The sequence below is a fragment of the Aulonocara stuartgranti genome, assembly GCF_965226115.1.
Source record: "Aulonocara stuartgranti genome assembly, chromosome: 16".
Lineage (NCBI taxonomy): Eukaryota > Metazoa > Chordata > Actinopteri > Cichliformes > Cichlidae > Aulonocara > Aulonocara stuartgranti.
Window position 1 is genome coordinate 4241713 of NC_138952.1, and position 288358 is coordinate 4530070.

General features: G+C 40.4%; 4 protein-coding genes and 2 long non-coding RNA genes across 14 annotated transcripts; 3 read left to right on the plus strand and 3 right to left on the minus strand.

The window, feature by feature from the left end:
- The first annotated feature begins 397 nt into the window (after window positions 1-397).
- LOC309691238 (extended synaptotagmin-3-like) lies at window positions 398-18680 on the plus strand. 4 transcript variants are annotated; one of them, XM_082508831.1, is made up of 24 exons: window positions 398-673; window positions 936-1108; window positions 1394-1435; window positions 5334-5468; window positions 8363-8439; window positions 8537-8606; window positions 8691-8780; window positions 8866-8921; window positions 9014-9134; window positions 9337-9513; window positions 9718-9800; window positions 10034-10082; window positions 11141-11230; window positions 11371-11433; window positions 11515-11559; window positions 13418-13489; window positions 14121-14207; window positions 14500-14649; window positions 14779-15125; window positions 15259-15357; window positions 15462-15593; window positions 15725-15830; window positions 16391-16440; window positions 17866-18680. In XM_082508831.1, exons 2-24 carry the CDS (start codon window positions 980-982, stop codon window positions 17903-17905), a joined length of 2310 nt encoding a protein of 769 aa, XP_082364957.1. In that variant the 5' UTR covers window positions 398-673; window positions 936-979; the 3' UTR covers window positions 17906-18680. The 4 variants fall into 4 exon arrangements, with proteins under 4 accessions (XP_082364957.1, XP_082364955.1, XP_082364956.1 ...); XM_082508829.1 differs by lacking the exon at window positions 398-673 and having other exon boundaries at window positions 688-1108; XM_082508830.1 differs by lacking the exons at window positions 398-673; window positions 5334-5468 and having other exon boundaries at window positions 688-1108.
- Window positions 18681-19155: 475 nt separating this feature from the next.
- On the plus strand, window positions 19156-96801 carry dnah7 (dynein, axonemal, heavy chain 7). 5 transcript variants are annotated; one of them, XM_082508571.1, is made up of 66 exons: window positions 19156-19518; window positions 20981-21077; window positions 21203-21383; window positions 22146-22218; window positions 22954-23134; window positions 23344-23416; window positions 23563-23688; window positions 23994-24113; window positions 24729-24912; window positions 25019-25198; window positions 25280-25552; window positions 25828-25955; window positions 26309-26387; window positions 26676-26900; window positions 26992-27138; window positions 27346-27525; window positions 29625-29765; window positions 29859-30226; window positions 31156-31342; window positions 36511-36704; window positions 39814-40012; window positions 40286-40426; window positions 40788-41000; window positions 41098-41207; window positions 42017-42185; window positions 42875-42977; window positions 43915-44042; window positions 44265-44477; window positions 45476-45574; window positions 47458-47706; window positions 48697-48846; window positions 51686-51868; window positions 53580-53756; window positions 53993-54124; window positions 56569-56790; window positions 57541-57738; window positions 61384-61539; window positions 61722-61890; window positions 62987-63113; window positions 63640-63859; window positions 64051-64677; window positions 64779-65024; window positions 65248-65477; window positions 65651-65981; window positions 66061-66407; window positions 67062-67242; window positions 67526-67711; window positions 68416-68579; window positions 73047-73201; window positions 75519-75709; window positions 77389-77522; window positions 77654-77989; window positions 78148-78274; window positions 78571-78765; window positions 81963-82055; window positions 82139-82315; window positions 82531-82692; window positions 82780-82980; window positions 83131-83292; window positions 84310-84495; window positions 86309-86446; window positions 88284-88514; window positions 91859-92011; window positions 93786-93963; window positions 94699-94826; window positions 96542-96801. In XM_082508571.1, exons 1-66 carry the CDS (start codon window positions 19450-19452, stop codon window positions 96746-96748), a joined length of 12030 nt encoding a protein of 4009 aa, XP_082364697.1. In that variant the 5' UTR covers window positions 19156-19449; the 3' UTR covers window positions 96749-96801. The 5 variants fall into 5 exon arrangements, with proteins under 5 accessions (XP_082364697.1, XP_082364698.1, XP_082364699.1 ...); XM_082508572.1 differs by having other exon boundaries at window positions 94699-94802; XM_082508573.1 differs by having other exon boundaries at window positions 19156-19483.
- Window positions 96802-98171: 1370 nt separating this feature from the next.
- On the minus strand, window positions 98172-133554 carry slc39a10 (solute carrier family 39 member 10). 2 transcript variants are annotated; one of them, XM_082508231.1, is made up of 11 exons: window positions 133311-133554; window positions 120377-120455; window positions 115668-116852; window positions 114596-114773; window positions 105772-105947; window positions 104708-104872; window positions 104438-104546; window positions 104059-104352; window positions 103438-103518; window positions 101261-101451; window positions 98172-101091 (listed from the first exon to the last, which is right to left on the minus strand). In XM_082508231.1, exons 3-11 carry the CDS (start codon window positions 116829-116831, stop codon window positions 100939-100941), a joined length of 2511 nt encoding a protein of 836 aa, XP_082364357.1. In that variant the 5' UTR covers window positions 116832-116852; window positions 120377-120455; window positions 133311-133554; the 3' UTR covers window positions 98172-100938. The 2 variants fall into 2 exon arrangements, with proteins under 2 accessions (XP_082364357.1, XP_082364358.1); XM_082508232.1 differs by lacking the exon at window positions 120377-120455.
- A 17309-nt stretch (window positions 133555-150863) lies between these two features.
- LOC309691064 lies at window positions 150864-153262 on the minus strand. The gene is made up of 3 exons (XR_014271876.1): window positions 153222-153262; window positions 153030-153090; window positions 150864-151800 (listed from the first exon to the last, which is right to left on the minus strand). It is a non-coding gene; the product is annotated as an uncharacterized lncRNA (long non-coding RNA).
- A 23057-nt stretch (window positions 153263-176319) lies between these two features.
- LOC309690440 (uncharacterized protein) lies at window positions 176320-204028 on the plus strand (the record flags this gene model as incomplete). The annotated part of the gene is made up of 4 exons (XM_082507472.1): window positions 176320-176546; window positions 199338-199442; window positions 203712-203773; window positions 203853-204028. Exons 1-4 carry the CDS (start codon window positions 176515-176517, stop codon window positions 204026-204028), a joined length of 375 nt encoding a protein of 124 aa, XP_082363598.1. The 5' UTR covers window positions 176320-176514.
- Window positions 204029-204657: 629 nt separating this feature from the next.
- Window positions 204658-250624, minus strand: LOC309691065. The gene is made up of 3 exons (XR_014271877.1): window positions 247360-250624; window positions 238876-238987; window positions 204658-204798 (listed from the first exon to the last, which is right to left on the minus strand). It is a non-coding gene; the product is annotated as an uncharacterized lncRNA (long non-coding RNA).
- Between the last annotated feature and the right edge of the window lie 37734 nt (window positions 250625-288358).

The following is a 288358-nucleotide window of genomic DNA, read 5'->3' on the forward strand; positions in this document are numbered from 1 at the left end:
ACCGCCAGTACTATTTGTACCACTACTGATGGTAATGATAATACTAAGAAAAAGACAACAAAAAAAAATCAAATGAAGCTAAATAAAGATATGAATGAAAACATGAATTGAAATAATGATAAAAGAAAGATGAGAATTGGTAACAAAAAATATATAAGTTTCCTTTTTGTTAATTACGTCATCTGCTATTTCTCCGTTCCTTTTTTCTTGTCCATGGAGAGAAATGCGGTCTGTTTGGGACTTAAACGAGCGCAATAAAGTCGGGTTCAGTAAGAGAGGATCTGTATCTGTATTTGTTAAACTTCATCACTGAGGAATTTTAAGATCCAAAGAGAACCGAGACCTTATAAGCACATCTCCGTGTGCGTGGAAAGTCCTGACTTGAAGCGCACTACTGACACAGTAGGTGCCAGTAAGGAATCAAAAGTGCAACAACGTGCGTGTGATTGTGCGCTCGTGCCCTGATGACGTTACTGTGTAGTTACAACATCAACAATATGGTTCGGGGTGTTTTGGCACTGACTTACACAGCACCTCCCGGTGCAGAATAGGCATACAGCGTGGAAATCTAAGTTCCAGGTCTGGATTTATTTCCGTCATTTTATCCTGCATATTTATTTTTGTTTAAAAAAAAAAAAACACGGAGAAGGTTTAGGACTACTATGAGCGCGAGGTAAGTGGGGAGGACTGGTTTGTCTACTTTTCAAATGAAAATGAAATGAAATACACAGAAAGTTGTTCGCCCTCTGATCATACAATAAGTGCGTTTTCTGAACCAGGTCCTCAGACCGTGTCTGACCCGATGGCACAAAAACCGTCCGAAAGCATGCAGTGCACGGACAGGCTGAGCTCCTCGACTGTTAACCACGTAATAATAGAGTTCGTGATGTACTGCGGGAGAGCGGTGTTCATCTGCTACCCTGTGTATCTGTTAGGCTATCTGGGCATCAACATCAGCTGGGTATTGCTGTGCGTGTTTATGCTCACCTACTGGAAGAAAAATCGCCAATGGAAAGTCGCCCGGATCACATCAGCCATCGACTTAGTGGACAATGAAAAACGCGCGATCAAAACCGAGCTGAGAAGTGCCTTACCGATGGCATCCTGGGTATGTTCTGTTTTTCTGTTACAGCCTAAACTTCTGAGGGAGGTTTTTAATCACCACACCTCTTCGTCTTCCACCAACGCCGTCATGCAACTTTAATGTCCAAAAGTTGATTCTGTTCATCTGGACGAAGCGTTTTGTGGGAGAAACGTTTCACTTGGATGAGTGACGAAACGTTTCTCCCACAAAACGCTTCGTCCAGATGAACAGAATCAACTTTTGGAGATTGACTTACCTGGATGATTGAGCATGCATCAAGATTTTAACTTTAATGCTTTTCCCCCAAAGGTGCAATTCTCTGATGTAGAGAAGGTTCACTGGCTTAACAAGGTACAGTATTCAAACATTTTTCACATGTTAAGAGTGATATTATCTATTAAGTCCTTTTTTTAAACAGGTTCTCTCGGTGAGATTGAAATCTCTTTTTCAAGAAAGATACCAAGACTAAAAACAGGTGCAAGAGTACGTTGCAGATGCACAAATACAACAATTTAAAATGTTCACATTATGCACTGTGATACACAGAATTTAATTCAAATTAATTCAATTCAATTTTATTTATACAGCGTCATATCACAACAACAGTCACCTCAAGGTGCTTTATATTGTTAATTAGACCCGACAATAATGCATACAGACAACATATGACTCACTGAGCAAGCACTTTGGAAACAGTGTGAAGGAAAAACTCCCATTAGAGACCTTAAGGTGGATATAGATGCACTCATAAAACAATAGCACCATAATCAAGTGGAGACAAAATTGTGGGTTGTGCAATGATCTTGCAGCTTATGAATGAGATTTAAAAAAAAAAAAAACTATATAAAAACCAGATCTTCATCTTTTTTCTTTTTTTTTTGTAGAAAAGTCTCTTTATCATCCAGCCAGAGTCTCAAGTATCTATAACAATCAACTGTTTCAGCTTTACAACCATAAAAGGTTTGAATATGGACTGTAGGGTGATTCAGTAAGAAGGACTAGATGCTACAATCCCTGATAATGCACTGCTTTAGATGGAGAGACTCTTCAGGGATGGCTGTTTTGAGGCAAGGCAGCCCAGAAACTTTGTCAGCAGCACGCATCGTTGTGTGACTTTTACCCAGGCTAATCTGACATTTTCCTTCCTTGGTTAGGTTTAAGGATTAGAGATCTGATCTAGCTTATGATTTTAAAATTTAGGACAAATTGGATTCATCGGGTATTTCGGCCATCATCACTAGACACCCTCATCCAAGGAGGCCCTGCCAGGGTTGATCAGGCCCTGGAGTGTGTCACTGGTTTATGTTAACTTGTTATTTCTCTTCTTCTTTCTTCTGTTTAGTTTCCCACAGTTTATTTTCTATCTATTCACTGCAACTGAGAAATAATACTTACCTCTTTAGCATTTATGGAGCCTAACTTCTTGAAAGGGATAGAAAAGGCGATAGAGAGAAGTAAGACAAAAACAGGGGGCGCCTGATCTGGCGTCCCACACCTCCCTGCCGGATCGGGCTGTACTGGATACCTTTAGGTGACCTCATTAAGATCAAGTAGAATCCCGCCCATGTTTGTAATGTTTCGTTCTTTTGATGCATTTTTAGGCTAATTTATGACAATTGTCATCTTTATTTTGACACAAACATTGGAAGAAAGATGGAAAATGTGGGAGAGAGAACATGTAGGCACACTGCAGCCATTCCAACAGTGGATCTGCTGCTTATGTCATATGGAACCTAACAACATGCACCAAATAATGATTTTTAACAGATTTAAAGAAAAATCTGTTAGTTTCATATAAATGCAAAATTATAGCATGTTAAAAATCAGTCAAAAAGAAAAAAAATGGAGTCATTGTTGATTAGTTTATTCAACAGTCTAGTTAGACCTAACCAGAACTTGGCACCACTTATTTTTAAAATGTACTGTGCTGCATGTAATGAGAGTCAGAACTACCTTACTTGTCCCATATTTGGGGGGTGTGAAGTGGTAGCACCATGACTCCTGGTTTGAACCTTTTGTCGTTCTATGTGGCGTTTACATGCTCACCCTGTTCCATGCATGTTCAGTTAATTGGTGATTTAATTGGCACTGAAAGTATGTCCAAATAAGCCCACATCAAATATCATAAAATCTGGTATCCAATACATCAGTTAGTCTGTAAATATTGAATCAGCTACACTTAGGTCCATTAAATCTTGGACAATGATAAGTTTTACTACTGTAACTTGCACTCTCCACTTTCTGCTGTGACACAACAAATTTCCTACGTATGGGACTAATAAAGGTTTCTCTTCTCTTCTTTTTTAAAAAATAATTTTTCGTCTGTATTTCGCAACAGTGGATTTGAAATCAAACAGTCAATATATGATAGAAGTGCTGACTTCCAGCTTTACTTTAAAGTATAGTATTTTCAGCTCACCTTGCAGATGAGTTTGTGCAGTGATGAGGTGTCTGTCATCTGTCCTTCCATCCACAATTCCCAGGAATCATTCCTACCAGATTACTGATCAGAGTTTATGGTCACCTAATGAACTTATGGGAGTTCCTAAAACATGCTGATGCATGTGAATAAGGACTTTATGAGACTAAAACAAAACAAAACAAAAACCTTTCAGAGAAAGAGAGAGACAGAAAGAGCAAAAACCTGCAGCCAAATTAACAATCTGGTATATTCTTACAAAGATTCAATGCCCTAGCCAGCTCAGCAACACCAAAAGCAAAGAAAGACCACAGAAGACAACTAAAGTGCATTATAACACAATTGTTTCCATGGTTAAGAAAAACTTCACTGCATCTAACCAGGCCAAGAACACTCTTAAAGAGGTAGATCTATCATTCACAGAGCAAAAAATCAAATGGACAATTACCCAAAGTATAGTGTAAGAGTTTCGCAGGGCAATAATGGATATTCTTCAATGGCCAAGTCAGTTACCTGTGCTCAACCCAACACAGCATTCTGAATGCAGTGACACAGACAAGCAGCAACTTGTTTTTTGGAATGTATGTGGTATTTGTTTTCAGGCAGAAACAAAACAAAAGTTCTCCTCATACAGGAAATGTTATAGATTTTAATTGTACCCAGGTCCCTATTCATGGACATAATTGACACAAAAAGAAAGAGTTCATAGAAACAAATGATTTTCTTTGTACAACTCCTTTTTTACTTTGTTAAACAGAAAAAGCAAGCTCCTTATAGAAGAAAAAACAGGACAAAAATTGGAATGTGCTATTGAAGGAAAAGTAAAAAAAACTAACAGACAGACACATAACAAACCCAAGCCAACAACCATGGGGAGAATTACAGAATATTTTATGTAAGAACACAACCTAGAAATAACAATTTCAAAGAAAATAATAAATCAAGCAAATTCCTAGCAAATCAACTCCAGCGTAACAAAGGAAAGTCACTCACAGTCAGACATTCAGCTGGGCAATACACACAACAGGACATTAATAATACCTTTTATAGTCCAGCCATTCGCTTCCGCTTATCCTTTTCAGGGTTGCAGGCAGCACTGGAGCCTATCCCAGCTGTCATAGGGCGGGAGGCGTGGTACGCCCCTGGACAGGTCGTCAGTCTGTCGCAGGACTAACACACAGAGAGAGACAACCATTTGCATTCACACCTATGGGCAATATAGATTAATCAATTAACCTATCCCCACAAACTGCATGTCTTTGGACGATGGGAAGAAGCCAGAGTACCCGGAGGGAACCCACGCAAACATGGGGAGAACATGCCAACTCCACACAGAATGACCCCAGCCTGATGGAGGAACTGAACTCAGGACCTTCTTGCTGTGCGGCAACAGTGGTATCCACCCTGCCACCGTGCTGCCAGATAACTTTTATGCCTTTATATACCTTTTGTAGCTATTACTGTGATTTCTATTCTGCTGAAAATAAACACAATCCAGAAGATATTCGGTTATTCCTCTATAACACGAACTGGTTAAGGCCCTGCTGATCTAGAGTACACAAAACCTACACCTTGATGCAAAGCATGAGGACAGAAGGTCAAAGTCAGAGATAGATTAGCTGAAAGCAACACGGAGACTGCAGGAAGTGCAAACTATATTAAATAATTACTAACAAAAACATTTTACAACTAAGTTGTAATTTTAGAAAGCTAAACAAAGCATTTGATACATTAAGCCTTTTAGTGTTAATCTCAGTTAACGTTGTGAGTACATTTCAGTTTGCTATTCTGAATCAAGTGTTCACATGTTTTTTGGTCATGTGTTGTCAGGTGTTGAAGCAGGCGTGGCCTTTTTTTGGGACGTACATGGAGAAGCTACTTAGAGAAAACATCCAGCAGTCCATCAGGTTCTCCAGTCCTTCACTGAAAACTTTTACTTTTACCAAAATCCACTTTGGGCGCATTGTGAGTGTCTTTGATTTGTGCAGTTCTGAAAACGAACTGGGTCTGTCATGGTCCTGTGGCTGCTACCCAGCATTTTGAGCTTTTTGCACTTTGAAGTTTTGTTTAGTTTAATTATTTATTTAATTCCTGGCTTATTTAGTGTTTACATTTACTTCATTCATTCTGTGTTCTGTGTGTTTTCTTTTGTTCCTAGTTCTCAGTTGCTTTAGAGTTTAGTTCTTCCCTCAATGTCACTTCCTGTTGCGTTGAGTCTCCTTCATTTTCATTTGTGTGTTTTCCCTGTTAAGGTTTGCTTTTCCTGCTTCATTTTGGGAGTTGGTTGCTTGTAGCGCACTTCGTTCCACTGTGTGTGTATGTATGTATATATATATATATATATATACAGAGGTGTGGACTCGAGTCACATGACTTGGACTCGAGTCAGACTCGAGTCATTAATTTTATGACTTTAGACTTGACTTGAAAAAATGTTCTAAGACTTGTGACTTGACTTGGACTTTTACACCAATGACTTGGGACTTGAATTGGACTTGAACCGGTTTACTTGAAAAGACTTGATATTTTACCCCAAATATAAAATTTAACATGCATATTATATAGAGATTGAAAATGTGACGTCATTCACGGGTAGAACCGCAAAGGATTCTGGGAACTCGTGGCAAGCGGTACTAGCGCACGCAGGCTTTCAATTAAAATCAGTTATACAGCGATAAAAAGAAACACAAAAATGTCAAGAAGCCGTTGTATTATTAACTGCAATAGCCGGTCGCATGACAGCCACGGGAAGCCGACGGGTAAAGAGATCGGTTGTTATCGGATTACGTCGTTGAAGAGAAATTGTTCAAGCCATGTTTCCGAAGTAACAAAGATGCGACGGGTGGCCTGGATTGCAGCCATTCAAAGATCAAATATAACGTCCCAGAACCCTCCAGCTCACAGGTTAGTCTGCTCCAAGCATTTACACGAAGGTCAGTGTTTTTTAGTAGTTAATACGTCATTTTCATAACATAATTGGTGATATAGGTTACAAGCAAGTCTGGCGCTGAACAGAAATTGTCGCGCTATGCTCCTTTATTTATTGTGCATAAATAGTGAATTGTCCTGACACAATATTGCGTTTCGCTTCTGTTATTATGGTACATTGACAAAAACATATGCTTTTATTCACAGGATAAAACAGGTTTTTTGTATCACTAATTGCCCAGTACGATTACAGCATACAATATTGTTGTCACTGCTACATTTCTGTGATGCTACCAGAAATTATTTCCACTACTAATTAATTACCGTTGAGCACAAAGGTCCTATTAATAAACGGTTAAGGAATGTATATTTATGACGACGATTTGTGAGACTGGTAAACTTATGATACGTACGATGGTCTTTCGTTCTACACGGTGCATTTCAAGGTCCTGTACCCATCCGTCGGTAAACTGTACCTGGGCTTGTTGCAGTGACCGGAAGTTACTAAACTTCATGAGTGTATGCACTCACTCCAAGAACCGTATGATTATAAATATGCATATAAATATGCTACGATGAGATAGCTGACTTCATCTAACTAGCAAATGTTTTCCAGGCTACGTTGGTGATACAGTTTTTTTTTTAATGTGTATGATATTTTTGTCATGCGATTTTAAAGCTGGTCCTACAACCGCATCCAAGAATAACATGCAGCTTATCTCAGAACTGTCGGTGAAAACTATTCTTGGAGCTAGCTTTAATTGAGCTGCATTTTAAAGAGGTGCAATTTCACAATTTGTGTATATTTTCTAAGTTCACTATTTTGTCATGTGTTGAGAAAAACACAGATTTTAAAATTACATGGTCTAATATTTACATTTAGCATATAACTGCAACATGCTTTTTTTCGTTGTTTTTTTTTTTAAAGACTCGAAAGGACTTGAAATTCAAAGTTTCAGACTTGTGACTTGACTCGGACTTTTACACCAGTGACTTGAGACTCGACTCTGACTTGCCTGACATTACTTGAGACTTGACTTGAGACTTGAGGATAAAGACTTGAGACTTGCAAAACAATGACTTGGTCCCACCTCTATATATATATATATATATATATATATATATATATATATATATATATATATATATATATATATATATATAGTTTCTGTCTCCCCTTGTCAGCACTTCTGTTCACCTTTCTCAGTGTTCCATAGCCCTAGTATGTTTCCAAGTTTGTTGTTTTTCAGCAACTTTTCAGTTATACTGTGGTACCTTATTCTTTGCTTCTTTTCTGAAATCTGTCAACGATCTAATCAATGACTCGTGTTCAGTCTGCACTCGGGTCTTCATCTCCCTACACATTACAGGGTGACTGTAATGGAAATAAAAACAGAACGCAATGCAAATCTCATAAATCTGTATTTCATTCACAACAGAACACAAAATATGTCAAATATTTCAAGTGAGAAAATACATAATTTAAAGAAAAATGTTAGCTCATTTTGAATGTGATAGCAGCAACACGTCTCAGAAAAGTTGGGATGCAGTCACGTTTACCACTCTTCTTTCTGCTTCTGATGTTTTTAGTTGGTGAAAGTTCTTCTACTGCAGGCAATCCATGTTTTTGTAGTCCATCATTACTTCTTAGAAACTCTCTCTTTCTAAGATGCTCCAAACCTTTTTAAGACATGGAGTTCAAAATGAACTATGAGTATTTTTTTTCTTAAAATGGTCCATTTTCTCAGTTCTACTGTGAATAAATTATAGGTCTGTGGGATTTGCAAATTTTGCATTTTGCTTTTATTTACATTTGTATTTGTTCTCCTGGAAATCCACCCTAATATCCAGTGACATTTATTCATTGGAAATGCGTTGGAGGTGATGTGTTGTGGCTGAATGGTTTTCTTTAAATGCTTCTTTATTTTCAGCCTCTCAAGATCACTGGAATAAGAGCATACACACATGAAGTGGAACATAGGGAAGTGATTCTGGACATGAACATAAGGTCAAATACATTTTTTTTTTACTTTAAATTCTAAGTCGTGTGCAGGATGTTTTCTCTTGCCATCATTTATGTCTGACCAGCTCAGTTTACTCTGCAGTTATGACGGTGATGTGGACATTCGTGCTGACATGAACTCAGCAATGACAGCTGGTGTGAAAGGCGTTAAAGTGAGCATCTCATTTTCCTGTTTTCTCTCCATCATCTGTATCATATGTTTACTATTCTTGTAAAACTTTCACTGAATCTTCCAGCTCCAGGGGATGATGAGAGTTATTTTAGAGCCTCTTATTGGTCAAACACCGCTGGTGGGAGGAGTCACTTTTTTCTTCATTCGCCGCCCTGTAAGTGGCCACAGATTTTCTCAGTGTGGAGTTGTGAGAAGTGTAGTTGTGTGTTTAATATTATCGAAAGCGCTCTTTTTTTCAGACATTAAAAATAAACTGGACTGGCATGACAAACCTTTTGAGCAGCCCCGCCTTTAGGTCAGAGAATCTTTAAAAAAATAATCCTATTATTACCGATTCATCCAGAATTTTTGATGTTTGCTTGTCTCACTCCATCTTTCACTTTACAGTTCACTGTCAGAGGAGACCATCATGAACATCATTGCTTCTTTTATAGTGTTGCCCAACCGCATGTGTATTCCCCTCATAGACCAGGTCAAAATGGACCAAATGAGGTTTCCACTTCCTCGTGTAAGTACCATCACATTTCCAATTCACACATTTAGCTTCGCCTTATAACCAGCAGCTACTTGGATTTTTTTGAGTAAGCACAGTGAATTTTAAGATTAAAAAAATATGTTAACTATTTGCTCTTTAAACCTATTTTTACCTTTACTTGTTACCTATACAAAGACACTATCATTCATATGAATCTCGTGTTTTTTCCTCATAGGGGGTGGTGAGGGTCCACTTGCTGGAAGCCAGGGACCTGCTGGCTATGGACACATACGTGATGGGTTTAGTGAAAGGCAAATCAGACCCCTATGCCACACTCAGAGTGGGCAACATACACTTCAAAAGCAAGACTGTGAAAAAGAATCTACATCCAAGATGGAATGAAGTGTATGAGGTAGGCTAACACGAACTCCCCCACACAAAATTCAAACACATGACTGTATTTCATACCCTGTAATGCTGGGTGTGTCACTCATCTTCGGTTTTACTTGTTTCATTGTATTGTTGTACAGCATCAGTATCTAATATTCCATTTTCTGCATGTAACCTTGTCGTCTTAGTGCTTTTAAAAACTTCCTCGCTTTTTTTATCTGTGCAGTTTGTTGTCCACGAGGCTCCTGGCCAAGAGCTAGAAGTGGAGCTGTATGATGAAGATGTAGATAAAGATGATTTCCTTGGAAGGTATGTCGTACAGTTTTGAGTTATGATGATGTTTTTCTTGGCTTTTCCTTATCTCATCATGCAGGCTGCAGTCCTCGTGCAGAGTCAGTTATGCCTCAGTAAAATTCTAAGAAAAGCCCTTCTCAAAGTTCCTGGCATCAGTGGATTCTTACCTATGAAGAGCTTATAAAAAAATCTAACTAATATTGACATTAACAATGTGATTTGTATTTTACATTGGCTGTCTGCTTTAGCTATAAGCTCGATTTGGGAGAAGTGAAGAGAGAGAAACAAATGGATCAGGTGAGATCTTTTACCCTGAAGAGCTGACAAATGAAAAATGTATCTAAAATCAGGGTTAATGGAATTGAAACTGAAAGAGTGTACGAAAATAAATTTCTTGGAGTGATAACTGATGATAAGCTTAGCTGGAAGTCTCATATAAACCACGTGAAAGCAAACATTTCAAAAACCATTGCTATTCTCTACAAAACAAAGCATGTCCTGAACAAGAAATCATTATACACACTTTATTGTTCTCTGTTGCTTCCATATGACTTATTGTCTTGAGATATGGGGTAATGCATATAAACAAATACGCTTCCTATTTCCGAGTTACAAAAAAGAGCTATAAGAATTATAAATCAATCGAACTATATAGAACCAACTAACATTTTGTTTATTAATCTGAATACCCTGAAATTTTATGATTTAGTTGAATATAAAATGGCACAGATAAAGCACAAAACAACTTGCTTTGCCACAGTACCCAGAAGCTGCTTAAAGTCAGAGAGAGTCAATATGACTTAAGGGGAACAGATTTCTTAAAAAAAACAAGATAAGGACGAACATAAAGCAGAGATGTGCTTCTGTTAGAGGAGTTAACCTGTGGAATAGTTATCACAGTGATTTAAAACGGTGGAGTTCATTTTCCTTGTTTAAAGACATGTTTAAAAATAGAGTATTAGAAAAATATATAAATCAAGAGTGAAAAGAGCAATAATAATAATACTGAAACTCTTGTTTTCTTTGTTTTGTTTTACTCTTTGCTTCGAGCCGTATGTACATGAGCTGCATGCTAAAAGATCTTCTGTTAAAAGGGTTGGCGTAATAAGCATGTGCTTCAGCCAATACCTTCTGATTAGCCTTGTCTCGTGCTTTCTTACTTTGTGGTAGATGTTTTTTCTGCATTCACTGAGATATTTGAATGCTAATCAATAAATCAATATTCAATAGATTAATCTTCATAACACAACATTTCTGTACCACAGTGCACTGTTTCATATAAAATGCATGTGCTACCATTTTTCCTGGTTTTCTATTTGCACTAAAGCCATTCAAACATCCTCTTACTCTTGCAGTGGTTTCCTTTGGAGGATGTGCCACACGGTGAAGTTCATCTTAAGCTCCAGTGGTTTTCCCTTCAGACTGACACCAGCCTACTGCAGGAGGTACAGCAGCCCACTATTTCTTCAAAATAACATTCGAATTTGTATATTTCACTTTGAACTAAAAGCAGCAGCTGTATGTGTGTCAGTGTCCAACTGCTGTGGAAATCACATTTCTTTCCTCTCACAACATTTTCTCCCAGTCCAATGACAACTTTGCCTGTGCCATACTTGCAGTGTATCTGGACAATGCCACAGATCTACCTGTAAGCACCTTCTGTTGATAAGTAGTATTGTTCTTGTTGTTGTCATGCAAATGTTCTCAGCTGTATTTTTGTCCTGCTCAGACCTCAGACCACCAGAGGCTCAGGAAGAACTCAAAAGAAGCGCAGGTAAGACGACAGCTTTTCTAGCATTAATGCATCAGGCTGTGTCCTTGTTTTTCTTGTTGCAATTTGTTTTAATGCCAAATTTATACAGATATTTGGATCAAATGTGCAATATTAGCTCTAATAATAGAGACAGCAAAGCAAGTCCTTCACTATCACTTGTTTTGATCACGTTGAGGACCCTTATGTCTTTCTGTCCTAAACATGTTTATAAAAATATCCGTGATTTTGGGGGTTATTGGGAGCCCAAAGCTTATTGAGTTTGCCAGTGAGAGTATGTTTTCTTTTACAATAATAGATGAGCATATTGAAACAAAAGCTTTGTTTTACTTTTATTTACTTCATTTCAATGTCCTGCAGCTGATGGTGCTTTTGTGTATTGATGCCAAAACACCATATCAGTCAGGTCATCTGCTTTCTGTAGCTGTTCTAGATGTGCCTGTGCGTGTTCAGAGGTGGTCTTTCCAGTTTGTCTGGCGCATGCCTGTAATTGTATATGCCTGTTATTGCCAGCTGCTCTTCATCTAACTCCTTGAACCGAGACATGTTCAGATTAAATTTCCCAGCCTTAAGAAACATGCAGGAAGGAAACTTAGAACATGGAGGAAACAAAAGGAAAAAAAAATTAAGGTTCTACTTTCACAGATTTCATAATTGATATGAATTCCATTCATCTGGTATTTTAGATAATTATAAACCAACTGGTAGAATTATTAAGGATTTTTTTTTTTAAATAACAAAACTCTTTTACTCTTTTCTCAATTCAAGGTTTCCTAATTTCATTAGTACTGTCCTCTGCTGGTTATAATGTGAAAATGCAGGATAAAAATAAACTGAAAACTTAATTTCTTATCTTTATGCATCATTATTTGGAAGTGTAAAGACGGAGGTTGGCCATTAGTATTTTTTTTCTGCTTCAGTAATGATTGTCAGCATAAATGTTTTTCTTCTTCCTCGTCTTAGTTGGTGGTGTGGTTTATTACAGAGTTGAATAAAGAACGTTGCAGTTTATTGTTGGAAGACTCCCAATTTTGGTTTTGTACAAGCCAAATAATATTTTTATGAAAGGAGTGTCATAAGAATGCTACCAGAGAATCCAGGTGAAAAATGAAATAGTAAAGTAGTTGCAATTATATGTTTATATAATCCCACTCAAACTCATACATACATTTGATAAATGACATTTACAAATCCATAGAGACACCGTGAACCATTCTCCTAATGAGGACTTCATCCTGAGTGTTCGCAGGATTCCTCGGTCACTGTATTAATTAAACACTGCTTACAATTGGTTATGCAGCAATCACATTTACTATAATTATTCTTTGTTTCCTGTAAAAAAGCTGACTTGTTACCTCCCTTTTGTGCCTACCTTTAAGGATTTGTGGGTAAATATAATTACACAGTAATTTCAAATAAAATTCTGTGAAATTCCATTTAATTACATGGGACTTGGTCTTGGTCTTACCAAAAATTTGAACGTCGATTTCCTGCAGAATCAACTACATTTAAAATATGAGTATAAACAACCAGATAAACTAGTTCTTCAAAACACATTTAAAGTCAATATAAAAATCCAAAATATTCACCCGGTTATAGGAAAAAGGTCACGGAGATCTCACAAAGCACACAGAATTCATCACATAATTATGACAAAATTCACACAAAAAACAGGAAAAAAATATGGATCAGATGTAAACTGCTACCTAACCTGGTTTGCAGAGGTTTACAATTATAAGGCAGGTTATATGTTTTTTTATATTGACACTGACTGAAAGAAACAGATCCACTTGACCGTATTGGAATTGGAATAGAGCTCTACGGATGTTCTGACCAGGTCATTGTTTTGCTTTGTTTTCAGATCACAAAGAGAGCAGCCTTTCCCAACAGCTTTGTTGAATTTTCCATTGACAGCAATGTTCAGAAAAGCAAGGTATTGCTCTCACTTTACCATAAAAACACATAACTTTCCCCTATGATATCAAATATGATCATTAAAGCTGTTGTTATAGCTGTATGGGCACTTGCTTTAAATGGTAGTGCTTCACCTTTTTTCATTAAGTTACAATTTGTTATGAATGAAAAAGATCGCTTTTATGATATTTACAGATTTTAGACCATTTCCGCTACCAGGAAGATCAAAACTGAGGTTAGAGTAGAGGTCTACAGATCAAATGGAGATATCAATTCATTTGAAATTTGATAAAAGCCTAAATTCAATAAAACTGAAGAATAGTTTGGGATGAGAACCCATCTGAAAATGAGCACCTACCTGCATTTTTGGCAAAATTCAAGTCTTAAATTCAATTTTTGTCATTTCTGGTTTCAAATAAGAACGTGTGTCACTTACCTACCAACAGTTTTAAGCAACATTTTTAGGTTTAGTGATCCAAAATAAATACATTTTGACTGCATTTTATCTGGAAGCATTTTGACTCTAGATCAGTGAAACTATTATAAAGTCCGTCGAAAAAAATACTGCAGTTACAAACGCAAAGCACAGTAACTGTGTCATCTTTTTGCAGTGAATAACTTGAATTACTACTGATGCACTGTTTCTCCAGGTTGTGTATGCTTCCAAAGACCCGGTGTGGGAGGAGGGCTTCACCTTCTTTGTGCGTGACGTCAACACGCAGCAGCTCTTTGTTCAGGTTTGTTTTTTAATCCAGAACAAATTGCTGTCAAAAACAACCATTTGGAAAGTATTGTTTTTAAAAACTTGACTATAATCACTGCTGCTAATAAAAAAAAAATATAGTGCTATATTTATCATGTTCCCATTTAATTGTCCAATTTTGACTCCGAATGAAACTTTTACTACAATTGACACAAATGATTCTGAAGCATATTCTGAACCCAGACCTCTTTCAGTCTATCTGATCTCTTCATGAGGTTAATGTAATTTGTGTTTTTTTAAATATTTTTTTTGTTCATGTGGTTCAGGTCAAAGAGCCTGAGAAGAAGAATCACCTCGGTGTTCTCAACCTGCCCCTTAGTCGCCTCCTCAACACCTCGGACCTGACTCTAGACCAGTACTTCCTGCTAGAGCACTCTGGCGCAAACAGCCAGATCAAACTCAAGGCCACGCTCAGGGTGGGCATGCACACACACACACACATCCATCTGTCTTCCTGTACAAAGCAAATGTTCTCTGTTGGTTTTCTCATTGTCTTATTCACCTCTGTCATAAGTAGCATTGCTCATGTCTTCTATCTCACACAGATTCTTAATTTGGAAGAGCCTCCACCCAAGACTTTCATCAATCCTTCTTCAGAAGTCAAACAGCAACAGACCAGAAAAGCAGGGAATACCTCAGTCTCCAGTCCCTCCGATGCTCCATCTTCCCCTCACACAGTTTCCTCCAACAATACCCCTGGTCCCTCAACTCCGAACCAAGAGACAGCTTCACCAAATCAAGGTTATTTAGCTCAAGGCCGTGGCTCCTTCCAGGCATCTAAGAAAAGGAAATCATCTGCGATTGTGCGCCGGTTGACCTCTCACAGCCTGCTGTCACAGAACTCCATCACTTCATCCAGTTTTGACCCCTCGGATGAATTCTTATTTCCAGAGTGAGACTTTGTTCTCTGCGTGTCCTTTAATGTCAACTTCTAACCTTTCCAAAGATATCCTGAACTGAGCTGGATGCTGCATTTTCAAAAAAGTATAAAAATGAAACTGACCTTTGCAATTTTTTCTCTTTAGAGCCATTAGGAATCATCAGGGTTCATTTGGAGAGATTGAGCTAAATATACGCTATGCAACCCTGAAACATAAGCTTATAGTCTTTATAATCAGATGCAGGTATGTCACAAAAATCTGTCCTCATTACCATTTAAGTTATTAAAAGGCTTTAATTAAAATATACAGAAACAGTTCTCCTAAATACCGTGGCCTCTCCCACACAGGAACTTGTTGCCCTGCAGTGAGCACGGCACAGACTCTTATGTCCGCCTGTATCTCCTCCCCGACCAAACCTGGAAGCATCGTAAGAAGACGCATGTCAAGAAGAGGATGATCAATCCCGTCTTCAATGAAAAGTAAGTCTAATACGCTCATTCACCATTTGTTTGTTGTAAAGGAATAATTTATATTTTTATACTTTGTAGTTTGTGTGTCTTTAAAGCAGACACTGAGATGGTGTCACTTTCTTTACCTGCTTTCATCACAGGTTTGAGTTTGATGTGTTACTTCAAGAGGCACAAGCTAGGAAGTTGGATGTGTCTGTGAAAAACAACAGCATTTTGGTCTCTCAAGAGAGAAAGGACATAGGTTCGGTATGTTAAGCTCATTTTGAAGCTGAACTACTCATTTGGTATTGATGTCTTAAAATATATAAAAAAATATAAAACTATATGGAACAATATTTATACATGTACATTTTTTTTCTTATACATATTTATGCTGACATTTGCTTTTTATTAAAAAAATCCTAAACATATATTGCATGGTTTATGAAAATATAACTTGAAAACTATTTTTTAAATATTTTTAAATAACAAGTACTGCTATCATAACAATTGTAACAAAAATAAGCAATATTTTTTGTGCTAATAACACTCATGCTGCTCCTGGTAAATTCTGCATTTTTCTTCCTGTCACAAGCTTCAAAGCCTTAAAAGCTTAAATCTCTCTAACTCAGCTAAACTGCTTTATGTGTTTACTCATTCTTCAGACAAATATGCGACCTCTCATTTTCCTACTTTTCTTCATTGTGGTTTAAATATTTATTTTATTTTCTTCATATGTGGCATAAATTGAAATCCTAGCTGCTTTCACTATCACACTTTTGCAGCTTGTTCCAGACAACTGATGGCAGTTCTGCTTCTTTCTGCAGGTAATAATAGATTTATCAGAAATCGATCTAGTCAAAGGCGTCACAGCGTGGTAAGGGGGCCAGTTTTCTCTTATTACAATTAGATTTATGTGACACTGAATGTGAATGTGCTGACTTTAAGTATCAATACTTCCTTCTTTTATTGTCTTGCGGTCATCAGTTTGTAAAGAAAATCCTCCCTGACCAGCTTAATTAAAGGAACAGTTTGAGGAAAATTCACATATTGACTTTCTTGCTGAGAGTTAGATAAGATTGATGGTTCTCTATTCCTCTGTCTTATCTGGTGGTAAATGAAGCTCAAGCCTGCAGCTCATTGACTTAGCACAAATAATGGAAACAGCTACAGCGGCTTTGTCCAGCAGTAATAAAATCTGCCTGCACCTTTGTTGCTGGGCACTTTTTAACTGGTTTCCTTTTTTCTATATAACTTCCTGGAACTTCCTTGCTGCTTTTATGGAAGTCTCACATTGTTTTTGTACCAATTACACAATTGTGAGGCATAAGAAGACAAATGTTTCTGTGTTTCTGTGTTTTAGTTCATTTAGCTGAAGTACAGATAAACTTGTGGTCAGATTACAGAGAACAATCACAATTCCAAAAATGTTAGGAAACTGTGTAAAACATAAATAAAAATTCAAAATGATTTGCAAATATATATAAACCCATAATAGAATATAGAATTTAAACATATGAAATGTTTAAACTGAGAAACCTTCAAGAAAGTATTACCTTATTTCAAATTTCATAGCTGTAACATGGTCCAGAAAAGTTGGGAGAGGGCAACAAAGGGATAGAAAAGTAAGTGAAACTGAAAAGAAACAAATTTTTTTGGCAACAGGTTATTAAAATATTCAAATATATAAAAAAAAAACAAGTAAAGACTTGCAATCTAAGGGCTTACACATCTGGAAAGTCACTGTCACTGCTTTAGAGGAACTTATGCTCTCGTCCAGGTGATGCCTTTTTCAAGGAAAGGCCTTGCATATTTCAGCAAAACAATAATAAACTACACCTGTTAAAACAGGATGATCTCTTCAAATGGCAAATGTTTGTGTGCTTTTAAAAGACGAGTGTTAAACATGATTTGGAAACAGTTATGCTATGGTTCTTACGTAATAATGGTTCCAACCTGAACTCCTGGTGAAGTTGCATATTTGTTATTTTATCTGCACTTCTCCATTTTGTCCATTTTCAAATTTCACAAGTCTGATTCCAGTGAAACAAGATCAATTTTTCATGACTGTGACTCTGCGAGCCTCCTTGACATCTCAGTGGAAATGAATTCTTATTACTTTGTGCAATAGAGCCACCCAGTAACAGGAAAACTCATTTAACTTGCAGCAACAAATACACATTTTGTAAAGAACTGGTTGACCAAATCTGGTTGTAGGGCATGGACCCTAAAAAAGCAGAGTATGCATGCTTATTTGATGCTTAATGATCTTATGAACATTTCATGCTTCTTTTCTCTGAAGGTATGATCTCACTCTGCCTGGGCTGAGGAACTCCATGTAGGAAGTGGAACAGAGAAATACTTCTGTGTGCTGTGATCTGATATAAGAAGTCAGTCTGGTTTCCAGACAGTCCTACTGAAGATCTTACTCGGAATAGAATAAACCTGAGAGCATTCTGATTCTCTTGTTTCCACATGTTTTCTGGATAAAAACCAGTGGTTGTTAATAATATAATTTCTAGGCATTAGAAAATATTCGTTTCTCTACAGAAACAAGGCAGTGTCTGCATTTTTAATGTTTTATCCGAGCCAAAGCTACCTTTGTAATTTTGTGTAAATAGTTTTTACAGTTTTTATGCAATATACTGAGGGGAATAAAAGAAATGTGTAGATGAGTCAATACAGGGCAAAAAATGTTTACACACTTTGATAAACACTGAAATGCACAAACTCATACTTAAAATATTTTACATGTCAGTTACCGATATAGGGAGAAGTACAGTATGCATTTTAAACCTAAAGACCTCAGACCAGCTACATTAATCTATTTTAAAAACTCACTCATAGCCTTTATGAATAGCTTCAGTTGTCAGTTGAATAGTTCATAGCTCAGTTGGTATTTGGTAAATTGGTTTCAACAGGCATCAGAATATCAGAGTGACTCTATTATTAGACTGTCAAACATTGATGGTGGGATGGTAAAGACGTTGTCTTGACTAAAAGTTTAATGTTTTGTATTAATTATTGAGCACAGAACCAGTTTCAGGTTGTTGTTTTTGAGTTGATGTTTAAAGTGACTTTTATTTTTACTAATATTTATGGCAAATAAACATCGTCCAGTAAACACATGGTGTATTTGAAATAATTTCAATAAGTGTATGATCATAACAGATTTCTTCATCTTGATCTATCTTTGTGTATCTTTATTTTATACAACATCATTCATTCTTTGAATGTATTGAGGAAATAAGAATAGGTATATGCAGGCACAGTGACTGTGCAGGAATGGTTTTTTTTTCTATATTCAGTTATTATAAGATAGAAATATCTCAAAGAATGCTGAAATGAAACCTATGAAGTATAATTACAAGGAGCGTAAGCTAAAAAAAAAAGTTTATGGGAAAGTATACAGTATTATATAGAACATATGAAGTGCATCTTTATTAAACACGGTTTTGTTTTTATTGCTTTTCTTATTGCTCTTAGTTTCTCTGTTTTCCACTTCTCAGCGCTGTATCAGAAAGGGGGCAGTACCACCACGTGCCACACAATGAAAGGACTCGCTCACCTAAACATTGATGTTGCCAGGGGAGATTAAAGTCTAACAGACCCGCGAGGACTTTCACGACACAACGCGAAACACAGAAACAGTGTTCACGACAGACACAAAAACTCCAGAGAAAAGCAAATAAAACGTCAATTATTTTAAATATGAAGCTTTAGATTTTTGTTGCTGTTCTACCCAAACGTCCACGCGCGCGGGTCTTCCTGTTGTCCACAGGTGTTTACGCGAGGTCACCGTTAATCACTTGGCAACTGCCCTAGCAACGGCACAGAGCTTCGGTAAAGAGTTTAGCGGTGGTTTTATGGTTGCTTTGGCACGAATATGAGTTCAGCGAAGAAAAGAAGAACTATCACAGGTAGTCGCTCACTTTTGCCACTGAGTCCAGCACAGGTAAGTTCAGAATACCTGAACTCGAATATCGTCTGTGTTTCTGTGCTGCTAACTGACCGCAACAAAAAAGTTAGGAAGCCGGTGTTGTGCCAAAAAGTGATTGTCTGCCAAAAACTGATTTCCGGTATTTGCCAAAAACTGATTGCTCGTATTTAAACTGCTATAAGTAACTTGTTGGGCTATAATATGTGAAACATATGTCAAATGCATCCCTCATGGATGACATAAAGTCATCTTGAGCCACAAACAACATTCGTGTAACAAGGTAGAAGCCGCAATCAGTTTTTGGCAGTGACTTTTATATAACCTTTATTTATGCAGTTAAAAAAATCTCATTAACATTAAAAATGTCTTTTGTAAGAGTAAGTTGGCCAAGAGGACAGCAGAAATGGCAGCAAATATTACAATATTTCTGTAAAAATATTTTAAGTGGGGATAAAGGACCGGATTGGTTATAATGTAAGTACAATAGCAGAGAGTTGTAAAGATACTTGCAAAACAGATATTGTTTTAATTCTCTATATAACCCCATTGTAAACCCTGTTCACCGAAGTCTATTTACGAACATATGTAAAGATATTACACATAAAAAATACACAGAAACACTGGAAATCAGTTTTTGGCAGACAATCACTTTTTGGCACAACACCGGTGTTAGCGCACTGCGGACGTGAAGTCCAGCCTATGTGTGTAAAGAAGACAAATGAAAGCTTAACCCTGGTTGTTATAGCAAATTATTAAAGTTAATTGTTTTATTTATTCACTTACTTATTTTCAGGTGTATGTGTATGCCTGCTTTCATTTAGGTTAGCTTAGTCTTATTTGTTTTCAGGGGAGGGCGGAGGGGGACTTACCTTGAACTCCTCTCTGTTGTACCATAATAGATTCCAGTATTCTGGAGTCAAATGTCAGAGGTCATTATTATTATTATTATTATTATTATTAACAGTTAAAGCTTGGCTGGTATTGGGTCTTACAACAGGACAGTGATCTGATGCACACCAGTAAACCTCTAACAGAGCGGCTGAAAAAAAAAGAATCCAGGCTCTGCAATGGCCCACTCAAAATTCAAACCTCAACCCACTGAAGTGCTTTTGTTGGATCTTTAAAAAGAGGTGTGCATAAATGACTGGTCTCAGACCTTGCTAAGCAGAACCAACTGTGAAAAGCTGAGTGGACCATAATTACTCCACAATGATGTGAGAGACTGAAAGCCATGCAGAAAACCCTTACTGTTACTTCACATTATTGCTGTTAAATGTGCTTCTGGGGTGTGCTTTTTTTTTTTAAAGGGACTGCTTCGAGTCCTGAGGAGACTTTATTTCATATGGCTGTGTATTTAATTTTTTAGAGTTTGTTTTTATTTTTCTGAAGTCTTGTATTTCTGTTAACTCAGCAATTATCTCAATTTCTAATTTATTTTAGTTTTTGATAACTCCAATAACCTCTCTCCACTGCCCAGGTCCTCAGAAAGCAGCCCTGGATGGAAGCAAGACCGTCATTTTCGCTGTTTCCTCTAATCACACAGAAACCTGATGGGACTGAAACAGCTTCAAAACGTGGGTTCATTCCTCTAGGTTTTGAGTTGTTGCCTCTTTTTTTGGATGGTTTTATGCCAGCAGTTTTGTTTTTTTGTTTTTTGTAGCTTTACAGTTTACCTTCCTGAACTGTTTCTGTGCTGTAGGAGATGAGTTAAATGATGAGGCAGGCAGCAGGGCCTTTCAAAGCCATGGCAGACCTCAGAGTCAGTTTGAGGACAGAATGTGGATGCAGAGCCGTTGGACCTCCAAGCGTCGCAGCAGAATCCGCAAAAGCATCAATCGAAAAAACCTGAATCTCAGAAAAAACCTGGTTAAATTTATATGGTGAGTTCACTGTTTATTTCTGGTCCTTTATAAGTACTTATTTGTCTGTTATAGTACAGATATCAATCTGTTTAAAATATAAAGTAAAGCATGTTTATCTCCTCCCAGTGAATGGTGATTTCTTTCACAGTAATACACTAATTCAAACTAAAAAGCAGCTAAAATAAACATTAAATAAACTGCTAAATGGACGGATCTTTATGTCAGATTTCTTTTAACTTTTGCAGAAGCCTGAGAGCAGCCAGTCTGTCTCTTTCTAGCAGCAGTGAGGGTAGCCTGCAAGTGAAAGCACAGCTTTTACTCCACTGCATTATTTTAAAACCTTAGATGCTTTGTTTCTAATTGAAATATGATATCTAAATTATGCTAAGCTTCTAGCAGTATGTAAAGTAATTAAAGTTGCTTTTTTGTGGGCCTGAAAAAAAACATATTACTGGTTTGGTTGTCCAGCATGGAAAAAATGCTCTGCATGCTGACACCGGGCTTTGAGTTTGACATGTGCTGTATGCTTTGGCAGCATGGAAGGGATGTGACTAACCACTTCACCACACATTTATGGATGGTTTTTGCATTAATATTGAATATACATTTTATGTTCTTACTATAAAGTATAATCAGAAAACTTTTTCAAAGGCAATTTTTTACTACAAACCATAACTGAGATTAAAGTATTGCGGCTTTAATGTGTTTAATATATGGAAATACTGTTTAATATGATAAAGTGGCATCTGTTTTTACTCTTATTTGCATTTTCTGACTTAGCCGGCAGGAAGAGGAAGAGGAGGAGGAGGAGGAGGAGGATGGCAAAACACCAGAAAGTAGAGACTGTGAAATGGTAAAATTGAACTGTGTGCTTCATGGTCGGTCACTTTTTTTTATTGTGTATATCCTCATTAACAAGATGTTGGACCTGAAGTGTAAAAATTCTGTAACAGAAACAAAAATCCCCATCCAAATGTTTGCAATATGGTGATGTAGTCCCAGCTTCCCCTACACTGACACCCATGCATAGATTTTAATGCACAGATAAAGGATTCAGGTTTAGAGATCATTTATGTAACAAGTTTACTGGAAACAAAATGGTAAACCAAATCCTACAGGGAATTTGTAAAGATGACTTTTTTCTTCAGTTTTTCTTGTTTACTTCGATATCATCTCGGTTGTAGTTTTGAGCAGTTCTTTTTGAAAATCTTTATATAATATAGTAATCATGTTTTCTCAGTTAAGTGCTTGCAGTTGGTAACTGCAGGATTTTTTATTTACTGTGAATGATTTCCTTTACTTAAACATGCATTTTGATTTGGTAGTATAGTAAATGCAAGAAGTAAAAACACATTAATTTGAACTTCCATAGTGGTGCACCTTAAATAAATGAAAACAAGTAATATACTAAGAATATATTGCAGGTCATTCAGAAAGCACGCACAAAGAAAAATGTGCGTGCCCAGTAAAAATGGGATATTCACATGTTGAATCATATCTTTGAGTTGCATATAGGTGCAGAGTGATTCACTGGATATAGATGGATAATTTTATCAACTATTTTTTGGCTTTTTTTTTGTCCTGTCAGAGATATAACTACTACATTGAGAATGGTATAGACCTGGACCATGTGTCACCTCTGGAGGAATCTTGGGTGGAGAGCATTATGAAAAGGGTCTCCCCAAACCTGAGGCGCCACAGCGCATCACTGGAACTGCTGGTTGATGAGATCAAGGAAGACTATTTGCACAGCATCAAGACAGCAATCTGTATTTATTCATATATACTTAATATATATATATACTTTTAATCCGCAAATCATTCTGAGAATTGTTTATGAAATCCAAAACTAATTTATAGTCTTTTTTTATTGGGTTAATATGTTGGGTTAACACAAAACCTGAAGAGTTTAGTAATAATAAGAATAAAGTGGTTTCTGTGTGTGTGTGTGTGTGTGTGTGTGTGTGTGTAATTGCAGTGAAATATACATTCAGAGAATCAAAGGAAAGTGACAAAGAGAAAGAAAAAGATCTGCCCCCTCACAGACTAGAGTAAGTCTGCAGGATATTTATTGCATTAAAAACCTCTGCTAATATTCATAAGCAGTAACTACAAGACTAAACAAAATGTTCTAATTGTGTAAAGGCTTGTGGAAAATAGTTTTTTTCCTTACTGGCCCTTTATTGTTTACTGTCAGAGTGGAAAAGGTGCCAAAACCATGGAACAAGTCTTTTGTCCATGCACGCAAGAGGATTGGTGAAAAGCTTTACTCTGTCAACCCCACTGTGCTGAAAATACTCTACCTTTGGCATTTCTCCTTCAAGTGAGTATGGTTGGAAACATGATAGCTTCAAATTAATTTGGTTAAAATGAAATATTTTCTAATTTAGAAACTTTTAAATTACAAATGAATATTTAATTTAGTCACAAGTCCAGTATGCTGAAAATAGACTGTTGTTACTGGTATTTGGAAGCTGTTATGTAATAATTGATGGTGTAAAATATAGATCTCTCTCTGCTTTTTGAAAATTTGTGGCATTGAAACATTGCACCATGTCACAAATGATCAAAAAACAAATGATCAATGTAGAAGAGTCTTGTTTGCCCTGCTTGGCTATCTGGTTACAGAAATCTCCGGCTGATAGATGTAGAGGAGTTCCACTGCAGAAACGAGTCCATAGAGCTTTCTGAGTTTCAGCAGATTGTCGCTCGACATGTTGACAGTGCCAGAGGAGTCCTCCTCCAAGAGTAAGTCTGCTTTGAAATTCCACTGTTTTCGGTTTGAAACGCATTTGGTTGTAAGATGTTTAATGACTTATTTCATGTACTGCCTGTTTCAAATCCACCCACCTCATTTCATTAGGATTTAAATCTGAGCTGACTCAGTATTTTAAAACCCTCCATTACTTATTTTTGAGTCATTTTTTGCAGACTTTATAAGTCACAGTTGAACCAATGGCTAGAAGGTTCCACTCACAAAGGCCACAGCAGACTATCCCAAAAGTCCTTTGCCTATGCATTTAGGTATGGTGGTGGAGTCGTTGGCATGGTCACAGGAAAAGGTTTCCCTGTTCAAAGCTTCACTGAGGCCCGTCTGTGTGGAATTTTCATGTTCCCCCTATGGCCTGTAGGGGTCTTCACCTTCGTCTCACAGTCAGAAGACATACATGTTAGATTAACAGTTCATTCTAAATAGGCCAGGGTAGATAAAATGCTTAAAGTGAATAGAATAAAGTGCTGTATCAATGTGGCTTGTAGTTAAAGTGCTTTGAGTGGTCAGTTAGACTGTCGGGTATCGACATGTGTGGTTCTCATTAACGTAATGTAATCTTGAAGCTGATGTTGTGTTTCTTTTTGCCCTAGTTGGCTCCTTGAAGTACAGAACATTTACCACCAAGGGTGCAAGCGTGAACTGGTGCCTTTCAAAAGCAACATGACCAAACTAGAATCTTTTTTCAACTGTGTGGCTGCGCTGATGACTTCCCAACTGCAGAATCTTCTAACAGATTCAATCATCGACTATACACACTTAATTTCACAAGATCCGGTAAGAAGAAACTGAGTAAGCTAAAGGGATTTAAATATATTTTGCTTATATTTTATGAGAGGGTGAACACTTTTTTTTTTGGTATCATTTTAATTTGGACACCTAGCGTTCAGAACGAGCCAGTGAGCACTCAGGCTTTGTTCTGCATCTGATCTTGGAGGACAGGGAGATCAAGTTTGAGCCCAACCTCAAAATATATGAGGAGGCCTTCCTAAATGTGTACGAGTTCATGCTCAGATCTGTCAGTGTGATACCTCGTGTGGAAACCAAACTGTACTCTGACTGGGTAAGGAGACAACTCTCTATATAGCCCTGTTTAATAGCACGCTTCCCCCTGATTTTTATACCTTACTTTGCTTTTCTCCAGCCAAGCTCACAGTTTGGAAGTACCCTGAAGCCCATCATCCTTCCAGAGGTCCTTCATGCCCACCAGGAGGAGGTAGGCAGGGTATTCTGGGCTGAGTGTGTCAGGCCCAAGGAGTACATCCACAAGTATGATAAATATGCCACACTGGTATCGAGGCAGGCGGAAAAAGATGTGGAGCAGGTCCTCCGTGACCAGCACTCTTTCCAGGAATTTATGGTGCAGGTGCTATACTACCAGAAGCTTATCGATGAGATCCGGTATATGCCTTCCAAGGTAAATGCATTAAAAAAAATCCTTAAACCAAGGTCCCATAACTTACTCTGTAACATTTCATGTTTCCTTCCAGTTATACTGATATATATTTTGCTGAAATAGTGTCAAATCAAAAAAGCTAAACAGTGGGAAAGCTTAAAACTAATAATCTAATAATCTAATTCTTAAATCTATGTTTCTTTGACTGGGCTTATTTAAAAGCTCTTGCATCATTTATCACTGGTCATTTCTTAAATTGTGTTAACTGTGTCACTTATTTATACCATGGATTTTAGGTGGTACGACTTGGCATGTTTGAGGTCCAGTCCTATAAGCTCATCCAGTCTCTTGTCAAGCGTGCACGGGACATACAGCAGAAACTGGTTACACGGATGCTAGATGACCACCAGAAAGCCAACAAGAAGTTAGTTGGTTCTCTTTTTTTATACTCAGCAAGAGTGTTTTCTCTCTACATCAGCATAGTTCACCAATACATCTGAAGGAAGTTATCATTAAAAAAAAGCTGAGAGGGATTAAGCAGCTTCTGTTTGGCAGATACTACTGAAATATGCATAGGGAAGCTTAAGAGCTGGTCACTCTAAAAGAATACACTGTGTGAAAGTCATAAGGGATGTCGTTTAGTGCTCTTTGTGATTTTCGGCCCCATGTTAGCTGCTCTGTGGTGTTCTCTATTGCCAAGCGGTGCCATAATAAGATTGTAAATCTGTGAAATCCTCCGTATACAGCACTGAATTAATGCCATTCTTCCTCTCACAGGCTCTGTCATGAATTTGAGCAGATTTCAGAGAAGGCACTGAGCACACCGCCAGATACTCAAAAGCTGATGGAACTTAAGGTGACTGCACCAAAAAATCACACATACCAGGCTTGTTGCATTATGCCATGCACAATTGTCCTTTACAGATTGTTCACAAAACAGTTATGGTGTGCACTTAACACCAGTCAGTAAGCTTTGTCTTTTATTTCTTTTCTTGTGGTTTTGAGTGTTTTTGGTAGTAGGCCCTCAGCTGAGGCTACAGAAAGCCTGGAAGGTCTTGCATTCCTTCACACTTATGAACTACCTTAGTATGGTTGCTGTACATTTTTTTTAAAGATATAAATGACAATTTTTTTTCTTATCCAGGCTTATATTAAAAAGGTGGAGACCACAGAGATGCCTCTTTTGCAACAAAGACTAGCAGACTCTGCCACGCAGTTGTGTTTCCTGGTGGAGTTTGCCACCCTGTCAACACTGGATATGAAGCTCAATACAAAGACAATCCAGTGGTTTAAACGTATGCCATCCATCTTTGAGGAACACCAGCAGATAGTTAGCAAAATGACGGAACAATATCAGAGTGGGCTTAAGGTCTGTGTTTTTCTGTTTCAGTGTATTTTAATGTAGAGAAAACATACTGGTGGCTAAAATACAAGGACATCTTTCCTTACCCTCATTCCAGTTGTACCGTGAGCACTTGTTGCAAGAACTGGACAGCTACAGTAAACAAGTGGAGGAGTTTAAGGCCTTTCGTGAGACAGCCAATCTCAGCAAGTACCTGACAAAAGCTCAGGCCCTCAATACCAAACTGGAGTTAGCTGCTGAAAAGGTATATCACAACTTGTTACCTGTAAGCCTAGAGATATATATCTGTACATTAGTTCACAGGCATTATCTCAGGCTGTATTATGTGTTGATGTCTTATTTATAAATCAACTATGCATCTACTCATTATTTTATCTTTTCTTTCCATGTCTTTGTTTATTTCTGTATTTTACTTCTACTCTTACCTTTTGATCCTTACCTCTGTGGAAAGATTAATGATTTAAATCTAGACGAGGAGGCTTTCGGCTGGTCTGTTTCCCAATATCCAGAGCGGAAGAAGGCGCAGGAAAAGTTGACACTATTCCTGCGCCTCTATGAGACAGCTACTGATTTCATAAAACAGCGTGAGAAGTGGCTGCATGGACCTCTCACCAGTGTGAACCCAGACAAGGTAAAAGCAGTAGAAAAATTACTTTGTATTCAATGCAGGAGTGACTGGGGAGTTTAGGTGACAGATTGAGCTCAGTTCTAATTTTCTGATTTTCATTCATATAACAACGACATTCTCTGTCTTATTTACAGCCTCAGTGGTCCAACAGTAGTATAATAAGGGCATCCAGACCGTCATAAAGATTCAGATTTCTATTTTTTTGTTGAATGGTGCATTTTATCAAGTCCCTGGGAAAAAAAAACAAAAAAAAAACTGAACAAATATAAATGCATAAATAACACAGAGCTTATTTTGTAGTATTGTGAACATTCAAAACAGCTAACTTGGGTAGTTCAATAAGAAAGTGGTTGGTCAGAGTAAGAGTAGACCGAGTAAGAAAGCAATAAGATTAAATCATGAATATAATGTAAAAAAAAAATAAAATCAAATGAACTTAGTCAACTTTCTTTGTATAACTAAAGCCCTTGAAGGAGCTGATGGATTTTTTTGACTGCATTTTTATCTGTTTGTGCCTTCTTATTTACATAATGACATCACTGCATGTGGTACTTTTTATTATACTCTGATGGTATTAGTATTATTTGCACTGCCATTTCCCTTTTATATTACAGCCATTCTTCCACATACTATATATATATATATATATATGAAAGCAGCAAAGCACTCAGCATTTTTCACTTCACTGATGTTGAGCTCCACAGAGCAGAGCTCCACATGAAACAACGTTTTCTGCTTAAACTCCTTTCCTTTTTTCCTTTTAATGCTTATTTAAGTACTTCTTTCATTAACTACATTCTCAGCTATTATTACTATAAGTACCTCTGTAAGCATTGCTAACACTGCTGCTGCCTCTACTACAATCAATAATTGTACTATTAAAAACACATTGTTAAATCTAGCATTTAATACTTGCAAGCAAACACCCTAAATACTCATAGCAACCATCTACCTTTTCATCTTGTGTTGTGGAAGTTTTCCATTAAATAAAGCCTGCAGATGAGCGGTGAGCAGTAGCTAACATTCTTTAATCAAAACACAAAAGAACAGAAAACCCAAGCTTGTGGAGAGCCTGCATGATCGCGGGGCAGACGGTCAGCAGAGTCTCTTCTGAGTCTAACATGGCTCTCAGTTAAATACCTTCTCCAGGAACAAAAAGCAGTACACAGCTGTTTCACACTTTAAGGTTCACACTCCCTTGCTACCTCCCAGAGTCCTCGAAGAGACAAAAGACTCTTCCTGTGGAGTTGTCTGCTTCCCCCAACTTCCTTACTAGACCCCCACCATTTGTCTTACTGTATGAGTGTGAGACATGTTAGAATCCAGTGGCACCAAGGTATCATACAATGAAATGATGTGATTAGTACATAAGTAAAAGAAATTTCTATACATCTTGGCAACAACAACAGTACAAATCTTGGAATAACCTTTAGCTTTCTGCCTTTATGTCCGTTTGTTTAATGTCTGTGTTCTTTGATTTATAAAAAAATTAAAAAATAAATTTTCTTTTTGTGTTATTATAAATCCTGCTGTAGAGTGGAGAGCTAAGTTATGATGTAATGCTAGCAAACATGATTCCTAAGGTCCACACACAGATAGCAAAATCCAAAACTGCAGTTCAGGCCTCCAAGATGGTCAGTCAGCTGACCACAGCTTCAGTCATTCATAATTTTAAACTATAATATGATTTTAAAGAGGGCGTCTATTTTTTAAACACCCTGTAACTGTAGTAATGGAGGAAACTCAAACCTTTTTTTTTTTTGGACTAGGTGGTACACATATGCATATTTCTATTATAAATTTGGGCATTTTAACAAGGGAGTCTAAAGAAATTGACCTTTGGAGCGAGGATGAGAAGACAACTTTATTATTCAGTTTAATGAGTCATTATGACGTAACTTAAGTAGAAAAAGTTATTTAAATTTTTGCTAAAAGTTATTTTAACTTTTGCTAGAAGTTATTATAGCTCTGATGAATAAACATTTGGTGGTACAAAAATATGACATAATAAATATTTTTATTGAATTACTTGATGTGAAATTTTTATAAATTCTATTTATGTCCTGTTGTTATGTAAAAAAATACCCCCATTCCCAAAATAGGTAGAAGGTGATGTTGGCAACTATTGGCGCGCTCTATACAAGCTGGAGAAATCCTTAAGTGAAGTACCCAATGCCCTTAATATAGCAAACACTATAAAGGCTATGGTGGAAGACTTCAAGGAGCACATTCCTATGGTGCAGGTGAGAAATCAAGAGTAAGATTTGGTATTTGACTTTAATACAATATCATTTGAAATTTTGGAAGTAATTTGGACTGGATGTACTTTTTCATAGGTACTGTGTAATCCCGGCCTGCGTAAACGTCACTGGGATGCCATGTCGGACTTGGCTGGCATCTACCTGGAGCCAGCTGATGATCAGGTGTCTGTGTCTAACTTCCTATCAATGCACCTGGAACAGCACTTGAGCAGCTTCGAAGGCATCAGTGAAGCAGCCAGCAAGGAGTACTCACTGGAGAAGGCCATGGAGAAAATGGCCAGTGAGTGGGATCACATGGAGTTTAATCTCCTTAGCTACCGAGAGACGGGCACCTCAATCCTGTCATCGGTGGAAGAAGTGCAGATGCTGTTAGATGATCACATTGTGAAGACACAAACCATGAAAGGCTCACCCTTCATTAAACCTTTTGAAGTGGAAATACGGTGAGAGTCAAGAGGAATTGCTTTTGAGTAATTTTACTTTGCTTGCTTGGAAAATAAGTTTGGTGTAATGTTATTAAGGGGAAAATTCCATACACTCACTATTTAGCTGCAATCTGTTGGCAGTCTATGTATTGATTGCTGCAGGGCTCGGCTGAGATTGTGTGGCAAACAGACATCTGTGCCCCACCGCCCTTACTGCTAATGTGAACTTGTTGCATAATTTAGCTGCCAAAATTGACTGTTTCTGTGAGCATCTGTGCTGCCCAAAACACCAACAAAGAAGCCCAGAGATGTACGGCTTATTCATAGATGCTGTGGTGATAGTGAGCTAATGAGTTCTCTCCAGAAGGACTTCACATTTAAACAGATGCCACATGTGGATTAAAGTACCCACAACAATCCCTGCTGAGATCAGAAGAGCTTGAATCATTTTTTCAACCTCTACAGAGAGGTAAAAGGTCTGAAATGATGAACTGAAACAGTTTTATAGGGAAACATTGCATGTCATTGTACAAGTATAATAAGCAGCTATAGAAAATGTCTTATGGATGTTGTGTGAGTTTTCATCAAAGACATGGAAAGCACACATGTGTGGTCTTAGTTTAGGCCTGGTCGTGTTTTTTTTTTCTTTTTTAAATAACTGTGATCAGGATGAAGATGACAAATATTATATGTAATCATTGAAAACAAAAACTTTAAAAATCAGTTGGAATTTTTTTTTTAAATGCACCAACCTTTTTTATTTTTGTGAACAATGAAATATTATATAGCAAAGATTGCAAAACAAAACAAAAAAGAATAATAGCATGTAAAGGAATCAGTTTGTCTTTTCCAAAGCTTGAATCTGACCCTCTGCATCTGATTGCAACATTTTAACTGCAAAATGACTACACATCAATAAGTAATGTTATTATAATTTTTATCATTAGGGAATGGGAGGGCAAGTTGCTGCTTCTCCAAGAAGTTCTGGACGAGTGGTTAAAGGTGCAGTCTACTTGGCTGTACCTGGAGCCCATATTCAGCTCCCCAGACATCATGGTTCAGATGCCTGAAGAGGGACGCCGATTCACAACTGTTGATAAAACATGGAGAGACATCATGAAACAGGTTTCACTGGTGAGTGTTTTTGATCTAACACTATTGCCTTTGAAAAGCAAAAAAAAAAAAGACCTGTGTATTTGTACTTGTTCTGTGGTTTGAAATGCAAATATAGCTATAGCGCATCCAACTCAGGACATGTATTTATTACTAGACAGCATACACCTTAAAATTTCAAGTGTTCTACTGTAATCAGATTAAATTCAGTGCATTAACCTGAGCAGGTGGGTCAGCGTGCAGACACATAAACATAAACGCACACTGAGAGATTGTGAGAATATGTAGGAAAAGAACAATGTCAGCCAAATACACCGATACAGCCAAAGCAGAAGGGAGCATTCAGACAGAGGGAATGCGATAAGAGTGAATCAGTCCGAAGCGGATGGAGAACGAGGCAAAAACAACTGAGCGGGGATAGAAAGTGAGTGTTGCAAGAGCATCCTCAAAGAGTTTCCAAAGGGTAATTGGCGTCCTCAGTAGACCTGAAATGAGACACATCAATTTCAGGCAGTGTCCTCCGAAAGCCCAGCCTGACTGCACCATCAAATAAAAATTATGGATTTTGTCTGGAAGGGGCAGGGGTGTATGGAACCACAAAGAAAATGAGGTCACCGAGGGATGGGCAGCCTGCACACAAAGACGCTCATGTGTACACTCTAAGCTGCTTTGATATGTTACACTGTGTTATTGAGCATGCCAGCATAAATACTAAAGCAGTACAGTTTAAACTTAATTTTTTTCCTGTATAATGGAGCTAAGTTTCTAAAGGCTATATGTACTTTTTTCTTTTATTAAAGTAACATATGGCCAAAATGTTGTATCAATATAAGGATTAAAAATTTAATAGAAAATTCTGTAAATAGAAAGATTTGTTGGAGTGAGAGAAAAGGATAGATTATGAAGGCGTGATCAAAAAGTTTGGGGATTGGTTCATTAAAAATCAGAAATTTTACCTCAATAGATTTCAGTGTTTTTCTATTCAAGGTCATGTTTTCAAGACCATCCAGATTGCTTTCAGTGTGGTGGATATTTTTAGATATATTTAGAAATCCTGTTCTGACCACTTGGACTGTGCGTCTGGAATTTGGCTGTAGACCTTAAATTCGTCCAGAGAGCAGCCATCAACTTCAGTTTCAAATTTAGCCAGATTTTATTTAAAGGATCATTAGAGCTGGGCCTCCAGCTTCCACCGAGCAGTTTTCAACAGCTTTCAGTTACCGAGCCTGAGTGCGGTGTATCAGATTCAGTTCTGCACCGCGAAATCATACTCCAAAGTAAACCTATGCTCTAAATTGACCTTTCTGCAGTGTCCTGAAGCGTTATGTTGGAAGGAGAGCGTTCATCGTTGCGTTGTATCATGCCACACATACACCACAGTAAAACAATCTGCGCTCAACAACTTGACTTCTTGCCAGATTTGGTTCATTGTAAGTTTGTCAAACAAAAATCAAACTATTTGGAAGCAGTGGAAGAGATGTATCGCCAATATATAGAGTATGAGGTTGGGGAAAAAAATTGGTATGGCATAGTATTATAATATTTTGCATGGGGGATATTGTATATATATTAGTGCATTGAACCAAAGAGAAAGTAGTTCAGCGTGGCACCAGAAAATGATCTTAAACAGATCCCTAAAATTAAATTATTTAAAAAAAAAAATTTTTTTGATAGGGTTTTGATAGGGAATTCCTCTAACTTTTTATAAATGTGAATGTATAGCGCTACCAGTAATGACAAGGGGAAAAAGTGATGAGTGATGAGCTCAAAATCTGTAACTGTCCTCTGCTGCTGTAATACAACCCCAAATCCAGGCAAGCTGCGATGCTGTGTGTAATGTAAATAAAAAAAAAATGCAATGATTCAATGCAAATCTCATAAACACACGTTTTTTTTCACAGTGCAAGACTGAAAACATAACAAATTTTGTCAGTCTAAACATTTGATATGTTTTCTATCTTCTCTTGTGTATAAAATACGTATTTATTTCGAGTCATTGCGTTCTCGTTTATAATTTAACAGTGTCCCAACTTCATTGTAACTGGGGTCATAAATCATTTCAAACAAGAGAGTTCCCCGACAAAATTGTAATTATGGCCATAAAAATTATGTTTTTCTGCTTTTTGTTCTCAAATTTTGTTCATTGCTTAAAGCTCATTTTAATTCACCACCACACGAGGGCCAGTTACAGAAAAATACCTCCTTGGCATGATCTTGTACTGCATCAAAATCTGACAAACAGTACATCCCTTCTCTTTGTCAATAAGACTGATCAGTGATGCATGAAATTAGAATCATCTCAACTACATGCTATGACACGAGTGTGAGCAAAGTCAGATCCTCTGTCCACATCAGGACGTCTTTGCCCAGGTTGTTGTCATCACATCAGCCACTGGGAGTTGCTCAAGATCCACTCATCTTCTAGCACCTTACAGCATCACCATCTTCACTTAATTTTCCTGGTCTTTTTTTATTTTTTTTATTTGCTGCTTGTATTAGTGTGTCACTTACTTTACTATTGCATGCTCAGTTGAAAGTACAAACAGGGTAAATCAATTTAAAAGATTTATTTCTATGAACCTGCTTCCTTTTAACTATGCAGCGCACCACACCCAAGTTCCTTTGAGTGAGTGAAGAAGGAGAGAAACAGCTTACCTATGAGCACAAAGAGAAGACGACTGGCATAGTGTTTATTAATATAACCACATATATAGATATACCTCTAATAAACCTGAGAATGAGCTAGTAAACTAGCCAAAGACTAGTTCACACTCATATTGTGTAATAAAGGACAACACAATTTTTGTCCTGGATGTGTGTTATTTTTTTAAGACCTGCTATATCAGCTGGGAACACTTCCCACCCTTTGTGGGTGCATAGGAATCTACATTACCTCACAGTACCTCCATAAAGCAATATTAGCATTTCAACATAAAATATAAAAATAGACCTGTTATTACAATGTACTCCTAAAGAATGGACCAAAATCACAAATGTGAAGATTCATAGTTCATCAATCAGGAACACTTTGTCAGAATAATTACATGCTGACAGAAATGCAATCAAATGTGCCTTGTCTTTGCAATTGAGCTTGAACGTCTGATTTAGGCTTTCATTTCTCGGTTACTGTATTTTAAAATTGTATCTTTTGGCCTGATTTAAGAAAGGAAAAAACACGATCTAGAACAGTTTAAACCTCTCATTGTTTAAATGTTACTTTCACTATATTTGTAGGAAACAAAACCTTGGGAAAACTGCCTATACTTAGCACATTTTACAAAGTCAAGAGCAACCACGTGTTAAGGATGACTAAATCATTGCAAATCAGCATAAGGTGATACCGTGTCTGCACCATTTTTACCTTCAAGGTATAATCAGTAATCGTTTTGGCTTTTTCTTTCTTCTACATCCAACATTTGTTTGGCTTCCAGACGTCTCTGTGTCAAACCTTTGATCAAGTTATCCAGCCAGTATATATACTAGATAGCCTTGATGCTTCCTTGTTTTACCTGATAGATTTTTCATGTGCATTACTGTATGGAGCCCCTTACCAGATTTGTTTTCTTTTGGTGCCTGTTTCTTCTTGTACATGACCAGCAATCGGGAGAAATGCCTTGTTCTTCTCTTACTCCATGTTTATGAAATTTTGCACAATTTTGAAAAATTCACAATCTAAGGAGACACAAACACGGGTCATCTGACCAGGAATCAGACCGCGGGCAATTGTGATTATGTGTTGTAACCATTAGACCAAATGTTCATCCATGTTTTTTCATGTTGACTCCACACTGGCTCTGCTCCTTCCTGTCTGTTATTTCATTCCTAGAAGATGATATCAGACTTCATTTCAGAACTGCCAAAATCTTCATGTGAGCGGGTTAGAGGTTCACTGTCCAACCTTGGAAATTAGAAAGACTTTTTATTTAGACGCTTCCTGGGGGTGACAGCTCCAGAGGATATTGAATTAGTGTACAGATGAGATGATACGAGAGCTGAAATATTTCAAAGGTGCTAGACATGCCTCAGGTGAAATCTCTATTGCTCTCTCCCACCATAGATTTTTCTCTAGACTCTGTGTGACAGGTGGACCTCAGTGTGGAGCATAAAGTGGATTTTGTTAAAGGAAGAAATTGCAGTGTTTTAGTGTCACCTTCAGAGCAGCATTGACAACACTTATGCAAAGCAGAAACCTAAAAGGAATGTGAATTTCTCCTGAATGTTAATGTTTTATAAATAAATCAACTCACTCCGATCACTATTATTTAGTCATCGGAGTGGTCACTTTTGCATTTTTCTCACTTTTCCAACATGGTAACTTCATTCATTTGTAATTCTGGTATTTATGTTGTGCTTTAAGCTGTCCAGGGTGCACAGCCTGCCACTCAAAGCCAACTGGGCTAGACTTCAGGCTGTGTTTTACACTAATTTTCTGACATTTTTGGTTAATAGCTGTATACTCAACATTTCTGTTTCCAGGCTGCCACACTGTTGAGCCAGTTGTAAAATAGCACATTGTTCCTCACCAAATGCTGCCGTGCATGTTATTTGTCTCATTATCCCTCAGAATTTTGCTCTTCTGATGGATTTGAATTTGCTCTCTCTGTCAGTGGGTCTCAGTGCTGTGTATTGATATGAGCTGAGTCCTGAATTTGCATCCAGGATGTTTTCAAACTCTTATGTATAATTGTCAGTGCAGCCTCACCAACTTGGATGCAGGAAAGATGTGAAAAAGAAACAAGTGCTGATTCATCCAGGACTAGTATTATCACAGGACTCTGTATGGTATTTCCTTTTAACTAGAGCTTTATCAGACATTTATCTGACTATGACTAAGACTAGTGCTACTTCTCATTGAACTAAGTCATGGTGCTGTACAAGATTGTGACTATCTGGGAAGCTAATGTGATATAACGTTTGTATTCTAGTATTAATAGCTAACCCAGTGGAAAGCTTTATGTTACAAATAAGCCAACATAAAAAAAAACATTTTGGTAACACACCTGTGAAACTGAAGTGTGTAGTTGCCTGTTTACCACCCAAAAGAACATAAACTTAGAACTTAGAATAATCCATTTCAAACGTTTTGTACTAACTAGTTTTTTAAATGTGCTGAAGTGAGTTGACAATGAAGATCAAATTTCCCGCATTGACAGTGGACAAAGCATTAAAGGTGATTCTCTTCAATGCAGAACAAGCACGTGTTGGCTGTGATAGCCATCGACAAGATCCTGGAAAGACTGCAAATGTCCAATGAGTTTCTGGAAATGATCCTCAAAGGTCTTAATAACTACTTGGAGAAGAAACGTCTCTACTTTCCACGGTTCTTCTTCCTCTCAAACGAGGAGCTGCTGGAAATCCTCTCTGAGACCAAAGATCCTACAAGGTAAAGAACTATAAGTGTGCACACAGTTAGATTTATTTTTTATCATAACAACAGTAATAATAATTTTAATCAATTAGCTATGGATGTTATCGACAACCCTTAAAGAGAAAACCCCCCATCAAAACTAGCTTTGTACTAGAGATGGCACGATACCACTTTTTTATGGCCGATACCGATATCATAAATTTGGATATCTGCCGATACCGATATGAATCTGATATATAGTGTTTTTTAATCAATAAAACAGTTTTTTAAATATCTTGCTGCATTTTGTATAAGTTCATACTCAAGTTTAAATAAACAACACTAAAGCTATTCTGTTATACCTGTATGTAAAAAAAAAAACACAACTGCACCCAAAATATTTCATAGTTCAGCAACACTGATCAATCTAATAAACTTAGACCTACACCATCCTCCCTATTCTGGTATTTTAAAGAGTACTTAGGAGAAATATTAAGCAACCTAACTAATAGGGTTGCAAACTCCCAGCAAAAGAAAATAGGGAACCACCCCCCACCCTCCACCTCATGATGCTTAATCGATGTAATCAACTTTAATTTAATGCAGGGTGAAAAAAAAATGCACAGAAATAAATTATTTTTCAAGAATAATTAAATAGATTCAACATCTTTCTTCAACAGAACTGCAGACTGCACAGATGGTACCTTCCCAAAGGAAAAAGTACTATAGCTTACTAGGGTATATTAGACTTAATAGTTACTATATACAGTAATGGACTTCTATACATTTTACATCAGATTAAAACTTTGGGTGTAAGATTCAGATAATTATTAAATAATTAAAAGCTAGATATTTTAAATGAGAATAAGAAAGAAAAGTATGTCTTTGTGCCCCCTTTTCCCTGTTCATGCCCTATCGGTCCCCCTGGCTAAACTTTGCTAGATCCGCCCCTGCACAGTTACCAGCCATCAGCTACATAGAAAAAGATCCTCGAGTAGAAAGTAATATTAAATAAATTCTAACAACAGCTTATCAAGCTTAAACGTGCTGCTGTTGTTCAGCCGCTGGTTTCCTCTTTCTGGTGCAAAGTGGGCCAAAAACAAAGAAGAGAGACGGACTCGCGACAGAAAAGCCGATCAGCGGATCATTAAGCAGTTTCACGATTGAAGTAGCAGCAGGAGAGGGAGGGAGAGAGAAGAGGCAGTCGCTCCATATATCGGTTGTTAAGCTTAACATGGGAATTTTTTACAAACATTCAGAGATGAACTTACACACTTGCTTTACTTCTCTCTGGGATAACTTCCTCGAAGATGAAATGCTGGGAGCCTACAAATACACACAGCCGCTCTATCACGTGGTACATACTGCTCGGTTATAAGCAGAGTTACGCCATGTCGCAAGTTTTGTGAGGTGCTTTTTTGATATTTAATGGATCGATTACATTTTTTATTTCTCACCGATATCCGATCCAGTAATTTAGGTCCGTATCGGACCGATACCTATACGTAATATCGGATCGGTCCATCTCTACTTTGTACTACAATGTATAGTATATAAAAAGGTCTCAGAACATTTTCCAGTAAAAAGATTTGAAACTGAGATTTATGAAGTGAAAGAAGAAATGCAGAAAAGGAAATGGAAGACTATGATTGGGGGCTAGTTATAAATTAATCATAACAGCCCTTTGTTTTCTTGTGCTTACAGCAGCTACTTTACCTCCATAGTGGTTACCCAGAAATCCTCACTGATAACCAACACTTGTCTCATTTCACCCTGGGCGTTCAGTTAATAATAAATGTGATTTGAGGCAAGATGTTCAAGCCTCTTACTCTCCTCCTGTTATTTCTTTTTCTCATTTCATTTTCATTCTGCTCTCCCTCAATTCGCTCTCTGACTGCTGGGACTTAACAGTACATCTGTACAGATACACAGTCATCAGCTCTTCTGTAAAGAAGGGATTTCTGCAGCACTGATGTGGATGGTGGGTTTGTGTAGGCCACAGAGGGGTAATTAATGTTGGGGGAAATTTGCATTACTTGTCACTGAATGTAATGTCCTGAGAAAAATGCATACTTTAAATTCAGGGACTGTTTAGCAAATGCCACAGACAAATGTGGCATTTACAACATAGCAAACCACAGGACATGAAGCGTTAAATTAGGATGCTTGACTGAGAGTTATCTCTTTGAGGTTTTATAGGTCCAAGTGTATGAAAATTCTCCAACTAACTAAATTCAGTGATTTAATACTCAAAGAAGTCATAATCATACACTTGTGTACCTTTGGAAAGTAACCTGATACTATTAAGACCTTAAAAAAATGCTTTTTTGCCTACCTATGGATAGAAAATCATGTAGCAGCTGGTGTCTTGTGGCAAACTGAAGAACACTGAAAGTATTGAGACTTGAGTGCATTTATCTTTTTTCATGTGTGCTCTCTTTTTCTTTTTAAGAATTTCCGTTTTTAAACTCTTCTGTAATTGACAAATCCAAGTTTTATTATTCAGTACAACAAATGAGAGCTCAGCCAGTATAAATGCAGACCAATAAATCACCCTCATTGCTGGGGACATAAGCATCAAATAAAACCCCCTTCGTACAATTTTGTTTCAATATTCTTTGAAATGATTCTGTTTGCAAAAGTTTCTATTAGTAGAAAATTACACTGTTCAAATAATAATCCATTTTTTTGTTGCTTTGAATCAGTTTGCTCAATTTCCTCCGATGAAAGCGGGAGAGAAGATTTATTACATATGTCTTTTTGAATACAGCAAAATCAGAAGTTTTCAAACTCTCCACATGGGGAATTTCGCACATAACGATATTGAAATTGTCTGGGTGATATTGATCCAGACACACAGACAATTTACTGCTTGTCTCACTGGCAGTGCAGTAAAAGAGGGGCATCAGCAGCTCGCAGACAAAGCTGTAGTTTTGTCTAAAGTGGATTCATTTCAATCCAAATTAAGCTTCACAAAGCTAACAGACAATTGTATATATGGCTGTGTGCAAGCTTGATACTGTGTGTTAAAGTGAGGGACAGTGTAAGTTTGCATATATTTTGGCCATTTGATCAGATTTACAGGCCTGTGGAACTTGAACTGTAACTTTGAGTGATTCGCTTTTCTTGCATTCCTTTCCACAAGGGTGCAGCCCCATCTGAAGAAGTGCTTTGAAGGCATTGCTAGTGTGTTGTTCACTGATGTGCTGGATATCACCCACATGAAGAGCAGTGAGGGTGAAATGGTGCAGCTCCTGGATGTTATTTCCACCTCCAAAGCCAGGGGACAGGTGGAGAAATGGCTTTTAGAACTGGAGAGTGGCATGACTGCCTCCCTGCATAAGGTGTTGTGTGGATTTTTATTGAACTATTTTTAAAGATTAATTAATTTATAGCATAGAGAAACATTTGAAAACAACATATTTCATACCTCAGATGCTGTTTTTAGATTGCTTTATAAAAGTAGTAGGATTGAGAATTTGCTCTTATGTGTTATTTCTATTTCCAGCCACAGTTGACCGCGTATGTTCCAGGTTGCACCAAAGCCTAAGGGTGCAGCCAAACCATCATGATACACAGTTGTTTGAGTGATTTGCTGCTATTGTGGTCAATTGCAGGTAATAGGGGAGGCTATCGAGGCATACCCCAATGAGCTGAGGATAAACTGGGTGCGTGCTTGGCCAGGCCAGACTGTATTGTGTGTTTCACAAGTCTACTGGACGAAGCATATCCACAAAGCTATCAAAACAGGACAGAAGGTAATCAGCTCAATATATATCTATTTTTATATATATATGTCATATACAGTATATCCTGAATATGGGCTAAAAAGTTGATTGCTAACAATATCACCAGATTGCTGTTGTAACCAGCTGCTGGATGGAAACATCTCACAGAATAAATATTTTTTTTAATATCCGTCAGAAATTCTTTACAATTTATTTCACAGGATTAAGGACATAGCCAGCCAATTAGAGCACTAAGAAAAATGCAATCTCTTGATTGTGGACTTTTTTTTTTTTATTAGTAATTTCAAAGATTGAACTTGATGCTGTTATCTTTCTGTCGTGATGAACTCTGTCTTCCTCTTCTTTCTGTTTAATGACGTTTCTCCCTTAGGCTCTTGATGCTTACCTGGAGCAAAACAACAAACAGATTGATGACATTGTGGGTCTTGTGCGTGGAAAACTGTCCAAGCAGAACCGGGTCACCCTCGGAGCCCTTGTCGTGCTGGATGTCCACGCCAGGGATGTGTTAGCCACACTGGTGCAAAAGGGGATAAGTGATGAGAACGACTTTGAGTGGCTTAGCCAACTGCGCTATTACTGGGTGGTATGTGAAAGGAGTGATTGGGGATACTGGGCATTCATGGCAACTCATAATACCATTGCAGTCATTTACTTCAGACTCTGCATCACACGCTTTGCAGGAAAACCATCTCCAAACCAAGATGATCAATGCTGGTTTGCCATATGGCTACGAATACCTGGGCAACACTCCACGTCTGGTCATTACACCACTCACAGACCGCTGCTACCGGTAAAGCTACTGCAGTAACATACTCAACAGTTAACTACACTGTTAGTTAGTCTCCTGTCTTATTACTTTTAACACAAAGATAAATTTTTTAGACTTTTCCTATCATCTTAAGGTGATATAATGTTACAGGTATAACAAGAACCAAACAAGGCTTTCACTTTCACTTTCAGTTTTTGTTACCCTTCAGCTATGCAGAGAAGGGTGAGGGAAATTCAGTGTAGAGGCTACATAGTGTAAACATTTGCATCTGGAAAGCCAAGAGCGAGTTGTCTGTCTAGGATACGCTACACATAGCTCAATGCTTACTAGTAAAAGAAAAAGTACTTTAAACAGGAAAGGGTCCAAGAGGACCAAGAAGTTGCTGCAGTTTAATTTTTTTGTAGTGAAGTTTCTTGCAAATTATTACAGCCTTATTCTCCCTGACAGGAAGAACGTTAAAGAGTATTTGACATTAATGTTAAAGGTTCTGTGCTGTAAGTCCACAGGTGAAGCAAAGTTTTTCAGAAAGCTTGTTGCTGTCGTCTGTGGCAGTGTCCAAAACAGTTGGAAAAAGAGTTCATATTGTTGCAGTAATGTTAAAATACCATAAAAGCTGTGCACACTCCTTCAAAACATAAATGGTGATCAATCAATGATTTTGGAAAATAAATATACATACACATATAGAAAGTGTGATGTACCTCACTGAAACTTTAATCTCTAGATTTCAGATTAAAAAGCTTGTAAGCCATCAAACATTCAAAGTTATATTTTCATTTACCTGAGAACAATAAATTCATTTTACTTACTGGTCATTTTTCCTTTTTCAGCACGCTGTTTGGAGCACTCCACCTTCATCTGGGAGGTGCTCCTGAAGGCCCAGCTGGCACAGGAAAAACAGAGACAACCAAAGACTTGGCCAAAGCTGTGGCCAAGCAATGTGTGGTCTTCAACTGCTCTGATGGTCTGGACTACATTGCTTTGGGCAAATTCTTCAAAGTGAGTAAATTGTGTTAATGTGAGTCAGTCCCAGCAGACATAGGCTACAGAGTTTTAGACGTAAGTGAAACGTGGCACTCGAAAAGATGTTTTACTTCACATAGCTCATCAAAGGAACATATTCATACATGCTGTTTCCGTCTTCTTTGGATGGAAGTGCGGCAGAACACACACATCTACCTTGGAATGTCCCACTGGTGTAACTATTAGCACTTCAAAGATGTAGATAATAGAAGAAGACACAGGGGTAAGGTTTCATTCTTACAGTGTTTCCCCTTCCCCACATGGCACACAGCCCTTTAAATGTCAGCCTCTTCACAGCCTGTTCTGAAAAATAAAATGTGGCACAGTGGTGCATTTGTTTGTGGTATACAAATATATGAAGACTGCGCCCGCCATAATTTTCTGATGTAAATATTGTGAATATTTATCCTTATAACAATAGCACCACACTAATAGGCCAGCAAGGCCGCCTCAGTGACCCACAGCGCCTCTGCGGCGGATCAGTGTCATGTAATTAGAAATGATCAGAATAATATAACTCCTTACACACATTTTTTTCCACGCTGATCCAAAAAATAGTTTGGATAAGAAGTAATGCTTATTTATTTAATTGTGTGTGTGTGTGTGTGTGTGTGTGTGTGTGTGTGTGTGTGTGTGTGTGTGTGTGTGTGTGTGTGCGCGATCAGGGCCTCTTGTCCTGTGGAGCTTGGGCCTGCTTTGATGAGTTTAACCGCATTGACTTGGAGGTGCTCTCTGTGGTGGCGCAACAGATTCTCACAATACAGAGAGGTTTGTGTTTGTGCCTTTCTCTCCCTTTGATCTTTAAGAAAGTTGGTAGCACACCTGAAACAAATTTGACATAATCTCAGCAGTGAAAAAGCAGGCTTTTCTACAAAGCACACTAACACTGGCGATGCCCAGAATTTCTCCCAGAAAAAAATTAAATGTTAGTAGGTTTTGGTTAATTAACAGATGTTAAGATGCTTGTTTTAACAGTCGTACATAAACATAGAGCTTTTCGTTGTTTCCTATTATGTCAGATTTTGGACCAAATAAAATTCCCTTGAACTTGTCTGGCCTACGCAGGATTTGTTTTAAACCATGGGAGTATTTTTTATTTTTTTATTTTTTTTTACACAGATGCTATAACTTTAAGTTGGATAATCTGTAATGTTATTAGCCTGCTGTTGCCATTAACCATTTCACACACATAAAACCAGCTAAACAAACCTAAAATTCTAAAGAACCAAATTATAACTTTTACCTGTTTTACCTTTTACCATTTATTTATTACACATTAGAGTATACAGCATAGTCTATCTAAATAAACTGGTTTCTCTCTCTTTTTTGTCAACTACTGTACGTGCAGAGATGCAACTAAGGCCAACAGAGCTGTGCTGTTCTGTTCGTGCCTAAAAGCTACTGTTATAGCATACTGCTATCCCTATCTGTTTCCAAGTTGTCCTCCCCCGTCGCCCCCACTGGCACCTTAGTGCCAGTCGAAGTCAGTATTGTTAACTTTTATTACTGGAATCGTGCTAAGTTGACAGATTATTGAGTTTCTTAGCCTGCTGCCGCAAATGTTAGTACCGGTATATCAATTCATGTTTATATGTGCCACTTATGGAAATGTGCTGTTAGGAAATTCCCTAAATCAGCAGTTGGATTGAATCAAAAATCCATTTGTAGCTGACTATATTGTTTCTAACTGCACTCGTGCCCCCAGGAATTGCTGCCCACACCGAGATGTTGATGTTTGAAGGGACTGAGCTTAAACTGGATCCCTCTTGCGCTGTGTTCATCACTATGAATCCTGGCTATGCTGGACGGTCTGAGCTACCAGACAACCTTAAGGTACAGTATCAGTTCTTGTCACTGTTCCTGTTTTAATTGTTCAAAATCTGATTCTTTTTTTTCTGGTAATTTAGGAAATGGTGCTGTCTTCTAAAATTAGCTCAAATTAGATTCGATTGTTTTATGTTTCTCTCTTCTACTACTTCAGCTCAGAATCTTTTGAGCCTTAAATCATGTTTTCATTTAGTACATCTTTAACTAATTTTTTTGGTTTCATACCAGGCTCTGTTCAGGACTGTCGCCATGATGGTACCAGACTACGCAATGATTGCAGAGATTGTCCTCTACTCATGTGGTTTTGTTAGTGCGCGACCCTTGTCAGTGAAAATAGTGGCTACTTATCGACTCTGCTCTGAGCAGCTCTCCTCACAGCACCACTATGACTATGGTATGAGAGCTGTCAAGTCTGTGCTAACTGCTGCTGGAAACCTTAAGGTACGTGAAAACAGATTCACGCTCATATGAAGGGAGACTGTGTTCTTAATTAGAGGGGCAGGGGAGGGATCACCGATCCGGGACGAGCTTCGAGCAGCAGAGAGCAAAATGGTTTGAATGTAAGCAGGCAACGTTAGCTCTGTTCCTCAAGCTCACTTCTGTGTGCTTTTTATTAGGAGCAGCACACATGTTCAGTGTGTGTATCCTCAAAACTGCCCTATTCTCAAGGCAACAGTGTTTAGGGGACATCTGTTAATTGAGCTCCAAAAAATAACCAGATTTCACTGTCAGCTGTTAAACTGCTAGACTGCAGTGGTTGAACTAAAGGACCCAAAAGTAAGGAAAGCATAATTGGGGTGTGCAACATTTCTCAGCTCTTGCTCAGTCTTTCCTGATAAAAGTGGTGCTGAGCAACTTAAAAGGCAACCACTCACATAGCTGAGTGTAAGGAATTGCTTCACCCTAAAAGAGATGTACTTACATTTTTAATGCACCAGAAGTAAGTTTTAAGTCAGGTTGGGTTATAAGTTGGTGTTTCTGGGGTATTATTTTTTAATCTATTTTTCCCCATGAGCAATCTTTTAAACACAAGAGTCTGAGGACTGGCTCATATCGGTGCATTTCAGAAAAACAACATGACAAACTGTTTTGCAGAGTACTGTAATTTGTGAAAGAGAGGGATGTGAGTCATAGTGACCTTATGCATACTGAGAATTTTATCATCGGGTTCTGTACAAGCATAGCAGAAAAATTAAGCCTGTCTTTTAAAATTTAGGTTTTTTTGTTTTGTTTTTTCATATGGAAATGTGTTTTGTGAGTTCCCTAGCAACAGCTGCTGATTTCTATTTTTGGCAAATATGGCAAATATTGTTTTTCTATGCATTACATATCTTCATCCTTTTCCACTGTTGTGGTGTTTAGCTCTTTACATTTATGCTCAGAATGGTGCCTTGTCTGATTCTCTTCTCTTCACCTCAGAGTTGTTTGTTTTACCACAGCTCACCTTTCCAGAGGAGAATGAAGACACCCTGTTGCTGAGATCCATTATTGATGTCAATCTGCCCAAATTCCTGGACCACGATCTGCAGCTATTTGAGGTGTGTGGAGCTCTGCTTGACTTGATAAATGGAGTCGTTCACATCAACTGATGTCAGCTCAAGTTAATTCCAGTCAGTTCATTTGAACCCATGATGCACAAGGACAATTTAAGCACCAGTCAGAACATCTGACTGGGTTATACGTGTGTTTGCATGAGTGAACGAATATTTATGTGTCTATCATTTGTCCTCAGTCCAAACATCAAAGTCAATGTGTGTTGCCATTGTATGTTGTGGTTAGTATGTAAGGATCTGTACAGGGAGTGCAGAATTATTAGGCAAATTGTATTTTTGAGGAATAATTTTATTATTGAACAACAACCATGTTCTCAATGAACCCAAAAACTCATTAATATCAAAGCTGAATGTTTTTGGAAGTAGTTTTTAGTTTGTTTTTAGTTTTAGCTATTTTAGGGGGATATCTGTGTGTGCAGCTGACTATTACTGTGCAGAATTATTAGGCAACTTAACAAAAAACAAATATATACCCATTTCAATTATTTATTTTTACCAGTGAAACCAATATAACATCTCCACATTCACAAATATACATTTCTGACATTCAAAAACAAAACAAAAACAAATCAGCGACCAATATAGCCACCTTTCTTTGCAAGGACACTCAAAAGCCTGCCATCCATGGATTCTGTCAGTGTTTTGATCTGTTCACCATCAACATTGCGTGCAGCAGCAACCACAGCCTCCCAGACACTGTTCAGAGAGTTGTACTGTTTTCCCTCCTTGTAAATCTCACATTTGATGATGGACCACAGGTTCTCAATGGGGTTCAGATCAGGTGAACAAGGAGGCCATGTCATTAGTTTTTCTTCTTTTATACCCTTTCTTGCCAGCCACGCTGTGGAGTACTTGGACGCGTGTGATGGAGCATTGTCCTGCATGAAAATCATGTTTTTCTTGAAGGATGCAGACTTCTTCCTGTACCACTGCTTGAAGAAGGTGTCTTCCAGAAACTGGCAGTAGGACTGGGAGTTGAGCTTGACTCCATCCTCAACCCAAAAAGGCCCCACAAGCTCATCTTTGATGATACCAGCCCAAACCAGTACTCCACCTCCACCTTGCTGGCGTCTGAGTCGGACTGGAGCTCTCTGCCCTTTACCAATCCAGCCACGGGCCCATCCATCTGGCCCATCAAGACTCACTCTCATTTCATCAGTCCATAAAACCTTAGAAAAACCAGTCTTGAGATATTTCTTGGCCCAGTCTTGACGTTTCAGCTTGTGTGTCTTGTTCAGTGGTGGTCGTCTTTCAGCCTTTCTTACCTTGGCCATGTCTCTGAGTATTGCACACCTTGTGCTTTTGGGCACTCCAGTGATGTTGCAGCTCTGAAATATGGCCAAACTGGTGGCAAGTGGCATCTTGGCAGCTGCACGCTTGACTTTTCTCAGTTCATGGGCAGTTATTTTGCGCCTTGGTTTTTCCACACGCTTCTTGCGACCCTGTTGACTATTTTGAATGAAACGCTTGATTGGTCGATGATCACGCTTCAGAAGCTTTGCAATTTTGAGACTGCTGCATCCCTCTGCAAGATATCTCACTATTTTTGACTTTTCTGAGCCTGTCAAGTCCTTCTTTTGACCCATTTTGCCAAAGGAAAGGAAGTTGCCTAATAATTATGCACACCTGATATAGGGTGTTGATGTCATTAGACCACACCCCTTCTCATTACAGAGATGCACATCACCTAATATGCTTAATTGGTAGTAGGCTTTCGAGCCTATACAGCTTGGAGTAAGACAACATGCATGAAGAGGATGATGTGGACAAAATACTCATTTGCCTAATAATTCTGCACTCCCTGTATATACAGTATGTTCCATCATTCCACTCCAGTATTCTCTACCAATTCTCATTTTTCATATCAGGGTATCACCTCTGACCTCTTTCCGGGAGTCAAACTCCCAAAACGTGACTACAATGTTCTACTGGAGGCCATTGAGGATAACTGCCGGCAAATGAACCTTCAAGTCACAGAATTCTTTGCTGAGAAAATCCTGCAAATCTTTGAGATGATGATAGTGAGACATGGCTTCATGTTAGTGGGTGAACCGTTTGGTGGAAAGACCAGTGCTTACCGTGTGCTGGCAGCTGCCCTTCATGACGTTTTTAAGAAGGTGAGATGTTGTTTTAAATCTAAAAATCTAACCAGTGGATTGTAAAATAGAAAGTCCCAGCTCTATTTGCACTCTATTGACACTTGGACTTAACGGGGTGGTTTGAGTGGTTGAATAAGAGTCATGATAATGGCAACAACAGCATAAGTGGTTAAAAGTGGCACTTGGCCTTAGGTTGAATGGCATTTAATATGTTCACATATCATGTTCTGAAAGAAACGGAAAACAAAGCTTATTTTTAAGTGGCTGACAAAGCAGAGTTAGTAGTTTTTAATAGTGCTACCTGAGTCCTTAATACATAAATTTAATCTGTGAAAGAAAAAAACAAAACCTAGCCCTTTGTGTCAAGTAAAAATATGTCTTACATGCAATATTCAAGGCTTATCTGAGCTACATGATTGTCCCAAGTAAACACATCCATCCACTTTGTCAGAGCTGTAGTCTTTGTTTAGTAGTTATCGATCTCCCAGAAAGGACCAGAACTGGCTTGTTGTATTTACATGGCTGAGAGGGCTGAGAGGCATCCCACCAAGGAGACAGATGAAGGCTTGCTGATGGAGCGCCTGGGAATGCCACATTTATCATCGTCATCCTTGTCGCTGCACATCCACTGATCATGTCCAGCCTCCCTCCCCTCACGCTCCATTTTTGTTTTTTGTTTTTTTCCTCCAGCAGTTTTTTAACTCAAACTGACATCCTATCTGAAGTGCCATTTGAAGCAGGTTTTGCTTCTCTTCTTCAGTTAGCACGAATCCTGTCATACTGGCAGTAATTTTGTAAGCAATTTATGTGTCAAGGCAAAGACAGGTTGGTCAAATGAGTGTCATAGAAACACATTTAGTCTGTTTTTGCCTCAACTACGGAGTGCAGTCATCTTATGTATAATCATGTGGCTCACGTTTGTCTGATTTGTATTTGTCTGGACACCTTTTGTTTTTCCCAGTAAGAATATCTCTTTGCACACATGGCTTTTTTGTGTTGTTATATCAGGGTCTGATGGATGAGAACCAGGTACAGATCACAGTAATCAATCCCAAATCCATTACCATGGGCCAGCTGTACGGCCAGTTTGACCCTGTCTCTCACGAGTGGTCTGATGGCATCCTTGCTGTCAGCTACAGATCCTTCGCTGCCTCCCAGGTAAGACTGCTGCCTATGAATGGTTTGCAAAAGCCTGCAGAGTACTAGCAGGAGATCATCAGAAATTTCAGGTCAGAAACAGTCAATGAGTCAAAAAGTTAAAGCAACTCTACTAGTACTTACTACTACTGCTATTACTACAGGTATCTGAGCACCAAAACATCAAAATCAGCTGACCCTTTGCTATGCTAACTGTGCTCTAAACAGGGTTATAGTGAATCCTTTTTTCTATTTTGCATCATATTTTTCCTCTCCCAGTGGTGGATGCTTGTTTCAGATATGAGATAAATAAGAATTATTTTTAACAGTTAGTCATGCACAGCTATTATATCAGGGTCCAACTATAAAAGTATGAAAATGGAACTGGGCAGAACAGGTGTACACTAAATCCTTTTTTTCTGTTGCTTTTCTTTTTGGACAAAATGCTTTTCTGTTGAGAATATAATTAGCAGTTTTATGCATGTGATTTTAGTGCTTGCAGTTTAAATATATTCTGCAGATAGTGCAGAACTGTGATTAAACTGTTAAAGGTCGAGTAAGCTTTTTGAAATTCATGAACTACTGGACTAGCTGTCTCTTTCTCGTCCCTGGATCCAAGCAACATCATCCTGCAAGGATGTTTTCTTTGTGGAGTAGAAATTGACTATACTTTATTGCCGCATAATTTTAGCATTTCTGTAACATTATTGCACTTATCTGTCAGCTCATAAAAATGTTTTTGGAACAACTTTGTATCAGTTAAAAGTAAAAAAAAAAAATAAAAAAATTATTTATTATTTGTTTGTCTTCGTGCAGATAAATAAAAATTTTGAATGGGAATGTTTGCCAGTGTAGATTATTCTGACTTTATTGCGAGGCAGGCGGCAATACAGCATATGCTTTGTTCGTAATGAGTAATTCAGAACTGAATCAGGAAAGCAGGAAACTGCTGTTGCACTCCCCCTGCAAGGTAAAACTTTAAAGCACATGGTAATTGTGGTACAGTTGGACCAAATGTCCTATGTGCATCCACCTACTGTTGGTAGCTGTGCAGGAATAAGATGAGATCGAGATACATTATTGTCTGCTCACCCTCAGTTAATGAGTTTTGACGGATCTTTATACAATAGGCATGACATTCCAATTAATTGCAAGCTAGTAGAAAGAAAGGCTTCAGTGGCAGGTAAACAAGAGAAACATTCGGCTGTCTTGTTAAAATTAGGTCTTTAATAACTCTCTTTCATTGTGACACACACACACACACACACACACTAGACACACACAGGCAGACAATTTACAGGCTGCACTAGAGGCATGTCCTAATGGAAAATCATTTCTTCCCTTTATTCTCAGTGTTTCCAAATTAAGTTGTCATTTAAAAAAAGTGTTAGTATATAAAGCTGTCATATTACAAATTGTAAGGAGTAACATTATGTACTGATGCAAACAAAACAGAAAACAAATCTAGCTTTTTTAAAGTCATTTTCTTCTGCAGACAGTGGTCTTCCGTTGTTTTTGCTCTCTTTTCCTGCAACACATTTTACTAAACTCATTTCATGTGCACTAATCTGGAGTAAACTGCGTTGTAGTGTATTAAATTTCTGCATACAAAATGCTTTTTTTTTTTTTCCCCCCCAGATCATTAAATTACTGCATGTTCACTTCCCTCACAAGCACCAGATGGCCCAGGCCCAGGCATCTCCATTTGTTTATATTATAACAAATCAATTTAAAGTACAGCTCTTGCCAGCCCATTTAACTGGAGAATTGACACTTGTTGTCAGCCCCCATTATGACAATGTGGGTGTTAATTTCATTTATTTAGCAGACATTCTTCACTTACATTGTAATTCACAGGAGTTCAGTTGTGACCTTGGACGTATGCACAATGATTTCAGTGTGCAGTATGTGGGCAATACTGGCACATAAAGTTGTAAGACATGCACTCTTTTCACAAACCTTTAAACACATTTTTTCTAACCCTGAACATCATAATTATCAACACTCGTGTTTTTCCTGGTTTCTCTGATATTTTCAGACCACGCCCACCTTCTTTGCATTTTCTTCTGGGAAAATTCCTTAATGTGCATGATCCTCAAACTTTAATTTGTATATTTGTTTTGTTGTTAAATTTGTTGATTACCAAAGTTTCCAGATCGCCATGCTTCATGCACTGCATACACGACATACAGGTAAAGCCCACACAACCTGTTGGTGCAACTGGGCAACATGCATTCGGACTGAAGGTGTATATGTGCTTGCTAATCTGTGCACAGGCAGGACAGACCGAATTACCTCGCTATCTTAGCTGTTATTTTGATACTTCAACTCTTCTCACAGACTAAAATAAATAACTGCAGGTTGAGTACATCTGCGACTCTTTGGATGCTGAGAGCTGTTGACTTTTTTTTTTCCAGCAACAGAGTGAGTAACAGCTATTTTCAAAATGAGCTGGACATTTCATACTGATCTCTGACTGTAGCTGGCTGTGAGATGAGTGTGCAGGGATCATCTATAAACTGCAAAAATGAAGATACTACAAAAATATAAAACTTACAGAGTCACCAGAATGATTTTACACATCACTAAACTTCTGTTGGTTGTACTAAACAGTCATTTTTAAAGGCTTTATATTTCACTGTACAACACTGCATAACTTCAGTGTTATACAGAGTCACTGCACTCATAAATGGTCTTCTGATGAATATATCAACATACTGCTGGCAAGCAAGCAGCTCATGATTGTGGTTAATAATCGTAACCTTACTTTATGTTTTGACCTCACAGCTTAACAATTTAGCTTCAGTTGTGTTGAAATGATTTCTTATGGTATGAATTTCATATTCCTTGTGTGTCTCAGAGCCCTGACAGAAAATGGCTCATCTTTGATGGTCCAGTGGATGCTGTGTGGATCGAGAACATGAACACAGTACTTGATGACAACAAGAAGTTGTGTCTGATGAGCGGTGAGATCATTCAAATGTCACCACAAATGAGCCTCATCTTTGAACCCATGGACCTGGAGGTGGCATCTCCAGCCACGGTGAGAGATTCCTTTAATTTAATCTGGCTATCAGGCAGGTTCTACTTGTGGCTCTGTATGATGTCAATGAGTGCAGATACCTCTATCATGGCACACAGCTGTGCCTTCAATCTGAAGAAAGCCTTGACGGTAAGGTGGTCTTAAGCTAAAACAGCTTATTTCAGGCAGAAGATGAACCGAGGTCCTGAACCAAAGCCAAGCACAAGATAAATAACGACAGAACTATAAATAGTGAGGCCACCTTGAAGTTCAGTCATTCATGAATACTCTGGTCAAAAGCCTGTTTTAGAGGACTCGACCTCTGCGGTCTCTGGGTTTGTTTATTGGGAATTTTTTTTTTGTTCTATTGAAATTCTCTTTTTTTTAATGTTTCAATAATTAGAATGACAGATGTTTCTGTTTTGTTGTGGGACTGTGAAGAATTTTATTCTTGGGAATTCAGCCCCCTTTTCTGCCTTTTTCTGCCATTTTGAAATGTCATATTAACAACATCAGTGGGGGTTATTTGACTGGTTGATCTTCTCTGTTTGCAGAATTACTGAAAATCTGAACAGATATATGTATTCACCCATTCCATGTCCTGGTGAATACATTTATACAAATAAAAACGGTTCTCAGACGTAATTTTCAAGATAGACAAACACACTCTAAACGAGGTTCAGGCTCTCGGTTCATGCATGCTGTGGTATTTTGAGCCTTTGCAGAGGTATTCAGTCTTCGAATGCTACTTTTCTGTTTGCACTGTTGTTATTTATACGGTCACCTCTGCTATTGGCTTTGGGAGACTCTAGACAGCCATGCGCTAACATAAGCCACATTTCTTTACGAAGCCACAGTGACATTTATCAGGAGGGCATAACACTTGAGATAGCATCCTCCCCAACCTCCTCCTCACCGTTTCCACCCTCCACTGTGTAATTTCAAAGGTGCTAAAGGAAATGTGTGCTATAGGGTGCGTAATCTGTCAATCGTCAAAACAAGAGATCACAGGGGTGACACACCTCTCTCTTCCATTTGAAATAACCTGCAGTCCTTGTGTACCTGTAGTTTTCTTGCAGTATATATTCTTTGGTTATTTGTTGTGAGGCATAAACAAAGGATGTGCTTCAAATGCATAGATGTCTTGAGAGAATAGCTTCTGCCTCTGCTTTTTTTATTAAACAGACTTCTATTTTTGATACTCTATAGCCTGGCATCTGTTCCTTTCATTACGCTGAATGAAGAGGCATCAAACATTTTGTGATCACAGTGAACTCTTCCCAATTTGTGCATTTCCAACACTTTTGTGCACTATTGATCCCTCAGTTTTTATTTCTCTGTTTAAGAGTATGTTTATTAAAACCTTAACTTATTTACTGTTTTTGATAATATCTTCTAGCTTTATTAGTACTTCTTTGCCAAGCTATTAATGGGATGTTACAGAGAACTTCTGTCTTAAGGCAGCAACTCTTTCATTAGATAATAATTACAAATGATGTGATGAATGCACTGTGCATTAATTTGCACTATCAGTATATGTTTTTTGCTCCACTGCCATTTTTATATCACATCTACTTTCAGCATTGTATAGCTTTGTCTTCTGATAAGGAGTCTATCATAATTCTGCCTGACGGTTTATAGTTAATGTTATTTACGAACAATATTCTTGTGAGTGATGAAGGATAACTGTTTACATGTTTATTTTCTAATGTGATATAAATGATTGTGGCAGGTGTCTCGCTGTGGTATGATCTACATGGAGCCACATATGCTTGGCTGGCGGCCTCTCATGCTGTCCTGGCTCAGTACCCTGCCTCCTACAGTCAGTGCTACGCACAAAGACCTCATCACTGCCCTCTTTGACCGCCTACTGCCAGCCTGCCTACAGCTCATTCGAAAGGCCACCAAGGTGCTTAGAAACTTTTTTTAAAACACTTTCAAGTGGTCCAGTCAGCCAGGAATTGAACAGAAACTGCCTGGGGCATTTGCATGATTTCTTTTGCAAATGAATTTTGTGTAATTTTAGTTTTATGCTTCTGTTACTTTCAGATGTTTATAGTTGCCTTCTATACTAACAAATTAATTTTTTCTGAGGCTGGTTGACTTTTTTTTTAAACATCATTCTTATTCCAAATTTGATTTTAGGAGCTGTCTTCAACGTCTGACACCAACCTAGTGAAGTCCCTCATGAATCTGATGGACTGTATGATGGATGAATTTCAGGATGAAGCAAAGATTAAGAATGTGGATGAAAAAAATATTTGCTCCTGGCTGGAGGTTTGTTTCCACACTACTGCTGCTAATGCTGCTACTTTCTATTGAAGTAATATAAAACATAGTAACATATGAAATAAGTAAAGGTCTTTATACCTTTTTAGCATTTTAGACCAACCCTAAAAGATGGCTTTACAGAGCAGTCCACAATATACAGTTTTCACTTCCTACAGTCATTGCAGCGCTGTACCTCTTTGATATGCATAATTCGGCATACAGCATTTTGGCTAATTAGTTGATATGACACAGTACAAACAGAAAAAGTCAAACTCGCAAGAGCTTAGAATTACTGAACCAACATCCAAGACTCCCCATTGTGTCCGTTCTCATTTGATCACATTAAAAAATATGCGGTGTACTGCAAATCTGAGTCCTGTTATATGCATAGAATACAAATTGAGAATATGTCTCATAAAAAATTGGCACTGTCAGGTTCTGTTTTGTGTTGACGCTGTAAGTCTGGGATGTTGCTCTTGGAAGTGTAAGGAAATGCTTACATGAACGTAAATGAGAAAAAAAATACTGCTGTTACTTTGATACAAAAAAACCCCAGTTTGTTTCTAAAATCATACTTGAGTAATACAAATTAATACTGTAGTTTAAAGTATTAAAGTGTGGAAGCATTTATTTTCTGTAATCTGTAGCTCAGTGTTAACAATACAGATATAACACAGAAAAGAAAATATTCCTTTTGTCTTTCTAAATTTACTGCATTAATAGGGTCTGCCCCGACAAAAAACGGAAAAATTTTAGCAGATGAGCCCTTTCATCCCCCCCCCGTTCCAATTGATTTTTTGCCTCTGAATCATGTCTTTTGAAAGCACTGCTATTATCCCCCTGTGGCATACTGCACTGATGAATGCCTTTCAACCCTCGCTCCTATGTTTCTCAGCTAGTCATTATCAAAGTGTTGAATTAATCAGCTTTTTAACAGCAGGAGCTATCATGAGGCTGCTAAGCTTCATTTCCAATTCCTACAGTATCCCCTGCTGGGTTTTTGTTCTAACAAAGGTCCTCTCTTTTTGGATTTTGTTTTTTGTCTCATTTAATAACCTGGACAGTACTTGGAGCTGGGCTGGTGTGCCTGAATGCTTTAAATTAGTATAATGAACACAACCTATGACTCTTTAGTAAAATGTTTTAGAACAGATCCTATATGTCCATGGGATTTTTATTTTTATGCTAGACTGGTGGTATCTGTTTACCTTCTCACGCCCACCAGAATATGTAGTCTATTTAGTCGTCTAAGACTGCTCATTGGGTAAATATACTACGGTGTAGAAGTCTTTCACCAGGACATTCCAGGAGACAGGCGGGCCCTAAAACATGTCCTCCAGCAGGCGATTGGTGTGAATTTCACCTAACCAACCATCAAAAACACACTTCATGAAGGTGGCCTCAGAGCCTGACATCCTCTAGTGGGCCCTGTGCTCACTGCATGGAGCTCAATTGGCATTTGCCATAGAAGTGGCAGGTCCACCACTGGAATCCTGTGCTTTTCACAGATTAGAGCAGATTCATCATGAGCACATGTGACAGGCAGGATCTGGAGAAGGCATGTTCAGTTTGACCAGTTTGGTAGTGGGTCAGTGACAGTCTGCGGAGGCATATCCATGGTATTTGAATGAAATCCTTGGACCCATCGTCAGATGCTGTTGCAGAGGGGTCCTGGGCTTCTCCTGGCCTCAGGTAGTGAGATGATTCCTCGAGGATTAAGGAATTAATACTACTCAGTGGCTCCGCACAGTTTTTCTCATCAGACATTTTTAAATGTCTTGGAAAGTTGTCTTTTCAATGTATTTTAATGTTGTTTGTGGTGAGTGGGATGTGATTAGCTCATAAACAACCCCAGTTTCCTGAGTAGAGGAGTAATTATTATTTTTTTAACTTTGAGCTTTCGCCATTGATTTCATCAATCATATCCACAACATATATCCATACTGTAGGCGCCAGATGTCTGCTTTAGAATTTTATTTACATTTGAGTTCGTATTTGTTTTATAATTCATAGATTCATTACATAAGTCATCTTTTCAGGATTAATAAATATGAAAATATATGTTGTGTTTACATAAAGTAATGTTTGGGATTGGAATCTAAAAGGGGGTACCTCTTACTTTAAGTATGTAAGTGCAATAGTAGCATGAAACCCTGTGTGAGGGGGAAGGGGAGGAGCATGGACAGAGCGGTTAGGAGTCTCACGGTTTTCTGACCGTGTGCACAGGTAGTTCTGGATAACCTTTTTTTTTTTTTAAACTTTCATGCTTATTTAGGAAGGAGTTCATTGTTACATCTTCAGTTTGTGATAAATAAACAGTCTTCAAATGATAATGCAACTGGAAGCATTTCTTTTGGAAACCAGGACTTGGTTTATTGGCAATTACCCTACACATACTGATATGCTTGAGCAGTCAAAACCAGTAATGATGTTCCTTTTCTTTTACAAAGGGCATGTTTACGTTCTGCCTGATCTGGTCAGTGGGTGCTAGCTGTGACGATTTGGGCCGAGTAAAGTTTGATGCTCTGGTAAGAGAGGTGATGAATGGCCCCTTAAGTAAGGAGACAGCAGCCCGCCATGGCATTCTGGTCACTGTGGAGGCTCCACCGAATCAGCTGACACTCCCCTTACCCACTAAGGGAACCCTCTACGAGTACTGCTTCGTTAAAGAGGTAAGAGTGCAAGAGGTAAGATACTTTTGTGCATGATATTTATAAGATGCTGGTATATAAATTTCAAGTGTTTTAGGATTAGAATAAATCCTAACCCTGAATAAAATAGAATAAAAACAAGAAAACTGAAGATAGCAGTGGTTTTGTTTTTGCCATAATCACAATATGTACAAAAAAGAACTTAACTCTGAGTTTTGTTATCTAGATGGAGTGACATACCAATAAATCTTTCCTCCCCTGAGATTGTTGGGGAAAAGGGACAGTAATTTATTGTCTGTCTGTGACCTTTATGGTTGCATACTGCAGTCTCTTTCACATCCCGCCATCTGGCTTTAATGTGCTGTAAATTTTAGTAATTTTTTATTTTTCATTCAAGGATTGTTTTCTTAGAAAAAGGTTAGTTCCCTTTTCAACACGGACATTTGAGATATTCTTAATATCTGCTTTGAAAAGGACATATGTACATGAGAGATAACATACCAGATGATGAAACAAACACACACACACACACACACACACACACACACACACACAGGTTGTGATCCTTGTACCCTCTTATTCCTCGTGCTTGTGATCTGAGGAGAGCAATTCCTTCCTGCTTTAAGCAGCAGTTTAACTGTTGACAAGCCCGGTGGCCATTTCATCAAATAATATTATCTGTGATTAGTAGTCTGGTACTGTATGTGTCCAGCACTCACTGAGCTTTATATCGTAAATGAAAGTTTCGTCTTTTCATTATTTCCATGTCAGGGCCCGGGCAGGTGGGAGCTTTGGACAGATAAGTTAAAGGCTGCTCCCCCCATAGGCAAAGACATGCAGTTCAATGAGATCATTGTTCCCACTGAGAACACAGTACGCTACATGGCACTGATGGAGCTACTCGTCACTCACCAGAAACCCACTATTTTCATCGGTCCCACTGGCACTGGCAAGAGTGTCTACATTACAGTGAGTCATGCAATACATCTACTTTACAGATCGAACCTTTCGAAAGCACTACAGTATTTTGTGTTAACGCAAACTGATTTGAGGTAATATACACAGTATAGCAAACTCTATGAAGCTCAAAGCTGTTAGTTCAAATGATGTCAGACAAGAACAGTCTTTTTACATTGCTGTAATAGAAGGATGTAATCATTACTTAGTGCCTAATTTGTAGTTACATTTAGAATAAAACCACTTTTGAATGTGAAATTGATCTAAGATGTTAATAGTCCACATTATTATAATAGCTGTCATTTAATACAACCTTTGTTAAGTCGTGCCTACCTACCCTGTCTCCCATCATGGTTGACGTGATCAGCAACTCTGTAGAACTCATATGGTAACAGCTGCTTTTTGCCTCTTTCTCTAAAAAACAAACAACAACAAAAACAACTGTGTCACCATATGGCGACCTTCCACTGATGCTCTATTATATCTCAACTACAAGTTGTCCAATTAGCTCCCTCCTCTGGTTTTGTCGGTTGGTTGAATGACATCAGAATTTCAACCAGCTTTTTCAAAATAAAGTACAATAAAAATGAACTATTGGTTGTGGCTTTCAAAACTTTGCCCGCAAAAGTGGCTCATCTTCATCTTAATGTGGGTGGATGTTCCATTTCACACACATTTCTAGAAGTCTGCGAACTGGGTGTCAACCTGGACTCTGCTCTCTTGTTCCCATCACATGTCAAATCCATCTTTAAATCTGCCCTTTACCACCCAAAGAACTTCTCCAGACAATGGCCTTCATTCTCAGACTGAAACCCACACTCATATCTTCATCACCTCCCTCCTAGACTACTGCAACAGTGTACTGTTTGCCTAACAAAGCCCTTGGACAGTATATTCAGAACTTACTGTAGCTGCCAGTCTCTTACCCACACTAAGACCTGGCTCTGTTCAAGTTCTTCTCCTCACCTGCAAATACATACATGTCCTTGCTCTTACATGTCATCCTGAACTCTAATTTTTAAAATGAATGCCTTGATTATACTTTATTGCAAACACTGATACAGACAGCTGGCAACCTGATGGTCCAGTAGTCTTTCCTGATATACTTTAGGGCAGCTGATTTAAAATTGTCTAGTTTTCTTTTGTGAATGATCAGAAAACCAATCAAAGATCCAGGATTGCAATAATAGTGTTTCCTACTTTACTACAGTTCTGTGAAAAGCTATTTATTTGCAATTGAAGGTGGTTAGTTGTGACATTTGGAGTGTAAATAAAATTAATTTGGTTGCATTTTTTTACATAGCTTAAATATTTCTTTCAGAACTCTAATGTTGCATTTTTCTATTTCCTGTACTTAAGAAGCTATGAATGCTCAGAAGACATTAACTTAGTGATGCAGTAGGTCACATGTCCACAAACAATGATGATAATATCCAGTCAGAACCACATCTTACATAGTACAAACAGTTAAATAAGCCATCTACGAGTAATACATATTGCTTTGGCAAAATGGCAATATGTATGTATTTTGATGGCCTGTAACTTTTAAAAATTGCATTGTAAAAAGGTAAAGATTATTCAAATTTTGATTAAATTCACTGAAAATCAGCTCACTCTGATGTGGTCTGTTAGGACATTTTTCACTTTGAGACAAAACTGGGACATTGCCCTGTTCTGCTATTATTATCTTGTCCACTTTAAAGCTGTTTTTTATTTACATAAATTGTTATCAGATACAGACAAACATTGCCTGTGCCACTGATAGCATCACTGACTCAGATGATTAAACTTATGTGTAGGACTTGCAGTCCCAGGCTAGAGTAAGTGCTGCGAGCACACCAATCATTTGGAGGCAGCTACAGAAGCCAGGTGTGAAATGACCACCTTGGAAGAATACAGAGTATCTCTCAGCAGTGCTTTGACTATTTATATCAAGGACTAATCCGTCCTCCGTTCCTTTGCTTCATTAGTTCATCCATTAGCAAGTTCAAACTTCAGACTCTGGGGTGAGTGGAGATCATCTCACTGGGGAGTCTGCCTTGTACTCCACTGTCTGTCTGTCTGCCTGCCTGCTGAAGTGGCTCTGTCCCATGTCATAACCAGCAGACCGTGGCAGAATCCCAAATCTGGCACAAGTGATAAACGCTCAGACTATGTGAATATGTATGGCACCGTGCCCGCACTTGTATCCTCGACCGACTACTTAAAGCAAATTCACCTGCACCACACTAATCTGGGGTGAGACTCAGACGAGTGGTGCTGCTGGTTTATAATTTAGGGAAGAGGGTGATGCACTTTGTCTGCATCTTGTGATCATTCACATCACACGCTCCCTTTGATTAAGCAGCTCATTATTCAAATAGTTTGACAACCTCCATATGACCGCTTAATATATGCTTATGCAGAAAGCAAGCTAAGGATGTGCTCTGAACCTAAAGATAAAATCCTAATAAAATGCATCAGCTCTCTATGTATGCTATGTTCCCTGTTCATATAAACACAGAAGGAGATTTGTTCAGTGGGTGCCCGTTATTTTGAGCTTTTAGTAAAATGTCCTTTCTGTAAACTCATGCAGTTTGAAAAAGTCACTGATTTTACCGTTTTAGCCTGTGCACCATTACTTTAGAGCTTCTCCTCAGGGAGACACCTCTTTTCACAATTTATTTTGGAGTCATTTTCAGGGATTAACTGAGAATTTTTTCTAATGAAATACATACTGACAGCCACTTTTAATTTTAATTAGATTAAAAAGCTTATCATAATCATTTGTCCAGATAAAATTGAAAATGATCCTTTTAAGGTGTATTTGTAACAGGTACTTTTGGTGTGTTAATTTAAAATGGGGTGAAAATGAGCACAGTGTTTTTTGTTTGTTTGTTTGTTTGTTTTTTCTGTGTTTTTCCAACAAGGTTATTAATTTTCTAGAAGTATTACTACTACTGACATACCTAGTTCTTTATAAATCACTTGTAGGATTTGAATAAACCAGAAAGAAAGCCTTTATGAGTATAAACCCTCCACTGAGTGCAAGAGCAAGATTTCTGTTTGTCTCATGTCTTGGAGTGTGATACCTTGTTGTCGAGGTCAAAAATATTAAGCCAATTTGATGTAAATATCCAGAGGAACTTTTACTTAGTGCCTCTGATATCGACTTTTTAGGTTAACAGAAGGTTTCAGTTAAGGCTGTGATATATACCTGGTTATAACATAGAGAAGATCAGCAGGAAAGGAGAGGAAGGTGATTTATTTTATATATAAGTTACACTAAAAGTAAATAAACTGAATAGCTGGAATACGTTGGTGTGACCATCACCCTTTCTACTAACGGAACACCAGATCTCTGATCAGTAACACATTTCTGTGTGATGTGTTATTAGTGTTTGTTCTTGCTTTATATCTGTGTATCTTTTTTTATTACAAAGTATTATGTGACCTGCCCTGAAACTACAGATGTAAACTAGCAGGTTTGCTGTAATCTGCCATGTTTACAGTTTATATTTTTGATACACTGATGTCCATTAAGATGCATTACTCCTGGTAAATAAACAAATAATAAATAATGAACAAAGAAAGAAATGTAATATACTGTTTACCGTATGCTCCCATACCTTGAGATCTGATGATAACTTGTGTTCATATTTCAAATCTCTTGCCTAGGACTTCCTGTTGAATAAGATACAGAAGGATGTGTACACCCCATTGTTTATCAACTTCTCAGCCCAGACTACAGCTGCCCAGACACAAAACATTATTATTTCCAAGCTAGATAAGCGGCGCAAAGGAGTGTTTGGCCCTCCAGTGGGGAAAAAAATGGTAGCGCCTCTTTATCACCTACATTTTATTATTTTTGAACATCTTGTTTCTTTGCTGGTGTGCACTCGATCTATTGAGCATTAAACAGTGTGGCAGCGTACAGTTTTAAATACACCAGATAATTTGTTTTTCTCTAGTATATGCAGTTTAAGTTTAAGAATACTAATGTTACATTCTATTAGGTGGTATTTGTGGATGATGTAAACATGCCAGCGAGAGAGGTTTATGGTGCACAACCTCCTGTGGAGCTGCTTCGCCAGTGGCTTGATCACTGGAACTGGTATGACTTGAAGGACTGCGCCATGATTAATCTGACGGATATCCTGATCATATGTGCGATGGGACCACCTGGTAAGTAGCCGCACTGATACTTAAAGGTTAATTAGAAATGCCGTCAGCCAATGACAGAAATGTCAGTGCTTGATTAAAATGTTTGTAGAGTGAGTATTCTTGTTTTTCTGTTGCTCGAGCGACTGTTGAGTCAGTGTCACAAACCATTTCCTGCCGTTTTGTGAGCTTCTCATTGCCTTAAGGTTTTTACAAATGGAAAAAATGCTTACCACATCTGTCTCCAATACAACAACCAGTGTAAACATGAAGGCAGCCTCCTCCACTGAAGCAGCTGGCAGTGACAGCTGCAAAAGGAAGGGGATGGGAGCCACTCTCAGGTGGCCACAGTTTTGGTGATGCGTGAGCTGACAGTTTTTTAGTTTTTCTGAGGTCTGCGTATCTGGCAGCCACAGAAACTAAATGCTGTCCCAAGTGTTTACCAGCTGCCACGGTGATAGCTGGTCAAGATGACTCATCTCAAGAATTCAAATAAAAACAAAAAAATTTCACATGTTTAATTAAACCAATAGATTTTATTAATGTATAATTTTTATGTTAAGTTTAGATTTTTTCTTGCCATTGTTTGTCCCAATCGAAGAAGGTTGGAGGGATTGTCAATCTCAGGTAAAGGAGAGAGGAGAGGTACTGTGGCCTCAGTTGAGTTTTTCATTGATTTGACTGCTAGGTGCCCACCTTCTACACTTTGTTTCCCTGCATTAAACTATGACAGCAGGCCTCTTGTTCCTCTGGAAGCTGCTTGGTAGTCTGCCAAAACCACACTGGTTTTGCTGAGCTTCAGGTGATCGCAGTAACACCATGTGATCGTGGCTTCTATTGATCTTCTGTACTCAACCGTAAAAACTGTCTCAAAGGGAAGCCAGTATGTTTCTCACTGGAATCATGCCCTTCATTATATTGATAAAATGTCAATATATTAATAACTTGCATTTTGCAACAAAATGCGCTCAAAACCTTTGAACAAATTCCTTAAATTTTTACTACATATACTATACTGTGTAAGTATTTTACAGACAAGGATGTAAAATACTTGCTTTATCAGGCTTCAAACTGTGAGTTAGTAATTCCAGTTTGTATTTTGTTGTCTGCTTTTTTTTAGGTGGGGGGCGTAACCCTGTCACTCCTCGGTTCCTGCGTCACTTCAACATGATCACCATTAATGACTTTGATGAGAAGACCATGTATACAATCTTCTCCAGGATCACAAATTGGCATTTTACCATATGGTAACACTAACAATTAGGATGTTGAGACAGTAATTTTATTCAAATTTACCAAATGTACCTGTGTAAATAACCATGCCTTGCATATACAGGATAATCAGTTACTCAATACTGCAGAAGATCTTTTTGAGCAAAATATAGTATATACCAGCTAGGATCCAATTATTCTGTACATCAGTGTCTGTGTCAGTCATTTGAGGATTAAAGGTGGTACTTTTGCTCCCCCCTTTTTGCTCTGCCACATTGTTTACTTCAGAGACTATAAGACCAAAAGCAATCAGATCTTTTGGACAGATTTCAGATCTCCACTAGCACTCATCCAGGCACATATGGCAGCTGCATTTTAAAAATATATATGTTTTAAAGATGTTTTTGCATTTTGAAAACAGTTATATTTGTTTGAAGATAGATTCTTGATAATACCATATATTTATGAGTTCAGTGTTTAGTTAAAACAACAATTACAGATTAATTTTTCTGACTAAACTCCAGGAACAGGATCTCACCAATGAATTCATTTGATTTGCAGCTTTTTATTCCCCAAGGCATTTGCTACTCTGACCTCTCAGATCGTCCATAGCACTTTGTCAGTTTACCAAGAGGCCACCAAGAACCTGCTACCAACCCCCACAAAGTCCCATTACTTGTTCAATTTACGTGATGTCTCCCGGGTTATCCAGGGCATCTGCCTGTCACGGCCAGAGACTGCAGAGGAACAGTCTGTCATCAAACGGCTCTGGGTCCATGAGGTAATGTCGTACATTACAAACAGTATGAGGTACATGAAAGCAGCATTACTAAAGTAACCTAACGTATTGCTGTGGAAAGTGGAAATCCATTATATAATAGCTTCAGTCAAGCCAACAAGATTTGGTGTTGAGATCTGTCCATATCTGTCTCTGCACATGTCTGTTTCTTTCCTTTTCTTGTTAATCCACAGGTCCTGAGGGTGTACTACGATCGACTGGTCCACGACACCGATCGATCCTGGCTTGTAAGTCATCTACAGGTTGTGTGTCAGACTCACATGAAGGAGAACTTCCATCAGCTTTTCCAGCATCTGGACCAGGACCAAGATGGAAAGGTGACTGAAGATGACCTGCGCAGCCTCATGTTTTGTGACTTCCATGACCCCAAAGGTGAGGACCGCAGCTACCGCGAAGTTCATGACTTAGATCGGCTACGACAGGTTGTGGAATCACACTTGGAGGAGTTCAACAACACCAGCAAAGCACCAATGAATCTGGTGCTCTTCCGTTTTGCCATCGAGCATGTGTGCCGGATTTCCCGCATCCTCAAGCAACCCAGTGGCCATGCCCTGCTGGTAGGGGTTGGTGGGAGTGGGCGTCAGTCTCTCACCCGTCTGGCTGCCTACATGGCAGAGGCAGAGCTTTTCCAGGTGGAAATATCCAAGACCTATGGAACCACTGAATGGCACGATGACCTGAAACAAATCCTGAGGAAGGCTACGGAAGGAGAGGCTCATGGAGTTTTCCTGTTTACAGACGCTCAGATCAAAATGGAGTCATTCTTGGAGGACATTGGCAACTTGCTCAACACTGGTGAGGTAAAGTGGATGGAAGAGAGAGACTGACTACTTCATTCAGGTGAACAGATGGTAACACATGGAGAAAAGGTGCGAAATTGTAAATATTTTCTTATTTCCAGGTGCCTAACCTGTTTGCGGTGGATGAGAAGCAGGAAATTTGTGAGCGAATGCGTGTGCTGGACAGGCAGCGTGATAGAGAAAAACAAACAGATGGCAGTCCCTTGTCGCTTTTCAACATGTTCTTAGAGCGCTGTCGCACACAGCTGCATGTGGTGCTGGCCATGAGTCCCATTGGAGATGCTTTCAGGGACCGTTTGAGACGTTTCCCCGCACTCATTAACTGCTGTACTATTGACTGGTTTCAGGTGAGTGTATGTATGTTACATACATGTTTTGCTGTGCTTTTTGTCCCATCAGAGGTTTGCACTAATAGTTGACCAGTAAACACAGAGCATGTAGTGTATTTCATGCTCCATGCTTCATTAGTAACTGATAACATTACCAGTACCACATAGCAGAGGGTAAATAGAAATGTCTGGAAGCACACCTGTTAAAAACAGGAAAACAACCTATTTCCTTCCTTGTAAGACTTGGCCTGAAGATGCCCTGCAGGCAGTGGCCTGCCGCTTCCTGGAGGATGTTGAGATGACGGAAGAGGCCCGAGAAGGCTGCATCACTATGTGCAAGAGCTTCCACACCTCAACCGTTAATTTGTCTCACCGCTTTTTGACTGAGTTGCAGCGTCACAATTATGTCACTCCAACCTCATATCTGGAGCTCATTTCCACCTTCAAAGCTTTGCTGAAGACAAGAAGAGCGTAAGATCAAGATATATTTTATGTATCTCTATTCCTTTGTAACGTTTTTCATTCAAGTGCTGCTTTTAGGTTTTAGTTTAAATTGACTTCATCAGTTGATGTGAATCAAGCGGCACAAAAATCTAGTTTGCAGGTGTAAGCGTTTCCCTTTAATCCCTCTGTCCTTTGCTCAGTGAGGTGATGAAGATGAAAAGTCGCTATGAGGTCGGTCTGGAAAAGCTGGAATCAGCTGCAGAACAAGTGGCTACCATGCAAGTTGAGCTAGAGGCTCTACAGCCACAGCTGCTTGTAGCTAGCAAAGAGGTTGATGAGATGATGGTGGTGATTGAACATGAATCTGTGGAGGTGGCTGAGACAGAGAAGGTGGTGAAAATAGATGAAGCAGTGGCCAACGAACAAGCCATGGCTGCCAAAGCTATCAAGGATGAATGTGATGCTGACCTGGCTGAAGCTATGCCCATCCTGGAGTCGGCCCTGGCTGCGTTGAATACTCTGACCCCTCAGGTAAAAGCTGAATATTTTAATATGGTTCAAAGGCTAAATGTAGTGTACAGCAAATAGTGATTAATGATTCTGGCAACAGGATATCACAGTGGTGAAGTCCATGAAAAGCCCACCCACAGCAGTCAAGCTGGTTATGGAGGCAATTTGCATTCTTAAAGGCATCAAACCAGATCGTGTGCCGGACCCCTCAGGCTCTGGTAAAAAAGTGGAAGACTTTTGGGGCCCAGCCAAAAAGCTTCTGGGAGACCTAAGGTTTCTCCAGAGCCTCCATGAGTATGACAAAGATAACATTCCTCCAAATCTTATGGCCATCATCCGCACCAAGTACATTACCAACCCAGACTTTGTGCCAGAAAAGATTAGAACTGCATCCACTGCAGCTGAGGGTATGTGTAAGTGGGTTTGTGCCATGGACAAGTATGACAAGTAAGTAATATTCTCATCTTCTGTTCTTAGTTCTGAAAACTAATGTATATGCACCAAGCCTGGGAAAGCTTTTCATCCGTCTTAGTGATTAACATGAGGCTTAGTTAGCTTCAAAGTTTCTGGCTGTATACCATGAATATGCCAGGTCCCAAGTGATTCATCTGCAAGGCCAATTCCAAGATATGACTCATTGAAAAGGAAATGTTAGCATCATTATTGTTGTGACATTTTTAAATGCTACTTTTATTTATTGATGCAAAGTTTGTCATAAAATTAAATTTTCCTGTCTGCAGTGAAGTTCTTAATATTTCTCAACAACAGTATCCAGTTTCATTATAAGGATGGCATCGGGTGACACTTTCCATACACAGTAAAAGCCTTAATTTAAAAACAATAAGATGAGATATTATTTCATTCATATTTTCATGCTGCCACGTAGTATGAAGTATTTCATCTTTTATGCTCTGAAAGCAGTCAAGAAGTTGCAGAACTTTGATATCTGTTAATTTATATTTATGCAGTGTAGATGAGTAATTTTGTAAAAATAAACTAACTCATAATGGTTTGTTTCACCTGTACTTCACACATATCTAGTAAATTACTCTTATGTATTGCACATTTAGATTTATGAAGATAAGATTATATGTTTTTCAGAGTTGCTAAGGTGGTGGCTCCAAAGAAAGAGAAGCTCGCACAGGCTGAAGGGAAGCTAAAGGTGGCCATGGAGGGCTTGAGGAAAAAGCAGGCTGCTCTAAAAGAAGTCCAAGATAAACTTGCAAAGCTTCAGAAGACTTTGGATGCCAATAAAAACAAGAAAGCTGACCTAGAGAGTCAGGTTTGCTATCTCTGATGGAGAATCCAATTGATTTTAATAATTGCCATATTTGAAATTTTAAACAGATCTGATCACTGGAAATGATCATATCTATTACGTGTTCTGTAAATGTTAATGTTAATGTTATAACAGTCAGCAGTTTCTCCACTGAATGTAAACAAATGTATGCAGTTATTCATCAACACCAAAAAAAACAACAAAGAAAAGAATATGACACAGACAGGAATCAAGTACACTGTTTTTGAACTGTTGTTCAGTTTCCTTTTGTAATGATATCTTCCAGGTCGATCTTTGCAGTAAGAAGCTGGAGCGAGCAGAGCAGCTCATTGGAGGTTTGGGTGGGGAGAAGACTCGCTGGAGTGAAATGGCCTTACAACTTGGAAACCTCTACAATAACCTGATTGGGGACATCCTCATCTCAGCAGGCATAGTAGCTTACCTGGGAGCATTCACGTCAAGCTACAGACAGGTACAGACCATAGATTGTATTGAAAATAGCTTAATGACTTTTTTTTATGGCTCTGCCATAAAAAGCTGATGTTGTTGTCACTGTAGCTGGAAGGTGGCGAGAACACCTACATTTGTGAACGAAAATGTTTCAAGTTTTCTGAAAATCTTATGAATGTGATAACTTGAAAACGCGGTGAACACTCTGTATTATTGTAGGGTCTATACCTCAGAATGTAAAGTGCCTTGAGGCCACTTTTGTTGTGATTTGGTGCTATATAAATAAAACAGAAACTTTGTACCATAGGTGCATCTACTAAAAATCTCAGATGAGTTCAAATCTCAGTGATTTCCACTTCTCTGGGTAGAGTAAGTTTTCTGAAAAGCCTGTGAATGTGATAACTTAAGAACAAGACGATGTAGGATTTTGAAATTGATACTATAGGTGTATCTGCCTGGAGACTGAAGGGTAGCACTGGCAGTCACCAGTATTTTTATTGTTTGCTATTGAAAGTGAAATGCAAATTAGCATTTTAACCCAAAAGATGAATTTCAGCAGTGCTAACACACTAGCTAAACTAAGCTATCAGAAATTTAAAAAGAACACTGGGTACACCAGTGTCTTCAGGTAAAATGGGCAGGTGATGTATTTGGTAGCAGGTTAGTGTGTTTGTCTGCATCTAGGAAAATGAAGAAAGTCGTTACTAGTAATCTGCTGCTTTCCAGGATCAGACACAGGAGTGGATGAATCTTTGTAAGAGCAGAGAGATCCCATGCTCCCACAACATGTCTCTAATGAAATCGCTGGGTGATGCAGTAAAAATTCGCACGTGGACCATCGCTGGCTTGCCATCGGACAGCTTCTCCATAGATAACGCAATCATAATCTCGTAAGTACTGAAGTCCAACTTTCAAAGGCCCAAATATTACCGTAATGTTTAACATTGTATTCACTGTGACTTAAATGGACTTGACTTAAATGATCTTGTATGTGAATTCTTTACAGAAAACTGAATTAAATTGAAAGGAGAAAGACAGGATTTTGAGAATCTCTCAAAGGCAAAAATAGAAGGAGAAAAGAGAACTTGAAATAGACTTTTCACCAAAGCACTTTAGAGGTGCACTGCACCTTTGGATTGTTGCTGTAATAGAGACAAGGGTATTTTATTACTCTGCAGGAATGTGTTTAGATGCTGTGTTTGAGGTCACTGTACATGTGGATTAACAAAGAACCAGGATAAAATAGGTCAGTTTGTCTAAAATGAATGGTAAAAAAATAACACTGTTTGTGTAAACCAGGGGTAGGCAACCTTTCTGATGATGTGTGCTAGTCAATGTGCCATATAATTGCATTAGCAATAAATGTAATAATGCTCTATATTAACAGTTACACACTATATAGAACAACTTTATAGAATTATATTTATTCCCAGATGTTGGCAGCTATCAGCGAATAGTTATCAGCTATTTTGAAACAAAAAAAGACACTTTTGATCCATAACAGCAAATGAACTGTACAACAGAAAATGCAAATGCTATTTATGGCCTCCTCACAACAATGATAAGAAAAATAAACTGAGCGATATGGCATGTTTGTTAATACAGGGATACACATGTTAATCTGATCTCTGGTCTCCCACTCAGAGACACAGGTCTCCGAGTGTCCAGCGTTCAGACGGCTACCTGAGAGAAAATCTGCTCACACAGATATGTAGAGCCAAATATTGTCAATGATGCCTCTGCAATATTCTGAAAACAGTTAAACTTGACAGGTAGTGATGTCCAGCAGCTGAAAATGCAAGCTCCATGAATACACACAGCTATGGATTCCAGCTGCCTTCGTAGTTCTGCAAACTTTGACCCCCACATAGTCAAGCTTTTCAGTTCAATCAGCTGCATTTCGATGTCCTCTGTGTCCAGCCAGTTAATGCGAGACAAACCCAGCTGCTCATTAAACCTTTCTGGTTTGATCAGAAAAGAAAACATTGGTCCATACACCTGAAAGTCCTGAAAACACATAGTGAATTCTATCTCGAGTCTACGGATATATCCGTGTATTTCCGTGGGGCTGATGCTGCACTGAGTGGACAGCTCCTGAAGCATTTGAAGTGTCGGAATTTAGCCAATTACAAGTTGAATCTGGTAGTTGGGGGTGTTAGCTAAGATACCGTCATTAAGAAGCGGCACAACTAATGTGTCTATGCGAGCTAATTTGCGATGTGCACCGCGGGCCCGGCCATTTATTTTTTTAATGCACCTTCTCAGATTAAGTCACTGTCGTGCCCAGGGCTGGACTGTTACAAAAAACCGGCCCAGGCATTTTGACTAGAGACCGGCCCACCAGGTATTAAAGCCATAAAGCCTTTGAATAAAAATGAACATTGTTGTGACAGTGATATACACTGTCTTGTTGGTTTATGTATGATTTCTATACATTTTACATCAGATAAAAACTTTAGTTGTAAGATTCAGATAATTGTTTATTAAAAGCGAGACATTTTAAATGAGAATAAGAAAGAAAAGTATTTCTTTGTGCCCCCCTTTCCCTGTTAATGCCCTGCCTGGCCCCCTGACAAAACTTTGCTAGACCCGCCCCTGCACCGTTACCAGCTGTCAGCTACATAGAAAAGGATCCTGGTGTTAGTTGTCTCTCAGAAACAGTTCATGACTTCCCATCAACTCATTCATGTCACCTAAAAGGTAAACCTGTTTCTCCATCACCAGTTCAGCTCTGATGATTCAGTAAGGACTAGAGATGGACCGATCTGATATTACGTATCGGTATCGGTCCGATACTGACCTAAATTACTGGATCGGATATCGGAGAAAAATAAAAAATGTAATCCGATCCATTAAATATCACGAAAGCACCTCACAAAACTTGCAACACGCCGTAACTCACCTCAGAACGTTAGCACGTCGGAGCAGTATGCATCACGTGATAGAGCGGCTGTGGCATGCGGGACCTGTCGGTGGTCTGGATAGCATGTGGAGCTTCGCTAGCAACTCGGCATTTCATCTCCGACAAAGTTATCCCCGAGAGAAGTAAAGCAAGTGTGTAAGTCCATCTCTGAATGTTTGTAAAGCATTCCTGCGTTAAGCTTAACGAGCGACTGCCTCTCGCTCTCCGGCTGCTACTTCAATCATGAAACTGCTTAATGATCAGCTGATCGGCTTTTCTGTCGGGAGTCCGTCTCTCTTGTTTGTTTTTGGCCCACTTTGCACCAGAAAGAGGAAACCAGCGGCTGAACAACAGCAGAACGTTTAAGCTTGATAAGCTGTTGTTAGAATTTATTTAATCTTACTTTCTACTCGAGGATCTTTTTCTACGTAGCTGACGTGCAGGGGCGGATCTTGCAAAGTTTAGCCAGGGGGGCCGATAGGGCATGAACAGGGAAAAGGGGGCACAAAGACATACTTTTCTTTCTTATTCTCATTTAAAATGTCTAGCTTTTAATAAATAATTATCTGACACCCAAAGTTTTAATTTGATGTAAAATGAATAGAAGTCAATTACTGTATATAGTGACTATTAAGTCTAATATATATACCCTAGTAAGCTATAGTACTCTTTACTTTGGGAAGGTACCATCTGTGCAGTCTGCAATTTTGTTGAAGAAAGATGTTGAATCTATTTAATATTTCTTGAAAAATAATTGATTTCTGTGCATTTTTTTTCACACTGCATCAAATTAAGGTTGATTACGTCGATTAAGCATCATGAGGTGGAGCGTGAGGGGTGGTTCCCTATTTTTTATTTATTTATTTTTGTTGTTGCTGGGAGTTGGAACCCTATTAGTTAGGTTGCTTAATATTTACACTAAGTACTCTTTAAAATACCAGAATAGGGAGGATGGTGTAGGTTTAAGTTTATTAGATTGATCAGTATTGCTGAACTATGAAATATTTTTTTTGTATACAGGTATAACAGAATAGCTTTAGTGTAGTTGTTGTTTTAAACTTGAGTATGAACTTATACAAAATGCAGCAAGATATTTAAAAAAACAGTTTTGTTGGTTAAAAAACACTATATCGGATTCATATCGGTATCGGCAGATATCCAAATTTATGATATCGGTATCGGACATAAAAAAGTGGTATCGTGCCATCTCTAGTAAGGACATCTCCTGGTTTCATCTTCATGTTTCCCTCTCACCAGATAACCAAACTGACATCATGACCAGCAGCTTTACAGCTGTGGCTCCAGCAAACATCAGCTGATACTAGAAATTAATATTAAATAAATTCTAACAACAGCTGATCAAGCTTAAACGTTCTGCTGTTGTTTAATGCGACATCCGCTGGTTTCCTCTTTCTGGTGCAAAGTGGGCGATAAACAAACAAGAGAGAAAAGCCGATCAGCTGATCATTGAAATAGCAAAAAGAGAGGGAGTGGGAGAGAATGAGAGAAGAAGAGGCAGCTGACAGCATAACGACAGAATAACTCCAGCTTTGTGTCTTTTCCATTCTAGCTGAAGTCCGGGACAAACTGTGTTCCTTTTCAGCTCAATGCGAAACGCGTAATATTTTCTCTGAATGCGAGACGATTCAGTTTTTTACGGGATGGTTGGCAACTCTACTAAGTAATCTTATGAATAAAATAAAGTTTACTATCAGCAACATCAAAGCACCCACCCAGCTGTATAGAAACTCCGTCATGCTAGCTAGTACGCAGTACGAGTTATTGTAACTGACTGTAAAAAGTCAGCACAACGAAAATAAACTACTATTTGGTTCATATCTGACCCAGACAGACTGCAGGTCATAACTTCTTACCTGAAGTTCAGTTCATTGACAGTCAGACCGGTGGCCGCCTCGGGTCTCTCCTCCTCCTGCCTCCCCTTTCCCTCATCCACCTGCTGGCCTCATTGGAAGCTCCTCCATTGCCACCACCAAACAACTGAGTTATTTTTACACATCTGCCAGCATCTGGCCAATCCACCATCTTTCATTGTTTATACCGTAAAAAAACAACAACATAAAAACGAAAAATCACTATTGGGCATACCGCGCATGGCCAGTCCAGCTATGGTGGTGCCATCAGTTAACCCCTTGTGTGCCAGCTGTGGCATGCATGCCCAGGGTTGCCGACCCCTGGTGTAAACGAAGAACAAAATTGTGCTGTAGTCACAGTACTATTGCCACTGGGGTTCTATCCAGCTGTGAGCTGTCTAACTGCGTTTTCACCTCTCAGCTGCTCTCTGCATCGCAGTTGTTGTTCTTCAGCATTCCCCCCAACCCCGTATGTCTCACAGTTAAAAAGATCTTTCTCACTGACAAGGTGGCCTCATTTGATCACACACTGCTGTGTGTGTGTGTGTGTGTGTGTGTGTGTGTGTGTGTGTGTGTGTGTGTAGTAATGCCAGGCGGTGGCCATTGATGATCGATCCTCAAGGCCAGGCCAACAAGTGGGTGAAAAATATGGAGAAGGCCAATAACCTGCATGTTATTAAACTGAGCGATGCTGACTTTGTACGCACTCTGGAGAATTGTATCCAGTTTGGCACACCAGGTAAGTATAATAATTCTTCTAGTTCAATGCGACTGCCATGGCTGCCTCAACCACACTGTTGCACTCCCTGTTACTGCCTGCTGAGGTCTCTCTTTACCACAGAAACTAATTACTGCTGCCCCAAGACTGCAGCTCTCTTTTGTTCTCTGTTGTTCTGTAGTGGCAAAATTGAAATTAGCGATGTTTCTGAGTGAGACATTTCTGAGTGAGCCTTTATTCGCCCTAATGTACTGTTTATATGTCAGACTACTATAGATCACATAAAAGCTCAGGAGAAATCAATTATATGTTCTGCATTTATTTTTTTCTCCTGCCCGGTGTTAGGCTCAAGCTGCGATGTGTAGGCAGATGTGACGATGTTTTTGGACCGATTTTATGTGTCCAAGTGTGGTTGAGGCAGCCATGTGTCTGATTTTATTAATCTCTGTAGCCCCGAAGTGGAAAAGCATTCAATCCCCAGTGCTGCTGTGTAGATGTGACCTTTTGGTCCTCAAACTGGTTTCAGAAAAGAGCCCACCATGTCTCATAGAAAAGTATACAACGTTTTTTTAAAAGTTGTGGTATAATATTGTAGATAATTGCTTCTCATATTATTTTGAAGGGGCCACGGGGGGCAACTTCAAGAAGGAATTAAGACTCAGAAACACAGAAAGCTGCACCACCATTACAGATACATCTAAATAATGAGCTGACCCAGCCAGCCGCTAGGTCTTTGCTTACTGCAAGGCTAACAGCTCAGAGAGTAACTTGTCCTTTTACGGCGCAAAAGAGTCCCCTAAGGGTACAGTTTCATCCTTCACAGCCTGTTTTCTTATTTCACAGTTTTACAGTTTCTTGCTGTTTGTATTACCACTTATAATCCTGATGATGCACTACTATTCTTTCTTTTAGCACGGTTGGGCTGGTGCTTTCATGGCAAATCTCCTAGGATATGCATGTGTTTATTAAATTTAAAAACATGCTTTTTAATCTGGTAACATATATTAAATATTTATGCCTATAAAGGGTTGACCTGCTTTGGTAACTAACTTGTAAGAGAAAGTTCATCAGCTATCACTCCATCTGAAAACTGAAGAAAAAGTTAGTTACCACCTAAAGGCAAAATGTCAATTATAGATGGGCTGATGTTGGTAACATGAGAAGAGCATTATCATACTTAATGTGAAATCGTATTAATAATGATGTCATGGGAGTAAGGCGATTGCATTTTCATGTGCTTCACTGATTTCTTGATATTACTCATGTATGCAACTGCAGTGGAAGTTCACGGTTGAGTACTAATCACAGAAAGCTGAAAGACAGTTTGAGTTTAACTTTAATTCATCACACAACTTATAAAATATAGTTTATGCGAGCCAGGAATGCATCAGCACAACTATTACAAGTCTCTGTATGGAGTATAAACTTTCGTTGTTGGGAAGGGTCTCCCACTGCTCCTTAATATGATTTTAAAGATTTTTAAATTGAAAGAACATTTTCAAGCAAGATGCAGAGTACTTTCCAGAGGCAGGAACATGGCCACAATGACATGAAGTGAGAGTCCTGCATGAAATAAATGCACCATGAAATAAGTAAAATGACAAGCCGTGACACAATGCAGTACAGCGCATTTAAATCAAAACAACTGAATAAAACTAATATTAGAGAGAGATGTAAAATGAAACATGACAACAGTGAAATGATAATGGTGAAAAAAAGTTGTATTAGATAGTTAAATTGGGTAAAGAATTAAATATCAAAAGGAAAAGACCAGATTAAAGACCATTTATAGTGTATTTTTAACCAGAAAGTGAAACATTTGGCATGAAGAGTCTCTTTTTCACAGGTAGAGCAGGCGACCGTATGCAGGGTTTGAATGCGCGTTTCTCCCAGTTCTGCCAAAATGGCTAACTGGTGATCTATAAAATACTGGTAAAGGTGTTGTAGGTAAAATGCTTTGTCTTGGCTGAAGAGTTTGGAAATATTTGAAGCTTTGAAGCAGCTCAGCTGTTGAGGCAGTAGTACAACGCATCCACTTAACACACTGTTTGCTGCTACAGCTACACATGTTTCTTTTCCAACTATTTATTTATAAGTGACTTATGTATGTATGTATGTATATATATATGTATATATTGTACTATTCTTAGTTAGCGTATTGTCTGTCTTGTCTTAATGTTGGTTTAAAATGGAGCACTGTAACAAAAAATAATTTCCCCCAGGGATCAATAAAGTATTCTGATTCTGATTCTGATTCAACAGTTTGACAGCTTTTTATATTTATAAAGACGTCTCTCTCCTGATTAGAAAAAACATTGATTTGAACATTTTCTGTCAGTGCTGCTGGAGAATGTCGGTGAGGAGCTGGATCCCATACTGGAGCCTCTGCTGCTTCGACAGACCTTTAAACAGGGCGGTGCAATGTGCATCCGTCTGGGAGACTCTACCATTGAATATGTTCCTGACTTTCGCTTCTACATCACTACCAAGCTACGCAACCCTCACTACCTGCCTGAGACTTCTGTCAAGGTACTGTAGGGATACTGCTGTCACCACTGTTCTGTTTTTCTTCTCCCTACTATAGGATAATGTGCAGTAATTATAACTATGAAACCTTTTTTCATGTACTGAAGTCCATTTGGAAAGTGCAGTAGGATGCAGGACTGGTAGTGCAGGTTTGCAGCAGTTTCATTATAATGGCTTGCTGGGAGTTTCACTGGCCAGCTTGTTGGATCAAGTATCTGAGCATCCAGAAAGAACTTGAATGGATAAAATTCCCGGTGATTAGTTTTAATGTTTTAATTCTACGTTGTGGAGACACGCAGAGAAACCTTCTATTCAACATATTCCATCACTGAGACGTAAATCTGATACCACCTTTAGTTAAAGCAGAGGATAGCATTCATAGTCACCACACATAACAGTGCTGTTTACAGCAAGTTTCAGTGTTGCTGTAACGAGCCGTATGCAGTCCTCTATGCATTCTGTACTAACCTCTTCCACACAGATGGAGCTACAACCCTTTAATTGTGTCACAGCTAAGGATAGATGTATCTACCACAACAGAGCCAACAAAGAAGGGAATAATAAAACACAAGCACACACATAAACCAACAGAGTCATCTGCAGGCTTCTGCCCTAAAATATCAATAATAATAGTGATAAATAGCATCATTTAGAACTGAGGTTTGATTTTCGTTTTGTTTTTTTATTTAAAGTTTTCATTTGATATCAGATGAGATCTACTTTTCTTCTTTGGCTCTTAGTTATTGATACCACCCAAATGACATTTTTACCTCAATAACACAGTGAATCATTGTTCAGTGATATCACCTATATCACCTTCCCAATGGAACACAGCCCCCATCCACTCTGAAAAAAGGATTCCAAGAAAAGGAGCATTAAAGGAAAATTGCATTACTGAGAGGCAAGGGGTTGGAAAGCATTACAGAAGATCACATTTCAAGCATCTATTTGCAGGGGCTCTCCTCTTTATGGGCAGCCATTAGATTGATTCAACTCATTTTTCACAGCTGGCTCAATTCTTCCCTTTTTTTCCCCTCATTTTGCTTAAATCTTTTTTTTTGTCTTCTCTACAGTACACTATGAGTTTCCATTATTCCCATTAAACCCTATTTGAAACGCAATAGCTCCAAATACAAGAGGGTAAGCATCTAGAAAAAAAGCCCTTAGGAGCGCAAGGGACGAGGCGAGGCAAAGAAGGAGGGTGTATGTGTGAAAAGGACAAACTGGAGATTTATACAGGCTCTGAGTCTTTACCACCAGCTGAGTGGGTCTCACGGCATCAATAGAAATGGAATTAAGCCCCGAAGAAGTGCACTCGTTTATTAGGGCAGAGAGTAGATAGCATATATAGGCTTTTAACCTCCGGGTAAGTGCAGCGCAGGATGACTACGCCTGTGGTAAAAGACACTCCTTCAACTCCTGCAACACCTTTCCACAGAAAAGGAGAAAAAAGTAAATGCATCCTACCTGTACTTTGCCAAGGCTGAAGCAGTTACTGGAATTTATTGGGTAGGAGGTTTGGCCAGGAGAACAGCTCTAAAGCCGAGACGATCAACACTTCACTTTAATGGCTGAGAAAAAGGGCGGACACCTTCCTCTGAAACATACACACGTACATCACTTATTCTTCAACAATTATGTCTCCATAGTTGTACGTGAAGTGGATATTCTGTGTGATGTAGGTGACACTCCTAAACTTCATGATCACTCCAGAGGGCATTCAAGACCAGCTACTGGGCATTGTGGTAGCCCGGGAGAGGCCTGACCTGGAAGAAGAGAAACAGGCTCTCATTCTGCAGGGAGCAGAGAACAAAAGGTACAGAGGCATATGTTAGACCAAGGTCAAATCCATTCAACTAATTCAATAAAATCTCTACTTCCCTGAGTGAAAAATACTGTAGACTATTAATTCAGAGTTTCTTCCCTTTTTTTTTTTTTTTTTTTCAGACAACTGAAGGAGATCGAGGACAAAATCTTAGAGGTCCTGTCCTCCTCTCAGGGCAACATCCTGGAGGATGAGACTGCCGTCGAGATCCTCTCTGCTTCCAAGGTGCTTGCCAACGAAATCTCAGAGAAGCAGGCCGTGGCCGAGGTGACAGAGAAGAAGATTGATGAGACCCGCATGGGTTACACACCTATTGCCGTGCATTCGGCAATCTTGTTCTTCTCTATTGCTGACCTGGCTAACATTGAACCCATGTACCAATACTCCCTCACCTGGTTTATTAACCTCTTCATCAGCTCCATTGAGAGCTCAGACAAGAGTGATGACTTGGAGCAGAGGTAGGCAGGCCTGACTAATGTACTAGCAAAATACTAGTTCCTGCTGGTCACCAAAACAGTGTTTTAAAGGTCTCTGTTAAAAAATTAAATGCAATGCTGGTGATGGTGCATTAATGTGATTAAAGATTATTAAATGATGGCATGCGTCTCTTTTTCAGACTGCAGATCCTGAGAGACCACTTTACCTATACACTGTATGTGAATGTGTGTCGCTCTCTGTTTGAGAAGGATAAGCTACTTTTTTCCCTCTGCCTCACTGTCAGCCTGCTTATGCATAGCAAGCTGGTAGGAATTTACACATGCACAGACACACATTTGATAATGGAGAACACACACATATTGTTTGGGTTTTGTTTTTTTTAAATAAGTGATTAGATAATCAAACAAGCTCCTTAGTGTCAGTTTTCAGCTCTGGTCTTCTCGAGGATTGTTTTAGATTATCTGTTTCTTCTATTTCAAATTTGCATAAACTACTTATCCAAAGATAATCCCCCAAATTGTCAAGCATTAATCCACTTAATTACAAATTCTGGTCATTCTGCTGCTGTGTTAACAGGACATGTCACTAATTAATGTTATAGGTGGAAGAGGGGGAGTGGCGCTTCCTTCTAACGGGCGGTGTGGGCCTGGACAACCCCTACTCCAATCCCTGCACCTGGCTGCCTAAAAAGTCTTGGGATGAGATATGCCGCTTGGATGCGATGGAACATTTCAAAGGCCTGCGTCAGGACCTGACAGGCTGCAGAAATGAGTGGAAACAGGTCTATGACAGCCCAGTAAGTCGCCTCTCGCTGGGTTTGTTGAATATAGTAAAAAAGTATGATGACATTTTTCATTTATTTTTCTAGTTTAAACTCAGAAAAATAAACTTTGATGTAGTCTGTATTAAGTCACTTGAAATGAAATATTCAAGTCGGTTTATGTTTTAAATTTGATGATTATGGTTTATAGCATATGAAAATCAGAATTTCAGTGTGCTATTGGTACCATTGCATTGGCAATATTAACAATTATAGGGAAGACTGCTGATTCAAGAAGTAGAATCTGCCTCCATGCACAGGAATGGAGCTACACTGTCTGAGCCAGAGACCACATCAGAATATTTTACCTGGACTTTTGCTCAGTGGTTCAAAGTCTTCTTTTCAGATGAAAGTACATTTTGCTTTTTATTCGGAAATCAAAGCATCCTACCGTCTGGAGGAAGAGTGGAGAGAATCAAAAGGTGTTTCAAATCCAGTGAAGTTGGCCAGTGTTGGGTGCTATGTTATCTGCTTATGTTGGTGGTGGTTGGCCCACTGTGTTTTATCGAGTCAGCCATCTACCAGAGCACTTCATGTTTCCATCTACAGAACGCTTTATGTGGATGCCGATTTTCTTTTCTCCACCAGAAGTTTGCTTCTGCCCACAATCCCAAAACTGCTACCAAATGGTGTTTTGACCATGTTGTTAGTGTCCTTTATTGGCCAGCTAGCTGAAAGAGACTATATGGGGTATTGTCAAGAGGAAGATGAGAAAGATCCAACCCAAAAATACAGATCAGCTGCTATCATAGGGGCAGTAAATCATCCTAAAATGTAAAGTTAATCAATATTAAACATTAATTTAGCTTCTGTGACTTGTGTCATATTTTAGGAAGTGTGTTAACTTCTAGGTGGAAGTGAGTTTGGTTACAGTTTACATCAAACTGGTCCTCTTTTGGTGTCAACAGAGTATTGAAATTAAAACATCTGTCTGCAGTCTGTTGGTTTGATAGATCAGAGTGGATCCACTGACCCAAAGTTTACTTTGGAAAATTAATATGTACATCAAAAGATTTAACAATTATTATTTTTTGTTTGTTTCTATGTTTTTCATCTCGCCCTCTTACCCAAACCTTATAGATTAATTACTTGACGTACAGCGGACAAAATATTATAATTATTTTTCGGTGTGGGTGTTATCTGTGTCCTGCGGGTGGCATGGTGGTGGTTTCCTGGTTTAAACGACCACCAGCTGTTTGAGGCCTTTCTGTGTGGAGGTTGCATGTTCTCAGCGGGGTCTCTATGAGTATTCTTGCTTCCTCCCACAGTCCAAAGACATGCATGTTAACCGGTGATTCTAAATTGTCTGTAGGTATGAATGGTTGTGTCTCTGTGTCACCTTGTTACAAGCTTGTGAGCCTGTCCAGTGTGCACCCTGACTCTTTCCCTGTGGCAGCTGGGATAGACTCCAGCCCCAGAATTGGATGTGTAAGTGGAAGAAGATTGATGGATGCAATGAGTGTTTTGGAAGTGCTTGTCTTGTAGACACAGACTAGAGTAAAAGTTGCTGCTTTGCTGGTGAAAGCACAACAAGAAACAGAGTCTTAATTTCTTCTTAATATGTAAATAGTAAAAGTGTTTGATTGGCTGTGCAGATGCAAAACAATCAAACCTTGGGAAAACAGTGAATGAGATAAAATAGCAGCATTAAACACAAGGCCAGCTTCGCCCAACTTTAAGCTTAGCAGGGTGGCTCTGTGGAATCTCACAACTGGGGTGCAGCGGCGCTCCCCCCTTCCCTGCCTGGGAACAATGTGGATGCAGAGTACTTCAGTTTATATATTCAGTGTAGCATGTATGCTTTGACTATTTTACCACCTTTTGTCTCGGCTAGATTTCTTTATTAATCATAACATGTGTTCTCACTTTGATTCCACACACATGCCATAATTTGATTCGTTACATTGTTATCTTTTTTCTTTTTAGTTTTGTCAATACAACATCACTTCAAATATTGTATTTTTTTAAATTAATGATAGATATGCCAAACAAATCATAGGATTAGTTGTTTTCTCATACTGTACCCTCCTATAGTACAAGAAAATGTCTGATTCAAAACTATTGGCCCTGTTCAAATTAGCTTTTTTATTAATTTTTAAAGCCACTGGTTGATCTGATTTATCTGACACATTGAAGCTTTAACTTTGTACTTTGTTTTAAGAGTCTTTTTTTCAGTTATTATACATGTAGTGAATATAAAGGGCATACAGAACAAAGGAGGTTGAAGAGGGAAACATTTTCCTGTCAGATTATGATGCACACAGAGACACTGTCCGTCTTTGAAACACAGAGAATCACAAACTGAGGTTTCATCTAATCTAATCAAATCTATTCAGCTCCTGTTGTGCTCCTCATATCTATGCAATCTAAATGCAAGAACAGCTGCTTAATCAATGTGTGGCGCATTCAAACATGCGTGCGGCGTACAGGCTTGTGTCTTTGCCGTCGCACATACGTACACACAAACCATCTTTGATTTATAATCAACAAAATCAGCCACAACACTTCTGTCTAATTAAATCGAGTTTGTTCCAGTTGTAGAATTCACATTTATTCAATTTTGATGTAAGAACAGCTGTTCAATCAAGCACACGGGCACTCACACACGCTAACACACCCTGTTCACACAGTGAATCCCCAGGAGATCCTAAATAGGTGTATCCATCTCAAAGCACCTGCCAACACACATAGCCAGAAGTCTCTCGACAAACAGCCTAGGGGAAATAATTCCAAAAGTTCCCTCTACCATTGCTCACTTCCTCCGGTGCACTTGTTCCACTAATTAATCAAACATATTGCTGTGACCTAAAACCCATTTCCCATTTTTTTTTTCTTCTCTTCCCCATTTCTGTCTGCTTCCATTTGTTGCCTTTCTTCATGCTTTTCATTTGCATGTCTAGTTATGTACAATATTTCTCTATTTTTTTGCACGATTGCACTGATTAACCTTGCCTGTCACCGAAAACTTGACATAATTATTCCTCAGCTGGTATTTGATTAGGATCATTTTGATCAACAGATTTAAAATATCTAGTGCTTTTCTACAGCTTAAAATATATATTTATGACATATGACAGGATTAATATTTGGAAAGTTATGCAGTGTGAAACTAAAAGTACTTCCCATGCATACTTAGTCTGAATCAAAACTGACTCTGCTTTGTCTATTTGCAGGAGCCCCATCAGACTCAGTTTCCTAATGAGTGGCAGGAGAAGCTGAGCCAGTTTCAGAAGATGCTGGTGATTCGCTGTCTCAGGCCAGACAAAGTCAGTCCACATGGGGAATGATCTCTTTTTATAACCTTTTTTTCACATAAAACCTCTAAAACATTCCTTTAACTTGTCCTCAGATTGTTCCCGTGGTTCAGGAGTTTGTTTCAGACAAGTTGGGCCATCACTTCATTGAAGCACCACCCTTTAACTTAAGTAACACCTTTACAGATAGCCACTGTTGTGCCCCCCTTATCTTCATCCTTTCCCCTGGCTCCGACCCCATGGCGGCTTTGCTCAAGTTTGGAGATGAAAAGGTACAGAGACATTACAACTATAGCTGTCATCCTGCTGTGTGCATCAAACTGTAAATGAAATCAAAATTGCCTCTAACAATGAAAGAAATTCAATCTCAATATTTACTGGGTCTAAAAAAAAAAAAAAGAGAGAGAGAGAGAGAGAGAGAGAGAGAGAGAGACCTCAGTCAAAAAGCAGCTAAAAAATGAAGTGCACCACTCTTCTTATCTCTCAGGGCTTTACTGGTAACAAGCTGACGTCCCTCTCTTTGGGCCAAGGCCAAGGTCCTATTGCTATGCGCATGATTCAGACAGGCATTAACGAAGGCACCTGGGTGGTTCTGCAAAACTGCCACTTGGCCACTTCATGGATGTCAACACTGGAGAGAGTTTGTGAGGTGAGGACATGCGTTTTTTCAGTACACAGCAAGTTATATTGTTCCAATATATGCATGTATTTACTTGCTTTTTGCCTCTGTGAGCAGGGGCTGAACCCAGATACCACCCACCCAGACTTCAGGCTGTGGCTTACTAGCTACCCATCTCCCACATTCCCTGTGGCGGTGCTCCAGAATGGTGTTAAGATGACCAACGAGGCTCCAAAAGGTCTCCGCTCCAACATTGCACGTTCCTTCTTAATGGATCCCATCTCTGACCCAGAGTTTTTTGGCAGCTGCAGCAAGCCGGTCAGTATGCAAACATGTCTTGGTGGCTTGCTGTGCATGTCTACCATGGCTCCATCAGCGGGTGGATTTCAGGGTGTGTGTGTTTTAGCAGTGGGATACGAGCACCACTATTTATCTTAGATCACATCTTTCATCTGTTCCACCTCCCAGGCTGTGTTCAAGAAGCTATTGTATGGCTTGTGTTTCTTCCACGCCCTGACCCAAGAGAGGAGAAAGTTTGGACCTTTAGGCTGGAACATTCCATACGAGTTCAATGAGACTGACCTCCGGATCTCTGTACAGCAACTACACATGTTCCTGGAACAGTACCAGGTAGATGTTCTTGAATTGTTTCCATTCACGGGCAATTTTTTTGCTTACTGTGTTTTTCTCTCCAAAAAACATTGTATTTCATCGAGTGAACGCAAGCGTTTAACCAGTTACAAATTCCATGCGGTCTGGGATGTAGTGCTTTCATATAAACTTTACATAGAGCTGTATGAAGTGAGTTTATCTCACATGCAGACCCACATCCACGATGTACTCCTATATAGCTGTCAGCATCTAAGCTCATATTAAAAATTCTGGCTTTTACAACTACCGTCTGCTTTGCTCAAGTATTCCTTTTCATAAGCCATATTCAAAACCCCTCTTGACATTTTTCCACATACAGATAGCACTCCAATCCTCCACCATCCCCTCTTCCTGTGGAAAAAGCAGTAGGCATAAACTACTGAGGATCTTTTTGGAACGCAGTGACATTTTCAGCTTGTGGCTGAGTGTTGCTCAGTGCATTTTTAAGTGAAGTCCTCCTCAAGAAAATGCCAAACTGGCCACAACTTCACCCTTCTGCATCCTCACACGCTTTTTTGTGTGCGAATGCTGATTCTAAAGTGACAGGTGTGTCAGGTCACAGCATTATAACCCCCTGACAAATACTGTGTATGTCCCCTCAGTGCTTCGAAATACTTCTAACCTGTTGTGGTTTTGAATGGGATAGTTTGGATGTTTTATGGTTTCTGGCAGTGGGCTGTAGTTGGATCCTCGGGTTCTGTGGATTGTGGGGTGGGGTCTTTGTTCATCCGGCTTGTTTTACAGCTGTTAAGGAATTTTTGCATTGTGACAGAGCACATTGCTCTGCTGAAGAAGCTTCTACCATGAGGTAGAAGTCAAAGTAATGTCTGCATGAATGCCATAAGTTTCCCATCGTTTTGTTTTATTTTGCAACGAAAAAAAACGATCACTTCACCTGTCAGAGCTGGCAGATCTGTGTACATTGAAAATCAACTACCTCTCACTTACCTGCTGTTATGTTCTCTTATGAAATGAATGATTTATTGTGTTGTACAGGAAGTGCCGTTTGATGCCCTCTGTTACATGACCGGTGAGTGTAACTACGGCGGGCGAGTGACTGACGACTGGGACAGACGAACCCTGCGCACGATCCTCTCGATCTTTTACACCCCAAAGATCATCCAGGACCCTGGCTACACATTTGACCCCAGTGGGCTGTACTATGCACCAGCTGAGGGAGATGTAAGATATACAGAGTCTCAGATAAGATTTTTTTTTAAACGAATCACCTCTTTGGTTAAAGTCTGGCTGTAGGCAACAAAATAAGCACAGGATTTATGGTAATATGTCAATACCAGGGAAATGTTTTTGCAGTATTCATGATGCAGTCTCACTGATCTGAGTTGTAACTCTCTCCTTTAGTCACATTTAGTAACTTCTCGTTACTTTTATTATCTTCAAAATGTGTGTTTGGTGCCACAACAAAAACTCCATCTAACTCCTGTTTATGGACCAAATATAATATGTTTTTTATCAGGCACACTCCATTTCCAGGGACAATAACTGACTGCAAACCTCATGATCATATGCTCAGTTCAGACTTATGGTAGATGCACTACCGGTCAAAAGTTTGGACACACCTTCTCATTTAATGTTTTATTCTTTCTTTTTTTTTACTTTTTATATTGTAGATTCATACTGAAGATAGCTTCATGATGTGGTCTCCTAAAATGGTTTCACTTCACAGGTGTGCTGTGTCAGGGTTCATTTGTGGAATTTCTTGCTGCTTTGCTGGCGACACTGTTGGGGATTTAGTGAAATTTGAAGGCACACTGAACCAACATGGCTACCACAGCATCCTGCAGTGACGTGCCATCCTATCTGGTTTGTGTTTGGTTGGACTGTCATTTATTTTTCAACAGGTCACTGACCCCAAACTCAGCTCCAGGCTGTGTAAGGGCTATGTGACCAAGAAGGAGAGTGATGGAGTGCTGTGCCAGATGGCCTGGCCTCCACACTCACCTGACCTATCCCACCTAGGGTGAGATGGACCACAGAGTGAAGGCAAAAATGGCCAACAAGTGCTCAGCATCTGGGAGCTCCTTCAAGATTGTTGGAAAACCATTTCAGATGACTGCCTCATAAAGCTCAATGAGAAAATGCCAAGAGTGTGTGCAAAGCAGTAATTATAGAAAAATATAAAATGTGTTTTGAGCTATTTCACACTTTTTGTGTTCACTACATAATTCCATATGTGTTCATTCATAGTTTTGCAGATTCTCACTGAAGCAACAATGTAAATAGTCATGAAAATAAAGAAAAACCATGCAATGAAAAGGTTTGTCCAAACCTTTGACGAAATAATACAGTTCTTCTGTATTGTAAGAAGAACTGTAAGTGTATCTGTACCTGTAAGTGTTCCTTCAGCTTTAACCTCTTCACATGTTCTACTCCTCAGTATTTGCCTTGATGTCACAATATGTCAACCAGGTTTAAGTGCAGTCTGCTAAACTAGCAGATGCTGAGTTTGTTCATGCTGTTGAATTTTTGATATATAGTACAGCATAGGTATGTTATTCACTCGTGTTTTCATTCATATTCAAATATCAGTTACACAAAGCTGCTTGCAGTATCATTGCCTTAAAATTCAATAAAAGTAAACCTGGCAGTTTTTCAAGGAAGCATATTGCAGGACTCCTTTGCATTGTTGTTGAGCTACCTTTAAAAAGTCATTAACAGATAAAATGTGTGTAACAAGGCACAGCAGGAAGCCACCATCAGTGAGGGCTGATATATTTGTTAACACTAGTACAATCTATGGTGCACACCATTTTATTTGGCATTTAGTTCTCCAGCACTGCACCCCCCTCCAACCACATCTTTTATTCATGAAGACACATTTACATAGTCATTAAAATAAATGTCAGCAATCTAAGGAGCCGACTTGTTTTTCAGCGAGTGTTATTACTCGAGATGTTTCCTGATGTTGCGTTAAAAAATCGTCCTCTTACTTCACTCGTCCCCTCTCCCTCTGTTTTCTGCATCTCTGTCGCAGTACGACAACTACATCGAATATACCAAGTCGCTGCCACTCAATCCGTCACCAGAAATTTTTGGCATGAACGCTAACGCAGATATCACCAAGGACCAGGCTGAGACTCAACTTCTGTTTGACAGCATCTTGCTTACACAGGTAACGCTACCTTGACCCTTGATAAGTCTGTATTGTATTGATCAGCTGTCACAGGAAGTTCAGACACACATGAGTAATCTTTTAGGAAAAATAAACGGGCATATCCAGGAGTACTTTGTAGAGACCTTTTTTTACTACCACAGAAATGGAAAAAAACACAGCACTGAGGCCAGACCTCGGCACAAATTTAAAAAAAGAAAGAGCCAGCAGTCTTTGGTTGCTTCCCAGGCCAAAGCGCCCCCTCTTGGCCAACATCCCAGATGCTCAGCTGGAATGACCCCACCCACTCTGACCCCGCAAATACATAACACACAAACAAACACAAAATAAACAGACCGGAATACATGCATAGGAACACATTTACCTAGGCACCAAAGTTATTTCTCCCATAAACACACACAGCATCGGTATGCCTCCTGTGGATCTGTTCTAAATATTTTATCGGCCTGCATTAAAATGCACCGTGCAGCATTAATTAAAAACAAAAAAAAATCGAAATAAATATTGCAGTTGCTTTTAGAGAGACTTCTCAAAGAGCAACATTGTGCTTTGAGGCTGCAGAGACACAGTCACAGTGGCTTTGGTGGAGCTGTGTGATCCAGCATCATTATAGCTCAGCTTTGTTAGACGAGGTTAGCTTGTTCAGGATTATATATCTTACCGCTTCCCCGCTCCAGTCGATGTTTGATGGAAATCAAATGTGAGGGATTTTGCATCAAGGCCTACTCGAACATAAAAGAAGTGTGGCTTCTACTGCAAAGTGGAAAGGGGTTTTTATTTATCTGTGTATCCATTTATTTAAAGAACCACCACAGTGTCTTTGACTTCTGAAAAAATATTTCTCTATGCTAGAAGTTTTAAAGTGGATCGACACACAACACTAGAGAAGAATTCCACATTCAGCTCAGCATATATAGTGAAAGTGTATTTTTATAGCATCAGACCTGCGTTGCTACAAAGACAGAATTATCTCCACATGCATCGTGACTTCTAGATCTCAAGTTAAAATTAGAGCTCCGTGCAGTCTGGCATTTATTCGTATAAATTCCATTCAACAAGATTAATAATGGCTCCAGTCATGTGTGGACTTCATTAGCATCTAATACGATCTCATCAGTCTCAATGACCGATAAACAGGGAGACACTTCAAATGGAATGAAGCAGCTATTTATCATTCTCCTACTGTAACCCTGTTGCCATCAGCCAATGATTATCCATTACCGCTGGCTAGTGACTAAGCATCATATAGGTAAATGGTGCAAGTTGCACTAAGAAGAAAAGCGTAAGAATCACAGATTAGAGTGAATAATTATCACCATGAATGATCATTATAATTGTTGATAAGAGTGTGTCAAATTACTGCGTGGGAGAAATCGGGGGTAAAATGCAGTGAAGCCTTTCATCTCGCGCTGTATGATGAAATCCTGAGATTATACTTGCAGTGATTCCTCTGTGGACAGTGTTGCAGCTATAACCTGAGAAATGTGTACAAATTAAGAAAGAGAAGGTAAAATAAAATATAAAAACGTTGATATTCTGTGTCATTCTGTGTTCTTTTAGATGCATAAAATGTGAATCACTCAGGCACAAAGATGATGAAATATAAGCAAAGTCGAGTCAGAAGTCAGGCCCTCTTAGCATCAGGGTCTTTTCAGGATCAGAATAGCACTAGTGCAAATGAGTCTTTAAAAGAGAATACATAATTTGACAAGTCAAAGACAGCAAATGGTAATTTTCCCTAAAAAATATGAACTGTCAATCGATTGAGAACCCCACATCCTGCCTTCCCTTCTCATCAGCCCTCTGTCGCTCTGTTGTGCTCTATGTCTCTGATCAGTCCCGCTCTTCAGGCGCAGATGCCAAATCCTCAGATGACATGGTCTTTGAAGTGGCAGCTGACATCCTCAGTAAGCTGCCTGAAGACTTTGACTTGGAGGCAGCAATGAGCCGCTTTCCTACCAGCTACAACCAGAGCATGAACACAGTGCTGGTGCAGGAGATGGGTCGCTTCAACAACCTGCTCGGCACGATCCGAGACTCTTGCATCAACATTCAGAAGGCCATAAAGGTACGTGGAGAAAGGGCTGGAATGTATCTGCAGTAAATTTGAAGAGTGTCTTTTTTTTTAAATCACTTTTCACAAGAGAAATATGAAAATATCAAGAATTAAGTGTCGTCACTTAGCAGCCATCTGAGCAAAAGCCTCTAACTAAATAACTGAAAGGAGAACCATAAGTCTTATTTCAGTGGTCATGGGATATAAAAACACTATTATGAATTACTTATAACTCACTTCAAAAAAGCAACACGATCAAAGTGTGTGGCTCACCCCACCAGAGCGCACAGAAAATGTGCTGGTTTACATTAAGGAGACTGTAAGATGAGAAAAAGTACTCCTGGCTAGAACTTTAGCATGATAACAGATATATCAGCAGCCGCACACTTGAAACTGTCATGAACTTCAACTGTGTACTTGCAAATGTACAAGATGACTGGATCATATGTTTCCTAGTTGGGCTCTGTGGTGGCTCTCTGGGAGACAGGTGAGACACTTGGCATTCAGGAGTTTTCCCATCACTTTCTATTGATCGTTTTGAGAGTGCCACGCCTCTCCTTTATACCGCCTCTGGGTAATACCTGACCTACCAGAGAGGGGAGTAAGCATTAAGTGTTTAAGTCTGGTCCAGGTCTCAGGAATCATTGTTGTCTGGATATTGTCCAAATGACAAACGCTGTGTAATTGCAGTAAATTTGTTTAAGAAAAACAGTTACGCCAAATGATGAATCATCATTGATTTTACATTTCTGTTCAGTGAAAGTAATAATTCATGTGTGGACGCACATCTCTGCTGAATGATTATAGAGGAAACACTGGTAATGCATCCTCAGAAATCAGATACTATAAACATTCAGCAGAATACAGTTGGGTGCAACAACCTAATATACATCCTCTCTTTGTTAAACCAGGGAAAGTGTTGACATTATCCTGCATATAATTTTTGTCTACGTAAAAGTCTGTGTGTTACTGTTATTCATACAAGCAGTGTTGCTACAGTGGGGCAAAAAAGTATTTAGTCAGCCACCGATTGTGCAAGTTCCCCCACTTAAAATGATGACAGAGGTCAGTAATTTGCACCAGAGGTACACTTCAACTGTGAGAGACAGAATGTGAAAAAAAAAATCCATGAATTCACATGGTAGGATTTGTAAAGAATTTATTCGTAAATTCGGGTGGAAAATAAGTATTTGGTCACCTCAAACAAGGAAAATCTCTGGCTGTCACAGACCTGTAACGTCTTCTGTAAGAAGCTTTTCTGTCCCCCACTCGTTACCTGTATGAATGGCACCTGTTTGAACTCATCATCTGTATAAAAGACACCTGTCCACAGCCTCAAACAGTCAGACTCCAAACTCCGCCATGGCCAAGACCAAAGAGCTTTCGAAGGACACCAGGAAAAGTATTGTAGACCTGCACCAGACTGGGAAGAGTGAATCTACAATAGGCAAGCAGCTTGGTGTGAAAAAATCAACTGTGGGCGCAATCATCAGAAAATGGAAGACATACAAGACCACTGATAATCTCCCTCGATCTGGGGCTCCACGCAAGATCTCATCCCGTGGGGTCAAAATGATCATGAGAACGGTGAGCAAAGATCCCAGAACCACACGGGGGGACCTGGTGAATGACCTGCAGAGAGCTGGGACCAAAGTAACAAAGGTCACCATCAGTAACACACTACAACGGCAGGGAATCAAATCCCGCAGTGCCAGACGTGTTCCGCTGCTGAAGCCAGTGCATGTCCAGGCCGTCTGAAGTTTGCCAGAGAGCACATGGATGATACAGCAGAGGATTGGGAGAATGTCATGTGGTCAGATGAAACCAAAGTAGAACTTTTTGGTATAAACTCAACTCGTCGTGTTTGGAGGAAGAAGTAAGTAAGTAAGTAAGTAAAATTTATTTATATAGCGCTTTTCACAGATAAAAATCACAAAGTGCTTTACAACACAGAAAATGGGAATATAAAACAATATAACAGTAAATAAAACAATGTAAAACAATAAAACTATAAAAACAGCATAAGAAGAAATTAATCAAATGCTTTTCTAAATAAAAATGTCTTCAGCTGTTTCTTAAAACAATCAATGGAGTCCGTGCAGCGAAGAGACAGTGGGAGAGAATTCCACAACCGTGGTGCCACAGTCTGAAAGAAGAATACTGAGTTGCATCCCAAGAACACCATACCTACTGTGAAGCATGGGGGTGGAAACATCATGCTATGGGGCTGTTTTTCTGCCAAGGGGACAGGACGACTGATCCGTGTTAAGGACAGAATGAATGGGGCCATGTATCGTGAGATTTTGAGCCAAAACCTCCTTCCATCAGTGAGAACTTTGAAGATGAAACGAGGCTGGGTCTTCCAACATGACAATGATCCAAAACACACCGCCCGGGCAACAAAGGAGTGGCTCCGTAAGAAGCATTTGAAAGTCCTGGAGTGGCCTAGCCAGTCTCCAGACCTCAACCCCATAGAAAATCTGTGGCGGGAGTTGAAAGTCCGTGTTGCTCGGCGACAGCCCCAAAACATCACTGCTCTCGAGAAGATCTGCATGGAGGAATGGGCCAAAATACCAGCTACTGTGTGTGCAAACCTGGTAAAGACCTATAGTAAACGTTTGACCTCTGTTATTGCCAACAAAGGTTATGTTACAAAGTATTGTTGTATTTTTGTTATTGACCAAATACTTATTTTCCACCCTGATTTACGAATAAATTCTTTACAAATCCTACCATGTGGATTCATGGTTTTTTTTTTCACATTCTGTCTCTCACAGTTGAAGTGTACCTCTGGTGCAAATTACTGACCTCTGTCATCATTTTAGGTGGGGGAACTTGCACAATCGGTGGCTGACTAAATACTTTTTTGCCCCACTGTAAATTATACAAGTATTACAGGAGTCTGAGCAGTTGCACTCCCAAATAGATTCTAACACCTTCATATAATTTTGATTAGTTATTTTATTCTTTTCTTAAATTGCGACAAACACACTTGGAAACTTGGAAACAGCATTCGATGATTGACTGTAATTAGACTAAATGAAATTAATAAAGCAAAGTTCCTCTGCATATAACTGCAGTCCTGTTGTTCAAAGGTTAGAAAAATAAGCCTAGACACTTGCGTGCTTGTCTTTGTAAGTTTAATGAACACATCTCTTTCTGAGATGTTCCATCGTCACCAGACTGAAGAGAAAGCCCAAGACTCACAAGGGGAACAAAGCACATCATAGTTCATTGTGGTATCAAAGGCCCCCCACAGAACAGTAAGAGTTCCCCATTACGCACCTGTCTGTCTCCTGCTAGCTTCAAAGAAAGTTAATCACATGTGTGTGATGTGTGGGTGTGTTTGTGTGCAGGGTCTCGTGGTGATGTCTGCAGAGCTGGAGGAGGTGGTCAGCAGCATCCTGAAGGGTCGCATCCCAGCCATGTGGATGAAGAAGTCCTACCCCAGCCTCAAATCATTAGGAAGCTACGTCAACGACTTCCTAGAGCGACTGACGTTCTTGCAGGTGACTAAAACAAGAGAACTGCATCAAATAAATTGGATTCTGGTCTGTTGACTGGAGTTTAGTTATAAGGATCTGACCATTTTGCTTTTTTTTTTGAGCCAAAAGTGAGCATACTTGGATGAGATGGTGGCTAGTGAGTTTGTTTAGGAAGCTGCATTTGAAAAGTGCACAGGTGTAACAGAGAAAGTAACATTTTACTTCCAGCCCATCTAAGTCCTTTACTGTGAATTAAGCTCATGAACTTACCAGATCAATGCATTAAAATTTTCCTACATGCAGCACAAGGCGATAAACATCACCAACAGGTTCAGATCAGCTCTTCAAGTTACAGGAGCGAGGCCTCGCAGACCGTGTTGTTCAGCCCTAATGTCGATCACTCACCAGGTTAAACTGGAAAAAATCTATGCCTACAGTTTTAATGGATGAAGGTCTAAAACTTTCGGAGAGCATCTTGGGGTTAGTATCTTGCCCAAGGATATTTGGCATGACTGGAGCAGACAGGGATTGAACCACCAGCCTTCCAATTAGTGGAGAACATGAGCTAAAGTCGTGCCTAAGTCAGGTATTATCACAGCACAAAATAAAAATAGTAAAGCTGATTAAAAATTAAATAACAACATAAAAATGTTTTAATAAGGTATTAACCGCATTTTTTTACACATAAGTGTTATGGATGAAAAACTTAAGTCATTGCATACTTTTGCTGTATAACGATCTGCCTTAAGCTGTGCCACACTTGGCACACTTACACAAGAGTGCTTTATTCCACAGTGGCTTATCAACACGGAGGAGGCAGGGAGATCTGCTGTATTATGCATTTTAATCATGAGCAGAGTTGGCACTGGAAACACTTGCAGCCACATGACCTACCATGTGAGTCTGCAAAGTGAAGCGCTTCATCGAACAGTGCTGTCAGTTCCCACGGCAGAAATATCCTCCTCCTGTTAGTACCCACTCAAATGAAAAGAATACTGTGTGTGTGTGCATCCACTCGCAACTCCCTAAAAGTGAGCTGGAAAGTGCTGTGTTTCTTAACTGTGACTGCATGTTTGTTTAGGAGATGTTGGTAAAAATAATAATCCCTGTTAACATTTATGAATACAGAAATCAGTAAAAAAAAAGGAGGAAAAATTTAACTTTTGACCCTACAGTGCAGGGATTTGGTGCTTTGTTGTTCTGTGAGAGGATTTTGCTGGTGTGGGTTGGGTCCACCTGCAAACCAGTACAAAGTTGCTCTAAAGATCATATTTATCATCTTTTCCAGGAGGACAATGCCCCCATCCCGACGGACGTGAGGGGTCTGTGATTGGATGAAATTGTGATCACTTTTGTTTCGGGGCTGGGGGTCGAAGGCTACAAGTGTTTTCTTATTCCTGTAGTGATTTCCTGAATTGGCAGGTTACATTTATTGTAATGCCACAGCACTAGCATGTGGCATGCTAGTGCATGCTAGTGCTGTGCCTCAGTGTGTGTCGCTTGATTTGTGGTCCAGACTGAAACATCTCAGGGATCAAGTGAAGAATTCAGTTTTAACATTACAATCTGTCATTTAAATAACATATGTGCTGTAATTCCTTTTGTTTGTATAAATCAGGAATTATCACAGGTTAAATTAGCAGCTCAACATAATATTAAACATATTGTACTTTAGTTACCTGCAGTGTGTAATGTTGACATGGACTTTCTTGTTCTTCTGTGCATTTATTTTTTGACTTGCTTTTCCTCACTGACTGTTTTGACTCTAAATGTCTTCTTTTCCTCTGTGTGTGTTCAGGAATGGTACGACAAGGGCGTGCCTGCTGTATTTTGGATATCAGGATTCTTCTTCACCCAAGCCTTTCTCACAGGCAGCCAGCAGAACTACGCCAGGAAGCACACCATCCCTATCGATTTGCTGGGCTTTGACTTCGAGGTCCTGGATGACAGACAGTACAATCAGCCTCCAGCGGATGGTAGGATGCTGCTAGGAGAAAGAAAACAGCAGATAGGATGAGGGAGCGTGGCCTTGGGTTAATAGTGTAAGCAGGGTATTAGGACAGGTTTTCTAAAGGCCCCTCTCATTAAATGAGGGTAAATAAAAGATACGGGGAAGATGGAGAGCACTTTTAGTAGGAAGGAATCTGAGAGATGAAAGAGGGGAATTCAAAATGAGGTTTCAAAGCAGAGAGCGAAATGAGAGGAACACAAGTGGTGGGTGTAGGAGAAGAAACAAACAGATGAAAGTGACACAAGGCTGACTGAATACGAGAGAAGCAAAGTATAAAGTGAAAAAGTAAGTTAAAGTAAAGCATCCCTGCCTCTCTCTTACATGCGGGCCTGCATCAGCCCCTCGCTGTGCCTCCAGCTCCGCTGTGAGATTCTCAGTCAAAGTCTCACATAAAGTCTCATCCTCAATCAGCTCCCTGCTGGGCCCCCACCAAGCTAACACAAGCTATACTGCCAAGCTACAAATCTGACAGTGTGTTTGTGCATTTGGGTGTGTCATACTGTAGGGGTGCCAACATCTAGTTATCTCTAAGTCATGCCCCCTTTTCCAGCCTATTAGAGGAAGAGCCTGCTGCACTCTGCAAACAAGCAGAGGTCAGTTCAGCTTAATTCATGTAGAAATGTGTTTGTCCAAATCTGCAGTTTGTAGAAGGTAAGGTTTTAATATCACAGTAAGAATGAATTGTGTGTGTTTGTGTCAGGTGTGTACATCAGAGGTCTGTTCCTTGATGGGGCGCGCTGGGACAGAAAGACCAAACGTCTTGCTGAGTCCTATCCCAAAGTGCTGCACGACTCCATGCCTGTGGTGAGCAATCGGCATTGCGTTCATGTTGGTCCTCACCTTTTATTTCTAATAATTTTGTGCTTTTTATTGAATTTTTTGCAGCTGTTGTGAGCCCTCACAAATAAAGCGCATCCTTATGGAGTTTTTCAGGGCTGATAAACAGATTAAGCTCTGTTTAAAAACTGTTTTCTGATGTCACAGCCTAAAGGCATCATTTAGTTTTCACTCAGCACTATTTTCTATTCCAGATTTAAGCACCAGTGTCAAGGCAAAAAATCATGATGTGTATGGCAGAATAAGAGGAAAAAGGCATTATTTGTAACCAGCTGATAATTCAGTAGAAAAAAACCCCACAAAACTTTGAAATGACTGGATTTGAAAGGCCTCGGTTGGAAGGTAAACGCTGCAGCGCGTGTGTGAAACTGGCTTATGAATGCCTTCCTGGTGAGGCCCCATGCAGAAACACGTAGAGAGAAGCGTGTTGGTTTATACTTTATATTACAGCTTGTGGATTTGAAAGCTCATTGTGGGCACTGTTAAATGAATTTGTGGCGCTGATAGCAAAACACTGCAGGCACCTGGTCCAAAAAGGCCCCAAAAAGCCGTGTTGCATAACAAATTCTTACATAAAGTTTGCAGGGAGGAGGTTTATTGATTGTGCTTGTGTGAATCCCTCTGGCCATCAGAAAGAAAAAGTTTTTAATTGTTGCGTTGCTCGTAAACCCCAGTGCGACAGCTCTTACTTAAGAAGGGACAAATACTGCAAAGGAAGCGAGCAGCAGCCGCTGCGGGTGTAGCTGCTGCTTCACCCAGGAGGATGTTCTCTGGACTCGGCTGCAGCCTCAGCACTATTTTACATTCTGCCTGCAGGACACTTGTCTCCTTCCCATCCTTTTATTAATTAGCAGGGCATGCTGTGGCATATGAAAGCAGAGTGATGGAAGTAAGAGCCGGTGGCTCAGAGCAGCCACTGATCAAGTTTTCCTTACGGTTTGAATCTTTTCCATTCTCTCTTCTTCACAATGCAGTCAGCGCCTATGAATTATGCACGAGACTGACTTTTTTTTAATATTCAGACAGTTCAGGGCAAGTTATTAACAGAATCAGTTCTTGACAAGAGCGGAACTTAATTAAAAATGTGTTTATTATTTGTGGGGAGAGAAAAAAGCAGCACAACAGAGGCTGCCGCGCCTGCCTTTGAAATGCAAATCTTCGCTGAGGCGCCCGTTATGGAACCAGATGAGCAGTTTTTCAGGCTGCAAGTCTACAAACAGTTTTTGTTTTTTGGGTTTTTAAAGATGTTTTTTGGAGTGGCCCAGTTTATCCCTTTTGCATAACCAAGACTTCTTAATAGCCCAAGGGAGCTCTTGCTCGTTAATGCTATTGTTTTATAAGTTTGTCCCCAAAGTTCCAATTTGTAAGTTAATGTTTGGATAACAAATCGAGAGCCAGGTTAGTTTCCACTGCAGCGAATGCTTATCGCTCCATCCTGACCTCTGAACCCCTTTGAAGACACCCACGCCCATCACAGTGCATTTATCCTGCAATCAGGGCTGTTTCCTTTTGTGTGTCATCAGCGGAGGCGAAGCAAACCCCCAAAGCCAGCTGAATTATTCCACCAGTCAAATCTTATGAAAGGAAAACAACCTCTACACAACCACGGCTGCTTTCCAAACTCTAAACAGATCACACCCCAACACTTTGAGGTGCGACCACCCCATCCCGTCCCCTCTGTAACACTCTGTGCTTCTCTCTGTCAGATGTGGTTGAAGCCCATGAAGCGAGGCGACATTCCTGAGAGGATGTGTTATCTGGCGCCCGTCTACAAGACGAGCGAGCGACGTGGCACCCTGTCCACCACTGGACACTCCACCAATTATGTCATCGCCATGACACTCAACTCCAACGTTCCTGGGGAGCACTGGATCAGAAGAGGGGTCGCTCTACTCTGCCAGCTCAGCTCGTAGTCTCAGCTTTGGCTTACGTCTGGATTTGTTTTACACTCTGACGTGTAATTAAAAAAATCGGGAACAGAAACCGACGCAGGCTCTCTGGGCTTTTTTTCAGAATGTTACAAACCTGCAACGCCAAAAAATGACACCAATAATCATCCACAAAACACACAAGAGCACGTGTCGTACACAATGTCAGTGCCACGATGCATCAGCTGGACGACATCAGTGAGGCTGGTCGAGCTCCTGTAAAGGACCTCTTCACGCTGCACTGGATAATAACACAAACCACAATCTTCTCCTAAACGTAACCAAGCTTATTATAGTTAAATAAAACTACAACCAGATATCAAAAATAAACATTAGTTAACTGTTGTGAATTTGGAAAACTAAAATGACTTAAAATATGGAGGTAATACATTTGGTTTTAGTACCAGTTAAAACATTAAAACTTGCTGATGAGGGGCTGATGGACACATTTCTTCAGGCTTTGAGTGTCTACAAGACCAAGAAGACATATGCCCTCCACACAATATCATAATCATTACAAAGTCTGACAGTGATCTAACAGAATAAAAACTAAACTCAGCATGGTTCTGCCGGAGGTTTCTTACTGTTAAAAGGAAGTTCTTCCCACAGTCGCCAAAGTTCTTGCTCATAATGAGTGATACTGTTGGGTTTTCTCTGCAAGTATTATTCTAGGGTTTACTTTACAATATGAAGTGTCTTGAGGCGACCGTTGTGATTTGCCGCTGTGTAACTAAAATTGAATTGAAAATTGAAAACTGTAATAACACTGAACGTCAAAAAGTCGTTTCTTAACACCGAAACTTGACCAGTGAAAACCAGCAAATCCACCATAGAGACAAAAGCTGCACTCATACTTGTTTAACCTTAATTTACTTCACTGTCACCCCTCAAACCTCCTGATCTCAACTCCTTATAGGATTCTTAGCCCCAATAGTCCTGATCCAGATACCTGACACTGTGCAATAGCAGCATCGGACAGATACATGCGAACCCTGGAATAAAATCACAGCTTTTCTAATGAACAGGGCATTGACTCAGCTGCACAGTCTGTTTGGTTTCTTCACAGATCCATCTTCTGGGTCACTCATTTACAAACCAGCTTCAGCAGATAAAGTGAGGGGAGGATTGGCAGGAGTGCTGCCAACAGGGTTTCTCAGCTCTCTTCCGCCAATTTGTGCCGGTGTGGATAAATGTGAGAGCCAGAGCGCAGTTTGACGGGTTTAACAAGCAATTATTACGCATTAGCTCGAGCAGATGTTCAGGTGATATATGTAAGAAGGAAACTGTGGTGGACAGAAGGTCTGTGGACTACATCTGCCAATCACCGGTGAATTTGTTGTGGTAAATATAAGAGACAGGCACCGAGGGGCAAGATTATGGCAGAACCATCAAAGATCAGGAGTCCACGAAGTTTCCAGAGTTTATTTTCCTTCTGTAGGGGAGAATGTACAGACAGGCAAAAAGCAAGGATATCACATTTTGCATTTTATATCCAGGTCACTAAACAAATATACACAGAGCAAAGCAAATATGATCATGGTCTTTCTGCCTGAGAAACAGTGAGGAAACTTTGGGCGATGTGTCACAAAGTCTTACTGAGCACTCGACAGGGCGGTAAATGTTTAAATTATTTAAAAAAAGAAAACAGTCTCTATTGGAGGAAAACAATCAAATAGATGTAAACTTATATTTTAAAAAGGGGGAAATAATAAGCTTCATTTGATTCTGAATTAAAATACATTCAGGTCCCATTGCACTAAAATTCCATGTGAACATAAGATGAAATAATAAAACACTTGTACAAAGAATAACCGTGCAGATAATAAGACGACTGTGGTCACGACATAATCTGCTTCAAAATAATAATAATAAAAAAAAAAAAAAAAAAAAAAAAGGCTTGTAACACCGTCACAATACACCCTGGACAACCTCCCATGATCTTCACACAGTTCATTTAAAAAGGAACAAAAGTTTTCACCGTTTTTACTCTTGCAGTACAAAGAATAAAAACACCCAACACGTCTGTACCGCTTCACTCATGATTCAGTCAGATCGGTGAGACTCATGACGATTTACAGCCAGTTAAGACAGACGATGGATGTCACACAGTGACAGGATAACTGAAGTCTGCGTGCTCCAGCAGCTGAAGCCAGGATTGGTAGCTTTAGCATGTGAGCCACAGAGCAGCCAATGGAATGTCGGGGTGGGCGGGATGATGGGTGGCATCAAGCACCAGCCGCTGAAAATCCACACTGTGGCAGGTTTGGGCACAGCCAGCACAGTGACTACACATGGTTGGAAAAATACTCCCATTAAATAACCTTTGTGCTGTGGATCGATAACCTGGTTAATCGATTACTAGAAGTGCTGGGATGTTTAGAAGCACTGGAGTGTACTGCTCTTTGCGTCATCTGTCACAGATTGTCAGGAATTCATTCTTCAAACAACACTTTTAGCAGGAAGAATTTTTAGCTTCAACTTTTAGCTGCACAACAAGTGACGCTAGACAGACCTCATGTATTTACAGATGTATGTCTCATCAGTGAAGATGAGACAACTGAACCTCCTACCATAACTACAGACCAGTTTGGTCCAATGGGACAAAGCACCTTTCATGAACTCAAAGAGGCACCCTAAATAAAAATCGAGTAAACTACAACACTTGTTATGAAGATAAAAATAAGTTTAATTCACATTTTGAAGTCGGTGACTCTCAAAGAGGCCTAAGTAAGAAGCGTTCTCATTTAGCTGGAGATAGTTAGACCCTTACAGAACAAAGTTGGCTGGACGTTTGCAGCATTTGGTTCCCAAAGTAGACAAAAAGAAAACACTGATTACTGTAAATGCTAGTGTGTAAAGGCTTTGGCAGCTGTTAGCAGCAGCTGTCAGTAACCCTTTTCAGACACGCTTTAAAAAAAAAAAACAACAACAACTTTCATTTACAGGATCTGAATGTTCCCAATTTAGTTTTTAGATGCACTCCATACAGACATATTTTGATGACTTTAGTCACATTGGCTTTGCGTGTATTTGCATCTACTCCCACTAAGAAACATTTGGGTTGGCGGTCTGATGCTTGCTGGTGGGAAACGGCCACGTTGTGACGGTGGCGTCATGTTACATCCCACCAGCAGCAGTAAAAACATTAAAAATCTCTAAAAACAGTTTTTGTCTCAATTATAACATAACTATTCAAAGCACTGAAGAAGAAGAAACCTATGTTTGAATTACAGAATACTCTCACTTGTTACCTATCCCATGTCTGAAAAGGGCTACTACAAACTACAAAGGTTTAGTAGTCTTAAAAAAAAATTAGGCGGTAAAACATAATTCTAAGGGCAAAACTAAAGTTAATGGCAGCAAAAATAAAATAAAAACTGAGTAATTAAGACAATCTCCTACACACAAACAGCTGAATTCTTTTCTGTTTTGATACTGCAGCTTAAAACTGTCAGCGTGTTTTGCAGGTGAAGCAACACCAGCTAAAATAGTTTATTCCACATGTAGCAGCCAGGTGGGGCCGGGCCGGGCGTCGCTTTTAGGGCACTGTGCGATGCAGCTGTGGAGCTGCTCCAGTGGCCGGGGCTTGGCACGACGGCGTTTGATACACGACGTGATCACATAAGACAGCGACGATGGATGGCAGGTGAAACACACACCACAGATGTACGCAGCACAGCTGACAGGACACAGCACAGAGGGGATGAGAGACGAGGACACGGGGAGGTGTACGACGACAACACACTAACAACAGGTGATGATGGATAGGCGGCGAGCTGCTGAGCCGTGACAGCTGCCTCTCTGTATGAACACACGCCCTGCACCACCTCACTATCTACATTATTTTATTCTTTTAAACGTTCAGAACAGAGGAGGTGTATCCTGGTTGGGGCATAGCTTTGCTCCTCCGTCACTCTGCCTCTTTATGTTTCACGGGGAGCAGACAGATTGGAACTGACGGAGGAGAAGTGATGGAGGAGCAGAGTATAAACACCACTACCAGAGTCATGAGATATGCATAAGCTACCGCAGCATGTTTGGAATGGAGGCACAGGCCATGAACGAGACACGTTGCATGCAAGACCGGGCCGTTACATTGCAAACAGAGCAAGTGAAGGCCAAGAACAACACTGATACATCCAGCTCTCCCCTCCTTCTGCTTCCTCTGTCCTCCACTAGAAGCCAAAATCGAAAACAATGCGGTCTTCGAAGATGGCGATGAGCAGCATGATGCCGAACCCAGTCAGCATGCCCAGGTTCTGCAGGATAAAGTGTCCCAGCTGGCACCGCTTGTGGTCCTCACTGTCCCCGTGAAGCATTTCTGGCAGCTATAAAAGAGACAAAGTAACCAGTTGGGATAAGACTCAGACTTTCTGGGATTAGCATTGCAGATCAGGAGGCAACGAGAATACGAGCGACTGCCCGTGTGTGGGAGAGGAGACGGAGTCGGGGGACAATTATCACTCTGGGGCTGTGGAGCACGCTCAGCCAACTCACCATATCCACCAGAGCCACATAAAGGAACATGCCAGCTGTGATGGCGAAGATCCAGTTGGTGACACTGTGCGTGTACTGGCCCACCGCGGTGCCAATCAGCATGCCAACGTAGGCCATGAGGGCGGACAGCAGATTGTAGACAATAGCCTGCTTCACCGACATCCCGGCTTTCAGCAGCACCGCAAAGTCACCTGTTGGCCAGAAGACACACTTGTTTAAACAACACACGTGTGTGTGGTAAAAGCAGAATGACAGCTGTATGTCTGACTTCTGTTTACCGTCTGAAGAGTGACATGCTCTTTGTGGAGTACGAACTCCTCGGTGAGCAGCGAGGCTCACTTCATGTAGTTTTATTTATTTTTCCGGTTTATTCCATGACTCACTTTGCCTTCAGTGATGAGGTGAGCTTGTTCTAAACAAACCTTCCCACACGCATCCAACCACCACCACTTTCTGTCTTCACATAGGTGGAGGAAAAAAAAACCCAGAGCCGCACTTCATATACTTATGATTACATATGCATGCAGTAGCCTCTCTACCCTCTTCAATCATCGCCGGGGCCAAATGCGAGAAGAGGCCCGAGTCTCAGCGGAAACGCCCTGGATTTGGAGAGAGAGATGAATACTGAGAAGGGGGGTGGCCTACATTTCCTGCGCCGTGTAACAAGCGGCCTCTTTTCCTCGCTAATTACCACAATGAATATATTACCACTCTGCTCTCATCCATCAATCAACCCCGGAGAAAAGAGGAGAGAACTTAACAGAGACGGTCCACGCACACCTCGCTTCACTGGCATTTTTTTTGTCAGCCCCCCTCTTCAACTTTTCCTACTTCCCCCTCCTGTTCCAAACCGTCAGACACTCAGACACGCCTGCTGCCGCCTCATCTACCGCAATTAACACACCCATCACTGCCAATTAGTTTCACTCTGGGTGGTTAAAGAACCCTTATAATCATCATCTTTTCCATCCAGCTGCCAGTCGGGGGACAGTCTTTGTGTTGAGGAGGAGCTGAGAGGTGCACTTGTCAAACTGCTGCGTTTGTCTGACAAGCTGCCCGACGGGAGTGAAGGCACGACAGCGAGCGCTGCTGAAGAAACGGGCACCGAATCAACAGGAAATGTGAAATTACGCGGGGACAAAGGGACCGAGCTCGCATATCTCCACATACCGCTCGAGACGGTGCTGCAGCAGTTAGCCATCTGGAAACTTAAAATAGAGAAAGGATTTTTAAAAATCCTATCTCTCTAGATATAGAGATGGATATATATGCTGATTTTTTTATTTTTTTATTTTTGCAGACGGTCATTAACTGGTACTTTCTGCTAAGCGCTTTAATATTACAGACTCAAAAGCCTGTTTCTTCTCCTTTACTCATTTCCCCTCTAAAACACAACAATAAGAGAACAGGGTGCTCTTGATCAACACAAGGGGAGGGGGCAGCCAGACAAACCTAGGTTATTATTCACCAGTTCACACGCAGCGGTAATTGACACTAGTCTATTCATCAAGAACACAAACGAGGCAATGACGCTGCAGCACAATGAGACACATCATCAGTACTGATCTGCTGTGGACGGGCCCATTGTCTGTCTTCTTTGCCCCATCCTCTTCCTCTCTCTATAAACAAACCGGCAGAGGAGAGCACTGCGGCGTTATTTACAAAAAAAACAAGCATGCCGGAACAAAGCTGTTCACTGCTGCTGAATCACACGGCTCCTCAGAGGAGGATAGCTGAATGCAAACGAGAGCACCGGCAGCTGTATTGAACAGCGTGTGCCAGGCTCAGTATATCATCTGCTCTGACAGATATTGGCGAATCATCTCAGTGCCGTCGTGTGAAAGCCATTAATTTACAAAAAACCCAGCATTTTTCTGGAGTGAAGAGCACAGCGCTGATTATTGACGCCACTGGTTTTTTAACAAGTTTCAAGGGACGGAGGGTCGCGAGACTCGCTCTGATTCAAGTTTCAGTTCAAGTAAGACGAGAGCTTTTCAGCACGAGGCGGTGATTTAGACGCTGATTATCATTACGGGAACCAAAGCCTCCACAAAACAGCTTTGTTCCAGTTGTTGAATAAATGAAGCGTGCAGTGTCTTGTGTGTAATGAGTAAATGAGTTGCTTTTGACAGTTTTATTTATCTTATCCCCCCTTCACAGTGTCTTAGTGCACGTACCGAGTTCATGAGGTAATTCGTGGCAGAAAACAGCCACTGATGTGCTGATGCCACCTGTCAGGTTTGCACTGAACGCAGCGCCTGTAGAGTTCAAAGTGTCAGAGAAAAGAGAAAGAAACAGACCATTAGAGGAAACTACAGACTGCTGGGCATCTACCAGTTAAATATTAATCTTCTGCCAAAAGACTGCTGGTTCAAGCTTCAAGCTTGGTATATAAAAAAAAAAAACAAAACCAAAAACTGTTTTGCGGGAGACCAACAGCACCGTGTTTCCAGACTTCAGACTTAACATAGACCCATTAGGCCTTATTTTCTGTCAGACATGTGCCGTTACATGACTGGATGTTAATATTAAATGACTAAAGTGAAGAATTTCATCTATTTAAAAGTGATCTCAGATCTAAAAGCTCAAGCTTTTATAAACTCTAAAACTAAAAGCTCGAGAGACAGATATGGGAGCTGGGAGTGATGTCATGCCCAACCGGACTGCATTCCAGCATAGTCCTCACTGCTTTCCTCATCTAATGGGCATCATTTGGAAAACTGCTGGTATTTCAGTCTCTGCTTTCAGTGCCACTGGATTTAAATCCTGTATACTGGTGAGTTACAAAATCGTGGTACCTATGGCGAGGCCATCGCTGAAATTGTGCATGCCGTCTCCCATGATGACCATCCAGGCAATGCTGGCTATCCCAGCGTCCTTCATCTCCTGATCCGAGTGGCAGTTTCCTCCATGAGAGTGACCGTGTCCGTGCGAGTGCTTCTTGGTTTTACGTCCATTCTCCTTGGTGGGGGACTGACTGAGGTTTGCGGGTGCCAGCGGCGTCTTGTTGGTGGGAGAGTCGGGCGTCTGGAGCTCGGTGAGCTGCGTGTCGTTGTGGCTGTTGTCGCAGGAGACAGCTGTGCTGTCAGGGTCTGGCAGAGGGAGGAAATGTTAACGGGAGGACCAAAGGAGCTAAAGCTCGTAACCTGCTGTAAAGATTCACGAACAAACACTAACCTTCATTGAGCGGCTTAAGGTGGAGCCACTCTGCATCCGAGCGCCGATTTAACTTATGATCTGACAACTTCCTGCCAATCTTGCCCTCCTCATTCACCTTCTTCATGCCCTGTGAGCAACAATGCTCATTATATATATATTTATACACATTTCTTACACTGTGTTGCTTCAAAAGAGTTTGAACAAAAGACAAAACCTAAGGCAGAAACAGAGGTTTAGCGTCTGATAACGGCCCACTCCATCACCTGCAGCTGGATCAAGGTAACTCACCCTCTGGTCTTTGTAGTGCTTAAACATGCCAATACAGTGTTCGATGATGAAGAGGAGGTAGATGCCGGCCAAGGCTGTAAGCCCCTTCCACACTCCATCAAAAGCTGTTACCATATCTTCTTCCTGGTCGGCACCATGTTTGCTGTGATCGTGCTGCCCTTGAGACTGAAGACAGGAAGAGGAGCAACAGTTGACTGAGCGACACATGACATTCACACATTCATCAGAGCAGCGTAACCTGGACTCACTAAGAGGAAACCGTTACAAAACTGTTCAGTGGAACTGACGTTTTCATGTCATCAACATAAACAAATAAACACAAATGTGACACTGTTGTACAAAAACAGATGCTATAATTCTCCACAGTATACAAGTTACACATTTAACACAGAGTTAACAGTTGCTGATTTCCTTTTCTACATAGATGTTAAGGCTGTCAAGTCTCGCGTCAGGTCAGAGGTGACATAACATTTGCAATAAATTCTCAAGATAATTTTGATTTTACTCAAAGGGTTTTTAATTCTATTCTAATAACGTTTAATATAAAGAATTTCTCTTTTCTTTGACTTCATTAAATGTCTGTTACCATTTCACAGCGATAACATCAACGTGTTAAAATTAACTCAACGAAGCCCGAACCATGAACAAACTATATCAGTATTTTTTATATGGAGCAAGCAATTTAGTTTTTTGGGGGACCAAAAAAAACAAAACAAAAACACACTGATGATCTGGAGGTGTCACAACTCACAAAAACTCAGGTATCAAATATCACAATGGATGTGAATGGAAGTCGTTTGTGGTTCAGTATTTAAAAACGAAGAAACATGAAGCCACCGTTCTTCTGATTAACCCACAGAATCCACACGTTCTGGTTCGATTCATTTCCACTGACGGAGCAAGTTGTGCTTGTAGTTTTAGGCTCTTTGTCACAAAAAGGTCATTTCTGTTACCACTTTACCCACTTCCATCGATTGCACAGGGGACTTAATGAAGTCGCCGCTAAGGCACCACAAAGACATTATTCCTGTGTTTAGAAGCTGCCGTCTGTCTTTTGTACTTACGTGAGGCAGCAGGTGAAGGAGAGCGTCACCACTGAGCGTGCCCACTGCCAACGCTACCAGAAAGGTGAGCAGGAACTTGAAGCACGATTGCTTGAGGATGGGCACGAGTACGACCCCCAGCAGAGACAGCAGGCTGATGATGGTGATGGACACAAATCCCCAAATCCAGACCCACACTGGAGGAGGAAAAATAAACAATAAATTAAATGATAAAATATGAGTATTATTTATCGGACAGCTTATTTTTTTCCCCCATTTGTTTGGTAAGGACTTTTTGTTTTAGAAAAGGTACAAAATAAACGCTTTTTTCATTTCCAGTCAAACAACGAGAGACGACACCATCAGCTGCAGCTTTATCATCACATGGCTCATGGCTGCAGGTGTTTTCCCCCACATTGTTCACACATGAAGGAAAGCATCCTCCAGAGGTTTTAAATCCATGTGTCCTTGTGATGACATACGATGCCTAAAGCAAAAAACACGAGGTGACATTTCAGCAGAATTCTTCTCGCCTCATTTTTCATTCAAGGCCAGAGTCAAGAGACGTGAAGCGCCAGAGAAAAAGTGAGAAAGGTACACTATCATTTAAACTGTCAGTCGAGCTGTCAGCCCAGGACGGTCTCAGAAGCGAGAAAAAGTTTTGTCGTCAAACACGACAAAGTGTTTAATGTGGTATGAAATTCCATGTCGCACCAAAGCTGGTCCGTGCTCTCTAAAGCGATGCTGGTCCTTCACTGCTGACATTCACCTATTGACTGAAACACTTAGTGCATGTAATGCACATATTACAGACAATTGACTTCAGGGAGGCTATTTGAGAACCATGACACGAAACACAAACAACACTCACCAACACATTTCAGAGACTTTTTTGTTAACTATAGTTCGATGTAGCAGCTGTTTGTGAGGCCAAACAAGTTTTCCATATGACAAACTCTAGGTTTTGGTGGAGCTTCAGTCATGCATACAGCCGTATCACAGGTGACACAGAGCCAGCAGGAAAACCCGACAGGCAGACCTTCTCTCCTCTTCTATTCGGCCCCAGTTGGCGGAGCTTTTGAAGACATGATCTGAAACATGTCTTACACCTGACGGAGTGGTCTTTAAAGAGGCTGAATCAAGCTGTTACTGTACCATTACACAGCTGTGGGATTAAAAAAAAAAAAAAAAAAAAAAACACTACCAAAGACATCTCTCCCCAAGCGCCAGGCTCACTACTCAGAAACAGGAGGCTGGAAATCCTCCTGGGGAAAGTATTGTGTACAAGTGGTGTGTCTGATGCTTGTAATTAGCTTTTGGGAAGCTACTCTTTTCCTCTGAAGCCATGAAAAAAGTCAGTATTTGACTGAGGATCTGTGTGCGATGGATTTACTTGCTGACGCCCCTTTGACAGTGGAGTGAATTCAGAGCACAGGCCGAAGCTGAGCACTGAGACTCTTTGAGCCATTTGGATTCAGGCTGTAACGTGCACGACATTGTGCTGATGTTTTTTTATTCCCTCATTAATTAGACCGACTTGGGCTAAAATCCTCATAAACCTCCCAACATTACTCTCTGCAGTTTATACCCCGTAATGACGGGCATGTTGGATACAGTTCACCAACATCAATTAAAAGGTTCTCCTCTCGCTGGCTCCTTCCCTCGGCTCTCCCTGTTCACTGTGTTCCCATACAGTACTTTGTGTAACACCACGCAGCATCATCTTTTAGTTTGTTCAATTAACTCGTGCCCGCAGGACTTCAGACTACTGGAAAATGCTTCGTTTTGACATTTTATTAAAGTCTTCACAGATATATTCATCTTGGCCACAAGGCTCTGGGTGTGAACTGAAAGCCCGCCCACCTTCCATTTAAATCTTCTGTTTGTACAAGGCAGCCAATTGGATGAAAGCTGGCTTAAAAAAAAGAGAGAGAAAGAAAAAAAAGCCTTGTTTGAGATACAGACTAAACTAAAGAGCTGAACAAAGACCCAGTTTAAGATAAATAAAGATGATTTTGTTTGTGGATGGTGATCATGTAAAGCTACTCAAGCTACTAAAGGTCCCCTTTAAAAACTTTGACTCCAACGTGTTCAGAAAAGTGAACAGAAATAACTAAATCTTGCCTTTAATTCGAAATAATCCTGACATCAAAATATTTCCTCTCAAACTGGCAAAAGGGCGTGAATGACGAAGGCTTCTAACACGCCCACTTATAACATATGATCGCTCCTGGGCTCGCCATGTTTCCTCACACTGCAGGCCGTGAGTCAGCACACAAAAATACCACAAAATGCATCTGGCGCACCCAAAGGATACCAGCCAGGGAGCATCTGACTGATCTGCACTGCCGAGATTCACCAAGGCCTCAGTGGTTTATTCATGAATCATAACATGTATATATGCATATGAATATATAAAAAAAAATAATTATGTTTTCTACCATTCTTTTCTACTTTGTTGTTCAAGGATATTTTCTTTTGGGGAGGAAGCAAAGTCAAAAATGTTTAATTCATAGCTTTAAAGGTTCTCTTGGACCAAAGCAAAGTGTTTGCGTCCTAGTATGAGTCACTACATATGTATTTTTAATCCTACTTTATGGTAAGAATGATGGGAAAGCCTGTTTTTAAGCAACTATCAGTGATTAGAGTACAACAAAGAAGTTATTTCTCCTTCGTATGTTAAACTTCAACCTCAGTCCTGTGCAGATCGCTGCTGCAAAGAAGCAGTGAAGCATCAAGCCAGCAGCGGGCTTAGTAAAACAGGAAGGAAACGCTAATTTCAGGTAATCATACAAACAAGTTTTAAGAGTCACGTGACTTGTTGTAGGTCGGTGTTGTGTCAGCACAGCTCATATTTGTTGTGTATCCCTTCCAGCGTCTTCATGGATCTATTAGAGCTTCTTCGTTCAGTTAAAGAGAAAAGGATGCGCTGCGTTTCTGCAGAACATTTTACGCACTCTACTCCCACGAGAACCTTTGAAAAGTCAGCACTCTTTGCTCTGTCGTCTGCAGCTCACTCAAACAGTATGCTGAACCCGGCAGCGAGCGCAGCACAAGCCACGTCCTGCGTGAAAGCCCCTTGAGGCAGAAGCTGCTCAGCGATTTGACAGAAAACCAGAGAGCGACGCTGAATATCAAGACACCTCCGAACCCTCTGGAGTTTTCTGAAGGTGGAGGACTTTTCCCTGCTGAAGTGGACTTTAGTTTGATGAAGGCAGTCACAAACAGAATCGAGTCGAGCTCGTCGTCCCCCTCCTTCCTTCTCTCTTAATATCACAGGACGATCGTGCCATCTGCACCTGTGCCAAGCCATACGTAGGAGTGAAAAGAAAGAATGCTTCTATTTAAAAATGGGCACAGCTTTGCAGAAGCCCACTAAATAAAATAATTAAAATAATTTTCTTTAAAATATAAATTCATCTCATTCCTGCCCCGAGGATGCTTCAAACATCAGCTTGTATTTTCAACCCCTGAAATGCTGTTTTATTTTATTTATTTTTTTATGTAAATGTTATATACCTATGTGGTATGTGACTTTTGTTGCTATGATGCCAGGTCTCTCTTGGAAATGAGATTTTTAATCTCATTGAGATGCTAGCCAAAAGTGAACCTTTGGGATTTAAGAATCAGTCTGTGCATCATCCTGGTATTTTGGGGCATTTTAGGTATTAGTAACTGTATAATTGTTACAAACAAGAAACCCTCTATTAGTCTCTGTAAAGCACTTTGAATCACCTTGTTGTTGAATTGTGCTATACAAATAACTTGCCTTGCCTTTATAATCACAACGGTGAGATTGATGGCCAAACCCTGATTGTTTGTTGCCAGCAGTTTTAGAAGCGTGACAGTAGAATTATACGAGTTATTCACAGCTCAGACAACATGTTTATAAGAGCGCTCTACCTCTTGAAGCAGCAGACTACAGCTATTAGTCTCTTCAGAGCCGCTTTACTGATTCCACACATTACAAAGAGCGGCTCATCGTGAGACAAAACAGTCAATCTGTATTCAAATCTCTTCACTAACACTCACCTTATTGTTTTTATTATAACCACCATTTTCAATGTACATTATATAAGTGAAGTTTTACAGATGAATGCTTTTCTATTTGTTGCCATCATGCGGAACAACGTGTAACCCTGAGAGGCAACTGTACATCAGCCAGACAGTCCATCGCCACATCACCGCAGGTCCTTCACACTCACGCAGCTCATCTCCCTCTCTATCTCATTACCTTTATGCAGCTGTGGTTGTGTGGGCGGGTGTATGTATGTGTGTGTGCTTAGGCGTAGACATGGAGGTGGGCAGGGGGTTGCAGCAGGGCAATTTAAAGGCGGTGATAAGGGAACAGAGGAGAGAACGAAAGAGACCAACTTCTCTCCAATTACGCATCTCCTGTGAGCCACGGCTCAGAAAAATGGCCCCCGGTGTCGCTTAGGCTCTCCTAATTGGCACGGCGCAAAAAAAAAGAGGGGAGTGGGGACCAGAAAGAAGTGAACTGCAAATTTTCCGAGCTCCCCCGCGGATGCCGGCAGGAGGTAAATGAGAGGCAGCTCTGCAGCTTGTGGTGACGTCTATGGTTGAATCTTGGTGCACCATTTCTGAAAATCTAGCGCCTCTAGTTTTGCACTAATGAGGAGCCGTTGCTGCCCTTTTGACTTGTTTGTGCAGTCCTCCTCGTCATCGTTACGGTTTTAAAAAATTATTATTATTATTATTATTAATGTTTTCAGGGGCGGCACACTTTGGCCTGAAGCCCGTATGGCACAGGTTTCTCCAGGAGGAAGTGTGTGCTTAACAATTAAGGCACTTTGGGAATTTCTCCAACCTCACAGCTGAACTTCAGTCCCTTTTGTCTAATTCTGTCCCCGCTGTAAACCTATCAAGTGTAAATCTGTCTTCAGTCACAAAAGCCACTCCTCTAATTAAAAGTAAATCTTATGACCCAAAGTCACTGTGATGTCTAATTTGCAGCATGTACACAAAAACAAACACTTACACAGCAGGGGGGGGGGGGGGGTCACACAAAACATGAGAACTCACAAACTGAGACAGAACTCATTATGCTTTTCCCTAATTTTCTGTCATACACAAACCATTATAATGCTGGATGTTCATATTAGACTTGGCCAAAGTTTCACATAATGAGGTCAGTCTATAGACTAATCCCACCAAGCCAAAAGACTCCGGCTGCTCAATTACAGCAGAAATCATAACTACAGTTATTTTCCACAAATAATAACTATCTTCAACTGTTTAATTTAACACCATGCAGCAGTAGCTACACTTGACCGAGATGAACACCATGTCTTAAGAGACCAACACGGAGACAGACAGAGTTAATAATCCTTCCACAGGTTCACCAATGGTAATTCTGGAGTTGCACTAAACAGCAAGTAAGTCTGAGCTTTCAGGACGCCGCTGTAAAGGAAGAAGGTGGGTGTGATTTCTATAGAAACGCTGAGCTTTGCTGTGAAAATTCATGGGAAAAAGTCTCATTGTCCCCTGGTTTGACTCACAGCTAGCTGCACACAGTGTTCCTGTTGTTAGCCAAAGTCTGAGGACAACTAGTTTTATTAAGACTGAGCTTGTAGTTCATAGTTTGACTTAATACCACAACTACAAAGAGATGCTGCTGCTGCTGATGTTTCTCAGGAGTTTCTGATCCTTGGAGGTTAAAGTTCTGAATTTTTTTCCAGCCTAACCTTGAAAAGTGGCGTGATATCAGTCCTTGACTAAATCGAATACCTACATTTTTTTTCCTTATGTTTTTCTTGTAAATTTAGTGTTTTAATCTAGAGATTTTTTCTCATTATTATCCCCCTTCACACCTTCTCTTTGCACAGGACAGACACTCTGAAATAACTTAAAGGGAGGCTGGAGATGAACTCACACTGAACTTACAGAGGATGAGCTACACCGAGGCCCATTATAAGTTAAAGAAAGATTATTTTTAAACATGAATCATGCAAAGCTACTCTAGCAGAAACCAAGAAAACAAATACAGAGCTGGAAACGAGCATAAGGTCCCCTTTAACTGCCACAACGTGATTAGACTGATTATTACACAAGTTTACAAAATACTGTAATTCCAGATGGCTTTGTGCAATCTATTCTGAGATTTACATGCTGAGCCCACCAATATAAACACATTAATGTACCGTAAAGCGTAAATTCAAAGAAACCCAAAGATGTGCAGTCTGTCTTGTATTTTTGGTTTGCAGTAGCTGAGATTACTGCTCCTCCTTTGATTTGTAAGAAAGGTTTTATAGCTTCGAGTTTTATTTCACGACCTGTAACTCATTAACTTTTAAACGCTATGATTTTATAATTTGCATTCCCATAAACCTGGAAACATTGTAAGGTCTCAGAGCAGGACTTAATACTGACCTTCTGACTTTATAGCTCCGCTTTTGTCCTCTTTCGGTTTTCAGATTTTCTTTTTTTGAATATTATTGATTGGAGGATGTGATCAGAATACAAACTGAGAGATGAAAGCTCACTGAAAGAAAGAAGTAGTTGGGCACTCAAAGGGACACAAACGGTCCTTCTTTGCTCTATTTAGAAAAGACAAAAAAGGACCACTTGTTCACTGCCATGGCAACTGAAATAATTTAATAAGGAGAAGAGACAGATGGAAAGCTCCAAACACAGACTGTGAGTGCTGCAGTTAGGTGTGTGAATAGCCCAGAAATGTCCTGTGTTAAGATGACTGCAAGAAGGCCAACTGTAGCACATTAATGGGGTGATTCCACTATGACCTCCATCCTAATCAGCTCCTGATGCTCACGGTGAATTATGGTAGCCTTTTCATATAGACAAAACTGTAAACTTGCTTATAAAGTTTTGTGTTTCACATATTTTTCTTTTTTCTGTTTAAAACAAAATCACTACTTTTAAGTCAGTTTAGTTTCACTTTGTTTACAATTTCAGTTTTTAGCGCTCAAAGTCACAGATTTCCTAGTCTCAGTAAACACACCAAAGCTGCCACCCTCTGTGTGTTGAAGACTTAAACTAAAGACGTCCACAGATACATGTTTACATGGAGTCTATGCTTGATCTATAGTTCAGTTAACTCAAACATTTCCCAAACGTTTTGCTTTTTCTTTAGTTAACTATATAAAAAAAAAGCCCTGAACCACAGTTGAGATTCACAGTGGTTCCACAAACTACACACTGAGCAGAAGCTCATGAGGTCAGGGTCATGCCTACAGCAGCAGACGCCATAAAAAACGTCTTGAGTGGTTTTAGAGGAACATTTCCGTCTTGAACAAAGGTTAGTGTGAGACAACCTTGCAGCAGGTTTGATATAAAAGAACAAAGTACATGTTTAGCAGTAAGCAGGAAAAAGCCTCCTGGACAATGACAACATCGCTCACTGCTTTAAGTGACTCGAGTCTCAAATTTCTCCAAGTCTACATTATTAGCGAGAACTGATGTTACGCCTTCCTTCAGCTGTAAATAAAACTCATGTTGTGTAAATACATGAAGCAATTTGAGCATAAGAAGCACTCTTCAACGACTGCTCTGGCTTCCAATACTCAGTTCTTCTTTTTTGTTAATGTCGCTGCTCAAACTGCTCTCCTGTGTCTCCTCTGCAGCTCTGCACAGCAGAAGGATGCCGCAGAGGTATGGTTACACAAAAATCACATTTTCATTTCCAAAACCTCGATCTTGGAGTCACGTTTGAGCGCACAAACACAAAACTGTTTTATTTATTTATTTGAATTAAAACTTTTCAAATTGTCAAAGTTGCCAAAATGAAATGAATGACTGTAAAGAAGGCAAGACGTCACCAGTTTAATGTTAAGTATATTATAAATTAAATGTGATCAACTCTACTCCAGATTAGTCTTAATATTGATTAAGAAAAACGCTATATACACCCACCGGCTGCTTCATTTGTCCCACCTTGTCAATGTGACAGGAGTGGCATCTCATACGGTCTTCTGCCGCTGCTGTCACCTTTCTGCTTCACAGTTTGCCGTGTTGTGAGTCAAACCAGAGCAGAGACGCTCTTCTGCATTGCAACAAGTGGTTGTTTGTATTGCTGTTGCATTCAAATCAGCTCAAAGCAGTTTAGCTAGAAGTAAAAACGTTCTTTTCCTTTTTTAAAGTATTTTATATATTATACTAAATATTTTAACATTTATATTTAATGTTTCTTATATTTTTTTTTAACATTTTTATTTATAACTCTCCGTTTTGGGTCCAGTTTGGCACACATTGCCCTGTCCCCTTGCTATCAGGCTCTGAAAATTAAAATAAAATAAAATCAGTAAAAGATAGCGGCAGTACCAGGAAATAGAAGTCTCAATATAAAATACGGCTTAACCATTTTAAAGAAACATTATATATTTTGCAGATCTTCCACTCTTCCCTAAGAGAGGAGCTCCAGGTTACGTAAAGACAGCATTACATTAATGTTTTATGATGGGAGTCCCTGTGGTTTTACACTTATGAAGAAAGCAGTTTCCTATGGCCGATGGCATCAGACAAAAACCCTGACTTACAGTGTGCTTTGTTAACCACATTTTTTAATGTTTCACTGTGACTTTTTCCTCCATTCCAATTTCTTACCATCATATTCAGTGTCTCAACAATTTCATAATAGTAGATGCTTTTTAGTCCACCTTCCGTGACTGCTTAGCTTGCTGGTCTCACACCAAGTATCCAAAACAAGGATAAAACACTGGCTTCAGCTGCATTTTGTCATCCAAAAGAATGAAATGAAAATAAAATGAGCACCGTGGACTGAACTAAGCAGCTGACACTCATTGAAATTAATATTTCTCCTTGCTATGTGGTTTTTTTTTTCCGAGCAGATCAATGAGTTTGCTCTTACCAGAACTGGCAGGCTCAAAGGCTTCCTGCTCCACATCCATCTGCTCGTAATGGAGGATGCAGACCCGCCTGTCTATTTGGTAGAGCAAGGCGGGACACAGATACGCAAACTGGCGGGGGGAGATGAGCGAGTCGGGATTGAGGCCGTAGTAGGTGAGGAGCTGAGTGAGGTTCAAACACTGGAGTGAGAAGGTGAGAACATGAAAATATAAATAAACGCAGGGAACCACTGAAAAACATTACAAATAACAGAATCACTTCTTGTAAAGTCAAATTTCACTCAAACACAATGTGAGCTGCAGCAAAAGACAGATTTTATGTTAAGGGAATTTCACTTTGGCAGTACTGACTGATCCAAACATCCACGAGGAAAGCCAACCATTCATTTAAAAATGCTGAGAGAGATTCCACACACAGAAAACCAACACGATATAATAACTTAAGCAGTAGTGCAACAACAAACACTCGACTAAGCACTGATAACTTATTAGAACAATAGCATTTAAATAAAAATCTGGTTTCTTGTGTCTGTTTATTTAATCCTTCTTGTTTTTTGTCCTTTTGTGAAAAAATACACATTTATTACAAACAAGTGGACTGTTTTCAAGGCTTTCAGATTTCCCAACACTATATTTAACTTCATCAGGGGGTTTATGTAATAGTTTTAGTTTGTCAGTCTGTTTTTTTTAACAGGATTGCTTAAAACTTTATGGACAGTGTCACATGTAAATTTGACCAGTTAATTGTTTTGATGTTCCCAAGAAGATCAAAATCTAGTCCAGATTCAAATATCCTGCTGGATCCATGGGCTCAATTAATGTATGACTTTGATGTTATTTTTAGAGTTTGCAGGAGTAACAGATCAATAAAATAAAATAAAAAAAAATGGCACAGGCTACCAATCAGAAAATAGTGGGTTAAAGATGGGGGAAAGGAAGCTTCAACTACTTGTTTGACACAGCGGAGGAGCTCAGAATGACGCAAAACTATCACAAAAGTTAAAAAAGCAAATTGGAAACCACAACAGGTGCATTTAATAAAAAAAGAAAAAAACAAATAAAAAATAATCTTACCTCCTCATGCTGATGGGTTAATCCACCTGGATGACCAGCTGGCATGGAGACTGGCAGAGTGGGCACAGGAAGTGCCCCCGGTGCCTCTCTCTTATCTTTATGAGAGTGGCTGTGACCATGTGTGTGGTTATGGTCATGAGTGTTGCCATGGTCGTGGTCATCAGATGCAGGTGTGTGAGAAGATGTGGTTTTGTCTCGCCCTCGCTGTCCTCTGACTCTTCCCGGTTTCCAGGGTTTCTTGGGTCGGTTTTCTGTCGGGGTGGGCTGCAGCCTCTGGGGCACCTGAGATGGCTCCAGCTTTTCCTGGTCGAGGTGAGTGCCGCCTATGTCTGTGTGCACTTCATGAATATGATTGTAGTCATGTTCATGATCACTGTGGTTGCTGTGGTTGTGATCAGGGTGAGGCTGAGAAGACAGGTCCCTGTGGTTGACCTGCTGGTGTTTGTGCTCTTCATCATGTGTGTGATTGTTGTGGTCGCCAAAGTCGTGTGTGTCATGTTGATGGTCATTCTCCTCTACCTTAGTGTGATTGTGATCTTGTTCATGGTCATGTTCGTGATCATGTTCGTGATCATGTTCGTGATCATGTTCGTGATCTGTCGGTCCAGCAGTGGTTTGGCTGCACCGAGTGGGAGCTCCTTCTGTGTGTGGATGCTGAGAGTCTTGTTTTTGGTGTGGACGCATCTGTGTGGTGTGACTGTGCCGGTGGCCCTGGCCGTGGCTGTGGCCAGCGTTAGTGGATGAATGTCCGTGCAGCATATCCAACACCTCGAGGTGGGCTACATGGTCATGGCCCAGATCCTCATGATCCAAACCTACAACCTTCACTTCTCCCAATCCCAAGCTAAACAACAGACTCTGAAAGCCCTTGAAATCTAGCCGGTCTTCCTGGCCATAGCGCCTGAAAAGCTGCTGGATGTAGAAGCGCTGTTCCTCCTCAAGAGCATCCCCAGCGTGCCCACTCTTGGACCCTGGGGACTCTGTGACCCCTCTCACGTATGGAGCCTCAGAAATCTGCAGGTCGCTGTGAGCGCTGTCATGATCATTGTGGTGATGCCCATCGTGCTGATGGTGGTGTCCTCCTTCATGGCAGTGGCTGCACTGATGAAAGAGGAACGTGAGCACACACAGGAAACAGAACTTGGTGTGCATGTGGACTCTCATTGTCCCCTCAATTCTCGTCACCTGCAATAAATAAATAAATGGATAAATAAGTAAAAGAATAAGACCGTGACAAAAGCACTGAACTGATCTAAAGCCTGGATTCCTGTTGTACTTGCCTGTTACAGCGTCAGGCTCCCATGGAGCTAATGCATACTTCTATGGTACACTGTAATGTAAATTCTCCATAGATGGGTCTGCGTGGTCTCACAAACTAAGCAGACATGTGGACATCAACTCATGGACACAAGGGGAAGTGTAATCTAGCCTTTTTAGTCCCAAGTAAAACTTCACAATTAATCTTTTCTTTTAAGATAATCAGCACCATTGAGACTATGCTGATTAGTGCATCAGCAAATCAATCTACGAGAACAAATAAAGGCCTTTTATTTAGCTTGTAAAAGTGTAATGTATTTTGCATCTGTTTGTTTTCCTGTGTTCTTTGAAACGTATGATAAGTTTGTAGTGCAGTAAAAATCATTTTAAAAATAATGTTGTTATTTCACTTCTTGAAACCCATTTTAATATACTTGATATAATTTTGAGTCTAATGAGTTTTAATTTGTATTAATTTATGTGGTTACACAACATGTTTGATCATAAGTTTAAAAAAAATAAAAATAAAAAATCATACTTATTCATTTGGAATATTATTTTTTGCAGTGAGGATATATTTCCTCATTGTCACCAAATCACAGTGAGGATCCGAATCTTGATTTATTCATCTTTTACAAAATATGTATTTATATGCAAACAAAACTTATTTAGTTAGTTTCCTGTTACTGTTTCCCTTGATTTGTTTCTTTGGATAGCAGCTTTGATTAAACAGTCAACGATGATTAAATCACCTCAATGAGACTGGTTACAGTCAACAAACAACACACATTAATTATGGTCTGTCCTTAGGTAAGAACAAATAAAAACGGACACAGTTACAGTTTCACAGTGAAACTATACTTTCTTGCAATCTTTTTCAAAATGTGGCAATGCAACAAGGAATAATAAAATCTTCCAGAATAAAAGCAAACAACCAAATGTTATTGGTCTATGTTACATACGGGAACACCATAAAATAAGTAAATAAATAATACAAACACGAGCCACTAGTATCAGATTACACAATCCTGAGATCATTAAAATCTGTGATCGATATCAGGCCTACTAACACAATAACACACTGACATCCTCCAGTTTAAAGGTTCACATACAATGTTAGACACACACAAAAAGATGCGAGATAAAAAGCTGGCACACCACAGATAAAAAGACGATTCAAAGCTGCTACCTCCAGCTTAGAATAACAGATCTAATGACTAAATCACAAAGCCTTCTGGAGCATAAATTTGTGTAACAAATTGCTTGTTTTCCCCCTACTTTAAAATGCCTGAAGCAGCAGTATCATTCCAGTCAAATGATCCTCATAAGGTCTCTCGTGAAGCCCGTGGGTGGGTGATGCGAGAGAGGAGGGGTGGAGAGAAATAAAGAGAGGTCATATGAGGAATACTGCTGGATAATGGTGCGATGGCACACAGAAGAGACCAGACAAATGTGTGTAATCACTCCTCCACACACTTCAGCTTGTTAGTAAAGTTTATAGAGGATTTACAGCATGCACATCATGAGGGAATAGATCTGTGTTGTGCAGACCACAAATACTGTTGTAGACAAAGAAGATGATAGATCCTTCTCACAGCTGTCAAGGCTACTAACAACAGACTGCACACCGTAGGCATGTGTGAGAACCACAAACAAAGAACATCACAATTTAACCGCATTGATTTCTTTCTGGATATCCACAAAACAGCAAGAAATATCAAAATAGAAACTCAAAGGAAAGGAAACAGATCTGTGCACAAAAACTTTCCTTGGTTAAGAGTATAAGGAGAATCTATCCAATGACAATATTTTATCTTAGGATGATGCATAGTTTTCCTTCCTATAAGATAAAAATATCTCCTTACATGCGTAACACAGGAGTCATACCCACAACAAAAAAAGCCTTTTAAATCTATGCACCCAACCAGTGACGCCTTCTGATACAAATATATTTCCACTCAAATTTATAACAAAAGGAAAATTCTAGAAGAAGCCAATCAACATAAAATCAAAGCCCTATTCATTCATCAGTGCCTTGATCACTGTCCAGACAGCATCAGTAGCTTATCAGCCAAAGACTATTAGCTCATAATGGAGTTTAGAATCAGTGTGTTACAGACTTTTGCAATATAATGCCATTTTTTGTTTTAAATGAACACCATAATTGTTGCTCTCTGCACCAATTACAGTAAACACACCCAAACCTCTACAAACACATTTAAACCGCATTCAAGCAAACACCTTCAAAAGGTGGTTAAACATTTCAAAACCACAAAAAAAAATTCAGTTACTTAATCCCAGCTTCACTCTGAAACTAAAATCAAGCCAACTTACCACAGTGTGCTCTTGAATGAATGGTGTGTGAAATTTGAATGAGGGCGTTCTGACTCAAGGTTGCAGTAGTTAAGTGTGGTTAGAAGCATACTTCGCCGCTGCCGGCAAGACGGTGTTTATAAACATGAGACAGCAGTGACCTATGAACCTAACAGCAGATAGGTCTTGCTTTGCCCCAACCTATTTTTAAGAGCACACCCTCTCAGCAGCAACAGAGCCTGCAATGTCTCCTGACTGGAGTCTTTGTTGTGCTTGGCCTTTATTGGAAACAACAGAATCTCTATCGAGTGCTACAGTTTAATTGTGTGTTACAAAAGCTAATGTAAAACGTAAGCAAGACAAATCAATTTTAAGGGATATTTTTTCCTCTCTGGAATTTTTATGTTCACATATACATGAATTTAATATAAAATTGATTTCACTGAGCGGTCAGAGAACTGTTTAATCGCAGTTGTTTCAGTACATGTTAAGAAAATAATCCTATTATCACCAGTGTTTCCCACACACACACTTTACTTCGGTGGGCTGCTGAGGTGTATAAAACAGGTGCCTATGTACCTTGTTTGGCAACTCATATTAGAAATCTATCTATTCCTGTCTGAGAGAACAGAACCAATCAGACAATCCTCTAAATTTGTGTTTAAAGCCCCAGCTGTCATGTTGTCCCTACAGGCTGTCTTGCTAGCCAAGCTACTGTTGTGGGAATCCTTGATATCATTCAGCTGCTTTCCCAGAGAGGACATTGTCCCACGCTGGGATGAACTCCAACACTGTCTTGTACTGCAGCTGGTCGGTAGATCCACTATGAGCTAGATCCACTAACAGAATCTGAAGCAACCGACACCAGTTTAAGCTCAAACACAGAAAGTATGCTGTATGAATGATTTGCAGAGGGGAAAATAAAAACAGACTTGTTACCCACCAAACAGATCTCTGCCTTTCAGCACAGGTAAGTCACTCTTTGCCTTAAACTAAATGTAGACTACGTGTTCACAAGGCAATTTTGAGCCAAGAAAAACCCTGACACATTTCCCCACATCCCCAACACAGTCACACACAGAACCTGAATCTGTGGGAAATCTGATTACACAGCACACTGCAGTAAGTTTTTCACTCACCAAACACTTCTTTGCCTGCTTGGCCCCCAGTCTTGGTGTAATTAAATGGGGGTGTAACAACTCTTCTGAAACTTGCACCCTGAAAAAAAAAGGGAGGCAGAGAAGTGAGAATCAGTCTTTCACATAAAGAAAAGGTGATGAAGCATTATGGCAGTAACAAGCTCAACAACATCTAGGCGTAGCTACATGGTGGAGGGTCTCCACTTTGATGACCTAAGGATTTCCTGGTCCTGCTGGCTTCATCAGCTGTTGACCTTCAGCTTGCACTGAAATGGTTCATGGCCCAGTGTGAAGCAGCGGTAATGAAAATCAGCACGACCATATCTCTACTATGTTTCTTAGGTGGAAAAGAGTGGAGTGTCCAATCATAGTCTGGGACAAGTCAATGCCCCAAGTATCTCAGGGTCTAGTTCATGAGTAAGACAGAATGGAGTGTGAGAGTGACAGACTAATAGGTGCAGCTATATTGATATGTTGCGGTGGAGAAAAAGCTGAGTGTAAAACCTTTTGATTTATCGGTAAATCTGGGTTTGTACCCTCACCCATGATCATGAACTCTGGGAGAATGAGGTTCCAGATACAAGCTGCAGAATTAGTTTCCTTCTAAGGTTTGCTGGTCAGGGTTGCTAGATCTGCTGATCCTCCACCTGAAAAGGAGCCAGTGGAGTTTGTCCACCTCTTCCAGACGGCCCACCATCTAGGCAGATGGGCAAGAAGAGGTGGCCAGGATAAGGGAAGTCTAGGCTTCTCTGCTTGGACTGCTGTTGCAAATTGCCTCTATCATTCAGATAAGTGGTAAACAATGGAAGGATGGGTGGAAAAATCAGACTTCATGGACATATCTTCTGGGTCTGAAAAGGAAAGTGTAGCCCAGTGGCAAACAGATGGAATTAGAGACTGTTTATTGTAATTATTATTAAAGGTGTTTTATTCTGTTCAGTTAAAAACACTCATGATTGGAGAGAGACTCTAAAGAAAAAATCCAAATTATTTTGTATGGAATTGCATTATTTGTTTATTTTTGTTTCTCAAAGGTTATTTGTTGACCTGGATACAAATGCAGTCCAACCAATGGGATTGTATGTCCCGCCTTGTTTTTTTCATGTTTTGTTGCGCTGCTAAGGCTGTTTAGACCACACGCGCCATAGCTGTACCTGTGGGGAAAACGTGGTAGCTGTTGAAACAGCGAAGCTGTTGGTGTCTGCTTGATTAGCCGCCAGATTTGGATAGCCGAAGCTAGTTTTATGAATACGAAGTGCTTTGCACTGGTGAGTAACGAAACTGTTATAGCCGCTGATCGGCATCCTGAAATGTTAATGTTGTTCGCTTCAAAAAACAAACGCTAATGGTGACGGTACTATGCAAGTAGCTAGCAAGTGTGCTAGTAGCTAGCGAGTGTGCTAAACGCTCACTCCCGTTGTTAAGCGTTAGTTGAGAACTTATTAGCTGTTGTTAGGTTAAGGAAAAAAACAGTATGTCTATCTGTTGTATTGAAATGTTTTGTGTTACTTTTTATTCATCACTGTTGTTACTTGACCGTGAGCAGAGTATATTGAGTTTGCTGCTTTTAATGAGCAGTGTGAATTGCTTTAATGATTGGCGATAGCTACATTGCCATGTAATGAAAACGTTTAGAATTTGATTAGTTGTACAACATTAGAAATTGAAACACATTTTGTTCATGCTTTATACTTTAAAACAGAAGTGTTGTTAGTTAAGTGTGAACAATGTTCATTTGAAGTAATTCTGACCTCACTCTTAGGTCAGGTTTTTTGAGTTGGAGAAAGGAGCCGAGACTCCCCGGAGAACTTTGGATTACAGACTTTGTGGAAATCCGCAGAAGAGGAATAATTTTCCATTGCAATGGATGGCGAGCCACAGCCCATTTGGAATTGAATCTTGAAGTCTGGTTGCCTGAACTGTGGTAGGACAAAACAGTGCAAACCATACATCGATCGTGGACTGAACTCACACCAATAACTCACCAGATCACCAAACAGGCCTGATCTGGATCCTATTGACACTTTAAAAGACCCGGGTCTAACGTTCTTTTCTTTTTTTATTTTGGGTATCTGTGCGCGCACACACACAATTTTGGTTGTTATTGTAAATGCAATACAGTGCACAAATTTCAAATACAGTTGAACTATTGCTTCATCATTTGCAGTTGTGTTTTCATTGTGGTTACCCATCCTCTGGGCTCCTGTCGTTCCTGAAATCTTCTGATTTGCCCATTGTTTATATATTTTGTTACATACTGGTTACAAAAGCCCAGCTGAAAATGGCTTAAACCCAAATACCTGCAGGGAGTGACTTTCCTTGCCAAACGACGTACTAGAAATGTGTTTACTGAGATCATAGAATAAGGTAACTGGAGATTAGTTATATATAAGCTTCAAAAGAACAGCTCATGGACTCGATGGGGGGGAGCTTTCAAATTTCAGTGATATTCATAGACAAATTCATTTTGTAGACTTTGGTCTTCAGAAGGAGACACAAAGCCAGCCTGCAGTGTGAGCCTGTAGTCTCACAGTTTCAGTGCTCATAACATCTGGTTTCAGAAAGAAAACATGACAATGGCAAAAACACTCAGCTTTTACAAACCAATGGATAACATCACAGTGATGGCCATCTTTTATATACAGTCTAATGTAACCTGCAACATCTCAGTACCTTCTGCAGGTGACCCAGACCGTTGTACTACTTCATAATCTGTACTTGATCTTGTTTCTTTAGATATTTATACTTTAGATATTAAGAATTTGGGAAAGAAATTACCTTGTCAATGTAAACCTCTAGTGGATAACCAGCACAACCTCTGGCCAATTTGCCCAAGGAACTACAACCATTATAGTGAGACAATAAGTCCAAAAATAGAGCAAGGCCACATCGAGGCAACAGAATTAGATCTTGAGTGATACATATTCCCCGAGGACGATGGTGACCAAATTTAATCTTTACACCTGAGGACAAATGGATAAATCTCACAACTAAAACAGCACACACAAAGACAGAAATGTGCATTTGCATTCTTGTTCTCAGATGGTGTGTGCGTGCATGGTGCAAGAAAGAGTGGATGCACTGTTAACTTCTTTTATTTAATAGTTTTTAGTTAACATTGCTGTTTGCACCTTCTTGTGATTGCCAGACACAGCAATAAAAAGAATAAGAAAGAAGTGTAGTTTCACCGAATGTGAATCTGAGACATTTACCAGAGAAGCGGCGAAAAGGAAATGGGTTTTTTATGTTCTCAGCTCTGGGATCACAAACAGAAGCAAAACGACCGAAAGGGAAAGGCTATCAACTCTAAGGTGACAGAAATTTAGCTTAGCCAAGGGAAGAAAATTAAATCATTACGCATCAGCGCAGTAATTTATAGTACCCATAATCACCAATTAAAACTTAGCCACTGAAAGCCATTTAGTGTTTACTAACTGCACATATTAGCACCACCTGTATTAATTACCCGTTTTGACTACACTGTACAATATTAGGCTTGACCTGACCAAGAAAATGGTCTGAAATCTGACTCCGTTTATATGGTGGAAATGTATTTTTGTTTTTCTATAAATGTTAATAAATCTGACATCAGAACATGCCAAAAACACCACCATGTGCCCTGACCTTTAAAAAAAAAAAACAAAAAAAAAAAAAACATGGCTGCATCTAGGGCTGTGCGATATGAAAAAAAATCTCATATCCCGATATTAAGACATCTATCGTCCCGATAACGATATAAATCACAAGAATGTAATATTTTCTGTAAATTCTGTGACTCTCGGGCAGCTCGACTTAGTGAAGTGTTTCCAGCTGGGCGGCGTACCTGGAGTCGAGTGTTTTAACTGATGCATGAAACGATACATTTTTAGACGTAAGTTGTAACGCCCGCCGTTTTCTTTGTAAGTATTTATTACACAATGTGCTGCGGGGAAAAGCCTGTTCTAACGTTTGAATCTAAGGTTTATTTTTTAGCACCTGACGGCTCTTTTTTGCTTCTCATCCGTAAACGCTCTGCATACCCTTTCATGTGATTCAGTTTATTTTGAAAAGTCTCAACAGGATCTTGAACTTTATTGTGAAAGGTTAATGTGGAACCTAAACCAGCGGACACGCGATGGTTTTGCCGTCGTTGTTGCTAACGACAATGCATAAAAACAGGCGCTTGTCCATCTGTAGTGTGGTTATATTAAAAATAAGACAAAGAGAGAACTTTAGGAAATTAATATAGCCACTACAGTGACCATCAAAACCATGAAAAAAATATTGCCCTAAACAGTTTATTTTACAACACCACGAAACAAACGATAGCGTAAAATGAAACTATAGACGATTTTATATCGTTAGCCGATACATATCGTTATATCGAACAGCCCTAGCTGCATCTGGATATTTGTAGCTTAATCACCAGGCTGGGTGGCTTTTCTTTAGCACCTTCTGAGATAAAAGTGGTAAATGCCCAATGTGCTTACATGACCAGTATAAGGCAATACACCAAATGAAAACTGTTGAATATTAAGGCTGTTCTTCCTTCCCTGAGGACTTCAGGAACACTGAATTGTGCCATTTATGCGCCCCCAAGGAGGGGAAAGCTACAACCCAACTGTGCATCTGCAACATAAACCAGATGCTCCCATCCCCATTTTAAAAGCTTTTGACCACTGGCAGCTTTAAAGTCTCACCCTGACTTTAAAGTGTATCTAGAAATCTCTCAAAGAGATGAACAGATGAAGAAAACTAAAAAAAAACAAAACACCACAGCTGAATTCACTGTTAGGTTCTTACGCATGTTTGTTTCATAAGAGGAGCAAACCTCTTATTCTGGTCCACCAACAGCACTCAAACCCTGAAGGGTTTTACTTAAGCACACTTCGGTTCAGAAGTCAGCTGTGTGTAATATTAGTTTAGGTGAGACTCCAAACGACAATGGTGCTATATTATATTAAAAAAGAGACACTCTGAGCATAACTACTATTGTTCTACAACACACAAAATTAGAGAACATCTATAAGGTCTAATAATAGTTTATCTGACTGACTCCTGATTCATTCTGCAAACTGGAGCTACCATATGAGTAGGAATGTGTTATCTCATTGCCAAATGACTAAGCCGTACAGCTGAAAAAGCTAGCATTATAATACTTATAAATTAATCTTTAAAAACATGTCCTCGTTTCTCCTCAAAGTTGCTGATAACTAAAGGAATGCTGTTATTACTCTGCAGGAAAAAAAAAAGAAAAACCAACTTTGACCCGTAAGCTGGTTCATATGATTCTCACACGACCATACACATACCTCTCATCTCGGCATGAGGTCGGTGTCTGCAGGGAAACAGGAATGAAGCAAAACATAAATTCTGGTACCAAAGACATGTAAGTGAAACCTCTTGTGCTCACTGTTACAAAACAAGTATATTGGTTTGTGCCAACAAGACCAATAAAAGAAAAAATTTAATAAGAGATTTGTGAGGCTGGGAGATATATGCACATGGGTACTTTGTCACACTGCGTATTTGACTACAACTCCTTAGAAATGTAATTCTACTTAAAAAGCAATAAATGTACACATGGTTTCTCAAGTATTGCAATATTTTGAGCCCTTGAAATGTGATAAATCCCCCCAAAAGTCAGGCAGTTTTACAGACCTGTGATGGTTACATCAGAGCGGATTAAGCCTCCACTTTTTGATCCACACCAATAAGCCGGGAAGCTACATAACTAAAACCTTGAGCCAAGTGGGGAATGGGAACAACTTTTTTCTTGAGACAGGAAAAAAACAACATGTCAGAGAAGAGGGTTTTCTTAGTAAGGCCTCAGGCCCACATAAGAGGGCAGATGTCAGCTGCCACATGGACAAAACTGCCAGCAGATGGTCTGAGGAAAAAATGAAGGACCACAGTCACAGTCTGGCGTGGCAGGAGAGGAAACATATGACACACCTGAGTTTAGGTCATGCATCTCTGCAGACAATCACCAAAAACAGCAGGGAACATAATAGGTTGTGAATTGTTTTTTATCTCACACATAACTGCTGTCCTAAGCAGTCATTCAACAGTGGTGAGACATTACAGCACTGACACACAACAGCAAACTGTTACAGCCTAGCTTAACTGCCTCATAAAGCACAAGCAAGCCTACACTTTGCGGTTACAGAGGGACTACTTTCGTCAAACCGTGTACAAGCATTTACCAATGTTATTGGTAACAACAATGATAAAGGTAGTCATCTCAACAGGTGAAACCAGCAATCCTCTTATCAGAAGTAGCTATTCTGTATATGCATCATAAGAACCATCTCACCATGAGCTGCAGTGCAGGTTTCATTGCAGCAGACTCAGCACAGGTGGTAGGTGAAGACTACTACAAACTGATCCCAAGGTACTTTGTCAGCAACTGAAAAACATGGTAAATGAATGACCAAGAAATCCTTCCAAAAGCCCTTAAATGTCCATGTAAAACAAATCTGAGAAAACAAGGTTGGCACATGCCATATGGTTAAACCCCAGTATCCCACTGGGATTTGAAAATAGGTTGTCGGCTTCTGTGACACCTTCAGGTTCACATGTAAACAGACCGCAACTCCCCTTAAACTCCTTGCAGTCAGAGAGCGTGACAATGCTGTACAAGCATAAACATCTTTTCTGCACGATGCCACTGACTCACGCGTACACTGATGCTGAATTTGCTGTTTACAGCCATGGATTCTGCAGGAAAATTCAAGAAGCAGCTAAATGACACGAGGTTGCTGTGGTGAGACGCAGGTGCATGGCTGATGCTCTGTGGCCTGGAAGCGTGCTCATCACAGTGCAAAAACAGATTCAGACTGCAGTGCTGGATAGTGTACATACAAGTGAACTCAACTATCAGCAAAGGAATACACAATGCAAAAAAGACAACAAAATAAAAGAAATATAGAGTGATCCTTACCTCTGATTTAAAAGTATGCCCAAAACATTTGAACAAAGGCACAAATTCATGCCGGACAAATGCAGAATGTGGACCGCAGCACTAACATAAGTAACAGGTTGACTGTTTTGAGGCTTTTGAGTCCAGTGATTTAACTAATTTGTGCAGAGAGGCGGGGAGGCACAGAGGGGGAATGTGCGTGTCTGCGTGTCTGAGCAGTCAGGGATCGACCACCTGACCAACTACTTGGTCATAGATGTGTGAATGTGTGCATAGATGTGTAATACCAGGACATTCTGCCCATTTTATTATTTGACTTTTGATGTAAATTAGTTACTTGCAAACCTGAAATGAACCAAATGCCCCCTAACAGTGTTGTCTCATATCTGTTCATGAAAAATTAAAAAAAAACAAATAAAAGAATTTAAACTCCTGTACCTCCTGATGTCTGCACCACTGACCCAAGTCATGTCTACTCAAGTTTTTCTTACACAAGACTGAGATTAGATTAGTTATATTTATTATCATTTCACACATCTTTGTATCTGGGGCAACTGGAAGACATTAGAAACATTCAACAACAGGCTCCAAAACAGTAACTTTACTTTAGCACAACAACGCACATGTAACACACCTATCACCTTCCAAAGCACACAGGACCCACAGCACTGTGTTTTTCTCAGCACAATTTTCTTGGACACTTAAAATCTTACTGAGTCTGCAATAAAGCAGAAGGTTCAAATACTTTCTTAACAACTGCTAGTTTTAAGTCACCTAGTCAGCTAACCACAAAAGACACTTAGCTTAATTTTTTGAACATACTACCTTGTGATACTCAAGAACACACTAATCCTCGTCACTGGGCTGATGGTGAAACGAACAAATACCAGGACCTCTGTGTGGACGCTCTTCAGTTACAACATGGCAGCAGTGATACTCTGTGCGGAAGCCTTTGCAGTACTGACTTTACCACAATAAAGTATCTAAACTTTGCCCTCAGCACAGGTGTTGTTTAACTAAAGGTAGTTCAACTCCAGACAGTGAAAGTTAAAGCCACTGGAAAGACTTTATCACCCAAATCAGATTCCAAGGGTATTGTTACCTGAAGCTAAACTAGAAACTGAAATCAGGTGTTTAAAAAAAAAACGTAAATGGATAAGGAAGAAAAAAACTAAAGCAGAATTTTGCACTTACAAACCAACTGCACTGAAACATACACTTAGCCACTCTATTGCACCGCACCATGTTCTGCATAATTTCCTGATTTAATTACAGTTAACAGGGAAGTAATGTAAGTAATTAGTAAGACTAATTTTGTGGTCAAAGTAGAAAAAAAAAAATCAAGTGACAACGTTAGATTTAAATCAGTGGCTTATGGTGAAACAAGAGAACATTATGGCCAAATGCCATTTTAGTAATTACACTGCAGGACAAGCCTTACAGAAAAAAAAATAGTTATAAACAAAAAAAACCAAAACAAAACAAAAAAACAAAAAACAAACAAACACACAGGCTACAAATAATGTACAAGCATTTATTAGAGAAAAATCACTAAAAGGAATTGTAGGGTTAGTCCCGGGCTTGTTAATCACATTAGTGTTTCCCCAGTTAGACAGTGTTGGCCTCCCTTTGGCAATTATTGCCCAGCTCTGGCACTCCAATTGTGTCAGCCAGACTTGATCCAGCCTTGGTTTTTGGTAAGTGGTGAGCAGGTCAGATGTGGCCCAAATGTCCTAGTTCATATAATACACACTCAGGACAGAAAATTTACTTTGTGATGTGACCAGTTTTTTTTTTTTTTTTTGCGCTTGCCATCTCTGTATCCCAGTGTAATCCATAAATAAGCAACAAAACCATCTTCAAACACTTTCACATACATACCTGTTTTTTCTCCACACAGTAAGCAAACTTTAGAAGTTTAGCAAGCAAAACTGACACCAAAACACAATTTAAGCTACAGCATTCAAGCTAGTGTGCATTTGATGTGAGAGATAAATTTGGTCCCACACTCATAATGGATGAACTAAGAGGGTTCCCATCTGTACTTGCTGGAGCCAGATGGTTTTTGGTTTTTTTGTTTTGTTTTTTGGATTTTTTTTTTTTTTGGGGGGGGGGGGGTTCCAGCACTGTTTCAATCATACATCTGCCTCTTAAAATTCTTCAGAACTTTTAGTGGTTCTTTAATGCATTACAAAGCAGCACTTTTTCATTCAGCCCATTGAGCATTTAAAATGTACAATGATTCTTCTGTTTCTTATCTCAGTATCAGACAAACTTTGATTGTCAGCTGATCGTCTGACATTTGACTCTAGAGCACGCAAGTGAACAGCCCAGGGTCTTTGACTTTGTCATATGACCAAAAGACGTTTTGTGGCTTGTTCAGATGCAATTTTCCAAACCTTTGCATTGCTGTCTGCTTATTCAAAAAGAAGAGGCCTTCTCCTGAGAGCCTCTTTCCAACAAGTCATACTTGTTTTTTCTCATTGTAATGTCATGAACTTTAATGTTCAACATGCTAAGTGGGGCTTATAGAAGCTAAAATGCATGTTGCTTGCTTGTTTTTTCCCCTAGTTTTTCTGACCACTGACCTTGGGGTAAATTGGCTGGTATGTTGACTTCTGGGAAGATGGACAACTTGAATGTTTTCCAGTTGTGAATAACTTTTTTCCATGTGGAATGGTAGACTTCATATTGTTTGGAAATGACCTTAAAACCCTTTTCGCATTGAAGGGCAGCATCAACTGCTTCTCTAAGCTCAAAACTGATGTCTTTCCTCCTCAGCAGCGTGTTAACACACCTGAACGATCCAGACCACAAAACTGCCAAAACTTCTTTTAACAAAGAATCACATTTGTATTTGCTTGGTGGCACCTGCCTGCTACTTACCCTCTTAACCCCCACAAAAGAATTTCTACTTAGTTTTCCCACATACAGCTTCTAAACCTCGGCTTATTTTGTTAAATAAATAATGGCATAGTATAAAATGTTGTTTTATTCACATGAGGTTTCTTATCTAACGAGACTTTTTGTTTTGCTGTAAAAACCTTAAAATCAAAGGCCACACTGTATTCACATGACTGCATATGGCAAAAAAAGGTTTAGTACCTAAGCTTAACAATTACAGGATAAACAGACCTGTATTGTAGAGTAATCTCAGCCTTGGTTTAAGACTGCTGGTTTACAACAACCCTTGTATTATAAACTCAAGCCCTTAAGTTTGAAAATCAGTGGTATTTGCAAACTAGAGAAAGTCTAACATAAGAAACAATTGCATTATGGGAATTACAGGATCCAACATAAGCTACTCTTATTAAGGTGTCTACACACTCTGATTTCAGCAATCTTATAAGTTCATCACAAGTTACACTGAGCAACACGAATCTAATAAACATGGACATCAACTTTGATGCAAGTACACTGTATGATGATAGCGCCCGTTATTGAATCAGGGCCAAGAACCACGGCTGTTATTTCTTTTCTATTTTCTACATCCTCTTTAGTTGGAGAACAAATTATACACACGTTTCTTCTTCGTCAGAATCAGTTTTCCTTTTTCACATTTTTTATTTCATTTCATACAGTTTCCTGTTGGGTTACTAGCAGACCGGTCACGCATTATCCAAATTTCCTGGATGTCTTTGTAGGCAATGGAGCATAATCAAGAGTCCAATGAAATGTAGATAAACAGACATGATTCCACTATTTAGTCTATGAATAATGATCAGTATTGGCTAAAATAACTACGTATATAATTTCTGGGATTATAAAGGGCCACCAATGTGGTGCCACAACATTTGGGACTGCCCAAGACTCATCTAGTATGTACCTGACTTTAGGGATTAAAAGTCAGTATATCCCAGGAGCCTTTCTTTATTCTGATCCTTCTAGTCCTCCTCACTCAAAGAGTATATCTGAACAAGGAACCACACTAAAAAGAGTTATTTAATTTAATTACCTAACGAAGTAGAACGCATATGTACAGAAGTGTGGACATCTAGATGCTAACAGGTGCTGCACTTGTGAGATCTTTAACCTACTCCCTTAATTGTGGTTGGTTTGGATATGGCATGTAATGCAGTGGAACCACATTGGGGTGGGGATGTAATAAGCCAACCTTTCCAGCTTTAGCAATTCAGCCAACGGCCTTAAGTCAGACCAAAGCACACCTAAATAAATGAGTGTGTATCCTGCAGTAGCTGTTTCATCAATTTTCCACCCAAATGTTACACATATATTTTAAGCAGAGAGTAAATATGATTCAGTACATAACTACATACTTCAATGTGACTCATTGTGTTACATACACCAAATAAGGCACTGTGCTAGGAAGTATTTTTAGCCTTTCTGGTTACATAGAGATGTGAAACTCAGAGTTGCATTAAACTTCATGACATCACTTTCATAGTGCCCACATTACAACATTACATAATATTTTTAGAAGTGTTAGACTAGAAGCTATTTTGCCACAAGGACCATGACCAAGGTGAAAATCTAATAAATTTGTTGAATTTGTCTGCCTCAAACTTATTACGTTTATTCGTTTTTCTTCCCCCTTAATTTTTTAAATTTTCTATAAAGGTTAGTTTTAATTATTTTATTTAATTACTATATCATAGATGGCATTTGTCAAGTGCAAGATTTAGGGATTTCAGATTAGGTATTACAACCTTCCAAACACCACCAGCCACACACTCGGATCCTTGCCAGGTAGAACTCGCTGTGTTAAAAATAAATAAATAAATGAATTAATTAAATAATTAATTGATTCCCAGTAATGAACATTTTTCCCCTTTCAGGATTCCTTATAGGCAGAAATGAAATGCCAAAGTATTATTATACCAACTTAGTACACTTTAAAACTGCAACTTAATATTGAATGAACTAGGTTACAGCACTGCCGCTGGACCGAATGTAGAGGAAACACACGCACGCAATATTTTACTCAAGCTGGCTGTTAATCAAGACGGTCAAACATGGCAGTTGCAATTGCAATAAAATCAGCACTGCAAGAAAAGTAAAGGGGGGGGGGGGGGCGTTTACTCCACTGCATCCATTTTAAGCTTTAGCTATTAGTTACTTTGAACATTTAGTTTTTTAAAACAAATATCCAATCGTTATAGTAGTACAGATTAACTTAAATTAGTTTTACGCGGGTCAGTAAACTCTGCTGGCAACAGGAAGAAAATAAATGTTGGACGCTGAAAAGGGGATCACTGATTCAACGAGACAGACGATGAGAAAATGAACAAATGCGCGGACATTTCACCCGGATCACTTTGACGATGCAGATTTCAATTAAGAGCTTATAAAAAGACTTTGTGGTGATGCTCAGAAATTTAGTACAATAGAGTGAATATTTATAGAGAGGGAGGGTACTGTTTGAATGCCATATTTGCATATCACCAAATGCAGTCGCTCCACAATGGCAGCTCCCCACGCATGCAGTGTTCAGCAAGGTGGGTGAAAGCCGTGTAATGTCTACAAGTTCAATAAAAATCAGAAACAGACCAGTCACACAAGTTAAACTAGGGAGAACCGTCTGCTGTTGAGGAATCGCAGTAAAATCGCCAATCACTCATCAATAAACTGATCAGAGGGAGGGCTGAAATCCGCACGTGGTTCGAATATCAGACTAAGCGTGCTACACTTCCGCGTCCTTGAGACGTGATTTCAACACGACAGCGTTAAAAGGCACAAAAATGAACACTTGAAGTAGTCGCTTATGTTCAAAACACCGGAATACCTCACAGAGGTACTATTTCAAAGCCCCTCACTTCACAGTCAGCCCGTTCTCGGAAGGCTAACGCTAGCCTGGAAAGGAAGACAACAATCCAACCAGCTAACATAAGCTAGCAGACGACTCACAGGAAATTAGCTCACAGTCTAGAAAGACCAACGATATAAAGAACGGTGTTATGTTTCGTTACAAATGTTCGCAACAGCGGCGAACAAAATCCACGAGCCGTGGATAACGCTGCCCGGGTCCATGTTGTGGGAGTGAATGATAACAAATGGGTTTTTTTATATAGTTACCTCACTCGAGTGCCGTGTGCATCTCCTCTCCGCTCGTTACCAAAAAAAAAAAAAAAAAAAAAGTCGTCCAGCTTTACGTGAACGCACGAGAGACCAGCTCATTCACCAACGCCTGCTGAGAACTTTACGTGGAGTTCGTGGGGGTGGTCCTTAAGTCTACGTAAAGTGCGCAGTACACCAATGAAAGCGCTGACGTTTCTTTCCGCCAAATGGTGTCTGGTCTGTCATATGACTGTCTGAGGAGTTCACGTTCTTTTTTCCCTCAAGCTGTTTGTAAACAAGAACACGGCAAATAATTAAATATTACAATTATTAACGTTACACTTAAGGGAGACGAGGCGCAAATTATAAATAGTTATTATTATCTTACTTCATAAGAAATATATGCGCAGTAAGTAACAGCACAATTTCAATAATAATAATAAATATTAAATAGCAAAAAGAGTTTAAAAGCAATCAAGTTAAATTAAACCACTGTATCTTAAATAAAGTCAAGTCAAAATTATATGGTTATAATCAGTTCATTGATTTTACCTCTGCTCTAACTTTATAAAACAAGTTTGTGGAGCATTTCACCCTCTTTGTTATATTTTCTTGGTCTAGTCAAATGACTTTCAATCACCAATAGAGCCAAAGTGACCATTAAAGGAACCACCAAATTGTGACTGGGTGACTGGACTGTCATATGACTGTCTGAGAGAGATCATGCTCCTTCTTCTTCTTCTTCTTCTTCTTTTCCAGGCTGTTTTTAAACAAGAAAACCATAAAGGAATTATAATTCGCAATTAGGAGAAACCAATGGCAATTTCATACTTAATAATTTATTTGTTTATAAGTTACAATAAGCAACAATACGACTTAAATTTACAAATACAAGTCTTAAATAAACTGCATATCACAATGTTTCTGTTACTTATTTGTGTAAGAATATAATGAAACAGTTTGGCCTTTGTTTGAAAGTCATGAAATATGTGTGTCTGGCAGTTCATCTTCTTCTCTGACATTTAGATGAACTTTGCATTGGCTGTTTCTTTCTGCCAAACTGTGTCTGGGCTGCCACATGACTCTAGAATAATCTTCTTGATTATTTTTTACTCATTTTGAAAAAGAATACTTTACATTCCTTAATAACTTATATATACTTATATAGGCTACAACAGATAATTAGCAAAGTGAAAGTGTCTTGGTGAATATAATTTTTAAAAAAACCCATAATTGAGCAGTATGTATATTGTTTTTAATAGATCTATAACCGAAAAAGTTAATTCCTTTTATAAGAGGTTTCAGAAGAAGAGATGGGAACTGAGAGAACTGTACAGCCAGCAACAACCTGAGAAAGTGAACAAAGCCTTCATCAGATGAATACACCCTCTAATTTTAACTCACATCCTCATTACTCGCGATCACTGGCTGTGTCACATTAAGGTCAACACCTTTGCTCTGACAACAAACATGCCATGATTACAGGGCGTTAACAGTGTATGACAAAGTGTTCAACTGGAGTTTCTAGTTTTGTGTCAGTCATCCTTTTCTATGAAGTGAAAACTACGTCTTAACATTCTGTCCATTTTACTTTAGTCTTCACTTGCTACACAAACATCTCAGTGGCCCACACCAAACATTCAAAGCAGTCACACAGAAGCACAAACAAGGGGGTCTATTAGAAATCTCATTTTATATATCACACAAAATAACCATCAGTCTGAACTAAACGTGACAAAGTGGGAGCAGCTCTGCACTCCATCAGACAGGGAATGTACAGAGGCTGAATAAGCAGCTTAAATAAGCTGAATCTTCCTTTTTTTAATGTGCAGGTTCTTTATTCACTTTAAACAAAGACACAGCTTGTACTCCAGCAACAGAGTATTATAAAAGTACAGGAAGCATACAATAATAATAACAATAACAACACAAAAACGAGAGTGAAGCTTGCTAAGAACATAACTAAACAATTTTTGTCTTACAATAAACAACTTGAGCAGGGTTTTTTTTTTTAATCAAAAGTCTGTGTGTGGATTACCACTGGGACATGAAGCCACATGACCATCAGAGGATCATAGCTACCGCTGAAGGCACAGAGGTCATGTCCTCAGCACTGTCTCTGGGAATCAGGGATTTTAATCACCTAGACAAGGGTTTATATTTATATTACATTAGAAAATGTGTCTCCTGATGTGCGCCTCAAAAAAGGAGAAAGAGATCTTTGAAGACTTACCTTCAAGACTAAGCTCAGCTGATTTAGCCAAAAGAGGATCTTGACCTTGGATATCACGCAGCAGCATTTATCTAAAAAAACAGAACTACTTCTGGGTCTGGACAAACAGCAATCACTGAGGGAGTCGTTAATTTCCATCTTCACCAAGATATCTTGCAGAATACTTTCAGTGTGGCTGCCTGCCAGCTGTAGCTCAGCAGAAAGCTTAGTGATGCAGTAAAAAATGATCCCAAAAATAAAGTTACTCAAACCATTGGAGTTAAACTATAAAGCCAAAGGTATTTGCTCGTCTGCCTACTCAAATATATATGTACTTGAGTGACATCCCATTCTTAATCCATACGGCTTAATGTTGGTTCACTCTTTGCAGTTGTAAAAGCTTTAGCTCTTCTCGGAAGACAAAGTTTGAGGAAGTTTGGAGGTCTGTAACGACTGACAATGCAGAAAGTCGGTAACCACAGCCTGCTCTGCGATTTTACATGGTCTACCACTTTGTAAGTGACTTCCTGTCATTTCCAGTCGATTCTACTTTGTTATAAGACCACTAACATTGACTATGAGGTATTTTTACAGCTGGATTTTATGCGCAGAGGTGGCATCCTATCAAGGCAGCACATTGGAATTGATTGAGCAGCCTGCATGCCTAGGTGCTTGATTTTATGATTTTGTTCAGTAAGACTGCACAGATTGGAACACCTGAACTGAATGATTTGGATGCTTGAGTGAATCCTTTTGGGAATATAGTGTAATTGTCTGTAAACGCTCCCTTGAGCGTGATCCAGTTATAACATACTAAGTTGTTGAAAAAGCCCATTAAAGTGAGTTATTAGAATAATCGTTATTTTTTGTCATGTAATCTTAAATTTGTCTTATTAAAACAACTGTATGACAAAATTAGGGGTAAAAATAGTATATTTATGGCATGAACACTAACTACCTTAGAGGCTTTGTGCTAGTTTCACCTCTGACCTCTCAGTTTGGTCGCTGATGTATTTACTCTGGACTTTTTATACAGTATATTGAGGCAATGAGATTTAAAACATAGCACTCCAAGGAATCCATCAAGGTGAAATGCACTGAGCTTTCCTGTCTGGTCGTATTATGTGGTACGGTACAGAAGAGGCTGAGCACAGCTGACCTTCACTGCCTTTGTGTAGGTGGCTCTGAGTTTGTGTGCGTGTGCAGGTGAGCGTGAGGCATTTGAACGCTCTGATGGGAGCACACAGCTAATTTCTGTTGGCCACGCACCAGCTGGGTCCACGTCCCGCTCCTCCCCACCCCAGGTTTGCCTCCTCCCCTCCCACCGCATGTCGGCTGTCTCTCGTGATCATAGGGAGATTAATATCAAGTGATTGGCAGCCATGTTCTCGCTTAGCACTCCAGTCATGGTGCCCCGGGGTCTCTGCCAGTCGTAAAGCAATGGCAGAAGTGCCACTGTGGCTTTCACTGTCATTTAGCCAGTACCCTGCCCCAGCAGACAGAGGATGAAAAGTGCCAATGACTGCATTGAATTATGAGCTCAACTCAGCCCCGAACATATATACAACCCAGCACAGGGAGCCATTTCCTGCTGAAATGCCTCCTGCTGCAGATTACTGAGGTAATATTTCCTGGACTGCAACTAGAGCGGTTATGGTCTGCAGGCAATCTACCTGACGCAGCTTTTGCCCACAGAGGTGCGACCGGTATGAAAGACGAGGCATTGACTTGTGGTGAAATTGCCCTTTTTATCACACAGTGGTTAAAAAGGTGAGGTGATTTTTAATGAGGACAACTATTATAACGTTTCACACCAAACTGAGGCCATAAGAGGTTGAACAGCTACTATGCACAGTTACAGACACAAGTGAAATAGTTCATTCCAGTTATACAGCATACCCTATTATAAACCTATATTACCAGAGTCAAATTAAGGTCGTACATCTTGAATGTGTCCTTCCATTTGATGGAAATAGGCACTGGGGATATGTAGCCTGGATCCAGTGTGTGTGTGCATGTTCCTGGCTGACATTTTGCTGATACAGAGCAATACTGGCACCCCTGCAGACCTGCTGGAGCTCTGTCCTGGAGGGCAGCCAAAGACAGGAAAAAAAAGAGAGAAAACTGGAGCGAAAGGGAGAGACACGACAAGTGACAAGTTTTAAATATCAGTTCATTAGCAACCTGTAAACCTATCTAATGAGCACTCTTGGATTTTTCATTCCCTTTAATCGGGTGGAGGTTGAAGAAAGGTGAGAGCGCTTGCTTGTTTTCCCCTCGGGTTTGTTGTACTTGCCAAAGCTATAATGCACACACATACCACTGCAATAGCCAACGAACAGCTCCCCACCCAACAAGCTCACACGCTGTCGATCGATGCGAGCAGGGGAAGAGCGTCCAACAAGCTCCATTAGGCTGCATTTGGTCCATATGAATATCCACTGATGAAGCAGATTGACTTCTTGACCGTACTAGTCTTCAGAGACCTGTCTCATGATTGGGATCCATCAAAGACACCCAGTGTGTTCTTTGGAAAATACAATTTTAGCATTTTTTTTTTAAACCAGCTGATCTTAAAGGTCCAAAGGTGTTCACATGCCCAGTAACAAGGTAAATTGCAATTGTAAATGACTTATTTATTTCTAAGATCATGGCGACTACTCATTTAATCTTTTGATCAAACTTCTTTCTTTGTCAGGTAAGAAGACAAATGAATCCCACAACTACACACAGTCCCCACACACACCTCCTTTTATCGACATATTGACTTGCGTGGGTATTTGAGCAAGTGAATGACATTCTTGGTTACATTCAATCCAGTGACTTCAAGCTGAACAGTTCTTCTTGTTATCTGATGCAGTAAAATTGTTAAAAGAACCACAGTCAGACTCTTTAAAGAAACAAATTAAAAATGAGACATACAGCATACTGTATGTCTCACACTGCGAATGACTTATACATCACTTTAGGAGATCCTTTGAAGTCATTTTTAAATGGGTCAGAACAGCCCAGCCTATTATTTAAATAATCTTTTTCAGGTGCAGAGAGTTTCAAATAAGACTCGAGGCCATTGTTTTCAGCAGGTTTCTTTTCTTTTTGTTCAGCTTTACATCTTAATCTCTTCTTGGAATCAGTCTGCTTGCTTGTCATGGTCTATTTGCTGCGTACAGTTTTCTGATCCAACTAAATTGGTGGATGGAGACCTTTTGCTTTAGGTGAAATGGCTCAAAATGCATGTTGTTTTCATAAAGATGTGGTGCCACAGCCAGTTTTTGCTCATTTTTATAAATGAGTATCTATTTTAAAGCATACTGTATGTGTTACATCCATCATTCCTTGCAAGCATGTTTTCCCACTGTCCTCCAGCAGGTTGTTTCAGAACTATTTACATAAAATTTCCATGATTTATGACCACCTACTCTTCCTGTGGGCTTGAGAGGACCCTGGGGCCACACCTTCAGCCAATGAGAATACTGTCTAATGAATAATGCAAGATTCCTAACATTGCATCTTTTCTGCAAGTAACAGCTGCAGGTGAAGGCTTCAGAATCTCTTCAAGGGTGCGGACATCTTGATTTGGTCATCATCTTAACAGGTCACAATAGAAATTCTGACATAGAAGTCACACAGGTACTCAGTGGAGGTAGGGGCTCATGAAAAAGGTACATAGATCTGTTTCTTTTATGGCAAAGACAACACGGGAGACACAGGTGTTCAAGTTCCCACAGGGGTAAAATACTGTACGTGAAGTGTTATTCTAGGCTCCTTTGCAAGAGCTGATTTCTGTGCAAGATCAAGTGTTCACAGTGACACAACACAATTCTTTCAAGTCAGTTTCATCTTTTCCCCTGCACAGAGGCTTGCGTTTGATTCCTGACAGCCCTGACATTTTCTCAAATTCAGCCGCAGCGCCTCCTGTCAATAACAGCTGTTGTGATATTTCATCTTCTTGAGATCTTAAAGGGAAGGATTGGGCATGTTCAAAGGCTCCCTGCAGAGAAACATCATTTTACAGGCATTTAAAATCTCATGTCTACATACCAGAACCAATCCAAGAACATTTTTATTTTTCATTTTAAAAAAAATTCTCTTAATGACACGACAAAGATAAAGGGAAGTATCTGACAACACGGTGCCATCTGCAAAGAGAGAGCTCTGCTTATGCCATTCGTACTTGTACTTCTGTAGAATGCACACATTACATGGTTGTTAAAATGATGTAATAAGTAAGTGGAACGTTCTGATGGTCTGCTGCAGTGTAGTCATTAATTGCAGTGCTCCTAATGTTTTTATTTTTACCCCACACTCATCTTCTCACTCCATTCTAGCATCATTTATTAGCCAAGAGGTAAATCTAAATTAGAGCTGATGAAATTGCCAACCTTATGAGGTTTTGACAAGCAGTGGTAAATGACAGGGAACTGCTCAGATAATCCGTTTACGTACTAGAATTAAATGAGTCAGCCAGATGCCAGGTGGCTCCAAATCTCAAACACGCCGACCAGCCGAAACACTAAAACCTTTAAAAGGTGAATTATGTACTGGTGATCATTTATCCTGACATTTGGGATGCTACTCTAACACGTACCACCCACCAACCCAGTATCACGGCAAAACGTCCACGTGTCCATTTCACACTTTGCCTCATGCTTTGCCTCTCCAAAATGTTCTCTCCCCCTGCATTACCGGGGGGCGCGTTATATTATTAAAGCCACAAAGTCAGGAGCAAGCAAAAAACCTATGAAGTACAATTTACGGTCCTTAATTGCCAGAAACAATTAGGCGGCTAATATGTATATACGTGTAAATGTGTTAATAATGTCTATTTAAACGCTTTCATGTGATTATTTTCATGTTGATTGGAAATAAAATATCTTCCTCTGCTGTTACTGCAGCTTACTGGAACTTTGGAGAGGCAAAACGTATTCCAATAATTTGCAGACTGCGGTTGTGTGGTGTCAGAAGGAAGGAGTTTGGGTACACTGTGGACAGCTTGTCAGTCTATGGGAGGCAGCCTTGCTGGGAGGCAACAACGGTAACCACTGCACCAATGTGACATCAAGAAAATTATTGTATGTAATAAAAGAAACAGACCAGTAACTGCAATTACCTGGTCTTTGCATGAGCAGCAACATGAGGCATTCTGAGGATTTCTTTGCTTGATTCAATTAATATATCTTCTTTGACATTTATTGCTTGCATGATATTTACAGCTTCAAGGGAAATCATTTTAATAAGGGCACGGGTGTGATACACTGCAATCCATGCAACTACAGTGAAACATGTAATATTACTACATTGTGCTTGTACACGTCTTCAGTTTTAATTAGTTAAACCCCTGGCACATTTTTATTTAAAGTCCAGCACAATCACTTCACCCTTTTCATCTCCAGCTCCTACATTTTGACACCTGTGAAAACCCGGATTCTTAGGAGAACACAAAAACAAACTTATGAGACCTGTCACTCCCATGAAACATTTATTCTGGGTGTAATTCCCACACATCTGTCTTTTATTCCTTCTTCTTTGATTGCGTCATTTTCCTTTTCTGTCTTCGGCAACTTGTCTACAGACCAAAAAAGAAGACAAAAATCCACTTATAATCACCGCAAATAACACTTTAATAATAATAATGTTGCCACCAGTAACACACAAATAACTCAGTAAAAATGTTTGCTTTAAGTAAGACAGCTTTTCATATTTACCAGGTATGCCAGGCATCTCAAGGAGGATTAATCACAGCTTATATACCATAATAAAAAAAATGGCTGACATTTAGATTTCATTTGCATGGGAATTTTTTATCTTTTGTTCTTAAAAAAAAAAAGAAGTTTGCTACTAATGCCCAATTTTTGCAGTGTTTTATAGTTACAGATAGCCCAAAGCACTGCAAAGCAATTCAAAAGGTGATTTGATATATACAGATTTTATTACACTACCCAATCATTACCATAATTTTACGAGTTTTCCGTCACATTTGTTATGGAAACTGTTCTTCTGATGGCTGTGCCGTGCCTCTACCCTGACATCCCAAATCCGTTTTCCAATGTGCTGTCACAATCCATCAGTTTAATTTGAAAGATCACAAGCGTGCTTAGCCACGAGCGTCAATGCTGTTATTCAATAAGACGACCATGCTTAATTCTTCACGTCTTAAGGAAACCGCAAGAAAAGTGCAAGAGGAATGTGTCTTTCTCTTTTATCTGGAGCAATGTGATCAAGTAAATGGCAATACTTTTCTCAGTGTCACAGGTCACTTCATGAGACACAACATTCTATTCTAACACGTAAAAGAATAGGGTAAAGAATGGAATATGGGATGAAAAGGGACTTACAGTAACTGCATGGAAACGTCAGGAAATATAAAAAAAGAGAAAAAACACAGATTGAATCAGATTCCAAACTAAGACAAGTGACATCGTGTTGTCAGCCAGTAAATTAGTCTATCTATGATAATGACTTAATTCTGAAAAAAACATTTGCCAGTAGCAAATCCAAACTTTTTTTTCCCAGAGTCTAGACAGCAGCAGAGAAAAAAAGACCTTGGCTGAATTTTCCTTTTAAAAACTGTTTCAATTAAAACGGCTGAGCTGCCTGATTTTGTTAGTGAGCACTTGTCTCGGCACAGAAACTCACTGGTCTTTGTGGAGCAAATAAACCGTTTATTTACATCTACAGACAGTATTCATCTAAACCTTGATGGCATTCATTTCAATCTTTTCACCAAATTTCCCTTTGATTAAATCTTCATTTTTGTCCTGATTGGTGTTCTAATCTCATTCAAGAAACCAGTAAAGTTTATGCAATATTTCACTAAACTCTGTACTAATTTAAAATGATTCAAATTTTTAATAATCTGGCTTTCAAGGGCACTTTTTTTTTTTTTTACCACAAGGCCTAATCCCTGCTTCAGAAACTCGATCCAAAATGAGCAGAACAAGCCAAAGAGGGTTCACATTGTAATTTGCATGCTAGCCCTTAGCAGGAGCTTAGTTGGCGTATGCCTGAGGCAGACTGTGCCACTGTATCCTCCAAAGAAAAGTCTGCCTCATCACTAGGGAAGACCAAAAAAAAGGAAAAAGAAAACAAAAACTTGTTTTAAAAGTCATCAAGCGTGGAATAGTTTCCCTAGTGTTTCATGATGTCCGATGACATTTAGATAGGAGGCAAAGGGCTCTCTGTTTGAGTTCATTAATAAAAGTTTAAAACACAAAGTGAAGGCAGATAACTTGGAGTTATTTCCTCTAAAGGTCAAGTGAATCTCATGCAATTACTGAGTGACCGGCCAACTCTAGATTGTGCCAGAAATAATTGAAAAAGGGAGTGAAGAAAAGAAGTACTTATACATGAGTTACTTGTACAGTATAAAGTGACTTTTCCTGGAGCGTCTTGCGTCATATAACACTAAGCTATACAGAGCCAAGTAATAACAGAATGTTGCAAACACACAGTCAACACATTCTCATCCAGAGACATCAAATACCACACTGTAGGTTTATAAAACAGAGCCATAGTACCCTACTGCAGCAGGTCCATCAATGCAGCAACAGCAAAACTCAGCAAAGTAACAGGTCTATTAGACAGGAGGCCTTTTGTTTGCATATTTACTGAGACACACCCAGAATTTACTCTGGATCCTTAAGCTCGTTAAGTCAGTAGGTGATTCTAAAATGTCTGTAGGTGGGGATGCAAGGTAAATCAGGTGCTTAATTTGCATAGAATAAAGTGCTGTACATCTTTGTTAGTAAATGTGTCTGGATGGCCCTCTTCTAAAATAAATTAAAGTAGCAGGATGGAAAAATGCATGTGGAATAGACTAATGATTACTTCATAGTGTTGCTGTCAGAGGTTGTTGTAATTTTGGTGATAATATCAGTGGTTTCAATATTATTGTGCCACTCTGATGCCTGATTTTTGAAACAGCACCAGCCTTTTTTTGGCTGGTATGTGTGAAAATGATTCTAAACTGTGTACTGGCAGTGCATTACTGGAAAAGGTATCTCTGTGTTTGGCAGTTCTGCATAAAAGGAGGATTAAAGTCTGGAAAAGAAAAACATATCAAAGGTGTCCCTACAATGCTTCGACTCTTACTGCTACTAGAAGACAAGTTTAATGTTGTAAAGGACTTAATGAGGATTTTATAATGTGTATTCAGCATAGCTTTAAATTGTTAAAGATCTGTTTTCTATTACTGATATAAAAAGGAGAAGAAAAACAAAAATTTGGATTAAAATGCCACATAAAAGTAGTCAATTTCTAACATTATTACCAGTTATTGTACACCTCTTATATAATTCAGGCAGCTTTGCTATTAAGCTTAAGCTGTACAGTATCTGCAGTCGCCTGATATTGTACAGACGAGCATGCAGTCAAGCTGCCAGACACACACACACACACACACACACACACACACACACACACACACACACACACACACACACACACACACACACACACACACTTGCTATTTCTTGGCCAATTATACTTCATCAATACAACTTGCCATTTAAACATTCAATATAAAGGAAAGTAGCTGACACGTTTTATTTGTGCTTGGTGTGCCCACTGGTTTCTTCGTGATCTCTCTGCTTTATCTTCTGCAGACATGGCCAAGTGTGTTATGCAACCTGTTTGATCGTTCTGTAGAGCTGCTTTGCAAGAAAAGGGAGGAGATGATGATGTGAAGGATTTTATTATGAAGGTGTCCCTGGGTCAGATGTCTATTTATGAGGAATGTGTTTTGTAATTTGTTACTTTTATCTTGGAGAGTACAATAAATGTCTGGATCTCATATTTAAGATCGTCTGGGTCTCTGTACGGCTGTCTGTATCTCTCTTATTACTATCTGAACACTCTGGCAGGAGAATGCAGAGAACTTTTTCCAGCTAGAAAGTGAAATTTTGACACCTCCAGTGCAGATGTGACAGCCATAAGCATGTCAATGGTCCTACCATAAAAGAACAACTGTTACAGAATTATTGTGCTATTGTTTAATGGGAAACAGTTCTCTGTGACCTTCTTGGAAGTAGTTCTGAATGATTAAGAAAAGAATAGAGCTCATACAGCACAAGGCATTTATTCAAGCAATAAAACTGAGCTCATGCATGCCTGAATTTACAATTTTATTTTTAGCGCTCTTGCTGTCTGTCTGTCTTGGATTTCTTCTTCTATGCATGAAACACACACCTATTCCTGTGAACATTTGATCAAAAGCAACTCTTGACTGTGTAAAAAGTGATGGATGCAAACAAGCACCTATCACTGTGTATACTTTCTGTTAGCAGGAAGGTAATGTTGGAAATAAAGCCAGACCGCAGTTAAGAACAAAAAAAAAAGCTATAAAGCCATCCAACCTAACGTTAGATAATTAGTGTGGCAATCTGCTTACTGAGAGTGCAACAGCTGCATTGCTTTTTGTTTTTTTATTTTTTTCATTTTCATCTGCCAAGAGAATTTTGGCATTGAATGCTGTGGATAAAAAATAACAGTCATATGCAAGTAATTTGCATTTACAAATATATTTTTGGACAAAATGTGTGGGGGATGCGTATCAAGAATACAAAGAATCCTTAATGTTAAAGCCTGTGTTGCTGCAAAATACTTGTAGCAATAATATCTGCCAAATATTTATCGACACATCTGAGGTTTTTATTCATTCCTTATATCTGGGAACTACAGAGGGGTCAACAGGTATAAATGTCTTAATCTTTTTGTTTTATGTTGCTGTGTTTTCCTTTTTTAACTCTCGTTTGGGATTAGCTCAAAATGTAAAAACTATATATAACCCCCTTTAGAATAGCTATAATGTTTATCATTTAATTGACTGACATTTGTTAACGGTGCATGGAGCAAAATACAACTGAGACCGATGGGAGTTTCATTTGTTTTGGGGTTTTAATCCATCCATCCTTCCATCCATCAATCCATCCAGGATTACAGTTGGGCTGGAACCTGTCCCAGCTGACATGTGGGAAGAGGTGGGGTATCCTGGACAGGGTCCCAATTTATCACAGGGTTAACTGAGAGAAAGAGGAAAAATGCTCACATTTACATCTACAGTTAATTTAGAATAACCTAACATGTGTGAGTGCTCAGAGAGAACCCATATAGCCAACATGCTAGCTCCACACAGAAAGGCCTCAGCCAGCCAGTGGACTCAACCCCAGGACCTAGCATGGCTAAAAATAAAATAGGATTGTGGGTAGAGAAGTTCTGAAAAGTCTTCTTCTTCTGACTTCTTCTGCCAATTGATACTTGAAGTTCTGCACCACTTTTTCAGTGACTTATGACTAATTGATTAAGTTTTTAACTACGTTATCCAGTGCATATACTGTAGGTTCCATAATCATCCCACTTCCCTCATTTATGTGGCAGAACATGAAACAAGTGGCTCCAGCTTGATAAATGCAAATTTCTCACAGAGATATTCTCTATTTATTATGTATAAATGTAGTTTGGCAAAGAATAGCTCCAGTGGGTCTCTGGTGAATAGAGCAAGGCAGAAAGAGAAGCCTTCTCTAACCCACAATATGTTTTGGCCCATTGGGAGGTAACTTTCCTCTGTGCATATTATATTGTAAGTCATGAATAAGTAATGGGACACAGAGTAAAGCAAGAACAAGTAGGTTGAATATTTCATCCCTCCAGTCCTATGCTGTGACCTAAAATTTGGACTCCTACAATAGACTAGTGGCAATTCAAAAATATCATGCAAATAAATGAAATTGTTCCCACTAGATTGAAAATGGTTCCAACTTTAATAGTTTGAGGGTTAGAGGAAGATTTTGACTGCAGCAGACATTAATAGGTCTGACTCTTTAATATGAGTTATAAAGGCTCAAAAGGAGAGTGATTTGTAATTGCTTCATTGAACTTGGCAGCAGGTGTTGAGGTTTCCATAAAAGGGGGATGGTTTCTGAACAATACAGAAATTTTCAGTGGATGCAATGAATTTTGATCTGCTTGAGTCTTTTGGACTTTTATAGCCACACCGATTCCTTTCTTATTTCCCCAGTGTTAACATCAGATTTGTCAAGAAAATAAAGTACCTTATTGTACTTTCAGTTTTATAGCAGCCAGTCTTAAACTTTTAGCAAGAATTTTGTACTTTAATGTAAAAATGTAAAGAATCCAGGACCATTTTTAATCGTTGATAGACTTGGAAATAGGCGGTTAGTGCTTTTCTACTCTTACTGCCCACTCAGACCTTATTTATATCACAACTGTGACTATGAGCAGTTTAGAATCAAACATTACAATCAAATATTTAGAATCCCATTCATAACTAAGGCAGTTGTGGCATCATTAATTAACCTAACAAGCATGTTTTTGGACTGTGGGAGAAAGCTGGAGTACCCTGAGAGACCTCACACAGACACATGAAGCAAGTATCTACAAAATCCACACATAAAGGCTACAGCCACCCATTAAAGTTCAATGTTTTTTTTTTTTACTTTAAGTAAAAAGTAAAAGCAGGGTAAGCGGGATATTCCCGATGTCCTTTCCCCTAGGGACTCTTTCCAGTTCCTCCCTGAGAATCCCAAAATGTTCCCAGGCCAGACGAGATACGAAGGGTTCTAGGTCTACTCCTGGGTCTCCTTCCAGTTTGGCATGCCCAGGAAGCATCCTAACCAGATGCCCAAACTACGTCTACTGGCTCCTTTTGACAGGCAGGAGAAGCAGCTGAGCCACCTCTGAGAGGTATATTTGACTAATTTCTCTTTATTTGTTTCTCCTGATACTGAAACTTAAATTCAGAAAAAAAACAAAACAGTTCCAATGTGTATATTTCACTGCTTGGATCTACTGAGCTTTCAAAAAAAGGGGAACATAGTTAAATTGAGGGTCAACAATTAGCCCTGTTGGATAAATCTGTTTAGATTGTAGCTTTGTTGATTTTTTAACAAATTCCCTTTAGACATTTTACTCTGAGGATTTGCATTTTGCTCCCCCACACAGTTTCTTGTAGTTCCAGTGTGCCTTCGTGTCCTCTTTGATGGTTGTAAAACCAACATGAGTCAGAGTTTTCTGACAGGCATGGCACCTGTTCACTGTAACATCTGTCTGTCAGAGCCTGTGATAGAAAGTAATAGAGTTTGGGAATTTTTCTTGTTAAGGGACAGAAAATCATTATGTTTGTAAAATATGCCAGTATGATGAAGTTTAATATGAACTGATTGATATACTTTGCAAGTACTGCCACTGATTGATAGATTTAAAGCTGCATTATTGAGATTCTGAAGGGCAATTATGATGAGGAAATGAATGACGAGAAATAACAACAAATATGAGAGAGACTGCTGAGCAGACTCAAGCCGAGTCTGTGCTGTAGGAATAATAAATTATGTTGCTATGCAACTACCACTCATCTGTCAAAAAGACAATGCTGGCTTCAAATATGATTAAAAACGAAAGAGGACGAGCGCCAGTTGTCACATCTCTGTGCGGGGACTGAGACATGTTTCATGTGCAGGGCAGAGGACAAAACATGTCCCACGACACACAAACAGCTTCTTCAAATCAGAAAATGATGAAAGGAGAGCAGCTTTGAATATTTTGAATCAGTTTAAGTAAGTGGGTGAAGTCTTGTTATTATTGAAGCATGGGGCAGACTATTAGCAGGCATTGACTGTTGGATCTGTCCTTTGCTTTTTTTTTCTAAATATAAACAGGAGAAAAAGATAGCACTCTAAGCCCACTGAATGAGAGTGAAAACGAGAAAGAAATGTTCTTAGCTTTTATAATGTAACAATAAGACCACAACCACCGCATATAAAATAGAGGAAGCAGGATGAGAGAGACAGAGAGGAAGAGGAGACAAAGATACACTGAAGTCACATAAACATAAACCTATTTTATTCTGGTGTCCTTTCTCTGGATCCAGAGCCGGGAAGCCAAACCAAGCTGTAGGAAGAGATTGAGGGGTTTCACGTTTGATCAGTGTACAAGCTTTGTAGGAGTGCAGGAGCAACTGTATGTTTAAAGAAACTGATTTTGGTCGCTAACCAAAGTGGTTTCCAAAGTGGGAACCTCGAGTTAGAATGTGGGGCTCTAAATAAATTGTACACAGTGTTCTGAACTCTAGCAACGAATAGGAAAATCTATAAAAAAAAAGGGCTTTTAGTTTAACCTAAAGATGATGATGATGAGCCTAAACTGAACACAACAAGCTCCAAAGCAAGGACTGAGACATCTGTGCTTTGACTTCATCAAATGCCGGATTCTCTCAACTGTTACAGGGCAAGAGGTGGAGCACATCCTGAACCACTCGCCAAAAAACACTTCTGTTGTGTTTTGTGTGCTTTTGCAGCTTTTTCTATTTGCTGTTTTTTTCTTAAGTTGCAAGTGTGTTTGACCTGTCAGGGCCATTCATTTAAAGGAAAAAAAAAAAGCCAGCTCATTGACAGTGGCAGTGGACCGCTCTCAACAAATGCCCTTATTTCTGTCCACAAGGACAATCAGCAAGATTATGCGACAAGCTAGATATGTGGAATATGTATCACTTTCTTTAAATATGCAAAGCAGGGCACTGGATGTGCTCTCTGAGTACTCTTGTTGATTGAATCTGTTACACAGGGTTCTAGCATTACAATGACCTGCCTGCTAAACAAGTACAAACTGGCCCTGTTTAAGCTGTAGTGCAATGCAAAGTTAAAGCATGCTTTCTGTTGTTTTTATTTGATTTTTTCTATAGTTAGCCTTACGTTTGCTCTTATTTGTACTTTGCATTATTTAATTTATTATTGTTAACTACAGAACTGTTTCAGTTCTGAGCGAACATTAAGGTTGAGATTTTTGTATTGATTTTTAGTGCCATTTGTTTACTTTGGGTTTGAGTTTGAAAGTTTAATTTTGGATTTAACATCATTCATCACCTGCCTCTGTCAATGTACAGTTACCTAATGTGTTTTTACAATTATGGATAATTTTATCATTAACTCCTCAGTCTTAAGTGGAAAAGGTTATTTATACAAGTCAGTTTGTTAAATGGTCTTTATTACTTTGATTGCCAGGAAAAACAACAGAAATAATGTGCAACAGTGACTTTGGAGCTTTTCTTTTCAGCTACGTCGACCACATTGATGGTTATTCATGCCTCCTCCAGAGGGACTGTTGTGTGCAGGTCGGCTCTGACGGGCAAATACGAGATGCCTGGAATAAGGGCAGTGCAGAGGGGGAGGGCTTGATTCACAACCCTCATTAATAGTCGCAAGCAGTGGCACCATCTAATTATGAAGCTCATCCATCAACTGTAACAAGAACCGTCATCGATATTTAGTTGGGCATAAAAGCCGGCACACTCTGCTTTATATGCTAAGCAAGACGCCACAAAGAATTTGCAAGTTTCCAATCTTGACACTAATGGCTTTCCATAATTTAATGAATGATGCATTAAACTGAGTTGGGAACCTTGGAGAACTGAAGGAATGAGCTGGGAGATACAAACAAGTCACAGCCTGTAATTTACTTGAGAAACTCTTGACCCATGTGAGCAAAGCAAGGTAGGAAGGAGGTGATGCACTGCACACATTGCCACTGCTGGTTCAACAGAGCAGGGACTTGGTTGGGTGTTAATGTGTGATTTCTTTTAAGTGCTGTCACAGGAATGCAAAGGTCAAATCTGTCTCATGCTAATTAACACCTCTTAATTATAATGAACTGAGTGATGGGCCGTGCATATTAGAAGGAGGAGAGATGAAGATGGATAACGGTTGAAGTTGTCAATCGTTGCTCTTTGAACCGCAGCACACAACAGTCACACAGCTGCATGTGTAATGAGCAATGTGAGTAAATACCCTGACACAATTGTCTCTGCAGATAAACTTAATAATACCCAATAATTATGATTATGACTTCTATGCACAACAAAAGGATGTATCATTCCAAATGAATCGCTGAACAGAATATGGATTATGACTTGAAACAGCTTCTGTTTAACGCTGTTTTCGGTTACTTGCTCATTTATGTTTTGTTATTAACAGAAACGAAGATTTGTGTTTGTTACTGTGAGCTTCCTTCTCTTGGGTTGTGAGATAATTTGCATTGCCGACACATGCGCGTTGAAATTCTTCCTTTCAGGGCTGCAATTTTTTCCTCTAATGAAGCCATTATTTTGCCTGTATCAAATTTAGTAGTGTGAGGTTAATGGCTTCATTAGGCAACAAATCGCCACCCAGGGCCTGTGTAACGCACTTTGCCTTCCTGTCTTGGCTATATTTCATCGTTTGCCATCTATGAAAGTATGAAATTACGAGGGAAACAGATTAGACCAGACTAACAACATGGAATGCTTTTATTGCACACTGCGATTCAGAGCAACTATTCATAATAACAACTGGCTCTGAGGTGGTGATTTAGCACAGACATCAGTCTGAAACCAGAGATGGAGATATACATAATTAAAAGAAAGGTGTCTTCCAGTTTGGTATTTCTGAACTTTTGTAAGCAGTGAAATATGTGGACAAGAAAACTTTTCTTCAGGAAACTGGAAGCAGATCATTAAATCTGAAATTTTCCCTGAAGAAATCCTGCAACACAACGAACTCTGACACACCCTCCTAACACTATGGAAAGTGCTGATCTGTTTCACAGTGTGTTTACGGCAATAACAAAAGTCTAAAGAAAAAGGCTCCAAAACCTCTTCATTAAACCAATGAGAAACAGCATGAAGACGTATTATACAGCTTCATAGAGAACAGCAAGAATGATTTCCTGAAGCATTTTTAACGACAGCGAGGTTGAATCAGTCTGAGAGAGAAGGAGCTCTGCTGCCTCAGAAGTGTGGTGTGGAGTGGATGTGATGGGTTGTTCATGATGCAGAGCAGTTTGTTCATTGACCTCCTCGTAGACTCAAATGCCTTCACTGGCCTTTTCTGACCAGTGATCCTTCCAACCTTACTAGTTTGTTGATCCTGCTGGCATCTGTGGCACTGATGCTGACCCCCCAGAAGTCAACAGCAAAATATATGCTCTCACTGCCACAGACTGGTAGAAGATCTCCAACATCTTACTGCACACATCAAAGGATCTGAGCTCTCTTAGAAAGTACAGTCTACTCATCCTCTTCTTGTACATAGCATCACTGTTGGTCCTCAAGTCCAGTCAGTCATTAAGATGAACCCCCGAGTACCTGTATTTGTCACCTGTTCCCACCTCCTGACCCATGATGTTGGTGGGCATAGTCACAGTCTTTTTCATCTGGAAGTCAACCACCATCTCTTTTGTCTTACACCACCACCATAAAGTTCCTCACCAGTTCCTTGTACTCCAACTGCTCCAGCGTCCGTTGCAGAAAATCTGAGGTATATAAGGTAAACAGATTATGTAGCAGTGGATTAAAAAGAAAATGAGTGTGCAGAATGTCCCATTTGATAATTTCCAAACAGAAAATAGTTTTGAAAAGTAGCAGAAAGATTATTTGTAAACTCAAATAATCCAGAATATCGACATTAAATTTTAGATAACTACTGAGAATGTGCTTATTCACCTTCTGCCAGAGTCAGAGTTTGTATGTAAAAACAAGACAAAGTCTCTGTACATTTTTCATGAAGCCCGAAGTATCAGGTGAGTTAAGTGTACAGTCATTTCACCATCATTTTAAAAACAATAGCAATGCACTCCTTGAAATCCATTCAGTTATGCACTGAAAATACATGGTTTTTAGCAGGCGCCATCTCATAGCTAACTCTGTGTGCAGCTGTAATGTTTAATTCATGCCCATGTGTGTCCCCATTCCAGGTAAGACTGTGACACTCACTGTCACTCTAATGGAGTTGGAGGGGGGGTTCTGTGGCAATAAAAATGATAATCAACTGACAAACAGAGCCCACTTTGAGCAAATATCTATAAGGCTGCTGGGATGAGTCAAGTGCCAAACCGCAGTCTCGAGAGTGGAGCTTTCCCGAAGTTGTGCTCTTATCTTAAATGAAAGGATGTTATAAAATTGGAAAGAGAAAAACCTATTTGGTTAAAACCTTAAAATCTCGTATCAGGCCTGGCCATGCTTTCTTGTAATCACAGCAGGTCTGGGCAGTGCTAGTAGCCTTTCTTTGTCATCGTAATCTGTTAGATCTGTTAGTCGCCATCGTTATCAAGCAGCAGAATCACACACACCACTGTTTTCTATGTATGTGTTGCTGCTGGGTGGCCGTATCTGTCTTTCTGAGACTTTCCCATTTGTTGGGTTTTTAAAATAAATTTCTTCTTTGGCTAGTTCATGTTATCTGTATACATACATGTGTAAAAATGAATCCAGTATGGATCTCAATATATTTTACAAATGTTTTTCTCCACAGATAAAACAGAATTGGGTTAAAAAAAAGCAGCTTTTTTGTTGTCCCCATTTCCTGGAATAATTTGCAGGACAACCTGAAACTGCCACAGATGGATACTATGGGGGAATTTAAGCTGTTTCTACAGTTATTTTAAAAGAAGACATAAAACACTTGGTCATTGTAATTGTTGTCATGATCTTTTATTAGTGTTCACTTGTTTGCAGTGTGTGATGGGCAAATTTGTGTTCTTACGTTCAGCATCGTTGCAGCTGTCTTGACCAGGTGACTCTTAAAAGTGTCCTGAGACTTTTACCTGGATAAATATAAACCATTATTAAACCAAAGCCACTACAGCACTTTAATACATGATATGTATTTTTTCATATCATGTGTAGTTAATAGATTAACAGATCTGTTAAGAACAAGTTGTGTTTTGTCACTGACCTTGACAGACTGGCTGTGGCAATATTAGCCACACAGTTCTGTGTGAAGGACCAACAAATACAATAGATGGTTAGTGGCACAAGTCACAGAAACACTGTTGCGTTCTTGTCAAGCACTTGACCATTCAATAGCCGGTTTAATCACTTATCATTTTATTTGGACAGCAGATTTAAAAACAGAGTTTATAGAGTTGGAAGTGACAAACTCATGTCACTAGTGCCCAGTATGTGATGCCCTGACTCCAAAAGACACCTTGTGTTTAAATCTGACACATTTTTATACACAATTCTGCATTGAGTTATTATTCAAGTCTGGCCTTTTTTTTTGTCCCATCTTCCTCTCCTCACCCTCAACCGGTTGCAGCAGCCAGACCTGGTCCTGGGTCAGAGGTTTCTTCCTGTTATAAGGGAGTTTTTCCTTCCCACTGTCACAAGTGTTTGTTATAGGGGTCATCAGATTATTGGAATGTTCTCTGTATTATTTAAGGGTCTTTACCTTACAAGGAAAAGACAGAGCTAGTTGATACCCTATGAAGGAGAAGCTCTGCCTAGCAATCCTCTGACTTTCACCCAATATTACAAAGTGGAATAGTGGTCTCCTTTGGTTGCTTGATAAAGGTACTTTACAAATAAGGGGTGTGGTCTAAATTAAGGGGATCACACTCCTCAGTCTGCATAGGAAGGTGTAGGTCAAGATACTGGAAAGGAGCAGACACTGTTGTACCAGTTTATCGTAGTGAAAAGAGAGCTGAGTACAAAAGTGACCTACATTCCCGTCATAATCTATTGCCACGATCTGTGAGCAGTAGTGACTGAAAGAATGAGACTGGGGATAAAAGCCAAACGGCAACTTCCTCGTGGTGACGTCGGCATTACAGAGGAATGTATACAGTAAATCTGTGCTAAATTCAGCACAGCGCAGCAACATATCGCTGACGTGGGCTATATGGTCTGTGTGGGTGGTGGTAGTCCCTACGTAGCGGAGATGTGTGTTTGCTCTTTGAGAAGTAGTTGTTTCTATGTCACTTAGCGCTGCTTTGCCTACTTTCACTGCTCTCTGTGGAACCCTGACAGAGAGGGATTCGGTAGTGTTAATGTAGCTTTGGGGTTGACCTTGCTTACCTCTTCACTGATGCTTTTTCTTTTTCTGTGCGACTCTGCCCAGGAAGCATAGAGTAGCTACCTTGATGTAGTGTAGCTGTGTTACGTTCCCCCCGAAAGGGTCTAGGCATGTGAGTGAGGGGACCAGTAACAAATGAGTCCAGAACAGAATGAAAGGAAAACAGACCAGAGTTTTCAGTAAATAAAATAGTCTTTATTATAGATCATCTTAACATAAAGAGCCGGCAACGCCGTTTTACCAATAACACTTGGAAAAAGAGAAAAAGGGTTGCAACAACAAAGAACGCAACAACAAAGAACACAACAACCAAACAAAAACTCCACACCACGAGGAGGTACTTCCAGGGGCCCACAAGCTCACCCTGTCACTAACAGCAGCTGGCTTTACTGCTGCCAAGGCCCACAAGCCCACACCACTCACGCAAAGCAGCTATGCTGTTTCCACAACTCCACACTTTGAGCAGGCTAACCACACACAACGCAGAGACACCAGAGAACACCCCCACACCCTGCTCACAGCTCATCCCCAGCTTATATGACCTCCGAGAGGTGATTGCTGACTGGGCCCAGGTGGTAAATGAGTCCAATGAGCAGCAGCTGTGTCCTGGGGAGAAAGAAGAGCAAGAGAGAGACGGGGGGTGGAGCAAAAGAGGAGGAGGTGGAGAAAAACACCACGCCCACACAAGGGCAGTATCAGGAGGCCCAGCTAGGGCCGTAACAAGCTGGATAGTGTGGTGGCAACGCTACTGTTTTGGAAAAATCAGACAATGCCTCGACATCTTGCCAAAGAGAAAGCTACATTAACTGTACCAAACCCCTTAAGGTGTGTGGATTGCACAGAGAGCGTTAGAATGTAGGCAAAGCAATGTAGAAAAGACTTCTTCTCAATAACCAAACACATGTCTCAGCTATGTACAGGCTAACACCACCCACACAACACATATAGGTTAAAAATACATCTCTGTGCTGTACATTAAGGAATGGAAGATAGGTTCCTCCAAAGGGTGTCTGGGCTCTCGGCTAGAGATTCGGTGAGTCATTCTGGAGGCGCTCAGAGCAGAGGTGGTTTGGGCATCAGATTAGGAGGCCTCTGGGATGCATCCGACATGATCTGCTTCAGGCATGTTCCACAGGGCGCAGGCCCCAGGCAGACCAAAGACGCACTGATGAGATCATGTTTCTTGGCTTGAGAACCCTGCCTCGATTTGTGCTGAGGCCACTTTTTAGACTGGATGATCTGATATCGTCATGTTGGTGTTGTTCCTGGGACAACATAGTAAATGTTGTTCCAGGATCAACATTGCAAGTGACCATTCACATTGTTGTGACGTTATTCTTTGGCGCGCCAAGCCATTCGTGCATTTATGAAATTCCAATGTTGCAAGGACAAGACTCCCCACCTGTGATGTGGACCTGGATAAGCAGCAGAGAAATAGACTGATGGATAGAATGAAAACAGGCTGGTGCAAGTGGTCTGCGCTAACAAGGAGGAGACCTAGAATCAAAAGGTAATTTTTTAATGTTTCTGAAAGCATTTTAGTCTGACAAGTAAAAATCACAATTGTTTGTTTTTTAATTTAACTATTAGTCCCTGAGTGATTTTAGTGCATTAGTAAGAATGTGCTGGTTTTTTACAGAAGAGGGATTTAAATTGATTTTGGAAGACAAAACAGAGCTTTCACCCCCCCACCGCCACCTCTCCACCACCACACACTTCCTCTGAACTCATTCACAAAACACAGCTACAAAAAGACAATATTTTTCTCTGCTTAATGGAAATGCAAAATTAAAAGCAGGCATAATTTCCTCTTTTTTCAAACCACAATCACAGCGTAAGTGCACTACTAATTTCTAACCATTTTTATTTATCTAGAAGTGTCTGAAGAAAAGTTTTTTTAGAGGAAGATTTTTCCATAACTGGAACCAAAACATTGACAGATGTGAAGCTAATATAAAACCCAAAGTGCCCGAATATCCCGATCAAGCAGGAGTAGAGAGGAAACTCCTCTGCCTACATTAATTGGTTTTCTTCACACAGATTCTCCTTACCTTTCGGGTAATGCTCCACCTAAAATTAAATTAATCTTCAGAGTATCAGATGGATAATTTCCTTACATGCAATTAGAGATTTGAGACACCCAGACTCAGATGTCGTCTAAATGAATGTAAATGACTGTATTAAAACAAACAGATGATGCAGGAACAGCTCAGGATCATGTATATTAAATGTGAACACGCATTGTTCCAAATCAGTCCTTACCTAGCTGGTAAGCATTAGTCTGCTACATAAGTAGCACATATAAATTGTGAAAACATTTACAAATACATATAGTTTGGTCAGTAGTTTACATACACTCATCATTAACATAAATGTCATGTTGATTTCTTTAAACTGTTCTTTTTCCAAGATTGAATGACTGTACAGCACACATGTTTAATTACTTTAAGCACTCACAGTAATATTTGACTAATTTTCTGTTAGCACGTTGCATCTTGACCTCCTTTAGTAGCCATCAACAAGCTTCTGGCAAAATTCTGTTGGAATATTCACTCTCCTTAGCAGAATTTGTAGTTCCTTAAAGATAGTTAGCTTTTTGGTACAGAAAGATAAGATAAGCATAGTCTGCAAATTTTCAGTAGAGCTAAAGTTGTATGCTGTCAAATATTGTGATGGTAGCATCGTATATGATACGTACATATGATAGTGTTTATATGAAAAATTCCGTCTGCATCCTTTTGTTACTATTCCTCGAAGGGTCATGTGATGGACCGAGCAGTGAAAGAAAGTCGGGCACAAGTTAAAGTCCCCCGCAAAGTTTTTTTTCTTTTCTTTTTTTTAATTTAACCCCAAAACATAGTTGGTTAAATCATACAAAAAAAATAAAAAAAATCTAAAGCGTGGGCCCATAAAAGAAAATAACAGAACTCTACTCAAAGTTAACAACAAACAATTATGGTAACTCAAACAAACTGACCTAACTAAACAAGACAAAGGGGAAACTTAAATAGTGGCTGATCAGCCCAAAAAACACAAAAAGGGGTAAAACACACAAAACTTAACTGAAACTAACATAACAAACTCCAACTCCTCCCCATGATCCCAAGTTATGGAATGTGTCAATTTGCAGCTTGCTCCGCCCCTTTTCCACCTCTTGGCTCCTCAATCAAAGGACTGGAGCAGCTGTAACTACGGTAACTCCGAAAACAAAGAGATTAAATCATACATAACAGTGTAAACTAAAATGTGCGCACTTATTTTAGAATACAGTGTCAGGTGAGTAGGCTATGTGAATTAATTCTAAACCAAAACCAGTTTTTTAGTGTCCTGTGAATGAATTCCTTATTTAAAGACAAATGTGAATGCAGTGCTATGTATAAGCCTCTACACTGTATGGCTGTAACTGCAGCCATCATAGGTCACCAGAGACCTGGTAGATGTTAAGACGTTAAATATCAGAGCAGTGTAAACATGTTGTGTACAGTGCTTTAATGATGTCTCTGATCTCTGCGTGGGTTTAATTTGGGTTTCAGACTAATAATTGCCTTCTTCACTGGAATCGACATCTCTTTGGACTTCATGTTGAGTTCAAGTGAAAAGATGTCAAATGGAAGTTCCAACACTTAACAGTCAAATGTCCTGTTATTTTTGATTCTCTGAGTATATGGGACTACATACGATGACAGTAATTCCTAAAAATGTAATACAATCCTTTGCTAAAGCCCTTGAACTGAAGCTGAAAGTTGGCACTTTAATCATATCTCGATTGTGCATTTTAAAATCCTGCCTGTGGCGTACAGAGGCAAAACTACAACAATTCTGTCATTGTCCAAAACCTTATGGACCTAACTGTAGGAGGTAACTGATTGGTGAGAGCTCCATCCTTGTCACATTCACTCTCTCCTGAGGTTGTCATACTATACTCTTAGCATTCCTCTCACTGGCTTACAGCAATGATCTCCTTTGAGGACATGATGGAACTGGAGATGAAAGATTATGGAGAAAAAGCACAAATCAATGGATAATGAACACCAATCAATCACTAGAAGGGAAAGTAGGCATATGTGGCAACAAACAGAGCTCTCCTGGTCTCTGGCATGCCTTTGATTAATGCCTTGTCTCGCCATGTGTGGCTGGGGCCCCCATAATGCATTGCAGACAACTGTCTAGAGACTTAATTTTCTTCAACCTCAATCCTCAGAAACCCTCTCTCCATCCTCTTTCAGCTTTACGTGTTGATGCCTCCCAGGTGGCGACAGCAATAATATGACCATTAATAGGGTTGCCATAGTGATTAATCATGAATCCAGATGGAGTCAAAGCTCATTGTTCTATCTGAACTAGTAGATTTTTGGGTGGGCATATTTGTGCCCTTGGATTGACTCACAATTAATGCACATCATCTATGGAAAGCCTTAACATAATAACCCATAAAAACAATCCTTATTTCAGAACATATGAAGCAAACAGACTCCTTTTTAGAGGAGCCAAAAAGTCCAGCTGTAGTCTTTACTTGTTGCAAATTGCAGCATTGCTCTGTAGAGGTGACACATGGGTTTAACGAATGTGATGAAGTGTGAAATGACAGATAAGATGAAACCTAATTTAAGCCCTGTGGGGATTTAGATCACTGCAGAAGCAGCAGTAATAGGATTCAGCAGGAGAGGGACAAAGATAATGAAAACGCAAAGCTGAATGTAAATAAATGAAATATATGCAATTGTCTGGCTCTGGCTCTAACAATATATGCTTGATTAAAAATAACAGGGACGTAGATGTAGGGAAGAAAAAAGAATGTGATATATGATTCACAACTAGTAGATACTAGCCACTGTGCTTTTTATTAAAAAATTTTGTGATATTATTACAAAGCAAATCATTACCTGATGGTTATCCACCATCTTCAAAACTATAATTAATTTCAGTCAAAGATGTAATCTGATTTTGTTCAGCATTTAGTCCTCCATTACAATAATTATTCCTACACTCAAAGCTGCTTTAGCACTTTGAACGTATCAGTTTTTAGTCCATACTGCATGATTAAAACACATTTCTCTATGAACCCAATGTTATTGGATCAGAGGTTAAGGAAGGCTGTGCAAATCAAATTAACAGAGCTTGTCTGCAACTACTGGCAATTGCCCATGAACTGCACACATTTACCTTCCAACTAGTGGTTTCCACATGATTGCCACCCCGTCTCTATGTACTAAGCTGGCTTCTCTGCTTGGGCCACTGAACAGTTTCAGGCATTTGTGGTGTTGTTGTCTTTTTGAAATGCTTTTAATGCTGTTGTCTAGCAAATAACATGGTATTCCTGTACTAACAATTAATCTAATAAACACCAGTTTTGGTTAGTAAAATTAGATTGTTTTTTATTTGTATGTTAATTGGCTTTTAGTGGGAAGTATCTGTGTCCGTGCTAAGTACCCAGACAGTCTTATGAAGCTAGTGTGCTAATCCAGCTTCCTAGCATTACCCAATAAATTAGGGCTTGAGCCTCCAATGCAAACATGGTCAGTTCTAGTTTAATGAAGCAACACGGCCACTATAAAAATGGGGCTGCATAACAGGGCTTCAGAAAGTAATGGGAAGTTATGGCAGCTTAAGTGTTTTGTATACAGTCTATGAGCTCTACAGATAGCACTGATCACTGATATCTCAAAAAATGTGCCTATAATGCAGGTTTAGAAATCTCTTTGGATTCTTTTTGACAGTAGAACAATTTTAGCAACATAGTTAAGTACAACAGCCTGAATAAGAGCTTAGCTAAAGGGCTGAGTACCAACACGTTCTCAGCAAGGTGACAAATTTCACCATAACCTGTTGTTGACTAAACAATTCAGACTATGAGACGCACTTTGAAACAACACTTACTAACTTCCTGATTAGAACAAGTTTGTTGTTGAGTTTGTTGGGCTGTATTTGTATTTCTGACTAAGAAGCAGCTCTGCAAGTGTTTCCTAATGACTTTTACAAACACAATCACAGTTTTCCCTAAGAAAAAGTTTATATTGCAAAGATTCTGGCATTTGTCTTAGTGACAACATAAAGCAAATATCTGTACCTGGTAGAACCTACATTTAAAACTTTGGGATTACATAACCTCTGGTTTAGTTTTAGTCAGATCAGAGGAAGAGATTTTTTTAAAAACTACCAGCCTTTATACTTCAATCTAGACAAGAATAATCAATAATGGCAGCACTTACTGTCAGAAGAACCTCCCAGACTAATTTGGGGGCTCAAGGGAAATTTGTTTAAAGTATCTTTTCAGAAAAATTAAGTTTTAGCCTCGAGCACTTAGAATGGACGAATATAAAATAATTGAAATTGTGAGCATACATCTTTGCGAGTGGTCTTTATTGCCTTCCCTCTCTACTCTTCAGAGGCCACAACAAGTGCACACAAGCAAAGCCTGGATTAGCGGGTAATGGCTGACATCAATATGACTGTAATGTCATTTGAAGATGCATCCTGATCGTTACTGGCTAGCAAAGAGTGGTCCCCAGCTTGCTGTAATGACTGGGATGTCAGGAAAACAAATGTTATTACGCAGCGGTATTAAATATAGCTGTTATTTCTGTGACAGCAGTGCAGAAGACAGCAGTCAGCTGATTTTCAAATGTGTTTCTTTACATCAGATGAACGCACATTGCTTACTGTGTTTACTCATCACTACAAAACACACTGCATTTTTTTTAAGTTTGATTTTTTTGGACTTTATTGAAACAAATTGATTCATTTGTTTTTAGTTGCACAAAGAATATGTATATGCAGCGACTGAAAATAATTTTTATTTCGCAATATTGTCTGAAATGTAAGTCCGCTAGGAAAAACAGACAGGGCATTACTACCTACAGCTCTGGGACTTGTTCCTGTGTTAGGAGAATAAAGTAGAAATGAGCTGGGTTTGGAGTAAATAGAGGATCTCACTGAGTGCATGCACTCACTACTCTGATTCTCTTCTGCTCCAATAATTAAAACTACTCCAGTCATTCTTGTTTTTCAGCTTCAGACATAATTTATATTCATTAGTCATTGGAGTGTATTTTTTTATAATGGTGCTTTAACTTAAAACGAGTCTCTTTATGGCAGTTCATTTTCCTTTCTTTTATTAAAAGCCTGTAATCAAAAAAGTTGTGATGCTGTATAACATGTACATTAAAAAAATAATGCAATGATTGGCAAATCAATAAAGCCTATATTTAATTAAATAGCACAAAACAACCCATTACATTTTTAATTACATGCCAGCAACACACTAAAAGAAAAAAAAAGGTTGGGACAGAGGTAACAAAAGACAGAAATAAAAGTGCACTGGCTTGATACAACATTAGAATAATTTAAAAACAGCACCTGTTTCATTTTAGCACAGAAGGTACATAACACCTGAGCCCAAATCATCATTGCATGGCCTCAGAAACACTTCTTAAATCCACAGAAGTAAACCAGTTTTTCAGTAAATTAACAAATGCTATTATAACTTTTCCGTACAAAGAAACCCCCCCCCACAAGTTCTAGAAATGTAGAAACTGTTGACAGACCATCCGGCTTTTTGTCAATGCTGAATTCAAAGGGCAACTTATGAAACTCGTACATCTGTATATAATTCATACATGTTTTAGAGCAGCGGTCCCCAAACCCCAGGAGTCTTTTGGTTTTCAGGGTTTTTATTGGTTTTTAGTGTTATTTTTTTTAATAGTTTTTATCATTAACTCGGTTTCCTGGGTCTTTTCCCGTGTGTTATGAATAAATCTTCTTTTTTTGGTACTACTACTGGTTTTATTTTGTTGTATTTATCCGCGACACCTTAAAGGCTGCGGGAATATTGTCGGACATACAGTGGGGCAAAAAAGTATTTAGTCAGCCACCGATTGTGCAAGTTCCCCCACCTAAAATGATGACAGAGGTCAGTAATTTGCACCAGAGGTACACTTCAACTGTGAGAGACAGAATGTGAAAAAAAAATCCATGAATCCACATGGTAGGATTTGTAAAGAATTTATTCGTAAATCAGGGTGGAAAATAAGTATTTGGTCAATAACAAAAATACAACTCAATACTTTGTAACATAACCTTTGTTGGCAATAACAGAGGTCAAACGTTTACTATAGGTCTTTACCAGGTTTGCACACACAGTAGCTGGTATTTTGGCCCATTCCTCCATGCAGATCTTCTCAAGAGCAGTGATGTTTTGGGGCTGTCGCCGAGCAACACGGACTTTCAACTCCCGCCACAGATTTTCTATGGGGTTGAGGTCTGGAGACTGGCTAGGCCACTCCAGGACTTTCAAATGCTTCTTACGGAGCCACTCCTTTGTTGCCCGGGCGGTGTGTTTTGGATCATTGTCATGTTGGAAGACCCAGCCTCGTTTCATCTTCAAAGTTCTCACTGATGGAAGGAGGTTTTGGCTCAAAATCTCACGATACATGGCCCCATTCATTCTGTCCTTAACACGGATCAGTCGTCCTGTCCCCTTGGCAGAAAAACAGCCCCATAGCATGATGTTTCCACCCCCATGCTTCACAGTAGGTATGGTGTTCTTGGGATGCGACTCAGTATTCTTCTTCCTCCAAACACGACGAGTTGAGTTTATACCAAAAAGTTCTACTTTGGTTTCATCTGACCACATGACATTCTCCCAATCCTCTGCTGTATCATCCATGTGCTCTCTGGCAAACTTCAGACGGGCCTGGACATGCACTGGCTTCAGCAAGGAACACGTCTGGCACTGCGGGATTTGATTCCCTGCCGTTGTAGTGTGTTACTGATGGTGACCTTTGTTACTTTGGTCCCAGCTCTCTGCAGGTCATTATCAGGTCCCCCCGTGTGGTTCTGGGATCTTTGCTCACCGTTCTCATGATCATTTTGACCCCACGGGATGAGATCTTGCGTGGAGCCCCAGATCGAGGGAGATTATCAGTGGTCTTGTATGTCTTCCATTTTCTGATGATTGCTTCCACAGTTGATTTTTTCACACCAAGCTGCTTGCCTATTGTAGATTCACTCTTCCCAGTCTGGTGCAGGTCTACAATACTTTTCCTGGTGTCCTTCGAAAGCTCTTTGGTCTTGGCCATGGCGGAGTTTGGAGTCTGACTGTTTGAGGCTGTGGACAGGTGTCTTTTATACAGATGATGAGTTCAAACAGGTGCCATTCATACAGGTAACGAGTGGGGGACAGAAAAGCTTCTTACAGAAGACGTTACAGGTCTGTGAGAGCCAGAGATTTTCCTTGTTTGAGGTGACCAAATACTTATTTTCCACCCTAATTTACGAATAAATTCTTTACAAATCCTACCATGTGAATTCATGGATTTTTTTTTCACATTCTGTCTCTCACAGTTGAAGTGTACCTTTGGTGCAAATTACTGACCTCTGTCATCATTTTAAGTGGGGGAACTTGCACAATCGGTGGCTGACTAAATACTTTTTTGCCCCACTGTAAACCGGTCCATGGCGCAAAAAAGGTTGGGGGCCGCTGTTTTAGAGTAATGGTAAGACAATGCAGTTTCTAGTGAAGGTCTTGCTTATTTCAGCAAGATGACACCAACATTACAGCTTGTTAAAAAGGGACCAGTTGCTTAGGTGGCACCATTGAAAACGTTCAGAGCATTTTGAAACAACGCATATAACAGAGAATTGTCCAAAGTATTGAGAAGCTGAAATTTTACATGAAGCCAGAAAACACTACGTCAAGTGGTCTCCTCCATTCTCAAAGACTTGCAGGGCCCCCTAATGGCTCAGTCACCTTAGAGAAAAAAATATGACAGCATCTTCTTTGTGACTGGGAAAAATCTGGTTCACTGCACTGAATCTTTTTTTGCAGTTGGAGGCTGATTACAAAAACGAGCTGGGTGCGATTGTTTTGATCCTAAGACAGTTTGGACAGGTCACCTGCCTCCGACCGTTACAGGTATGACAGGGAGTGATTGCAATCACTCTTAGACAGGCTGGTGAAGGCGTGAAAATAATTTCTAATTTATAAAACAGACTGTTGGGTCTGTGTTTCCACAAGCCCCGCTAATTCTAGAGACTTATTCATCATGAAGAAAACAAGACAGTCGATCGATCGATTATTTGCGCAAGGGAGGCCTCGTCTGTGTCCACCACGAAAATGACCCCCAGATCTGACCTCCTCCTGCTACCTTTTATTGAGAGACAGATCACACAAAACACGTCAGAACAAAGCCACGCCCCCTTGGTTCTAAGACAAAGCATTTTATGTATATGTGTGAACTTCTGTAAGAGAGTGTGTGTGTGTGTGTGTGTGTGTGTGTGTGTCAGACCTCCTGCTGACCAAAGGGTCGTAAACCCAGGAAGTTTACATCAAAAGAAACAGATCTTTCAGATAGGATGTATCTACCTCCCCCAGCACAGAGTGGTTGGAGAGGTGGTCAGGATCAAAGAATGGCTTTGGTCCTACTGCTTGAACTAAGACTGTACAAATTTAAGAAACACAATGGCAACATTCAACAATTAGACTTAACACAGACAAATTGCCAACACATTCCAGTGAGTCTGAGCCAGTCTGCGCCAATGACTGCAACTTATCTGTGATGGATCTCAAGTGGCTATCAGCTGTTTGTATTCTGGTTAAATTCTTATATGAAAGTGAGGTTACTGAGCAGTTTTGTCATTTTGCAGCTAAATTGCTGTCCTGCAGCAACTACATTGCCATGTATGGAGGAATTTCTTATTTTGCCTTTAAATTCTGTGAGGTTCTGGCTGCACTCTCACTGTAAGCAGTTAATGTGAACTGATAGATTCATGATTTTCCCAATTTCATTGCAGTTTATTGCTGTGTCATCACAAAAAGATAGATATATAGACTTTCATTCAGAAAATGGCACCAAATTGACCTTATTGTTGTTTTTTGCTTGATGTCTGAAGTTTCTGTGACTCTGAAGCAATAATTTCAAAGGCAACAAGACTGCAAGTTCATTGCACGCGGTTGCAATCATTTTGGCTGTGCTGTGGTCTCCAACCACTGTTTGGAAGCTTATCATGATGCAACACAGTAGTAAACATGTCACTGTCACAGCTTTAATGAAACATGCTCCAGGCATCAAATTCAAAATGAACATTTATATTTTCAAAAAACTGTAAAATTTCTTAGTTTCAGCATCTGATATTTGAGAGTCTGTCAGCGTGTACAGCACATTGTGTGCAGGCTGTTACATCCTATTACTTACATATTACACAGCATGCCATCTTTTTTGGAAAAACTGATTGTAGAATAGCAACAAAAATTGTATTTTAAAGCTTAGAAAAGAAGAAAAGAAGAAAATTGTAATTGTAATATCTTGTAAAATGAATTCAAAATGAAACAAAAAGCTGAAACAAGAACTGAATATGAACACCCAGCATTATAAAATTGTTCAGTTTAATTGTTTTGATCTTAGGAAGAAAAAATTCCATTTTGCATATAAGTAAAAGTAAATGGGTGGATGCAAATTAGTGGAAGACATGTTTTGACACAGTTTCACAGTGAGCGGTGACACGCATACGGCACTGCAGGAAAACAGAGGAACACCTAATGAGAATGAAGAAGAAGAAGGAAAAAAGAAGCTGCAACCAAAGAAAATAATGAGATAGCTAGGGATTGTTAAGTGAAGTCGGCAGACCAGTGTGGTCTGTATCTCAGCATCGTTTCATCATCTGCAGAACAGACTCTGGTGTACTTTTACTGTTGTACAATTCCCTATGCTATACATTCAGATTTAAATACATCTCAACTAGCAGAGTAGTTAGCAGGCACATATGTATCGTGTCACTTTATTAAAACAACAACAATAACAATAACAACAACAACAACAGCAAAAGACAAGTTGGTAAAAATGAGGTTAAATAAGACACGTTTGCATATTTCTATTATCTTCAGCGTTTCTTTGGTTTGTTTTGCTAAAATCATGCTTTCATCTGTCCCTGTTTATACTCAGTCCTTGCAGTACTTGCAAGCCTTCAGAAAGTCGGGCTACACCATCATTCATTATATGTTGTGCTTTAAAGTCTTTTAAAAATTGTCTCACGACTTGTTATTAAAATGGACATCATCTCTCTGAGAGTACTGGAGGATTTTGTGTAATGAGGGAAATTGGCCGGCAGTGTCCTCCAGCTCAACTCATCCTTAATCAGTGCTGCTGGAGATGTCTGCCTGTCCGTTTAATGATAAATTTAGCAGTGGAGCAAGAACAGCAACTCAGTCTGCCCTTGTCTGCACTGTACATGATATCAACATCACTTTTGACACCGGCGGAGGAACAAGCAGTTCTCCTATGTGTTGAAAATGTATTTATGCTACAGTCAAGACATATAAAATATGACAGAGACACGATAGGTTTAATTAAAAAGGGCAAACAAGTGGATTAATAAAAATATTATTTAACACCACTGCACTGTACTGCACTACTTATGAGGATCTTTTTTAGTACTGTATGGAATAGAAGACCAGAAGAAATATAAACCCATAAGCTAATTTTTTTTTCAGTATAGCTGAGAGTACTAGCTAATTTAATACTACTAATACTACTAACAACACTAGCTTTGTGGATATAGCTGAAGAGGTGGGAGAAACTGCTAAGAGGTGTTGGATGTACCTTCTGGATGGAAAACAAAGGAACATCAGACTGGGTGGTGGAATCAGGAAGTACAGTAAAGTGTTCAAAGGAAGAGGTTAGCAAAGAAAACGAGAGATAGGGTGATGAAGAAAGTAGATGGGCTACTGGGAAGCTAGGTGTACAGCAAAGAGAAAGGTGATGAAGGCAATGGAAAATGGTTGTAGTGGGTGTAATGTGAGGCTGGACACTAAGGAAGGAGCGAAGGACTTGTATCAATTCAGTAGACAGAGAGACTGAGCTGAAAAAAATTTGCAGCCGGTTAGAGCGATTAAGAAAATAAATTTACTAAAAGTGAAGAGAGTGTGTTTAGATGATGGAAGGAGTACTGAATGAAGAAATAGAGGGAGAGAGGGAAGGACAGATGAGGAAAATTAGTGAATCAGGAAGTTCAGAGGATTCATAAGGAAGAAGTGAAAACAGCAGAAAAGCAAGTTGGTCTAGATGACATACCTGTGGATGTTTGGAGATCTAGAAGAGAGGGCAGCAGACTTTAACTAGATTGGTTACCACAATCCTGGAGTGTAAGAAGATGCTTGAGGAATGTTGAAGAATTGTGCTGGTACAGATTTTCAAGAGTAAGGGTGATGTGCAGAACTGTAGTGACTAGAGAGAGATAAAGCTGGTGAGCCTGACCATGAGGATATAGGAGAGAGTTGCTAAATCAAGCAAGAAAAGGGAGATTATGGCCTGTATTTGTATAGCGCTTTTACTAGTCCCTAAGTACCCCAAAGTGCTTTACACGTCCAGTCATCCACCCATTCACACAGACATTCACACACTGGTGATGGCAAGCTACATTGTAGCCACAGCTGCCCTGGGGCGCACTGACAGAGGCGAGGCTGCTGGATACTGGCGCCACCGGGCCCTCTGACCACCACCAGTAGGCAACGGGTGAAGTGTCTTGCCCAAGGACACAACAACCAAGACTGTCCAAGCCGGTGCTCGAACCGGCAACCTTCCGATTACATTATTATCAGTGAGCAGCAGTATGGCTTCATGCTGAGAAAGAGCTCTATAAATGTGATGTTTGCTTTGAGAGTTTTGATGGAGAAGTATAGAGAAAGTCAGAAGAAGCTGCAGTCTCTTTGTGGATATATAAAACAGGTCATTTGGCTGCCAAGAGAGGAAGTCTGGAGTGGCAGAGAAGTATGTGGGGGTGGTGAAGGACCTGCATGAAAACAGTGAGGTAATAGTTAGGTTTGTGGTAGAAGTTACAGATGGGTTTAATATGAGGTTGAGATTACATTGGGGCTGTGAGCTACTTCTTGCTTGAAGAGTTAATGGACAGGTGGACCAATGAGGTCAGGCAGACCAGAACAGACTGGATCAGAAATGAGTATATTGGAAGGAAGCCTCGGGTTGAGTGGTTTGGGCACAAAGTCAGAAAAGGCAAAGCTGAGTTCGTTTGGAGATGTTGAAGATTTAGCTGCCAGGCAGAAGATAAAGAGGATGATTGGAAAGAAGGTGAGTAAGAGATGCAGAGGGTTGGTGTGATGGGAGAAGAAGAAGAGATCAGTGACAAACTGAGATGGAGGTACAGTGGGGCAAAAAAGTATTTAGTCAGCCACCGATTGTGCAAGTTCCCCCACCTAAAATGATGACAGAGGTCAGTAATTTGCACCAGAGGTACACTTCAACTGTGAGAGACAGAATGTGAAAAAAAAATCCATGAATCCACATGGTAGGATTTGTAAAGAATTTATTCGTAAATTAGGGTGGAAAATAAGTATTTGGTCACCTCAAACAAGGAAAATCTCTGGCTCTCACAGACCTGTAACGTCTTCTGTAAGAAGCTTTTCTGTCCCCCACTCGTTACCTGTATGAATGGCACCTGTTTGAACTCATCATCTGTATAAAAGACACCTGTCCACAGCCTCAAACAGTCAGACTCCAAACTCTGCCATGGCCAAGACCAAAGAGCTTTCGAAGGACACCAGGAAAAGTATTGTAGACCTGCACCAGACTGGGAAGAGTGAATCTACAATAGGCAAGCAGCTTGGTGTGAAAAAATCAACTGTGGAAGCAATCATCAGAAAATGGAAGACATACAAGACCACTGATAATCTCCCTCGATCTGGGGCTCCACGCAAGATCTCATCCCGTGTGGTCAAAATTATCATGAGAACGGTGAGCAAAGATCCCAGAACCACACGGGGGGACCTGGTGAATGACCTGCAGAGAGCTGGGACCAAAGTAACAAAGGTCACCATCAGTAACACACTACAACGGCAGGGAATCAAATCCCGCAGTGCCAGACGTGTTCCGCTGCTGAAGCCAGTGCATGTCCAGGCCCGTCTGAAGTTTGCCAGAGAGCACATGGATGATACAGCAGAGGATTGGGAGAATGTCATGTGGTCAGATGAAACCAAAGTAGAACTTTTTGGTATAAACTCAACTCGTCGTGTTTGGAGGAAGAAGAATACTGAGTTGCATCCCAAGAACACCATACCTACTGTGAAGCATGGGGGTGGAAACATCATGCTATGGGGCTGTTTTTCTGCCAAGGGGACAGGACGACTGATCCGTGTTAAGGACAGAATGAATGGGGCCATGTATTGTGAGATTTTGAGCGAAAACCTCCTTCCATCAGTGAGAACTTTGAAGATGAAACGAGGCTGGGTCTTCCAACATGACAATGATCCAAAACACACCGCCCGGGCAACAAAGGAGTGGCTCCGTAAGAAGCATTTGAAAGTCCTGGAGTGGCCTAGCCAGTCTCCAGACCTCAACCCCATAGAAAATCTGTGGCGGGAGTTGAAAGTCTGTGTTGCTCGGCGACAGCCCCAAAACATCACTGCTCTCGAGAAGATCTGCATGGAGGAATGGGCCAAAATACCAGCTACGGTGTGTGCAAACCTGGTAAAGACCTATAGTAAACGTTTGACCTCTGTTATTGCCAACAAAGGTTATGTTACAAAGTATTGAGTTGTATTTTTGTTATTGACCAAATACTTATTTTCCACCCTGATTTACAAATAAATTCTTTACAAATCCTACCATGTGGATTCATGGATTTTTTTTTCACATTCTGTCTCTCACAGTTGAAGTGTACCTCTGGTGCAAATTACTGACCTCTGTCATCATTTTAGGTGGGGGAACTTGCACAATCGGTGGCTGACTAAATACTTTTTTGCCCCACTGTAGATCAGCGGTCCCCAACCTTTTTTGCACCACAGTCTCGTTTAATGTCAGACAATATCTTCACGGACCGGCCTTTAAGGTGTCACAGATAAATACAACAAAATAAAAATGTTATGACTTTGACAAAAACTGTGGTATTTTGTAAATATAATAATAAACGCCAAAACACTGTGTAATTGTGTGACTTTATTAGCAGCGTCCTCCTGAAATGCACCAACAACATTGGGAGTAACATCCTCCTCTCTGCCCCTCTGGTCGCTATGGTAACGCGTAAATATTTCTTTCAAAATAAGACACACAGCTACAGCACGGGAAAAGACCCAGGGAAACCGAGTTAACGATAAAAAACCCGGAAAACCATAAATTTCACATCCGAGCAACTGTCACACCAAACGACCCGGTCCGTGGCCATGGGGTTGGGGACCGCTGAGGTAGATGATCCATTGTGGCGACTCCTAAACGAGCAGCCGGACAAAGAGAAGGAGGATTGTGGATCCGGTTGGATGAATTATGCCAAGTTTAACAAAATATGCTCTTTAATCCAAAGGACATACCATATAAGGAAATTTTAATATTTAGGAAAGTCATCAGCATCAGAAAAATATGACATTCTAACATTCCAACTTTAGAGATGCTATGCTAGCTGTTTCCTCTGTTTGAAGCCTTTAAGTTAAAACAAATTAATCATCTGCTGGCTGTAGCTTCATTTTTAAAAGGCTGAGCCGATAAGCTAACTCTGTTCAAGAAAGTGAATAAGCCTATTTTGAAAAAAGCCAAAGCATTCTAGGACAGAGCTGATTCTGCATGCATAAGTATTTTAATTCAGCCAGAAACGTCTGGGAGGATTATAGTCATCTACAGTGTAATAGCACCGGGGTGTCCATAAGTGCTCACATACAGGCTCGGTTATTTAAAAACAGTCTGAGACATGTTTGGTTATTTCTATTATGCAGCAAAATGTACAACTTTATGTATATTGCTAAACACTGTTTAACAGCTGGGTGTGATTTAGAGTTCATAATGTGAGGGCAGTTGTAGTTGATTAACCTCGCGTCAGAGGAGCCTTACTTTCCTTTCTTTTACATGAGTCTCTGTTCTGCAGTTTCCTCATTATCAAACACTTTCCGGTGGCAACACTAACTACATCATTCCTCAAGCACCAGGCTGTAACTGGGTTAACTCAAATCACCAAGATGAAAACCCACATTTCCTTTACCAAACCCCACTCGCCTTATTAATGTCCTTGCCATTTACATAGGGATCATTGCTCATTCATCACAAATATTCCCAACAGTTTCATATCTCTCCAAAGCAATTCATCCTCACTTGTTTTCTCCCACTTAATAAAGAAACTAGGCGTCCACCAGCAGGGAGTGTTCAGCACGTTGACATTTTGAAAAACTGAGCTTATAGTATCCAGAAATCTTCGAGGATGACCTTTTCCTTACCTTTCAAACCTTTAACTGTACAATGCAAAAAGCATTGCTATAAGCATAAAGACATCAAAAAACCAAAAGAGATGCCTCATTAGCATTTCCTTATTCTGTCCTTGCTTCTAATTACATACATTAAGAAACCTCTGAGGAGGAAGAGGTGTTGCTAAAACCTCGGTGGTCGTTTTTCCTCTCTCCCTCTTTGTTGATGATGTGGATAATGAGCCACCTGTCTTACCGGAGTCCTGCAATATTTCACCCAGTATTTCATCTGCCAGAGCGATGGGAATAAAATCCTCAGTGTGGTATGAGAGAACAAAAAGGAGTGGCAGATTCTTGGCTCACTTGCTTAACCTGCAAACTGCACAGTTTTATCTCTTTTTGTTTTTGAGCAAATTGTCTGTGCCCCATTTTTCTAATCTCCAGACACTCTCTGGGAGCAGTGAAGTCGAAGCCTGCTATGTTTTTCAATAATATGTCATTATTATATTCACCCGTGTGCTAGAATTGTATCCCTAATGGTGGAAAAATACAAGGATGAATGAATTTCCATTCTTGATGACTCTGTCCTTGCTCTGAAATTTAAAAGGTGATCAGGGGTTTCAGGGAAGATCTATTTCGTTTCCAACATTCTTCATCATGTTAACAATGAGCTCAGTCACATTTTGTTGTTGCAGAGAAGCATATGTAAGTGAAACATAATGTGTTTTAATTTAATGTTCTTACCAAACAGCTCATTTATTTGGTGCACACTTTTCCCCTCCGACTCTCAGAAGAGCAGTGGGAATTGGGAAAGGAAAGTGGCCCCTGCCATACAAAATGCAAATGTGAACTTTGCAGAGAGACCAACTTTGATGCCCAGGTCTCCTTGGTTAGCGGAGACAGAACAAAAAGGGCAGTTGATGTGCCTCCATGTCTGACGAGGTTCCCATTTGCAGTTTCAGAGGATGATTAACAGGAAGGCTGTGAAGACTCTACCTGCCGATAACACAAAGATGGTCATCTGAAGTTTGTGGCTCAGTCCAAATCATTTTGGATTTTTATTACACTTACAAGCCAAAGAATCACATGGTCATGGTATCACCGCTCAGCTGATCAGTCATACTCACTGAGCAAAGAGCATAAGAGTGGATAAAGCTGTCTCCATATTGGAAGCAATTTTCCCATCATGCATTGCTTCAAAACTGGCGGCTGGTTTCTTGAAGACATTCCAGGCCCTGGTTGCCTGGGTAACACTCTTATGTATTTACTAAAAGGTCATATGTCAGTCAATAGTATCTTCATGGTAGTTGCTTCAATTGCTTGCCGGTGGAGAAGAAATGGAGAACAGTTTATTTTGGGTCCTACCCACTTCACATCGATAGTGATGATCTCACCCGTTGTCCCTTGAAGTTGGTGAATTTGCTCCACTTTTTATCGTTGCTAAATCACTGCAAAGTTTCCAGTGTAGTTGAAGCTCTAGTGGATGTTTAGTGTCGTTTGCTTTGTGTTGGCAAAATGTTTTCATGTCTGTGTATAGTGTCTGTTAGTTGCCTGAAAATCCATCCAAACTTCCCTCCCATCAATCTGGCTTCATGAGGCATCGATCCCAACTATATTGTTGAAGTACACCACCCCTACTCTCCAAGCCGGGATCTTAGGTCCACAGATGGTCTCCTTGTGATCGGAAAACTAAGGTGGATTGTGTATCCGAACTGTAGCATAAACCGTAAACTTTTAACTAAACTTTAAAAAGTGAATTATTAAATAATGTTAAAGTTCATGCCACAGCATTATTTATTGTTTTGTTGGATGTTGTCCATCTCCACCTCCCCATTTGCCCTTTGGTATTTGTGCCTTAATGCCAAAACAGGTCTATTATTTAACCACTGTAGGTCTAGGCACTAAAAACTTCTTGGCTAGGAAAAGACTGACGTTCGGGATCAAATACACTTCTTCTTCACAAGGTGGAAATAAAGTAGAGTGTGACAGACCTGCCTCACTGATGTCATAGCCCGTTGCATCAAACTGCAGAACTAAAAGCACCTTGTACCCACACCAGCTTTCACAAAAAGGAATTAACTGATGCCCCCAGGGAAACCAGAGAATGGTGGGAAAAATACTGTGAAAGGGGTCGTTCACTCACCATTTACTCATCTGATCAACAGCTTACTAGCTTATCTCTCACTGGTTTCAGCTGAATTCTCAGAAAAATTAAAACATTGGAACAATCTGTTCTTAATAAAATAGAATACAACAGAATACCACTTTATAGTTTTGTATAATAAAATTGCGGGTGCTCCTCACCAACTGTGCGGGAATAAAATATAAATATTAAGACAGCAGGAATAAATTACAGACAGGAGGAATATATACAAATCAAGAGAAAAGCGCATAGTAACACCAAATGACAAAGACAAAAAAGAAGTCACTGTATGATTTGGATTTACTGGATGGAAATGCCACTAGAAATGATAAACAAGTTCACATCAGTCGTTTGTTCAAAATCTGTGTCTGCTGCAGCCAAATGGCCAGACAACAGTACTGATGCAGTGAAGTATGACCTTTTCTAAAACTGAGGGAAGAAGCTTTGGTGCCTAAAACTCACCAAACACCAAAAAACAACAACAGAAACCCTCCTACACAGCCCACATCCTAGTTTATGCCACAGCTATTCCTTCTGACACAGCCTTTGTGCTCTTGGTGTCTCATATTGCCACGACTGTTGTATCAAGGCCACCGTATGCAAATCGCTGAGATGCTAGAGGCATAGACAAAACACCAAAATGACACTTTGAGAACAAAAACATGCTGTAATTGTCTTTTCCACTGTCATTTGATATTTGATCATATTGAGGATCTAAATACAGATCTCAGTTTTAATGAAAGCTAATACTTACCTAGAAATAAAACAGTAGAAGCAAAGCAGAAGAAAACACGAATGACAACTACAGAGACCACATGGTGACACACAGACTGACTGACAAGAAGAAGAACAACAAACAGGACTTTAAATACACAGAAAATAAACTGGGGATAGGTGGAACCAAAGAGAGTGGGGAGTAACGAGGGACAATAAACAAATGTAGGAAGTAACAACACAAGACAGCTGAGGAACCCGACCTTCAAAATAAAATAGGAATTAAATAAAACAAATAATAGTTCACATATAAAATACATAATGAGAGAGACTGAAGGAGACAGAGGGCAGGAAGAATAGAACTGAAAATGTTTCCGGGTCATTTTTCTTCTCATGCACCAGACATCTGTTCAAATTATCCAGATGTGCTGTTGTGTTATATTTTATAAACTTACATTTGCAATTATTTTATAAGGCCATCAGTTCCAACATGTTTCCAGCTTCAGCCCATATAGTACCAGGACATGTGGAGACTCATTAAACCCATTCTGTCATGGTCCCTGTGCCTCACCAGCTGATCCTGTATTAGGCAACATGTTTTTTCTCTCTTTCTCTCTCTCTCTCACCTGCCGGGGCGGTGCTCATTATGGGCTCCCGCCCCTGGCCCACGCACCTGCTGCCTATCGGGATGATCACAAGGCCGATTTAAGACAGCAGCACTGTGTCACTTGTCGCTGGATCGTTGACCTATCAGCGTCAGTCGCTCAGTAGTTTGAGAATCAGAATCTGTGAGTTCTTTCCGTCTGTTCGCCTCTAACTAAAGTTTCTGTGTACAGATCTTTCCCGGACTTTTCCCTGCCTGCCTGTCATCCCGTGGACGAGTGAGTGGATTTGTGTTTCCCCAGTGTGGGGAGTGAAGAGAGAGAGCCTTTGGAGTGCGTCTGATTCCCGTCTTTCCCCTCACATACCCCGGAACCCTGGACCCCCCTCCCCTCCCTCCAGCACGTTGTAAATAGCATCACCTGGTGTTGTTGTGTGAATAAACTGATTGTTAACTCTGTAAAGATTCCCGGTCTGCGCCTGAGTCCGTTAACCAAAACGTGACACATTCTTGTTCAGTACATTTTCTTACTTTACTCAGCGTTGTGGAGACTGATTTGTCAAAGAAGTTTTTCTAGCTGTTGTTGTTGTTAATAATAATAATAATAATAATAATATCCTGGAGGTTTAATGGGTGGCCATTTCATAATACACATTCTTTTTTAGTCTTATTAAGTTATTTCATTTTGAATATCAAATTGATGTGTTTGCAAAGCGGATTCATTAAAAAAGTCCAGAATCTTTTGACTATCACAGCTGTGTGAATGATGGGTCAGTAGCTACCAATGCATGCTGTTATCTTTATTTCCTTATTTACAGTTCAGGTTTGTCTTTTGAGAAAAGGCTCTATTGTGACTTTATTTTTTAAAGAAAGGGGATGACTGAAGGCCTTGCCTTATCTTTTCCTCCAATCATGAGTAGCATAACATACATGTTATGCCCGGGACAAAGAGTGCAATACATTCAATGCAGTTTTGTCATTTTTCTTTCTAGCCTTGTTAATCCAGATTGTTTCCACATTATATAACAGTTCAAGTAAATTCTTATTTGTAATGCTGGCTTTGAACACTTCTACTATTGAAAACAGTTTAAAGATTATCAGTGTTACAAACACCTGCAAAGGTGTTGTCTGCTGTCTTTATGACTTGCAGGTAGCAGATTTGCAAATCCAGACTTCAGAGATCAACTCTTTAAACAGAAAATAAACTAGACAGTAATCGGCCACAGTAGGGAGGACAACAGGAACACAGCATGACTCAACAAAGAACCGATGCAAACTGAAACTTTTAATAGACATAGGAGCTAATCAGAGAGACCAGAAACACCAGGTTAACAGGGCAAAGCTGAAACTTATCAAGACATTAACAAAGGAAGTAAGACAAGGCACAAGAGACAGAGGACCAAAAAATACAACAGGACAAAGTCAAACTGGGAATCATGCAACAGAAACGAAGACTTTACGACAAGTACAAGGACAAAATACAGAGGCGAGACGACTGGCCGAGACTTTTACACTGCCAAAACTTCCCACTCCTGCCTCTGAAATGTCAGTCCTACTACTAACTACCAGTGTTGGGTAAGTTACTTTAAAATAGTAACTTAGTTACATTACTAGTTACTTCTCTCAAAAGTAACTCAGTTACTTCAAGTTACTCGTTACTTTCAAAGTAACTAGTTACTAGGGAAAGTAACTTTGGTTTTACTCAGAATTCTCTTGTTAATGTGTTTCTTCCATAACTTTGCCAGTCTTCTAGCTTGCTTACTTGCCACAAGTGCACTGTGCCACCTACCAATAGAAAGGAAAAGATAATGTGCACATTTCCACAAGAGAAATCCCACGCCTGGAACGTCATTGACTGCTGCCATGGTTCTAGCCTACGTCACAGCGTCATGTGCGCCTTTTACATCCAACACAAAAACTGCAGTCGTGGTGCTTTTGATTGTACTCAGAACTCTAAAATTCTGCCTTCTGAATAGGAAGATGTAGGTAACACCAGACTGCAGATGAGCTGCATACAGGGCTGGACTGGGACAAAAAATCGGCCCGGGCATTTTGACTAGAGACCGGCCGCCATTATAGGAAAAATCATAAAGTCTTTGAATGAAAACAAACGCTGTTGTGACAGTGATGTACACTGTTCTGATGGTATATATGCATCAATCTATCAATCGTTTGTTGTAAGATTCAGATAATTATTTTTTAAAAGCGAGACATTTTAAATGAGAATAAGAAAGAAAAGTATTTCTTTGTGCCCCCCTCTCCCTGTTAATGCCCTACATGCCCCCCTGGCAACACTTTGCTAGACCCGCCCCTGCACAGTTACCAGCTGTCAGCTACCTAAAAAAGGATCCTGGTGTTATTTGTCTCTCAGAAACAGTTCGTAACTTCCCTTCAACTCATTCATGTCACCTAAAAGGTAAACCTGTTTCTCCATCACCTGCTCAGCTCTGATGATTCAGTAAGGACATCTCCTGGTTTCATCTTCATGTTTCCCTCTCACCACATATCCAAACCGACATCCTGACCAGCAGCTTTTTTGCAGCTGTGGCTCCAGCAAACATCAGCTGATACTAGAAATTAATATTAAATAAACTCTAACAACAGCTGATCAAGCTTAAACGTGCTGCTGTTGTTTAGCGCGACATCGGCTGGTTTCCTCTTTCGGCGCAAAGTGAGGATAAACAAACAAGAGAGCCGATCAGCTGATCATTGATCAGTTTTCATGATTGAAGTAGAAACGGGAGAGGGAGGGGGAGAGGATGAGAGAAGAAGAGGCAGCTGTGCAGCGTAAACACAGAATAACTCCAGCTTTGTGTCTTTTTCATTGTAGCTGAATTATGGGACAAACTGTTCCTTTTCACCTCAATAAGAAACGCGTAATATTTTCTCTGAATACCAGACCGGACGGTTGGCAACTCTAATAACTTATGAACAAAATAAAGTTCCACATCATTAACTTCATAGCACCACCCAGCTGTATAGAAACTCCGTCATGCTAGCTAGCACGCAGTACGGAAAAAGTCAGAATAACGAAAATAAACTTCACCTAAACTTGGTTTATATCTGACCCAGAGAGACTGCAGGTCATAACTTCTTACCTGAAGTTCAGTTCACACTTGGACCGGCGGCCGCCTCGGGTCTCTTTTCCTTCTGCGTCCCTTTTCCTTCATCCACCTGCTGGCTTCCACCACTTGCTAATGTTACTGAATCTGTGGAAGCTCCGCGATAGCCACCACACGAAGTAACGAGTAACGACCCTATCTAAATCCCAGTAACGACTAACGCGTTCCTGATTTTGGCATAATAACTAGTTACCGTGCTCGTTACCACAATAATAACGTAGTTACTGTAACGCGTTACTTAATAACGCGTTAGTCCCAACACTGCTAACTACCTACTGCTTCAACCACCCATTGGGTGTGTACTAATCACTCCCTATTTCTACATGTCATGCCCACAGAACATGAACTGCAATTTCCATCTTTAATGTCTAATGATGGATTTTCATGTGAACAAAAAAAATGTTGCAGGAATTGCTGTCTTGTGTGTGACTGGGTGCAGTAAGGAGTGTATGTAATGTGTGTGTGAGCATGCGCGTGAAGGAAACGCGGGGAGCGAAAGAGGAAAAAGAGAGTGAGAGAGTGTGTCATGGGTAGAGGGCGACCGGGAGCAGCGTTCTAACGGGCTACAGGCTATGCAGTGTGTTTCCAAAGTGTGCAGTACTGTTATTAAAGCCTCATCTCTTCAGTACTCTCCGGTGCCTCGGCTGATTTCTGTCTGCCTCACTACTCCACAAAAGTGAAGGGAGTTAACCCCGAAGGAGGACAAACTTCGGCCCTGGAGGAAGCATCTCCCCTCGTGTCTCCCGACCACGGTCAGGGGACTGACGGCGAGGAATGGTTAACACTGGCGACCACGAAGGGACCCTCTCACGTTGTTAAAGAAGTGGTGAGCACAGAGAAAAACCGACAGGCTAAAGCGGCTAACGATAAAGCCGAGTGACTGTAATTACAAGTGTATTAGCCCGCAGCTAAGCTAACTCGCGATGGCCGCTGCTCGCCATTCTCGTGAAAAGTACGGACTTGAGACCAATTACTCCAACCCGTTCATATCGCTGACCAGTGTCTCCGAGGGTGCCGCGAGCATTAGGGAAGCTAACAGAGACAGAGCTGTGACTAAATGTGAACATATGAACCCATTCCTGTGTGCCGAAAGTTGTGCTAACACACACGCTAATGGAGAGTGTGTATTCGCGCCGCCCGATGGTCCTGCCCGGCCGCAGTTTTCCCGCACGAATCCCTTCGTTGATGCTGAATGCCGCAGCTACGGCCGTGAGAGAAACACAGGCAGCAGCATGAACTATTATCCAGCTCCTACTCCCCAAATGAAAATCCACTATCCAGACTCAAACCCATTTTCCTCCGCTCACATGGACAGTTTTGTACACAGCACACCGGCTCAGTTTAACGCAATGTTAAATACACCCATGCAATGTATGCCTTCCAGTAGCCTTAATGAAGCCATTAGCTATGGGGAAATCACTGCACAGCATAAACCCCGCTCGAAACCAGGCAAGACCCGCTGTGTGCCCCGTCAGCCCCTATCTGACAGTGAAGAGGACGGTGACACTAGAGAGAGAGTCCCCACCCTACGTCCGGGCCAATATGACGGCACCACACCGTGGAAGGAATTTCTGCACAGGTTTGAGAGCTGCGCTGAAGCCAACTATTGGTCAGAAAAAACAATGACAACTCAGCTTAAATTCTGCCTAGTTGGAGCAGCAGGGGCCATTATCCACAGAAATCCCCGCTCATCCAAATGGGATTACCGCCACCTGGTGGACGAACTGGAAACTGCATATGGCCCTTCTTCTGACCATGCAGCTGCTGTTGCTGTAGAACTGAGGCAGCGAGTGCGTAAACCTGGTGAGGCCCTGCATGTTTTCAGAGATGACATTTATGGGAAAGTGGCTGTTGCATATGGTAATAGAGCAGAGATTGAACAAGACTCTATAGCTGTTGAAGTTTTCACCAATGGGCTGGGTGATGCAGAAATAGTACAGAAGTTGCTAGAGAGGCACCCAGCCACGCTTGCCTGCGCATACGAAATAGCCCACCGACACGAAACCACTAAAAGGGCTGCATCTTATGTAACCAGTGCCATGCAGCAAGGAGCCCGTAACGCAGCTGAACGCCGGCCCCGAGCTGCCGTCGTCAGAGAAAAAGACAGAGATGAGACTGTTGCTGAGCATGCACCTGCAGCTAGCCCCTCACCGAATCGTTTTGTCCCACACACACCCTCGACAACACCGAACAATCACAGAAATTTTAAAAGGAGTGGGGTTCGCTGCCATAACTGTCAAGGTTGGGGCCATGTCCAAAAGCAGTGCCCTTCCCCTCACAAAACCACCAAGGCCTTAACATTGAACAGTAGCCCTTGGGACAGCCCAAAACCCACTGTGCTCCACCTTAAGTGCCAAAGCCAAGAAATGAGTATCCCCATGCGCCTCTACGAAGTGGAGGTATGTGCTGTTTTGGACAGTGGAGCCCGGAGGAGCGTGCTGCCGCTGCCCTACTACAACTCCATCCACCCAGACGTGAGACCACCACTACAGCCCTCAGTTGTTGAGACCTTGCTTGGTGTGGGACCTGGGGACGTGCCGGTGCTAGGTGAAGCCCAGATACCTGTCAATATCAACAATCGACAGGTGGATGTTGATTTCTTGGTGGCAGATATAGCAGGAAATGAGGTGCTGCTTGGGCATCCCTTCCTCACTCAAGCTGAAGCACGTCTTGATTTTGGCAAACGCCGCATCATCCTTTTCGGTGAAGAGGTGCTCTACTACCAAACCGAAGCCAGTACAAAGTCACACGCAGTGAGAATAGCTAGAACTGTGGTGGTGGAACCGGGGCAAGAGTATATGGTGAAAGGCAACGTGCATCCTGGTGCAGCAGCTCGAGGTGACATGATGCTTAGTCCCACCAAAGGTTTTGTTGAGAAGCACAAAGTACTTATCGCCAGAGTCCTAGTCAACGCACAGCCTTCTAAAGCTGTCCCACTTCGCCTTTTTAACCTTGGCAATAAAGCAGTAACAATTAAGGCGGGATCCATTGCCGGGCTCCTCCAGCCAGCTGAGGCCGTGGAACCCTCCATGGTCTCCCCAGCTGCAGACTCTCTGACCAGCCCTCCTGTGGTTCCTCTGCACCTGCAGGAGCTCTATGCCCAGAGCTCCACAGACCTCAATGACTATGAACAGCTCCAACTGAAACGCTTGCTTTGCACTTATGGACATGTGTTTTCTACAGGGCCTGCTGACCTGGGCCGAACCAGCCTTGTGCAGCATGACATCATAACCCGTCCTGGTGCCCCAGTCAAACAAAATCCACGAAGAATGGCAGGGGAAAAGCAGCAAAATGCTGATCAGCAGATCTACGACAGTCTACAGAGCGGTCTCGCCCAACGCAGCTGCAGCAGCTGGGCCTCGCCCATCGTTATGGTGCGTAAGAAAGATGGGACATACCGTCTCTGCATTGACTACAGGGCTCTCAACGACCGCACCATAACAGACGCCTACCCGCTGCCCCGCATCCAGGACACGCTGGACACACTCTCAACTGCCAGATGGTTCAGCACATTAGACCTCGCATCTGGCTACTGGCAGGTTGAGCTGACGCCTAGAGCACGCAGGGCCGCCGCTTTCTGCACTAGGACAGGCCTCTTTGAGTGGAACGTCATGCCATTTGGACTATGCAATGCCCCGGCAACGTTCCAGCGGCTGATGGACCGCGTCCTGGCTGGCATGCAGTGGGAGACCTGCCTGGTCTACTTGGACGACATCATCGTGCTGGCTAAGGACGTGTCGGGGATGCTGCAACGGCTTGGCCAGGTATTCTATAGACTTCAACAAGCTAACTTGAAACTGAAACCTGCCAAATGCTGCCTCTTTCGCCGCGAAGTTGCTTATCTTGGCCATGTGGTATCCGAGCATGGTGTGGCTACCGACCCCAGCAAAGTTCAAAAGGTTCAGATGTGGCCCACACCTACGTCCATCCAGGAGGTCAGACGCTTCATCGGCCTGGCCTCATATTACCGCCGGTTTGTGAAAGATTTTGCCTCTATAGCCGAACCCCTGCACAACCTGACCAAGAAGAATGCACATTTTCAGTGGCATGCTGAGCACCAAGCAGCTTTCGACAAGCTGAAGTGTCGACTCACCTCTGCCCCTGTTCTTGGCTATCCACTTGACCATGGAGAAATGACACTAGACACTGATGCCAGCGACACTGGCATCGGCGCGGTGCTGTCACAGATGCAACAGGGCGTGGAACGTGTGCTGGCATATGGCAGTCGTAAGCTATCAAGAACTGAACAAAACTACTGCACCACACGACGTGAACTACTAGCCGTCGTGGATTTCACGTCCCACTTTCGCCAGTATCTCCTTGGACGGCCTTTCAAAGTGCGCACAGACCACAGCAGTCTACGGTGGCTAACAAAAATGAAAGAGCCAGAGGGACAATTAGCTCGATGGCTCGAGAAGCTTGCCGAGTACAACTTTGAGATCATCCACCGTCCAGGTCGAGTGCACACCAATGCTGATAGCCTCTCCAGAAGACCCTGTCGCCAGTCTTGTCCATGCAGAGTGCAGGACCCCCCCAAGCATCTCGGGGGGACCAGTCATCAGGCAGTTCAATGCGAGTTGGACTCTGACACCAGCTCCCTGTTGCTGAGTCCGGTGAGGGTGGAGGGACAACCGGCTACTACAGCGGTGTGTCTAGTGGGGGTAAGTCATAACACCACCACACCAGAAACAAAGACTTTAGACCAAACTGCTCTTACAAAGTCAGACATTTTATGTCAAAACACTTCTATCAACACAGACATCCCAGAACAGACAATTCACACTAGAACAGACATATCACACCAGAACATGTCCACTAATACACACACTGTAAAGCTGACTGAGAAAGTATATGTGGCTAAAACCCTTGATACTGCTTCTCTGTTTCATGGTTGGACCATGGGGGAGCTGAGCCAAGCCCAGGACGCTGATGCAGACATTGCACCCATACGCGCCTGGATGGAGGCCAGCAGTGAGCGCCCCCCATGGACTATTGTTTCACCATGCAGCCCAGCAACTAAGACATACTGGGCTCAATGGAAACGGCTCTACTTCAGAGATGGAGTTCTGGTCCGTCGCTTCTACTGCCTTGACGAGACCCAGTTCTATCCCCAAATCGTACTGCCACGTAAGCTACAACCAGAAGTGATGGGCCAGATGCACGAAGGGCCAGTGGGTGGACATTTTGGTGTCGAGAGGACTGTGGCCAGACTACGAACCCGATTCTATTGGTATCACATGAGGGAAGACGTCGCTCTTTGGTGCCGTACTTGTACCAGCTGTGCATCCAGGGCCCGACCCCAGAAGACACCGCAAGCTCCGATGGGAACTGTCCGGGTAGGAGCCCCAATGGAGCGCGTTGCGCTGGACATTATGGGACCACTGAATGAGACAGAGCGCAGAAACCGATATGTGCTTGTGATACAAGACTACTTTACAAAGTGGACTGAAGCCTTTCCTATCCCAGATGAACGGGCTGCAACCGTTGCCGAGGTCGTTGCGTCTGAGTGGGTGTGCCGCTACGGGATACCTCAAGCATTACACAGTGATCAGGGACGCAATTTTGAATCTGATGTGTTCCAAGGGGTGTGCAGTTTGTTTGGCATAGATAAGACTCATACAACGCCATTCCGACCCCAGTCAGATGGCCAGGTTGAACGTTTCAATGCCACTCTCCAGAAGATCCTGGCCTCCACAGCAGAGCGTTGTCATTGGGACTGGGACCTGATGATCCCGTACGCTGTTATGGCCTACAGGGCGACCAAACACAGTGCTACAGGTTTCACCCCGAACTTCATGATGTTTGGCCGAGAACTGAGTGAGCCAGTGGACCTTGTCGCAGGTCTACCTCCTGATCCAGGCAACCAACCCTCAGTTCCAGAGTATGTGCAGCAAATGCGTGAGCGGCTGGAGCTGGCCCACCTCATCGCCAGGGAAGCCCTGGGTGAGTCAGTCAAGCGCGCAAAAAGGCAATATGACAAGAACTGTTGCCACACACAGTATAAGACTGGAGATCCTGTGTGGTATCTCATCAAAGGAACACGTCACGTCAAGAACAAGGTCAGAAAGTTCCTCCCATCGTATGAAGGACCATTCTTTGTCCTGGGACAATTGGATGACCTAGTTTATCGGATCCAGAAGAACCCAAGGTCTAAAGTGAAAGTTGTCCACCATGACCAGCTAAAGCATTATCGCTGCCGCGAGCCACTGGACAATACCTGGGTCCTTGATCAGGCTCATCAGTGGTCCCCTACAGAGGTCCCACCACCAGCTTTAGAAGATGACTCAGCAGACCGTGATCTGGGTCTGCACAGTCTGTTCTCTACTGCAACTGGCAATGGCCCCAGCTCCTCTCAGCCTTCTGTCTCAGTTGCAGCTGATCCCGCTCTGGTTGTGGTTGTCCCATCGTCCCCTTCCCATGTAGACCATGAGAATGGTGGGGGTGTGGTGGGTGAGCCAGACCACCTGGGCCAGCAGTTTCAGCGACCAACTCGTCGGCGCAGAGCTCCAGACCGGTATGGAGTGTGGATCACTTAACTTGGTTTACCTACCATGGACAGTTCCAAGTAGGACTGAAGATTCGGTTCAAGTTTAAATCGTTTCAGCCTCCTATACTGTTAACTCTTTTAAACCATTGTAGCTATTTTTTTTTTTCATTGTTCCAGTGTTTACATTTTTTTTAAAAAAGTATCTGAAGGACCTACGGGGTTATCTACATGCACTTATCCATTTGTATTTGTGCCTTCCTAGATGCTAGGATAAGTTGGTTATTCCCGGTCGCCATGTAATAGTTACAATTGTGTAATTTCTTTTCTACTTAACAGCACTTGAAATGCTTTATTTTGCACATGTATGTACACCTTACTTGAGCCAACCTCTTTGTCACTGAAGTGCACTCGTTGATACTATACCTCACCTTATATGCGGTAATGGCTAACACTTTTATCTCCTGTGGGCTCCAAGTGGTAAAGGGGATTGTGTACCAGTTTTATGCATTACAATGCTGGAGTGGAATTATTGTTTAATTGCCATCCAGAGTGGGGGTAGTGTTGCAGGAATTGCTGTCTTGTGTGTGACTGGGTGCAGTAAGGAGTGTATGTAATGTGTGTGTGAGCATGCGCGTGAAGGAAACGCGGGGAGCGAAAGAGGAAAAAGAGAGTGAGAGAGTGTGTCATGGGTAGAGGGCGACCGGGAGCAGCGTTCTAACGGGCTACAGGCTATGCAGTGTGTTTCCAAAGTGTGCAGTACTGTTATTAAAGCCTCATCTCTTCAGTACTCTCCGGTGCCTCGGCTGATTTCTGTCTGCCTCACTACTCCACAAAAGTGAAGGGAGTTAACCCCGAAGGAGGACAAACTTCGGCCCTGGAGGAAGCATCTCCCCTCGTGTCTCCCGACCACGGTCAGGGGACTGACGGCGAGGAATGGTTAACAAAAAATAATCTTGAGTGTGCAGTATGTTATTTACAATATTTTACAAATCAGATTTCAGCTACAAAAAAGCCTAAATTTGTGGCCTTACAGTATAAAAAAGAGGAGTCAAGTAGGATTCATGCAGATCGTGGCTCAAGAGTTGGCAGTTTGTCTTGTAATCGGAAGGTTGCTGGTTTGAGCCCCGGCTCGGACAGTCTTGGTCGTTGTGTCCTTGGGCAAGACACTTCACCTACCGCCTACTGGTGTTGGCCAGAGGGGCCGATGGCGTGAAATGGCAGCCTCGCTTCTGTCAGTCTGCCCCAGGGCAGCTGTGGCTACAACTGTAGCTGCCTCCACCAGTGAGTGAATGAATAGTGGAATTGTAAAGCGCTTTGAGGGTCTAGAAAAGTGCTATATAAATGCAATCCACTATTATTATATGATCTGTCCCTGGGTCCACTCTGGACCAAAGTTTAGTATAACAAGTTTATTTTACTATTTTTATTAAGACTAAATATTAATGACTTTCACATTTTTCCTGATTGACACAACTCTCCTTTAATGCATTTAAAATTATGCAGCCGCAACTTTAGAAAGTGGCAGCCAGCCTCACTGGTCAAAAATAATAATAACAGCTTTGAACAAGTGTAAAGGAACTCCCAAAGCAATGTGCGGATTATTGTCTGGTGTGTTTACCGTGTAATTCAGGGAGTTATTTTGCGGTATGGAAATAGATACAGCCTTTGTTCACATCACTTGAAATGTCTGTCAAAGTCACAGATTTTTTAAAAGCTGTCTTGCTGAGTTACTTAGATAGCTACACCTTTATGAGTGATCAAAGAGCTTCTAAATCTCCCAGTTCCCCGAGCTGCCTCAGTCACTCTTTTACTGGAGCCATTCTTTTTTGTTTTTCTTTGAGCTTTTGTCATTGCCACTTCTGGCTCCCCAAGGTTACAGCCTTTTCAGTCTCACTGTAACCCCCACTGGCATGCTGTATAAAAATACAAACAAAAGAAAGCAACGGCATTGAAAGCATTCAAACGTATTTCTGTTTCACACGTTTAACTTTGACGTGTTTGTTATGAGTATAAAGCTGACTTTATCTCCTACTGAGAGCATGATGCAAATAATGGTTATTAGTGCCAGACGAATGTGTAGGTTTTCACCCAGCAAACACGTGTATGTGGGCCCCACATGGGTTTTATTTGGGCTATGGGGGTTCCAAGTGACCATGGGCTTACAATGGACATCCAATCTGCGACCCACTTGGGTTAGCCATCACATCTCATGCCATGAGTTTCTGGAGTTGCTGTTTTGTTTCTCCCATGTAGAAACATCTCACTGCACAGCATTCACTGTGTTGTTAGGGTTGTGTTTGGGAGTTTTGCCCCTGTGATGAACTAGATTTTGTCAAAGGGTGTTGCTGGGTCTGAAGTGCACTGGGAATGTCTTGCTTGATTTTCTCTGACAAACCTGCAACATAAGATTCCAATATTCTTTCCCGTAGTTCTTCAGTGATTTGGTGAAGGGACAACTGAGATAACAAAATGTTTTAAGAGATTTTATGTGTGTGCTCCTTTTTCTTTCTCTTCTTCCTTAGAGGGAACGTTTTTCTGTTTGGTGTTGTATAAGAGCAGAGTGGTGAGAGTAAGTACTAGTAGTAGTCTCTGTTTGTGGGTTTTCATCTTAAGACAGTGTAAGTTTCAGACCTTATTGGGGAAGTCAGTGGATTTTCCACTCTGCCATCGAATATTTCAGTTGTATGGAATGCACATCCACTGTTGTAGAAAGTATTATTTAAAGGAACTGAGACGTCATTAATGCTGCCAGAGTGGGTTCTAATACTGGAAAGTTTGTTCTACTAGCTGACGCTTCACTATGGAGAAGAGCCAGCAGAGAGGAGCAACCACAGGTGCTTAGTGAGTGCATTTGTTGCATTAAAGTTTGACTATAGATTATAGTTAGGGAGAAATAACCCTGGATTGCAGCATCAAATGTGAACATCAAGAGGAAGATGTTGCTGCAAATCAAGTTTAAACAGAGCGTGACACTGAGAAACGGGTTGCTGGGATGTTGGCACTGATGTTTTGTATTGTTGTCAGATTGTTGCGTTAAAGGGGGCTGTGCTGGAATTTAAGCAGTCCATGAATCGCAACAAAGACAATCTACATACAAGCTGCTGCTCTCACTATTTAAAGTGGGATTGATTTCGAGCTCAGAGATCTCGAATGTGCACGGCTGGTTGAGGCAGACAGGGCCTTGCACATTCATCTGGGAGGTGAATCCTGCCTAAGCCCAAAGCATTCCTCACCTTGGAGGTTAATATAAAGTCATACAAGTTTTGGGTAGTAAAGACATAGTTTTGAGCTTCCTTCATGCAGTTTACCACCTGAGATCAAATTTCAATACTTTTGTCCTATCAGATGCTATTTGCTTACTAAAAGAGGCTCCTTTCTCCAGTGATATTGGTGTTGTTGTCAGTATGCTTTGAGAGCTCAATAAAAGAGCACAGCTTCTTTTACAAGTGTGTAACTTTGCTGTTTTGTCGCAGTGGCTCATTTGTACAAAAGCTGTATTTTTGATGGTTACATCATAGATGAGAATGCTCTGTCACCCCTAAGTCAGTCTTTTATAATGTGCAGAGTTAATATTATGAATGTTTCTTTGCACATTGTTTTTAAACCTAACCAAATAGTTTTCAGTACAGAAACCTAACCAGTGAGTAAAACTCATGTGTGAATGAAACCAAAACAAATCAGCAAATAGAAAAAAAGTGAAACGGATAAATGCCCCTCTGCCACCACTCCAAACTCCTAATGTTGACTTTGTGGGTTTCAAAATGGGGCAGTTATCTATGGGGGTGAAGAGGACATCATATACATATCTGCAGCGGGTGGCACCTGACAAGATGACATAAAATTGTGCAAGAGAAAATAAGAAAAAAACAGTTATGTGCTGTTCCCCCAATTGGAGGGAAATTAGACTTTTAAACCACATCATTGAGATTTATGAAAGGTAAAAGCAGAAGTCTTTGATTACTGAGGCTTTCTAATAATCCATTTATATTCCATCTCACCTACGAGAATTTTGAGTTTCTGAAGAACCTGACCTGACAATATTGGGAACAGCACACAGAGGACTTCCAGGTAGATACTGGGTAAACATGCAAACCCTCCAGAATGACACAGCTTGATTAAAGCTTGTGCCTTCTTTACAAAAGACATTTTAAATTCAACAGTGTCAGTGTGTCAGACCCCTCAGTATGTAGACTGCTTAGTTTCATACAAATTGCAGAAATTTTAACATTCTGGTCTTGAAATGTGTTACCACAGAAAAGCATGAATGCCTTCATTCCTTAGTCTTTTTTAATTAATTTGTAGCTCATAAGATAGATTCTGAAATTTCTTTTGATGAATGCTTTTTTTTAAACTCAAGTTTCTTTTTGAATGTGTGAGATTATGCAAAGATCATAGTTCCCTTTCAATTGGCAGCTACAATATATTGTTTTGAAAGGTAAGAGTAGGAGTCCTGGAGCCACTGGTAATATGCTAGTTTGGTTATAAACCTGCATCCTATTTGTAAAAGTATGGATAATAACTGTTGATAACCTGGATTCAAATATCCTGCTGCCATTACTGAGAAATGCAAATAACGGCTTTTGGCATCTTTGCTTATGATATTAGAAGTTGAGTGATTCTTTTAACGTGTGGTAAAGCTCTCTTTAGGCAGCTGGGAAGTTGTTGGTAGAAAAAGTCAAGTCTTTACTAACTGCTTAGTTTAGTTTAGGAAAACAGAAGGTTAAAATATGACCCTTCAAAACATTTAAAATGATGTTTGCCCAGTGCATTCACATGGGAAACTTATTCGTCTTCTTATAGCTTTTAAAGCTATTTGAAGAATCATGAAACTGAATGCTGCACAGTATGAAGCCGCTGAACTAATTAAGTAAACTAATTCACTAATCTGTATCAGTCAAAAGACGTTTTAAGACTGGTTAAAAGTTGGACTGATTAGAAGAGAAAAAGATTTCCCCCCTTTCCCTCCTTTTATTCTTCTCTTATCTCCTCTTCTCTATTAGTCAGCACTGTATGGGGCAGTGTCTCACTAGGAGGAAAAATCATTACCTCTCACTTTGAATCTCCCACTCCCCTCTTTGTGCCGCACACATACGGTTTAGTGCTGCCTTACTGAGCCCTGGATGCTATTCTAGTCCATGTACTGTAAGCAAAAGCTCCCCGCGGTGCATTCAATCTCTCATTCATCGTGCTTAGCTCAAACAATACCCTTTCATACTTTTTCATGGAAGAAGTTCCTGCAAAGCCAGAGCTGGGTTGCAAATGATGGGCATGTAAGAGAGACACAGAGAAGGAGAGGTAAAGAAAGATGATTGATTGCACGAGTATTACAGAGTATGTGTAGAATGCCACCCTCTGTGATTTTGATCTGCTCCAAGTTGGAAGTGAATCCTACGTGCCTCCTGGAGTTAACAGGCATATTTGCCTTTGTTGCACCAATGAAAAAGTGACGCAATGATGGGAGAGACTAGCATAAGTCTGACAAAGGAACACATAGTACTTTTAGAGTAACAAGTCTTTTTAAATCACTGAAGTTTTTAGATTTTCAGTCGACAGCAGGATTTTGAAAATGTGTCAAAGAGGTTCCAAATGTCAGCATGTGCCGGCATTTAAGTGTGTATCGCTTTATGCAATAAAAGGCGCTTTCTGTGCTTGTAACTAGGCATTTTTGTCTTCACTGTGCAGCGTATTTATCTTAATAACAACTGGAGCACAGTACTATCACACTGTAACACAGAGTGTGGCTCTTACGACATTAGGATAATCAGCAAATCTTTCATTGTGTAATACAACAGTAACAAAGAATGCCTGTAGATGACCAGGTTTCTAACAGGAGCACGATGGCAGGTTAAGTATCAGTTTAAAGGCATTATGCACATGCAGACCTTTTTCTGTTGTCTTACATGATCAAATTATTGTTTTAGCTTTTATTATCTTTAATGCCAGGATAAACACATTTTTACAGCACAAGCTAACAGGAGGTTGAAATGAATCCTCTCCTCTTGTCTCCTGCAGGGGGTGCCGTGGCTCTGCTCTTTTTGCCATCGTCTCTTCTGTCAATTGCACACACATTGTACTGTAGCTCAGTGAATTGCTATGCACTGCTGTGACTCAAATGATGCAACAAATTTTTGTTACATAAAAGCAGTTTTTCAAGCTTCTGAAAAACAATATTCTTAGGAAAATCTGAATTGGGGGGGGCGCACATACCGCCTAGCAGGTTGTTTGGGCACTTTTCACTTAAACTATACAATGTACTAAAATGTCAAAATGGTGTTTGTAAATAGGTGTTAGATAATAATATGCTACAGAAATAGAAAATCTGTTCTTTGAAGTCTTGTAGGGAAGCTGTTGAATTGCTTCCACATTTGATATTTAAGGGGATTCCAGCATTTCTGTGCACAAAGCTCCTATTTCACTGAGCTGTATGCTGCATTTTAACACTGCTTCGGTGTTTCTGTGGAGAGAAGCGATGTTTGGAATAAGTGTAGTTTTGTTATCTCTAGCAATAGACAACTAGGAAGCAAATTGAGTGATAAGAACCTGCCACAAGTGAGACATGAGCTTTTTTCCCTGTATAGTTTTGTTCCATTCATATTTACCAAAATCAATAGCAGCTATAGCCCCTTCGGCACTAATGAAGGATAGATGTAGGTGGGCAGATTTATCACAGCTTCTATTATAGATGTCCTATTTGTAAAGAGAGAAGAATCCAGCTCTGTGATAGCTATTCAGATATTCCTTTTCTGTGTACGCCTCAGATATGACATTTGATTGTGTATTCAAAGGTTAACCCTGATACTGTGAAGGAAACAAAAACAGAATACATGATTGCATGTGTTTATAGTCTGGCATAGTTTCAATATGATACAAGTCAAGCTCTTGATAACACAGTCACTCTGATCTCAGTGTCAGAAATACTCCATAAAGAATTTAACAAGGTGTGAACTTGGAAGGCTCCTGGGCTGATGCAGGGACAACTGCGCTGTGCAAGTGCACTGCAAGTGCAATCAGAAGATTGCATGTAGATGTACAAAAAGATATATCCACATGTACTAAAACAAGAGTATGCAGAACATGAATCCTCACAGCTCGGCAGAAGAGCACAGAACACAAGACGTCACAAGATGAGCAAATGTCATTTATTTCTTCGGGTTCTGTATTCCAAAAAATGTTTCTGGGAATCAAATAGAGGCAGCGTATTTGTATTCTTAGACTGACGAGGCCGACAAGTATCAAGCCAGGACTTCACCGCTGCCCCAAACACACGCACACCTTTTTACTAATGCATATCCATTTGTCTGCGTAAACGCAAGGTGAGCAGTGCAACTGGAACTCAAAGTGCTTTGTTGTGCTGAGGGACTCTTAGTATCCACCCAGCAGGACATCCATATTTCCCTTTAAGGGCCCCAACTGAATTAGTCTTTCATTCTATTTCTATGCCCTCTTCCAGTATGTTCCCTTTTTCCCCTTTGAGAATTCAAGACTAAACAAAGTGCTCTGTGGCAGACCAACCAAAGGGCAATGTGCAATACTGTGTTGTAAACCCTGACATTAGTCGAACCGTGACACCAAAGTATCGAACCGAACCGAACCGTGAATTTTGTGTATCGTTGCACCCCTAATATATATATAATATATATATATATATATATATATATATATATATATATAACACCCAGCACGCCCCTGCGGGCGGTTTATCCTTCAAGCTCGGGTCCTCTACCAGAGGCCTGGGAGCTTGAGGGTCCTGCGCAGTATCTTAGCTGTTCCCAGGACTGCGCTCTTCTGGACAGAGATCTCCGATGTTATTCCCGGGATCTGCTGGAGCCACTCGCCTAGCTTGGGAGTCACCGCACCTAGTGCTCCGATTACCACGGGGACCACCGTTACCTTCACCCTCCACATCCTCTCGAGCTCTTCTCTGAGCCCTTGGTATTTCTCCAGCTTCTCGTGTTCCTTCTTCCTGATATTGCTGTCATTCGGAACCGCTACATCGATCACTACGGCCGCCTTCTTCTGTTTGTCTACCACCACTATGTCCGGTTGGTTAGCCACCACCATTTTGTCCGTCTGTATCTGGAAGTCCCACAGGATCTTAGCTCGGTCATTCTCCACCACCCTTGGGGGCATCTCCCATTTTGACCTCGGGACTTCTAGGTTATACTCGGCACAGATGTTCCTGTACACTATGCCGGCCACTTGGTTATGGCGTTCCATGTATGCCTTGCCTGCTAGCATCTTGCACCCTGCTGTTATGTGCTGGATTGTCTCTGGGGCATCTTTACACAGCCTGCACCTGGGGTCTTGCCTGGTGTGATAGACCCCAGCCTCTATGGATCTTGTACTCAGAGCTTGTTCTTGTGCTGCCATGATTAGTGCCTCTGTGCTGTCTTTCAGTCCAGCTTTGTCCAGCCACTGGTAGGATTTCTGGATATCAGCCACCTCCTCTATCTGCCGGTGGTACATACCGTGCAGGGGCCTGTCCTTCCATGATGGTTCCTCGTCTCCCTCCTCTTTCTTGGGTTTCTGCTGCCTGAGGTATTCACTGAGCACTCGGTCAGTTGGGGCCATCTTCCCAATGTATTCTTGGATGTTCCTTGTCTCATCCTGGACTGTGGTGCTGACACTCACCAGTCCCCGGCCCCCTTCCTTCCGCTTAGCGTACAGCCTCAGGGTGCTGGACTTGGGGTGAAACCCTCCATGCATGGTCAGGAGCTTTCTTGTCTTTATGTCAGTGGCTTCTATCTCCTCCTTTGGCCAGCCTATTACCCCAGCAGGGTACCTGATCACGGGCAGGGCGTATGTGTTGATGGCCCGGATCTTGTTCTTACCATTCAGCTGACTCCTCAGGACTTGCCTGACCCTCTGCAGGTACTTGGTGGTTGCAGCCTTTCTAGCGGCCTCTTCATGGTTCCCATTTGCCTGCGGGATCCCCAGGTACTTGTAACTGTCCTCTATGTCTGCAATGTTGCCTTCTGGTAGTTCAATCCCCTCAGTTCTGACTACCTTCCCTCTCTTTGTTACCATCCGACTACACTTCTCCAGTCCGAACGACATTCCAATGTCATTGCTGTATAGCCTGGTAGTGTGGATCAGTGAATCGATGTCTCGTTCACTCTTGGCATACAGCTTGATGTCATCCATGTACAGGAGGTGGCTGACAACTGCTCCGTTCCGTAGTCGGTATCCGTAGCCAGTCTTGTTAATGATCTCACTGAGGGGGTTCAGGCCTATGCAGAACAGCAGTGGGGACAGAGCATCTCCTTGGTAGATCCCGCACTTGATGGTAACTTGTGCTATGGGCTTGGAGTTGGCCTCTAGTGTTGTACGCCACATCCCCATTGAGTTCCTGATGAAGGCTCTTAGGGTCCCATTGATCTTGTACAATTCTAGGCATTCCAGTATCCAGCTGTGGGGCATTGAGTCATAGGCCTTCTTGTAATCAATCCAGGCAGTGCACAGGTTGGTCAGTCTGGTCTTGCAGTCTCGGCTGATTGTTCTGTCTACCAGTAGCTGGTGTTTTGCACCTCTGGTATTCTTGCCAATTCCTTTCTGTGTCCCGCTCATGTATTGACCCATGTGCCTGTTCATCTTAGCCGATATGATGCCTGACAGGAGCTTCCATGTAGTACTGAGGCAGGTTATTGGTCGGTAGTTGGAGGGGACCGGTCCCTTCTTGGGGTCCTTGGGGATCAGGACCGTCCGGCCTTCAGTTAGCCATTCCGGGTGTCTCTCGTTAACTAGCAGCTGGTTCATTTGTGCTGCCAGACGCTCGTGGAGTGCAGTCAGCTTCTTCAGCCAGTAGTGCAGCACTACGGGCAATACCTACAACCACGATTACCGACACTAACAAGCTGATCTACAATATATATATATATATATATATATATATATTAGTTTTGTTTTAAAGGCTTAAAGTTGTGCCCCCCACTGCTCATCTGTGAACAATTTAGAATCACTAATTAACTGAACTCTACTAACTGCATGTCTTTGGACTGTGTGAGGAAGCAAACATCCACACACAGGTCCTGGCCAGCTGGTGCAGCTGGTGGATTCAAACCCAGCCACTATTACATTATATTAAAAAAATAATAGGGTACAAATAGCCACCCTTACATGAGATGCTGAAACAAAGTATGGAAAGGGAAGTACTGAATCGAATAACATTAACCTCCTTGGTATATGGCTGGTTGATTTCCTACAAAGGCAGCTGAGCCCAGCTGGTCCTCAGAGAGCTTTCCCATTTCCACAAAGAAAGGAGCAGCTCATCTTAAGTGAGAGGAAGCTGGCTTTGCAGGCCACACTGCAAGAGCACCCCCAACCAGAAATGTAAAACCTATTGTCTGTTAAGAACAAGCTGTCCGAGAAAGCAATGCTTGGATGAGGCAAACTCGACTGTGCAACAAGCGTTTTTCTTTAAAGACCAGGGACTTGGTGTCCCTTATCAGGAGAACTTATATATCTGAGATTTGTGTAGTGACAGTAGCGATAATCTGAGGCAGATGCAGAGAAAATTTAAAAATTATTTAAAATTATTAAAAGTTTAATGTTCTTTCTCTGTGAACATAAACTGAAACTCTTTAGTTACATGCATGTATCACTTGGTTTCCTGTATGTCTCTGCATTAGTAGTGCTTGGTGGGTTTGTTTTTAGGTTTTCATGTGATGAACAAATGAGTGTGCTTAGAAGAAAGCTGATTGAGCTGAACTAGAGTTCAAATATCAGCTTTCTCAGCAGTACAAACATTCTGCACTGACTGGCCAAATGGACCACAGTTAATTTTCAGTGAACCAAACAGCTACCTGACTGGTATTGTCTTCATTAGGGCTGAAAGATTTATTGAAAGTTTTCAGAGAAAGCCATTGCTGTACTTCGACAGCCTTCAGAACTTCCCCACTATCTTAAAGTGTGGCCCGTGGGCAGATACTGAATAATGATTACTAGATAAAGCAGCACAGTGTGAAACTGTGGGAGCACTTCTATTCAGTTTTAACTCATTTAGTCATTATGTAACACTTAACCATAATCCTAACTTTGACCAGTACAAATGCAGTGGCTGTTTGTTAAGCCCACGTCCTCTGAACAGACCTAGAGATATCGGGGGTAATTTCTTGTATGTATTAAACTACAGTATGACCTTCAGAAACACAGTAACTTCCTTCCAAAACACAAATTTGGAAATCACACATACTCCCTCTATATCTCTTTTACTAATGTTCTTTCAACAGCTGCAGCTTCTTTTCAGCAGACTCATCTTTTCATACATCCTTGCTCTTTCCTTGGGCATATGAAGGTCAGGTGAAGGTAATGCCAGGGATTATGGGAGCTCAGTCACAAGTCCCTCTGTCTGCCATGAAAGGGTGAAGTTAATGGCTCAAATAGGAGTGGGAGGTCTCCAATCTCTCTGCCGCAGGCTGTGAAAACGGATGCCTTTTATTGCAGATTGACCCTCACAAGCTGTAGCTGAGGCCTCTCACCTGATATCCAGGGGCTGGGGGTGGCTTTGCATGGATTTAAAGTTAATGTACCGGTGTTAATGAAGCTACCATGGTCCACTGGCCTCCTTGGCCATGCCATGTCGGAGTGTCCATCCCCCTGTTGATCACTGCAGGTCTGCTGTGGGTCATAAGTGCCAATAAAATTGTGGCCTCCACTTTCCTGGATGACTTTGGGTCTGATGGGCAATGGTGGATGAAAGGGTAAAGAGGAGGGGGAGCTGCCTCCCCTTTACACTTTGCAACCATCTCTACAGCTAGTGAAAGTGCAAAGCTATTTATTCATGCAGTGGTAGTAGTATAGCAGGGATGTACAGCAGTTGTAGCAGTAAGAGAAGACAAATCACAGGACAGCAGAAGTAGCAGAGGAAGCAGTAGTTGTAGTCATAAAGGTAGTAGCAGTTGATGCAGTTACAGGAGTCCAACACCACAAGGACTCCCACTGAGTCACCCTCACCTCCCCTGTAGCTCTTCGACTACTGCTGGGCTCAATGTCATCCAAAGTATGGGGACTGACAGAGGTGCGAAGGGCTTGGCAGACCCCTCACTGACTCTAATGGAGATGAATGTGTGTGTGTGGAGGGGCTCTGAAATAAACTGACTTCAGGGTCAGAGACGAATGAATAACACACATTAAGTTACATGTACTCCCATTCGAATTAGTAGCTTTCTAAAGACTGTGTTTGTAAAATAATCAGATTTTAAAAGCTTTACTTTATTTAATGTACACAGATCAGGGGTTGGACACAGACCAGAGGCATTTATTTATTTATTTTTTCACAATTTATGTTTATTGAAAAGGTTCCAACCCTGGCAGCTATTTTGTTATTGCCATGTACAATTTCATAATCAGGTTTATGGCAGCATAACAAGATGAAGGCTGGATTTATAGAAGGGAACATTGCCATTTACAAAGCAGAGGAGGAGGTCAGGTTAAAAAAATCACCTGTGATAAATGATGCCATATATTAAAAATAACGTTGCATATGGCAGTGGCACCAGGCCAGAATCGCAAAGACTGCACATCTCAGCTGGTGGTTGTCACAGACCTTTGCATCTCCTTCAAGGCGACTATCACGAGTAGTTTAAGCTCGATACTGTCACTTGAGTTTTTAACATACAGTATCGTAGTTATTCGATGCTCTTGTCTTATACCATTATCATAGTAATTTCTCATTAGCTTCAAACTGTTATGTAAGCCATACCTGGGACAAGTCATGAGCCTGTCACAGGGCTAATAAACATCACACTTATGACCTATGTAATAAACAATGAAGATAATTATTCACTGACACTGACGAGACACTGAAGAGGAACAGCTGAGATCGAGGTGGGTTGCCAAGCTGCTTGCAGATGCAACTGTAGGCAGGCTAATGTAGCATAAAAAGGTGAACCTGTGTGAGATCTGCAAATCAGATTTGAAAAGCTATATTTTTATATAAAGAATATATGAAGATAAAACTCTTTTTGTTGCGGTTTACTGACATGAAAAAGAACATATGTCTGAGAATGTGGGACAAACTCTGAGATGAAGTTAGATGCAGGAGGGTTTGTGAATGAGTTATTTACATGTGACTGTCACTGGACTCTCTTCTGTAGAACTTCAGGGTATTCTTTGCATTTAGCAGACCAGGATTTGTTTTCCCTGAATGCTATAATATTTCATATAATAAACTATTATGTAAAGGCATGACAACAAACCGCAGGCTGCTGCTGTACAGTGGCGACCTTTCTCATGTACGGTGGTGACCTTTGGAGAAGTGTTTGCTGCAGGCAGTTGTTGTTGACACTGTGGTCTTACTGAAATCCTGACCACAAGCACAGAGTATCATACTGTGGCTGATGTCAATATGCTATCCCCAGCCATGAGTCACAATACAAATATGCTCGGTGAAGGAAATCTGCACTGAAGGCCATTTGTTTTGTTTTGTTTTCTTCATTAAGCATCATTTAAAAACACTGACTGTGTCACAGATGTGCCCGTCGGCAACACCTACAGTGACTCACTGAAACAGCATTCTGTATTTTGCTTCTTCATTATTTAAAAAAATAACATTTTTTTTTGTGGATGAGTTATTCATTATTATGTAACATCAGGCTTCTGATGCACTGTGGTAATATGTGGATGGACATGGTCAACTCTGATAGGCTGTGGTGACATTCGGTGTGGTTTTCTGCTGCTGTCACTGACCTGTTCAAGGTTTGATGCTTTGCACGATCAGAGATGCTCTTCTGCAGACCCTGATTGTTAGCCTACTCTTTTCTGACCTCTGGCATCAATGAGGCATATTTGACCACAGAACTGCTGCTCACTGAATATTTTTTCTTTTCCAGATCATTCTCTGCAAACCTCAGAGATAGTTGTGTGGAAATACTCAGACTTGACCAACAACCATGCCGTGTACCAAATCACTTAAACCATCTTCCCTTCCTATTTGGTTTGTGCCTAGATTTGTTGATTTGCTACCATTTGACTGGCTGATTGAATATTTGTATTAAACAGGTGGGCTAATAAAATGCCTGGTGAGTGCATATTTTATTTCTGCAGTCCTACCGCAGAAATAAAAAGAGAAAATTATAAATGGTGGCTCATAGCAGAAGTATTTGGTTGCATGAGAACATAAAATCCTTGTTTATATGAAATATTCTTATTTGTGATTTACAGGCATTGCCTCCCCACTGAGACAAATCCTTTGAGGAAACAATGGTGCGTAAATACAACCTGAACTGCGAGAACTGGGAGATACTGAGCTCAATTATGAAATGATTGGAAACACAATTTTAAGCATAAATTACCTTTGATTTGTTAGGTTTTGATTTACGTAGGAAGAGGATAGGAAGAGCTCGATAGAAGACACACAGTTCTCAATCTTTTCAGGTCTCAGAGGACTTTACCAACAAGCACCGGGGTGTAAGACAGTATAGACAGGCTGCCACTGTATTATCAGGGTCACAGATGTTGTCAGACAAAAACATTTACTCTTTCCACCTTAATGAGATACAAGACAATGCACACTGCATTATTAGAACCTTCACACAGTGATTGGATGATTGATTAAAACATCAATATTCCCCGACTTTACCAGCCTCAGCTGCAGCATGGTAAACAGAGTGAGACCTGCGAAATGATGAGGCCACATTATTGCTTGCTTTGAAAAAGTGATTGTGCTTTAATGCGGTGGGAGGTTTGGGGGAAGGGGGATTCCAAGTATCCCAGCACCATTATTTAGGACTACATTACCTCCCATCCCATTCCTATTAGCAGGTACAGATGGCGCTTCTTGTGCCACTTCGAGGTGCTCACAGCTGGCAAATCTGAACTGCGTCTGGACTTTGGCCATTCACATCACAGACCAGATGGGAAAAGGTGAGTCTTCTAGTGTAACAGTGTGTACAGGCAACTGCATTCACACACCGATCTGGCTGTATACACATGTTGTCGTCAGCGCAGAAATGCCATACAATCACAGTAAGGTTGAATTTTGGTATTTGGAGTTACAGCAGTTTTTTTCCACCTTTGGTGGTCAGACTGTGGTCATTTCATTGATTGCATGCTATGCTAATGGATTATGTATTTGACCCTTGCGGTTTGTGAGATATGTAAACTGTCATAGCTGCCTAGTTACTGTTTAGCCAGCTAGCAGTGGAGGTCAGGGAGGTCAGTATTAAAGCTTTCTATTTCCAAAAGCAAATACTCAAAGAACCTCTGAACCTAAAACGTCATGGCAGCCACTTATTGTCATCACTGATGAAAATTACTTTTTCAGTTTTCTTGATAAGCTCTCGTCACTCAGGCTGAAAGTAATACAAGGACTTTCATTGATTGATTTGCTCTATCTGTTAAATAAGCCCTACCTGTTTTTTCCTAGCAGTTGTCTTTAAGATGACACAAATTGACCTGCCTGAAATTTTTTACAAATTGTCATGTCTGAAATATTTACCATTAAAATGTGTATTTGTTTAAGACTTCTCCTGATGCCTAAATATCCTCTTTTCCCCATCTAATTATCCTCTGGATCAGGCTTCTTTTTTCCCTCCAGCTGTAAAACTGCTCACATTACCCCTACTTTTTAAATCTGAGGAGCCGACTGTTGTTTCAGACAGCAGTGTAATAACCTTTCTCATAGTAATTTCAACATTTCAGAAAGAAAAGCCTCACTAACCAACTAAATAATCTGCTCTCCCTGTCATCTTTGTTATTCATAGGTGATATTCTGAAGCCATTTTAATGTTTTTTTTTTTTGTTTTTTTTTTTAATCCTTTGATGCTTTAAACTACCACACTGGTCAGCATGGCAACTTACTTTCTGTGATATTGGTATTTCTCCAATAGGTCCTCTTCTTATAACACCCCACCTGCTGTGGCATGTGAGTTCCACAGGGTAGTAAACTGGGTCCTTTTCTTTCTGTTTAAAATTATTTTCCCAACATGTTCCCAACACCTCTGTGATGGTAAAACTATAATTCTGCTACTTGATAATATTCTGTCACACTGCACTTAATAAGAACATGTTCACAATGATGAAGAAGCTCAAAGAGACTTATATATAATATCATCAGAGCATATCTCAACCATGCAGTTTTGTCCACATATTCAGTTGACTTCATTATTCCACGAATGTCTTGCTGTGCCGATCTGATTCCTCACCACAAAGGAAACCACTGAATTAATAGCAATGACTGTAAAATAGAGCATCCCAGATTCATGGCGACTTTTCCAGCACAAATAACCTGGGAATACTACCCACGGAAAATTCACTTCAAACCACTGCCAACAACCAAAAAGGCATTCAGGTGCATTACAATTAGTAGCCACAGGTGTTTACAAGTTAGTTTACTGATGATAATAAAAGAATGAGTAAAAGGGGGGCTTTTATCTATTCATATGTAAATATCGACTCAGTGCTGAGTTTACTTGTGGCCAGATGGGCTATGAGAGACGGGAGATGATCCATAGTGGTAAAAAGGGTCCCCTTCCAGTGTTGTTAAAACATTTACAATAACATTTGCAAGAATACGTTTTTAAAAAATCACCTGACTAACTAACTTTTAAGTGTCTGCAATATTTCATTAGACAAACACACGTTTTACTCTAAGCAGCAAACTGTTTAATGCTTTGAAATTGTAATCAAATTGGCAAAACCTTTGATGTCGCGCGCACATGCATACCACTGACATTTTGTCTAAATAGGCCTGAAGAACAGATAAACTGGCCTAAATTCAATAAAATGTTCCAAGGTAACCACTTAAAATGAAGACAGGAGAGCGAGAGAGTAAGGGAGACACTAAGACAGCGGCTAGAAACTGTTTATAATAAGAAGACGGGAGGTGATTGGCTGCTGATCAAGCAATAAAAGCAAGACAACACTCAGTGCAAAACAAAAACTAAATATTCATTCTGTTACATACAGAAAACAAGCCCTCTACAGTCTTTAATGATCTACTTCCAGGATACAATACAAAAGCAAGAGCGCATTACTCAGTCAGTTTGTTCTAACTGCAGTGCAGAGTGACAAAATGTAACTAGATTTTTAGAAAGAAGTAATATCAGCAAACTCTAATATACTATGTTAGCACCAGAGGACCACTACTACACACTAGTGGCATCTTAGATACACAACAAAGTAAACAATGCTGCACATGTAGTTCATTTAGAGTTCATATCATATCAAATAATATAGAAGGACAGAATGAGATCAAAGAAGCATCTGTCTTCACTTTTAGCCTTCACAGCAGATTAAACTGTCCTGGTGTCAGAAACATAAACCACCATCCTCTACACAGATACATTACAAACACAAAAACATCTGCTGATTCCCTGTATTAGCATTTAATGATCAAAACACAGAGAGTCCTCTTAGAACAATAAGACTTATCACATATTTAAAGTGTAAAACAGATACATAAACACTATGATGGACGAGCACACTTACAGCGACACATTCAAATCATATACCATCTTAATCACTACACTTAAGTTGACTGCTCTGTAGTATCTCTGCAGCTGTTTATTTCTTTGCCGTCTTAATGGCTGAAGAAAAGTACAGTAAAATGCCTTGATACACTGGCTTCAAGCTCCAATCATCACCACTGCTTTAAAAGACTCATCCTCTCTCTCCACTAACACTGTCATCACTGCTGACCTTGACCTGCAACAGTTTGTTTCAAAGAAACGGATCAACAGAAGACACAGTTCTCCACACATCTCTTACTCACCTGGACCAGAACCCCCCTCCCCCCCCTCCCATGTACGAATACTCTTTGTGGATTTCAGCTCAGCTTTTTATACAGTTGGACCACAGGATGTCAGGATGAAAGTCATCCACTCTAAACCTAAACTCTGGCATACCACTGGGGTGTGTTTGCAGCCCCTTCCTCTACTTCCCACTTTCCCTCAATGTCTGCTCCTTCATTCACACTACCAACAACACTGTCAAATTTGCTGGCTGTACCACAGTAGTAGGAGTGATATAAGACAATGATGAAACAGCCCACAGAGATGAGGTCAGGCATCTCACAGACTGGGGTTATCACAACAACCTGGACTTGAACTCTACAGAAACCAAGAAATTTATAGTGGTCAGTGTGACCACTCTGACTTTTGTGTACATGGACAGGAGGTAGAGAGGATAGAGGGCTGTTAGGGTTACTTGGTACTCACATCTCAGCTGACCTCATCTGGACCACATACATCTCTGATCAGGTGGGGAAGGGAAAACAAAAGCCTTTACTTCCTGAGGAAGTTAAAACACGCTCACCTTCCTCATCATCTGCTTACTGGCTTCTACTGATCAACAGTAGAGAAGCTACTGATTTGATGGTTCACCAGCTGCACAGGAGAGAACAGAAAGGACCTGTAGTGTGTAGTGAGTTCAGAAGAACATGTCATCAATGCAACTCTACCTCTACCATGGTGATATCTGCACTAGCTGACTCCAAAGGAAACCACAGAAAAGCCAATAAAGGATCACACCCATCCAGAACATCACCCATCCCCCCCACTCTGGGAAGAGATTCAGAATAAGCCCCAAACCAACAGATTGAAACACAGTTTCTTCCCACTGGGAGTAAGAGTGTGTAACTGTTCCCTCAGACTGTGGTCTAAGAACTGAAAGTACAGTTTGTGCCACAATGCATTTCGCACTTTTATTCTGTGTACGACCTTGGTGTGTTTGCCTCTATCTCCAGTTATTTTCCATTTATGCTGCAGCCCATTTTGAGTTTTGGTCTCAGTGTTGTAGGATTTGGTACCACCAGCAGGTTGAGATGTATCTAGCCATTGAGTGAATAACTGTGGAAGGTAACCATCTGGCAGACCAGGCACTTTCCTGCTGTGTAGATGTGCCTGCCTTTTGGGAACAATTGTGTTTTAATTTTTTTTTTTACACAAGGCTTAGAAAACGGATAGATCAAAACAATGTTTATTTATTTATTTTGTTCATGATTATTTTAATTGACACTTGCCCATTGGGTGCAATGCATGTATTAAAAGCTAGAGTGCAAAAACGTAGGCACAGATAATACAAAACAGGCACAGAGAAATTGCAGGCAGATGCTTCCTAATGTGGGCAAAAACTATAATAATAAAAAAAAATAATTTAAAAACATGTCACTGACATGTTTTTTTTTTTTTGCAGGATTTTGCTTTCAGCACCAGTGGGCAATGATGGCATTGTTGGGCACAGTCTGGAGGATAAAAGTAGGGTGAACATAGAAGGTGAGAAGCATCAGTAGAGTATAGCAACGTAATGTACTGTACCTGCTGCTTTGCTACACAGGCTGCAACCCCTTAAGCCATTTCGTTGCAAAGAAAGGATGTAGTTATAGATTCAGGAGTGGAGTGAACATCAGCTACTTCCTGTACATGGATGACGAGCTGTACGCCAGGGGTGAGCGAGACATCAACTCACTGATCCATCAAACCAGGATCTTCTGTGAAGACTTTGGGATGTGATTCATGAAAGATAAAAATGAAAGATTCATTAAAGAACTAAATTTCACTCCAGTCCAAATCAGTGAATGCTATTGTAGAATATTGTAGAGGTTCAAGCTGTGTTTGCATCATAGTCCACTGGAGCTTCTGTTTCTCTCTACAATGGCTGTCTCCCTGCATGATATGGTTTAATTCTGAGGGAATGGTAATAGAATTAATAAGAGCCGAGCTGGAAATACATTATTACAATGTCAAATCATCTGTACCGAGGCAAAAATGAGAAAAGCAATATAAAACAAAAAGTGCATGGAAATGTGGCATAAATTAGACTTATTTAAATGGTCCTTTATTGTTTTACATTCCTGTTGAGGATGTGGATTAGGACAGAGATATTCCAGGCTCTCTGAAGGGCTGTTTTTAGCCTCACTGAGTACCTTTTTCCACTGAAATCCTGCATCAGCCCGCTGTCTGTCCTTTCTCCTTGCAAAAAATCTTGTCCGTTGGCTCAATGTCTGTTGTGTGCCTGCTGACAAATAAATGCACACATGATAAATGCGAAGCGCTGCAGGAATCCTTTTCTTGTTAAGAAATAATTTCACGATACATTGCAATCGCCGACCTCTCCTCAGTCACGCCACCTGGGCACCGGGTCTGGCCTGTCCCTTGTCTGCCTGAGGTGCAGCTGGCCCTCCCTGTCAAGCCTGCCAAGACACTGTCTCCAGGCAACAGGCTCAGAGGCCACCTGTCATTGTGGATCAATGGACACACCTGCACACCCACCTGTCCACAGTCTTGTCACAACGGGGAGACGCGAGACAAAAAAAAAAAAAGACAGACAGAGAGGGACTCATCGTGGGTGGTTGATGACCTGATTCTGAATGAATGGATGAGCCCGTATAGCCTGATTTAGCTACACGAGATTGAGTTTGACAGACCTGAGAGAGGCTCGAGTGCGGCGGTGAATGTTTCGGCAGTAATGACTGCTTGTATTTGACACCACGCAGTGAGATGATTGTTTGCAAACTTTCTTATGTAACAACTCATTGCAATAATCCTCTGCTTTACTTGGCTTTCTTTCACCTTTGGAGGCTCGGAAACTTTTCTGATTAAGTGCTTGGCTGGACACAATGTCTGGACAGAAGCGCTCAGTGTCATAACCATTAGTTCTATTTGGATTCATCCACTGAATGACAGACGACTCACACCTCAGGCTCTTCGTAACTTACCAGAAACACTTAATTTCTCCAGATACTGGCAGTTAATAGGCATATCAGTGCAGGAATCTTCATATTCATATGCGCCAATGACCTTTGTGTAGACTAATTATGCGTTGTGCAGTGTGTAGACTCTACTGTGTAAAGTTACAAAAATGTGATAAAGGGACTAGAAGAGAATATTACTGACATATGAAAAAATTCTCTCTATGGACTGGGAACCATTTAGTGTAATTTTTAAAGGAGGATTAACATAAAACAAAGTATATTTAAATCCAAACCATTACTACTTTTCCTTAAATATTGGTCCCCAAAGTTAACAAGGCTGGGAGTGAAAGCAAAGCAAAGCAAACTACACACACATAAATCTTCCACTCAGGACATGGACTGCAGTATTCTGGCTGACAGCCTCGTGCCGTTCACATGAACCAGGGAGTGTACTATAGATTTGATTGTGATGCAAACGCTTCAAAGAGTGGACGTTTTGCAACTGAAAGCTGGGATCTGAGGAGGTCTTTCCAACTCAATATCTCCTTGAAGTTCAAGTATATAATCCTAGTAACAGTGGCCGCTGGTGGACAAACATGTTTCAGTAATCCAACATTAAACTTAGACTGTGCCCTGCGGTGAGCATGGCTGGCAAGGATATTTCTGCTGTATGGACTGGATTGTGATCAAGTTTACCTCAGCTTTCAATGTCAGATGAGAAGCGACAACCTTTATTGACTCTAGAAGAAGCTGTAAAACTTTCTGAAATGAGTTTGATACGAGTCAGTGAGTCAAAGAAGTTCACTTCTGACCGATGACAGTGAAACTCGGGCCTAAGTTAGCCTAAGTTAGTCGCTGTTAGCTGGAGTTAGTGTAACTGTTTTTGAAGAAGATGTAACTTTGTTACGTCGTCTCTTTCCTTTCTCTTTTCGTTTCTTTAGTGAAGGGGATCCTTTCTTTGATGATAAAATGTAGGTATGATGCTTCATAGCTTGAGTCTGAAGATGCAGGCATGAATTTAAATGTCCCTGCATGGCATGAGTTCTCTTCTTCATGAGTAAGCGGTCTCTAGCCACATACTTAATACACGGTTAGTCAGGAGGAAGACGTCCTTCCTGGTCACTATATTCAAATATGGTAGGGGTACTGGGCAGCATCTACAAATCACATACCTTCTCCTATCTGTTTTGAAGAGATGAATTATGAGTTAATGAAAATTCATCAGTTTGTTGGAAAACATAATTGTACATTAATCTGTGTATATTTATGATCACAATATCCGTTTTACTATTAAATAATCTAAAAAAAATTAAAAACTGTATCTTTAAGTTCAGTGATGACATCATAAAAATGAAATAAAATAAACACAGAATCACCAAATTTCATTAAAAACACTTTCTTTCTATTTCACATAGTTATCAATAATTGTCAAGTCATTTGTTGTTTCAGCTGCTATGTGCTGACCTCTCCTCTGTCACTCCTTGCATTTGTTGCAGCAGGATTGCAGTCCACCTGATCCACGAAGCACACTGCTTGTCCATTACCATCCACTTCACAGTTTCACTACTTAATCTACAAGCACTCATATAATCTAGTAGTAATTTTGCATCATGTTTCAACTACATTTGAAATCATGTGGCTCCTCAGCTTGCAGCCAGGGGACAGTATATACGTGTGCAGCATTCACACATGTACCTAAAGGTTTCCATCACTTCAGCAGACATTACAATGACTTACTTTTATAACATAGTTACCTAAGCCTTATCCTAATCTGAACTGGGACTTGTTATACAAATTCTCAGCTCCATATTTGTAGTCAAGGACTCCAGAGAGTTGCTTTGCATACATCACAGTTAAAAAACAACAACAAAAAAAACCAAAACGCACAAAAATGATCTTATACTCTCCAGTTCACTCTCCTGTCTGAATCAAACATTTAAGGTCATCTCCCTTTAAGCATGCTTTTTTTTTGATTGGCTGCCCTTTACCAAGTGAAAGTGGGTGGGGCCTCTGTGGGTTAGGAGTATCCACTGTTGCAGGGAAATATTCCTACTATTGGTACTTTCTGCCAGAGCATTTCGAGCTGTCTGAAGCCTTGGAACTAACTGAGATCCGAGCTTTGCTGTAACCAGAAACCTACATTTAAAAAAAAAATTATTATTACAGTTGAAACACCTGAGGACTTATGGGGACCAGCCCCCAAGATATTTATCATCTTGGGGTGACCTTAGCTGACCACAGCTTGGATTGAAATTTCTGTGAAGTAAAAGCCAAATCACTGCAAGCTGTCATGGTCCTGGGTCTTTTGACCCAGTGTTTTAAGTTTGAGTTTATTTTGTTCATTAGGTTATCTAAGTTCATTTGGTTATTAGACTCCTTGTGTTTTCTTCCCCTGTATTTAAGCTTCCCCTCACCCTTCGTGTTTCATGCTGCGTGTCTTATGTTATCAAGTTTGTATTATTATGCCTAAGTGTTTCTAGTTATTATTTTCCCCTCGTGTTTCCAACCATGTTAAATCTCCCCTGCTCTTCATGCGTTTCATGTCTGTGTCTTACGTTGTCAAGTTCGGGTTGTCATGTCTATGTCTCATTATGTTTCCTGTTTTATTGTGAAGAGGTCTGGTGTTCTGTGTTCATCATGTTCAGTTTTACTCTCCCACTGTGACGTCATTATGTTCATGTGTGCCAGCTGTTTCCTCATGTGTCTCCACTTCCCCTAATCACCTCCTGTGTATTTAAGTCCTCTGTTTTCAGTGTGTGATTGTCAGGTCGTCTGTTGTCCACGCCATGTTTCCTATGCCATGCTTCCAAGTTTCTTGTCTAGGTTTTTCTTATTGTTTGTTTAGATTTCCCAGTTTAGGTTTGTGTTAATTTTGCTTCAGTTTGCCTTGCCCTTTGTTTGTACCTTTTTTTCCAGCCATATTAAACGGCTCGCTTTTTGTTAACATTCAAGTTTTGTTCCCTGTTCCTTGGAGTCTGCATTTTGGGTCCTTTTTCAATTCATACAGTCTGCCCTCGCCAGACTGTGACACAAGCTCCAGGTCCGGGGTGTGGAAATATTTCCAGCACCTTTGGAACAAAGAGTGAAATAACTGATTTCAGCCTCAGTGAGGCCTCTGAGACATGGCATTACTGTTTTCTTCTTAAAGAGCTTGAAATTTTAAGTCAGAGCTTATTTTTTTCTTGTAACTGAGACACAGTATGTGACAGGTTTGGATGTCCAAGTATGTGAAAATACTTACCGTCCTTTGTATAAGCTTCCTTAACTCCAAAATGGGTGCCATTTGTCACAATAACACAGAATGTCAGGAAGCTTAGTAAAGTGGCTTAGAGAAGGAAAGTGTGGTTCTCACTGTTCTGTGAATGACAGCTATTTATTTTACATGAATGGCACTCATACTGTAGTTGTCTGCTGCTGGTGAAAAATGTTAATTTAAGTCATGATAATTTACTCCTTATTTAATCTTTCATCAAATGTGATTAATAAATGTTGTTTTCTCACTATGTAACTTAGCTGTTACCAACAGAGACGCCTGTACCCTGTGTAAGGTCCCAGAGGTCAATGTTAAAATCAGAAAACCTGCTCTGAGAAAGTCTCATTGTATAATGTGGTTGCCCTGAACTGATTTGAGTTAATTCAGCCCCAGGATTGTATTGAGGACCTGTTGCCCATACCATATTTGTAGCTACAAGCTGTTACTAGGGGCCATGTTGATGTAGCTCTATGCTCATGGTTCAATATTCATGTTAGTTATGCAAACTTTCTCAGATTAAATGTTTTTTCTCTCTGTCCAGATATAATACCAAGGATGAGAGTCACAGAGGGAAAGGAAATAAAGGGTAGCATATTTCCAGGTCAGGATTCTCTCTTTTAAATCCATCCATCCATCCATCCATCCAGGGGTGATTTTAGCCCATTTTTGGGGGTGCCCCAAAATGAAACAAAGCACCCCCAAAGATTTCTTACTTTTTTTTTGACAATATTTGCTTTTTGTGTGACACACTACTAAAAATATAAAAAGCATACAAAACTTGGTTGAGACGTAACATTTTAACAACAAAAGTATCGATACCCCCCCTCTCCCAAAATGGTTTGTTCCTGCTTGCCTTTCCCCTACTCTGGCTCTAGCACCCTTTCTGCCAGAGCGATGGTGGCTGAGATGCAGCAGAGCGGAGTTGTTAGTGCCTGGCTTAAAACAGGACATGTTGGCTGCATTTAACCTTCAGTTACTCTTTATATAGTTAGGTAGGAGTCAGACCATGTTTCTTTTTAGCTGAAAAACATTACACCCAGGTAACCTGCTGTGTTGAAAACATGTTTTCCGACGATGTTTGCTACCCTACAATCCGTCCTGCTCTGTAGTAAAACTGCCACAGTACGTACATCACATTTGCACACTATGAGAAACTGCCAAACAGCCCTGGTGGAGTGAGGAGCTGTAAAGAGAAGCAGAGTGCTCTGTTTATATTCTAAAAATGTTTTAAGCTCGCTTGTTTCAAAGATTGTGTACTGCAGCTTTAAATGTTTTCCAAAACCACACATACACTTATGAGTGTTTCTCAAACTTGTTACAGTGTGCACCACCTGATAAAAATGTCAAACTCTCCCAAGGACCACTATGAAAGCTTGAAACTCATAAATCTTACAACACAAAATTAGTATCTGCAGTAAAGTTTTTCATGCATTGTATACATTCTACCACAGGCAAAGTTGCCTCCATTTTTATATTCTTTTTTTAATATTTTGTAATAATTTATTTGTAATAATTTATTCTGTTTTGGGAGTGTTTTGTATGTATCTGTATTATATTATACATACACATTAAAAGTGAATCTCTGTCCAAAAAATGCACTCAGTTTACTTTTTACTCACTATGAGCATCATTTATTATTCTCCCCCAGTAATTAAGGTTAGGAGATGTATTTTTTTTTAAATTCCAATCCATTCTTCTTTTGCAGCATTTAAATAACCTTTATCAGATTTGATGGTTTGGTTACAGACTTTTCAAAAAAGTGTTTTTCTTTCACAAATGTGGGATTAAATTGTTAAAATGTACAAAACAGTCATGTCATGTTTTGTGACGAGGACCCAGGCACAGAGAGACTTGATGAATTTAAGAATCTTATGACTTAATAAAGAAATTTGCAGACTTGCACAGAGATGGTAAAATTATGATGACTGATAAAGGAGACGAAGACAACAGACGATGAGGACAGGGAGGATGCAGGGACCGAAAGAGACAGGGAAGAAGTCTCATTGTAGTAAACGAGTAAAGTGTATCTTGGCTGGCTGGGTAGCTCTCTGGGTGCTCAGCATCCCCAAAGCTCTGATCCTAGAATCGCCCCTGCATCCATCCATCCATCCATTCGCGTCCGCTTATCCTTTTCAGGGTCGCGGGGGGCGCTGGAGCCTATCCCAGCTGTCATAGGGTGAGAGGCGGGGTACACCCTGGACAGGTCGCCAGTCTGTCACAGGGCCAACACACAGTCAGACAACCATTCGCACTCTCATTCACACCTATGGGCAATTTGGATTAACCAATTAACCTATCCCCTCTTCTAAATCCAATACTGAAATCCAAATATGCTTCGAGTGCAAGATGTCAGCCTGGTTCAACTTGTTTCCTACTCCCTGTCACAGTGGAAATCTGTACAAAATCAGCTGCTGAGGAAAACACTTAATTACCTTACTTTGTCAGTGTTGAAGCTGCCCTTATTGTGAATTCAAGACAATGTGAGTGGGCAGCAGAGAACATATTGATTTTGTGGCTCACAAAGAATGCGTATGTGTGACTGTTTTGTGAATTGCTGTTGCAATTTCCACCCCAGCCCTGCATACCAGCACCATCGTAATTTAGGTCTGATTATGTCTTCATTCTTCTGTAATTTAAATGTTTACCGGGCACCCAGTCAACATCCACAATCCTCCACCCTTCATTTGCATACTGATGCTGAGGCCAATAGGCCAGAGAGTTTTGGAATAAATACAGTGTGTCATCAGCATTTGCTCACTCAGAGCTTAAATTAGCGTGGACCTTTTGCCAACGGTTCATGCAGCAGAAGTGCCTCTTTTAAATTGGCTGTGAGGGTTCATGATACCCCTGGGAAGACAGAATAGACTCATGTTCTGAATGAACAATTGTGTAAAATCCTTCCAGAATCGAGTCAAGCGGCGAAAGAGAGGCATTTTTTTTTATTTTTCTCCAAGTGTCAGTGTCAGAGATGTGCTTGTAATGTGAAACAAAAACAAGAGTTCATTTAAATGCATTAAAAAGGAGACTAGCAAATGCAATCTGGAACATACAGAGTGGTAGCTTTTTAGATTTATTTTCATTTTTGGTGATTGTTTTGGTTTTACGGCCAAGAGTTGACCTTTATCTGCCTGTCACAATGCAATAAAGGCAAGGTATTATGTGGTAAACTAATAAAGGAGGAAGAACCTAAAGGGATAATATTCTGTTATAGATATTGCTAACATTGCTCTGCAAACACCCGAATGTAATGCTTTGGATGGCAGTCCCACCTGCAAGTGAGTACAGAAATCAGTTCTGGCAGCTTTGGATTTATCTTGAGGTATGCATGTTTCTGCTTTTGCAACACTAGCATATTCATGAACTGAAGTTAAAAGTCTGCATTACCAGCACTGCAAAATCGGACCGTTACAATAAAAGCCAGAAGGGTGGGGAGCTAATTACTGCCAACTTGCATTTTATTCTACATCTCTCCGTTGTCAAACTTACCCTCAAAATCAATTTCAATATCATGATCAAAGTTCATTGCAAGTCCACTCAATCTTTTGTCAGTCATTGTTCCTTTCAAAAAGGCTGAAGGAGCACTCAGTACTGGGAGCAGATATGGGCATCATTAGTATAATGGTAGATATCACTAATGGCAGCGTCCACATTTCTAGCAGCACTGTCAGAAATTCTTTCCAGCTCAGAATTGTTTTGCTTCTGTTTTTAAAAGCTTAAAAATCTCAAGTTGTTGTCATTTCCTTATTACTTGCTGACACACAAGATAAGCAAATTCCAACCGTTCCAAAGTGGCTGTTAAGCAGCAGAAATGTTGACCGTGCAATACCCAGTATCTGTATATAACAGGAGATGCAGCCAAAAATGCAAGTGCATTAATCATTTAATAACCCAAACATATTTATTGTTGTTAACGCTGCATTTTCAAAATGTTATACAGTAAAATGAATAATAAATAAATAAAAACATTTGGTACCTTATCCATTAATTATATGTAATTGGTTTCTGTTAATTTCTGCAACAATGTGAAACTCTATTAGCAGACTCTCGAAGCTTGTTTGAGTTACAGTGTGTAATCATTAAAGTGAACATCTGTCTGCATAAATTATTTGTTAGACATATTATAATATTATACATGACTGAATTCTACTATATTGCTGACTGCGTTATCATGCAACAATAGTCTGATAACTGTCACTAAATAAATTTGATTATCAAATAAATAATGCAATGCTTTGATAAGCATACACAATTGTAAACAGAGCATACTTTCCAAAATGATTGGCTGTGATTTAATGTGAATTAGTTTGAAGTAAACTAAGAGCTGCGGCAGCGATATCACGGGGAACTGTGGCATCATTTCCAGCAGTTTTTTGATCCCATTCATGCCACATTGCAAGTATCCATGTTAATGCAAACAATCTATAATCCTCATTGGCATTTGTTCAATCTCTTAGTAGCCAGATAGAGTCATGTGACAAGGTTTTGAAAAACTAAGTACATCGTTACAGGATCAAGAGGGCAATTAGCAGTCAGGTGCTACTAATCAGGGGACTTAAATGAGCATTAGAAATCTGTTGTTTAAAAGTATTCAAGTATGTTTGTATATTAACACCATGCCACAATCTTCCCAGCAGTGGATGACTCAGCCGTGCACTGCTCAGAGAAACTGCAAAAAATCAAAAAACAATCTGAGAATACATCTGAGACTCTATAGAAATCAGTTAGCATGTTTAATGTTAAAGTTCATGACAGTACCAAACAATGAACAAGTATGGAGGGAGTCTCACATCTTTAACAAGAACATAGCAGCACAGTGTAGGTTTGCAAAGTTGAATAAACCTCAACATTTCTACAATGTCCTTTGGACGCACAGGACCAAAATGGTGATGTATGGCCGTGATGCACAGTGCCACCTTTGGCTTGCTCCCACAGGACCTGGACACCGTGCGGTCAGTCGGTTGACCATAAGCGGCGTACCAAAGTATTCTAGAGTCAGATGTAAAGCAGTTAAAGCTTTGGAAAGAAGGAAACTTGATTCCAAGCACAGCAGAAAATCTTCAACAGAATGGCTTTAAAAGAAAAGAGTCAAGTTTTTGGCAGTGCCTAGTCTAAATCTAGACCTCTGCCTGATTGAAATGCTGTGGTGAGACCTTTGGTACATAAATAAGTGCGAGTACACCTCAATGATTAGAAACAATGCTGTGAAGAAGAGGAGGCCAAAATCTGAATATATCTATATACATTTTAAAGTGACTGTAGATGCATTATCACTCCTTCCACATTATCTCTATTTTCACTGGATAGTAAACTTACAACCCAACTGCAAGCCTGAGATGAACAAACTTTGCCAATCTTTAAATATTAAGGATTACAACAGCTTTTCCATTGCAGGACCTGTTAATTAATTATTCGGTGTTAATAACTTCATATGGCTGTAGCTCAGGTGGCAGAGCAGGTCAGCCACTAATCAGAAGGTCGGTGGTTCGATCCCAGGCTGCCTCCTGGCTGCATGCCAAATATCCTTGGGCAAGATACTAACCCCATGTTTGCCTACTGGTGGTGGTCAGAGGGCCCGGTGGTGCCAGTGTCCGGCAGCCTCGCCTCTGTCAGTGCGCCCCAGGGCAGCTGTGGCTACAATGTAGCTTGCCATCGCCAGTGTGTGAATGTGTGTGTGAATGGGTGAATGACTGAATGTAGTGTGAAGCGCTTTGGGGTCCTTAGGGACTAGAAAAGCGCTATACAAATGCAGGCCATTTACCATTTATCTTTCATCTGCTCCAGTAATGAAGATCAGTGTTTATTAATGCTTCAAACATACTGAGGCTGCTTTTGACTCAATCCTGGGATCTCACAAAATAAAGTCAAACTAAAGATGAAGCTGCTGTTTACCAATATTAAATACACGAGCTGACACAATCAATCTTTGTGAGAGGATTAAATACTTAGAATGGACAATTATAAAAACAAACAATGACATAATGAAAATTCGGTTAGGAATGGGTCAGATTACATCACTGACGGATTCATGTTGATAAATAATGCGGTCTGCAGGATTTCTAGTGCAGTAAGGCAGCTAGCAAGCCAACTAAGCTGCATGGATTACTTTTAGGCACTGACATAAACATTCTGCTGCATTTTCCTGGGTGCCTCCAGTCCCCTTTGAGCTTGATGCAAAGAGACAGTGACACTCTAAGGATGCCAGTGGGAACCCTGACAGAGCTTTGAATAAATGTACACTGTTAGGGCTGCATGAGGAGTGTCAATCCACCGAACAGTGGGTGTTTACACTTGGTAACTATACAGAGCAATGATACTTGATCCCTAACGCTACCCAAATTTCTTTGCTCCCTGTTATCATTAAATGCAAAATTATAAACAGGCAGTGATTAAAGAGGCGAGATAAATTACGCACAGAAGGATATCTCAGTATCTACAGTACGTTAAAGCAGGAATGTCTGAGGTGAAACTGCTACAGTGATGCAGAGAACTGCTCTTATCACCAAGCTTGTTTTTTAATGGCTTGGCAAATCCCACAGTGCATTATCTTGGCCAAACTAAAATATATACAGTAGATAGTCATCTTACTAAATAGACCTGATAAAATTGAAACCTATGTAAACATACTGGCTGGGTCTAATGTGTCTTTGCTTGCACAACTCCATTTTAAGAACTGGGGAGAAAATTAACAGATCTTGTTTTCTTGCCAGTGCATCCTCGAAGTTCAGCCAATTTGAGACTTCAGCAGAATTTTGTCTGCTCTTTTCACACTGTGATAAATCTCTGTAGTGAGCAATAAACTGACATTTAATGAAGATAAAGAACTGAAATCTGGGGTGTGAGGTGAATGAGAAGAGAAAAAGGAGCACAGCAAGACCAAAGAAACAGGACAGACTGCACGAGATGAGACAAAAGTTAATGATGTGTGTAACGCGGTTGAAGGACCAGGGCGCCTGACTGCAGCCTCATAGACAATGAGCTATCAGAATAAGATCCGACTATGGAGCCTGAGGGTGTGAATAAAACACAGGAAACAAAAGTAGAGCTCAAATATATATATATTATGTTTGTTATGAGAAGTGTATAGACGGATGTACAAAAGAAATAAAAACATATGCATATATATCACAAACAAAAATAATGTTGACAATACAAAACAGCTTAGTAGGTTCCAAAAGGAGGTGGGATGAGGTGTAGTCCAGTATGTGATTTAGTTTAGTTCCATGGACCTGTGATAGGTCATGTGTCAACAATTTGTGATTCAGTCCATAGGTTCACAATTCCTTTTTTTTTTTTTTTTTTGGCCTGTCCCGTTTGGCTCTTTTGCCATCAGAATTATTGTCTAAAGGCCAAGAAAGATGCCCAACGGATTTACTTTACCAAATTGACCATCCCAGCCTTGCCGTAATGGTCCATTTGATTCACCTTTTATTGTTTATTTTATTTTCACTTACTGAATACGGGACAGACTTGACTGGGGGAAAGAAGGGGAGAAAGAAAGAGGGAAAGAGAAACAGCTGAGAAGAGGGACGGGGGAGAAGGGCAAAAGACAAAAACCAACAGAACGGGCAGAGAAAAAAAATGCATATATCAATCACCTGGATCACCTGCTGAGAAAGAAAAAAGAAAGCAAGCAGAAGAGAACAAGAGTAATAGAATAAACAACATCACAATGATATATGGGAATATGACAGTAAATACTAAATGTTAAACATTATTGTGCAGCACATAAGATCAACAGAACACAGTGTGCTTTGAGGTAGGAGCCAAAAAGGGTGTAGTTTGTGGGTGTGATCACCCGTGTGTACACCTGTGAGCATGGACGCGCTTGTTTTTTTTAAAAGGTTCCTTCATGTAATGATCTGCTAGAGGGTGTGGGGGGGCCACAGCCCCGTCCTCCAGGGCGTGAAGCAGGTGTGGAGGAGATCAAAACTCCAGACATCCAGAGGCCCCCAGAACACAAGAGACCAAGGAAGACCAACAGAGGGGCAGCTGCGCCACTGTCCCGGAAAGAGCTGAGGAGAGTCCCAGATGAGGGCTCACTCAGCAGCCGCGGAGCAGAAGCCAGGGGGAGTTGCAGTGATGCGCCCGTGAGCTCCGCCGGCAGCCAGCTGCGCCTGAGTGACCGAGCCCCAGGCCGAGAGGCCGGGGGCACCCCACCTCCGAAGTGGCCCGAGCGAGCCCCAGGCTCCAGGCCCCGATAAGCGGCCGCCAAGGAGTGAGCCGGTGTGTACCTGGACGCCCATCCCCGGACACAAAGAACCACCAACGCACCGATGTCTGAGGGAGTCCGCCACTGGCAGGGGAAGTGGTGGTAGGGGGAGATAGGCCTCCAAACCTTGGAGGGCCTGAGATGTCCCCAGAGAGGTGGCGCCTGACACCCAACCTGACATATAGACACAGACATACAGGCACACACATATACAAACATCCATTCCCACCCTCATGCTCTCATATGCACTTACTCCACACTCAACCAACGTGGAGACAGACATAAAGAGACGTTGTACACACGATCACACTCCCCAAGCGTACTCTACAAACCGGGTCTAGGTGCCCTCGCCCCTGGAGGGGGGAATTGCACCCAGACCCAGGTGGTGTTTCCCTTTTCCCTGCGGTGGGGGGAGGCAGACCGCCCCGACTCCGCAGCAGCAGGAAGGCTCCACACTCCAGACCGCAGTCGGACGGCCAACTCCTCCTCCTAGCCCCCCTGCTCCAGCAGGTCGCAGAGAACGGGGGTGAGAGAAGACTCCAAACCTCCCTCCACCCGCTCATTGTAATGTTGATGCATGTGTGTTCTAAGGTGCATTTAAAACCCAGGAGGGCATGGAGCTACCTGCCAGAGAGCAGCAGGTAAGCGCATGGTCCCTCCTGCTAGCCCTCAATGTCTACGTGTATTTAACATTGAGAGGTGGGCAACGATGCCAGGGGTGGGGTGTACACCCTGATGGTACTTTGGACTCCGTGTATCGTGCCCACCCCCAAGATCCTATATGTATGTGTAATGAGAGTGTGAGTAATGTGAATGTCTAAGTTGTGGGATAAAATTGAGGCAGAGGCAGCCAGAAGGGGACAGAGGGGGGGTAGCCTCCTCTGCACCCTGGTGACATACCCCCACTCCAAGGCCCTGCATGTGTGGGTGGTTGTGGTGGAGCGGGAAGAGGGAGGCAGCTGGAGATGGGGAGGGAAGGAAGGGAGGGGCAAGTGACCCCTCCCTGGGGCCAGCTCCCCCGCTGACCCCAGTAGGCACCCCCATACTCCGCGACCCGCCAGGGAAAGGGGGCCCAGGCCCATCCAGACCGGGCCCAGTGCAGCAGCGCCGCCCGGCCCCACAGAGCCCGGGACAGTCCACCCAACCCCACCACAGAGAAAACTGCACCCACCCCACCATCCACTCATCTTCCAGACTACATAAGACAATAAACACCCAGGCTGAGATCTTCCTCCACCTCTCCTGTATCTCCCCCTCCTGCAGAGAGAGCTCCTGAGGAGAGGAAAGCTCCTGCAAGATGTGACAATCTCCCCCACCAGTTGAAGAGCCCCCCAGGTGGCTCGACGCACCGGCGGCACCCTGCTCCAGGGCTGGGCCCCCATGCACCCACCCGCCCACAACCCCGGCAACACACCAACCAGGACCCAAGCCCCCGAGGCCCAGTCCGGGTCCCAGCCCAGAGACGGAGCGCCCCCAGAACCTCACGCCCATCCCGGACCCACCCAGGGCCAGCCAGGCTACCAGGTCAGTAACCCACGTCCGTCAGCACAGACCCTCCCCTAGCCCCGCTGCATGCAGCCGCGAGGAAACAGTCACCGGAGAGCCAACAGAGCCCCTAACCGGACAACACAGGAAACAAAAGTAGAGCTCAAATATATATATATTATGTTTGTTATGAGAAGTGTATAGACGGATGTACAAAAGAAATAAAAACATATGCATATATATCACAAACAAAAATAATGTTGACAATACAAAACAGCTTAGTAGGTTCCAAAAGGAGGTGGGATGAGGTGTAGTCCAGTATGTGATTTAGTTTAGTTCCATGGACCTGTGATAGGTCATGTGTCAACAATTTGTGATTCAGTCCATAGGTTCACAATTCCTACCGCAACGTAGCGGTGGTCGGGTGGCTCGCCATCTCGCGCTGATCAGGGCTGATCGCGGGAGAACAAAAAAAACCTGACCGTTGAGTCGAGTGTAAGGTAGTGTAAAGATGAATGAATCGGCCGGGTTATTGCACGCTGTCAACTGGCCTGTAGTGCAAAATTTGTCGATATCTGACAAGTACGCCAACCACAGGGACAACAGCAGCCAGAGGAGCAGGGACATGCAGCTGATTGACCCGGAACTTATACAGGATTCATTCCCGCCACAATAAAGGGACTGGCGGAAGTGGGGTCAGAAGTTACCGTGGTTACACGTGCAGCAAAACAAGAGCGGTAAATGGAGAAGTGCACCAGCAGTCTGAGCCCATTGCAGCATAATTAAAAGATGACTCAACATCACCCGATCCAGCACTAACTGTAAGCTTTATCAAAAAGCAACGTTCGAAGCCTAATCTTAAAAATTGAGAGGATGCACGTCTCCTGAAGCCAAACTGGGAGCTGCTTCCACAGGAGAGGGAACTGATAGGCGAAGGCTCTGCGTCCCATTCTACTTTTAGAAACTCTATGGGTATAATATAGCATATGTGCCCTCCAAGGGCCTAATCTTAAGGATTTTGAAATTCATTTCTGAATTCAACAGGGTGAATAAAGAGAAGCTACTTGAGGTGTACTGTAATGAAACACTGATTAGAGTCATTTTTGGGTCACTTGTGGGGTCAAAATGGATCAATCCCAATAGGTTATAATTTTTAAAACCTGGAAGAAGAAACAGTTTTGACCTTAAGCAAATATCACTTGATAATTTATATTTATATAAAATGATTTACCCTTTCTGTTAGTGGACGGGTGTTATAGGCAGCTGTAGCCCATCGCTTTTTGCTAGGATTCACCTCAAATTCCACAAAGTGCTGGACTTTTTTTCATGAATTTTGTGGTCTTGGTGCCTTTTGGCTTGCTGTGTGGAAACTTGAAGACGTTTGTGTTACAGTTTTGTTGAATGAAATTCCACCATATATTAGTTTAATGGCTCCTCCCATAGATTATGTGTAGTCTTTGTTATTGTTTAAAACACATGCATTTAGTGATTAGTTGTTTGCTTTATATCAAAGCAGTGGTAAACGCTAAATGTGACAGATATTGAAATGCACAGACATTAATGCATCTTCTAGGCTGTAATATGCTATATAAGCACAAGCCTCTCCCTAGATAAATAGGAGTGGTAATCTTTCATGTGTTGTTCTTATGTTTCTCGTGCACTTTAACAAGAATGGTGAAAGATGGTTCAGCCACGACTACTGTGCGTTTTTGTTGCCCTGAAATACAATTACAATGGATAAGTATTGTGTTTTTCATGCCTTTTATTTGGTGCGGTTTTGTGAACTTGTAGTGCTTTCATGAATGGATAAAGAGTCTAGGTATAGATTGAGCAAAAAGTGGTTGTAAGCACCTATAATTGAGGCAGAATTTCTGAAGTGTAAAATTGCTATAAAATTGCATGAGCACGGGTTTGCTCATTTATTGACAGGATCAGATTGTAATGCTCTGAAATTCTGAAACTTACAGTAAATACTGTAGTAGCTGTGAAATTTAATGTGTTCTGTTCTCGTTTTAATTTCAGTTTAATTTCAAAACTATCTGATGCAAATAAATGACTTTAATTAAAAATAAAGAAATGCATATTCTATTTTCATAACTGTAATAATAAGGGAGGTGTGCACAAAGTTTTCTGGGTGTGCAAGCCCGGGGAGAGTAAGCTTCAAAGGGGTTGACACTGTTAGTAAATAACTCATGAACACACCAAATGGGTCGAAGATAGAAGAGTCACAATGGCAGTGTCCTTTATGAAAAATCCAAAAGCTGCAACTGTGTGATTTTGATGCTGGAGGGAAAGACCTGAGAGGTTAGAGAATGAACTCCTCATGTCACACTTCACTAGCTGAGAACTGTTTTTGCTCAGGGAAATCTCATCTGAGCTCAGTCATGTCGTTCAGCTGCATCCGACTATGAATGGAGTGGGAAAGTGGTATCAGTGTACCTACTTGTTTTTAAATGAAAGCAGGATCTTAGCAGTTTCCGTGTCTGCATTACACACAAGAGTGTGTGTGTTTCGGGTGTTGGTGGGGGGATTCATTTTAATGAATCACAAATGATTCAGTTTAATGAATCATTTGTGAATCTTCTGACTTTTTTTTTCTTTTATCAGAGAGATAAAATGATTTGACTCACTTTCAAAGACATCTGTGTTCCTCAAAGGCTGAAGTACAGCAACTTTTCTGCTGTCAGACCAAAGTTTTGTTTTATAGCCAAATTCCTGCAGAAGTAATGACTTCCCCAACAACCTCGGCTCAGCTTTAGTGCTAATAAGCAAATGTTGGTAGGCTATGATGGCAAATGAAGTGGATAGATGAAGCTACATGCTATACAGTATTTGTTACAATGTGTATGTTAGCATGATAAACAATATTTATTGTACATACTGTAAATAGTATATTTTCTCCCTGCAATAAAAAAATATTTTACTGTTTTTTTGCAGATGCCTGCAAACCGTGGTCCCAGATGGCTAAAACTAAACTGTCATCACAACACAGGAGGTGTGATGACAACAAACAATAAAAGGGAAATGGGAACTGTTACTATGCTTAAAGTAGAACAACTGTTGCTCTCACTTTAAGTAACACTAGTTGGAATATATAGGACTGCACTAGCTCTGTCTTTTTAAATTGAGCAATATTTAAAACTATAACCATGCACACTGCCACATATGGCAAATTTAAGTGACAGGGAGGCCACTCTATAAATGGAAAGAGGCAGTATGTGCTGGAGAGCTTGTCACATTGGAATCCCTAGTATGCCAATCAAGTCCTCTTCTGCAAGTACAATCCACTTATTCCAATTACACCGCTGCCATCAGATGCGATCTGTTGTTTTTGCCACAGGAGATGAGACAGCATGTCTGCAAAGCTCCCAGAAAACAAGGAAAATGACTTTCATCTTTTTTTCCCCAAGTACACAAAATGCATCTAATAAAAATTATATCAGGTCAGATGAATTCTCTGACAGTCTGCATCATTTTGCAGGCATGTGCTTCAGCCGCACAGGCGATCCGCCACGTCTGTGCTGTCATTTTGGCTGCCCACATATTGTTTACTGACATCTTTATTTATTTATTGATGTTTAGCATGCAATCATGGTTCGCACAAAACTCCATGATGTAAATTATAGAGAGTCAATACTTCTCTGCCAGCTTTGCTGCTATAGAGACTTGGATTTGAGCCAGGCATGTTACCCACACCCCATATTGACAGGAGAGGCAACAGACACCACGCACATAGAATACTAACAACAAGATACAGTGTAAAACAGTAGCTCCTTATGTGTTCTGAAGTTGTGGTGATGCACAGCATTCTTGGCCATTGACTACAGGTGACAATTTGAGATGAAGGTTACTTTTAATACAACAGTATCTTTTTTAGCTGTAGACTTACTTTTGTAATTATTGTACAAAAGCCATGATCCTGGCTGTCAGTAGCTTTCATAGACTGTAAATAAAAGGTGGCCACTGCACCATAGTCCCTTGATTTGTGGACTACCACTTTCAAGCTTCCACATTTTGCTGATTGCTTTAGGATGAGCCTAATATGCAAGCCACAAGTTACCATCTCATTCTTCTGTTTCTTGCGTGTGACTTCTGGTTTTAAAACACCAACGCTTCAAAACGTGTCTTCTCTAAGCAATCAGTGACATTGCAGTGGCTGCTTTAGTCAATGGAAATGACACACTTTCTGATTGAGTTGAGTCAAATTGGCAATATGGTGATTAGCCCTTTATAGCCGGTCGGATTGGGCACGCTCTGTTTTGCGTAACTATTTTTAAAGCCCAGTAGAATTGCAACCACATAAGCTAGCGCAATAATATTTTTTGCATATGTTTTTGCAAATGAAACCGGAGGAATTGTACTTGCATCTTATGCATTCAGCTTGTCCTAGGTCACGGTTTTCTTCCACATATGGCTTTGCAAAAATAGCGTAAAAAGTATTTGCAGCAACAAAAACATAATATTCCAGAAACAGGCTTTGCTGATCTGATCAGCTGTTCATAGCACTTCCTACGTTGGAATTAATAAATATATTTCCTCTGGTTGAAAACTATTTTGTGCAACTTTTTTGCATTTTGAAATTTCTCTAACTAGAAATATGTGTAAAAAACAACAACAATGATTTTCATTTTTTTGTAGTTTATGGCACTTTTCTTTTGCAATTTATGTAGTTACTATGGTCTTAAGGCATACATATAATTAAAATTTAGGATTTAATGGTTGTACTGATGTATTGCAACTTGAAATACTCCCAAAAATGGCACTACAGCATGTGAAAATATAAAGATAAGCTCTTGGTTCTATGGTAGGTCTTAACGGGTTAACTGATAAATTGGTGAAAACCTGTTTCCATCTGTTGCAAATCTGTTACATCTACATACACAGAAATTGTAAAACCAGCTACAACTTCCTCCATAAATAGTGATATAATTGGTGGATAGTGATATCGCTGCAGAATGGGCGCTCGTCAACCTTGCTTTTATGTAGGAATATAAGCAGAAAACAACCAGTTAGCAACCTGATAAGTTGAGTTGTTGGCAGTAGTTGGCATTGCAATCTATCAGCATTTCTAAATTAGATGGGAACTATTCGCAAACCTTTGCCAATCTGTCTGAGGGTCCAAGTCAGATCGAATGTTGATTGTTTGGATTGTTTGGACACGTTGCATCCCACCAGGTCACTTGTGCATTTGTTCTTCAATTGAAACTAGTCTGCAAAGGCTGAGGGTTTTATATGTTCAGCCTCTGAGCAACCAGTTTGCTCCTGCAACTACTTGTAATTGGTTGCCAATTTGCTTTATTTTATGTTTTATTCTAGTGCGACTGAGCCATTGTAGAGTTTGTTTTATTTTTAACTCTGAAGGTTGTAGTTTGGACACAGGTTTTCCTACTGCTCCGAAAACATGTATCTTGTCTAATTAAACGTTGTGATCTTTTAGCAGTGTTGGGAAGGTTACTTTTAAAATGTATTCCACTTCAGATTACAGAATACATGCCCCAAAGTGTATTTTGTAACGTATTCCGTTACGTTACTCAATCAGAGTAATGTATTCCGAAAACACGTAAATCTTTCCATGTGTCCAGTATCTTAGAGAACCATGACAACAGCTCTCTATTCATAACCTCTGGACTTTGGCTACAACAATTGCTCAGTTTGCACATCTGTTATTTTTACAAGCCAACCCAATATAGGAGGCTGAAAGTGGCCCTGAGATGATGTGAAAACATTCCCTCAGTGCTCGTCTCTGTTCCTGGGAGACTTAAGTTGTAAAGCAGTAGTTAAAAACAGAATGTGATGTACTATTGTGTCTCACTCGTGTGTTGTGAATCAGTACTTTTACGACCAGTGGTGTCTGACCCAATCTCAGTCATCATTAAAATTGATCTGAACTCTGTCTTCCAAAAAGACTATAAGCACTAGGATCAATAGACTTGAAGGCACACCAGTATATAATGCTAGGAATTGCAGTTTTTTTTTTTAAAGGTCCATTCTTTGCTCCACTCTCCACATATGTTTTATATAAAAAGGATGTAGATAGAATAAGTTATCCTTATCTGTTGCCCTGCATTAAACTGTCTACACTGAGAGAGGCACAGAGATTTGCTTTCATATGCAGATCTGTCTAACATTCCAGCCCAATACCTTAAAACAACATCTATATTGGATGCTCACAAATTATGCCCAGTGGCAAAATTCATTGCCAGTTCAGGAAGTCCTCTAAGTTGCAAGATGGAAAGCAAAAGTCAAGGGACAGATCAAAATGACACGTCTTAAAATAACAACTGTCCCCTAACTGTAGCCAGGTTTATTATTTGACTGTCATTCTGAACAATAAAACACCTTCTTGGACCTTAACAACTCCTTTGATGTTTTCATCAAAGGCTTGTAACCACTCCACAGTTCTGTGACTGCTCTTGAAAGCCTGGTACTTCAACACAGACGGCCTTGGTATTATTAGACCCAGTATGGTCAAACAAAATAGGCTATAAAGCTTATGCTTATTATTTTTGAAGGTCAGGGATTACTGTGTCTTGGTTGCTAATTGAGGTTCCTCTCGCTCTATTGTCAGCCCTCTTCACTCCAGCACCTACTGTACATGCACTTTTGATCTTAGATTACAGAAAATATTCCTTTACCAGCTCAGCCTCATCAGGAAAGATAAAACATTCAGAAAACAGCAATCGTTTTGTCCATGTTCATGGGCACAAACATTTTCTTGTGACAGTAAGCACAGCTTTGAAAGTATTATATTTCAATAGGGAGCATATTTAATGTCTGCAGCATGTGTTTTCTCCAGACAAAGGAGGGATATGTGAATATGGCAACCAAGGAAACATAGAAGTAGCAAACATTTATTTAAAACCATAATATACATATATTTAATATCCTATCCCTACCATGTCATTTTGGAAGATAATTAATAATGTATTTCAAAATAATAAGTTGGCCATAACCTGTTACATTTTGGATGTTTACTTGGGTCTCTGGTCTGAGCCACAAAATGATTTGTTCCGCCAATTGCAGCTCCTCCAGTCTGTATATGTGGATTTTGCCGTGTCTTAGATGTATAAAATAGTTATTTTGTGAACACAAATCAATACATATTGGACCCAAAAGTAAACTGCTCAGAAATAAAAATCAGCAGATCAGAAGTCATGGCTGTTGTGTTGGTAAGTATCATGTGAAGAAGTCACCAAATTTAATTTGATTGATTTTTAAACCATCTCTTATTTCTAATTTTGTTGGTGGATATTGCTGATATTGGGGATGTTTTAGCAACTTCCCGTGTTGATGTTTTTGTCCTGTCTTGGCTGAATTGTTACTCTAGTCGAAGAATTCAGCTTAAAAAAAATCAAATAACATCCACTTCCCTCTCCTGACATCTTCTAGCAAAATTCCTATACTTTTAGATCATTCCCTCCCCTACCATTTCCTGTCTCTGTGCACCCGTTAAGAGCTGAAGTTTTATAAACCGCCCCATACCCAGAAAACTTTGTTCCTGAGACTCAGCAGGAAGCGGACAGAAAAATGCATCCTTCAAAAACCTGCGGGGAGACTTGAGCCAGACCAAAATTGTACTCCATTTTGGCTGAAATCGTTCATCCACTTCATTACAGGGGATTGAAAGCAACCTGCCACCTTCCCAGGGTGTTTAAACTAAATTTAACAAACTTTCAAGCTGAGACGAACAAGCAGAGCGGGGTCTTTATTGTTCGTGTGCCCTTTTCCCTTTCAAAGCTGCATGGGCTGCCTTTATCACACAAATTGCAGTGGTGCGGTGGGACTGTGATGTCAAACCACATTGTAAAAATGACACTCATGTTGCATGTTTGGCAGAAACCCAACTACCCAGGGCTTTGCTCGTGTCAGTCTGCTGATAAGAGAGACTTGTTGGCATGTTGCAAAACTGTTGAGTCTACAGTGACTGGCACTGGCAAGTTTTTTTTTTCTCTTCAGTGTGTTAACAGTGGTGCAAGACGAGTAAGGAAGAAAACTGCAACACAGAAACATCAAGTAATCCACATCACCGTAAACCTCGATCAGACAAGATCCTCTTTTGTTGTATTAAAATATACAACTTATAAATGAGTTTTAAGTTAGAATCTTATTAACAGTTGGCATACTTACATAAACATTAAAAACTGTCCTAATGGTTGACAAATTATGAAACACCCATTGCCAATTAGGTGTGACCAGTTACCTTCAGAAAGGCTGTTAAATAAACTCATGTACATTCTGCAGCTACAGGCATGACAATATATATATATATATATTTTTTAATCTCATTTTCTTGTTAACTTGATTCATGGGTAAAGTGGCAAAAAAAATTATAAATTTAAAAAGTGAGTATCACGACTTTTAGCACTCTGGCAGCCTAATATCAATTCAATTCAGTTCAGTGTTATTTAAATAGAGACAAATAAAACAACAGTTGCCTCAAGGCACTTCACATCATAGGGCAAAGAACCTGCAATAATAGAGTGAAAACAGAGGAGCCCCAACAATCAGATTTATTAATCTTCCTCCTCTTTGGAAATCAAATTTGAAGACCTACGTATTTTTACAGGCTGTTGAGTCACTTTGAAACTGGCTATGGGTCTGTGTGTGTGTGTGTTTCTTTTTTTAACTACACGATCCTTCTGCTGAGCACTTTGTCAGACACTTGTACTGTTTTAAATGTGCTCTACAAATAAAGCTGACTTGATTTGACTGGACCCTCTATTTGGCAACAATGGGAAGGAAAAACTCCTTTTTATCAGGAAGAAACCTCCCGCAGAACCGGGCACAGGAAAAGGCAGCTATCTGCTGTGACTGTGGTAAAGGGAGGGAGACAGGACAGGACAAGCTGTCATTATTATTAACTCATAAATTAGTCACATTATACAGTAAAAACCACTTTGAAAGATTTTATCATCAAAAATGAGGAAAAAATGAACTTTATATAAGATTAATTTAAAAACGATCTGTGTTCCGGTTTGGAAAACAGAACACAAATAATTTATTTTACTTGCTCACAAAGGTAAATAAGTCATGTAGTTTAACAATATGAGACTGGCTATGCTCCCTGTTCTCTGTCTTGTACATATAACAAAAATTGACAATTAAAACTCAGAAGCACACAGCAGAGTACAGCTATGTGAAGCAGCTATCACCTGCTGTGGTGACAGAGTGGAGACACCTAGTTTTATGGATTGGTGGAGCTTGGTGCAGTCAGTAAAACAGCATTTGGAGACTGAAGGAGCTCAAACCGCAGCATTGGAGTCAGTTGGAGTAGTCTGCATGTCTGATTCAGATGCATATAGTTATGACGTTTATTGTTTGTTTTCAGTTTATGCCTTTCACATTGTATTGTGTTAATGTGTTAACAAACAAAACAAACAATACAAATATAGATGGATATCAATGCTGTTTATAAGAAAAACTAAAAAATGTCATAAAGAATTTTTATAAAACCCAATTTTTAGGAATAATTTAAAAATTTTCTTAAATGTTTTTTTTAGATTAAATTTCAATTAATTTATTTAAACTCTATTAAAATAATACACAGTGCATTATTTTACTACTACTGTATTTTATTCATTTGAATTTAAAGCCAGGAACACATTTCCATCATGTTTACAACTCCACTCTATCAGTTTTTAAAACCAACAACATCAATACAAGCAGCATAGTGTTGTGGCCATTAGCACTATTGTTCCATAGCAAAAAGGTCCTGGGTTTGAATCCACCTGAAATTTAAAATCTAAACAATATGAATAGTAATGCCAGTGATGACATCATTTTATGTTAAGTATTTAAATATGTTTAATTTTGTATGCTAACATAGCTGTAAGGTATATATGACAGAAGTTTTGGAAACAGATGCATTGTGCATTTTCTTTCACATAAATAAATAAAGAAACTTTTCTTCCCCGTATTCCAAGCATAAATGGTTTCAACTTTACATTATATTTTCAAAGAGGGATATGACCTTTGCAGAAAATGTTGACACAACATTAACTAAGACCGATCAAACATCATCTGCTTACTGAGAGGACAACAACGCCTGCCGCTTCCCAGCAAATGTAGCGAGTAATTCTGTATCAGTTGCATCACAAGCTAATGTCTCATGAGGCGCAGACGTTCCTGCCAAAATCTGAGGGTAACAGATAGGTGGAAGAGTGTGAAGTCTGTGTGTGTGTGTGTCTATGCATATACCATAGCACGTGTGCAATGACTATTTAGGTAGATACCCCTGTGGAGGTGATGTATGTCTTTACAAACACCTGATTATTTTTAGCTCTTTGATTTCTTTTGTTATGTTATTAACAAAACTTGTTACATAGACAATTAGTCTCGTAAATCCAGTTTGTAAAAACCTCGTATAATCATCAGTCTCTCTATTCACTGTTCACTGTTGTGTGTCACCTTTTTATGCAGTAGAGAGATTTGTTTGAAAAGAATTGAAATGAAGCTCCTTCACCGTTGATTGAATGAAAAATCACACATAAATGTAACAAATTAAAAGAATATAAGTTTTATCCTTTGAGTTTTGAATATCACCCCATTTATACATCCACACAAACAGATTATGCACCACCCTTTGTAATGCTGCAAACACATTAGGAATGTGAAGTAACACTTCATACATATTCATAACACCTATCATTAAAGCAAAAGTTGGAAAAGTTCATTAGCTAACCAACCCTTGAGGGTCTTGGTACTATTTTGTACAGCACAAACAATAAGCATGCAGAAGAAGTGAAATAAATGCCACTCACTAAACTGAATAATGAGACAAGAAGTGACGAGTTTGCAATACAAAGGTGAGAACAAAGCTTTTTAAAACTTTTAAAACTTTTTCAGTGTAAGTATTTTTATTTGTATTTGCTTTCAATGCTAAATCACACTATATAATAAAGATATGGTAAATAAATGGTAAATGGCCTGCATTTGTATAGCGCTTTTCTAGTCCCTAAGGACCCCAAAGCGCTTCACACTACATTCAGTCATTCACCCATTCACACACACATTCACAGATATCAGTTATAGTGTGTTTAAAAATCATATATTGTCATTTATTGTCACTTTAATGCTTGTTAAATTAAAAATTAAACTTGGGGAACCCTAGAAATACATTCAGTAGAGAGACATTAAAATCAAAGAAGTGCAATTGAAATGCTGTAGATTCTATTTGTGATTCTATTTTGGATAATTTAAAGAACAGTATATTTTTGGATCGTTCATAAAAAATAAATAACATGCAAATTAAGAAAAAAAACAACCCTGTTGCTCAATGCGTCACCTTGTGTAGAAAAAGCCAAATGGCGATCCGTGGGGGTTTAAGTGTTAAACTTAAACCCCCACGGATCGCCATTTGGCTTTTTCTACCTTTAAAACCCGGAGAGCAGCCAAATGGCTTTTAGCTAGGCTTTAGCTTCAGCCAAGTGGAAGCTAAATTGGCTAGTCATTCATATGTAAATTGGGTCGTTATCTGGGAATTCTGGAGGGAGGGGAGTGGGGGTGTGTGATTGAGGGCGTGGGGGAGCTGCTAAAAGCTGTGCACTTCCTTTTGTGTTTCATCTTGATGCATTCTCAATCATCCAGGGAAATAAATCTCCAAAAGTCACCAACTTGGAGTGTTTCAGTTTGCCATCTTAGGGAGAAATCAACACACATGGGTGTATGTCCTTTGTTGCTGAGATTTATTGATAAAAACAGTACAAAAAACCAACCATTTGTACACATATTTACAAATGGCCTGCTGAGTGGTGCATGGAGCATGTTCATTGGTTCATGGACCTCCCTGAACTAATGGCATTTATTGCAATTGTCATCTTGCGGGGGATTAACAGGGTTCCATCTCTAAATGACTGCTGGTGGGCAAACCTGGGAAACCCACAGATAATTGGAACTATGGCACGAAACCGCTTCCAAGACATCATGCAACACCTACGCTTTGATGACAAGTCCACCCGCAGTGATCGAGCAAAGACTGATAAGTTCGCTGCAATTTCCAGTGTGTGGGGATCATTTGTCACCAACTGCATCACGTGCTACAACCCTGGTCTACATATCACCGTTGATGAACAGCTTTTCCCATCAAAGACTCGGTGCTGTTTCCTGCAGTATATTGCAAGTAAACCTGACAAGTTTGGGATCAAGTTTTGGGTGGCTTGCGACCTAAAATCCAAGTACATTTGCAATGTCTTCCCATATCTTGGCAAGGACCCCAATCGTCCCACTGGGGAGAGACTTTCTGAAAATGTAGTAATGAGGCTGATGGAACCATTCCTAGACAAGGGCAGAAATGTTGCCACGGACAATTTTTTCACATCGCTTTCACTTGCACAAAAACTTCTTAGACGGAAAACCACCATCCTCAGCACAGTCAACAGGATTCGCAGGGAAATTCCTCAATCCACTAGACAGACAGATCGCAATGAATTCACCACTCAGGTATGTTACAGGTCTTTTGTGGTTCTATGTTTATGTGTTTCATTGTGTGTAAAAGGGCTATGGAAATAACAATTTATCTTATTTCTTAGGTGTTTTCAACCTCTGCTGCCACGCTGATGACGTATGCGGCCAAACGGAAGAAGACAGTCTATATTCTTAGCAGCATGCACAGCGTGGTTCAGACTGATAACACCACCAAAAGGAAGCCAAACACTGTCTCCCTTTACAACAAAACAAAGTGTGGCGTGGATGTGATGGACCAGATGGTTCGGGAGTACACTGTCCGCAGAGGAACACGGCGCTGGCCAGTCGCCGTGTTTTATAACATGATTCGTGCCATAGTTCCAATTATCTGTGGGTTTCCCAGGTTTGCCCACCAGCAGTCATTTAGAGATGGAACCCTGTTAATCCCCCGCAAGATGACAATTGCAATAAATGCCATTAGTTCAGGGAGGTCCATGAACCAATGAACATGCTCCATGCACCACTCAGCAGGCCATTTGTAAATATGTGTACAAATGGTTGGTTTTTTGTACTGTTTTTATCAATAAATCTCAGCAACAAAGGACATACACCCATGTGTGTTGATTTCTCCCTAAGATGGCAAACTGAAACACTCCAAGTTGGTGACTTTTGGAGATTTATTTCCCTGGATGATTGAGAATGCATCAAGATGAAACACAAAAGGAAGTGCACAGCTTTTAGCAGCTCCCCCACCCCCTCAATCACACACCCCCACTCCCCTCCCTCCAGAATTCCCAGGTAACAACCTAATATACATATGAATGACTAGCCAATTTAGCTTCCACTTGGCTGAAGCTAAAGCTTAGCTAAAAGCCTACCAGCCATTTGGCTGCTCTCGGGTTTTATAGGTAGAAAGGTAGAAGCCTGGGGATGCTAGCCAGCATGACACACATGTTTTACAGTGTTTAATCCATGACAGTTGGTAGTAACACCTGGTCGAGTCTGACTAAAAACCACATTTCAAGCGACTCACAGAAGCTGCACAGAGCCCTCCTGGCTCTCATTATGAAGGCTTAAAGCACCTATCTCCACCTCGAGGCAGTTCAAAGCTTGAAAAAAATTTGTCCAAATGGGTCAAATAAAAATATAAGCCTTCTCTGCCTGTTTTGATGTTTTGGCATTTTTTTAAATGGCGAAATATTACAGATAAAGAGGAGCAGCTTAAACCAATTATCATCTGGAGTGAAAGAAGAAGCGAATGAGAATAAAATTTGTCACAGTCGGCCTCAGCATATGACCACGCTACTATAATTAGCATGGCCTTTTTTAATCTTCTTTGATAAGCTACTGAAAAGTATTTCAATAAATTGAGAATATGATTTTGATTCATATTTTTATCTGCTCGGTAATGACACAATGTAACTACTCAGTGTGGTACATCAGTTTTCCTTACACACCAGCTTACACATCAAGGCATTAGCAAACAATATGCATTAATTGGTATGATTTAATGATAATAGATTTATAATTATTCCAATTTATTCCAATCAAATTGTTTGACAGGAAAAAAAACCCTGTATGCCTTAGATATTATAATAGATATTTAACAGCTTACATATATTAATCTAGACGCTAGCAATAATACCAAAATGAAAAAAATACAGTAAGTAAGTTTGGCATGATGGAGATATTCGGTTTACCATTTTATTTGACAGGCATTTATTAACCCATCAAAGTACTTTACATCAGAGGGCACATTTAAAATCCATGCATTTACCCTTCATACAGCTCTTTCCTCTACACACCGGACTTTCATGGCTAATTCAGAATCACCATTTAACCTGTGTGGGAGTCAGAGGGAACCTGCACATGCAATACAAAAGTGAACATACAAGCTCACTCACAGAAAGGCTGACTGGGTGATATAAACCTGGAGCCTCCTTTCTGCAGTAAATTATGTTTGGCAGTAAATAATGTCCACGATTTCAGACATGTGACAGTGCAGGGTCGAGATAATAAGATGCCATTCACAAAAGCCTAGAGACCGGTCTGTAATAACTTAGCAACCACCAGTCATGAGTGAGAGTGTGTTTTCCCCAACCTGTACACGGTTGCCCAGAAGTTGATGCAGTCAATGTGAAAGCGAAGTCCCAGTCACAAAAGCCTTTTACTGGAAGAATTTCTATTCTTCCCCAGCAACATCCACAATCCTACAATAAATTGCTGAAAACTGCAGTGTGATTATTATAAAATTGCCATGGTTTTCCACAGTTTGCATGTGGCATGCCGATTTGTCTGCAAACACTCTGCAAGTGGTAGCAAAACTTCAAAAAGTATGGTTGCATGGCTGAGGCACAGTTTTTACTTTGATGGTAAACCACTTCCAGTTTGCGTCACACTTTTTTGAATTTTACTAGCACTCAGCTAGCAGTCGTAGAGTGTGTGCAGAGAAGTTTGTCTTCTATGCAAATCTGCAAGCGTCCAGAAAAACATGTTTGTGTTCTCCTTCTGTCTCAAATCACCCTGGACACTTGCCTCCACCTCGTCCACCCTGACTACCCTCTCTTGACCCAAGGTATTTAAACTCGTTCACCTTCACTTGCATCTTCACTGTAGCACCCGGCTGGCTCCAATTTACACATATTAACAGTCATACACTCATCATGGACATGAATGTCATGGTAATTTGTGGCTTTTAATAATTCCCTTGATGGACACTCTATTTCCAGGGTGGAAGGACTGTGCAGCATACAAATTTAATGACTTTTAAAAAACAAGAACTTTGGTTTTACTTTGCACTTTTATTTCATTATATGTAGGTTAGGACTTTTTCTAGATTGTGGCCTGATGTGTTGCTTTTCTAGCTCACTTAACTTTGTCAGACATGCTCTCTTCAAAGGATTTCTTGATTCTGGCCTGGGTGTGGCTAGTGAAACTGAACTGTGGTTGATCACAGTTAACTCATGATTACTTAAAATTTGTTTGATGATCTGAAACATTTAATTGTGACAATTATGCAAAAACGGGCATTAGCACTGTAGATACAGAAAAAAAAAAACAACCTAGACGATTCAGATGAATGACAACCCAAAGTTCCCAGTAGAGAGCAAACTGAAGTGATACGACACTCGTTGCCTATTGCAACAAATGTGACACAGGTGGGAATATGTGGATTATCTTCTATCAAACTGAATGTGAGATGGCTTCATGCACACAGTAAATATGAAACTAAGTAACTAAAATAATTTACTGGGCATAGTTCAGGCCAACAAACACATGACAAGGTTCATTTTAGCTTCATTGCACAGTATTACCCATTACAATTCACACCCAAAGCTTGCTGAAACCAAAACACCCACACGCCAATCACAGGTTTGCTGTAAGAGAGCAGGGACAGACAGGAATTAGAGATGGTGCTGAGGGGATGGTGAGGGAAAGAGAGGTCTTGATTAAACAGTTACTGCCACGTAGCCTCACTCCAGGCAATTTGCTAAGACTAACACATTTTCGAAATGCCTCGGCTTGCTGCCAATCAGTTGCTCTGCATAGAAATGTGGCCAGAAGGTTTTGGATTTTGTAGTAGGAAGGATGTCATTGGAGAGAAGTGCCGCTGGCATCCAACACCTACTCTCCTGGAAATATACTTCAGAAATGTCACATGCAGGTGCTACATTTCTGCCTGTCATAGATTTGAAATGACAGCGTGTACATGCAGGAGACAGGTTCTGAAATAATAGATTTAATGCAGCATTCTGTCCTGTCATATATTATAGCTGTGCTGTATGTGCGCATGTAAGATGTTAATATTCATTTCAATTTGGCTGAAATTCAGAATTAACATAGTTGATTTGAATGTTTGAAGCTACAAAGAAACTTGCCAAAGGCGGTGTGAAGGAGGATATTCACATGCAGTAGCACTCACACATTTGCAAATGCGCACACACAGATATTTTCTCGGTGTCAAAGCAACTGTAACCCATCATGCCCCCACTGGTGGAGGTGCCAGCCACTGGCTCCCTCAAGGATGACAGGCAGATGACAGCGCACACAGTGTGGCAGCTGCAAAAGATCGTCTGCAAAAGCTGGAAAATTCCTGTCTGCTTACGACAAACACTAACTGTGGTTTCACAAAATATTCAGCTCTCATAGACACTATTTTGACTCCCATTTTTGCCCAGCTATCTACACTCAATGAACTCAACAATTGCTGGAAAGCTGAGAGGAGCAATGTTGTTTTGTTTTTCGGTGGAGCATTATTTTGATGCGCAAAATATCTGAAACACTCAGCTATACCTAAGTGGAAACCTATTAATAATCATTTAAGTCGGTTAACTAGTGAAGACATGTCCATCTTGATTCTCATGTGTTTGACTAGTGTGCCAGTACAAAGTTTTCTACAACAGTGACACATTTTAAATATGTGCTTGCAAATGTATTAAAAATCACAAACTAATATCAGTTATTTACAAAAGTGTTCAAAGCATCAGCAGAGACAGTAACATGCTTTTCTTTTTTACTTATCTGTTTGCATAAAACAGAGGAAGCAGAGATGGAAGAGTCTCCTAGATGGCTGTCTCAGCATCAATCTGCCTTTTTTTGGCAGCCCGTGTGGAGTTTGCCAAATGTAAAAACTCAAAGACCATGTGGCAGAAAATATTCTCTGATCTAACGAAAGAAAAAGTGAAATCTTTGAGGAAAACTTTAAGCCCTTTGTTGAACACCAGGCACTGCTCATCGCCTGCTAATGCCATCTCTACTGTGAAACATTAAGGTGCCAACATGATGTTGTGGGTGTGCTCTGAGTAGCAGGGAGCGGGAAGTGGTCACAAGGATGAATGGAGCAAAATGCAGAAAGGTCCTTGAAAAAAATAACTTGTTTCAGAGTGCAGCAACTTCAGACTGAGTGACAGTTCACCTTTCAGCACCTCAATTACCTGAAGCAAACCGCCAAGACATTGCTGAAGCTGCTTTAAGACAGTGCTGACTGTTCCTGAGTGGCTCACCCAAAGGCCAAGCCCCCAAAGGATGTGGAGTGACCTGAAGTTCACATACGTTTTCCACCCAGTGTGATCAAGCTACAGAGGAAAAGGAAAAATGGTATGAACTGCTTACAAAGGTATTTTAGGCACTTATTTACAACACTTTTGTTAGAACTTTCCCTAGTGCGCACAGCGTAAACCACCATGAACCTCTTATTATTTCCTCACAAAATGCTGCTCGTAACTGATGTCAGAGCAGTGAAAGCAGAGCCAGCAGCAGCTTGCCTCACACGCCGGTCTCCCATCAGTCTCCTGTCAAAGACTGGAGGTTTATCCACAATTCACATGCACAAACAACCAGAAAAAAGCTGCTTACTTCTGAACTTGACAAGCTCCATCCATTGCTAACAGATAATGGAAGAGAAATACACACATGAAATAGAGACATGCTACAGTTTCCAATGAGAACCAAGACAAGCAGAGTTTCCAGTGACAATAGCCTAGTATGGCCATATGAGGTCAGCACTGTAAAGAATGCATGGAAACAGGTGAGACTTGACTAGCCAAGAATCTGACAACAGAGAGACAGACAAGCATTCGCATTCGATTTAGACACAGGGAGAACATGGATGCGCCACACAGAAAGACCCCAACCAGGTGGTGGAATCAAACTCAGGACCTTCATGTTGTGAGACAACAGTGCTACACACCACGGCACCATGCTGCTGGTAGCTACGATAGGCTCCAGATGGCCCACAATCCTGATAAGGATAAGTGGAAGAGAATGGATGGACCAAATTAAGCAACATTTCATGGCTTGAAAAATCCATGAAAAAATCTAAAAATTGTTCCTAAAATGTCAAAAAATGTGATTTGTGTAGAGAAAGACTATTTTCTAATAAAGGCAGCATCTGAGGCTTTCTTTTACTTGATATGAAGTTTTCTCTGCTGTTTGAAAGTATCAGAAGTGACAATCCTGCAAATATTAATTGATTAACTTTTTCTGTGGGAATCTTGTCAGAACAGCTTTATTTACCCAGGAAGGGCACTCAGGAGAATTAGGTGTTGTTACAAAAAACATTTAGGAGATTAGGTGTTGGCACTCATAGCATGATTTCTTAGAGAGATCCACATCTACCCATCAATCCAAAAAAGTCTGATCCATCTCCTTTTATCTTCAGTCTCCTAAAATTAGAGGAGAGAATCTCAGACTCCTGCAGACAGGGAATTATTACATTCTAGCAAGAGACTCTTTTCTAAATTGCCCTGGAAACCTTAACAAGACCTTGTTTAGGCAAGATTATCTTACATTTTCCCAACAAATGATTTAAAGTAAGTTATTTCAATTGTACACTATTACATGACAGACGTCACAATTTTATTGCTTTTTATCATCTATACAGATATTGCTCAATGATTGAAAAGGTGCATTTTATTTCTAAATGTCCCCATTTCTAGGAAGTTATCACTGCACAACTTACTATTGGGCCACCTTAGCATGTCTTGTTTCAGCATGTCACAAACTCTGACTAAAAGGATAAATCAGCTGACACAATCCACTTTGCAAGGAAAACTAAACCCAACAAAGTTCAAGGTAAATGTGTAACAGCAGCACAGGAAACTAGGAATGGTAAAGCTACCGTGAGACTAGCCTAAATAGTTGGTCATGAACTAATTTATTTATTGAATTTATTTTGGAAAATTTCTTAAGCAGACCAAAATGTAGACCACACTACAGACAGAAAGTCAAGGAGTAAAACTATAGAGAAATAAAAAATAGACATAAAAATTAAAAAGTAAAAGTACTGCAGGCTGGTTGTAGGAAATCCCAAAGAAAGTCTACAAGAAAATACATTTTAACAAGAACAGACTTGGAACTGGACAAGAGGGCAAAAGCAAAGGAACATGAACATAACCAATGGCCATGACTGAATAGACCGACCCATAAAGACAGAGGGGAAGATTTGGAAACAAGGCCTAGGTAGAAACAGTTAGAGTGGGGCAGACAATGGAAGTAGGAAGGGAGTAAAAGCTGGAAGTAAAAAAACAAAAAGTAAAACTGTAAACCAATAATGGAAACTTTAAAAAAATAAACCTGAAGCAGGACCCAGACCGCAGTGCTCCGCTTTTGAAAAGTTTCTTTCACAGGTAGTCAGTTCAATCTGGAGCAGCAAGAACATCGTGGCAAAGACCAAGGAACTGATCGTGGACTTCAGGAAGACCAGGAAACACTTGACCCCTGTTTCAATCCAGGGGGTCAGTGTTGACATTGTGGAGGACTATAAATACCTTGGAGTACACATTGACAATAAACTGGACTAGGCTAAAAACACCACAGCACTTTACAGGAAGGGCCAGAGTCGTCTCTATTTTTTGAGGCGACTGAGGTCCTTCAGCATCTGCCAGAAAATGCTGAGGATTTTCTATGAGTCTGTTGTGGCCAGTGCGATCCTCTATGCTGTTGCATGCTAGGGGAGCAGGCTGAGGGTCGCAGATGCCAACAGACTTAATAAACTGATCCGTAAGGCCAGCAATGTTGTGGGGATGGAGCTGGACTCCCTCAAGGTGGTGTCGGAGAGGCGGATGCTGTCCAAGATAAAGACAATGTTGGATAACACCTCCCACCCACTCCATGACATGCTGGTCAGTCACAGGAGCTCGTTCAGTGAGAGACTGAGATTACCGAAAAGCACCACTGAACGACACAGGAAATCATTCCTGCCTGTGGCCATCTCCCTGTACAACGCATCCACTTAACACACTGTTTGCTGCTACAACTACACATGTTTCTTTTCCAAATATTTATTTATAAGTGACTTATGTATGTATGTATGTATATATATGTATATATTGTACTATTCAGTTAGCGTATTGTCTGTCTTGTCTTAATGTTGGTTTAAAATGGAGCACTGTAACAAAAAATAATTTCCCCCAGGGATCAATAAAGTATTCTGATTCTGATTCTGATCACGTGAGTGTGTGTTCACTGAACAGGAATAATCTGCTACCAAGGAAAGAGGAAGAGTTTGGCCAGAGCTGTACTGACGGATATGTTGCTGTGATTTTGATGTGAGTTCAGATTTTGAGTTTTTTTTCCAGAACAGGTGTTTTTCCAGCAAGCAAAGGAAGTAGTGGAAGACACGCAGGCAGGTGAATTTCAGGTAAGGAAAAACACCGTTCTTCTTTCTGCAGGGACAGCCCACCTCAAGATTACAGGTGTGTTTTTATTCTGGTGCTTCAGCCAACTGAGAGAATTACTGAGAGGCAAAGAGGGTTTTTTTTAGGTATTCAAACAAGCACCAGAGAACCTTATTACCACAAACCAATATGACTCCAACCTGGCAAGGAGTGTAAGCCCGAGCTGGTCCTTAAATACAGAACAGGTGTGTCAACTGAAGAGTGGATTTCACCACCAGGTGGAGCCCAAAGTGGAGCTGGCCCGAACTCCACCTGAGAGCAGAGGAAAGAGAGAAGAAGGAGAAAAAAATCCTTACACCATGACAAAAACAGAGGGAACCAAAAGACAAATAACTAACATTGAAAAACATCAAAACTTAAACAGGGGGACACTGATGGCAGGAGGACACAGGAAACTAGAAACAAAGGTGTGTAACCAAACCAACAAATGCAGAACGGCCATGACTGTAAATAGAGATGGCCTTGCAGCAAATAAATACATGGGCCTGTCCCTGTACTCAGTAAAGGACTGCTCAGTCTCCCTTCACCATTAGCAAGTATCTGAGCATGAACTTTCCTTTTAAGTGCACTGCATATTAGTTAGTGTGTTAACTTGAAGCTGAACTTGCTGTGCGCTTACCTGTTCAGTCTGCAGATGTGTTATCTACCTAAAGTGATGCGCAGACTGAAATATGTAAAGAGCTGGGCTGAACGTGACACATGTAAAGTAATATCTAAAATAAACACATTAAACTTATGTATGCATAGCTGGTGCAACAGCCCGCAGGTGTTTGGGATCTGGGAATATCACTTGCCATCCATATGCCAACAGTCTGTGGGAGAATGAATTGTCAAGAAATAAGTACTATGCACTACAGTGGATTAAGTAGTTAGACAAACATAATAAGCACTTACACACACAGAGGAAGTCAGCAGTAATTTCCCTGGGAGTTTCAGACAATACTGAGTGAGGAAGGAATGAAAATTTGGAAGACAGAGACTCCCTCGGCTGTTTCTGTGTTGTCTTACGTACAGTGTGATGTGTCATATGAACTTGTTTTCAGTCTCTGTTCCTTGAGGCTGCTAAACCATACAATGAAAAGACAAATTTAGTGTGTCTCCTAGTTGTCGGCCTCCGTTCTGACTTCTTTAGGAATTTTAAAATCAATACTGATAACGCTACTCGCTGAATTTAAAAAAATCTAAAATATATTAGCTGGTATTTTTTCCCCAGACACATGAAGCAGAAACAGATTTTGACATTTGTTATGTGTAGTTATTTGAGTCCTTACTAAAATAATATAACAATAGAGTTCAGCTATAACCTTGTTTTACTGTCAATGCTAATATGATACATGTGAAAATACCTAACATCAGTCAGTATATCTGTTTGTATTAGCTGGGGTTTACGTTTTTTAAAATACAAGCTAATATCTTATTGTTATTTTTAACAAATCCAATAAAGAAGACCAAACTCAGTAATATGTTAACCCACCTATTAATACTTTTTTTTATATAACCGCATAAAGAAATTTAAATATTAAGTTTGGACACCACAGGATATTCATGCGACTTGTTGATAATCAGAAATTGTCAGAATATCCTCAACTTTACCCTTTAATTTTGTATTACATGCAAAAAATTATCAGAAGGAGATGCCAAACGTGTTCACAGAGAAGCCACTGATTATCCTCAGACGATGGTTCAGTTGTAAGTTCAAACCATTTAGTAAGCAGATTCTCATCAAATTGAAATATTGGAGCAGATTTCCATTAAAGCTTCTGTCATATCAGATATTTTAAAATATAATTAAGGATAAATAATTAATCCAATGAATTGCTTTTTCTATGTACCGTATAGACCCAGGGCCTGCCTCACAAAGTAGGATTACTAACCTTATCTCATGTGGGTATGGCCTGTATGGAGTTTAAAAATGACAGCTGTTAACACGTCAAGGATAAGCTGTATCCAGCCTGTACTCAGCACAAATTTATGATGCAAAGATGTAAATCACCATTACATTTCTTCAGCATCAGTCTCAGATGCTCTATTGCACCACAGTTCTGGCCTGAAAAAATGCACACTTTGAGCTTTTCTTGCTCACTTGGCAGCTCTTTGAAGTCGTGTCCACTCGTATGTAATTGATACGAGCAGCCATTTACAGAGTCCTGTTTTAAGAGAGACTGCCAATTAGGCTGTCTGTCACTTATGTAACACTAATGAGAAATTACACCCTTTAATCACTGTAAATGTTGATACTAACGGTGAGCTACCTGCCAACCTCCACAGCATTCAGTGAATACAAATTGGCCAAAGCAGAGCTGACTGGAGCCTCAGTATATGTTTTACTCTCTATCTGAGGACCAACTCTTGAACTTTTAAAGCCTGAACCATGCAATAATTGCCAGAAAATTCAGTTTTATTGAAAAACAACAACAATAATATTGATTATAATTATGATGGAAACTAGGTTTTTGTACATTCAGATAGGCTTAAATCACATGTTTGTTCCTCAGGAATAAACTGTACTGCATGAGTTGTACATTTGCTCCTAGTTTGAGATTAAAATGACAGCAAGAAAAAAAGAACACCTCTGCAGATAATTGGGTGTTAACAGTTTTACTGTTAAGTTTGATAGGAAAGCCTCAGGTATTTGAGGAAGCTGTCAAAAAAATGTGAGCAGCTGGAAGGATTATGCTGAGAGAACTAATCCTAGACATAAACCAAAAAATGATTTTATTAAAGTCAGCCATACTGAAACACAGGTCTTGGTGAAAGTGGTGGCAACCAGTGGTGACACAGTCGTGACAGCAGTGTAGAAGTAAGACCGATGAGCATTTTAACACAGTGTACGCAGGTGTAATTACTGATGTTAGCGGCCACCTGGTAGCCAGTCAGTGCTTGTGGATTATAAGTGAAGCAGCTGATATGGAGTTATGTCCTTGTGCCAGTCAGCTTGGAGGATGTCCAACCTGTGCTTATTAAAAAGTAAGAATCAAAAAGCTTTCTGGGTATTTAATGTGTTTCCTCTCAAGTTTTAAAGACCGCTGTGCAGTGAAAAACACAATCTCCATTTTCAATGGCTCTAATCCTGTTTAAATGTAGATTAGAGAAACTCTGTAATGTAATTAAATGCAGGTATGAGGTAAACAGCTCTTTCTCCTTCTGACTTGAGCATTATATGGAAGTGTGCCCAGTGTCTACATTAACATTTTTTGCTACTAGAAAAGTGGCAAGTTTTGTTTTCATGGCTTTTAAATCTTGCATCTTAGGTGAGCACAGGATAACAGGACAGAATTTCTATTCATTGTGAAAAGTTTTAAGCTCCAAGATATGGAGGTTTTGTTCTTGGATGGCATTTATAAAGAACTCACCATATTCACATGTACAGAGCATATCTCAGGGGAGGGCGGTGTGGTGGAAAATCCAAACGCAGGCTACATAGGAAGGTTTAAAGAACAGTAAGCAAGCTGCTAAAAAATTCTCAAGAGAGAACGCAGGAAACTATAATCACAAAAACAGATGAATCAATTTAATCAAAACAAGAAACATTTTTTAAAAAGAGAGCAAAGTTCAAAAAAAGCAACAAAAAAGTCCAGGTCACAACAGCTTCACAGTAATAACCGTCTTTGTTATTGAAGTAACTACCTTGCAGGCAAAAGATTTACCAGTCTCTGAAAACTGAACAGAGGTTGGCTGTTAGTCAAAGTCTGTCTCCTGCAGGGCGATAAGTGTGAAAACTCTACAGCAACATCTGAAATTCATCAGAAAACAGCAATTATTTGTATTTTCACTTAATAAGAACAGTGAGTAGAGGGTAAATAAAAACCTTGTAAGAATGAGTCATTTAACTCAGGTGTTAATGAACCTGAAGCTCAACATTTAGTCACAGTAGTTTTACTGCAACTGTCTTCACAGATTATATCTTGATAACAGGTAAATGTTGAAACTTTAAGCTCAATGAATAAAATGTAAAATCACTGGAAACCACAAACATGTCTATAGCATTACTTATAGGCTTTATAATGTGCTTTGATAAGTAAACCTGCATTCTTTAAAACAGACAGCATGTGGTGCCTAAAGACATTTTTCTGATGAGGATATGGACCAGTTATGCATCAGTTCCTACTTTCAATTCATATTTACCACAACATGATGAAAATTTAGTAAATTATGGCCCCAATGAGAGCAAAAAAGGAAGCTAAACCAGGTAAGCTTGGTTGGCAAGTTGTTAACCTATGAACCAACCAGTCACAGCAGATGGCCCCGCCCCTTTCTGAGCCTGGTTCTGTTGGAGGTTTCCTCCTGTTTAAAGGGAGTTTTTCATTCCCACTGTTGCCAAGTGCTTGCTCAAAGGGGTTGGGTTGATTTTTGGGATGTTCTCTGTAATATTGTAGAGTCTTTAGCCTCCAGTATAAACATCCTTGAGGTGACTGCTGTTTTGATTTTGTGCTATATAAATAAAATTGAATTGAATGTGTAGTGTCTCTTGGTTTCTCAGCCTTAGTCTTCTCACTGTGAAAAAAATCTCAGTTTGACGTTTCACTGACCTTTTGGTCACAATGATTTCAGATTTTTCTGAAGACTAAAATTCAGCACAAATCTTTCTCACACATTTTCTAATATTTCTTTTAACAACATTATGGGGGAGCTGAAACGATGAGGGAAAGGTTCTATGTGAGCATTCATCTTTGAATTTTACTGCTCAGTGCTTATTCAAGTGAAGGCCTATTTCCAGATGATTCACCTGTATGGAGCTATGGCCCCACGCAAAAAGAATTTCCTGTGACCACTCATTCTTATTCTCTTTATGTACACAGACACACACCTGCCTCCTCCACAAAAGCTTGAAAGTGCGTCACTTAAATCATATCCAGACCTCTGTGACAAAGCCAGTAGTGTGTTTTGAAAATGCCTTACTGCTTCAGGCACAGCGGTGCTTTATAGATTTCATTTCACAGCAGCAGCCTACCAGGACTGGGCAAATGGCTCTGCAGTCGCACACTTGGTATAGTTTTTGTACATTGCTTGAGGATGAGTAGATTTGCAGTATCATGCGATCAAAACAACAGTACTCCGCATCTCATTTCACTGTGTATTATTCCATCCCCACAGACATGAGGTGGGGAGACAACTCACGACCCAGCAAGAAATTTCACATATTTTCTACCCTGAGAGAGAACTGCCTTCCCATTATGTGACACATGTCTGTTCTAGTTCGTATTTGTTTAGCATGATTTATTCAGAAAATCATAGATATATTCCTCAGTGAGATTTGGAAAAGAGACCTGAGGACAAACTGCATATACAGATGTATCATCCCACACGTGTTTACACAACTATACAGTATAAAATCCACTAAATATATTTAAATCGTAGAACTAATTGAACCGGTGTGACGGCCGGGATGGCTGATGTGTTTGAGGCGTGAAACAAAACGCAGATACGGGAGAGAGTGATGAAGGTTTAAACGAAAAGCGAGCCTTTATTGTGGTTGATATCATAGGCAGAAAAAAAGCAAAGCGAGCAGGAGGGAAAAACGAAACTAAAACCTACACTGGGAAAAATTAAGGTAGCTCCATGCCCTCCTGGGTTTTAAATGCACCTTAGAACACACATGCATCAACACTACAATGAGCGGGTGGAGGGAGGTTTGGAGTCTTCTCTCACCCCCATTCTCTGCGGCCTGCTGGAGCGGGGGGGCTAGGAGGAGGAGTTGGCCGTCCGACTGGGGTCTGGAATGTGGGGCCTCCCTGCTGCTGTGGAGTCGGGGCGGTCTGCTTCTCCCCACCGCAGGGAAAAGGGTCACACCACCTGGGTCTGGGTGCAGTTCCCCCTCCAGGGGCAAGGGTACCTAGACCCGGTTTGTAGAGTACACTTGGGGAGTGTGATCGTGTGTACAGCGTCTCTTTATGTCTGTCTCCACATTGGTTGAGTGTGGAGCAAGTGCATATGAGAGCATGAGGGTGGGAATGGATGTTTGTATCTGTGTGTGCCTGTATGTCTGTGTCTATATGTCAGGTTGGGTATCAGACGCCACCTCTCTGGGGACATCTCAGACCCTCCAAGGTTTGGAGGTCTATCTCCCCCCCACCACCACTTCCCCTGCCGGTGGCGGACTCCCTCAGACATCGGTGCATTGGTGGTTCTTTGTGTCCGGGGATGGGCGTCCAGGTACACACCGGCTCACTTCTTGGTGGCCGCTTATCGGGGCCTGGAGCCTGGTGCTCGCTCGGGCCACTCCGGAGGTGGGGTGCCCCCGGCCCCTCGGCCTGGGGCTCGGTCACTCAGGCACAGCTGGCTGCCGGCGGAGCTCACGGGCGCGTCACTGCAACCCCCCCTGGCTTCTGTCCGCGGCTGCTGAGTGACCCCTCATCTGGGGCTCTCCTCAGCTGCCCCTCTGTTGGTCTTCCTTGGTCTCTTGTGTTCTGGGGGCCTCTGGATGTCTGGAGTTTTGATCTCCTCCATACCTGCTTCATGCCCTGGAGGACGGGGCTGTGGCCCCCCCACACCCTCTAGCAGATCATTACATGAAGGAACCTTTTAAAAAAACAAGCGCGTCCATGTTCACAGGTGTACACACGGGTGATCACACCCACAAACTACACCCTTTTTGGCTCCTACCTCAAAGCACACTGTGTGCTGTTGATCTTACGTGCTGCACAATAATGTTTAATATTTAGTATTTACTGTCATATTCCCATATATCATTGTGATGTTGTTTATTCTATTACTCTCGTTTTCTTCTGCTTGTTTTCTTTTTCTTTCTCAACAGGTGATCCAGGTGATCGATATATGCATTTTTTTCTCTGCTTATTCTGTTGGTTTTTGTCTTTTGCCCTTCTCCCCCGTCCCTCTTCTCAGCTGTTTTTCTTTCCCTCTTTCTTTCTCCCCTTCTTTCCCCCAGTCAAGTCTGTCCCGTATTCAGCAAATGAAAATAAAATAAACAATAAAAGGTGAATCAAATGGACCATTACGGCAAGGCTGGGATGGTCAATTTGGTAAAGTAAATCCGTTGGGCATCTTTCCTCGCCTTTAGACAACAATTCTGATGGCAAAAGAGCCAAACAGGACAGGCAAAAAAAAAAAAAAAGATTAAATATGAAAACTGTGACAAGAAACAATCTAGACAGGTGCATATGAAACTATGAGGTGAAAAAACATGAGCATAAACCTGAGACCTGGAGAAACATAAAGCAGAACAAACAGACGACCCAACACTAAACATAGGAAGACAGAGGACTTAAATAGAAGGGTAATGAGGGAAGTAGAAACACCTGGAGAAACACAGCTGACACAAAGTAACCTGACGCCACAGGGGAAGCAAAACTAAACACACTGAATATGGAAAAACAAGACTTTCAAAATAAAACAGGAAACATGGAGACAACAACACACAAGTTTGACAACATAAAACACGGAGACAAGAAAGACATGACAGACTGGGGAAACACGGAACACAGGGAGAGACACATGAGAATAGATTAGGGAGACGCAAACACAGGCATAACTAAACGTTAAACAATGGGGACAAGACAGACCAACACAGAAGACAGGAAAAGACTCACCAACACGGAGACACACCTAGACTAAAACTCAACTAATCCCTAACTAAATAATAGTACAAGAACTGAACATTATTCCAATCTAAACATAAGAAAATCAAAAATACAAAGTAGAGCTGGGCGATAAAACGATAACGATATGTATTGCCATATAACGTCTTCTCGATAGGAAAATACAACTATCGCGATAGACCTCATCTCTCTCTCTTCCTCTTTAAAAAAAAAAAGAAAAAAGGAACAGCCAATCCAAATTAAGTAGCGCAGAGCCGAACCACGTCACGTGACTTGTTACGTACAGCACAAGTGCCAAGCCGCACGTGTGTATTTGTTTGCGAAGCAGCTAACCGCCGTGTCGACCGGGTAATGGAGAAAATGAGTGTACCAAGTAGAGAAAAATCAACCGAGAGAACGGAAGAGAACACAGATGACGGCTCGAATGCCGAAGAGATAGTCGAAAAGAAGGGCCAGAAAAGTTCCGTAGTGTGGAGATATTTCGGCTATTTGAAGTCCGACAAAAAACAGAGTAGCACGCACTGTAAGTTGTGCCGAAAGCATGTTCCCACCAAGTCTGGAAATACAACAAACCTTTTTCATCACCTGAAGCAGTGCCACCCACTAGAGCACACTCAATCTCTGACTGAAAGTGCTAATTTGTCATCGAAAACAACCAGGGGAATCCCTGCGAAGAAGCAACAGTCAATTGAGTCGGCTTTCTCCAGCGTCTTACCATATGACAAAAAAGCTAAGAGACATTGCGACATAACGAATGCCATAGCCTACTGTCTTGCTAAAGACATGCTACCAATAAACACTGTCGAAAATGAAGGATTCAAGCAGCTAATTAAGGTACTGGATTCTCGTTACCAACTCCCTGGACGTAAACATTTCTCTCAGACAGCGCTTCCAAAGCTATATAGAGAGTGCCGTGAGGCTGTTGAGAAGGAGCTACAAACTGTATCGTTCTTCGCTACTACATCCAACATGTGGTCAAGTCGCACGCCAGAACCTTACCTTAGCCTTACTGCCCACTATATCGACCAAGACTGGAATCTGAAAAGCAAATGTCTTCAAACTGCCTACCTTCCCGACGACCACATGGGTGAAGTAATTGCATTAGGACTGTCAGAAGCGCTTGCATCCTGGGGACTGAGTGAAGACAAACAAGTCTGCATCACAACTGATAGTGGGACAAATATAGTAAAGGCCACAATCCCTGAATAACTGGACCCGGCTGCAGTGCTTCAGACATCGACTTCACTCAGCTATCGGTAAGTTGGGAAGCAGGATAAAATTAAAAATGCCTCTTTTAATTGTGTTTTTGAGCCCATGTAAATATATTAAAAGCTAGAGATCTAAATCACTTCAATGGTTATTGTTAAAAAATAAACATCAGAAAGAATATTCTTCATGTCAGCCTATTTATTTGAGGTAATAGTTGCTGTTGGCATGCATAATAGGCAAATATTCAGTCACTCTTCAGTGTAAATCAAGTTGAGAAAATGTGCTAAATAAAATTTAGAATTCTGGGGTTCTATCAGGATCCCAATTGGCTAATACAGAACCTCAGCTCTTTTTCCTATAAAGAACATTAAATTATGATTCCACCAAATGGGGCAATTCAAGACAAAAAGAACAAGTGATTAAAACGTCAAATATAACAATGATGTTGATAACACCAGCCTCTGTCACCTTTTTATTAGTCCAGAATGCCGCAGCATGCCTTTTAAGCGGCACTAGAAGACAGGATCATATCACTCCTATTCTAGCTAACCTCCACTGGTTTCCTGTCAAATACCGTATTGTTTTTAAAATTCTTCTATACACTTTTAAAATCTTAAATAACTTGGCACCCAGTTATTTGATTGACCTTCTTAATTTATATATCCCTACAAGGGCACTCAGATCCTCTAATCAGGGGCTCCTAATGCAACCAATGTCTCGACTAAAGACGAAGGGGGATCGTGCCTTTGCTTTTGCTGCACCAAAACTCTGGAACAGCCTGCCGGTTGATGTCCGTGCGTCGGAAACTATTCAATCTTTCAAATCACGGTTAAAAACCCATTTGTTTAAGCTCGCCTTTCAAACTACTTAGCTTAATTTCTTCCCGGTTCGTGCTTGTTGCAATATTACCATCCTATAACTGTATTTCTTTGTTGTTAATTGTTTTCTTTTGCTGTAAACCTGCAAGTATGGCTCGTCTGTGAAGCACTTTGTTGTACCTGTGACTTTTAAATGTGCTATAGAAATAAAATTGAAATTGAAATTTTAAATATAAGATAAAACCAGCAGCCCCTCCTAGAGGGTATTTAGTACAGGGTAGTGATGGGTCGTTCGCGAACGAAATGGCTCTTAGAGCGGGCTCTTTGACGTGAACGACGCGAGCCGGCTCCTTATCGCGAGCCGTCACGTGGTTTTTTTTTTTTTTTCTCTCTCAGCCTCTCTCTCGCACTTTTTTTCCGCTTCACTCTGCACGCGAGCCTTGTGCTTTACGCTGGGCAGAGGGGGGAGGGGCGGTAGTTACACTCAGTAGCACAGGAACAGAGCCAGAGAGAGAGAAAGAGAGGCAGGGACAACAACATTAGAAAGGTATAGTAATCATCCACAACTATTTTCGGTTGCAGATGATAAAGGATTGAGAAAGTTTATTCATGCAGGTCCATATGACAGAGAATATGCATGTTCTTTTAGTTTTCATATTATAATTTATATTTAATTGTGTTGTGGTTTGCAGTGTTTTGTGTTCTTTTCACTTTAAATTTGTGAAAGGAAAAAGCTGAAAATGTAAATAGTTAAAACTTGAAATGTGAATAGTTGATTTTTGTATTAGATGATTTATTTATTACATTTTATGTGGAGTGAATAAATAAAAGTATATTTACGGTGGCCCCTAGAGACAAAGCACATACAAACTTCAAATCACGTACGAACTCTGAAGCATGTACAAACTCCAAAACACGTAAAAACACGTACAAACTCCAAAACACGTAAAAACTCCAAAACACGTAAAAACACGTACAAACTCCGAAGCACGTAAAAACTCAGAAGCACATAAAAACTCAAAACACGTACAAAAGAACAACAGAAGTGCTCCAGGATGCTGGGCGCAGTGTTGAGCCTTTGTTATCTTGTGGCTACACAAGCCAGCAAGTACCAATGACCGGATTTGGTGTGTGGTAATAACAGGTAAATGAACTTTTTTTAAAATTATTTGAATATATATATGAGTGCCTGTGTATAAATACACAAACAATACACACATGCTTTCAATTGTGTAATTTAAGTGATCTAGTAGCTCTGCTTTGGAAGTTCAGTTCATGCTAGAAATGTGTTTTGGAGTTTGTACGTGTTTTGTCTCTAGGGGCCACCGCATATATTTATATATAAACATATATAAATAAAACCACTTGTTTTTACGTTAGTAATTCCTTTTGTGCATAATTTTATATTATTGTTAATAATAAATTAATTAAAGCAACAAAACAACCTGAAGAGCCGGTTCGGAGCCGAAAGAGCCGGCTCTTTTTAGTGAGCCGAACCGAAAGAGCCGGATCTCTAAAAAGAGCCGGAAATCCCATCACTAGTACAGGGGGTAATATTGTGACTTGCCACAGGGCCGCTTTAAAGCCTGAAGCAGTGGATAGACTTGTCTTCCTGTCCCACAACCTGTAGGCTTTTGTCAGACTAAAGTTTTTTATGTATGTATGTATGTCACCTTGGATGTGTACCTAGGATTTAAAGAATGTTCTGTTAGCATCTTTATTTTAAAACTGTTGGAAAAGCTAAGCTATACAACAAGGAGAGTGAGAATTTCCTTTTAGTTCTCAGTTTATTTGATATTGACTAAAGTTAGTCAATTTTGTCTGTTCTTCTGTAAAAAAAACCTAAGATTTATTTTTAGAATTAATATTTTGTTTCTAAGTGGAAGTGACAATTTAGTAGTCTGTTTGTTCTATTTTCAAACTTAAACGCTTTAGCGGCTGCCTTTTGTGTAGTTTGCAATATTTGCCTTTATTTATTTGAAACTGAAGTCTCATTTTCCTTAAGTACATCTGCCCTGTTTAACTTATTATGGGAAATAAATATTTAAATCAATACAAGCTGCTGATTATTTCACATTTTACTTGTGAGCAACGGCACATTTAAATCTTACAAATTTAGTTATTTGGCTTATATCGTGATATATATTGTTATCGCCTGAAATGAAAAAAACATATCGTGATATGAAAAAATCTTATATCACCCAGCTCTAATACAAAGTAAACTCAAAACACTGGGTCACTGGCTCCTGACACCCGGTTGCTACATATGCCAGTTTTCTATTCTGGCTGACCACAGTTTACAAGATGAGTGGAAGATTTTTCACTCCAGTTTTTGGTGCAGTGGGTCCTTTGTGTAAAACACAAAAGTTTCGCGTTCGGCGTGACGGCTGCTCTAAGGAGGTCAGCCACTACATCTGCACCCTTGCTGGGAATATCAAATAATCTGCTAAAAAATCATGGTATTATTTTTGACCAGGATTTGAATCTCACATCTCCAAGCTCATCTGGTCCTTTTTCTTTCATCTAAGAAACATCACAAAAATCAAAACTTTTCATGTGTATTTCTCAGTCTTTCCTAACCCATGTTCAGCTGGTCCAGAACATGGCAGCTAGGTTCAAACATCCCCTCTTTTCTTGCTTCCCGTCACTGGCTTAGAACTCATGTTAAAATTGTATTAATAATATATAAATCCCTACATGGCCAGTCTCCTGCTGAGATCTTATTCTAGGCTTTGATCTCTCCCATCATCTGATCGGGTTCTATAAACTGTACCAAAACCAGAGGTGATTATAATTTTTGAAGTAGTAGCTACTAAACTTTGGAACAGACAACTGGCCTGAACTAGTGAGGAAGACTGTTCCAAACAACTCCCTACTCAAACATTTATCATTTTATAGTTGTTTTTTTAACCTTTGCCCAATTTTTTGTCTGTATTTCGTTTCAAATGTGTATTTATTAGTATGCATGTATGTAAAAACAAACATAAGATCATATATTTGACTGTGTTAGCATGTTGGGACATGTAAAAGTTATTATATTCTTCCTATTATTAAAACAAAAGCAGATTTCTTATTCAGAGCTGAATAAAGAACTCACATGAAGCTTTCATATTGTAGAAAAACCTGGCTGTGACATCTATTGGCTTGCAGGGATCTTTCTTTCTTCCTGTGACTGGTCTACTTTTACTGTCCAATTACATGCATTTTGGGTTCCTTGGTGAAAATGGATGGATTTATGGGAGATTCATTTTGCTACTCATGTAAAGAAGGTAATCTTTGTTTTTAAAAAAGGAGTCTTTCAATGTGAGAAACAATTCTGGGGGAAGCAAAGAGCCCCATCCATAAAACATCTCTAGTGAATTCACCTCCGAATGATATTACTCACAATGACAATAACCCAAGGCACCTCACTCAGTTATACTGATCCGTGTGAATGTAGCAGCACACTGACCCTCATGTTCTTCCTGGCAGAGGGGCCCGGGAGGGAGGACTGGAGACACTGAAGTCTCTGAGGACGTAATGGGTCAAGACTGACAGATTTTGGTACATGGGGGGGGGGGGGGGATCTTCAGTTGGTAAAAGTTTGAACTGCCTCTGGCATGTGACATTTCTCAGTGTGCTGTCTGGGATACTGCAAATACCAAACTGAATCTTGTGTGTTTACTACACCTGGAGCTGACGTCTTGAATAAAACAGCTTCTTTTTAAGCCAAAGCAACACCTAAGCTCTGTCCTATATTGCAGTTTTGAATATGCGGCACTCTTCCCGACCAGGTGTTTACTGCACTGCATAGATGTCAGCTTATGCCTAATTTGCTTCCTGACAGCGTTCTCACTATAGTATCTCTCTCCCCATGCCCCTCTTCTTAATGCACTCCTGAAACGTTCACATATATTCTGGTTTAAAATGACTCTTATGGCTGTAAATCAACTCATACTTATGTGCGCGCATACACACAAGAGGACTGATGTTTCCCAATAACTCACTCATTCAGCCATCCACCAACTGGCTGGACAGACTTTGATGAAACAGGGCTTTGGAACACAGTGAGTCGCTCTGGAGCCCGTGTCACCACGCATGAGGCATTCTGCGTCTTCGGCAATTGATTTCCAGCTGACACTCAAGTGGCTGCCAGTGAAAGATGACCTGTCAGTGCAACTCAGGGGAGCACATCTACCGAGGCATCATGTCGAGAGACTCATGCGTAAGATGGCAGGTAGACAGACACAGGAGACCCCGAGCTGGGCCTACTGGGGAGCCTCTCTTATTAATAGCCCCAGGTCATTGAAAGCTTGCTAACAAGCCAAGCAGGCAAGTATAAGAAAGTCATACTTCTTATTTTGAAGTGAGTACTGCAGTTTGCTTGTATGTCTGACTGTGAGACTCTTGAGTGTCAAAGCTGTACAGCAATGTTTATGTGATGTGTCTGAAAATCATATAGTCTATCTACAGCTCATACATTTACAGTAGCTGATCCCAATTAGCCTATGCTAGCATTGCAATCAAAGCTTAATAGGGTTTGCGTAACAGTTTTGTGCCATAGAAAGAGGGACTTTTTGCCCCTTTTAAACTCCCACAAATAAAAAGCAAACAGGAATTATCAAGCTAGGACGACAGCTTCATCCACCACTCACCCTAAAGCGTCTGTTTTCTCCAGAGGTTTAGTCCTCCTCCACTTGCCCACAGATATGCTGCTTGCTCTTGCCCAAATTCCCAAAGGACCAGAAACTGTCAGCGTGATCTTGGAAGCCAGAGCCACATGTCTGCTTGGCAGCGCTAAAGTCATCTTAACTTTTTCTCACCATGAAAGACTTGGCCATTTCCCTGTGGCCTCTCGCCAACTTGGTGGAAAGATGCTGTCTGTAAAGTCTTGTAAAGCTGTTGTAGGAACAGTAAATAATGGGGCCTAGAAAAGAGCTAAGCAAAGCTGTAGAAATATTATACAAGATCATGATTATTGCTGCTTATGCGAGAGCGGAAACCTTTTGTATGATTAAAAGGGCAAATTTGACCTCAGATTTCACAGTTTCACCATTTGGTAGATCGGAGAGAACTCTGTGGCCTTTGGTAAAAAAAATTTATTTCACTGTTTCAGTCATGAAGCACACAGCATTGTCGTATATATATATTTAAAAAATGCATATTGTACAGGTATCAGGGATATGACACTAGAGTGAAACAGTGGTAAGATAAAGTCATAGATTAAAATCGTAGGCCTAATTTACACACAGTCGTTTTATGTCTTTGGGCAAGATCAAAGCTACTTGATTTAAAAAAAAAAAAAGCTTAGTGTGTCCCTGTGGCTTACGAATTAAGACTCTGATCATGGATTGTATTATCCCATATTTGAGTCTGTCTGGGGACCTTTGTTGCATGTCATTCCCCTTGTCTTCTCTCTCATTTACAGTCATCTTTCTATTGTCATGATGGCATAAGGATGCCTTAACGTAAAAAAAAGATTAATGAATCGAGTAGGAATGAAAGACAGAATTTAATCCTGATCCAGACCTCAAGTTATAAATGTATCAGTCCCTCCCAGATGCATACATAAGATTTCCTCAGAAATGTAACTGCATCAGTAAGCACACCGTGGATATTTGCACTTCCTCTGTGGTGATATGGTTAATTACATAATCATCTATCACATAAAAGCATCAATATATATATATAAAAAAACTATATCCAACAATTTCATCACAATCATAGCGAGTGCACAACGAGCTGCTGTAGTATTTATCTGACCCCTAATCAGCTCAACCACTGAATGATATACATGGATGAGAGAGCACTGATCTGTATGATGGAGGGATTATTGTGGGTGCGAGTCAGCATAGTCACTCAAACATTTGTCTTGTTCATTGTCCATAAATATGATTTATTCATGTTGTTCAGCATTTAGGTGCATTGTACCATGCAATAAGGACTAGATAGCAGAGATGAGAAAGATAAAGTAACAACTTGTGTGTTTCTATTGAACATTTCAAGACGGGTGTAACGTTGCAGAGTTGGTCACGTTAGAAATAGTAATGTGAACAATTTAAACAACAATAATGTATATACATACATATTTTATTAAATGCTGGACTTTATTAGAAGATTTTTCTTTGCTTTATTTCAAAATGTTCATATTAATAAAAACCAAGTTGAATATGAACATAAGTGCTATAGACTATATAAAACATGAACACAAAGCCACTGAGATATCACCTGAATAATTCACACCTGCACAGCTGTTCTGTAGTGAAAAAAGTGTGAATTTCATATTTTAAAGTTATGTAATCTATAATAGGAATGTATACGTTTTTATTCGCTTTTGAAGCCTGTCTTGCCGAGCAAGGAATCGCCACTTTTTCAGAAAAAGGAAGCCTCGGTAACAAAATTATCATAAACGCTTCTCTTAAGATCCTCCCTGCACTCCTCTAAGGTCAACCCTGCTTTGTAAAGCACAGTTAATCTGTAACAGATTACAATCAGAGTTGTTATTCACCACAGAGAGATGCATTCTTTCTGTTGAATGCAAATTAAATATTTTCAAGACGCTTTAAAAGACTGGTAATTGGGGCCAGACTGCCTCATAAAGGCCTCTGTATGATTCAATAAAGTGCTGCAGATGATTTAACAACATCTGAATCCAAGTGATGTGTCCCTCACACAAATATTTATTGGGGGGCAGCACCTTGTAAAAGTGCATCCTTGGCCCTATTAAAACACTTCAGCGGTTCTAACTATCATGTATTGTACAAGGCAGAGTAGTGGAGAGTCGTACTTTGTTTGTTGTGTGCATATTGTCCAACTTAGATTTAATGAAGTGAGCTGACACAAATTTTATGAATCATCAGCTCCATCAAAATTAAGATGACACTACCCACTATTTGGTCACTCCTTTTCTCAGTTCAGCACATCAGCTGCCAGCACCTTGAAAGCCAAGGTCGCCCTTTAATAAAAACATAAAAATCTCTGCCATTACCCGGTTAAATGGTGCAGAAGATTTGGCTTTAACAGGACTACTTCCCCTCCAAGTGCTGCTGAATTAATTATAGGCAAAGTGGGAGGCACTTTTAAGTTAATCAGATCTTATCAAATGCCCATGTGTGGGTGAGACTGATGAAGGTCACTCATTCCAGTGACTAAGTGAACGATGGCTTAAAAGATATCGTTTTAATTAGCAAAATGTTAAAACTCATGTGAGTAATGTTATGCAGTGCATGCACATAAAGTATGTTTACAGCTAGCTTCTTAATTTACTTGTTGTGTCATTCCTTATGGTTGAGATATTTGTGTGAACAAATCTTGTCCTGTAATGAATATGCTTAAAGTAACTTACAGAGCAAGTAAGAAAAAAGAAAGTTATTTTTTTCTGATGGGTGTTGGAAACAGTAGCTAAAGGTGCTAGCTGTCTGCTAGGTGTCACCTCAGGCAATTCAAGTCCATCCATCCATCCATCTTCATCTGCTTTATCCGGGGACGGGTCACGGGGGCAGCAGCCTAAGCAGAGAAGCCCAGACCTCCCTTACCACCACGGCAGGCACCAACCACCCTGCGGCCGCAGCTCAATGCAGCAGCTTCGGCAATGGAGATGCTGAACATAGTCCATTCGGACTCAATGTCCCCAGTCTCCCTCGGAATGCTGTTGTAGCTCTGCCGGAGGTGTGCGTTCAAGATCTCGTGGACTGGGGCCTCTGCTAGACGGTACCAGCACACCTTCACTACACGTTTAGGTGCACCAGGTCTGTCCAGCGTCCTCCCCCACCACCTGATCCAACTCACCACCAGGTGGTGATCAGTTGACAGCTCAGCCCCTCTCTTTACCCGAGTGTCCAGAACATATGGTCGCAGGTCTGGTGATACGATTACAAAATCGATCATCGACCTGCGGCCTAGAGCGTCCTGGTGCCACGTGCAATTACGGACACTCTTATGTTCGAACAAGGTGTTCGTTATGGCCAAACTTTGATTTGCACAGAAGTCCAATAACAAAACACCGATCGGGTTGAGATCAGGGAGGCCGTTCCTCCCAATCATGCCCGTCCAGGTCTCGCTGTCGTTACCCACGTGAGCATTGAAGGCTCCCAGTAGGACAACAGTCTCCAGGTGGAGCACCTTCCAGCACCCCACCCAGGGACTCTAAGAAGGCTGGGTACTCCGAACTGCCACTCGGCGCATAAGCGCAGATGACAGTCAGGGCCCGTTCCCCGATCCTAAGGCGCAAGGAACAAACCCTCTCATCCACCGAGAAAAACACCAACGTACCAGCAGCAAGCCGAGGGGATATAAGAATACCCATCCCAGCTCGCCGCCTCTCACCAGGGGCAACTCCAGACTGAGACAGAGTCCAGCCCCTCTCCAGGAGACTGGTTCCAGAGTCGAAGCCATGCGTAGAGGTGAGCCCGACTATATCTAGCCTGCGGGAGGATGGGCCCATGTCCCCTTTTCCCCTTACCTGAGCAAGGTACCGTCCCTACACACTGCTCCCCGGGCACCCAGTGGCTGCCCACTGCTTCACTGAGTGAATGGGTTAAATGCAGAGAGGAATTTCCCCACGGGGATCAATAAAGTAAAGTATACATTATAGTACATTTGCACAATGACTGAAACTAGCCCACTGAATGAACAGTGGGCTGTGAGGTAAGTTCCTTGATCATTAATATGCACTGTTTATAAGTGTTTATTTGTACTGTTCATAAGGTTGGAAACCTGCAGTTAGCTGAGACTGAAGTCTTTTGGATGAGTGACGAAAAATGTATCCCACTGAAAAGGTCCAGATGAACAGATACAACCTTTTGTGAGGAGTTCATGAAGGTTCCCAAGTCCTGCCATTGCAAAACAAACCCAAATCATCACCCCTCAGTTGGTATGAGATGCTTATACTGAGAAGTTCTGTTTGGTTTTCACAGGGCGCAGGGTCCTGTGCATTATGGCCACACATTTCCATCTTGGTCTTGCAAGTCAGAACAATGTTCTAGAAGTGTTTTGGCCCATTCAGATGCAACTTTAACTTTAACGTTTTCTTGTGGAAAGCCTTCCCATATAGCCATTCTTGTTCAGTCTTTTTGTAACTGTTCTGTCACAAGCTTCAACATTTAACATGTTAACTGAAGCCTGAAAAGTCTGAGATGTTGCACTTGGGTTTTTTGCAGTCTCTCCTAGCATTGGATGGTCTGACCTTGGGTGAATTTGTGGGACGTCCACTCCTGGGAAGATTGTGGCATTGCTTTAGCACGCCTGAATGCTCCAGAACATCAAACTGAAAGAACATTTGGTGTTATACTGCAGGTTACTCTTGGCGATGATCAGTTAATCAAATGATTGCAGAAATCTTTCACTATAACATGGCAGTTTATACTTGATAATCAAATTTCAGCTGGCATATAGAACACAAAAGTCTTGAATCTAGCATATCACCTGTAAATGAAATTCAACTATCCAGGCATGAGATGTGAACATGAAACCATATGGATTGACCTATAACTCATTATTTGGAATGTTATAGTGAATGAAATCCTTCATGGATCACTGCTAACAAATCGTGCTGCACCTCACTGGACTTCAGTTATATATATTTTTTTTGCTGGTTGCAAAGTTTCTGTGGGAATTAAATTCTATAAATATATTTTTCTGTTTAGTTTAGTTTTGTAAAACATACATGTAACTGTTACAGATTAGGGACTGTATATCAGTGGGCTGACTTAAGGAAACTAAGATGGAACAGAAAAATTGAGCAGTTTGTCTTTTTTATCTCATATTTTAGTATCACAGTACAAAACATACACACAGGAGGACATTTGCTAACTTGTTACCACAGTAACCAATTATTCTTACATTGTTTGAAGGCCACACCTGACAGTTTCCACGACCTTTGACAAATTTCATTAACAGTACTTAAACTGTTCTCAGCAGTGGCATCCATGCTTATCACACAGACCTATGGTTTATATGCTTTCCTTTCTTAGCCACCTAACACAAGCTTAACCTCAATTATATGGTCTTCTGGTCGCATTAGATTTTGCCTGTGAACACAGTATGTTAGAAATAGACAGCTTTCCCTCCCATCTTTTCCTCTACCCAACTTTTGCAAACCAGGTCGCTTTTAATTTGCAAATTACTCCTTGTTGGAAAAAGTTGGAAAATCACACTCTTCCTCTTCATTGCTTTCTCTGATAATGGGACTGTATTTTCTGTCTTATGTCAGGTACAGTTTCCACAGTTAGTCCAGTTTTTCCACCTTCCACAATGACAGCTAAAGCAAAACAATGCAACCACAACATGTCCTCTCCTTGTTGTGGTTGCACAACTGAGCATTCATTACCTCATGTGATTTGTACTATGTGACAGACAGAATTGCACAACAAGAAAAGGAGTCATTATGTTATACCTGTGGTGCTGGGGAGACACTAGTTACACCGAATTGATAAATTATCTAAATGCTGTCATTTCTCCCGATTAATGCACCATTGTTACTAAATTTTCAGTCACAGGAAGCACTTTGCACCAGAGCTGGTTGGCAGTGCTTGAAGAGCTGATATATTGGAAACTTGATGGGTTTAGTCATAGTTCTGGAGTAGTTCTTCTCCGAGATGCGAAATATAACCTTTTTTTGAAAGAAAAATAACAACTCGTTTGAAATGAGCAGCTAAGCCAGGGCTGTCCAACTCCAGTCCTTGAGAGCTACTGCCCTGCAGCTTTTAGACGCATACTTGTTCCAACACACCTGTATCAAATCAAAGGCTTGTTATCAGGCCTTTGCCAAACTTGAGGGTATGCTGAAGAAGTAATCCAATCATTTGATTCACCTGTGTTGGATGGGATGAGTCCCTTTGTTGTAGGGGGCGATCTAAAAGCTGCAGGACAGTAGCTCTTGAGGACTGGAGTTGAACATTGAACATTAGCTAAGCTAAGTAGTGTACATGCCTCACATTTTATTTTAACCATTTGACCAGTCATGCATCTCTGTGCAAATGTTTATGTTGCTACAGATTCCAAGACAACCCAAAGCACTTAAACTCACTCTGTAAGCTGTCTTTAAATCTACTGGCTGAGAATTATAGTTCTTATCAAATGGGCAACTCCAGGCCTCGGGGGCCGGTGTCCCTGCAGGTTTTAGATGTGTCCTTGAACCAACACAGCTGATTTAAATGGCTAAATTAGCTCCTCAACATGTCCTGAAGTTCTCCAGAGGCCTGGTAACGAACTAATCATGTGATTCAGGTGTGTTGACCCAAGGTGAGATCTAAAACCTGCAGGACACCCGCCCTCGGGGCCTGGAATTGCCCACCCCTGTGTTAGAGAGTGTAATGGCGCAAACATCATTGGAGCCACAAAGTCTTCTTGTGACAAACATGCAGAATAAATATGTGTGAGTAACAGCAAATGTAGGCAAGCTGTCACATATCAATTCCCCTTCTTCCCCCACCCCGAGGAAAAAAGGCATTAATGAGAAATGAAAGTGTTCCAGTCACATTACCCAAAAATATGCATGCTTCACCTTCTTAAAAAGGCACCCAGGGAAAAGGTCTAACTTTTCTTAATCACTAACACATATAACATTTATCTTTGAGAAGAAAATATGTAATTCATTGTTTAACCAGTGGATCAAGGACTGTTATATTTATATTTCTTCAATTTTATTGTGAGGAATTAATTTTATTCCACCAATCCAGCAATTCCTGGGTCTACAACATCTCACCTAACTTATTAATGTGTTTGTCTCACCTGCATGTCTCTGCTTTGCATTTGGCAAAATATTATGAACACTGTTTGATGTGATCAACTAACAGACAGTTTGTGGTAAGTTTACTACTGGTTAGCTTTCAAACCAGTAGTTTTTACTGAAACCAAAAGTTTGTGAGAAATTTGAAAGGAACACATTTATTAGCATTTGTAATCATGTCATTTCGAGAAACAGGCTAAATGGTTTGCACATGATTAATTTTGAATAAGAATTGCAAAATAGAATTATTTATTAAGCCTGAACAAAACACCATCTGTAAAAACCTAATTTTATTCAAACAGTTGTTTGTGTAAATTTGACAATACAGCAATAATGTAATACGTAAGTATGCATTAGTTAACTGATAGATAATGTCAACGCAGGTAAACATAATGATATACACCTTAGCTTCTGCACAGAAAAACTCCAATTATTCTGGTTCCATCCATTTTTCTTTCACTGGTACTATTTAAAATTCTTCAATACATAATTCATTATTTCAGAGATATGTGATCAGGATATAAAGATGCTTAATCTGGTTGAGAAATCACCCATGCTGTGAGTGCATTATGCGGATGCTAATGCATTTAGCTAGAGACAAAAGCAATGTTAATGTAGCCGGAGTGAGCACGAAAGTCACAAAGAGTTCAGTGTTAACATTAAGAGACATTGCATGAATGAGTCATGATTTTGTCTAAATGCATTTGTGGCCATATGCCTTGTGTCTTGGAACATGTCACACAAACAAGAGGTAAACAACCGGGTTAGTTACTATGAAGCAAAGCTCAACTCTGACAACACAGTGGTGAAAAAAACACTAAAAATCATCATTAGCACATTCAGTCTCTCCCTTCATCATGCTTTAGGGTGTAAAATCAAGATTGATGGTGCGCAAGATTCAGGAGTAAGATGACACCCAATTCTACACTCCCTCATTGTCTAGGCGTCTTCTTATAAGCAGATAGCAAGCTGTGATATTCAAAGTGACACTCAATTAGGTGTGCACTGGGCAGGGGGACACAGATTGATTGAATGGCTTAGTCGCTGAATGCAGAAATAACTATGCTGAAATTGTCTCATGCTTTTCTCCACAAACCTTTGCTAGACATATAAGGTGAAATCGCTAGATGTGACATTACAAAATAAGTGTGTGTACGTGTGTGGTTCTTTTTGTTTCTTTTGTTATTCAGATTAAGAACATACTCAGCCAAAAGAAGAAAAAAAAATCACCCAAGGCAAGGACATCCATCATTTCATTCTGGTCAAGTGTTGAAAGAGGAAAGCAGCATAATGGATAAAGTAATGATGTTGTTACACAGCACTAATGCTCGCTTAGTAGTACTCAGCGGTGCTCTAAACTACCTGTTTATAATAGGTCTGTTACCGTAACACCTCCAGATGTTTCCATTTAAGTTATGAAAATGATCACAGGCCCAACATTTTGCCCTTGTGCAAGTCCATTTATACCAACATAAAGATAATGTGCACAGCTCAAATGGGAAAACATCTGCCAGGAGGACACATTCAGGAGCTGAGAGGCAGTGTGTTACCACATCAATCACCTCGGTCGATGAGTTTACTTAACCTCATTTTAGTAATTACTAGCTAATCTTGGGTTGACAATTAAAAACGGTAAGCAAAGTTGTGCCTGTTTAGCAAAGCACTACCCTATGCTTAACTCATTCACTGCCAGCCATTGGCAGTGAATGAGTTAAACCCATTGACTCATTCACTGCCATTGACGGCTATAGACGTCAATGGCAGTGAATGAGTTAATCTTCTCTTTAACATAATAATAAACAGGCACTGTAAACAGGTCTCATGCCACGTGTGTCACTTACATGTCATTTCCTCTTTTAGTTAGTTTTTTCCGGTTGGTTCAGATAGATACTGGCTACTTCTAGTTGGAACCTATGACTTGAACAAATAAACCTATGAAAATCTTGTCTTTAACCTAACTGAACAATAGGTGGCCTGCAATCAGGTGTCATGTCACACACTGCAGCTATATTTCAAATTATTTCTGTTTTTTTGTTGTTTTTTCCCCTTTGACTATTTTTTATAAATTACTATATATATATATATATATATATATATATATATATATATATATATATATATATATATATATATATATACACACCCAGCACGCCCCTGCGGGCGGTTTATCCTTCAAGCTCGGGTCCTCTACCAGAGGCCTGGGAGCTTGAGGGTCCTGCGCAGTATCTTAGCTGTTCCCAGGACTGCGCTCTTCTGGACAGAGATCTCCGATGTTGTTCCCGGGATCTGCTGGAGCCACTCGCCTAGCTTGGGAGTCACCGCACCTAGTGCTCCGATTACCACGGGGACCACCGTTACCTTCACCCTCCACATCCTCTCGAGCTCTTCTCTGAGCCCTTGGTATTTCTCCAGCTTCTCGTGTTCCTTCTTCCTGATATTGCTGTCATTCGGAACCGCTACATCGATCACTACGGCCGTCTTCTTCTGTTTGTCTACCACCACTATGTCCGGTTGGTTAGCCACCACCATTTTGTCCGTCTGTATCTGGAAGAAGGGACTGCTCTCACAGCTAGAGATTGACGAGGTACAACACAAATGCTACGGCAAGGAGGAGTCAGGACGCCAGGTCAGGGGGGAGATATCATCACCCCCACCCAAGATTGGGTACATAGCCCCAAGTGTGATAGGAGAAGGATCGTTGAGTGCGAGAGGAACTGACCTGAAAAATAGGATCATGGCCAAGCTTGAAACCTGGATCCCCCGTAGCCGGTTACCAAGATTACGTGAAGTACCCTCAGAAGGTCTGCTAGATGATGTTAATGCAGCACTACGGGCAATACCTACAACCACGATTACCGACACTAACAAGCTGATCTACAATATATATCTATATATATATATATATATCTATATATATATATATATGTGTAAGTCTACACACACACATATATATATATATATATATATATATATATATATATATATATATATATATATATATATATATGTGTGTGTAAGTCTACACATAGCAAATACAAAGTCTGGGTTTCAATACATTTGAACTTACAATATATCTATTGTCACCATTTCAGCTCTCTACCTAGCTGTCCCTCTGATGTACCCATTTATAATCCTGTCGATTCTCCTTGACTCCACCCCCCAGAAATCTTATCATCTTCAACTTATTTGTTCTAATATCTCTCCAAACTATACATCACCACCATCTTGTAAACACTTCTTTTCATTCTTGCTGCTATCCTTTTGTCACAAATCACCCCTGACACTCATCTCCAACCACTCCACCCTGCCTGCACTCTTTTCTGTGTGTAGTTTCTGTTGCTTTGGATCATCTCTTTCTCATTCACACGTGCATCCTGTCTTACTTCTAATGACTTTAATTCGTCTTCTCTCCAGAGCATACCTCCACCTGCTCCCTGCTCTCATGACAGAGGATATTGTCATCTTGTTTGAACATTTCCATTTCTATCCTTAGTCATTTTCTCCATTCCCAGTATTTCTATCTAGTATATATTGTGTATATACTAATAGAATATATACAGTATACTATATATACTATATCTATTCTCTGGTATATCTACTTTGTTCATCTTCCAGCCTGTCCCACTTTTTCTTTCCTAAGCTGTTCCTTTGAATTATTTCCTGTACTTCCTCATTCTATCACCAAATACCCTTGTCCTCTTTCCAGAGGATATACCAAGCAGTTTTTCTCTGTCCTCCCTGCAACCCAGGGCGTGTTTCAACTCCTCCCAGAAGCCTGCACAACATTCTTCCTTCTTCAGTTTCCACCATTCAATCCTCACTTTTGCCTTCACACATTCTTCTTGATTTCTAAAGTCATCCTAACGACCACCATCCGATGCTGCCTGGTTACATACTCCCCTGCATTCACCTTGCAGTCTCCTATCTCTGTCAGATTGCACCTTCTTCATAATCTAAAGTTCCCCCCCATGTGCACCTTCATCCACTCTTATATGTCACTCAATGCTCCTCCCTCTTTCTGAAATATGTGTTCACCACAGGCATTTCCACCCTTTTCACAAACTCCACTACCATCCCCGCTTCTCCATTTCTCTCCTTAACACCATACCTACCTACCACCTCCTCATCACCTCTGTTGCATATCTATTGAAGTCTGCTTCAATCACCCCTCTCTCCCCCCTGGGGACACTCTACCACTTGATCCAGAATCCTTCTTTCTCTTCTAATTGACATCCAACCTGTTGGGCATACGCTCTGACAACATTCAACATCACCCCATCGATTTCCAGCTTCAAGCTCATGATCCTGTCTGGCACTCTCTTCACCTCCACAACACTACTCCTACTCCATCTCTCTCCCCATCTATACAATGACAAAACCATTTGAACCCACCTCCATTGTTCCTGGCTTTACGTCCCTTGCACCTGGTATCCTGCATATATAACATATCTACCTAAAAAAAGCAATTGCTACTTAATTTATATTTTTATTTAGTTTATTTTTATCGTCTTTTCTACTTTTTGTGTTCTGTTCCATAGACAGGACCAAAAAAACTGCATGTACCCACTATTATGTCATTCACGTGGTCATGAAGTTCCTGTGTTGAAGCCAGAAGACTGGTGGGGTACATAATGGACAAGCCGAGAGTCCACCGTGGGGCTAATGTATAATTTATGGCACCATGTTTGTTTGCATAGTATTTACCTACAGAGAACTTATGGAGAGTGCTTTGCAACCAGTGTAAATCTGCTCCTGTCAAATACACTGCTCCCATCTGACAACAGATGTTCTCTGTAAGAGGGACAGTACGCAGCTGCCCACAGACTGCCAACAGACTGCCACCACTGAACCATAATTTCCCTTTAACACAGACAGACCACCAAGCACCCTCACATCCATGCATTGGCTGATCTAGATTACCCAGGTAACCCAACAGAGGAACCAGCATGGAGGGAATGTGCAAACTTCACAGAGAAAGGCCGTAGTTGCCCAGGAGCTTTGAGCAAGAAACATTACTATGAGATGTCAGTACTGAACCTATAATTTTATTTTCAGTTTATATAGTTTAGGCATTTAATTGTACTTGAGACAAATACTAAATATTAAAAGGGATCAGGGATCATCACACTCCCATTATATAATACCAATAAAAGGTTAATGTACATTTGTAAATAACCATTTTCATGTAAGTTGGATCACAATGTTACGTGTTTCAGTATGCAGCACAGTCTTCTTCACGTCTACTTGATAAACACTGTAAAGCCAATTTGAGTTTTATCATATCTGTTTAATTCAGCTGAGGCTGTAGGCCTTAGATAAACTGTGAGGATTAAACTCAAGAGGGTGATGCATTATGCTTATCAATTTCAACCCAAAATTTATGGACTCTTTGAGTGAACATTTTTTTAAGGTCCACTGTGAATTCAAGTCCTCCTGGATTCCTTCAGCCAGCATTTGAAGGATTAATTTGCTCTCTCCATTAGACAGCAGCACTTGGCTGCCCAGGCCTCCAGAGGGAAACGATGAACATGGCCAGTGTTGTAATTGCTTTAATACTATCAACACAAAAACATGTTTCCGCCGATGTTCACGGTCACAAATTAAAATATGAGACTTAATTAATTGCTGTGATTCAGGTGTTATTTACTTGTTGCAGTGGGGTGTTGCTGCTGCTTGTCCTGTGTGAAATATAAAAATGAAACTAAAGCACTGAAAGAGCCTGGGGTGGCTACGCCACATGGGGTACCTAAATGAGATCCACTTGATAATGCCAGTTTTCTCCAAGAAAGTGGCACTTTGATAATATGAAATGCAGCGCCCTGAGGACACCTGTTAGACAATTATCTCAATTTTCAGCACCATTTATTAATGGCTGACAGTTTGTCAACCTCATTATGTCAATTTGCAGTTTATTTGTGCAAACTGTATGTGCTGCGATGTCCAGGTGCCAAACTGCTTTTGGTCACCTGTTCTATTGCTTTGTTGTTGGGACAGTAATTAAGAAGGCCATTATTTCTGATTAGTGTTCCTTTTCATAATTAATGAATAGGCAGCTTTGTCCAGATGGCTATTTCATCACTAAGCCATTAGTCATCTTGTTAAGCTGGACCTTCAAAGTGAAGCAATAAGTTAAACATATTTCCTACAATAAAAGCACAACAGTCACATTGATTTTAAGCTTCAAGAACACAAGTTTTACTGCTTTAGGAGAGTCAGGAAAATACTTTTTTTTATTGTTATAATATATAACGAAAATGTTCTAGGTGCTTTCTGTTCCTTCAGTTTACAATCCCATAGAAATACAATAATGAGGACATAAATGAAAGTCATCCAATTCTTGTCTCTATTGGTTTTTATTTTTTGTACTTTTTTTGGCCCCCAGTTTGCTTCTCAGTCCTGCAGCCCGATCAAACGGTCCCAGAGGCCACACTTGACCTCAACTCTGTTAACCCTGACTAAGCTCAGTGGCAGTTAGTGTTTTATCACCTGAAGAGGGAACCAACTTTTCCTTCAATCCGCGCTAAAACTAATTAAAGTTGGGGCAGAGGAAGCATCTGGCGAGAAAGAGAGAGAGAGACGGAGCGAATGAGGTTGAGTGAGTGACGTCGGGAGAGGAGAGATTAACAAGTGCAGGCAGAGCACTGTCTCTCAGTCGCTAATCCTTAAAGTCACAGATACGCAGTAAGCTGGGGCCTTTGTCAGTTAAAGACTGCCTTCAGATCTACCCAACTCTTTGTCTGCTGCCGTGCATCCTCCTCCCCTTATACCCTCTACTATACCCTTACTCTTCATACTCCTTGAATCAGGGATAAACATGGGAGCACTCACTTTTCCAGGCGAGATGAAAGGCTGCTGCGGGTTGAAAGAAGCAGCTCATGCAGCAGAGATGGCTTGCCATAACACCAGATGGATAAAAGAGCATGGAGGAAGAGAAAAGCAGGAGGTGTATGAAGAGGCTCTATTTTTTCCCCACAGTGTTTACATGTCACAAAGTGACTTCAACAGATTTGTTTAGCACCTTATTAAAAAGTTCTACTGGAGCTTGGAGAAGTTGCAAAGTAGATTTTTTAAAAAATTTATTTACTTCATTTTCTTTTTTGGGAGGGTTAGTAACTAGTAAAGTGTGAATTTTTATGGACTCTCACATCATTACATACTGACATCAAAAAGGCTTTAAATACATTTTAATAGCTTAATATCCTTTAAGCAACTTTATGTATTCAGTTAAATTCAGTTAAAATGCTTTTTTAATATCTGAGACTGATGTAATTAAACTTTTTTAATTAGAGTTATTATTATGTTACCCAGTGTATAACATCTGGTCTTAAAAATTATGCTTTAATTTATTTAACCCTTCTTTACCGTAAACTTTTTTTAATTACTACTTCAAAAGATCAGCAAGATCACTGCTGTACTTTTGCAAAACTTCACAAATGTAGAAAATAAAAGAAAAAAATACATTCATAAGTTTGTTGCCTTTTGGTTTAAAAAAAAAAAAAACTATTAAACTCTTAGAAAAGTAAGTTTAAAAACAGCCCCGGATGATATCCAAACTTCTCGTTTCATGCTTAAAGTCTTGTGATATGCAACCAACCTCTTTATGCAGACTTTCACTGGTTGATGTCCTCACAACATGTTGTCCTTTTAATGTGTCAGATCCTGTTGTTCTGTCAGATACTGCTGGGATCAGTGATTTAACACACCAGTCGATGCACTATACGATGCAGGAAGATAATGTTTCATTTTTAAAGATCATAAACACTACATTAAGTAGAAGTAGAAGTTTTTTTAAAAAATAAATAAATAAAGTCAAATGATGTAAAAAAAATCATCCATTAGACCGTGGCTTTGGAGTGGCTACAAATGGAAGATACAATGGATACCTGAAGTATTAAATTGTTCTTAGGAGATTTCCTAATCAGTTGTCTGTCATCAATTGTCAGCATGTTAAAGGTATGAAAGCTTTTGCAAGTATCTTAAAACTGACCATGTAACATAAATATACATTTTGCTCAGCAACAAGCCAGTTCAGAAAAATCAGAGAGAGCTTGGTTGTCACAGACCAGCTGTCTTTTGATTGTAGGCTACTTGTTCGAATTTTAGATCTTTTATTTATGTAAGGGGTTAATGTTTAAGTAATTGAGAATAGCTCATTTTCAATCTGTATCTGTCCAAGGCTGTGTCCAAATCATAACGACACACAGCCTTGGACACAGAGAGACACAGATTGAATATTTGATACTTTTGTTTCTAAACCTCTGACTCATGGATGGACAATGACAGTGTTCCAGCAATACAAACAAAAGCCAATTGGCTTGGCCTAGTCACTTAACCATATCAAAATGATGTGCTTTTTTAATGGCTTAACCAGGTACATCAGCAGTAATTAGCATTTGAAGGTGAATCAGTCCATTGGGCTTTGGATGCTAAGGGTCAGTGCTAGTACAGGCAAGCCACAAAAGGAGGACCCTCATTAGGCAGCAGAGACAGGGTCCGTTTATATCCAGGTGGCTACTGGGCGGTTACTCAGAGCAACTTGGGTTTTTTTGTTTGTTTTTTTAAATAAGTCATACCATCTGTCAGAAGTGCTAGTGTCTTTATTGCATATTCTTTTCTACAATGGATTTCCTTATCATGGTCCCCTCCTAATGATCTTATCCACTTCACTGAATAAGATGCAATATTCATTTAATTGCATAATCGGCGTATGGGATTTGTTTGGGTAGCCAAAATGAATATACAGGGTGTCTGGGTGCACTGTGAGTTGATGAGACAATTATTGTGCTAGCATGCATAGCTAATTGTTTGCACAATGCCAGCCACTTGTAGAGATATTCGAAAATTTGCTCTGCCTGCTAGATTATAAATGTAGTGGCAACTTCCACCAGAGACCTTAGTGCAATAACGCAAACTCTAATATCAATAATATGACATGACTGTGAAAACAGAAACAGAAAACTTAGTAATTATTCAACCACATCACAAATCATCATCAAATCACCATCAGAAAACAACAGCTTTAACCACACAGTGGAAAGCGGTGGAGGAAAACATCCCAGCTGATATGTAGTGGTATACGGTATATGTAATTTCATTAAGTGTGGGAAAAGTGACATGTCAGGCTGGAGAAATTCTTCTATCATTATAAGTTAAGAGCCAATGATTTTTAAAAGCAAATTTATTATAGAAGTCATTTATTTTTACACTACAGCTGCACCTTATCATTTCTATTCAAATCTTTTGATTAATAACTATCTGAAGAGAAGGTATTTTTTTTTTTCAAGCAAAAGCAGAGCTTGTAACAGGATTAAATAACATTTTTTAATCTTCTCTATCCACACTGACATTATTTTTTACAAGTACATTTTGGCTAATGTAACACACAATTTCACAACAGCAACTTTTAAAATGGTCAAACACTACAACAAGCGCTTAATACTCCTTTCGTAAAAGACTTGTAGCCACTTGGTAAACAGCATTACTGAAAAAAAAGAAGTACAACGGGTCTGGTAGTTTGACAGAATACAAATATTCTAACATTGTCTGACACCTACATAAAACATGTCAAGGCTGTTTGTTGGTGCATATTGCATCTCCAGTGGCAAACGTAGTCACCTTCAGCTCCCAGCCACACTGTAATCTTCCACATTAAATATTTATCTGTTGAATAATCTTTAACCAGAGCCCTGGGATCCATATTTCATCTCCAACAACATCAGCCTAATATTTCATTAAAACTATACAGTCAGTGCCTGAGTTGCAGGCACTTGAATTTTGGCTGAAAAAAGCCATTTATAAACTCGTATTAAAACATATTTGTTGAAATACATGTATGGTTTTCCTCACAAAATATTAATTACAGATTAATTACTGAGCATTCTATAGATTTACATACATATATTAAATGTTTTTTAAACCAGTTATTTCATCATTTCATTTCATGACTGTGCACATATCCACATTGCAGAATCATAATAGCAGAGTCACATAATCACATCATGGAAAATGTATGAGTGTCAGCGTCAGCCACATTTGGATAAGATAAAACTTTACTACAGAACGTCTTTGTCAGCTCCTTGAAGTTGAAACAGAGAAAATTCTCCGCAGTTAAACTTTCATTAGTTTTCTGTGTGTCTGATGTTAATCCCAAATAAACAGCATGCATCTTTTTTGATATCATAGAAAAGAGGATTTAGAACTTGCCTGAGAACCATCACAAGTTTAAATTGGCATTAAAATAATCCAGCCATAGCTGTGTGAAAATAATGGCTACAGTGCAACCTATGAGCTACTTCAACATAATTTTGCCAGTTTATAAAGTGCAGTGAAATATCAACAAGAGAACTTACAGGGTGCAAAAGAGAACCAGTACTGGCATTTCTATAGCAGATTTATAGCCCGAGTGGCCACATAAAACACTTTTTTGTATGTAATAGGAGTGTGCATGACTAGTTAACCAGACATTTGATTCTCATGGTAGTTAGTGCCAGAAATTCGAGTCAGTTAAAAGTATATTTTTATTTTTGGAATATACAACAACAGTTACCAATTTAAAGAAGTGGTGACCATTGGTTAAAGGGGGATTCAGCAATTGGGGAACCATAAGCTCAATGACATGAAACCACTTATTTTCAGTCACTGAAAATAAGTAAAATAAAAACTTGTTTAGAATTTTTTCTATGTGTAGGCTGTGATCAGATGACTTGTGTTGGTACTTCAGTATAATTCAGCCAAGTGAATTAAAAAATATATAAGCAGCTGTTTGATGAGCTGTGTGGCTTATTTTCATAAAATTATAAACATACAATTAATATTCTTCAATTTGTTTTATAACACATTTGACAAAAGTATAATTCAGCAGCACATCATATATAGATCCAATATCCACTTTTAAAACTCTACATTAAATTAAGATATTACATGTCAGATTTTAATTTCCAGTTGATCAAATTTTACATGCTGAGCAGTCCTTACCTTTGAAAATAACCTCTTATTTTCCTTTCCCGTTCTATAGTATGTTGCGTCACTCCCCATCTGTCAGTGTGGCAGTTTAAAGTTTTCTTTCGCTTCCTGGGAGAGAAATGGTTTGTCACAAAATGTGTCTGCTATCTAAATGTCAATATAAGTACATATTTTGGCATATTTATCGAGCTGTTTGAAAAAGAAGAATTTGAAAATACATGCCATTTTTTAAAAAAAAGGAAAAAAACTGCTCAAAAAGTCTGTGTTGCTAGACTGTGACCCAAACTTTATTTGCACCATCAACATATCACCTGCATAAAAACAAAAGATGATTTGCGTTCAGATTGTCAGTTGGCTGTGGGATGTTGTTATTATTATTGTTACTATTGAATAAGCATCGACGCCATACTGCAGCACATGAAAAATTAACTCACTTCCAGTATTACACAATTAATCTGCCTATCAGAGTTAGTTTCTCTCTAACTGATGGTGCTGGACTGCAGTTCTAAACAACAGCACATGTGCTGTTTAACAGTTTAACTCCTGGTTACAATGCCACCCTCAACACACACACACACACACACACACACACACACACACACACACACACACACACACACACACACACACTCTGTGAATAGAAGTTATAAACAAGTGAAGGAAAAAGCTATGTTAACTGGTGTTGTTCTGTAGTAATTAGCTATGTGTAAGCTTTGTCAGAATAAACTGGAATATAACCAATTGTCAAGGTGGGCCGAGGCCAGTATGTGAACACAAACGCAAATTCAGACAGTCACAGCAGGAATCGAGGTTAGCTAAACTTTTCTATTTCCTGCGTTTACTATTTGTAAACACAACCGAAAGCAATAATAATACGTGTCTCATGAAACTTGAACGAGGGTCTCTGAAACAGAGGGAGAGAGAGGTTAGGAGTGATACTTAGGAATGGAGATGGGAGGTGATGTAACAGATGGCCTTCATGGGTTACTTTACTAGCAGGTGGAGAGGCCTAGAGGGGAGGCAGAGTTAGCCAAGTGTGTCCAGACGGAACCTGAAGGGCCCAGTAATCCGGGATTGCAGTGGCAGGAGGGTCGGCAGGTGAGGAGTCGAGAGTCCGTGAACATGAATCAGTGGTTTGAGATTCCAGGTGAATGAAAGGTACTGCAAAGGTTGAGTATGATGGATCCAAGAGGCTACTAGAATGCAAGGACAATGAGGTAAGTTAACAAGAACACAAAAAAATCACAAGAAGCAAAGTCCGCCTGTTACTAACGTGGGTTAGGAGACAAACTGGCGAAGAATAGTTGCAGGTGCTGGTCTTAAAATCTGCTGGCTGAATATCCCAGATCACAAGCAGGTGAGTGTGACAGATGCGTTGATGAGAGTTCTGGCCAGAGGTGGAACTCAGCAGAAGTGTGAAAAAACACAGCCACAAACCCAGTCCATGACACAAACTCTGCAAACTAGTCTGACATAGTGAATGTTTGCAAAGTTACAGTATACACCATGCAAAATGCTGTACCTTTGACTTCACAGCATGAATTCATTAACAAGGAGCCCAATTCTAAAATACTAACAAAGTATGTGTTTGGTCGAGGAGTTTTCTCTCATTTAAAAAGCTAGCAATTTACTTGGCAGAAATGTACACTGCAATACACAGTCTAAATGCATGCTTATCGACATATATCTGGAGGAATTTTATATTCTACATGTTCCTCAAAAAACTACTACTGACTACTACTGACCTACTGACTTTTCAGTGAGTGGACATGCCACTCGACCTATTGAGCCGTCATTGAGTTACCAGCAGTTTATCTTTTGCTCTTGCCCTATTGGTTCTGTAGTATTGGTAAGCCTGTATGTTGGACTAACATGCTTTCAGTTGATTGCAAAAAGCTCTTTTCTTACAGCTTTAAATAAACAACAAACATATACCTTCATTTTGAAGGTAGCAGAAGTGAGTGTGAAATATTACCAACGTGCTGGATGCAATTTTCTTACTAATGTTGAAATCCTCTCATCTCCCTGGGATCCTATAAAGTCTTTTGTTGTTGGCTTTTTATTTGTTCAGGTATGTAACAGTTCCCCACACGGTCCGATTGATGAGGGCTTCTTTTTTGAAGGAAAGCTCATTTTAGCTCAACTCTGTAGACCATTATAATCACTCAGTCACACAAACTGCAAGGTGGTTGTGAAGACCTTGGAGTAAATAGTGATTATTAGAAAGGTCTGATAACAACAGGAATGTGTGTTACTTCCAAAATGTTCAGCAACCGGCTTAAAAGAAAATAGAGACAGGAGTGTGCCGTCCTTCATTATCATTAGTAGCAGTGTCTGAGTGCTGCGGATTGTCCAGTGGTGCATATAATAGAGGCTGTCAGTACACTCAGACTTGCATCTAAGAGTGACTGAATAGCTTAGCAAGACTTTGGTTTTATAGCAGAGATGTTGCAGGCTGGTGGATCCTGTTAAATATGCACCGTACTGTCCGATGGACAGTACGGTGTCAGGCTGTGAGCTCAACTGGGCCATTTGTTAAATCTTCGAACAGAAGGTCAAAACGGTTGAAAAACAGCAGATGTGGTGGTGCGTGATTCTGACATCTTTTAGTTTTGGACTATGCATACACACATGCAGGCATATACAAATGCTTTGGATAGGGGTAGCTGTAACATCAGTTGCACATGTACATATATACATAGAATTTAATATAACCTGTGGTATTCTTGTCCTTTGAAACTGGGTGAAGTTTTAATATTACTCAATTAAAAATGACATGAAATGTCTATATTAGCGTTTTGCTTTATACGGTGAAACACCACTGTAGCTGACATGCATCTGAAATTAATAGAGCCTGTTCAACAATGGTGTAGCTTCTTAAACTGTTTTGCACGTGGGACATTTTCAACTCAACAGTTCAAAATACCACACAAGTTTTCATTTATATCTTTCTCCTTGTAGCAAACGTCCCAAGGCCAAGAACATCTCTACTAACAAATACCGAGTTGTGATAACACAAAACATTCAACCAAATATTTAACCTTAAATCATTTAATCAAAAGTATGAAAGATATTTCCTAGAAATATTGAATGTTAGCTGCTTTACTCTTCTGGCGTCAGAGGCAATAAAGTCAGACCCTCAGTATTCGTTGCATTTTTTCTTTTCTGGAAGTGATACAAGGCGAGAGAACTGAAATACATAAAAGATGATAGTAAGTCTGAAAAGTTTTGGTACAGTGCTCTCTGTGCCAGTTATAACCTAGACTAAATGAATTTAAATAACTCCAAAAATTAACCCATATTCTTGGGAACACAAATTCAACTGCAGGCGACGCCAGCATTCTGTGGGAGACCAAAAATATTCAAATGAGATTTTTGGTTCAGCACCCACTTTCAGGCTAATTTCAGCTGTTGGTGTCTTCTACAGTCATTGGTTGTCAGCAGTTTCCAACAACCACTCCGCAACCAGTTGGGGAACACACATTTTTCCCAAGTCACCTTTTTTTTTTTTCAGCTGTTCCCTGCTCGCAAAAGTGTCACCACAGTGGCTGGATCTGCACGTCTGATTTGGCACAGATTTGAATGCTGGATTCCCTTCCTGATGCAACCTAATGCAACCAGACACACTAATTTCTTTACTTCCAATCATGATAATATGCCATCTCTCCTTCAGAAATGGAGTGGAAAGGCTAATCCCTAAAGCATCAATACCACCAATAACAAAGACTTCTTTTGACTTTCAGACTGCACAGTAAATGGCTCAGGTCTGACTACAGGTAATGGCATCACTTGATTAGCCCAAAGGTATTGGTACTCTGTGGACAGCTCTCATTGACTTTGAGTATTGTCCAGCTTTTAATCTTAGCTTTGATCTGTTTCTTTGAAGATAAATTAATGCAGCACATATGTTTTTCTGTCCATACTAAAACTACTCAAGCTTTGAGGGATGATAACCTGCAATCTTCTTTGTTTTGAAATAACATTAAAAAGGTCATGAAAGGAAAAAAGAACAAAAGCCTTTTAACCAAGGGGGGAAAGGAAGAGTAGCTGAAACGAGGGAAATCAGTCCCATCTTAAAAGAGCTAAAATGTTTGATGTAAAAGTAAATTACACTATGAATCAAATTCAAAAAGCAGAACAGGAGACTGATATTTCTCCCAGAGCACTTTAATTTGTGGGATAAGGTTAGATAATAATTAAATGCAATGCAACTGCAATTTGGGGCCTTGGCTAAAGTCACTCCAAATCAGAGCTTTCTTTTGAAGTAAAGCAAAGCTAAAACCTTACTTCAAATTATGTTTCAGAGTTATGTGTAATCTCTTCCTGAAAAATTGGGTATGAGAGTTAAATGCAGCAAGATTTCACATGGATAAGAGGTGAGCTATGAGATTAGGTGGAAACTGACTGGATAACAAGCTGTCAGCGCTGCCTAAAACGAATCGCAGATGAACTCAGGATAAATGGCCAAGCACATCCGATGTTTCGGCTCGCAAATGACTGAAAACACCTCATTAAAAGATTCTCAGAATTTCCAACTGTGTGAGTGCAGATGGGCAAAATTATCCCGCGCTTGCTCCCTTTCACACGTAGCCACACAAATGCATGCACACATTATTTATTTATTTATTATTATTTTTATAATTTGCTGATGCACAATTATAATAGGTGGGTGAGATACAAAGGAGCCCTATTATTATGTTACTGGAGTGTTGCTGAATTTCTTCTGCCTGTGCTTTATCTTTTACTTTTTCATTAAAGAGGACCAGCATTACAGCAGTGTTCTGGATTTTTGCCATTTAAATTGTAATAACATTAACCCGACTAGGAGGTGTATATTGTGATTACATGAAAGCACCTTATCTAATTCCCCTTCTTGTTATGTAGAATTTGTCATGTTTTGGCTGTGTGGCAGGCAGGAGAGGACCCAAACGCAAACTCACGGGGACAGAACTTGAACTCAAAAGCACAGCTTTAATTGCTGGAAAAATAGAACACAGGCAATACAAAACTAAACTGGGAAAGCTAATCATAAAGTATACCAGGAGACACGGGGAGAATCACACACAGCATGGGGGAGACTACAACACTGACAAAGAGAAACACAGGGCTTAAATACACAGAGGGATAACGAGGGAATGAGACACAGAAGGAGAGCACAGCTGGGAGTAATCAGGCTGGACGAGACAAGGGAAGCAAAACTAGAAACACTCACATGAGACATGGACCTTCAAAGTAAAACAGGAAACACACTGACTGAATCCTAAACATGCAAACTTAACAGCAACTGGGGAGACAGAACACAGGAACCTGAAACATGGTACAAAAACGTCACAGTGGACATAACATGGAACACAGGGAAGCTATATGACAAAGCCAAAGAACTAAACCTAAGATAACCATAACAGACCTAGGGAAACAAGAAACAGTACAACAAAGGACTCAAAACATAAACCATAATATAAAAACACAAGATCTCTTCAAAATAAAATAGGAAACATAATGAGACGCAGACATGACAACCAGAACTTGACAACGTAAGACACAGACATGAAACACATGAAGAGCAGGGGAGACTTAACATGGGTTGGAAACACGAGGGGGAACTAATAAGCAAATGAACATAGGAGACCTAATGAGCTTAAACATACTATAAACATCAAAATGAACTAAAACTCAAAACACTGGGTCATAAGACCCAGAATAGTGACAGAAGTCTTCTTTTTGAAAACATCTTTTCTAGCTGTTTTTTAAGACGTCAACAAGGAAACAAACAAATGAACAAAAATAATTGTTGTTTTAATTATTTTAATACAGCTTTTGTTTAGTTTTTTCTTTCTTTGTAGGTCTGGAGCACTGTCACTATGTAGTAGACTGATTGCATTTTAGATACTCTGCTGTAAAGCTTGAAGCCAACTTAGTTCATGTGATCTTGATAAAACACTACAATATTCAATTTAAAGAAACACTGCAAAGAAACTGTCTGTAATAGTCACAGGACACTACTATCTTCAATGTTTTAGAGAATTTTTTCCCCTGTCCTGTTCGACTGTAGAAATCAGAGTTGTCGACTAAAGGCCAAGAAATGCCAATTGGCTTTCACAAATGGAGCATTATAGCATTTGTTATAAAGGCCTACTTGATAGTCATGTTTTATTAGATAGTTTCTAGGATTATTTTATTTTGGATAATGACAGTGATAAGGGACAAGACTGGGGATGGGAAAAATGAAAAAAGTAAAGTGGAGAAGGAGAGGGATAGAGAGAGAAAGGGACAGCAACAACCAACACATGCATAAATAACAGTGACAATGTTACTGAACAGTACACGGTACTAATAATACCCGATATTTGTGGAAGCAGCAGCAGCCCAAGATAATGTGTCTATGAGTACCTGTGTGTGTGAGCACGCTTGTGATTATAAGGTTTCTCCATGTCAGTGTCTAATAGTGGGGGCATGCATTTCCTCATGCACATATACTAAAAACACTTGCCCAGAACCTCATCAGACGGCCAGCTCGTCCTCTTCCTCATCATCATCTTTATTTATAAAGCACTTTAAAACAACCACAGCTGATGCAAAGTGCTGTACATTGGAACAAAATATTAAAATTACGTAAGCCTCCACCCAGCACATGAGGGCACAGAAAAGGAGGACCTCCCCTGCACCTCAGTGATGCACCTGCATCCATTCATGTGAATGATGGAGCAGGAGGAGGCAAGTACTTAGGGATCGGGAGGAAAGGTAGATTCCTGGCTGCAGGATGGTCTCCTCAAAAGCAGAGAGCACCTGCAAAAGATGGTAAAAACCTCCTTGCCAGCAAAAGGGGGCCCCTGGTTTGACCAGTGCTCAGAAAGCTTCCCAGGCCCATGGTCTCAGTGCATGCACCAACTCACAGCCCTGGCAATACACCAGTCAAGGACCAAGCCCCCTAGGCCCAGCCAGAAACCCAGCACCCGAGAACCTCATCCTCAAGCCTTCCCGCTAACCTTCCTCTAGTCTCAAAAAGAGGAATTTTAAGATTTTTCTTTATACCAGGAAAAAAAATACTTAAAAAAATGCATTCTGAAATAATGATATTGGTAGTTCAGTATAAAAGGATACAAATTGTAAGTTGAAAGCATTCCATTTTCATAGTTTTCAGTAGAATAGCAGTTAGGAAAAAAGTTAAAAAAATGTGCTTGACCTTTTCATGACCAATCAATGCTACCCTGCAAACAATTATTATTTGCAGGGTAGTTATGAAAGTTATTTCAAAGTTATTTTAAAAAAAAAAATCATTTTTGAAGCAGGTTTTTAAAGAAGGTCGCTCTATTTGATGTGGTCTAAATATTTTAGGGGTGTGTGAAGAGGTCCTTTTGTGGGGCTTTTCAAGCGCACTAATTTAATCTCAGGGTTTTTCCTGAGGTGTGTTTTGTTTCTGTATTAGAAATCCTTGAGGACCCAGCAAGGCTTTTCTTGTCTACTTTCAGACAAGACCACAAGACCACACCGAGCACCTTTATGTGGATGTTTACTTTGCATAGAAGAGGGATTAAAAAAATGTCTCTGACAACGCATAAGCCATTACCATCATAGTTTAACCAACCAGCTGTGATTCACTGGAATTCTACTGACTCCATGTCTCTATGGTTTTGATGAATTACTGATCTATCAGCAGATTGTATAGATTAATAGGGTAAAACTCTAATGTAAACAATGAAAACACATTGATGTTAATGTCTACAAGACTTTCAGTGGACATATCGGTCAGTTATTCTGAAGCGATTTATATGCCAATTTCTAACTGTATTTTTATTCTTAGACTCTACTACAATAGCTATTTGTAGTGTACTATTTTTCATAGATCAGAATATTAACGAAGCTTGTGCTTATGTCTGTAATTACACATCTGTCTGCTTTCCAGGTGTTTGGTGACTAATCTAAGCTTCTCATCACTTCCACTTTCTCATGGTGTCAAGCCCACTGAGACACCACTGGTCTACTCCAATCATCTTTCTGCCCGCCTTTTTCAGGCCAATCAGATTCCACTCAACATACTTTAAATCTCACTGCTCATCTGTTATTCTCCCTTGTAGACACCTTCGTCCGAACCACCTCCTCCCAGCCCCGGCTCTTCCTTGTTAATCATGCTCCATCCAAGCCTCCATCTCCACCACCAGCATCGAGAGTCAAGGGGTCCTTTCCTAGTCCTTATCTCTGCTGGAATTCCATCTCCTCCTTCTAGTGATAGGCCATTGGAGTCTAATCGCCAAATGCCTTAATTGAATTCTGTATATCAACAAATCATGTTCCTTCTAATGATCTCACCTTATTGAACTTATTTATCTTATACTCGACATTGGTGCTCCATCAATACAGACTTAAGTCCTGTTCCCCTCCATAATTTTCTTATGATTGGGTGCCTCACACAAACAAAATATGTGCAGGGCATCTTGCAGTCAGAACTGTGTTCATGATATGATCATAACAGGGATGACAGAAAATATAAAAAACAACTATGCCTTTAGATATGCACCCATTTTTCAGGTGTAGCGCATTCATTGGTAGTATACACACAGAAGAACATCAGGTATCACACAGGTTGCCTGCATCCTGAAGTGCCGCTGAGCAGACCTGTCTACACACTGCATCAACAAATGTAGCTCCCCTTGTACCAACACATGCCATGGCACATTGAAACCAGTAGGCTCCCTCTGCTGATCTCACTTCCTTTCCCTCATGCCTCCACCCACACACAAAAAACACATTGCAGGACCATTCAAGCAGCAGGCTGTTCTGCCAACCACTGGCAGTGTGGCTCACAATAACATCTGTGCGTTTTCATGGTCCAGCTTCATTATACAATCTGTATACCACATGGGAATCAGTCACAGAGCATAGAAAAGATAAGATTGTGCCGATTCGTGCCACTGCCATGTGGCACTTGAACACAACAACTGCTGCTTGCTTAAAGCAGTATGCCAATTATAGCCTTGAGGCCGAAATGGCATTTTAAACCTTGCCCTTCTCCCTTCTGTTGGTCAAGCATTTGTCACTTATCTTGATGAGCTGTCTGCCTTGTAATGGCATCAAGCTGTGACCGAGGGAGCCAGCGTCTAAAGCCACCGCATGTGAAGAAGCAAATGACAAGAGGTAATTTTAACCACAGAGAAGAAGGAGAAGAAAAACAACCCCTTACTTTTTCTGCATTTGACTTTTTCTTTGATGTTTTAGCCAGCAGAAGAAAATTTACATTTTGGAGAGCAATAAGAAAGCATCACTTATTAGAAGAGTTTATTTTTGCTTCTTAGCTGAGGGCTGGCACTTCGCTTCCAAATTAAAGTAACAGTTTTGAGAATAAATAGATTTAAAATTATGGTTGCTTTTAAGACTCCAAAGCACAAACTCTTTTTTGGGCTTTCTTTTTTTTCTGCACTGAAAGGTAAAAACAAAAAAACAAAAACGTAATTAATCAGAGCGTCCACATTTTGTGTGTGATAATGAAAATAAAAGAGCAGCAAAAAAATCTGTAAAAATAAACTTTTAACTAAACATGAACACGTGTCCTCATGTGCGTTTCATTTTAGATAATTTGCTTATGTAACTTGATTAAGGTTAACATGATAACCATTTTAACTTTGAGAGGAAAGCTGAAAAGTTGTGAAATTAACTGAACTTCTTTGGAGAAAAAAGACAAAACTTTAATCACATTTTCATGGATATTAGTTAAAACTAAATTACAGGGCAGCGATAAGAGCTGTTAATGGATGCTGTAACATCTATTCCTTTATTTCAACATTTCATATTAGAGGAAACCAAAACCCAGCCGGAGCACTCCGGCTCTCCAAAATGATGTCACATATTCTATAAATGTATTATGACTGAACAGAACATGAGGTAACTTTTAAGAAACGCACAGACCCAGAGTATGCGATTCAGTTGCTGCTGCTCTGACCAACCGTAGATCAAATTCAGGGGTAACCACGACAGCCGATATTAGATTCCCCTTTCATTTTATCAGATCTATTGAACCCCTTGAGGTTTTTTGCTATGGCTTCTGATCTCATATGTTTTATGACATCAGGAATTAAAGAAACAGTGAGAAGAGAGCAAGGAAAAATATGTGCCAACTACTGTATTGTAATTGTACTTAAATTGCTGAGTGCTTTAAATGGTTTTAAGCTAGCTGACTTTATCTCCTGGCAGGATTTTTCATTCACTTACTTCATTCTCTTTAGTCTTTTTATTCATATTAGTGAAGTCATGATGATAACAAACAGAGTGGAATGTAGAGGTGAGGACCCAAATGCAGCAGAGATCATAGATCATGTTGCATGTATTCCATTACTTTTCAAGTTTCTGTACCAAAGAAAATGAACAGCAAACCAACAAAAAGGGATGGAAATATTCAAATAAGTAAAAACAAAACATGAATAAACAAATTCCTCTGGATCACAGTGTAAAGTATATAACAAAAATAATAATAAAGAAATTAAACAGGAAACAAAATCTCAATCATATGTTTTCGTAGAATAATAATCCCAGTTATAACCTAAACTGGGGACCTTACTGAGTTCAAGAAGAAAGTTTTGACTGAACTTAGTCGTGTGTTGCTTTTTCCAAATTAAAGGAAAGCAAAAAAAAAATAAAATGCATGAAAATCTGTCAAATGTTATGGTAAAGAAATAAAGAGTGAATTGTACATTATAGAAAGTCAGAAAAGATGAAGACAGTGGTGAAGTCTTCTTCAGATGCATCATATTGCCATACAGGTTGCTGGTCAGGGATACCAGGGGAGGTTCAACGCAGCCATTTCTTTGGTAACTGGTTTGACCAAACCTAGAATCCCTGTCAGAGTTAATGGGTATCAAAATCTCTGTTAAGCCATGTAACCTAGTTCCTGAGCAGGGTTAGCAGTTGCAGTAGTGGTTAGCAGGTAAAAAAGAGAGGCAGTTAAATGATAACAAACACTGTCTTTAAGTTTGAAGTAGGTTGCTAACTGATTAACCTTACTTCTAGGTTCAGACCTCTGGGTTCAGAAATAAGTGAGATTCAGAATTCTTTGTTAGTGCATCACATTTAAAGTATGGCGTCTATGCTCCAACAGCCATTATATATATATATATATATATATATATATATATATATATATATATAAAATAAAAAAATCCCCACTCGCCCCTGCGGGCGGTTTTATCCTTCAAGCTCGGGTCCTCTACCAGAGGCCTGGGAGCTTGAGGGTCCTGCGCAGTATCTTAGCTGTTCCTAGGACTGCGCTCTTCTGGACAGAGATCTCCGATATTGTTCCCGGGATCTGCTGGAGCCACTCGCCTAGCTTGGGAGTCACTGCACCTAGTGCTCCGCTTACCACTGGAACCACCGTCACCTTCACCCTCCACATCTTCTCGAGCTCTTCTCTGAGCCCTTGGTATTTCTCGAGCTTCTCGTGCTCCTTCTTCCTGATGCTGCTGTCATTCGAAACCACTAGATCGATCACTACGGCCGTCTTCTTCTGTTTGTCTACCACCACTATGTCCGGTTGGTTAGCCACCACCATTTTGTCCGTCTGTATCTGGAAGTCCCACAGGATCTTAGCTCGGTCATTCTCCACCACCCTTGGGGGCATCTCCAATTTTGACCTCGGGACTTCCAGGTTATACTCGGCACAGATGTTCCTGTACACTATGCCACTTGGTTATCGTGTTACATGTATGCCTTTCCTGCTAGCATCTTGCACCCTGCTGTTATGTGCTGGATTGTCTCTGGGGCATCTATACACAGCCTGCACCTGGGGTCTTGCCTGGTGTGATAGACCCCAGCCTCAATGGATCTTGTGCTTAGTGCTTGTTCCTGTGCTGCCATGATTAGTGCTTCCGTGCTGTCTTTCAGTCCAGCTTTGTCCAGCCACTGGTAGGATTTCTGGATATCAGCCACCTCCTCTATCTGCCGGTGGTACATACCGTGCAGGGGCCTGTCCTTCCATGATGGTTCCTCGCCTTCCTCCACTTTCTTGGATTTCTGCTGCCTGAGGTATTCACTGAGCACGCTGTCAGTTGGGGCCATTTTCGTGATGTACTCATGGATGTTCGTTGTCTCATCCTGGACTGTGGAGCTGACACTCACCAGTCCCCAGCCTCCTTCCTTCCGCTTAGCGTACAGCCTCAGGGTGCTGGATTTGGGGTGAAACCCTCCATGCATGGTAAGGAGCTTTCTTGTCTTTATGTCAGTGGCTTCTATCTCCTCCTTTGGCCAGCCTATTACCCCAGCAGGGTATCTGATATCTCTCTTCTCTCTCTCTCTCTTCACATGTTGCCTCCTGTGAGATTCCTGACACCCCTCCCCCACCCATCACCTTCACTCAATACCAGGTTGAGATGCAAATGAGGAGACTTCACTCAGGCAAGTCTGCTGGACCAGACGGAGTGAGTCCCCTTGTCCTCAAGGCCTGTGCCCCCCAGCTGTGTGGAGTCTTTCATAAACTGTTTATGCTGAGTCTGAGTCTGCAGAGGGTCCCGGTGATGTGGAAGACATCATGCCTCGTCCCTGTACCAAAGACGCCTCGTCCCAGTGGCCCCCAGGATTACAGGCCCGTGGCACTGACCTCCCACATCATGAAGACCCTGGAAAGGCTCATCCTGGACCAGCTGCGACCCATAGTAAGACCACATCTGGATCCCCTTCAGTTCGCTTATCAGCCTCGTCTCGGAACAGAGGACGCCATCATCTACCTGCTCAATCGTGTCTACACCCATCTGGACCAGCCGGCGAGCACTGTGAGGGTCATGTTTTTTGACTTTTCCAGTGCTTTCAACACCATCAGGCCGACCCTCCTGGGTGATAAGTTAGCAGCGATGCAGGTGGATGCTTCTCTGGTGTCCTGGATTGTTGATTACCTGACAGGAAGACCACAATATGTACGTCTCCCACAGTGTGTGTCTGACAAGGTGATTAGCAACACAGGGGCACCACAGGGGACTGTCCTCTCCCCCTTCCTCTTCACCCTCTACACCACAGACTTCAGCCACTGCACAGAGACCTGCCATCTTCAGAAGTTTTCTGATGACTCTGCGGTGGTTGGATGCATCAGCAGGGATGATGAGACAGAGTACCGGGCTGTGGTCGACTCCTTTGTCACGTGGTGTGAGCAGAATCATCTGCAGCTCAACGTGGCAAAGACCAAGGAACTGATCGTGGACTTCAGGAAGACCAGGAAACACTTGACCCCTGTTTCAATCCAGGGGGTCAGTGTTGACATTGTGGAGGACTATAAATACCTTGGAGTACACATTGACAATAAACTGGACTGGGCTAAAAACACCACAGCACTTTACAGGAAGGGCCAGAGTCGTCTCTATTTTTTGAGGCGACTGAGGTCCTTCAACATCTGCCAGAAAATGCTGAGGATTTTCTATGAGTCTGTGGTGGCCAGTGCGATCCTCTATGCTGTTGCATGCTGGGGGAGCAGGCTGAGGGTCGCAGATGCCAACAGACTTAATAAACTGATCCGTAAGGCCAGCAATGTTGTGGGGATGGAGCTGGACTCCCTCAAGGTGGTGTCGGAGAGGCGGATGCTGTCCAAGATAAAGACAATGTTGGATAACACCTCCCACCCACTCCATGACATGTTGGTCAGTCACAGGAGCTCGTTCAGTGAGAGACTGAGATTACCGAAAAGCACCACTGAACGACACAGGAAATCATTCCTGCCTGTGGCCATCTCCCTGTACAACGCATCCACTTAACACACTGTTTGCTGCTACAGCTACACATGTTTCTTTTCCAAATATTTATTTATAAGTGACTTATGTATGTATGTATATATATGTATATATTGTACTATTCTTAGTTAGCGTATTGTCTGTCTTGTCTTAATGTTGGTTTAAAATGGAGCACTGTAACAAAAAATAATTTCCCCCAGGGATCAATAAAGTATTCTGATTCTGATTCTGATTCTGATTCTGATCACGGGCAGGGCTTAGGTGTTGATAGCCCGGATCTTGTTCTTACCATTCAGCTGACTCCTCAGGACTTTCCTGACCCTCTGCAGGTACTTGGTGGTTGCAGCTTTCCTAGCGGCCTCTTCCCATTCGCCTGTGGGATCCCCAGGTACTTGTAACTGTCCTCTATGTCTGCAATGTTGCCTTCTGGTAGTTTGATCCCATCCGTTCTGACTACCTTCCCTCTCTTTGTTACCATCCGACTACATTTCTCCAGCCCAAACGACATTCTGATGTCATTGCTGTATAGCCTGGTAGTGTGGATCAGTGAATCGATGTCTCGTTCACTCTTGGCATACAGCTTGATGTCATCCATGTACAGGAGGTGCCTGACAACTGTTCCATTCCGTAGTCGGTATCCGTATCCAGTCTTGTCAATTATCTCACTGAGGGGGTTAAGGCCTATGCAGAACAGCAGTGGGGACAGAGCATCTCCTTGGTAGATCTTGATAGTAGCACTTGATGGTGACTTGTGCTATGGGCTCGAGGTTGGCCTCCAGTGTTGCCCGCCACATCCCCATTGAGTTCCTGATGAAGGCTCTCAGGGTCATGTTGATCTTATATAGTTCTAGGCATTCCAGGATCCAAGAGTGGGGCATTGAGTCATAGACCTTCTTGTAATCAATCCAGACAGTGCACAGGTTGGTCAGTCTGGTCCTGCAGTCTCGGCTGACTGCTTGGTCTGCCAGTAGCTGGTGTTTTGCGCCTCTGGTATTCTTGCCCATCCCTTTCTATGCCCCGCTCATGTATTGACCCATGTGCCTGTTCATCTTAGCCGATATGATGCCTGACAGGAGCTTCCACGTGGTGCTGAGGCAGGTTATTGGTCGGTAGTTGGAGGGGACCGGTCCCTTCTGGGGGCCTTGAGGATCAGGACTGTCCGGCCTTTGGTTAGCCATTCCGGGTGTCTCTCTCGTCAACTAGCAGCTGGTTCATTTGTGCTGCCAGGCGCTCGTGGAGTGCAGTCAGCTTCTTCAGCCAGTAGGCGTGAACCATGTCAGGGCCTGGTGCTGTCCAACTCTTCATACTGGAGACCCTTTCTTGGATATCTGCCACTGTGATGGTTACTGGACCCTGTTTGGGGAGGTCGCTGTGGTCTGCCCTCAGATCCACTAGCCACTGAGCATTGCTGGTATGGGTTGCGTCCTTCTCCCATATGCTCTTCCAGTTTGCTCCGTCTCCAGCCTTGGTGGTGCGGCAACAGTGCTAACCACCGTGCCACCGTGCTGCCTTAAGAAGTATTTAGTTAAATTACTTATTTAGTAATTAAGTTACTTTTCTGACACAGTAATTAGATAAGTATTTTAAATACAATATTGACTAAGTAATTAGTAATTAATTACTTTTTTAAAGTAACATATCCAACACTGCCTGTGATTATGGCAGAGGATCAATAGTGGGCCAACAACCCTCTTAGGCACATTCCCACTAGGGCTTAAAAATCTGGGACTCTCCACCATTTGTTCTTAAAAATGAAGAAGCTTCTATGAGATTTAAAACATCTTCAGGAAATCAAGTCCAGACACATTTCTTTCCAAACTCCTTAGACTTCAATGACCTTGATGACTGAGAACCTTCACAGACATATCCAAGTCAACGCTTTATGACAAAAAAAAAAAAAGCAACATCTCTTGGTGAGACTTTCCAATTGAGTGAAAGGGGCGTGTTTACAGAGGAAAATAGATGCACCCGGAAAGAAAGTGGGACTCCCAGTGGCTGTCAGCCAGCTGACCTTTTGCTGACGTCTGAGTTGCTATATCTGTAAGTAGTGACTCACCAGACCTTTACTACAGTAATGCAGTGAGTACAGTGAGTGTACAGTAGTTTTAATGGTCCACACTTCAAATTGACCAAGAATAAATCTGTGTGGGTTGGTAATCAATATCAGCATCTCATTGATTGCGTTGCTAGTTTCTGAGCTTGCACGCCCTTGAAACTAATTTTCTGGCTCAGGCTGTTTTCTGAACAAAACATTCTCTACTTTATACACCCTGCCACAAGCACTCGTATTTTTAACTGTTAAACAGAATGGGACAGCACTAAGTAAACAAATATGTCCAAATGGCAGTTCCAGTCTTAAAAACATCTCACATTCATTCATCTATTTTCAAAATCACTTATCCTCTTAAATCGTGCAGGAACACGACTTAATCTGGGAGCACAACGGTTGAGAGGTTTGCAACCTGCGTAGCTGATCAGTACACTTTAATAACACTGATGTGAGGATGTTCACCCAAGATTCTGGTGTCAAAGTTTAAATTATGGTTTACCAACACCAACTGTTCTCATTTCCAGGTATTCTGTCAAAGCTGGTGGTTTGTCTTGATTACACACAAAGATTGACTTTGGTTGCAGCATTAGTTTTCTTAGGACTGTCACTCCCAACTCCTCATCTGTCTTTTCAAAGAGTTACTGGTTGAAAGGGCTGGATTTTCACCCACAACATTTTCATAACTGTAAAAAGTAATTTTCTGTGAAAAATTAAACATAAATATAAAATCTAAAAAGTAAGTGGAAAACAGTGGAACCAAATGTAAAACATGATGGTCCAAATCTGACACAAACCACAGGCTGCGATGTATGTCGAATCTATTCTTCCAGGCTTTTTTATAGGTGGCCAATGTTGCGGTGCAGTGGTGCATCACGCCATCGACGCTGAAAGAAGACCTTGTACATAACTGAGACATTGGTGGCAATGAAAACAATATTACGCGACATCAAGGGATAAGACGCTACCATCAGTAATTAGAATCAGACACACTGTTATAATGACTTATTGACATTACAACCTTTAACCAGATAAGGCAGAGAAACCTTATTGTATGTTGTTCAGCTTTTAAAATATATTTTATCTTCAATAGTTTGGGCTTGCTCTCGCATTTTCAATCTCCACTCCTACTCTGGTCATGATCAAAGATCAAAAAGAGTACCTCACTTGCAGAATCTCCACCCGAACTCGCCCATCTCAAATTTTCCATTTTGTTGAATAGCTTGTAAGAATTTTCTGAAACTAGCTCAAGAGGACAAAATATGCCCGGCTTAAAGGAGTCTGACTGATTTACTGGACAGCTGCCCAGGTGGAAATCTTACCAGCACACCCAACCAACCGCACAGTGACAGGTCAAAGAATGTCAAGAATATGAACACAGTTAAAGACATAAGACGTGGCAGGAACAAAAGTCATTGCTCAAAGGTCATTTTCCCCCCAAGTAAATACTTGGTGTGGCACATAACTCTTATTATTCACATCTATGTGCATGAATTCACACAGTAAAGTGGTTCCTTTTACACAGAAGATTTATTAATGGCAGGTAGGCCTTGGATCTCTCCTTTGACACAAAACAATTGCTCCTTGGGTACCACAGTGGTTCTGAATAAAGATGTTTTTAAATCAC

What these genes read in the sequence shown, in the direction of transcription:
- slc39a10 (XM_082508232.1), bottom strand. Translation starts at nt 116,831, where the DNA reads ATGAGAGTCCACATGCACACCAAGTTCTGTTTCCTGTGTGTGCTCACG. An exon ending in TCCTTCACCTGCTGCCTCAC is followed by an intron (nt 104,873 to 105,771) that starts GTAAGTACAAAA and finishes TCCTGTCTTCAG; the next exon opens with TCTCAAGGGCAGCACGATCA. An exon ending in AGCACTACAAAGACCAGAGG is followed by an intron (nt 104,547 to 104,707) that starts GTGAGTTACCTT and finishes TGTTGCTCACAG; the next exon opens with GGCATGAAGAAGGTGAATGA.
- dnah7 (XM_082508571.1), top strand. Translation starts at nt 19,450, where the DNA reads ATGAGTTCAGCGAAGAAAAGAAGAACTATCACAGGTAGTCGCTCACTT. An exon ending in GAGACCAAAGATCCTACAAG is followed by an intron (nt 36,705 to 39,813) that starts GTAAAGAACTAT and finishes CCTTTCCACAAG; the next exon opens with GGTGCAGCCCCATCTGAAGA. An exon ending in TGCCTGAGACTTCTGTCAAG is followed by an intron (nt 75,710 to 77,388) that starts GTACTGTAGGGA and finishes TGTGTGATGTAG; the next exon opens with GTGACACTCCTAAACTTCAT.
- LOC309691238 (XM_082508829.1), top strand. Translation starts at nt 719, where the DNA reads ATGAAATACACAGAAAGTTGTTCGCCCTCTGATCATACAATAAGTGCG. An exon ending in ACAATGCCACAGATCTACCT is followed by an intron (nt 11,434 to 11,514) that starts GTAAGCACCTTC and finishes TGTCCTGCTCAG; the next exon opens with ACCTCAGACCACCAGAGGCT. An exon ending in CGCAGCAGCTCTTTGTTCAG is followed by an intron (nt 14,208 to 14,499) that starts GTTTGTTTTTTA and finishes CATGTGGTTCAG; the next exon opens with GTCAAAGAGCCTGAGAAGAA.